This window comes from Pocillopora verrucosa, chromosome 13, assembly GCF_036669915.1.
Source record: "Pocillopora verrucosa isolate sample1 chromosome 13, ASM3666991v2, whole genome shotgun sequence".
In the NCBI taxonomy this organism is placed as follows: Eukaryota; Metazoa; Cnidaria; class Anthozoa; order Scleractinia; family Pocilloporidae; genus Pocillopora; species Pocillopora verrucosa.
In genome coordinates, this window is record NC_089324.1 from 17,424,870 (window position 1) to 17,695,759 (window position 270,890).

The window sequence follows — 270,890 nt, forward strand, 5'->3', positions numbered from 1 at the left end:
TTTCAGGGCTTTCTCAATTTCCTGAAACTTCTGGCAGAATGATTCCGAGAAAGCGGAAGTCGATGGTAAGTTTTTTTGGAAATTTTCTTTTAAAACAAACGACGCAAGGCAGCCGTGTATGCTCTTGACTGGTCTTGATGCTTAGCAAAGGTTCTTTCAAGTCTTTTGAAAGTATTGGATACTTGTTTGTAAGTTTTAAGCTATCCCAGAAATGATATCTGTTTTCTAGTTGATATATCCGAACTTGTGCGTACTTTAAACGAAGAGTTCTCGGCTTGTGCCTACCATAAGTCGCTGGATGTTTTAATCGATAATTCAGGGTGAATGCCGGTAGCCAGGCGGATATTCCTCGAATTCCCCACAAAGGACCTCACTTAAACTTAATGTCAGCAACAACTGATTGTTAAAAAAGTGTCATGTGAATCTAAAATTATTTTGGTTTTAAGGTGAACGAACGTTTTGAGCTTGTGCATTAGTACTTTAGACATCTTCAGTTCGAAATTACCCGTGGAAAGAAGAGGCAAGTTTGGATCGAAGTGCGAAAGCCACATGACATTCGGAATCGCTATAAATTCTTATAAAACAAGTGATGATTTCTGGAATTTTGAAAGAACCTTTCCATGAAAATTAAATTTCTGGCTGCATGGCCTTTTACTTCACTAAGAGTGGTGTTTAAGTTCATTTAGGACCGCGCTCGTCTACAGGTTATTTAGATAAATGTGTTAGAACCTTAATTTCCAACTCATCAGAGATTCAACCCCATCGTTGACATAGCTTTCGTAAACTTGTTACGGGATAGAATCTGTCTTTATTATATTTTTATTGCCTGTTTATCTCTTACTTATATCGGTGTAGAAGACACAGTTGGTTTAAAACAATAGGGAACAATTCCCCTATTCGAAATTTTTGTTTATTAAGAGCCAAAATTCTTATCACAACAATAATTTGATTGCGATTCTTTCAAGAAGAATCAAGCTCCTAGCGACGAGATTGAATGGCTAGAGGAGAATTCTGGTAAGAATGCTTTCCATCTGAATACCTTGAGACGAATCTCTATTTCAGAAACTCTTGCCAATAGATCAGGAATTCTTTCCTCTAGAACGAGAATTCTATTCATTAGGCAATGAAGTATTATAGTTTTCCTGGAAAGAATGTTTAATTGAAAATATTATGAAGGGAATTCATAAGAGAAGAAGCAGAAACCTTGTCGAGAATTCTTATAACCAGACTTTTATTAAGTAAACTTTCACTGCCAGTAACTTTGATTTATACACCCAAAGAGCTGATGTAGTCTTTTCAGCCTTGTTACCTTACAGTAGTGGAGAACGGACGTACATAAACGATTCCTTTGGAAGTCAAAAAAGCGATGTCATGGCGGCGATAATTTACATTAACATTTCGGTTGAAAATTCGCATCACCAAAATTACTAACGTCAGTAGCGAAAGACTCATCTGAGGGTTTGAGCTGTTCCCAAATAGTCCTTAGGTATACAGTAGACCTTCAAGGACCAATTTTCTTCTTCTTTATGCTTTTTTCATGTCAGGTGGAAAATTCCAATGTTTCAGCCCGCTCAAAATGTGAAAGCGTTAATTAAGAACTGCTGAGAAATTTTTGCAAAACAGTGCATAGGAAGAAACTAAGACAACAGTTTTAGTTGTCAATGCTAAAATGTAAGTGATCCAAAAAATATGAGAGGGAAGTGCGCAACACAAGGTACTGAATTTGATTCAATTTAAGTGATTGTGAGATTGTCAACGGTCAACCTGTTTATGTATAATTTGACAAATAAATTAGCTTCATAAAAGTTAATTTTTACCATCTAGTTCCAAATTGCTTAAGTATACTACTTGGTTAATTAATAAACAGGCTTACACTCATCAAATTTTACTGGTATGTTGTATGTTTGTAGAAGTTTTAGCCATGATTTGCTAAATCGAACTGCACTGATTATGGCATAGTAGGATTCAATGTAATCACAAAGTGACATAAATACCGAATGCTCAGCTTGATTTATGAGGCAAAATAAAATTGTTATGAAGAGTGATTATAACCCTGGAATGCATAGTTTGATTTAACCTATCAGGGTTTTTAGGCCATTTAAATAGGTTTGTTAATACCCAACTTGTCATATAGAGAGATTCAATGTTTGACCATGCTCAACATGGTCAGTTTTAGTTAAAATCTTGGTTGACAATGAACTGTCATGCTTCGATTGAGTAACTTGACTGTAGTTGACCATGGTCTATCACAATCCATCATGGTCCAGTTTGTTTCACTGCCAAGGCCAACCATGTTCAAACCTTTTTTTTTTGCCATTTATAGTTCATGGTAAAACATGTACTGGCAAGCCATATTGGCCACCAGTTATGACCATGGTTGACTAGTGATATCAAGCCTGTAAACAATATCTATTGTTTTACTATATACAATAAAAAGATGGGATGACATAAAATGAGTACCCCTGTTACATTTTAGGAGTGTTCAGATTCCTATCAGGCAGGTAAATGTAGGAACAAGTTCTGAGGTTATGGCTCCCAAAGGAAGCAGTGATTGTGGTGTTTTACAGTGGGCTGGAGGGGGGTCAAGAAACACCTTCCTCTAAAAATTTGGAATATTAAAACATGTCCTTATAGAATTCAGCTAGATGCAGAGGATTGCTTTATAACTTGGCCCTGCATGCATTTTAGTAATAGTTTCGGTTTCCTTTTCGCACAGAGTTTTCTTGTTACAACTACAGTCATTTTATTTATTGGAATATAGTCATACAGTTGGCACTGACACCCTCAGCACCCCAGTTAGTTTGTTTAGGTAGAGAGAGAAATTGTGAGAGTCAAATGTCTTGCCATTAACAATTGGTTCATACATCAGCATGCGTTCATCAACATATGAAGCATGCGGAAAGTTTGGAGAGCACGAAAGATGTGTAAGAGTTGCTTGAGGCATAGCTAAGAGCAACTCCAGCTTCTTGAGTGCTCTCCAAACTTCCCAGTGCTTCATATCTCAATGAACGCACAGCTGATGTATGAACCAATTGTTTTATAACATTTTCAACTAGATGGAAATTTTTTTTTCGCGAGGGATTTGTTTGCTGACGTCAAGAGTGTACACAATAAGAATATGAAGCATGCTCGTGCAATTGAATTTGATTAGACAAATTTACTAGATATGTTATAAAAGAAAGTGCATGACACAATGTGTTTTTGTATCAAAACCACTCTTTCAGCACATTTCCCTCATTTGGCTCACATAGCTGGTTTCTGTTTTTTTCCCTTTCACTGGCCAAGCAAAGAAAGTCATGGTTTTATTACTTAACTGTATGTGAATATGTAAGTGATCTTCTCAGTAATAAATGCATATATAATGAGCAATGGGGAAAATAAAGACCTGAAAGAAATTCAGGCCTGTCTGCAAGTTGAACACATGACCTCTGTGATATCATGCAGTGCCCTGCCAGCTGAGCTAACAAGCCAACAGGGAGTTGGTCATTGTGTTGGTTTGTAATGAAACTGTGAAGTGAAGTGATGATAATTTAATATATTCACAGTTACTTAACTGTACATGTTTCATATAAGAAGTGGAATTTCTTAGAAGATAATTTTTTAATGGTGATTTCCTTTTTTTGCTTACAGTTTCTTGCCTTATCGTCACAACCTTGTTGCTTATTGGAATAGGCATGAAGTTGAAAATGGCTGATTTAGTACCAGTATTGAATGGTGCTCTTTTAAGTAAGACCATGAAGAATCTTGTGACCAAATATAAAATTTGAATTAGGACCTAGCATTTAGAAGAAGCTTGTGATACAGTCACCCATGATGCATCATATTTTGATCAACCCCTTTCCCCTATAGTTCAATGAAGGACACTCAGGTACAAATCACAGAGTAAAGAAACATGTGGAGAGAGAAGTTAGGAAACAATCACAGCAAAACTGACATGAATGTTTTTTTTCAAATTTGTGCTACACTAAATTATGATGTAATTAAAAGAATGTGATTTAAAAGAAAGCAACAAAAACTCGAACTTTGGTATCTTGCACCAAAAAAAGATGAAGGAAGGAATAATCTGTTACAGGAAATATGAATTTTTTTCCAAAGCTATCATCATCCTCTGCTCACTGACTCAATATGATTATTGTTGTCATCATTTTAGTAGACTTGACTCCCAGTGATATGAAAGTTAATGATAAATTATGAACCCTTTAACTGGCTTACTGTAGTTTGCGAAACAAATCGAAACAAAATGAAAATCTGTAATTTTATCACAAACATGGTGGAGATTTCCCAAGTTCATGCAGATTTTTTTATTTCTCACTTTTGCTAGTTGTTATTATTATCTGGTAGGCTGCAATCCACACTTATGGTGAACTGGCCAATTCATTCTTCTGGCTTGTAGGCTTTTCTACAGGGATTCTCATTTACACATATCAAAGATTTCCATTTTGCAAATTACAGATTTCTATTTTGCAAACCATTAACATATTTCCATTTCACAAATTACAGATCTCTATTTGCAAATCATTAACATATGTCCATGTCACAAATTACAGATTTTCATTTTGTTTTGTTTTGAAAACTACATTAAGCCCTTTAACTCCCAAGATCTCATCAGTACGTGTAATTCTCGTAACTGTCTGCCATACAGTTCTTGTGATGTTAGTAGGAGATTTGGTGTGGTAGATCAACCTATAATCCTTTTACTGATATTTTTCCCAATTCTCATTGATTGTGTGCTTGATGTTTTGTATTGAAATTCTGTCTTGGTCACTTGTGGGAGTTAAAGGGTTTAAGAATGGAGTTGTTAGAAGTATGAGTTCTGGTGTGTTCAGAAAAAATAACCAGAAAAATGAAAAAATTCTTTTTATCCATATTTTTACTTACATTATAATATAATTACATTCAATTACCATTCAGACAAAGGAAGTGATGCTACCCTCCTAAATAATTCTTACTAATAACCAATCTTCTTCTTTCACTATTTCACTATTTCAGAAACTACAAGTCCACAGCATGGAAATACCTCTGGAAAAAATACCTCATCTATCAATGTAACAAAATGCAAACCTCACAAGTAAGGCTATATGCTGTACATATGTCTACTTGTTTGCTCAGAAAACACAAATGGTTAACATGTATGCACAATAAATTTTTTGTTGTGTGACCTTTCAGATGGGAGATCAGGATCTGCATGCAAACTGCAAAGATACTAACCATCATTACTACATACAGTTACTATTTCCCACACCCCACTGGCTTATTTTCCTCAACACAATCACCATCTAGAAATATTTGTGGTACTCATGGTTGAACAGTATAGTAGAGATTTAAAATACAAAATTAATATTTACATTTCTATTTTGTTGTTCACTTGTTAAATACAACATGTTGTTGTAAATAGCTAATGACCATAATTTAAAAAGTGCCTAGCCTTGAATAAGCCCCCCCTGCCCAGGAGAAAACTGATGTGCACAAGAAGAGTATTGATTGCTATTTCTTTACAGCCTTACAATCTATAATTTCATTCTCTATCATGGTAAATCTTTACCTTTTCTTGTTATTTAATGTTTTGCTGTGAAATAAACTAGCTTCTTGCGGAAAATGGTGAAAGTTTATTAAGGGCCCAGCCTCAAATAAGCAGCCACTCTCATGTCCAAAAATTTAACTAGGGCCCAGGGTGCTTCATACATATGTTAGTACATTTTCTTAAAGGTCTTGAGATTTCCTTTTTCTCTTTTTATTTCTAAATATACAAAACATAAACAGCCTCAAGTATTGTCATAAATTGAAGCCCGAATCCTCAGAATTCTCAAAGAAACTTGATTCAACTGAAACTTCATAAAAAAATGAGGTATCTCCACAGTTCAGCTATTCATAAGGAGTTATTACTTTTTAGGTATCCCAGACCTTCAGAATATATTGTTGGTAATAGTAAAAAATTGTTTTCCAACTTTCTGTAACATGACTGTGGAATTGTTCATTAGGAAATTTTTTTCCTAGCTGGGTTTATTAATTGATTTGAAGGCAGTGGCTTCCAACACAACCTCACCTGGAAACTAATTTTTTTTGTAGGCCTGACAAAAGTGGCCAGGAACAAATTCTAAATTTTATGGACGCCCAGGACCAGTTGCAAGGAGCCAAAGTGGATGATACACATCACCCAGAGAGCTGTTCATACCAGTTAATGTCAAGTTAATGGAACATCATGTGTCGTGTGATGTGAAGGGGTGTGTGGGTCTTCCAGAGATTCAAATGGCTTCTGTGAAGCCAGAAATGGGAGAACAAGCTGTAGATGATTGGGAAACATTACCAAAGGAAACAGTTACTATAGAAGTAAAGAGGCAGTGAAAACAAAACTTGGAAAGAGGATTTTCAGTTTGATTGTTCCTTAGATGGTGGAGTTAATTTTTCAAGCCCTTGAGTTTCCTCCTATCTTCCAGAAAAAATGAAAATGATGAAGATAGAGGAGCTATTAATGTAAATATTATCATGTTGGACTCTATCTCAAGACCACACTTCTATCGAACTATGCCAAAAGCCACAGAGGCTTTGAAGAAGATTAGTGAAGATTCTGCAATCAAGGCCATGTTCCTGGACTTTGAACTTGTTCAAAGCATTGTTCAACAAACTTTTGAAAACTTAGACCATTCTTTTGTGGTGTTCTGAAAGGTGCGTCCACAAAATTCTTTTCCTTTGTTGTAAACTCGTTCCTAATTGTAGAGTGCTTCTAAATGTTTTCAGGCTTATCTTTGGCCACACGCAAAAAGGACCCAGAAATGGGATCAAATGCATGGTGACCACAAGGTCATTGTTCAGTGAGTGGCAAAAGTAGTTGGCACCCTCCCCTTAGTATGTGGTTGACAACTCTCCATTTAAAATAATGAACAGAAATCCTGTATTTCCTGTCTTACAAGTTTCTTGAAAGTCTCCCCTCCCCCTCCAAAACAGAGTTGCTGATGGTTTCCATTTTTTAACATGAATACCAGCCCCAGGTAACATTGAAATGGCGGAGAAGGGGAGATACAGGAGATACATGTAAATAAGTTACAGAAAGAATTCAAAATGTATTAGAGTGTGCTAAGACTTTAGCCACTCATTGTAGTTACCGTAAAATGAGACTAAAGCAGAATTTCAACATGGGTAACAAAAGACACTAGTTGTTGATCAATCATGAAGCTTGATTGACTAGGAAAGGCAGTTGTCTTGAAAGGGTTCTTTTTTTTTCCAGAACCACCTAAGAATCTCTGTCAGGGCCTTCCCCTTTACTCTCAGACTAATTGATCAACTGTTACTCCTGGGCACAAATCATTTGATTTCAACAGTAATTGCAAATTAATCAGACTCAATTTTGGTAAATCAAAATTCTTGTTAAAGAAGGCACTTGAACAGAAACTTTTATGGATTAGTACTACACATGTTCATTGTATTGTTTCTTGTCTGAAACCTGATGGAAGCTGGTCAAGGATTAATACAAATTGCTTTTATTTAACCTTTTCACTACTAAGATCTCATAAGTAATTCTCTTCACTATCTGCGATACAGTTCTTGTGATGTTAGTTCAGAGAATTCGGTATTGGATCAACTAACAATCCCTAAATTGACAGATATTTTTCTTTATTCTCATCACTTGATACTGTATTGATATTCTGAAGAGAAATTCTATCTTGGTCACTCATGGGAGTTAAAGGGTTAACACCTCTCATACCACTACTACTCTACTACTACCATTTCTACTACTACCTCCTCTACTACTAATACTACTACTACTACTAAATTGTATTGTAAACTTATCAGATGACAATGAGTAAGTGTATCTGGAAAGAATACAAAGGCCTTTGGGTGTGGAAGTGCTATATGGAGCCTTCAAAAAGTGGGGCTACCAGACGTTCTTTCAAGAGGACCTTTGTTTGGTACGATATATGGGGGAGTGTTTTAACGGATATTGAAAGGAGAGCAATGCCTAAAACAAATTCTGAATACCGAACGAGGGAGTTGTTGGTTTAAATTATTGTTTTAGTCTCACCAGCCAAGTGGCTCAAGCTGCAGAAGCTGGTTGCTGTGTCCTTATCATGAAGCATAACAGAGTATTGCCTCCTTTTTTGGGTGGACCCCAGTCCATTATAGTTCAGCCCTAGCTGGTTTCCTTCACAGTTTTTTTTGTTACATATTTAAATTACATGAAGGAGAAAAAAACAATATGAGAGTAAAGTATTTTGCCCAAAATCACAAGATTGCCCTACCCTGGAAAGGAGATTAGGGCTAACCCAGGGTTAAATTTCAATTTGAATATCTTTTTTTCCTTTGGTCAAAAGCCTTTTTGGGATAACTTCCTCTATTCTTTTTAGAGCATTAAATCATAAATTTGTAGACAAAAACAATTGTACTGAATTTTCTTTTAAAGCTTTCAGATGTGAAATCAGATCACACACTAACCCTCGGTTATCTTAACTCGGCTTTGGACAACCCAGCCTTGCTGAACTTTCAATCTCGAGTCTAATGAGCAACAAACAAGAACTCCATTATAAGTATACTGGATGTGATACATTCTGGCCTGCAAAATGATTACAAAAATGTAAAGGAGAACAAAGTCGGTGAAAAATTGTGTATTTACTCTTACTTCACACTTAATTTCGTAATGTTGCATTGATGTGAGATAATAGAGTGTGAACATTTTAAATCAGGTGGAAAGAATTTCAGGAAAAGAGGGAACAAAAGATGGTGGACCTCCTGGGGATCACGCATTTTTCCTGCACTGTGTTGAACAGAATTGGAAGGACCAATCACTATGACAGTCCTCAGAAAATTTGTCTTAATGGACAGTTTTACAGTTGGTACTTCTTCGACTACATAAGAAAGGTGTATACTACCTTAGAAAACAACAGAAAAGCCAAACCATTGGTGTCGTACATGCATTTCAACACGGGACATGAGATGACAGGGAAACGAATGATCAACATGGATGCCAGCATGGCAAAGTTTTTCATTGATATGGCCTTGTTCCCAAACACTTTGACTGTGATTTTTTCAGACCATGGCCACAAAATGACTCCATTCAGTTACACTGAAGAGGGAAGGAGAGAGTTATTTGATCCAGTGTTCTTCATGATTGTCCCTGATGGTGTTAAGGAAAAACTGGGACCCGAAAGGATGGGAGCCTTGGTAACAAACCAGAAGCGCATCTTTATGTTGTACGATGTTCACAAAGCACTCATGAGTTTGCACGATACTCAGAAAAAGGACTCTATGGATTATTCAGTTTCAGGAATATTTTCAGAAATCCCGGCCAATCGCACTTGTGCAGACTTGTACATGCTTCCCTTAACAAGATGCAAATGTGAAGGTTTTGATGAAGCAATTCCTGTAAAGGATAATGCAGACGATACAAAGTGGTTGGCAGAATTTGCTGTGGGATATATTAATGATGCTATTCAAAAGCAATACATGGACGGTAAGATGTGTTGTGTAATTTTTCCTCTGTTTCTCTGCATTTAATGGGTTGTGGAAGTAAAATGCTGCTGTTGAAACAAATTGTTACTCAAGCTACAATGCATTTTGATCAAATTGAAGGAAATGAAGGGACATGGGTGAGGTGTGATGAAGCAGGGTGGGGTGAGGAGAAGTAAGATGAAGGAATGGAGAGAGATTAGTGCTGTGGGTTCGGTTGTGTTAGGTTAGTTGTGTTGGGGTGGGTTTGGTGTCGTTAGACTGGTAGGGTGGGTACGATTAGTTAAGATGAGGGTGGGGAGGCAAGGTTGAGGTTGGTTAGTGAGATGTGATAGGGTTAGACTGGCAGAAGTTTGGTCAAATACAGTGAGGTTAGGTTGGGTGAGGAAAGATTGGATGAGCTAAGATAAGTGGAAGATCAATGTAGTAACCGGACGAGAGCCGTGGCTAGATTGAATGAGATGAAGTTATTTGACTAAAAAGTAGGTGAGGTGAGAGCGGTTGAAGTGAGCTGAGGGAAATTGTAGTGAGTTGAAATGCCTGATTCAAGAAAAAAATGCAATTTGGTTTGATTTTCATTTATTTTTCACTCTCGTCAGGAAGTGGTGACTCAAAGTATGGCTATGGAAACTGCCAGCGCTTAGTTGGAAAATCATTTGAAAAGGTCGTCAAACGATTTCGAGGAGAATACATCTTGACCACGATGGACATTCACGTGTTCCCTCCAGCCGGATTCACAGAGGATGAAGTTTATCGAGTCTCTGTCAAACAGTATGCCAAACCAAAGCAAGGAGTATCTTTCCTTAGTTCTATCCGGCAAACGATGTACAACAAGTTTGCCTCATGTGCAGATAAGTCCGTGGATATCAAGCTCTGTGCATGCGCCATAGAGCAAAACGCTGATGACACTAAGAAAGAATTGTTGTTTGACAATGGAGTTCCACGCAAAATGTTTGGTTCGGACACAATTGTGAAAGACTTGGATTCAAACTGTCTGTTATTCTTGCGACGGAATTTTGGGACGTTTTCATTTGGGTTAGAAGTTGCAAATGTTTGCACAAGCCGAACTTATAAATTTGAACTTACAGGCTCTATGGATCAAAGGATATTCTCTAGGACTTTGCCTATCAAGCGAGAGTTACTCCCAAGGTCATTTTATTTTTTGACCTCGGTGTACAAATACCTCTCAAAAGTAAACGAGCCGTTAGGATTGAAGGCAAGTGTGAAGGTTAAGAAGGATGGATCAAACACTTTCAACAACTTAGGGATCTTTAGTGTGTCATGACAGATACAATGGTGTTGTGTAGTTCGTGGTTTATTCGGAGTGATGTATTAATTTATTTTGGATTTGTAAAGAGAAGGCCTACTCTGGTACCTTAAGCAGCCTTAAGTCGCCTCAAGTTCTTACTCCTGATGAATACCCAAACGCTTAAAAAAATTTGTAAAAGAGTATCCAGAAAGTTGATAAGGCAGAAGAAGATGAGGTGTTGAGGGTTTTACAGTTATGAACGTCTCTTTGTGTTGACTGAATCTAAGGACGGATAATGAGAAACTGAGGAGGATTTGGGGATGAACAAGCTGTGAAGCAATGTATTTAATACATCTGAGTGAAAGAATAAAATTTTAATGTTGATATTCTCTTGCTTTCTCCCAAGTAGAAACCAAAGGCGAATTTCTGTGTTCAAAGGCGCACAATCCACTCGTAGATTGTACTTAATACATGTGAAATCTTAGTGAAAGAGGACAATTGTAATGTTAATATTCTCTTGCCTTCTCCCAAGCAGAAACCACCAGAAAAGGCTTCCGACATTGCCTTTGGAGAATTCCTGCGTTCACAGGCGCACAATCCACTCGGTTGAATAGTTATTTGCAGAATTTGCCAACAGACATTGTGAAGCAATGCACTTAATAGATGTGTTATTAGAGTGAAATAATACAAGTGTAATGTTAATATTCTCTCGCTTTGTCCCAAGCAGAAACAACCAGACAGGGCTCCCGAAATTGCCTTTGGCGAATTCCTGCGTTCAAACAGCATTTTCTTAGAATTGGTATGTGGATTCATCTTCATACTAGTCACTTTGTGTGTCTTGACAGAGAATAACTTATTTACCGTATGTAAACTCGCAGAAAGAAATAATTACAATCAACAAACAAGTACGGCTCTGCAGTTCTAGATGTTTTGAACTATATGGAACGGTAAGACATGACTGGTCTGTACTAGGACAGATTATTGTCAGCGTTTGAAAACTGAACTTTATTTGGAGCAAGGCCGATCGAAACAACTCCCAACTTGTTCTAACCGGGCTGCAAAAAGCTTGCTTAGATTTCGCTTTTAAAGAACCAAAACTTTATGTATGAGAAGACACACTGACTTTGAAATAGTTCTGTTGAATTAAGTGCCCTCAAGAGCCGCTCTCGCTTTGAGCGGTCTTCTCAACTTCCGGCCCGTCGGAAACAAAGTTAATTAAATTTTTTGCCCACGAAAAGGAGTTAGGACGCATGTTTCAAAATAGTTTAGTTGTTCTCCAATTCTCTCTTTTTTGCGTCGCCATAGGCCAAGAATGATTTTGGCTGGACAACCCGTGTGGACAGCAATCGAAAGAGTACATTTCACAGATTTTGTCCAGCGCGCAGCGACTACAATAATATGGCTCGCGGAATTCTATCTTGCTACAAGTTACAAGATGTATTCAGTTATTTCATTGACAAATATGGAAACTTCACCTGTAATATATTTCATACCATCTTCATCAGAGGAGGACCCTTCTCTTCGACCTTAACTTGCATATAAAAAATTCACCAATTTGCACGATAGAATTCTCAAATTGAAAGCGTTAATCGGGCTAAAAAAAGCATATCAGTGCATAGCTTATGCACCAATGAGGTCATCAATTGCCTCAAACCCGCGGGTATATCTCTAACTTTTATTCACCAACATCTAAAAAGCAACGCAAAACCACGAATTTGCTTAATTGCGCTCGTATCAAAGTCTTTCACCTAATTCTGAAAATTGACCAAGGTCACCTTTTGACCGATCAAACTTCGTTTGTTTATCTTCTACGCTGAGGATTTTAGGTTTTCGCAACAACTGAATGGAAAATAGATCCCGAGATGTCTTAATTAAAACGTTACGTAAACGTGATCGGTCGTCACTCTTGCGCGCTTGCGTGACTAACAAAGTAAACAAAGTCGATAATTTTCGTTGAAATATCAGGTCATGAACTACGCACAATGCAGTAGTTAGATAACGGCGTAATATGTTACTAACACAGTCTATAGACTGTACGATTTTACGCCACTACCTAAGTCGGTGTATATACTGTCAGATTTTAAGCCGTTAACTAACGGCGTAAAACCTCGCAGTATGAATATATACCAACTGGAAGAATTAACGCCGTTAGTTACTGGCGTAAAATCTTACATATATACACCACCGACTGGAAGAAATAACGCCGTTAGTTACAGGCGTAAAATCTTACATTTATACCTTACCGACTGAATAACATTACTTCGTTGATTACTGGCGTAAAATCTTACAGTATGTTAATAGCGGGAGTGTTTCTTCTTCTTTCTCCTGTTATGTTTTAGCGAGGTAACTTTAGTAAATGGCGCGACAAATTTTCAGTCAAGCTTGAAAAAGTGTTAGCCATTGGGTATGGACGGCTTTTATGGGGGATCTGGATGAGGGGGTAAAAATGTCAGTTGTCAGTTAAAATGTCGGCCATTTATCAGTTCTCAGTTAGATTTTAGGCCATTTGTTAGTTGTCAGTTAAATGAATGTGGATAATTAACTCGGCGAGTTACTTATTACTTTCCGACCCTATTTTTGGCTAAAAAGGCAAATATAACGTAAACTCGAAAATTGAGTCGAAAATAAGATCTCCTTTTTCTCAATTTTGGAATGAAATAATTCCAAGATCTTCCAAGTGAGTTTCAGTCTTTGTTTAAAGGGTGTTTAAATAAGTAACAACTCTTCTGCACTTAAACTTCTGTTTGCCCGTGCGCAACATTGAAATATTCCTTTTCAAACACTTGGCCTATCAAAATGTTGGAAAGAAGATCGTCCGAAAGACATCAAACTCGTGAAGAGTCCTCTAGCACTGTGAATTGGCTTTATGTTTTGTTTTACGATTATGATTGGCTCCGAATAAATGATCGGAAAGGAATGTTCTTTTGTCTACTTTTCAATTAGGTTATTAGAGAAATCTATTGTCAGATTACCTTAGAAATCCAAGCGAAACTGGACGCGAACTGGCAACCCAGATCTAGAGACCGTAACTGGGGTAATATCTTCGTCCTCTCCGTCAGAAAAGTCGTTTTCTGCGTTCGTGTCATGTTCGTATGCACATGTTCGCACCTCAGCAACTGCCACTTCAACGATACAGTCGTCAATAAATGTGACATGTCACATTCCCACCTTCCGAAGTAGCTTGAACGGCTCCTTTATCGCTGCTGAGCCCTACTGGCTGATCTCCAGAGTGAAAATCGTTCCCTAGTCCCGCCAATAAGTCCACTTTGATGGAATATTATTGCTTCGTGTAGACGGCCCGTAGTAAAGCCCCTGCCTCGTCCGTAGTAGTTCCTCCCGAACTGTCCTTTGCCTCGACGGACGATACTTCTCCACAAATTCTTTCATAGCACTTTCAGTCTCGGGGTTGATCTCTTTTTCAGCGCCAGTACGGTGTCTACATCATTAAAAGGAATGCGGCTTCTGTAACGCTCAAATGCCGTTTCCAAATCAATTCGGCCGTCGTGACGGCCATCGCGTAAGTTCACGATCGAGTTGAGTATCAAAGATCATATAACCGATATGTGACATATGACATAATGTTTGTGGTCTATGCGATAATTATTAATGAAATATGACACTCTGGCGTACCCCTACGGATATTCAATGAAAAACATACTTTTATTGGACAAATAAGTCAACTGTCCTTATTTCACATCCAGATTTTAGGATATTTAGTTTGGACCCAGCGGTTTAAAGTGTTGAAGTTAAAAAATTATTCAATAATTTGAGAGACCTTTCTTTATGTTTTCGGCTTGTAGTTGTTTAATAACAGGCGAAACACTTGTATCGCCAGCGAATCCGCTGCTTCACCATCATTGGGTAATAAGGATACTAGTTTACAACACGTGCCAGAAGAACTAAACGCTATCAAGGTACAGCTTGGCTCTCACCATTTAACTTAACAGATCGCCGTGATAAAGTATAACTTTATCGAACTATAATTGTACCTCGCCAAATAACTTTGGCTCAGCATTTTCTCCATTTTTTTTTTCTTCAGTCAGTTTTAAACTCAGGTACTTTTTTGACTGGCTATTACTAATTAAGACAGGCAAAGAGATGACATGTTTTATGCTCGAGGAAACTGTTTTCACTTAATTTGTTTTACATGAGTCTCTTACATCTAACTCTGGATATTTATAATTTTTACGATCTTCAGTATTTAACTAAATGGTTGGAGGATAATAATCATGTTTGAAATGATTTCAATTGTGATTGCCTATTCAATAAATTATTTTTCTCTCAAAGGCACTGAGGGTGTGGTTATAATTTGCGTCTGAATCTTCTCAGAGAGGCTATGTTTGGTGAAACTACGCTTTAAAACACCCAGGATTAGTTTTTTTCTTTATGTCGTGGGAGACCCACGTGCAATATTTGTTCAAAAAAATGTGGTACTAGGAATGAGACGGAGTCTCTGTGAAAGCGGTCCTGCCGATTCGCTCAAATTACAGATTTCGTTCATTTTCTTGTGTGTTGTAAGAAATTCATGCACTTATACCAAAACCACAATCTACTTAATCGTCTCTCTCCCCTCCACTCATTGCAATTGTACAAAGGAAAAAAATACACGTTTCGTAATTTTTGTGTTGAATTTTAATTTATAGCTCAGGTATGTAGATTTGAGGACGTGAAAAAGACTCTTCAGAAACTTCAGAGCGACGAAGGGCTAACGCGCGGAACTTCAGCTTTGCAACTCTTTACGGCAGCCAATTACCCTGTTACATTTTCTACGTTCAGAAAATTTTGGCGTTATCACGTAACAACATTGTATACCCAGCGATAAGAGCGAATAATTCTCATTTGGCAATTTTTTGACGGTCAAATCTCATTATGACAAGTCAAATCCTTGTTAATCCTTTCCGTTTTGCCATCGTTCTCCGGGATTAGCTGTTGTTATGTTATGTTGCGTTAACGCAGAAAAATTAAATAACAAGTTTGCACAATCACGGAAATGATGCGTAAAAAAGGAACTGTAACATTCGTTCAAAGTTACGGTATGTCTTTCTTTTCTCGCCGCCTTTTTCCCCTTAGCTGTTGACACAACTTTATCAACCTAACAATGTAATTTAGTACTGCCTCTTTCTGATTCTGTCGATTTTCCAAGACTAGTAGCATGGTAATGGAAACGTCGTGATCAGTACAATTGACATCGTTAGCTTGTATGTTTTGTTTTCCCATTTCAGGTCTCCAAGGGATTCCTAGTTCAATGTTTTACAAATTATGCGCAAATACGCACGTGAATGCGACGAAATTTGAAAGAAACAGTTTTCTAGAGTATTATCACAGGACTCAAAATGGGTAAACAAAAATACAAGGTATAGAAGTCTGTAGATTAGCCTGACTGTCGAAAACGTGAAAAAGCTGTACCACGCTCCCTTATTAAATCACAATTTATTCACATTGATTTGACGATTTTACTACAACGCTTCGGTTAACTCCCACTCACAACTCTGGGCTTATTCGAAAGAAACACACACTCGGCGTTCCGTTGTAAGCACGTGAACAGTGCTATGTATGATGCGATTAAACACGTGCCGCATACATGCTTGTTTGGCTATGTATAAACATGTTAATTTTTTAAAAGCTAAGAATAGGGAAAAATCAAAACAATGAAAGGTTTAAGTAAGCAATGACTACTTACTGGTATTCTTTTCTCCGACAATTGAACTTCTGCTCCTAACTAATCAGTTCCACCCTAATTTTCCGAGGTTTTGGGGGCTTGGGTCTATAGATGACAAATGAATGAGCGTGCTTCTCCAATTCCATCTGTTTTTGTACTCTTCGCCTCGCTTTCAAGATGTAGTATTCAACCCGTGAGGCGTTTGTCAATATGATTCAAATACACCAGGTGATGCTATGCATCGTGTAAAGAGTTGTTTTAAAGAAGAAGAATTTAACGCAGCAAATTTCTCTTCTGCAAAAACGTAGGAGGGTTTGTGGCCTAGCCTTTGCGATACGTTTGTGGATTATAAATTTCCCCTCTAGGTGCTGATCTTGGTACATGACGCCAAGTATCTCAGTCGCTGAATTCCTGGAAAAATCGTGGTAAAATAGCCTGTTTCAAAGTATCTGGGAAGGCCACTGGGAAGGCAACTGGGAGAGCAAACAAAATCCATGCTTTAGTCAAAATTGTGAGATAAAGCGACATCAGATGCCTATGGTAAGTTACTAAAGGATTTTAATCGAACTGTTTCATGGTTTCCAAGAGTGTGTTGCGGTAACAAAATTGTTCTCGGGTTCTTTTCACCCTCTTGTTTGTTAGTTCGATTGTGGCATTTTTGTTTTGGTATGACGCTGTAGTCATTGTTGCGCAGAAATTGTGGACATATCATCAGCTGTGCATCCAAATTGTATCAGTCATCGTCACCGAAGAAAGGGGTTAAATTTTGAGCCGACTATCAACGCTGACTCGTTCTCATTTATCACAACAAATAAGCAGTGTAGGTGTTCCATCACTTTAATGTACCAAAATAATATTCATATTATTCAAGCACGCTATTTCAATCTCCTTCTGCCTCGTGGTAGCTTTTGTAGTGCTCTTTTGTATGACCAAGCCACGCAAAAGCTAGAAGTAGACTTAACACACGTCCGAAAAACTGAAAAGGCTTTGTTGAGTTATTCCTTAGCGATTTATGGTTAGTTTTTCTAAACTTCGAGACCATTACTCTAACCCTAAGCAATTTACAAAACCTTGCGCATTGAGACAAGTTAATCGGTAGATTTTACTACATATTTCATGGTTTTTCACACAAAAACTTACGCTACCCTTGTATCAGCATTACCTAAATCCATTTCTGATAAAAGAGCGGCGAACAAGCGATAACCCTCTCTCTAAAATCGTTCTTTCAACGTCGGAACAACCTTTCGCCATACATGTTGCAATGTTTGCTCCCTGTCCCAGAGATCTGTGCGCAAACAAGTATCCGATTACTGACAATTTATCGTTAATATTTACTTGTTTCCAATCGTCTTGGACGGTAACTGGGAAGGCGAAAGTCATGCCTGGATTAAAATTGTGAGACACATGCAGCGACATTACACACGTTTGGTATGTTACGAAACGACATAATAATTTGAATTGAATCATAAGTAATTATTGAAGAAGAAGAAGCCTTAAAACCGTTCAACGCATTTAATTTTATCGAAACCTATGCTGTAATTTCTATGGTTTCCAAAAGCGTGTTGCGGGAACAAATTAGTAATTTCGAATTGTTTCCCCCGTTTAATTATGATGTGAAAAATCATATTATTTCAGTTCCTGGAATGAGCTCTTTATTCCAGCAGTGAGCCGTTTTAAAGTCATTCGGCGACGTTCTCTTGAGAATGCTATTGTCATAACATCGAGTATGGACAGACACCTACAATTAATTTTCAGCCTTTGGTACTTTTAGGTGCTTGAAAATCAACCTGCTATCAATAGTAGCCCTGAGCACAGTTACATTAATATCAGTATAAAAGTTTCATAAAATTATTGTTAAATAAAAGTTGCTTAAATTGATTTGTTAAAAGGTAGACAATATTGATGCTATGTAAAAGATGCTTAAAATTGATAAACCCTAAACCCTAAACCCTAAACCCTAAACCTAACCCTAAAGCAATTTTTATACTATATATCATCATCTAGAAAAACTATTGAAAACAATATAACCATGGAAGTAAAAAGATCTTTTTGCAATTTACTTTCTGATAGCAAGTTAATGAAGCAGATCGTTCTTTCTTGTTACATTCCGGTGAATCTTATTATAAATGCCAGGAGAATGCTTAACAGTTTTTTTGGAATGTTGGTCTTCATCTGCCTTTCTTGGTTTTTATTATGAATTTTGCAGTATAAAGCGATATACATCTATAATTGGAGGACTGATACTACCTTGTGCATTCAATATGCCAGGGTTGTGCTTAAATCCTACGGGCTAGAGGTATGCTGGAGGAGCACTAGTGACGAGTTTATAAGTCGGCTGATTATCAGAAATTGTTGGCAATTGCATTATGGCAAACTATTCCAGTAATACCAATAGTGAAGCAATGTGATTGAACCAGACATGAACATTATAATATGCTCTACATGTGAATAATACATTGTTGAGTTTAAATCAAGGAAATTTTGCTAAATATTATGTGGCTGTTTCCTTCATCCTTGTCGATCTTAAGTTTCTTGTTCAGCAGAGTTTTAGCTTAATACTGTAGCCACTAAGACCTGCACTTGTAAAGGTAAACAAAACTTAAGAATAGTATCGCCACTATACTGCCCCTTGTCATAGTGCTTCTGGTTAGAAAGATCCCAAGATGAAGTTTCTACTGTCTTGTACCTCTAGCATGGTAGGATCTCAGGAGGCTCAGAAAATATTATCCTTAAATCTTTCTGGTTTCATTTCAGACTCTCTCTTAGGTTATAAACACCATTATGATCCTTTTCAAACTGGTTAGAGCTCGTTTATTAAGATGTCGAGTGTGTTTGGTGAGTGAATTATTCTTGAATTTTTTTCATTTTATTCAACTATGTTGATAATATGGGCATTTAGGATCGGAACCAGGGTTACCAGACCCTCTTTGTAAAAAGGTTTGCAAAAGATATGTAGAAGGTTGTAAACATTCACAGGCATCTAGAAAAGATACATGTGAAAGCCAGTATTGATGGTTTATACTCAAGGATAGGAGAGACTCCGTAAGTAAGGAAGCAACTATAGTAATCCATCAAACTGAGAAGCCTTGGACACAAAGTCATTATCATGCAGACAACACTATCCTTTACTATTGAAAAAAACATTTTGGAGGAAATAACTGTATTAACTCTAATCTCGACTATCACAATCCATAACCTCAGGAAACTTACAATTGCTTAAAACTTCTTGAAGACCTTTCTATTTAGCCTTTGGTGGATTAATTTTGATATTTGCCATTTCCATTCCCCACTTAGCTTGCCTTTCCTGTGTTAGCTGTGTGGGTACTTTTGACTGTGCAGTGGTTGAAGATGAATCCTACCAGGAGACATCTTTCAGGTAAAGAATGTCCTTGGTTAAGACTGCAATCCTTCTGAAAGCAGGAGAACACTGCAGTTTTAATTACTTGTCAGAATAGGGAAATAAAAAAGGAAGTTCCATTTTTGGTGCCACTCTTTTTTTAGTTTTTTGCTTCATATTGAGTTATGCAATAGGGCAGGCAAACCCACAGGCTACATCCACAAATTTTATGCATAGCCCTTTATTGATGTCAGGTCTGATGAAAACTCTACTTAAAACCTTTACACCCTAACATCATTGAGCATATTCTCCATGCTGTTCTCTGTACATTTCCAAAGATGCTGACAAGAAGAAGTTGTTTAACAATCAAGAGCTTCTTTAGTTGGTGATCATTCCATATATTCTCATGACCTTAATGTGTGATTCAGGGGTGATGTTGTAAGGAGAAATTAGGTGTTAATCACTCTTATGCAAACAAAGGGTTAAAACAGAAGTGAATGAATGTGGAAACCATAAAAGCCTGTGTAAATAAATTTTCAATGGAGATCTTCAGAACTAACAGATTGATATTATGTTTGTGTTGCAGAAAACTTTCCCAGCCATGAAAACTTCTCTGGTATGGAAGAAAATGGAATCAAGTGCAAGCCTCACAGGTAGAAAGAGGCATAATTAATGCTTTACTTCAATGTTAAGGCTTAATTTTATATCCATCCATCAAGCTGTGTGAACACATTAACCAGAGTCTGGTGACAGACCTCGTCATGTGACCCTCAGTGTCACATGAAAAGTTGCTACTGACTTGGAAATGTTACCCAAGGACAAGGTTAATTATGTTATAACTTCAACTTCAACTTGTTAAGTGAGTGTGTAAGGATTTGTTCCTCAGGAAAAGTGTTGTTTTCTTAGAAAGGTATGGTAATAAATTTGAAGACAGTGGTTTACAGCACCTCACCTGAAAATTAATTCTTTTGTAGGCCAGACAAAAGTGGCCAGGAACAAATTCTTAAATTTTATGGACATCCAGGACAGTTGGAGGAGCCAAAGTGTGACAATACACATCACCCAGAGATCTGTTCATACCAGTTAACCAAGTTAATGGAACATCATGTGTCTTGTGATGTGAAGGTGTGTGGGTCTTCAGAGATTCAAATGGCTTCTGTGAATCCAGAAATGGGAAAAGCTGTTGATGACTGGGAAACATTGCCAAAGGAAAAAGTTACTTATAAAGTACAGGAGGCAGTGAAAACAAACCTGGAAAATGGATTTAATTTCTTGTTCCTTAAATGTGGGGACATTTATCAAGCCTTGAGTTTTCCTCCCATTTTTAAGGAAAATGAAAATGCTGAAGGCAGAAGTGCTATAAATGTAAATATTATTATGTTGGACTCTATCTCAAGACCACACTTCTATCGAACTATGCGAAAAGCCACAGAAGCTTTGAAGAAGATTAGTGAAGATCCTACAATCAAAGCCACAGCTTTGGACTTTGAACTTGTTCAAAGCATTGGTCAACAGACTTTTGAAAACTTGAGACCATTCTTCAGTGGTGTTCTGAAAGGTGTGTTGACAAAATTTTTCACTGTTTATAATTTATTACTGAGTTACAGTTTGCTTAGTGTTCAGGCCATAAGCTAAAAAGGTTCGAGTAGTAAGGGCCGATTGAGAGGAAATTGTCAACATAAGTAGCCATTAAATTTAAATTTCTGAACCAACATTGGTTGTGGATCATAAGTTCTGATCATTCTGATGAAAGATAGAAGTCTTGAAAAGAATCAACTGTTGTTGAAGGCTACTATTTCAACAACTTTAGTAGAAGTTATCATCAAAGTCAGATGGCTCAATGATTATGTCTGCTTAGGTTCTAAAAATATTTTTAACTCCCTGCTATCAACAACAATCCCTATTCAGAACCACTCTTACCCAGACTTATAAACCACATGACCAGTGCTAATTGAAAACTATACTCAGTTTCTTACTTGCCTTAAACCTGATTAAAGTTGACCACAGGTAAATTAGGATTGCCCTACTGCTGCTACTGCTAGTGCTACTGCTGCTGTTTACTACCCAATATTAATACCTAGATTAATTTGTTTTTGGAAAATTTATCAGATGACAATGAAGTAAGTGTCTCTGCAAGCAATAAAAACGCTCCTTTGGGTGTGGAAGTGTTATATGGGGCTGTAAAAAAGTGGGGCTACCAGACACTCTTTCAAGAGGACCTTTGCTGGTACGATATATGGGGAAGTGCATTAACAGATAATGAAAGGAGAGAAATTCCTAAAACAAATTCAGAATTTAGAGAGAGGTGAGTAACTTGTAGAATCATAGCTATTAATTTGTTTGGAGTCAATAAGGGCATTCTTCTCTATTTCAAAAAAGGAAGAAAGGTCTAGTTTCACTAGCCAAGTGGCCCCAAACTTTAGAAGCTGATACCCATATTGTTGTCATGAAGCGTCAAGGACTATTGCTTCTTCATACAGATGGGCCACTAGTCCATTATAGGTAAACCTCAGCTGGTTTCCTGACAGTTTCTTGCTCAAGGTATTTAAATTATAGGAAGGAGAAAAGCACTACAAGAGTGAAAATCATAACATCCACATCCCAGTAAACCAAAGTTTCCAGTAAGAGATCTTTCAATCGTGAGTCTATGATGAGCAACAAACAAGAAATGCTTTTTAAGTATAACATGTAATGAATAAGGAATTCTGGTCTGCAAAATGTTCACAACAATGTCAATTAGATAAGAATAGGTGAATAGTTGGATATTAACCCCTTAACTCCTAAGATCTGATCGCTAATTCTCCCCTCTTGCTGCTACATATTTCCTTGTAAATAAGTTACAAGAATTTGGTGTCAGATCAAGATAACAACCTCTACCTGATATATTTGAATATTCTCATTACCTGTTTGCTGGTTGGTGCATAGATATAGTAGGGAGAAGTTACTTGTTAATCACCTCTGGGAGGTAAAGGGTTAACTTTAACTTTACATTTTTTTTCACAAATGCACTATTATTGGTCAGAGTGGTAATTAGTGTTAACTATTTCAAACCAGGTGGAAAGAATTTCAGGAAAAGATGGCAAAGAAAATGGTTGACCATTTTGGGATTACACATTTTTCCTGCACTGTGTTAAACAGAATTGGAAGGACCAATCATTATGACAATCCTCAGAAAATTTGTCTTAATGGACAGTTTTACAGTTGGTACTTCTTCGACTACATAAGAAAGGTGTATACTGCCTTAGAAAACAACAGAAAAGCCAAACCATTGGTGTCATACATGCATTTCAACACGGGACATGAGATGACAGGGAAACGAATGATCAACATGGATGCCAGCATGGCCAAGTTTTTCACCAATATGGCCTTGTTTCCAAACACTTTGACTGTGATTTTTTCGGACCATGGTCACAAAATGACTCCATTCAGTTACACTGAAGAGGGAAGGAGAGAGTTATTTGATCCAGCATTCTTCATGATTGTCCCTGATGGTGTTAAGGAGAAACTGGGTCCAGAAAGGATGGGAGCCTTGGTAACAAACCAAAAGCGCATCTTTATGTTGTATGATGTTCACAAAGCGCTCATGAGTTTGCATGATTCTCAAGAGAAGGACTCTAGGAATAATTCAGTTTCAGGGATATTTTCAGAGATTTCAGCCAACCGCACCTGTGCAGACTTGTACATGCTTCCCTTAACAAGATGCAAATGTGAAGGTTTTGATGAAGAAATTCCAGTAAAGGATAATGCAGATGATCAGATGTGGTTGGCAGAATTTGCTCTGGGATATATCAATGATGCTATTCAAAAACAATACATGAGTGGTAAGATGTGCAGTGTTATTTGTTCTCTGTTAATTCTGCTCTTAATTGGCAGTGAAAGTAAAGTACTGCTGCTGAAACAAAAGCCCAATGAAGTCTTAATCAAATTGTAGAAAGCTAGGGTGAGTTGAGGCAGGGTGGAGTGAGGGAAAGTTAGGTGAGGGAATAAAAAGAGATGGGTACTGTGGGTTAGGTAGAGTTTGATTAAACGGGTTGGGATGAGGTTTGGTACAGTAGGACTGATAGGGTGGGTACTGTTACACACTGTAGTCGAGATGAGGGTGGAACTGGGTAAGATGTGATAAGGTGGGTTGATAGAGAAAAGATGTGTAAGATAAAATGGAGTCAGGTTAGGCTTCTGAAACAAAAACAAGGTGAAGTTATTTGAGGTGACATGTAATGTGATGAAGATGAGTGAGGAAAGATTAGGTGAGGTGTGTTGGGTTGAAGTGACAAGTAGTGAGGAGAAATGAGGAAATATTATTAAAGCTGTCATGGTTTGAAGTGACTGAAATGGGCTGACCTGAGGTAAGGAAAGATAATTTGAGGTGTGTTGGGGCAAGATGAACCAAACTCTAACCCCAACCCTATGGGCAACTGCTGTGAGATGATACTCCTGACTCTAGGAAGCGAAGTCCATTTAATTTCATTTTTATTTATTTTTCACTCATTTTCGTCAGGAAATGGTGATTCAAAGAATAACTATGGCTATGGAAACTGCCAGCGCTTGGTTGGAAAATCATTTGAGAAGGTTGTCAAACGATTCCGTGGAGAATACATCTTGACCACGATGGACATTCACGTGTTCCCTCCAGCCGGATTCACAGAGGATGAAGTTTATCGAGTCTCTGTCAAACAGTTTGCCAAACCACAACAAGGAGTATTTTTTCTCAGTTCTGTCCGGGTAACAATGTATAACAAGTTTGCCTTGTGTGCAGATAAGTCCGTGGATATTAAGCTCTGCGCATGCTCCAAAGAGCAAACCGCAGACGCCAAGATGAAAGAAGTGTTGTTTGATAATGGAGTTCCTCGCGAAATGTTTGGTTCGGACACAATTGTGAGAGACTTGGATTCAAACTGTTTGTTATTCTTGCGACGGAATCATGGGACGTTTTCATTTGGGTTAGAAATTGCAAATGTGTGCACAAGTCGAACTTATAAATTTGAACTAACAGGCTCTATGGATCAAAGGATATTCTCCAAGACTTTGCCCATTGGGCTGGAATTATTCCCAAAGACGTTTAATTTTTTGACTTCTGTGTACAAATACCTTTCAAAAGTAAACGAGCCGTTAGGGTTGAAAGCAAGTGTGAAGGTTAAGAAGGATGGATCAAACACCTTTACTGATTTGGGGATTTTCAGTGTTACATGACAGTAAATATAGTTTTCAAACTGTGAGAAAATTATTCCTCTGGACAAGACAAGGAAAACTTCATCTGTACATAAAGGTCTTAAACACTTCAATTCCGTGTATTTACATTTTCTTTTAGCCATATAATGGGAGATTTTTTTTTGTGACAAAGCCATTGTTGTTAAGTGAATGACTCAAAGCGCTGTCTGTACTAATGAGATTTGTTTGCTCGTTGCAGTCGCTAGTGTAGAAATTCCTCGTGGATGGATGTATGGAGGTCAAAAATGTTATGAAAATTGGGAAATATAGACATTTAGAGTAAGAGGTAAACTTACCTTACTGTTACATGAATCTGTTTACAATCTGGTAGTAATTTGGATCAGCCTGAACACAGCGGTCAAGCGTAAGACATGCGCGATGGGATTACGTTTGACCGGCCGCCAATTTCCCGCGCAAAATTTCTAAAGCGAAACATACCTCTGTCTCGCAAAGAAAGAAAATTGAGACGTTCATATTAACCGGTAATGTCCTTCGCAATCAGTATGAGAAAACAAAAATTGGGAAAAGTAAAAAATTGAGAATTTTTCGAACTTACAGCTCATTCAAGTACGTCTTTTTGTTATTTAATTTGACTTTCTGTTTTGAGCTGCACTAACAAAGTTGTACGCATACTTATCGTCTCGTTACTTACTTATCGACTCGTGTGGTTGCTTGTTACATTTTATGAAACAACTTGGTCCTGATCATGACAGCCTGAAAGCACGCTACCTAGTTAGTCACTTAGGACGTATGCTGTAGCAGCGAAATGAGTGCGCGTGCCCAGCGGATATGGCGCGTTCGGGGAGCATATCGTGACTCAAGTTTGAAAGAGTTTCGTTGGAGAACGAACAGAACATCATTTTACACTTATTGGACTGTTAATGATGGGAAACGAAAGAACAGTTTGATGGAGTTTGTTCTTACGGAAAGTTCTGGAGGGTAAGTAGCATTCTTTTCATATGGTTCATCGTAAACTGTTTTAAATTTATCCAGACTGCCGTTACTACGAACTTTGTCGCCATGTTATCGATGCACTACTTCAGTCCCTGAATTCACACCTGTTACCCCCATATTTCTTTTGTTGATTGAGATTTGTGACGGAAGAAGTTCGACAGAAACTTTCCTGAAAAACTGCAACCTTATCTGTATCGGTTTCAGCACATCCTCACAAAATGATTGCAAACGATGAGAATTTTAAAAATGCCTCTATTTCCTGCTATATTGTTACTATAGAGATATCGTCGGCCCCATTCCTTTCGCGCGTTCTAAGCACGTCCACTTATTTTGCTGCTGTGTCGCCACCATTACAGCGTATACACATGCGCAGACGTTTGGTCGCTGTATTATCGTTACCCAGATACTTATACCTCGTGGAATGCCGAACCGCTGGCTCTAATGCCCACAATGAATGACTGAAGAAAAACCTAAAATTTATGTCTCCTTCGCATTTTTTAGGGTGTCACGCAAATCTTTTCTTTAGAGAAAGGCTTCTTCGAAAAAACTCTTGAAAATTCCTTTTTCATCGTCCTTGTGAGGTTTTTCCATTTTTTTTTCCTTCACCTTTAATTGGAAAGACCAGTCACAAGCCAGAAAAGTGCGAATGATGAGACATCTCGCGAGAAAATTTGGATGTGAGAGTTAGTTTCACATTGAAAATCAGTTGGTTCAAACAACACAACCTTGACCTCCTTTAACCATAGCTTATCAAATTGATATATGTCTAAGTATAAAAGATCTTTGGAGCGCGTTCGCATTTGGAATCTTCTTGGCGCTTTGTAAGCCAAATTTTAAGACCCACGATACCCAAAATGAATGTCAGATTCTCGAACTCAGTGAATTTTTTCTTTGGTGTCTCGTTTGAAGGCGAAAATGATCATGAATAGTCTCCAGTAGAATTCCTACTTCAAATATGTATATCCACCACAACGACTTATTTCCTCAATAAAGCATCTGTGGAGGTTCTCGAGGGAAGCTTTGTCGTTGATATTATTTTGCTATGACATGTAGTATGAAGAGCAGACAACAAATTCTCAAATTCTCCTGTTGATCTTGCATCAGATTGACAAAGATAACAAACAATAAAGAATGGACCCTTGTTGTTGGACGCCTAAGTTTTGGAGATCCCTAGGGGTGAAAGTTTTTCTGAGGTCTGAAGTCTGAGTTTTCGTGACACCAGCACACCCGCAGCTAAAATTCATTTACCCTTAAAACAGAAATAAGAAAAAAATTTTTTTTTCGTGACCAAACGGAAAATAAGCAACTTCATTAAGTCGGTTGTGATTAAGGATTAAACTAGACTCGGTAAATATTAATTAAACGCACTAATCAATATTCAGTTTCTTGACCCCTCAGGGGTCAATACTTGAACCGTTGCTGTTTATACTAAATGTAAACAATTTACCGGAAGCAACGTCTAAATGCAATATTTGTATATATACATACGATACAGTCCTGTTCTATGCGTCCTTGAAAGCCTCCGGGTAAGCGCATAGGCATGTTAGGCCGTCTTCGCCGTAATTTGACGACTCAGAATGCCAGTGGGTTTGTGGATTTTTATCCACCCACTGGAAGAAACATATCAGTTCATTAAGCCTAAGATTTCGTGTTCGAAATTGCGTGTTTCGTGTTTCGTGTTTCGTGTAGGAAGGCAACCAGGAAGGTTAGGTAATCTATGCCTTGGTCAAAATTGTGGAATAAAGCGACATAAGATGCGTTTGGTATGTTACCGAAGGTTCTATTGTTTCTAGTAGTGGATTGTGGTAACAACATCAATCTCGAATAATTCCCGCCGTTTACTTTATTGCTGTTTGATGTTGCCTGGTACACTATCCTCGAACAAAACCCCTTTGTTTGTGACGTAAGAGATTTGATCTTTGGTGCATGCGCACAGCTTTATATCGATTGACTTGTCTGCGCAAGCTGCAAACTTGCTGTAACTTGTCACTCTTATAGAATTTAAAAAAATACTGCGTCTCTCGGTTCTGCGAAGTGTTTGACGGAGACTCTTAAAACTTCACCCATTTTCTACACTCCATTTTTTAGTTCTGTGCAAGCTGCAAACCTGCTGTAACTTGTTACTCTTATGGAATTTAAAAAAATACTGCGTCTCTCGGTTCAACGAAGTGTTTGACGGAGACTCTAAAAACGTCACCCATTTTCGAACAACACTCCTTTTTTGATGACGTAAGAGTTTTGTTCTTTGGCGCACGTGCAGAGCTTGATATCAACGGACTTGTCTACGCAAGACACAAACTTGCTGTAAGTTGTTACATTTGTGGATTTAAGAAAAAGTACTGTCTCTTGGTTCAGCGAACTGTTTGACGGAGAATCTGAATACTTCATCTTCATTATACCCGGTTGGAGGGAAAACGTGAATGTCCATACTCGCCACGATGAATTCCCGAAACGTTTGATCACAGTTTCCATAGCCATAGTTCTCAGATAAGTTAGCAATATCTGAAAAGAGAAGAAAGAAGTCTAGTTGGGCTTAACTCTCCATGGGCAAATGTTGAACACTTTAACCTCTTTGACTGATGCTACCCCACGGATTGGACCTAGTTCTATTTTAGGCGAAAAAAAACGCCGAAAAGACCGAAGGTTGTATGTTTGCTTTAAATCTTTCTGGTTTTATTTCAGATTTTCTCTCGGTTTACATCTATCAGTATGATCCTTGCTAAACTGGTTCGAATTCGTTCATTAAGATGTGGGATGTTTTTGGTACGTGAATGATTCGTTTTCCTTCTTATCATTTTTTTCAAGTTTCTTCATGTTTTTCATAGGCTTTCTGGATCGGGACCAGGGTTATTAGATCCTTTTTTTGGAGAGCTGGGTAGGATATAGATAGTAGATTGTAAACGCTGCAGGTATTAAAGAAAAGATAACAAACAAAGTAGTGATTTTTATACTCGAGGAAGAGCGAGGTTCCAAAAGCAAGAGAGTTTGATAACCTATCAAACCGAGAAATTTTGGTCGAGACATCAACTTCAGTTACCTTTCCTTCCCGATTGAGATTGACATTTTGGAGAAGTCAGAGTCTTCTCTCAACTCAACCATCTCAATCCACAGATTTGGAGATGTTTATGATAGCTTATCACTTCAGACATTTTTATTCAGTCTAAGGTGGAATTATTTTAATCTTTACTATTTCTACTTTCCACGTAGCTCGCCTGTATTGTGTTAGCTCTGATGGTACTTGAGACTGTGCTCTGGTTGCCGATGAATTCTACCTTGAAACTGACTCCAAAAAAGAACTCGAAAACTACCCATATATCAGGTAGGGACAAACGCGATAACATTTCAATCTTTTAAAAAGAGAAGGAGCGCTGAACTTTTAATTGTTCGTCTAAAAGGATGATTGATAATGAAGTTCTATTTCTAAAGTGTATCTTTACTTCTATGCTTAGGCCACCGAACTGAAATCAAGTGCAAGCCTCACAGGTAGGAAGAGAAATCACTGATGCTCTGTTGTAGTGATAAGGCTTAATTTTATTTCCAGCCGCCAACCGGTTACCCGGTAAAAAAGGTAACCGGTTTAACCGGTTAAATGGGCTTGATTTCCTTCTCTTAGGATTAGTGCACATGTGGCTTGTTTTTACTGCGAGAGATCTCTTGATAAAATAGTTGTAAATATATCTTCTCTGCTTGAATTTCTTTAGATGCTGATTCAAAGCGAGACTGATTGGCTGATACGTTCAAGCAATGCTAACTTATGCTGTTTAACTGATAACTGAACGAGTTATATCCATTTTTTTCTTAGACCAGATCGACATGGTATAAAGCAAATTATTGAACATTATGGACCGTTAGGACTTATCGAAAATAGGACTTGTGACGACACTCATTACCCAGACATCTGCGCGTTCCATAATACAGAGTCTGGCGACCAGACCCTGTCATGTAACCCCAAGGTTTGTGGCTCGTCCGCGGTTCGAATATCTTCTGTTGATCCTAAAATGGGAAAAGCCGTGACGAAGTGGAAACGATTGTCGAAAAAACAAATCGATCGAACAGTTCGAACGGCCGTCAAAACCAATTTAGAAAGAGGATTCAGTTTTCTTTTCCTAAGATGTGGAGAAATTTTCCAAGTGCTCAGCTTTCCTCCGGTCTTGAAGAAAGTCGACGGCGGCCAAAAGAGAACTAAAATCAATGTAAATGTGATTCTGTTAGACTCTATCTCCAGGCCGCATTTTTACCGAATTCTTCCAAGGGCTGTAAAGGCTCTGCACGATATTTCACACAATGCTAAGATTCAGGCTACCGCCTTGGACTTTGAACTTCTCCAGAGCATCGGACAACAGACATTTGAAAACATGAGGCCATTCTTCTGTGGCGTTGTCGAAGGTTAGTTGAAGAAAATACATTTAAAACTGAATGGTGTGAGTTATCCCATCTCGTTGGCTATGAATTCTTTATGTTGTACTTATGAGAACATGAAGATGACAGTGATCTTCCCCAATAATAAACACTACTTAAGCAGCAGTCGAAATGATTTCATACTTCCATTAAGTTGTGTTCATTACTGCGAAGATCACTCTCGTACTAATTTATCATCCGCAGTTCACATATGTGATTTCCATAAATTCACAGTCATTGATGAGAAATTGTCTGTAACGTTTTCAGACGATAACAAAGTTACTGCCTCTGCAAAAAACACCAAAGCCTCCCTGGGTGTGGAGGTGTTGTATGGGACCTTCAAGAAATGGGGCTACCAGACGTTCTTTCAAGAGGATCTTTGTTGGTATGATATTTGGGGGAGTGCTTTAACAGACATTGGTAAAAGAGCAACACCTCAGTCGGGTTCTGAGTTCAGAGAAAGGTAACAACCTGGTCCATGCTGCATGTTTGATTCTGTAATGATGCGTTGTTTTGATACACGTGTTATGTAGGTTTTTAAGGTAATTGTTAAACTGTTTCTGCTGAGCAAAAAGGTACTTATAATGTATAAGAGCCTGTGGCTGACTAACTGTAGCTTGATCGAGGCTTGATCTCGCCATGCACACCTTAGTATGATGTTAGTAAGATATTTGCTTATAGAGTTTGACTGATACCAGGCAAGTTAAGTTCCTTTGAATATTTTTACCTAGGTGGGTGTCTGTGTGAGTTCACACAACAACCAAAGATCTTCGGGGTAGAGTCAGTATTCAGCCAAGACCACCTATGAAAATAAAATCATACCAAGAACTTAGTAATAAAATAGTGCTTTGGTTATTGAACTATCATAAGAAGTTAAAAAGCATGTTTCGTTACAGGTGGAAGGAATTTCAAGACAAGGTGGCCAAGAAACAAATTGACCATCAGGGTATTACGCACTTTTCATGCACGGCGTTAGAAAAGATTCTGAGGAGGACCAACCATTTTGATTTTCCCCAGAAAATCTGTTTAAATGGCAGGTTTTACAGTTGGTATTTCATGGACTACATAACAAAAGTGTACACGGCTCTTAGAAGCGACGAAAAAGCCAAACCTTTGCTTTCCTACACACATTTTAATACTGGACACGAGACTAATGGTAAACGGATGATCAACATGGACGCCAACATGGCCAAATTCTTCAAAGATATGGCTTCTTTCCCTGATACTCTTACGTTGATATTATCCGACCACGGTCACACAAGGACTCCGTTTCGTAACACAAAAGAGGGAGGCAAAGAGTTGTACGATCCAGTATTCTTTATGATTGTACCTGATGGCATTAAGGAAAAACTTGGTCCACGAAGGATGAACGCGCTGGTCGCAAACCAAAAGCGCCTTTTCGCGCTTAAAGATGTACACAAAGCGTTCATGAGTTTGTATGATCCTCAAAAAATGGACTCTGATGATCATTCAGTGACAGGAATCTTCTCAGAGATTCCACCAAACCGCACATGCGCAGACCTCGATATGCTTCCTTTGACCAGATGTAAATGTGAAGGTTTTAATAAAGAAATTGAGATCAAAGAAAATGCAGATGACTACAAGTGGCTGGCAGAATTTGCAGTTGGACATATAAATAATGCAATACAAAGGCAACATAGGGAAGGTAAGATGTAAAAATAATGTCCGTGAGAAAACCATAAGGAACTAGGCGGGCAGGGTGGGGAGGAGGAAGGGGTGATACTGCTTTAATAAGTGATTAGACTTAAACTGTATATTTGCCTTAGCATAGAGAACTTAAGTGATGACGTAACTACCCATGTAGAAATGATAACGAATAATGGTTGCTCATTGGAGATCTTTAGTGGGTCAGTGCTGCAATTTGAGAATAACCACCCCCTGCCCGATTTCGTCACGGACATTCTTGTAAATGTTGCAGCTTGTTTTCAAGTAAGAGTGTTCAATCGTTACCCATGGAGACCTAAGTTCAACCAGACTTCTCTCCTCTTTTCAGGTAATGCTAACTTATCTGAGAATTATGGCTATGGAAACTGTGAACGCTTAGTTGGAAAATCGTTCTCAAAAGTGATCAAACGTTTTCGAGGAGAATTTGTTATAACGAGTATGGACATTCACGTGTTCCCTCCAACCGGATACAAAAAGGATGAAGTGTTTAGAGTCTCTGTCAAACAGTTCGCTACACCGAAAGACGGAGTATTTTTTATAAATTCTATAAGAGTAACGACTTACAGCAAGTTTGCGCCTTGCGCCGACAAGTCAGTTGATATCAAGCTTTGCGCATGCACCAAACATCAAACCTCTGACCTCACTAAGAAAGGAGTGTTGTTTGAGAATGGTATTCCGAGGAAAATGTTTGGTTCGGAAACAATTGTAAAGGATCTGGACTCCAACTGTTTGTTATTCTTGAGACGAGATTACGGAACGTTTGCTTTTGCGTTAGAAGTAGCCAACGTTTGCACAGATATCACTTATAGATTTAGCATGACAGGCTCAACGGATCAAAGGGTTTTCACCAAGACTTTGCCAATCTCTCTTGAGTTACCACCCAAAACCTTTCATTTTCTAACATCTGTTTCCAAGTATGTCGTAAAGGTAGATAGCGACCTTAATCTAAAAGCAAGCATACATGTTAAAAACGGGGAATCGAATACCTTCCACTTTTTAAGAACTGCTCGGGTTTTGTAACAGTTAGCATGCAGTTAACCGGAAATTTGGTGTTGTTTTTCTTGATATTTGTTGCAGATATTCCTTGATAAGTTGAGTTTAATTAAAATGCTGCAGAAATAGATGATAGTCTTACAGCTGTTTGATTCTATTTGATTTTTTTTATGTACACACCTGAGTCCTATGTCCTAGAGAGTTTGTACGACACAACATATATTTTTTTAATTCGGTTATTTTTGACTCGTAGTATGTTAAGCATTATTGTAAGAGAATTTCTATTTAAGTATTAAGTAGAAGTGATGACAGAGCAAATAAATATGTCATTCATAATGGAAGGTAGAAATTGATAAACGTTGAAGGATAACGATAAAATGTGAAATGAATTCTCTGTTTAAATGAATACCAAATTAAAGTCATAAATCTGTCATTAGTTTCTCTCCCCGAAATGTTTTGATAACAGGAAGTCGTTATAAAGACACAAATTGTTGGAGTCTAGAAACTCGCCTCCAGTCTTACTTCAAGTTCAGATCTGAGGGACATTAGCCGCCTTAAGTCTGGGTAAGAAGTTTGTCTTCCGCGCATTTAAATAAGTAAATATGTAGTTAGTAAATTTACCTGGCTTTTACATGAATCTGTTTGTAATCTGTCAGTAATTTAGCTTAGCCTGAACACAGCGGCTAAGTGTAGGGTAGGAGCGAGGGGATCACTTCTGACCGTTAGTGCGCCAATTTCCTGCGCATAAATTACTAAGGAAAACATAAGAAACAACCATTGTCTTGCAAATTAAGCGAAAACAATTTAGACAATTCATTGAAATCTGTGAATGGAGACAAAAGTATGGAAAAGGAAAACTAGAGACTTTTCGAACACAAAGCTTATCAAGATACGAGAATGCTGTTGATAACACAGGCAGGGTGGCCCTTTCAGCTCTAGGCTGATATAATGTGCATCTCACCGTTTTATAAGCAGAGAGGTGTGCCTCATCGTTTAGTGTGCACCCAAGCCTCTCGCTTGACACACGCGAAACCACCAGCTTCACAGGCTAAGAGAATGCGGAAGTTGAGTTTTCCAAAGCCTGAGACTGCATTCAGATGATTGGCGTGCAGGCCTTGATGACAGACAGGGTATTGTTGCCATAGCCATCAACCTCAGCGAGGCCTTCGACTCTATCCCCCATAGTTTGCTGATTGCAAAGCTTAAGGCTTCTTGGTTTGACACAGATGCCATTAATCTTATGAAGTCTTATTTGCTTGGTCGTCGCCGAAGAGTTCGACTCGACAACGTTTTTTCTGTGTGGAAACCAATCACAGCTGGTGTACCTTAAAGATCCCTATTTGGACCCCTCCTGTTTAATATTTTTATCAATGAATTGAACGATTTCATCTCCGCTGTGTTTCTCCTCTTATATGCTGATGATACAACTAAATACTACGCAGATCACTCGCCTATGGTTTTGAATCATACCATTACCAAGGAACTTAACGCTATTATAGAATGGGCTACAGTAAATCATATATCAATAAATACTGTGAAAACTCAAGCTCTTGTCGTCGGAACAAACACTTATAAGTACGAAATTTTGTTAGGCGATACTCCTGTGGAAATAAAGGACTCTCTAAAGATACTAGGAGTTATCATTGACTCGAACCTGACCTTTGAGGAGCATTTAAAAACGCAGCTTAATAAGGCATATGCTAAGACAAACGCTTTACGTAGAATTAGACGTTTTATTCCAATGCATGTAATGATTCAATTAAAAGTACTATATTCTCAGAACGCTATTAGGTTTACCTAAGTCCACTTCGTACGTTGATATTCGTAAATTAATTAACACGCGTATACTAGAACAAAGGAGGTTTTTTCATGTTTTGATCCTACTTTTTAAAAGTTTCAATGGGAATGGTCCTAGTTACATTAAAGTTTCTTTAAACTTCGTACAGTCAATTGCTCAGGCACTAAGCTTGAGCAATATTCTTTTAATAGCAAGTGGTGCCTTAATTCCTTTGCATCCCAGCCAGCCACCTTTGGAATACTTTACCATGCAATGCTAGAATTGCTGGTAATGTGAATACTTTTAGAAGTCTGGTAGAAAAATTTAACCTTGTACCGTTTATTTATCGCTAAGCACCAAAATAGGAATTTGTTATTAGGCTCTGCACATGATTGTTTATAGTCTTTTATACTGATGTAATTTTCATTATTTTCAGTATTTTGTAATTGTTAAAGTAAGACTGGGCACGAGTTAAGAAACTTCTAAAATTTCTAGCGTCTTTCCAGTGACTTCCCTTCAGCAAGACATCTCAGGGAGTGAAATTGATGACAAATTTACGACCCTTTTTATGGCATTCATTTAAATAGAGAATTCACCTCACATTTCAATTTTATGTTTTAAGTTTACCAGTTATTGGTATATTTTGCTAGTTTCCGCGTACTATGAGTCATTTTTCATTTCCTCTGTGGATCTTCATTCTTCAACACTTAAATAGAGACTCTCCTACAACAATGCTTACCAAAAAACTTATTGATAATTATCTGTTTTGTTACACAAACTCTCTTGGGCATGCAACTGAGATGAGAACATATGAATAAATAAAATCAATCCGAAAAAAAAAGAACGCAATTTTCCACCAAACCACATTTAAACTGTTAGGAAACCCCAATAGTCCCTAAACTGTCAAAGGTATCCGATTCCTCATTTTTAACTTGTATGCTTGCTTTTAGATTAAGGTCACTATCTACCTTTACGACATACTTGGAAACAGATGTTAGAAAATGAAAGGTTTTGGGAGGTAACTCAAGAGAGATTGGCAAAGTATTGGTGAAAACCCTTTGATCCGTTGAGCCTGTCATAGTAAATTTATAAGTCGTATTTGTGCAAACATTGGCTACTTCTAATACAAAAGAGAACGTTCTATAATCTCGTCTCAAGAATAACAAACAGTTGGAGTCCAGATCCTTTACAATTGTTTCCGAACCAAACATTTTCCTCGGAACACCATTCTCAAACAACACTCCTTTCTTAGTGAGGTCAGAGGTTTGATGTTTGGTGCATGTGCAAAGCTTGATGTCGACTGACTTGTCGGCGCAAGGCGCAAACTTGCTGTAAGTCGTCACTCTTATGGAATTTATAAAAAATACTCCGTCTTTCGGTTCAGCGAACTGTTTGACAGAGACTCTAAACACTTCATCCTCATTATATCCGGTTGGAGGAAACACGTGAATGTCCATACTCGTTACGATAAATTCTCTTCGAAAACGTTTGATCACGTTTGAAAACGATTTTCCAACTAAGCGTTCACAGTTTCCATAGCCATAACTTTCAGATGAGTTAGCACCACCTGAAAAGAGAGGAGAGAAGTCTAGTTGAGCTTAGGTCTCCATGGGTAAAGATTGAACACTCCTACTTGAAAACAAGCTGCAACATTTACGAGAATGTCCGTGGCGAATTACGGGCAGAGGGTGGTTATACTCAAATTGCAGCACTGACACATTAAAGATCTCTACTGAGCGACTATTATTCGTTATCATTTATACATGGGTAGTTAGGTCATCACTTAAGTTCTCTAATCTAAGGCAAATATACAGTTGAAGTCTAATCACTTATTAAAGCAGTATCACCCCTTCCCCCTCCCCACCCTTCCTGCTTAGTTCCTTCTGGTTTTCTCACGGACATTATTTTTACATCTTACCTTCCCTATGTTGCCTTTGTATTGCATTATTTATATGTCCAACTGCAAATTCTGCCAGCCACTTGTGGTCATCTGCATTTTCTTTGACCTCAAATTCTTCATCAAAACCTTCACACTTACATCTGGTCAAGGGAAGCATATCGAGGTCTGCACATGTGCGGTTTGGTGGAATCTCTGAGAAGATTCCTGTCACTGAATAGTCCTCGGAGTCCATTTTTTGAGGATCATACAAACTCATGAACGCTTTGTGTACATCTTTAAGCGCGAAAAGGCGCTTTTGGTTGGTGACCAGCGCGTTCGTCCTTTGTTGACCAAGTTTTTCCCTGACGCCATCAGGAACAATCATAAAGAATACTGGATCGTACAACTCTTTGCCTCCCTCTTTTGTGTTACGAAACGGAGTCCTTGTGTGACCGTGGTCGGAAAATATCAACGTAAGAGTATCAGGGAAAGAAGCCATATCTTTGAAGAATTTGGCCATGTTGGCGTCCATGTTGATCATCCGTTTACCATTAGTCTCGTGTCCAGTATTAAAATGTGTGTAGGAAAGCAAGGGTTTGGCTTCTTCGTCGCTTCTAAGAGCCGTGTACACCTTTGTTATGTAGTCCATGAAATACCAACTGTAAAACCTGCCATTTAAACAGATTTTCTGGGGAAAATCAAAATGGTTGGTCCTTCTCAGAACTTTTTCTAACGCCGTGCATGAAAAGTGTGTAATACCCTGATGGTCAATTTGTTTCTTGGCCACCTTGTCTTGAAATTCCTTCCACCTGTAACGAAAGTTGCTTTTTAACTTCTTAGGATAATTCAATAAGCAAAGCACTATTTTATTACTAAGTTCTTAGTATGATTTTATTTTCGCAAGTGGTCTTGACTGTATACTGACTCTGCCCCGAAGATCTTTGATTGTTGTGTGCGCTCACACAGAAACCCATCCAGGTAAAAATATTCAGTGGAATTTAACTTGCCTGGTATCAGTCAAACTCTATAGGCACATATTTACTAACTTCATACTAAGGTGTACATGGCGAGATCTTCAACTAAAATTCCATCTTACAAGCCTCAATCAAGCTATAGTTAGTCAGCCACAGGCTCTTATACATTATAAGAACCTTTGTGCTCAGCAGAAACAGTCTAACAATAGTCCATTTTACAGTTGTGTGCTTGGTTGCCAAGCCCTTGAACTGGAATGAGGCTTAGGGTGACCTTGTTATGATACAAACCTTGCTGCTTTTCAAATGCAAATTACTTTGTTATCATGCTAACTAGATACTGGTCTCTATCACAACAAGGTCACCTTCAGCCTCACTCCAAATCAAAGGCTTGGCAACTAAGTACATAACTGTAAAATGGCCTATTTCCTTAAAAACCTACATAACACCTGTATCAAAAGAAAGCATCATTACGGAATCAAACATGCAGCATGGACCAGGTTGTTACCTTTCTCTGAACTCAGAACCCGACTGAGGTGTTGCTCTTTTACCAATGTCTGTTAAAGCACTCCCCCAAATATCATACCAACAAAGATCCTCTTGAAAGAACGTCTGGTAGCCCCATTTCTTGAAGGTCCCATACAACACCTCCACACCCAGGGAGGCTTTGGTGTTTTTTGCAGAGGCAGTAACTTTGTTATCGTCTGAAAACGTTACAGACAATTTCTTATCAATGTCTGTGAATTTATGGAAATCATATATGTGAACTGCCGATAATAAAATTAATATGAGAGTGATCTTCGCAGTAATGAACACAACTTAATGGAGTTAGTGACTCATTTCGACTGCTGCTTAAATAGTGTCTATTATTGGGAAGATCACTGTCATCTTCATGTGGTCATAAGTACAACGTAAAGAATTCTTAGCCAACAAGTTTTAAACGTATTTTCTTCAACTAACCTTCGACGACGCCACAGAAGAATGGCCTCATGTTTTCAAATGTCTGTTGTCCGATGCTCTGGAGAAGTTCAAAGTCCAAGGCGGTAGCCTGAATCTTAGGATTGTGTGAAATATCGTGCAGAGCCTTGACAGCCTTTGGAAGAATTCGGTAAAAATGCGGCCTGGAGATGGAGTCTAACAGAATCACATTTAAATTGATTTTAGTTCTCTTTTTGCCGCCGTCGACTTTCTTCAAGACCGGAGGAAAGCTGAGCACTTGGAAAATTTCTCCACACCTTAGGAAAAAAAAACTAAATCCTCTTTCCAGATTGGTTTTGACGGCCTTTTGAACCGTTTGATCGATCTGTTCTTTTGACAACAGTTTCCACTTTGTCACGGCTTTTCCCATTTTAGGATCAACAGAAGCTATTTGAACTGCGGACGAGCCACAAACCTTGGGGTCACATGTCAGGATCTGATCTCCAGACTCTGTATAATGGAACGCGCAGATGTCTGGGTAATGAGTGTCGTCACAAGTCCTATTTTCTATAAGTCCTAACGGTCCATAATGTTCAATAATTTGCTTTATACCATGTCGATCTGGTCTAAGAAAAGAAACGGACATGGTTCATTTAGGCAGCAATAGGTAGCATTACTCGATCGTATCTGCCAATGAATTGCGCTTTTGAGTCAGCATCTGAAGATATTTGAACAAGATATTTACTACTATCCTACGTATTATGTAAACTTCTTTAGACACCAGATCCTTGCTACAATAACGAAGCGACACGACACGTACATCAATCTTTCTAGAATAAATGAAGAAGTTAGCGGCTGAATACAAAATTAAGCCTTATTACTACAACAGAGTATCAGTTATGCTTCTTTCTACCTGTGAGGCTTGCACTTGACTTCGGTTCGGTGGCCTAGTTAAAGAAATCAAGTTACGCTTTCAAATTTCGCCGGCGTATAATGACGGGGTCTAATTAGGGATAGCCACGAGATCGTGTGGCAAAAACATTTTATGAGCAGCTAGACAACAGCTCAGCACGTACGTTTTGAAACTGTGTTCATTTCCTTACTGATACCCTCAAGAAGTAAACAAAATGAAATCACTTGATTTTAGTTCGTCTGAAAACGGAAATCCCGTCGGAAAATTATTTACCCTTCTCTTTGGACCGTTACGCTGCCTTCTTATGCTTAAGTGAATTTTTTTTGCATAATTTTAATTGTTCTTTATTTCTGCATTCCTCAAAATGCGCGCTATGATCAAGTAGCTGCCTTCTATAGGAACTTTATTACTATCACTTTATGTTAAGCTGATAGGGGAGGTCAGGTACCGTTAAAGAAGTTTACTGATCATATCTAGGTTGTCGCTTGGTTTGTACCAGAAATGCAATTATTTCATTATCAAGCGTCCTATTTGACGAATAATTAAAACTGCGGTGCTCTTTTACGTTTAGAGGGATTGTGGTGTTAATCACGGGCGTTCTTACCTGATGCACGGGTTGTCTCCAAGTTCTCTTTTGGAGTCAGTCTCGAGCTTGAAATAATCGGTAACCAGTGCACAGCCTCATGTACAGACAGAGCTAACACAATACAGGTGAGCTAGATGGAAAATGGAAACAATTTAAATCAAATCAGTTCAATCCTCCAAGAATTAATAAAAAGTTGTGAATTGATAAGTTATCATAAGTATTCTCGAGTTTGTGGATTTTGATGGTTGAGTTGAGAGTACACAGTGATTTTCTCCAAAATTTTTATCTCAATGGAAAAGGAAAGTTAGCTAATAATGACTTTATGAGCAAAACTTTCAGGCTCTGTTTGATGAGTCACAATACGAAATTTCTTACTTTTAGAGCCTCCCCTATCCTCGAGAAGTAACTTTTCAATGCTTGGCTTCTATCTTTTCTGAAATGCCTGTTAACATTTACAATCCACTACATATCCTCCTCAACTCTCTGAAAAGAGAGTCTGGTAACCCTGGTCCCTATCCAAAAAGCCTATTACCAACGTAAATGAAATTGGAAAAAAGTATGAATAATTCACTTACCAAACACATCCCACATCTTAATGAACGAATTCGAACCAGTTTAGCAAGGACCATACTGATACATGTAAACTGAGAGAAAATCTGAAATTAAACCAGATAGATTTTAAAAAGAGGTACAACATTCAGTATTTTCAGTGATTACCATAATGCACTTTGTTTTCCGCTTTAATTCGCACTCTATGGTAACAGAGTGTTTTCTCCACAATGTTGGAAAAACAATACTTTTCTGTTCATTTTTAGAGGTTATTATTCAACTAAGAGATCTTGAAAACAATGCCTATGTAATCAGGCTTAACTATCGAAGAGGTAGCAAGTGGTTTCAGTACTATATCCCATAATATTTGTCTCGTGCTGGATAAAGAGTTGGTTCATACAGAGCCCAGTTAGTGCCATCATATATTTCTTATCAACTTTGTTGTTCACCACTTCAACTTCAGTTGTTACCACCTCAGTTTTTTTCCCAGCACGACTTTTTTCCGGCACGGCTTTATCCAGCGCGATTTTTTATTTTCTTCCTAAAGACTCGATGCAAGAGGGTCTCGATGGGGATAACCGTTAGCCGTAAAACGGCCAAAAAATTTAGCCGTTAGACGTAAAAATTGACAAATTTTAGCCATTAGTCGTAAACGAATTTGCGGAAAAACTAACAAATTTTCCGTTATATAGAGAGATGGTTAACAGTGGTTGTTGTTTTTTTTTCCTTCTGTTTTTTTCTCGGTGTAACGTCACGTTAACCAGCATTTTGGGATCGGAACGATTACTGTAAATAAAATGTGTGCTTTAACGTCTATCTGAAGCTACATACACCGTACAGGTCTGTACGTAGCTATAGCTCCTTGTTTTTTAAAGTACAGAGGAAAAATCTCAGTGAAAGTCACTGGCAAACGGAGAAAGACAAAGAGGATGAAGTGGATCTGTAGATGTGTCGATGTGTCGATGTGTCGATGTGTCGATGTGTCAGTGTCGGCTGAATAAATTTGCAACTGAGCAAAGCTAAATTGGATAATTTTACTCCATCAAATTATACTTATTGTGCTTGACTACTACTTAATTGCTTGAAAATAAAGCAGTTTTTTATTGAGGATAAAAGATTTGTCCCGCCAATGTAGAAGAAGTAGCGAATTCAGACATTGCCAACTCACAAGCCCCAAGACAAGTTATCTGTATCTTCAATGATATGTTCCACATCTACATATGCATTCATTAAATCTGTTCCTATTGACTAGAATCATCACTTTGGCTTTATTTATTTTTGTACCATCAGAAAAATGCTTTACCTATGGCCTTGTGTATTAACACAAAACAATTTGACTGTTAAAGTCTCCACCAAAACCTATTTCCCATAAAATTTGGACAAGATGACTTCAGTCATAGGTAAACATTTGTAGGTACTGCTGAATAACAGGCCAGAAAAAGTCGTGCTGGGAAATGTCGAAAATGGTCAAAGTTATTGAAGTAAATCTAGAGAATATACAGTTTTGATTCTCTTGTGTAAATTAAATTCGAAAACGGTTTTATTAAGCTCTAGGGTGGCCGGTCGTTAGTTATCACCTGAGGGAGGGTGGGTGTATATTATTTTTTTCGTTGGACAACGGAGCTTTTACGTGATCCCCCCCTTAAGTATGTGTTTTGTTTATCCCCTCATATTAACGGTGGAAGATTTCATGATCCTTCCCCCCTCTCCCAGCCACCACAGAAAGCCAGTGTTAATATCTGCTTCCTAACCCACATACAGATAAGTTGGAGTTTTATAACAGCGCTGTTTAGCAGATGTATGAATCTGCTTTTTGATAGTAAACAAGGCAGATTAAAATGGTATCTCCTTGAACAACAGCGATTTTTCTGGCAGTTTAACACAAAAATAAAAGATCTGTGAGATAAGGATATCAATCCTCTAAGAAAGAAGAAATAGGAAGTAGGTCAAAACATCACAAAATTCATAGCAGGCGTGGGTGGTTGCAAGAGCAGTGATGACGTTGTCACGTATGATACCTTCTTGGCCACTGTTATTCATCGACAGCTAGCGAAAAGTCCTTTATAGAGAATACAATACTCCAAAATCCTGTGCAATTGACTGTCGTAATATGGCGACGAGAAAAACAAGAATAATATAGTTGAATTAAAAACGTTCGTTGGCACCGTGGGGATTAAGAGTGTCGATTTGGAAAATAAGTTTTTTTCCTGGAGTTTCGCGGCTTTCCGAACTGCCTAAACGCAGGGAAAGGCTGCAGTGGCCAATATAATTATATAAACTGAGTAAGGAGCCCATAAGTAATGGCTCCTGACTCAGTTGATAAAACCAGATTGGCGGCTAAGATAGAGAGATCTGAAACACTTTTAAAGCGTTTGAAAGTTATTACTAAGCCGCTTTTTAAACGGTTGACAGTAAAAATTTGTCTTTCTAGACAGTTGACAGTTCAATTTTTGGCCGATTGACGACTGACAGTTAACCCAATTAATCGAGACCCTCTTATGTAATTAACAGGTGTATGTCAAACTATTTGCCACATTCAAATTTTCGCGGGCCACGACACGTCAATGACATCATTTGTACTTTTCTGGCTGGTAACTGATCTTTTCAATAAACTGCAGAAAAGAAAAGAAAAATGAGAGAGAAGAATAGCGGTCAAACGTCTGTGCATGTGCGAACGCTTTAAATGTATCTGACCAGGTGACGCGCTTTCAGATTTAAACATGGGGGTTCGCCATAACCAGGACTGGCTAGAAAATATTTTACTGCTTCTACACAGATAGAAAGCTATCGTTCGATCTGCTTAAGTATCGAGAGATATTCGCTATTTTAAAGGTTCAATCGTATTTTGTACTTTGCGTAGAGACGAAGGCACTGGGAACGATAGTATGATTCGACTGGCGGGCGGGGGGTTGGGGGAAACTCCGAAAACCGGAAGTGACTACTGTCTTTCTTAGAAAATCAGCGTGTCGCCTAGAAGTACTTTCTCTCTTACGACTTTCTCTCTCAATTTTCACATCAAGGGGAGACTTATCTGTGTTCTCATAGATACAGTTTCTCAGCCGACGGGAAAAGTTAGCGGGTGGAGACAGCTGGGTAAGTACGTAGTTACTTCTAGGAAGTTATTTTTCTGTCGGTGAAGTGACACAATTAGTTATTCGCATTTTCTCTTTCTTGGGACTGCAGTGTTTTATAGAATTCTTGGCAAGGACCAGAAAAAACTGAACTTCGTAACCTTTCGCAAATTAAACGTTAAACTACAGCTCGCATTTAGTTCAAGTGTTCATGTGATTGATTTGAACGCGATTCGAGTAAAATTAAATATGCATGAATTGCATTCTGCTTAAGGGAGTGGATGTGCCACCTACAGTTTACAATATGTCTCATCGAAAAAAGGGGGAAAATCCCAGTTTAGCACAATTCCTTTCACTTCCTGTTCAATAGCTCAGTATCCTTTTGTTCACTTTTTATATATTAGTTATAATTTTGATTTGAAGTTTCTTTACAGAGAAGAAATTGTGAGCTGTAGCAGATATACATGTATGACATTTTTTTAACAAGGTTAAAAAAAAGTAATTTTTTGCGAAAGGTTTTTTGTGGAGTTATTTCATTGAAAATGACCTGAGGAGAATTCCTCCTTTTTCAGCTATGTAATCATGCTTCAAGCCAAACTAAACTTGGACAAAACTGCAGGGCTCACTCAACAGCTGAGGCGATTCTCTGCAGACCATGTGAAAATAAGTAAAGAGGATACTGATCAAGCCAAGCGTCTGGTAGACAATTACTTAAAAAATGGTGTATTACAGTACATCTTTGACAATTCACAACCCCTGTCCATCAGTAAGCTAGAATACACAGGAAGCCTGTATGAAAGACTTAAAACTGAAGCAGCTGATGAGGTGGATGTCATGGTAGTATTACAGACTGCCAAACAGGAAGTGATACAAGAGGAGGCTGGGGTCCCTGGTTTTGTTCTGTTAAAGGTATCAAAAGATGGTTCACCACTAAAGAAGTATACAGACACAGATGGTTATCTTGTCCCTGAGAAGCTGCGAGCAAGTTGGTTCTTTGGCCTTGTTCAGAAGGCAGTTAATGAACTTGCTTTACCAGTTCAGATGGAGGTTAGAGCGCATGGCCCAGCCGTTCAGCTTGATATCACAGACAGCAACTTGGGAAAGAAGCTGTCTGCTGATTTGGTCCCAACATTTAGGATTGGTGCCATGGACTACTTTGTGGCAAAATCCTATACAGGGAACACGGCTGCCACCTGTGATTGCAAGCTTCTCTGGCGACAGTCATTCTCACTGAAGGAGAAAGCAAGACTGCAAGAAATGGATAAAGAGGATGGTGGTTGTAGACATGAACTTCTCCGAATTATCAAAAGCATCATTAGAGGAGAGGCAACTTTTGCTAAACTGACAAGTTACCATTTAAAGACAGTATTTTTGAGGTACAACACTAATGCAAAGGTTTCATGGGATAAAGACATGCTTGGGGAGAGGTTTATTGAGTACTTGGAGTTGCTCTATGCTGCAGTAAATAGCAAGATTCTGGATCACTACTGGATTGAAGGGATCAACCTCTTGGAAAATGTACCTGGTAAAACTCTGGAAAACATGGCTTGTAGGCTGCGCAGGATTTTGGACAGTGACAAAGAAAGGAATAAAGTCCTTAAATGTAACAGTAAGTGTCTCTTTGATTGGTTTCTGCTTTTATCATTTTTTACCTGTGAGATAACCTTGGGTCTTAACATATAAGAATCTTCTGTACAAAAAAATAATATATGTGTGGTACCCCTCACTCATTCCTAGCCATCTGAACCCTTTAATTCCCAAAATCTGAAGGTAATTCTCCCCTCCAGCTGCTACAGATTTCCTTGTAAATTAGTTATGAGAATTTGATGTTAGATCTGATAACAACTTGTACCTGATAAGTTTGAATATTCTTTACACCAGCTGGCTGAATATTCCATGGATATTAGAAGAAGTTACTTATTAATCACTTGGAGTCTGTGTGGTACTCAGCAATAACAATAGTTGACATTTGTAGGACAAAAGATTGTATGGTGGTCAGAGACCTATCTAATTTAATTTTTCCAGGATCTAAAGTTTGGAAAAATTAACATGGCATATTAAAACACATAACTTTTTATTCAGTCACAGTTCCAATGACTACAAATGGCAATGGAGTTGAAAACTGTCCAGTCACATCACCAGGGAAACCAAAGCTATGTCAACCCAATATGCCACAAACTTCTACAGATCTTTTGCAAGTCTTGCGAAGATTCCTTGACAGCCTAGGCACAATTCTCAATGAAGATACAAAGTGGTGTAAGGAAATTGTGGAGCAGGTTGTGAAAGATGGAGTGCTGAAATGCTGCATGGAGGAATCTGATCTCATTAGTAACTTTGAATATGGTGGAAGTTTGTATGAAAATTTGAAAACCACACATTCTGATGCTGATGATGCTGTTATCTTCCTTGCCTTGAACGCAAAAAACAGCCTCATTGATTTTGAAGTAAATGATGCAGGATATGCAGGTATAAAGGCAACAGAAAATTCTCCTTACAAAGAGTTTTCCAATCCAGATGGTTTCCTTGTGCCTGTAAAATTCCAAAACTGGCTTTTCAAGCTAGTTACCAGTGCTGTGCAGAGTATTAACAGTGAAGGAGCTTCAACAATGTCTTTGAAAGCTTCAAACTCCACTAGTGTGAAAGTTTGCATGAGTAAGCAGTCTAAGGCTTTGGAGGTTCAGCTTGTGCCAACATTTCAACTTGGCAGTGAGTATTTTGTTCCACCATCTTCTCAACCCAGTTATCTACCAGTGGGTGTGGTCCAGGACACAGCCTGGATCAAGTCATACACCTTAATGCAGAAGGCCCTCCTTAAAGACATGGACAAAGACCATGGTTGTCGGCACAGCTTGTTTAAAGTGGTAAGCACAGTTCTCCACAAAGAAGCAACATTTTCACCTTTAACATCATTCCATCTCAAAATGGGTCTACTCTGGTACAACAAAACAACCAGTGACTGGGGTCAAGACAGCTTAGCAGAGCATTTTACAGGTTTTGTGACCTTTTTGAGGGATGCACTTCAAAAGAAAGAGATTCAACACTTCTGGATCCAAGAGTTAAACCTGTTGACAAAGATTTCACCCAAGACCCTTCAAAACATGTACACCAGGCTGTCAAGAATCCTTAACAGTGAACAGGAGAGGAGTAAAGTGCTGAATATTGATGGGCTTAAACAGAAACTTTAACTCAAGTTATCATTGTTTTGTGATTTTGTGCAGAATTTGTTACTGTGAAAAACACATCTGAAATATGGCAACGCACAATGCTGAGCTAATTGAAGTATTTAGAGATTGGTTTTCTAATGATGAAAAAAATAAGAATTAATGAATGAATGTTGAATAAATTTCTCTATGGAATAAATTGTTGGAAATAAATAAAACAGTATAATGCATGTAGCTTAACAGAAGTTGGCTCCTGACAACTGATTGCTGTCAGTGCCATGCTTTCTTTTGTTTTACTTTCCTTTCTCTTCAATTATTCCTCAGTAGCCTCCTCAGGTTCAGAAGACACTTATACATCTGTACATTACCCTGTAGGTTTTTTCCTTCATAGTCAAGAACATCCCAAGAACAGGCATAGAGCAGAAGAAAAAATGTTTCTATGTTTTCTTTTCCATAACCCTTTATGTTTGCTTAGGTACCATTTTGCTCTCCTTGCTTGTACTTTGGACAATGGTGTGAAAGAAAGCAGGCTTTGGACAAACTAGGACACCTTTTGTACCTTAACGTCAGTATACATTTTCTTCATACTGTTCTCTCTATATTTCCCAAGGGGAATAATAGAATAGAATAGAATAGAAACTTTATTAAAGTGTCAAAAACCGTCTAGCCAGGGAACAAATCCCTTACTAATTTGGGGACACCAATTAGGGGAGAATATACAAACTAAAAAAAACTATATACAGTAGTAGGTAAAATATCTATAGTTAACTCATTAAGAGATTTATAGTAAAAATACACAGAAGTCAAAATGAACAAAGGCTACAGCCTGCGCAGCCATCATCTAAAAGTTCACTTATATTGAGTTGGCGTATCTTGCTTTTAAACGACGAGGATTGTGACGTCCCTGATACTCTTGGGTAGTTTTGTCCATAGCCTAGGCCCTAAATATCTAATAGAGTGCTTGCCATAGGTGACTGTCTCATACCTAGGTATAGAGAAATCTGCTTGCCGCAGATTGTAATTACCATTTGGTTCTTTAAAGATGTTACTTATATATGCAGGGCACAGTTTATGCTTTACTTTATACATAAGGATGCACAGATCCTGTAAGCGACTATTTAGTAGTGTTGGCAGATCTGCCTTCTCTAATAGTTGTTCATAACTAGAATTATTATCCTTGAAAACCGCTCTAAGTCCTCTTTCTTGTAGTCTTTCAAGCTTTCGAGTGTCACTCGCTTTACAAAAATGCCACACTAGGTGACAGTACGTGAGGAATGGTAATATCGCGCTTTTGAATAATATTAACTTAGATTTCATAGGAATTAAATTACGTAGTCTCATTAGAACACCAATTCTCTGGCTGGCTTTTTTACAGATAGAGATTACATGCTCAGAGAAATTTAGCTTAGAATCTAACACTACTCCTAGAAGTATGATATTATCTTTAGTTTCAATCACAACATCATTCACGCAAATATTGCTGTCATTTTGAGTGAAGCCCAAGTTCAAAACTTGGTACTTTTTGAGGTTTCCCGCCAATAAGTTAGAATCGTACCACGTTGTTGCTAAGTTGGCACTATCCTTTAACTGGGAAGTCACAGCTGCCTGGTCTGCTCCTGCGTGGTAAATTTGATGGTCGTCGGCATACATAGACAAGTTCGCTGTTAGGCAGTAGGATAGGTCATTCTGGAAAACATTCCATAACAACGGGCCAAGCGCGGAACCCTGAGGACAGCCACGACTCACGAATCGGCTCGAACTAACATGACGGCCGATCTTTACTTGATATTTCCGTTCATTTAAATAGCTGTTTAAAAGTTGAATAGCGCTTTCCTGAAAACCGTACGCTTCAAGCTTGTTCAGAAGTAGTGGTGGGTGTAACGAGTCAAATGCCTTTGACATGTCAGTTGAAAGTATGCTCACAACCTGTTTTCGATCCCTCGCCAGTCTCCAATCTTCTACTAAATTGATCAATGTTGTTTCGCAGCTGTGAGCTTTGCGATAAGCGGATGAGTGTTGGTAAATGCGATTACCAAAGCCAGAGTTGATCTGCGCTCCAACCAACTTCTTAAGAACTTTACTTACACATGGTAAGAGAGTTATGGGCCGGTAGTTTTCCTTTGCATTCCTGTCATCCTTTTTGTATACTGGGGCCCAATGCCCATACTTCCATTCACTAGGCCATGCATTCTTGTTAATACAAGAATTGAACAAGGTGGTTAGTGGAGCGGATAATTCATTAGCACCTGTTTTTAAAGCCTTTGAAGGAATTCCATCAGTGCCGGTGGCTTTGTTTATGTTCAGCGAATCGAGAACTGCAAGGACTTGTCCCTGTGTAACCAATTCGATTTCGATGGTCTGAGTGGAATTCCTATTTTCATGTTGTATCCTCTGAACACAAGGATGGTCTCTAAAGTCCTCTATTGACTTTCTTTCAATCGCTGTACCGCCAATGCCAAGGGGATGCCAAGGTGATCATTTCCTTCATTCTCATGACCTCAATTTTTGATTTAGGGGTGTTGTTGGCAGGAGAAGTTGGATGCCAGTCATTCCATGGAGTCAAAGGCTTAAAATTTTTGAAAAAACCTAGCAGTAACACATTTAAGGAGGGCCAGTCCATCCACTGTTTCTTAGTTGAATTGGGACTTTGAGAGTTGGGAAAAAGCAAGGACTAAACCAGACAACAAATTAAAACCAGTTCTAATTGGTGTATTGGTTTGCGGCCTGTTTGGTACATATGTGCAATTGTTGGGGTTTGTCCATTTCAAAATTTGCACTTTGTGTAGGAAAAAACTTCCCTTCTTCCAGCCACACAAGCAATGGGAAAGTGAGGGGTCTTGTCACAGCCCCACCCATGATATCCCTGAGTAGTTAATCAGTGAATCAAGACTCCACATGTTTTCTTTAATTCTATTTCTTTTTCACTTGGAAACTAATACAGCTGTAAATGAGGGAAGGATCTCTGAGTGTATCTGTTTAAAACAGACATTGTATATACAGATGTATGATTTTAGCGGCTGATTCCTTTCCATGCTTGTTGCACACATCATATCTCCGGGCCCCTGTGAATTTGTTAAGGATTCAATGCTGATTAACCAAGCAACAATTTCATGAATTTGTCACTAACAACTGAAAGTAATGTTATTTACCATATCAAAAACTGGAAAAAAAAACTTGAAAGAAAAGAATGATGTAACACTTAAACAAACAAGTGAGCAAAGAACCTCGTGTAAAATCTTGAACCAAATCAAAATACAAAGGGATGGTATGTGTTTACTGACAAAAATTCTTATCTTACAATCTGAATATTTTGGTGGAAAAAAGGAAAGGTGGAAATCCTGGACTACTAAAAGAAGGAGAACCAAGTTTATAGAAAAGTGACAAAAATACTTAAACACCTCCTACAAATGATAAAATTTGCAGTTCAAGAGAGACAATTGCAAGTCATTTGACAAAGGATACTCTCCACCAGGAATGAGCTGAAAAGAAATTAAGGGAAGGGAACATGAAAAAACATAATAAATTTAAGGTAGCAGTTCACGCTGTACAAAATATTCACATGATGCAAAGATCTCCATGAAAAAGAAAAAAAAACAGGTAACTACATCAGTGTTTATGTGTGTACAGGGTTTGTGGTGATTTCTTTCACATACTTGGTAAGCTTTGTCTCCATAAACGACAAAGGCACCTAGTGCCTACAAACAAAGGCTTCACTATGATTACTTTAAGTAAACATTGACCAAAAATCTTATCAACATTTTTAGATTTACATACCATGGTTATGTTATTCCCATTGAGCAGAATCTGGTCAAGTTTTGTCATTCTTCGTCCTTCTGGTGTGCTTTCACTGTCAAAATTAAACATAACATTTCCACTAGATCTTACCATCTCATAAATCATGTCTGTGGGGAGGGGGCGAGGGTATTTAGAGAAATGCCTTTCAAGTCTCATAGTTAAATCCATTTACAAGTTAGAGAAAGTTGCTGTTGGTAATGCATGCACAATGTACACCTCTTAATTAGATTGCGAAAAGTTGAAATTCTGTATACTTACAATACTGTAACATCTTCTAAAACAATGTCTGAGAACAAATCAAGGATGAATAGCAAATTGTTCTCACAAAATAAAACAAATGACAGACCTCAAACAGAAGGAAGTAAGGACAAAAGTCCTAAGGGGTACACCCTTGTAATAGGCTATTGGGAGAGTGCTGTTGGATGGGGTCACATTTTTTTATGACTAATTGACTATTGTGCGCAATGGTGTTGCATTTTTAATAGAGTTACCAGAATGGGCTCACACATTTTTGGGATTCTGGAGTTAAGAAAATGCTGGTAACTAGGGATTTAAAAATGGCCTATCAAAAAGGCTTTATAAGGTAGTTACATAAACAGAAAGTGACAAAGTTGGGATTACACACATTGCATTCACCCAAAAGTGACTAAGGTGGGGACTAAAATTGTCCACAGAATTGACTATAATAGGATTGGGGTTCTAACAGGCCAGCAGCTTTTCCTTACATTTTCGTTGACCAAAAACAATAGCTTGTACTAATTTAAATTATTCTGAAGCGTAGTTTAATTTAGTTAAGTTTTATTTGGTAGGACCAGCATATGTTACTGTCCAAGTAGTCAACAGACAGAAAGGATACTGACATAATCATCAAACCCCAGAAGAACTCCGACAATCTCCTTATCACTCTTCATGACAATGTGAATTCGAGATCCAATGCACTTGTCGATTAATTCTGATAGAAACAAACACTTTTTACAAACGAATTATTTTCACTTTGCTTCATTATTTGTTTATAGCTGCAAATGGGAGAATCTACTTCCACATCAGCCGAACATTTCTGCAATTAATACTTTGACAGCTAAGTATAAATCACGATCGTTGCACGTGTTATTGTAAGGTAAAAGTGTACGACGCATTTCCATACTGGATTTGACGAAGTTGTCCACTTTTTGTATTATAGCAGGATTAAATTTTACCTATTTATTATAGCTCGTACCCATCGTCAATGTTTAAAGTAATAAATCGTAAGGAAACAGACGTAAAACTCACCTAGCGGTAGAATTAATTGGGATTCGTTTGCAACAGCCGCCATCTTGTTATCCACATATACCACGTACTTTCGGTTCGTAAGCACCTTTGCTGGCCAAATCTCAGTGGGCTCCTAATTTGTACAAAGGCTAACAAGTTCTGAGAAAGTGATGTGTAGACGCGATGTTTCCTTGAGAAAATAGGCAGCTTTTTTGGCCATTGGGAACTAAACGCACAAAAAAATGGCAGGAGCTGCTCTCAAGAGGCTTATGGCTGAGTATAAACGTAAGTCAGCTCGAAAAGTTGAAAATTTCGTACTGATTCTTATTTCAACAGTTCGTAATTTTTCCCACCTAGGTTCAAAAAATATAATGTTGCTAGAGAACTTAAAAATTTGTGTAGTTTAGAAACTGATCATCTGAATGTTTAGTCATAAATGTAGACAATGACGTAGGTTATTTATTTTTGAGCTTGGGAACTGTTTAAATACTGCTCACGTGAAATGAATAGGTCTGAAATTAGAAAAGGATATGTCAAAACAGTTAAAATGTGTGTAACTACAGAATAAGATTACAATCCGTCACATCATTGCATTTTATTATATTCGAAAAGCGCTTCATTACCGGTAATCAGAGTTAGCGTTGAATAATTGCTAATCGATATTTTAAACTCTCATTGGATCCATCCCAAGGAAACGAAAAATGGCAGCAAATTAATACTCTTGAATGAACTAATGACAATTGAACTAATAACAATTGAAGACTTTAATTAAATTGTGTTTCAATTCAACAGAGCTAACCCTGAACTCTCCAGAAGGTATTCTTGCAGGTGTGTTGTCTGCTAAGTTTCTTTTAGTTGATAACAGTTATTTGGGTGTTAAATATATCTGATGATACATGTATGTTCAACTTGATTTTTGTTTGTGGAATCTCAGATTAATTTGTATGTTTGGGTAAAGTAGGGGAGAAAAATTCCTAAGGAATTTTAAACTAAAATGATAATTTTTCCGAAAATGGTTTTCTCTTTTGCTTATTCCAAATGAAAATCAATATATAAATAAAACTAATTGCTAAATAATTTAATTAAACAATGGCTTTTGTTTGTTTAAAGGACCACTATCTGAGGAAAACTTTTTTGAATGGGAGGCTTTGATAACGTAAGTGAGGAAATTTTTGTTGCGTTTGTTATTGTTATGTGTTATTGTGATAGCATGATAAACACTGGATAATGGGGTGATAGTTGGTTCACTGTTTAGTTTTTGGGTTGGATAATTTTCATTGTGCCTCTTCTTGTCTAGAGGAGTATGAATGGAAACCTCTCAATTGTCAGGGAAACCTCAAAATATTCAGTTCTGAACTACATGTAGCATCCCCTCTACAGAAAGAAATAATTACTATCCATAGTCACTGTTGTCAGGGAACTGTGAAACTCTGTATCAGTCAATTGGACTGAATTTCTTGTTTCCCCATCTTTTCATGTATTGAATAAAGTGAAGGAAAGGAATTGAAAGTAGCACCACACAAGTGGTGTTCTCCTCTGCTGCCCTCAAGGTTAAATTAGAGTTTTGGATTGTTAGTGTTTGTGGAGGAAGGTAAATAAGAGAACCTTGAAAACCTTCTAGGCAAGGATGAGAACCAAAAATAAACTCAACCTACATGTGATGGCAGGTCCTTGAACCTCCTGTGGAGGGAATGCTGGCCACTATGGAGTGAGGCAAGCAGGCTAACCACAGTGTCATATTTGCCCCAACTGTTATAAGTTTACAGGAGTCTGAGTCAATCCTTGTTTCTTTATAGAGGCCCAGAAGGAACTCCATTTGAAGGAGGTGTTTTTACCACAAGACTTGTGTTCCCTCCTGATTATCCTTTGAGTCCTCCAAAAATGAAGTTCACATGTGAAATGTTCCATCCTAATGGTAAGTAATATTAAAGTACTGTTGTATGACCTTAAAAATGGGACTGAACAAGCTTTGCAAAGTCCTTTTACAATGGGAAATTCGTTTTTTAGATGCCCTCAGATCTACAATCATGAAATCAAAACCTATTGAGACAATTTGTTCACAGACACACTGTATAAGAAATGGATAAAGGGGGTAAGTTTCATAAGAAACTATACTGCTGGTCAATGGGGTAGTATAACAAGATTATTCAGTTTCATCAACTGTGTTGATAATGTAAACTGGCCCCTGTATCTACTGTATCGTGTGATATAACAGAGCACCCCTCTTCCCCATCCTTTGTCAATGTTGCTGTACCTTGGTTACCTATTAAGTATGTTTTCTATGGAAAACTAAATGCACCCTGATCAAGTGTTAAAAGGTAATACATGCAGATATTTTGTGGGTTGGGTAGAATTTTCAACTGCTTCACAGGGGCAAAAGAAAATTTGTACAATGAGCAAATTGTTCTCATGTATCATATGTTTATCTGTGGAGTATGAGATTTATCATGATTCCACTTATTATTCATTATATTTGCTTTTGGTTTTTAATCACAAAATTCATCTTGCTGAATTATCTGAGAGTTGTATCTCTTACTTGAGGGGAGTGCAGAAGAAGTTATCAGAACAAACTAAATCATCTCAGTGTCCTTCTACATATATGTACATTGTATCTCCTGATAATTGGAGGCCTTACAAGGCTCCACATTCAGAGGTAGTGTTGTGTTCCTTTAATGAAGATGGTGTTTCATAGGACATGTTACCTCACGGTGTGCTTATTTATAATTTTGGATGATTGTGTAAATGGTTCAATTACAGAATGTTTTTTTGTTTCTGTTGTGCTTTTTTAAAGTTTATCCTGATGGAAGAGTGTGTATCTCCATTCTACATGCCCCTGGTGATGATCCCATGGGGTATGAGAGTAGTGCTGAAAGATGGAGTCCTGTTCAGTCTGTAGAGAAAATACTTCTGTCTGTTGTTAGTATGCTGGCAGGTTAGTTAAATGGTGATAGTCCCATTTTGAATATAGACTTACATGCAGTGGAGAGTACCAGTATCTTACCTAGCTTTATGTTGAAAATGGAAAGTAATTTCAATATTTGAACTTGAACACTTAGTACCCTGTAAGTTCTAATTCTGTGAAGAAATTGTGTGGGACCCTTTGCATTATTAAGTGTTATTTGTCTCTAATCTCTATTCTGCCTACCTTTCTGTACTGGCAAGTTTGGACAGATCATTGAGGACAATAATTATTGTCCATCTAAGAAGTACCAACAAACCACATTTTCACCTTTGAGTTCATATTTGTTTTAAGTTCTTTCCCTTGTTATTGTTTGTCACAGAACCAAATGATGAAAGTGGGGCAAATGTAGATGCTTCGGTGAGTATTATTATGATTGGGTCATTATTTTATTCCAGTGTGAAGGAGATATAAAATGTTTGCTGTGGTTGTTTTCTCTTCTTTATTCTGTATGGTTTTTTTTTTCTTGATACTTTGAGGAACCCTCTTCAAGTCCATAATAGTTTTACAACATGTAAATGTTGTGGTTCAAACTTATTACGTTTGAATATTTTCTTCCAAGGTAAAAATGATCTGAACCTCTGCATGACAGTTCTTTTTCTTTTCAGGTTTTAGACCTTAATTCATGTTTCCTTTTTTCCTCTTAGAAAATGTGGAGAGAAAATCGAGAAAAATTCAATGAAATAGCAAGACAGATTGTAAAGAAATCTCTAGGTCTTCAATAAGCATGTGAAAATGCTTAATATTCTTTATTAGTGGTTGTTGCATTGTATAAAAAGTGAATGCAAAAAGAAGTGTGAAACCATTAATGAGTTTAGGATGAAATTAAAAACAAATGGGGCACAGGAACACAGACTGGTAGTGAGGACACATACAAGATCACTTCCTTAATTTTTTGTAGTTTAATAACTATATAAAAATTCAACAATATAAAGTTCTCCTATTTAAATAACAGAGCATTTCTATTAAACTTCTGTACCACTAAGATGTCACTCCACTACATGGCAGGCTTATGTCTTCATAAAGCCAAAATCAGGAAAGTTATTCTTCAAATACTGTTCAGAAAATAGGAATATTTACCAAGAGTAATGGCAATTATTGTACTTTAGAATTGAATATACTGATGGAAAGCCAACTGATAATTGCCTTGAACTCTCTTGCAAAATGGCTTAATTATATATGTGTAATTAAGACTGATGATTTTAGCAGAAGTTAATATTACTTGCTAAAAGTTAAATACAAACTAATTTTTATGACAAATTTATGCTCTATTTTTAAAATTTAACCTAGCTGTATACAATCATGGTGTTGATGAGGTAATGCTGTCTATTCCAATCAATTTAACCGTTTTAATTAAAATTAAGCTGCACATACCATAGTGTACAAAGGTTTCCTTTGTTAGCACACTGTGTAAGGAGAATGTTTTGACATACAAAGTGGTGAAGAAACTTGTCAAAGAGAGTTGCAAAATTTTTCTTCCACTGCTAACAATTTCTTTGTAAACCACAGTGTAAAAACCAAAATGGAAGCTAATGAGGTTTAAATAGTGCAAGAGGCAGAGGTAAAAAAGAGCAAATAAATATCAGAGTAGGAGTAGTTTTACTGTATATTTTGCCTGCAAGCACACTCCCATTATTAGGGTTGCAAGATGCGTGTTTCTCTGCCTCACAGACCTCTCCCCCCTGCTAGGGTTGTTCCAGGCTTCATACTTTCCTGCAGATGAAGAAACACTTGTGCCGAAGTCCTAATAATGAGGGCCTATGCAGAGGCTACTGTATATTACTCACAACTAGCTGTGCAGATATAAAAATAAAATATTTTAATCACCTATCATTCCAATGTTAAACCAATTTGCTTATTTACATGTAGGGCTACAAAACATGTAAAATTTACAATGGTGTTATGCTGCATACCAGGGCTGGCCACATTGAATAATCCAAACTTTGATTTGTTTACGTCCACTAGGTTTGACTAATGAACTTTTAAGCGATGCAGATTTTAAGAGTTTTGGATTGACTACCTTCAGATGTCTACAAACTCTGATAGTAGATTTGCACAAATGAATTGCTGTATGATGGTTAATTTTGTAATTTCTGTGGCATAGCCTCTCGTACATCTACAGTAACCTGAGTGTAAAGGCGATGTTCTGTTACATTTTCTACTTTATATAGAAGAGAATTAATTCCATCAGTAGGCATTCTCTGGGCAGAGTCTTTTAGTTTAGCAAACCTGTGGAATGAAGTAACATCTGGTATGAAAATGTGCACCTTCAGAAAACAACAACAACAAAAGAGGACGCCTTGACTGAAATATGCTGTTACCATTCCACAACAAAGAACATTTTCTACCAAAATAACAAACAAACCTGACTGACAAACAACTTTGATTTCATTCTGATGATGAATTCACTTTTAATTAACCAGTAGGAGAGGTCTTCTCAGCTACCATTGACTACATCAGTATGAACAAGTATTTTGTCAAAAACTTACCTATCTGGATCTGCCTTGCCACTGGTGTGAAACATCTTCAACATTTTATATCTTCCTACTTGCATTGATGGCCGAGTTAACTTCAGTTGCTTGGCTGATATCCTAAAATAATGGGCAAACATGGCTTCAACAGGAGTTTCCCCACTTGGCCTCAAGCAACACTTGAGCTAACTTCATTATTTAAGCATCAATGATAAGGAAAAATGTCCCAGGTAAAGGAGTTAATTAGTGAGAGAGTGTGTTTATAAATGAACAGAGAGGAGAATCAACATTTATGTTGCTGCAAAATTTTGGGAAGTAGGGAAGGGCTGATTTACTGTCCTATTGCATCATGATGCAAAATTTGACTTGTAAAAATTAGCAGCTGAAAAAACAAAACTTTCACCTGTTGTAGAGATCATCATCTTCCCCTCCCCATCCCCAAAATTTGTTTGAAAATCCATTTACAAGTTCAAAGTGTTCTCGGGAGAAAGCACCAGCTCCTCCAAAAATAGTTGAATAAGGCAATCTGAAAGAGGAACAATTTAAAGAACTATTTAGTAAATGTTCTGCAAAATTTACAAGGATACAGGGAAATTGTGTATATCACTGTCAGAAATACCATCAAATAAATATGTATACACCAATAGATTTAGATAAGTGCTGCTTGCTGAGATTCATGAAGACCATACAAGTATTCTTAAGGCTGTTGATCATAACTACTTACCGATAATTAAATTTATCTATGGCAACTGACAAGTGTCTGGGTGATGTGGGACAGCTGTAATCATTTCGGTCATCTTCAGGTATTAAGTCAACGTCATGGAATATAAAGCACTCAAAATCATCAAACTTAAGAGCTTCTTTATAGCCAATGTTAAAAAGCATGGCACGGTTAAAAATGGTAGTTCCACCCTAGATAGTAAAAAGAAAAATTAGCAACATCAAGTGTAAAAAGTAAGGCAAGTGAAACTTTTAAGAGAAATAGTTAAACTTCATGGTCAACTGATGTACCTAGTACTTTGAGGGGACAATTTGTTACCCTGAGCAACTACTGTGTTTCTTGGAAAAGCCAATTAAGCATCAGAAAACTGAGCTGGAAACTTCAATGCCAATGCATTTGTGATTCTGAAGGTAGCTTGCATTTTAAACTTTATTTTGATAGGTTGTTAAAAAATTTACCTCAAATTCAAATCAAAGTGTTAATGGTTTTCTGAGTTTCAGAGTAAATCTGACAAAAACTGTCAATCATAGTAATATTTGAATCAGAGAAAAATGAGAAAGCCAATCAACCATTATCCAGTGACACCTAAAGTCCATTTTTTAAGTGATTAAGGATCAAATGTAAGGAAAAATAAAATAATCCAAAGGTAGTAGAGTCTTGAGGTTCTTATAAATTTGCCACAACTATCCTGTTTTCTGAAGTTGACAAATAAAAATCAATTCAGAATACTGCAGGACACCTCAGTTTTGAGTGAGACTTAGTGCATACTGTTTCAAGTGCAAATTGTAACACACCTGTTCTACAACCATGATTCTGTAGTCCAAATTCTGCCGTTTAAGAATAGGGTGCATGTGTCTAACAAATATCTTCAGCTGTTCATAGCGCTTTCGATATGGAATAATTAAGGCCAGCTGACAAGAGATAACAATAATTATGACCAGGAGATCTTGATTCTCCAACCAAAATACATAGATACCATGAAAAGCAAACTAAAAAATTTGACAATAATAACTACCAAATTAAATTCAGCACACTATAAAGAGTGATCAGCAAAATTTTTTTTTCAGTCCATAACCAATACATAATTTGAGTACAAGGTAGATGGAAACTATTTGAGATTATTGATATTTCAATTATCAATCATGCCTCTACTTTCCCTTTCCTGAACTGGAATGTACTAATTTGGTTATTTTTATTTAAGTATCCATACATAAACTGCAAGCTCTCTTTTCTGTTCAATGCTACAATACAAATGAAATGTGATGCATAGTATAACCACTGTGGAAATCTTGAGAGTTAAAGAGTCCAAAGAGCTTTTCAATTGAACAGAACTAATTGAACTCATTACCTTCTTTCTGGCTTTACATTTAGTTGGTTTCCAATGACCTCCATGGTCAACCCAGCCATTAAAATCACTTGACATGACCTTTTCAACATCTTCTATCTTAGGAATTTTTGAGTCTACATACAAAGGTCCAACTAAAAAAGAGTAAAAAAATTATTATCAAAACATTTATTCCTACCACAAGATAGGGAATGGTGTAGTCTGCAGTTTCTTTCATGAGAGATATACCATAAGTCATACCATTGCAGAAGGGAATTCCCATCTTGATAGAGACTATAGATATTACAAGAAGTGTTGAAGGCTACCCTAAAAATTTCCTATGTAATATCAGACTTGTGAAGTTTTCAAAACAGCACCATACAGTCTGCTCCACAAAGTGATTTTCTAGTTCTTAGAGAGTGTTTTAATAGGCTAAAAAGGTTAAAAATTCATCTTTACATTAAAATCCATACAAACCTGGAGTACAAAAAGTAAACATACAAGATATCTGTGTTTTTTTCATTATTTGTAAGATTTCAATTAAACATTCAAGCCTCACTGAACCTCGCTATCCCTTTTTTCATCCTGACCCTTCATAAATCCTTCTTGAGACACAGATTTTATTACAAGCCCAGTATTAGCCACCCCATCTCCCCTTAAAATGCTCAGTAAATCCTCTTATCACCCCTGTTTAAGAATTACATATTTTCTTTAGTATTTGAATGCACAGTCCTCTGTGATTGTTGACAACTATTTCACCAGCCACAAGAATTTATAAAAACTTTTAAAGAAACTCCTGCTTATGTATTGAACACTGTTTACATGAGAAGCTGAATTATATGCACTTTGTTCATGATCTTTTGGAGGACATACACAGGTGACATCACCACTCACAACATTTTCTTTTTTAACATGTAAGACAAATAGATTCCATGTTGCTATGGGTCTGTACCTCGCTAGATCAGAGAAGATGTGTCAAAATATAGAAAGAACATCAATGATACACTTGGCTGGGTCTTCTGTGCAATTTGATTGATTCTCACCACATTTGATATCATTTGTGATTATACTGAATAGCACAGCAACACAGAATATATTTGTTAAATATCAAATAGTTGATTCTGCTTAAGTTGAGACATTGTAGAGAAGTTAAACAGTAGCTATTTACCTAAAATTATAATATTATTTGTACAGTTTCATAAACTCATCATTAATCTTAGAGCGCTGTTTGAGACAGTGATCCTATAGATGAAATTTTGGAAGAACAGGAAGGTCAAATATTGCATTTATATACCATATATTTTGCATACTCCGGCAAGATATATCTTTGCTAATGATATCATAATTTCTATTCCTGTTTAAGGAAAAATTGCAAGTAAAAATTTATGATTCTCTGGCTTGGAGTCTCTCTCACCGACAACTGTTTCGTCCTAAATATTTCCAACAAGAATCAATATCGTTGTTCACTTGCACTCAGCCCATAACAGAGTAATTGATCGGAGAATCAGTGCCACGTTGAGCAAGAGTTAAGAGAATTCTAAATAAACAATCATTTACAAGACCTGCTGGAGACCTTTTGCGTTGTAAAAGTAATATGCATGTTAATTACTATCATTCTCGAAAGAAGGAGATTCGTTTCTATGCAACATGGTTAAATACTTCAGGTAAAAGCGAAAAACGAGGTGTTAAATGGTATTAAACTGATAAAAAAAATCCAATAAACTTGCAATTTAGGATGAATTAAGACTTGCGTAGCTGGATCGCTCAAAAGAGGACCCGTGTAAATCAGTTGATGATAATTTTATTATCCAAGTAAATTATAAATTTATCGCAACGTTAAGCAGTCAAGCTACAATGCACGGGTAGAGAGCAACTCATGTGAAAAACAGTCTTAAAGCAAATAAAATGTTTGTCCGACGCAGCTTCTCCCTCAGTCACTAAGGCTATAACACATAATCAATGATTAAAACAAAACATAGCTTACCTAAAGATGGTGATTTTTCAGGACATAAACTCAATTCCTGATCAGAATTTTCATTGCTACCGGCTTCTTTAGTTGGAGTGAAAATGGCTACGCTGGTATTTGATGTGCTTTGTCCTTTTTCCGTTTTCGTATGCCGAGTCGTTACTTGGTTAAAACTGCTGATAGTATTGTCTAGATCCTGTGTATTCTGTTGCCCTGACTCTTTAGGGATCTCTACTTCATTCGAGCTCAAAGTTGGTTGCCCGGAATTTGTAAGTTGTGTTTCTCCAGTTGAGTTTGACGACTCTTGGAAACTGCCAGGAATCAAGTCTGGTAAATATATGCCTTTGCTTAGATTGTTCCTCTTTAACCCTCTTAAATAATTCGTTCCCAATGCCTTATAATTCGAAAAAGTGACTGAGTAGTAAAACATCACAATAAATGAAGCCGTGGCGATGACGAACGTACATATCATGAATTTTTTCAATCTGTCCAACTCAACCATTTTATCCACTTCAATAGCGTCCAACACTTTGATTTAAGTGAGCTTAAGACCACAAAATTCAGTATACGGCGCCATAAAAAGTATCCACTTCAAGCTATGGGGGAAAATTAATCTGAGAACATATCTTGTCAGTTAGAGACAATAAACCTCCGCCATCACAGCCATCTACTGCAACCAAAACGAGGCATATTTGGTCATGAAAGGGAGGCTGAATCTTTGGGACAATCACCCCCTTGATCCCCGGCTAGTTCACGAAATCTGTTTGGTTTCATAATCACTCTTGTCTTTGATAAGTATATATAACAGTGCATACAATTATATAAGTTTATGTAATCGCATGGGCCGAGTAAAATTATGAGTCAATATCACGCGAGTTTTAGAAAATTCCAGAAATAGGCCGTGTCGCGCAGCAACGCGGACAATTTCTGCAACTTCTGAAAACACAAGTGACACTAATCCTTGATTTCACTCGGCCTTATGCGATCATTTGTTTACAATATAAAGGTAAAAATTTGATTTCATCATATAAACCACGGTGTTAGACAGGGATTTCCAGCCCTTACAAAAGCCGTAACAGCACACATGAAAGAATATCGTATTTTTTCACATGTGTTCTATATCGCTGATGACACGTCACTCGCCTTTCGCGCCACTTGGTCAGGTTGATGAATGAACGGCAAAACCATTCCTAATTTAAGGTCGTTTGTCGAATATTTTTTGGATTGTGGTTGCTAAAACACTGAAAAATCCGTATCGCTCGCAGGCGGTGACGTTCTAATTTTCCTAGAAGGACAGGAACCAAAATACGGGAAGAAAAACATAGAGCTTCGTATTCAATGGCGTTTCTCGCGGCTGGGAACGAAAATCGACAACTGGAAGGTTTGCCACGGGCTGATTTTGGTCGTTTACCTGAATTATTTCTTTTGTCGGTAAAAACCAAGTCAATAACTGAGAATTTTGTATATTGAAAACTACGTCCATTGTTCATTTTTGAGGTGTTTCAACGCATTTTTCGTCTTGAGCCTTAGCACTAACGCACCTTACGACTTTTATTCGGGGGATTGTCGATCCTTTTATTTTCATACATTAAAAAAGTTGACTTTTCTTGTCAGTAAAGGGCTATTGTGTTTATGTGATAAAAAAAATAATATATGGCTGCTTGTAGATATGAAATTTCTTTTCACAGCTTGTGTTCCACTCTAAAGTTGAGCTTTTTTCATTGTTTTCAATTTCGAGTAATTTCTTCCGGAATAATTACCAAAATTAATAGATAATGCCCTCTGTCTTCGCCAATCAGCATTAAGTAGTTTTTCCATACATGTTGCAATTAACTACTCTAATTTTACTCGGCCTCTTGCGATTACCTATACAAAATGTTCGCTCACAGAGGATCATGAAATATTTCAAATATTTATTTTATATTTGCCCCTCAATGTTAATCTCAAGCTTTAACATAACACTTCCTTGTAATTTCGCATCGCGTACGTTTTGCAAATGTCACCTCACGAGAGAACAATCGATTTGTCTTTTCTTGTCGACCACTGACGCTGTTTGACCAGATGTTATGATTTCGTCTCTGGAATTCCATTTGTCTTTCTGTTCTTGATAAGAGGGTGCCATATCTATATTCTAAAATTAAAAAAAAAAAAAAAAAAAAAAAAAATCAGCATACAACAGCAGACAACAAGCGATGATCGAACAACCTTTTCGGCTAAAGGGTCTGTTATCTTGAAAGGAAACCAAAACCTCTTGACTATTAAGGATTCAAATATCAAGCACCCACAGAGGGAAAGGAGGGGAGAGAGCGGAGGGAGAGGAAGGGGTGTGTAGCATAAAAATGACGGGACCACAGGCTTCACGTGACAGTCAAATGTCTGATCAATAAACAGGGCATAGACAACTCTGAGGAAAACGGCTTTGTTATATGCACCTACCTTTCTCGGAAAAAACCATTCGAGAAGCCACAGTAAAAACAGATCAATTACTGCTAAAATGCAGAAAATTTTTCCTGCCACACGGCCGCAGTGGTACAAGCTAATAATGATAAAATACAATCGAGATTAAAGTAAAGGAAAAGAACATCCAAAAGGAGAAGAAAAGTACTTGATAGCAAAGGCTTAGGAAAAGTCTTGCCGGGATATAAATAAAAAAAGTCATAAACTTGATATAAGTTTGGGAAAACCGTGCGATTGGAAATAACGATTTGATAATCGTTAAACTGCTTCACGTGTTACCTTTTGAGTCGCTCGTCAAATGAAACACGAGGTACTGTGCTAACCAAGTCATAGACCTAACAAATTAAAAAACAAAATGCAAACATATTATCCAGCAATAAGTGATTCCAATGAACAAACCCTCATCAAGAGTAAAGGCACGAGTGAAATTCCTCGTCGCTATATCAAGCTTTCGTTTCTCCTCTCTATAAAACACCTCTACAACTGTTGTATATGTGTTTCCCTGTCATTGTGTGTCACGCAGTTTACGTGACGTTGAACCTGAGGGTGAATCTCAAGGCTTATTTTCCAATTATGAAAGGAGAAACCATGGAAACGAGACTGACAGGTGACGTAACTGACAGCGATAACGTGTCTCCTGCTCATTACTGCTTTTTTCAAGTTTTCCCGCGCAAAGCGCGTGGGAATTGGAAAACTTTCAAATTTAAGATTTAGTGAAGAAAATGTGTCAAAAGAGAGCGCAAACTTACTCTTTCTGTTCGTCGAGCTACATTCTGCCATGTATACATTGTCCTTATTCGTTCATGGGCTACGTTTGGCGCTACAAATGTATTGTTTCTTGCAGCTTCTACAGCGCTTTCCAAAGCTGCCACGAGGGCTGAAATACGGTATGTTAAAGTTATTAATCTACGTGTAATTAGTATTAATTTGTTGGTCGTTTTATTAGAATTGGTTATGCTTTTCAACTGAACACTGTCTAAATTGCCTAATAAAATTGGTCTCCTGTTTTTGCGGCAAAATGGTTAACACCGCGTAACCCGCAGTATGACTTGTTGATGAGAGATGACTTTCAAAACCTTGCAAACCACACTAAGAAAACAATTCTTTTTTTCAACCTAAGGCTTCGCTCGTTAGATAATTTCTTATACAGATGGTTCCGCGGGTTTCTTCGAACACACTTCACATGTCTAAGAGCATTCTGGAACAGAAACAAGAATCATAAGAATCATAAGAATCACATTTCTCCTTTGAATTTTTCCTCACGCTTTTCTGTAACATAATGTTTCCAAAACAGGCACACCGTCAATAGTTCGTGAATGAAGTCTTTCCAACTGCTAAACAATTTGAGAACATTGTTAAATAAAAAATTCGTCCACGCAAGCGCCTCACACTCACTGGAAGGAACAGTAGCGCAATTTTTCAGGTCCAATTCTGTCAGAATGCTCGCATTACACATTAATAGACATTAATATTAAGTTATCACTCGTGGGGACTGAACTGTATAGTATTAAATCTCACTTGTGCTTTTACTACTGTCTCAATAAATTATATGGTCACATTCATGTCAACTGCAATTTTTTTCAGAACACTTTCAGAAAAATTTACTCTGGCTTCTCAAGTTTGAAATTTTTACCACGTTAAAATGTTGTGGAAATATCTCTTCATAAACATTTCTGTAAAATTGCTGTTTTCCTTTAATCGATAAAAAGAAGTTTTAAGTCATCTTCTATACAGCCCTCTATTGAGGCAAAAAAGTTATACGAAAAAAGTCTTACTAAGTAATGATGTTAGGATGTTAGAATGCTTTGACCTTTTTTTCACAAATTGTTTCTTCGCTTGGTTAACATGTAAAGTACAGAATAAAAACTCAAATTCTTCTTGTATTTTTGTGAGGAAATACAAGACAGTGTAGAAGGAGAAAGAAGTACTCTAACAGAGAGAGGTCACTCAGGGCTTTTTCCATGCATTAAATCACTTTATAGAGACATTTAACTTACATTTCACACTTGGCTCAGCAAGTTTTATCATGTCATCTGGTAGTACCTCAGGGACCCCACCCACTCTGGTGCTGACCACTTGGAGCCTGGTGTAAAAAATCATTGCTATCAATGGAATGGCTACTTTTATTACAACCTTAGTATTACCAACAAAATAGTGTTGATATTTTCCTAATAATAAGGGCTTGAGTTTGAATTTGAAAACTATCAAAATCCAAAGTCAACATGTCATTCACAAACTTGATACCCTAAGATGCCTGTCAAAAACTGGCAACAAAAATTTGTTGTTTAATGAAAACTTACCCACAGCTAGCTGCTTCAACAATAGCAATGCAGAATGCTTCTGTTAATGATGTATTGAGAAATATGTCACCTTGAGTAAGCACCTAGTAAGGAATTAACAACAATTTGAAATGCCCAGGAACATGTTCTATATTAAAACATAAAATTTCATCTGTAATTCATCCAAGAATTCTTAACATTCCATGGTAGAAAGTAAAGTTATAAACTTACATCCCTAACTTTCTCATGTTTTAATTTTCCAAAAAAATGGACTCTTTCTTGGAGTTTACACTGTTCACAAACATCCTCTAGGAGAGCTCTTTTTGGGCCATCACCACCTACACAAAATAAATATACTTCATTAAATAATACAAACATTTTATTCAGTCAAGATTTCAAGTCCTTTTAACCCTTTAATACTCAGACTTAACAGATACAAGTTGTTATCTTGATCTAACACCAAATTCTCTAACTAATTTACAAGGAAATGCATAGTGGTGAGGGGGTAGAATCAACAATCAGATCTTGAGAGTTAAAGGATTGACGATTTCCATTGATCTCTGGTGCTAATAATGACACACAATTTCACAAAGATCTTCAAGACAACTTAAGCTGGTAAATAGCTTTAAAAGTGTCTTCTCCTGCGTGGACTTACCAATAATAAACTGGACATCTAAATGATTGGCGCACATGATGGGGAGTATTCCAGCCAACAAATCCATACCCTTTCTATACACCAACCGACTTACTACCACAATGGTGACTAATAAAAAACTCAAAATGTTAATTCACCACAATATCACAAATATATGACTAAGTGTACATATAAAACTAGCATGAAAATCCTGAGGTTTGCTTGGTTTATGAAACAAGATATCTGAGCTTAGTCTCCATTTACAGTTCTTTTTTGCAGTGTTTGTTAGTGGAAGATTTTGAGATATTAGTTTCCGTGTTTTCAATTACTCAGTTAAATTCAACACATACTTGTTCAATATCAGATAGTCACAGCTGACACACACAAATACAACATGCCTCATTGGCTACCTATCATCTCAGATTAAATGTTCACTCATGCAATCATTTATGAAAAAAAAATTACTTCAATATTTCAACAGCTCACTTTTTCCTGGAATTTTCTTTGAAACATCAGGTGTAAATACATTGGCATCTACAGCATTAGGAATCACTGATACCATGTCAGGCTTCATTGATGCTCGCAACACAGTGTTCTCCTTACTAGCAAAGTAAACAACATCAAGGTAAACAAAGACCAATTGATGTGAGGTAGAATAAATTAAAATTAAATATTCAGATAGTAAAAATAACACACCAGGTAGAACAAACTGACAAGAATCTCCTAGGAGATTAATTCTGCTTTATTATTACAAATATATGATCCAATTATGATCACTATCTGAAGTAGCCTGACTACATTTCATTCAGGTGGACAATTTTTCATCATGATAACTTCCTAGTTTATACCGACCTTTTATTTATTCATATAGTTATATGACAACTATATTAAGATCTGACCTTGTGGGTAGCTAATGGCATATGCTCCACCATATGCTTACTTTAGTTTAACATAAATGTTTTGAAGTCAAAGAACATTCATCATGAAATAAATGAGATGCTAGTGTTATAAAAATTGAGGTTACTACAAACCTTGTATGTGAAACACAGATCACATGATCAATGTCTGCCAAGGAAAACTGTAAAAACTTATTGGTTATGATAGAACTAGCATCCGCAAAACCAAACAGAGAATGGTCAGTGAATAATGTACGAAGTCCCATGGTGCGAGCATGAAGAAGAGCATCATGACAAAGAGTAGAAAAGGCCTAGGAAAGAAAAGACACAGAAAATATATTCATACTGATCTTTGATTAACTACAGACAGGCAAGTGATGCAGAAAAAGAATGAAGAAAATGGAACTGACCAAAGGAAATTGAGAAAAGAAAATATCTGAATTTTTTTGCCCTACTAATCTGTCTCCCCCACCCACCATTCTAAACCTGTTGCTAGCTTGCAATAAAGTTTACAAAAAAAAAAGATTCCAATTTTTAGCTGCATAACTTATATTTTACTTTGATATAAAATCTTGCCAGAAGAACCAATACTTGAAGGATAACTACAATGATAAAAACACTAATAAAATATAAATAATGATACTAAAAGCAATGCCTTACAGAATGTCCATGAACTATAGTTATCTTCTCTCGCAGAAACACACATCTCATCAATGGAATTGTTGTGTACAGAGTTGGCAGTACACACTGATTGTGAAATGGACCAAAAGGTAAATAATAGACCTGTAAGAAGACAGTAAAACATAAACGCTGTGTTCATTATTTCAAGATTGTGCAATGTTTTGATTCTAATGCTGTCACTTGATTGGCTTGCATGTCTTTATCGATTGGAATTTTGCACACTTCATCTGGATGACTTAGTGTGGCATTAAAACTTAAAACAGCAACATCACAAAGTAAAGATTTAGAACAATCATACTGCAAAAGTTTCTATTTCACAGAAAATATGACAAAGGCGACAAAGGAACCATTGCATACCTTGAGGTAGTTTGTTAAATAACGTATTCCACTTCGCTCGCCATAGGCATGTGTTACAATCACGACCTGACATGAAAGTTATTAAATTCTAACATGACCTGTCAACTCTGATGGTAGTTGTCATTGACATTTTTCTCTATTCTTTTTACACTTGTATATCAGTGTAACTTGTATGTCAGTGTAAAATTAGGGCTCTGAAGGGCTTAAATATGTCTGATTTCATTACAGATATAATCAGTAAACAAAATTATTCTTTGAACTCACTTGTGCTGAAGGGATAAAGTTTAATGCTAACAGACTAGGCGACAGAAACTGTCAATGGGGAATCCCCCTAACCATGATTGTAATGCGATAACGATTGAAACGAAATGACAGTTCGGGTGAGATTATATTCAGTCTGTAAATCTAACCTTTTGAGGGCTATTTCGAATGGTTGTTTTCATCTCTCTTCTTATGGCATTTTGCAGAAAACAAAACACGATGAATGTTAGATTACCTTATGTCCTCGCTTAATGAGATACTGAGCCAGCTGATAAATGTGACTCTCTACTCCGCCCATGTTTGGGTAAAAGAAATCGGAAACCATGCTAAGAAAAGATCAGAATAAATCAATGTTGCATTTTGTTGAAATCAGTTCAAAAGCTTCGTAAATGAGAAAAGATCGCCCCACCATATGCTGTGTTTTTCTCGATCAGGCTGGGCAGCCATGTTGGTTGATTCTTGAAGTGAACCGCTGACTGGTTACTCGAGCGGTTCATTTTCTTTTACTAGCTACACAAATCGAGAGCAAGCTAGCCATCACATGAGACAATTTTGCGAGTACGGACAGAGCTAGAGGTAAGTTCTTCTAAGATATTGCGACAGTATCATCTATAGCAGTTCGAAGTTATTATTAGAGTTTAAGGGGTAAGCTCGCGTTAATTCAGGCTGTTCTAAAGCACAATTTCACGCTCACCGTCGCCAATAACTTTCATACCTGGAGACGCGTCAGCAAGAATTTGAAGGACATTTTAATCCCCTGTTGGTGACAATAAAGATTTATAAATTAATAGGGAACTATTTGGAAAAACTTAGTGTAAATGCGCTAATCTAATTCTGCTTTGATAATAGGACTAAAATTTAAAAATAGAAATAGAAATATGTAACTAATTAATCATTCTGTGTATAAAAACACAAAGATTTGTTTTTATTTGAATGGATTTGAGCTTATCACAAATGGCGAGAATTTCTCAAGCACGTGCGAATAAGCGTCCACAGTATCCACAAAGAGGCTAAAATTTGTCGGGTTCATCAAAACAAGCCATTTGATACGAAAGCATATCTAGGTTATTCAAGAAAACGCTAAGACGGTCAGTAACCCAATGGCGCGCCTGTGTCAGCATTCATCTTGGTCAGCGATTGTTAACGAGGTTCGCACGACTTTTAACTGACATACACCAGAATGCAATCATATTCCGCTCCACTGGGGCTCATCAATAATAATTATGCATCAAGTTGAAGTTTGTTTTAAAGTTAACGTACATGTAGCCTCAAACGATTTAAAATCAACAATCAAACCGTCAATGATCAATAAAAAAGAAGAGTGACACTTTCTTTATCCTACGTGCAAGTTTTAAATCAACAGTCCAAATCTCTCCACTATCGGGAGTGGTCAAAGAAACTTTATTCCCAATCCACTAAGAAATACAAAAATGTTTCTGAGATTTGTATGTTATTCTCGTATCTCTTTCTTTCTTCTATAAAGCGCTCTTTCTTCGAGAACCAGCTCGTTAAGAAAAACGACAGTCTCACTTAGGTCTCATTTCCTTTTGACCAAATCTTGCTATCTCCTATATTTTGGTTTTCTCTTAAGAGTTACGGCATCTTTGTACACTGGTTTTGAGGAAGTTTTTTTGTTCTACTCTTCCTCCTTCTCCTCCTCCTCCTCTTCCTCCTCAGGGGACTCATAAGCTTCTTCGTCAAACGAGCGAAGAACGCACGAAGCAACAATCAGTTCGTCCTCTTCCTAAAATAATGCAAACCAAATGCTGCATTTAGTAACCATGGTATCCTGGTATACGCTGATGACTGGCTGATAAATTGACTGATTGCTTGACAGAATGACTGGCTAACGGACTGATTGACTGACGGGTGCCGCTGACTGACTGGCTGGCTGACAAACTGATTGACTGACTAGGTACCACTGACTGGCTGGCTGGTTCCTTAGCTGACCATGAGAATAATCGACTCACTTGCTAACTGACTGAGTGACTGAATGATTGCCTGCCTGACTGTTTGACTGACTGACCGACTGACTGACCGACTGACTGACTGACTGACTGACTGACTGACCGACTGACTGACTGACTGACTGACTGACTGACCGACTGACTGACTGGCTGACTGACTGACTGATTGACTGACTGTCTGGCTGACGGACTGACTGATTGACTGACTGACTGACTGGCTGACTGACTGGCTGACTGACTGACTGGCTGACTGACTGGCTGGCTGAATGAATGACTGACTGGCTGATTGAATGACCAACTGGCTGACTGAATGACTGACTGACTTACTGGCTGACTGACTGGCTGAATAACTGACTGCCTAACTGACTGGTTGACTGACTGACTGACTGACTGGCTGATTGAATGACTGACTGACTGAATGACTAACTGGCTGTCTGACTGACTGAATGACTGGCTGACTGAATGACTAACTGTCTGGCTGACTGAATGACTGCCTGACTGACTGCATACTGAATGACTGGCTGACTGACTTAATGACTGACTGGCTGACTGAATGACTGACTTGGCTGACTGGTGGATTGCCGACTGAAGATTGACTGAATGACTGACTGACTGACTAACTGGCTGTCTGACTGACTGAATGACTAACTGTCTGGCTGGCTGAATGACTGACCGACTGGTTGACTGGTGGATTGCTGACTGAATGACTGGCCTGCTGACTGAATGACTGACTAACTGACTGTCTGACTGACTGGTTGACTGAATGACTGACTGACTGGCTGATTGGTGGATTGCTGACTGAATGACTAACTAACTGAGTGACTGACAATTTATTTACTGTCTCTTCATCAAATAACTCACTTACTGATAAGTAACTGACTGTCCTGTTTACTGACTGTCACAACGCTATCCAGACGTCCCTACTGACAATTGCTATTCTTGTTTGAATTATAAACATTTGAATACAGAACATTTCAGCATCTTCTCCAATCCATAATTGTAGAAATGATTAACTAGGTTAATTGATTTAGGTTGTTTTTCACTCACTTACCGCTTCTTTCAGCTGATCATTTAGGAATTTAAATTTGGAAGCTGGTATCTCGGAGGATTTCCTTTTCTGAGTAAGGATGGGCTGAAAAGACAAATATGCGCATCAATGCAATGTGCATTTTTTTATTTCAAATTTAATCATAATCAGCACAATTTCCTCAAATGTGTCTGGCGCAGTAGCTGCCTTATTTTTCACTAATCATTTCGTAGAGTTGTAATCGGACAGTTGGCTGTAATCGGACACCTGTAATCGGACAGTTGGAGTGGCCAATAATACTTAGTCCTTTCAGTCAAATTCACCAATCACAAAATTGATCACAATAACCATTAGCAACAACCACTTATCCTAAAAAAGTTGTGGAATTTCTAAAGTTGAAGAATTTTTATACTCAGATATTGTCTCTGCTGCACATATTTGTCCTAAATGTATTTTTGTTTTCGGAAATTGCAACAGTTATGATTATTTGGTAACAGGACTTTGTGCCGTCCAATTCAGTCTGTAATCATACTCGCGATTGACAAGTCGGACTCCCGCTTCGCGGTCATCCGATTTTGTCAATCAATCGTATGATTACTGACCGAATTGGACTCCACTCGGTCCCATTACATTTATTAATCAAAACTATAACAAAATTCTCGAACGTGATTTGTTATCACCAGCTCGATTTGAGCACTAATAGGACAGTGTACGCGTCATGCTTATAATTGATAATGATAATAGGACAGTTAACTCGTGATGCCTGTGTAAGTGGACAGAACGCGTCATGTACGCGCGCTGTTGTCTTGCATTTCGAGAATTAACTGCTACTTTTTTTATATATGAAAACGTACAACCGATGTCCAGTTTCTTTCCCAAATTTTGTCATAGTCTTGATTAATTGGTAACAAGACTTCGTGTTGTCCAATTCTATCTGTAATCATACGAGTGATTAACAAATTGGACTCCCGCTTCGCGGTCGTCCGATTTTGTTGACAACGGCGCGCGCAGCAAAAATACGGTGAGAAACTGGGTCGTGAACGTCATCCTGTTGTGTCTCAGAAGTGACTTAGCAGTCATTGCATCGAGTCGTCAACTTTATATTTGTCCTTGAATATCCTAACTTCGGTTCTTTTAAGATCACCATCACCTTTGAATTTTTGGTTTCATAGACCAAGAAATTATATTCTTTGAGAGTTGTATAACAAGCGCAAACAGAGGATAGTTATAGATACGGCAAGTAATTTGTAAATATGAATCCACATGGGCGATTAAACTTTGAAATTATTTCATTCCAGTTAAGTCTCGAGTCTGCTTATTCATCTAAAAGTATCAAATTTTGAAGCCCTCTAAATAATAATTTTTTTCTATGATTTGCGTCGCTGTCGTTTCGTTTCGTGCTAAATCACTCTAATCACTCCTATGGTTACAGACCGAATTGGACTCCACTCGTTTGTATTACCATTATTAACGGTGAAGTTAGCTGTTATTTTATAGATGCTGGCGATGCGGAGGTTCTCTTGCTAAACAAGGAGAGAGCGAATGGTGCTGAAAAGCGGTGTGCTCAATTTTTTTGATTAACTTTTTAAGCTTCTTCATTTTCCATCAGAGTTTCTTTTTCGCGTGAACCACAAGTGTACCAGTTGAACATCATGTTAGAGTCTTACCGAGAGCCAGGGATCATCTAAGCAGGATGAAGCTGTCGGTCGTCTCCTAAAATAAGACAAAACTCTGATGAAATATATGTTCACGGCTCATTCAGTCATTTAACATCCGATCTATTGGTTTACTGACGACTGTTTCAAACTAAGAATGCGATACTTACTCAGGCTGTCTAATAAGAAGTTTCTTGATCAAATTTTCGGCTTCTTGTGTGGCGTTGCGAAACAAGCTGACTGGCATTTCATATGAAACTGATTTGACTTTTGCAGCAACTTTGTCGTCAGCATTTTGGTCGTCACTGTCCTCTATGGTGAAGGGTAGGGTAGCACTTAACCTGTAAAGATAAATCATTCAATCGGCTAGTTAACTAAATTAAACAATTAATCAAGAAATCACCCAGTTCATCCAACAGTTAATTAACCGATTACCGTAATGATTCGATTTAGCGCGGCCCGGGGCGCGTATTTACTTTTGGAACTTCAGGGGAAAGCGCTTATTCGTAACAGGGCGCTCACTGAACTTATTAGGGACAGGGCGCTTGTTTCTTTTTTGAGAAACAGCAGGATATGAAACAAAGCTTTGATGTTTATTTGAAAAGGATAAAAAAGACTGGAAAACGGACTTGTTGTCCTTGGATCCTTCCTTGCTAGAACGACTAGACAAGCAATGGCCACAAAATTTTAAGACGGGATATTTCGTTTGAAGGAATTGTGCACTCACCGGAACATAATAGTCGACAGACTGAGACGAAGACCACTGTTTTTTTCATGCTGCTTATAAGTGAGCAATTAAAAGAAATTGAAGCACGGTTGATCTCAATGTACATGTACTTTAACAGTGCTATTACTGAAACAGAATAGTGGCGTTTATTGGAATGAGGGTGCTTACTCAGTAGGGACACTTATTAGAGAAGGGGCGCTTATCGGAAGGAGGGCGCTAAATTCGAATCATTGCGGCAATCGATTGATCGGTCAGTCAGTAAACCAAAGCATCTCACCGTTTGTGATTTCTTGTTGGTTTTGTTTTTACTTTTTAAGAAGACTTACAATATGTACAGGAGTACTCCCACACTCCACATGTCTGCTCCCCAATGGGTCATCTCAAAGTTGAGTACCTCTGGAGCTAAAATCAAAATATCAGAGACCAACAATGCAACAAAATTCATGTTGAAGAGTTTCTTGCATTCATGAATGTTTTTCCCGAAGGAACTGGAGGGTTTTAAGGTTGAAGGTCAGCGACAGAATGAATGAAAAATTATATCGTTGAAGAAAAAGTGATCTAGAGAAATTCTTGATTTGTGATAGGAAAGATGAAAACATGAGAAAAAGGTCGACAATGTGGCTGTGGTAAAAGTCTCTATTTCACTTAAGGTTCAACCTTACCATTTCTGGTAATCGAAAGTTCACTTCTAATTCTTCCCACGATTTATTCTCTTAATATCGAGAATCGTACAATATCACAAAATTATTTCCCACCTGTGAACTCAGTGACTCCAACCGCGTCAACAAATTGGCCATCGGGAGATTGGATCCGCCTGGCGTTCCCGTAATCGATTAGAGTCAGTTTAAAGTCTCTGGACACAAAAAGGTTTGCCGGCTGTTTCATTTGAAATAAAATTAAAGCAAATGCGTCAATAGGATTAATAATATCAGATGGACATGTAATTGAGCAAAACGAGGTTTCTTCTTTGCTCCGATGTGTGAGGTCGTTACAAAAATTGTTTTCTTGTCTTCATTCTCACCCTGATATCCAGATGAACAATATTCTTCTTGTGCAGATAAGTAAGAGCATCAACAAGCTGAGCAATGACAAGGGATGCATCCTCTTCACTTGCAGTGGTTTTTTCTGCCAGGAATTCGAGTACTTCTTTTCCTTCAACCCTATGAACGAAAAAGGAACGCATTTGATCTCTGTCAAAGTTAATCTGAAACGCTCCCCAGGGGGAGATAATGACGGAGGGAAGGCTTTCGAAACACGCAGTTATTCTTATAGTGGCCCACGTGATTTATGCCACAAATTTGACTTAGACAGTGGTGTTATGATTATTATGTGGTTGATAAATGGTACCCACCTATCCATTACGATAACCACATATTTTTGGACGATGAATCCATCTCGAGCCGTCAGGAGCTTATCGTGTTTAAGGGTTGCCATTATCTCGAATTCTTGCTTTGTGTTCTTCTCGGTATCAGCCTCGTACTTGATCAGCTTGGCAACTAATTGTTTCCTCGTTTTATTGTCTGAGCAATTTTTGACAACGGCGTATTTACCTCTGGCAATGGATAGAAGAAAAAAGTTAACTGATTCCGCACAGAAACATAGCAAAGATACAGTGTGGAATACCATGCCTTCTTTAATCTCCGCGGCTACGACTCAATGTTCAAAAGACATAACTGTACCTGTCACGACGCAAACACTTTTCATGCCCATTTTGTCAATGATTAAATGTTTTAGATAACGCGGTGCGCAAATTGCCTGCACTGTATTGTCGATATGCTCAATTTCCCCCTCCTAACCGAAGTATCGGGTTAAAAGCCTTTTTGCTCCGGCAGCTGTTTTGTAAAAAAAAAAGTGATACCTTGAATAATTTTCAACATCAACTTTGAGTAACAAACGATATACTTTGAGTTCACGTGTAAGTTCTTGAGAAGACCACTCCATACAAAGAAACAGGCGAGTTACTGGAATGAGAGACCAGTTTTTGAATACTGAATACCCGAGTGCTTTGAAAAAAAAAATTCGCATCTGAATATTGATTGTACCTAACATAACTCTTTTGCCTAGTAAGTGTGAGCGATATCGGTATTTGTAGGTAGCTATTTGCGCATAATCATGTTTGTACTCATAAGTGATTGGTCAGGAAGAGTCGAGAATCCTACAGTTTTTAATAGAAGATCGGAAAACAGTGACAAAAAATTTTCTCTTCAAATCAATTTTTTGTCGGACACAAAAATTACCCCTGTAGCATGCGGGGAATTTAACTGGACCCATTGAGTGAATTATTGACTACGCTCTGTGCGTAAAGAATGAAAACTATTCCTTTTATATTTCCCGAAATCAACGACAAATTTCAGTTCACGTTACTATAAATAAAAGTTCTCGTCGGAAATCTGACATTTTTTCTGATTCTTTCCACCCTGATGAGGCTGGATTGAGACCTGAATTTCAAAGCACTCTTAAAATTTTAACTTAGGCAGAGAGCAGATGTATAAAGCAGTTTGCCGTTCGTGAAGAGTCACAGGTGAGTTTTAAGAGACTAACAACATCACTTGTTTTAGGATGTCAAACACTTCCCTTCACTCGTCATTTAAACTCGTTAAGTGTTTCCAGTTTAGGAAACAAATGAATAGAATTTTAAGAATAATACCATTATCATGACCTTTGCATGGGGTCAGAAAAATACCTTTTTAGCTCTGAATGATAGAATAAACAATGAGCAGGATAACGAAGGAAAAATTTCGAAAGGTATCTCTGATTAATTGCGAAATGCTCTCTTTCTGTAGTAAAATGTAAAAATTTATACTCGCTCTACTAACGACATAAACACTAAAATTGACAGAAAGATTAGGAAAAATTTTGAGAAGATAGTACGTTACGTTCTTCTCATTAAGTTCAATAGTAAAGGTAAGCCAAATTAGACTGTAAAAGAAATCGTTAATTCGACAAAAAGCGGGAAATCAGCCCAAATTCAACGATAACCACGCAGCATGAAATATCTTTAGTGAGATGTACCTCACTGCTGTCTAGATTATTTGAGTCAACGTTCTGATCGATGTGCAGGTACATGTTCCACGACACAGTCAGCTTCAAGAAAGACACTGCTTAATCTGCTCCTCAGATGTATGCGGTGAAACCTTTAGAAGAAGCTTTCTATGTTTAAACTATAAAACTTACAAATTCAACTCTGCTACTAACGTATTGCGCGCGAAAAAAGGTCGTCTTTCACAAACAACTTATCACATTCCCTGGTTATTTGTATCCGCTCGGTTACCTACAGCCTCTGACTTGGTTATCTTCCGTGACTAAAGTAAAATATTCTACCTTCCAATTTCCTCATTTAAGTTGTAATATTTATCTGGATTTTCTTTTTTCAACTCCATGATTATCCAGCTCCAGTCACAACAACAGGGTGCATCTATTAACAGGGAAACCAATTTATGTTCAAACGACCCGACCACTTTTGAGTGACGAGAGACATTTAATTCTCGTTCTTGACCTATTGAAAGTTAATGCATCATAACATTTCCAACATTGATGAACTGGTGTTGATCATAAGTTAACTTCCGGACCTATCTGGTGTGTGAATGACATGCAACTGCCATTTCAAATACTTTCTGACACCTTTTTCGATTGAAACGCTTTTATCCTTCGTGATTTTTCAACTAAACTAACCGCATCCTCTAATTATTAAAAAAGGGAGCTTATTATCCGTATTTAAGTCGGCATGGCTCCTTGTGTCCTATTCGCATTTCTCGAGGTTTTCGCGTCATTTTAATTCTTTTGGTGCGATGTGACATCTACTGCCGACAGTTAAAACAAATGTTTTCGGAATAAACTGAAGGGAACCAAAATCTCCGAGTTCGTTTAACGGATAACGACATACTCCATGATATAGTATCATGCCTAACTTAATTTTTTCATATTTATAACACTATAGACTTACAATTGGTAGTTATATTAAAAAAAATTTTTTCCTCTTTTTACGTAGGAGAAAACTGTTCCCTCGTGAAATCAGCTCAGCAGCTCACTCACCTGGAGAAATGAGAAGGAAACTAAAAATGTTCAGTGGTGTTCAATATCAAAAGAATATCAAGGTGTTAATCTCACCGAAAGAATTAGGAATTGTTTTAAAAGGGGTGTAAGGGATTACTTGACTGCAAGATTTGATTGATTTTAGTTTGGATTTGTTTTTTTTTTGTTAAAGGTGGTCTGCCGTGCATGGGGATTTATCTCTTTTGCGGACCATCCTTATGGCACCTTTCCTTTTACTCTTTTGTATTATTATCTATTAATGTAAGTATGTAAGTAAGTAGTAAGTTATATGTGCCATTAAATTGTAATAAATAAAATTGTAATAAATAAAAAAAATTTTGTCAAAGAGCAAGATAAACTCTGTCTTGTTTCCAAAGATACAACTCTTTTGGGGGCCAAGAAAATCCCCGCCAAATATTAAAGTAATGCATTTTTGCTAATATACTGGAAAACCATTGTTAGTTCTTGATCCCAGAAAGCTCATTAAAAAGTTTTGAAATCTCGGATTGGCTAGGGTTCTTGTAAGTTGCCTATTGTGCCCATTGACGAATTTCCATCGTTTCAATATTCGTGGGTTCCTATCCCCGTGAGAAAGAGAAATTCCGGAATAATTTATAGCTCGATAAAAAGAGCGTGATTAGCTGCGTATTGTATACAAGTGTCAAAGTTACAGCAAAGAAATTCTCCTCTGAATATATAAACAATAGAATTTTGTTTATGAGTTTTCCTAGGGTTTCTTCCAAGTTGCCAAAAGCTCATTAACAAATTTCTATTGTTTCAATAATCATGGCTTCCTATCCCCGTGAAAAAGAGGAATTCCGGGATAATTGACAGCGCGTTAATAAGAGCATGATGAGTTGGGTATCGTGTGCAAGTGTCAAAGTTACAGCTCTTCTTCGCGCATAGAAATTCTCCTCTGAATATTTAAACAATAGAATGAGTTGGAGAACACAGTTTTGCTAGGGGTTTTTCAATATTGCCATTAAGCTCATTAACGAATTTCTATTGTTTCAATATTCATGGCTTTGTATCTCCGTGAAAAAGAGGAATTCCGAAATAATTTCTAATGCGTCAGAAAGAGCGTGATTAGCTGTGTATTGTGTGCAAGTGTCAAAGTTACAGCTCTTCTGTGGGCGAAGAAATTCTCCTCTGAATATTTAAACAAAAGAATTTTGTTAATGAGTTGGAGAACACAGTTTTGCTAGGGGTTTTTCAATATTGCCATAAGGCTCATTAAGGAATTTTTATTGTTTCAATATTCATGGCCTTGTATCTCCGTGAAAAAGAGGAATTCCGAAAAAATTTCTAATGCGTTAGGAAGATCGTGATGAACTGTGTATTGTGTGTAAGTGTCAAAGTTACAGCTCTTCTGTGGGCGAAGAAATTCTCCTCTGAATATTAAAACAATAGAATTTTGTTAATGAGTTGGAGAGCACAGTTTTGCTAGGGGTTTTTCAATATTGCCATAAAGCTCATTAACGAATTTTTATTGTTTCAATATTCATGGCTTTGTATCTCCGTGAAAAAGAGGAATTCCGGAATAATTTACAGCGCGTTAGAAAGAGCGTGATTAACTGTGTATTGTGTGTAAGTATCAAAGTTACAGCTCTTCTGTGGGCGAAGAAATTCTCCTCTGAATATTAAAACAATAGAATTTTGTTAATGAGTTGGAGAGCACAGTTTTGCTAGGGGTTTTTCAATATTGCCATAAGGCTCATTAACAAATTTTTATTGTTTCAATATTCATGGCTTTGTAACTCCGTGAAAAAGAGGAATTCCGGAATAATTTACAGCGCGTTAGAAAGAGCGTGATTAACCGTGTATTGTGTGTAAGTATCAAAATTACAGCTCTTCTGTAGGCGAAGCAATTCTCCTCTGAATATTAAAACAATAGAATTTTGTTAATGAGTTGGAGAGCACAGTTTTGCTAGGGGTTTTTCAATATTACCATAAGGCTCATTAACGAATTTCTATTGTTTCAATATTCATGGCTTTGTATCTCCGTGAAAAAGAGGAATTCCGGAATAATTTCTAACGCGTTAGGAAGATCGCGATGAGCTGTGTACTGTGTGTAAGTGTCAAAGTTACAGCTCTTCTGTGGGTGAAGAAATTCTCCTCTGAATATTAAAACAATAGAATTTTGTTAACGAGTTTGGGAGGTCGTTTTTGCTGGGGGTTCTTCCATATGGCGATAAAGCTCATTAACGAATATCTATTGTTTCAGTATTCATGGCTTTGTATCCCCGTGAAAAAGAGGAATTCTGGAATAATTTATAGCGCGTTAGAAGGAGCTTAATTAGTTGTATATTGTGTGTAAGTGTCAAAGTTACAGCTCTTCTGTGGGCGAAGAAATTCTCCTCTGAATATTAAAACAATAGAATTTTGTTAATGAGTTTAGGAGGTCGGTTTTGCTAGGGGTTCTTCCATATTGCCATTAAGCTCATTAACGAATTTTTATTGTTTCAATATTCATAGTTTTGGATCTACGTGAAAAAGAGGAATTCCGGAATAGTTTCTAATGCGTTAGAAAGAGCGTGATTAGGTGTGTATTGTGTGCAAGTGTCAAAGTTACAGCTCTTCTGTGGGCGAAGAAATTCTCCTCTGAATATTAAAACAATAGAATTTTGTTAATGAGTTTGGAAGGCCGGTTTTGCTAGGGGTTTTTCAATATTGCCATTAAGCTCATTAACGAATTTCTATTGTTTCAATATTCATGGCTTTGTATCTCCGTGAAAAAGAGGAATTCCGGAATAATTTACAGCGCGTTAGAAAGAGCGTGATTAACCGTGTATTGTGTGTAAGTATCAAAATTACAGCTCTTCTATAGGCGAAGAAATTCTCCTCTGAATATTAAAACAATAGAATTTTGTTAATGAGTTGGAGAGCACAGTTTTGCTAGGGGTTTTTCAATATTGCCATAAAGCTCATTAACGAATTTTTATTGTTTCAATATTCATGGCTTTGTATCTCCGTGAAAAAGAGGAATTCCGGAATAATTTACAGCGCGTTAGAAAGAGCGTGATTAACTGTGTATTGTGTGTAAGTATCAAAGTTACAGCTCTTCTGTGGGCGAAGAAATTCTCCTCTGAATATTAAAACAATAGAATTTTGTTAATGAGTTGGAGAGCACAGTTTTGCTAGGGGTTTTTCAATATTGCCATTAAGCTCATTAACGAATTTCTATTGTTTCAATATTCATGGCTTTGTATCTCCGTGAAAAAGAGGAATTCAGGAATAATTTACAGCGCGTCAGAAAGAGCGTGATTAACTGTGTATTGTGTGTAAGTATCAAAGTTACAGCTCTTCTGTGGGCGAAGAAATTCTCCTCTGAATATTAAAACAATATAATTTTGTTAATGAGTTTGGAAGGCCGGTTTTGCTAGGGGTTTTTCAATATTGCCATTAAGCTCATTAACGAATTTCTATTGTTTCAATATTCATGGCTTTGTATCTCCGTGAAAAAGAGGAATTCCGGAAAAATTTACAGCGCGTTTGAAAGAGCGTGATTAACCGTGTATTGTGTGTAAGTATCAAAATTACAGCTCTTCTATAGGCGAAGAAATTCTCCTCTGAATATTAAAACAATAGAATTTTGTTAATGAGTTGGAGAGCACAGTTTTGCTAGGGGTTTTTCAATATTACCATCAGGCTTATTAACGAATTTCTATTGTTTCAATATTCATGGCTTTGTATCTCCGTGAAAAAGAGGAATTCCGGAATAATTTCTAACGCGTTAGGAAGATCGCGATGAGCTGTGTATTGTGTGTAAGTGTCAAAGTTACAGCTCTTCTGTGGGTGAAGAAATTCTCCTCTGAATATTAAAACAATAGAATTTTGTTAACGAGTTTGGGAGGTCGTTTCTGCTGGGGGTTCTTCCATATGGCTATAAAGCTCATTAACGAATATCTTTTGTTTCAGTATTCATGGCTTTGTATCCCCGTGAAAAAGAGGAATTCTGGAATAATTTATAGCGCGTTAGAAGGAGCTTAATTAGTTGTATATTGTGTGTAAGTGTCAAAGTTACAGCTCTTCTGTGGGCGAAGAAATTCTCCTCTGAATATTAAAACAATAGAATTTTGTTAATGAGTTTGGGAGGTCGGTTTTGCTAGGGGTTCTTCCATGGTTTTTCAATATTGCCATAAAGCTCATTAACGAATTTCTATTGTTTCAAATTTCATGGCTTTGTATCCCGTGAAAAAGAAGGAATTACGGAATAGGTTCTCTAATGCTGTTAGAAAGAGCGTGATTAGCGTGCTATTGTGTGCCAAGTGTCCAAACTTACAGCTATTCTGTGGAGAGACAATTCTTCCGTCTGAATATTAAAACAATAGAATTTTTGTTAATGAGTCTGGGAGGTCGGTTTTGCTAGGGGTTCTTCCCATAATTGCCATAAAGGTCATTAAACGAATTTCTATTGTTCAATATTCATGGTTTTGCATCTCCGTGAAAAAGAGGAATCCGGAATAGTTTCTAATGCGTTAGAAAGAGCGTGATTAGCTGATGTATTTGTGCAAGTGTCAACAGTTACAGCTCTTCTGTGGGCAACAGAAATTCTCCTCTGAATATTAAAACAATAGAGTTTTGTTAATGAGTTTGGAAGTTCGAGTTTTGCTTAGGGGTTCTCCAATATGCCATAAAGGCTCATTAACGAATTGCTATTGTTTAAATATTCATAGGTTTCTATCCCCAGGAAAAGAGAGGAATTACCGTGAATAATTTTAGTGCGCGTTAGAAAGAGTGTGATTAGCTCTGTTGGGTAAATTGTGTGGAGGTGTCCAAAGTTACAGCTCTTCTGAGGGCAAAGAAATTCTTCTCTGAATATTAAAACAATAGAATTTTGGTTAATAAGTTTGTGAGCTCGGTTTTCTAGGGGTTCATCCATATCACCAAAAAGCTCATTAAAGGACTCTCTAATTATTTCAATATTCATGGCTTTTGATCTCCATGGAATAATGAAGAAATTCCGGAAATTAATTTATAGCGCGTTAAAAAGAGCGTTTATTAGCTGGTATTGTGTGAAAGTGTTAAGGTAACAGCTCTTCTTGGGCAAAGCAATTTTTCTTTGAATATTTAAACAACAGGATTTTGCTAATGAGTTTGAGAACTCGATTTTGTTGGGGTTCCTCCAAGTTACCAAAGAGCTCCGGAAACGGATATTTCTATTGTTTCAATATTCGTTAAGTTTCTATATCCCGAGTAAAAAAAGCGGAATTCTGGAATAATTCATGGCGCGTTAAAAAGAGCATTGATTAGTTGCGTATTCGTGTGCAAGTGTCAAAGTTACATCTCTTCTGTGGGCCAAAGAAAATTCTCCTTTGAATATTAACAATAAAATTTTGTTAATGAGTTTGAAAACCCGGTCTTGCTAGAGGTTCTTGGAAGTTGCCAAAAAGCTCATCAACAATTTCTTTTGTTCCAATATTCATGACTATCTAGGCCCGTAAAAAAAAGGAATCCGGGATTATTATAGCGCGGTTAAAATAAGCGTAATTAGCTGTGTATGTGTGAAAGTGTCAAAGTTACAGCATTTCTGTGGCCGGGAAATGAATCTAAATCTAAATTGTTAATGAATTTGAACGAGTCGTGAACGAAATCTATTGTTTCATGATTTAATCCTGATTGTTATCGTAGTCCAAGGGGTTGTTAACCAGATATTTGTTGAAGTTTAAGTAAGAGATGTTTTGTGAGCCGAGAAAATTACCATTTAGTAATCTTATACGGACTTTTAGTAACCATGAGCAATTATCTACCCAGTAGAAAACGAAAGATATATTTGAAACGTGTTTTATTTCACTTGCAAATGTTTGACTAAACAGAAATACCGCAATGGCGAATTCATTATGAAATCACAACTATGTCTGATTAACGAGTTCGCGCTTAAAAGTAGAAGCAGTCTTTCTTAGTATGACTAACTCTTTTCTCTAAATTGTAACATTTCCCGCTTTTCACTTACTAAACAACTAGAAACGAACAGGAAACGTGCAAAAGCATTTGCTACTGAAATGCATCATAAAGCCATGACTTGCTTAAGGATAATAGTAAAAAAATGGATATTATGATTATAACATTGCTACAAAACATCCCCTACAAAAATAAATACTATTTCGTGGACCAATGCTTCTAGAGAAAATTATTGAATATGCGTGTCAAAAAGAATCAATATAAATTTACTAATCGCAATGTTTGAAATCACTATCTAAGTTTAAAAGTCTTCATGTTATTCACAAAAAGCTAATTAATCTTGGCGCAGGAGCGCGCCGCGAGGATCACTTTCTGTGGTACACAGGTCGGGTACACATATATACTCCTCGTCTGAGTCCGGAGAGTCGTAAGGATCCTCACTGAAGGTCTTTAGGACACAGGATGCTGACACAACATCTTCCTTGTCCTGTGGTCAACAAATACGTTAATGACTGTCATTCAAAAACATTTTGTAACAAACTACTCTGTGTATCTCTTGACAACTCTTCCAGTTCGCTGTGATTTGGTTAACGGCCAACTAGAGAAATAGTTCGGGGATTCCTCTTTTTTTATTTAAGCGAAAAATAAATAAAGAAAGAAAGAAAAAAAATAAATATGTAACATCACATGCGAAAAAAAGCCCATACAAGAGAAGTAAAATTTGTTCCTTTTGTCTTTAATGCGATTCTCATAAAGATAAATAACTCACTTGATCCTAGAAAATTCAGAGTATCTGTAAAGACAAGCTCTTGCTAAGGAAACTGAATGCAGATTGTATAATGAATTATATAAGTTTACTGAAAAAACAAACCTTTAACAGAAGTTTCTGACTAAGATCTTTGAGCTTGGAGCTCGCCACGTCACTTGAACGACGTTTCTGCAAAATTATCGCCCTAACAAGAGAATGAACACTGTTGGTTGAAGTGCATAAATCAAATTTCTACAACTTCAGATTATATGCACTCAATTAAATTTGAAGCAAGATGATCAAGGATGTTTTAGGAACTTACCATGAGCCAAGGATGTTTCGAAGCCTCTTCTGCGGTGGGACGTTTTCTGCGAGTAAATGGAAAAAAACAAAATCACTTTGTGTTCCACAAAAGGAGTGAACTACTTTTCCTGTTAAAGCGATGGAAAAAAAAACCACCCACTGAAGACGAACTCAAACCATCGACAATTATCCAACAGATGACGACTATGGACAAGGGAATCAGTGAGCAATTCACCTTAATGTAACACCCAATTCTTCCACAACCGTTAAGAGTGAAAAGGTTCAACGCCCTTTCTTAATATAACACAGTGAGAGAACTTTAGTTTTACTGACTCTACTTGTCATACTACTGTAACCCTGGACGATTTTAATTAAAATGAAAATACGAAATTTTGATCTCAAATTTAAATTAACGTATTTCAATGGTCTAGCAGACTGATCAGGCGGTGAAAGGTAAATTAAATTTCCATCCAAAAACGGCTATCGTGACTTACTTGGCATCCTTCGAAAGGAGAGAGGTGATCAGATCTTTTACTTCTGAGGTGCTGCGTTGAAATGCTTTGGAGTCAAAAGACCATTTGCCCCTTTTGATCACTTCACCAAGTTTTTCGTCTTCGTCGTCGTCATCCCTCGTTTCCACGGAGAAAGGCAGCATTCCGCTCATGCTAAAATAATAATAAAAAAACAAACACAAAGAAAAATGAAGTTCACAAGCTAAGCAAGTAATCAGCTTTGTTTACTTCCAGGCCTTCACTTCAGCTAAAGGCGAAAAAGATTATTTGTGGATTTGTTCTTGGTGTAAAACCTGAGAGTATCGTAATAGAATCCTTAATAAGAACCAGCATTGAGTGGATTGTTTATCTTCTTCTTTTAACCTTTTGACCACAAAGACTGAGCACCAACCAAGTCCTTCTTACATTATCCCCCCTAAATAAAAAATTAAGGTCACCTTGTGACCTTAATTAAGGCACTCTTGATTGGTAAACAAACTCTACTCGTTTAGCACCTTAGGAAATACTGAGAGAACTATATGGAGAATATGCCTACTGATATTAGGGTGTGTACCCATAGAGAAACTCTTGATTAATAAACAAATTCTCCTGGTCAGAACCTTATGAAATGTACAGAGATCATTATGGAAAATATTCATACTGATGTTAAGGTTTTAAGGATTAAGGTGAAAGGGGAGTGTTTCAATAAAATAATTATTCAGAGATTGAAAGTATCGTGATGTTGTTCTAAGCTCGTGACGTTTGAATGTAAACTGTTTTCTAACTATTTGTAGTACTGCGATTCCCTTCCTCAACAAAAATTCAAATGAGATATGTATTATTAAGAATTAATGATATTTCATAGTTCAATTAAAAAGTAATATTGGTCACACTCACAGAGCGTAGATGAGAACACCGATGCTCCACATGTCTGCTGGTCCACTGACTGGGGCGAAGTCCAGCAGTTCTGGAGCTGGAAACAAATCAAAGAAATGCACTGTAACTGGGTTATTACCAATGTCTCTCGGAAACGTGTGTCGCGATCAGAGTGAATTTTCATCCCAAGTGTGTTAGAAAAATTACTATTGTAATTTGTAAAGCGGTAATAGCAAGTGTAGAGCAGACTATTTCCTCAGATAAAAACTGGTCTCACGATAGCCTTTGATAACAGAAAATTTCTTCTAGGCCTGATTACTTGCTTGCTCTCCAAATCGCTATTCTGTCCATTATTTATTTCTTATCTTATATTATATTATCTTTCTATTCTATATTTATACACTATAACTCATGCGCTAAATGAACCACGCCCTTGTGTCAATGGTTATTACCAAAGTGGATTCTGATTTGTGCAACTCACCTGTAAATGCAACATAACTAACAATGGCCAACATGTCTCCTTCCTTCCAGTTCTTGATGCGGCGAGCACTTCCAAAATCGATCAGTTTCACACCCAAGTTACTTTTGGCGATGAAAATGTTTGCAGGCTGTAAAAAGAAACCAACAAAGTGATCACACATACAAGCTGGCTGTAAAACCCTATTTCAGTTCGTAAAGGAAAATACAAGACCAGGAGGTAGTTCGACCCGTATTCAAACAAGGAAATGAAAAAAATAAAGCATATAAAATACAATACCCACTTACAATCGAGCTTTACTTCACATACCCTTATGTCCAAGTGAACAATCTGCTGGCCATGTAGATAATTCACTACATCAAGCAAAGGTCGAATTACAAAACAAATGTCTTCCTCATTCGGCCTGGGTTTTGATCCTACAAAGCTTAGGATATCTTGTCCCTCCAACCTTTGAAACAAAGGAAAACACAAAAACAGTCAGACCAAAGAAACTCCTGAACTTAAGTATGAGATGATTCAGTGGACGTACTCCCTTAGCCAACTTTTGTCACACTTACATGTCCATAACAAGGACAAGATATCTCCTCATGAGGAATGCATCCCGCAACATAACCACTTTGTCTCCTTTGATGCTTCGATGGATGTCAAATTCCTGAAGAGTATCTTCACGGTCTGTGTCGTCTTCATATTTAATAATTTTCGCTACAAAAGGTTTCTTTGTTTTGGCGTCTAAGCAGCGCTTTATAACTGAGAAACGACCCCTATGGTGAAATAAGAGAATTTACTTTAGGTTAGTGCAGAATAATTGATTGCTAAAGAATTCCAAGGTAACCGAAATTTTTATCGTGCGCATCAAAACAAATGAATTAGTTGTCTGATTAAACATCATAACAAAAAGCAGAATTGCCCTTACTTCGCTATTTCGTGCTTGATTCCCCAAAATTTGTCGACATTTTCCAGTTTAAGAGCAACTCCTCCAGTGGAATAACGCTTAGCGATGGCTTGTGGAGTGTTGGCTGCTCCTCCAAGACCGCCTGTTTTACCTACAGTTGTTATCACAAGAAAGACACTAAGATACACACAACATGTAATTCAACCTGGTTGTCGCTTTCTACAGAGTAAAAGGGCAAGCAAACGATTACATAGAAACAATGAACAACCGAAAGCAAATGAATGCTTTCACTGGTGTTGTTCAACGTTTTTATGTACTCCTAGGTTACAATGAAGCGAAAACCAGGCTTAAGTTAATACCTTGACGGACCTTGATAATTTTTTTATGGCAGCTTTTACGCCAGATTCGCGCGATCGAGATTGGCGTTAATTGGCTATTACTGCAGTACTAACGCCAACTTTCTTTACTTAACAGTCCTGCTTATCACGCAGTTTTCACGTGATTCAAGGGCTTTTCTTGAAAAGGATCACTTTCAAGTGAAGCAAAACTCCTCAGTCAACGTGTAATTTTCTCACTAATTTCTTAGCTAATAATGGAAACAAAATCTTTCAGAAGCAAAACCTCTGGTCTGTAACATTTTTAAGATACACTGGACTCTATTAGGCCAACGACCGTTGACCAGGTTAGTTAAGAAAATTACTTCACAAATGGAATACAACTGCACTATACAAAACAACATAATATTATAGATGACCTTAGTCACCTATGTAATAACAGCTGCTAATAGTACGTTTTCAATCGTCTAGCTGAAGAGAGGCGGAAACATTAGTTCTTATCATCACTCTAAGCCTGTGATCGAAATTTCAACGCAGAAAACATAAGCGACCTCTGTAGAAACAATTCTTCCTCCATGAAATAACAGATTTAATACGTTTGCTTTACAGAACAAAGCGCAGAACATCAGAAAGTAATTACAAACCAAGACATACTTGAATAAGCTTCAGGATTTTGAAGTATTTTAAATAATTTGCATATGGAGCAGATCTGCAACATTTGCTTTCGAAATACTACACAGTTAACACTGAATGAGGGTTATAAATCGTGTTATTAAACTGTAAGAGAAAATGTCACAAAACGTAGCAAGAGATAAACGATCTTAATAGAACAAAAAAAGCGATTCAGTCACAATTCTCACAGAAAAAATATCAATCAATCATGCATCCAAAAGAATTTCTTCAGCATACAAAACGGTACCTCATTCTTTGCTAGTTTTGTCGTTAGTTTTTTGTTAAACAATGTTTATTTTGTCAAGTATTACCTCTTAATATCAATGGTTTGAAGCAATGCTTCAACAATTTGCTGATGACTTTTACAATTTTTTATACAGAGTAAGACCAAAAGGTTTGTAATTAATTGTTCTGATGCAGACATCAACTTTTTTCTTTTTAAAGGTTTTTCAAAAACCTTTAATGTCATACTGGCGGTTGTACAGGTGTTTTGGGTTAGAAGGCCAAGTTATACAGGAAATATTACTGAAAAGAAACAACATTTCAAAGTTCCAAGTTGAACGAAGAAAAGCATCTACTAAATTCTTAGTGGCTAGGCTACGAACACCACATGAAAATCGTGTTCAAAATACCACCACGAGATCTTTTTCAAAATATTACGATTAACAAGAGCAAATTCGGAAAAGAAGTTTCCTCAATACACAAAGAAGACAAAACAGATATCATGAATCACAGACCGAGCAGTGAATAAGTTTTAGCTTAAAGCGGTTAACGCCTTAGAGAGGAATATATAAATAAGTCACTTACTGGCATCATTAGACATTTTGCCGTCTCGTAAACACGAATAAGACCACAAAAAAACACTAACAATCTCACGAGGTATTGAAGTAGATTAGCTCTACCAAACAAATACCAAGAATGGAGAAAATTTCAGTCGAGTGATTTATTCAAAATCCGACAACAGCACGACGTCTGCATGATTTGCATGTCACGCAATAATCTGCTATCGAACAAACATGTCTGTGTGCAATATCTTACTTAATTTTCTGTTAGCTGTAAAATATAATCCGTATAATCCTCTGTACTTAAACTTGAACAGCGCTAATAATTGTTTTCATAAGAAAATAAGTCCATACAAAGCACAACTTGGAGTTCTTTGGTCTCCTGTGTATAACACACAGTTAACTTAATTTCAACCATGTGTCCTTCTTGACATAAAACAATTGTTTGTAATTCAGGTGATAAAGCGAGAAAAGAATGTGCTGTGATTAAATGTCGTCGAATAGAATTACTTGAAATAGCTACAACTTGTGTGGTTCAGGCACAGAAAAAGTAGGAATAGAAAATGTAAGTGAATTTAGAAGTACACCCTGCTGGCATACGAATTCTTTAAACGTAAATTTAAGCCTTTTTCAACAGTTTGTTCGAGAACAGAAATATAACCATATACGGCATTCTATCCCATGGTCTCTTTCACCTTTAAATTAATTAACAATTTTACATATGTTGTGGCTTTCCTTTAAGTTATGGCTTCTGAAAGAACCTTCCCTCCACGGCTTGAGATTTTAAACTTTATAGGCTTACTTCACGGCAAGAACTCAGTATTAACAACAAGAAGCCAACCAGGACGGCGGGAAAAAAACCCACAGCAATCACTACTCATGTGAAATAGACTCCAAATATAAGAACAAAACACTTTAGTGCACAGTTCGCTTTTGAAGAGATTAAATAACAATTTTGGCCAGTTTTCGCAGTTGAAAAGCGAAAAAACAGAAAAAAAAAAAAAACCCTACGCTTAATAATTTGGCAACATTGCAGAAATCCGCTTTTAGTTTCCACTTCTTTTCAGATAGTCATCGAAAACGACCATAACTAGAATTATTTTTAAATATATCAAATATTTGTTATAATTAATTAAGTATAGCACTCCTGTTTAGTAGTGTACTTACGTGTGACCTACAAAGCAAAATGAAATTGGAACAAAACTTAAGATATTACTCTGCGTAAAACAATTTTCACATTAAAGTCTACATCATCGATTGATCTCTTTCTTCTTCATTTAAAACTTTCATTTACGATGCCATTTTCTGACGACAAATTGACGCTAACCATTATCGACTTCTTCTGTTGTGCTATCTTGCTGCTTGAATTCGCCGATTCTTGTTGTAGTTTCTTTTTCTTTAACAGTTGTTTGTCCGTCTTTGGTAATAGTCACTGTCTCCTTCTCTAAAACAGTTGTCTCTCCTTGTGTTTGCGTTCTTTCTGTTACAGTTACTGAAGTGAAGCTGTTACTGGTGCTGAACGCTGCTGAGGCAGGTGATAGGAAAGGAGAGGACGCCGGGGGAACACCTCCTTCCGAACCTTGAATACCGGCAGCATGCATTGCTTTGACTCGGGCTAACAATCCACCACCTCCACCCCCACTACTCTTCTTATCATCGGACCCTCGGCTTCCGAGAATCCGGCTCAAAAAGTTCGTGCTTCGGATCGCAGTGATGGCCCGCCTCCATTTCCTTCGCGCCGTAAACGCTTTGAGACGGTCGGTCTTCAGTTTTTTCCCTTTGCCCTTCTCGATAGTGAACCAGCGATGTTTGAGTAATTGATCGACAGTACTCCTCTTGTTTGCTTTAAGCACAAGTAGACCGCTGATAAAGTCTTTAGCTTCATCTGAGATATCATCAAAGACAGGATCGTCAAAGTCCCACTCTGCCAGTTGGACGTTCGTCAGGGTCTCGGCATCAGTATCCCCCATAAACGGCGATAAACCACTCAGCAGAATATATGCTATGACTCCAACGGACCACAAGTCCGTAGCAGGTGTAATACGCTCGTATGTAATGACTTCTGGGGCAACAAATTCTGGTGTTCCAAACATAACCTTAAGGTTTTCCTTCGGGTTGTACTTCCTCGCCAGGCCGAAGTCGATAAGCTTGATTTGTTTACTGTCCGGTCTAATAAGCATGATGTTTTCGGGTTTGAGATCTAAATGGAGAACTTCTCGCTGATGCAAGTGCTGAACACCTTCCATTATCTGTTTCATGTAATGCGACACTTCTATCTCCGAGATGAACTCATCTTCTACCACCTTCTCAAACAGCTCTCCACCCGTGACAAGATCCATGACGAGTATCATCTCTGTGGGTGTCTGGAAGAAATCTTGAAGCCGAAGGAGCCGCCTGTGCCGAACAGAACTCATGATCTCTGCTTCGTGTATGACGTCTTGTCTGTCCTTGGGCGCAGTACATTTGATGAACTTGGCGGCGTAAGCGCGTCCCGTTTTATTGTCAATACACTTGCACACAACACCGAACCGTCCCTTGCCGAGCTCATCTTGAACAGTGTAGTACTTCGTGATCTTTTCCTCTTTTGGGGTCATCGTTCTCTCCTCAGCTTCAGAGCCAGACAGTTCGGAGAGTTCGGACTCGCTCGCGGTTTCATCGTCCGTTGAACCCGTGTCGATAAGCAATCGTGCACTACTCGATACTTTACCGTGAGGATTTTTGGCCACAACCATGTATTCGCCTGCGTCAGCTGCTGTGCCCTTAGTGATGATAAGTTTGCAGTTGTCGTTGTCATCGTACAGGAATGTGAGTTGTTTACTTTCTTTCAGAAGCTTCCCGTCTTTATACCATTCCACTTCCGGTTCAGGGTTACCGCTGACCTTACATTCAAATCTGGCGGCGCTGTTCTCTATGATCTCGCAATTCGTCAGGTGTTGAATGAAGACAGGGGGGCCTAGTGGCATACCATCTACATGGGAAATAAGATGAATGATTAACAATGGATACGTGCGTGTTACACAATGGCACGTATGGCGGCAAGTACTGATTGGGCGTAAAGAAACAAACACGTGATAGTTATACGTGGTCAACGCGAGACTTCAGAGACATAGGGGAGAAAAGTCACGAGAAGTTTCAATTTGAAGGGAGGAAAAGGCGCGACAAAGCGTGACAAGGAGTGGGTGAAGTAGAGGAGAGAAGGCGATTTTGGAGGGGAAGTAAAATTCACGTTATTTCTCAAAGCAAGACATACAGGAAACAACCCACGACATTCATTCTTGGACGAATTAAAAGAAGAAAAAGGTCTTAATTTCCTTTCACCGAATTGGTACAAGGTCAAACATACAAGTAATAGGAAGAAAGGTAGTGATGAACACAGAGAAACAAGTATACCATAATAAAACAACTCGTAACAGAAAAAGATCATTTAAGAAGGATTTCGATGCTGATGTGTGGGTCACAAAGGATATGTTTTATGACCTCTGACCAGCTCAAAAAGAGAGAATAACCACAGCTCCAGTCTGGTCCGTACAGTGACTATAGAACATTTTGTCAAAATCAATACTATCAATTTCAGCGCGTTAGAAGAATAAAAAAAGTTTTTGTATCAGTCAAGGATTAAAAGTCAAATAAATAGGTGCATTTCCCTTAGCGTTTGACCCACGTGTTCGCGTGGGTGTTCAGATCATGTAGGAATTAAGAAAGTCAGGAAGCAAAGTGAAATAGGATTGCATTGCAACCATCGCTACGTGAAAGAAGGAAAAAGAGAGGAAATCGTGGGCACAGTTTCCCACACTTAACGAAAAAGGATCTTTTTTTTTCCAGTTATCTTTCTCATTGCGAGCGCAATACAAAAGTTTGCGAGGATACACCACCAAGTTCTCAACACTAAATGAAGATGCCAATTAAGAGGAACATTTAGGAGAATAAATAAACTATCTGAAAGTGAACTGGTCATTATACAGCACTCAAAGATTTTTGACGTGACAAAATGTGACGTGTTTATAGAAAACACCACATGCTACGAAATTAAGCAGCTTGGAATAATTAGCGACTACATCAATGAGATTTCACAAAATATTAAAAAAAAGCATCTATACTCTAAAAGAGAAGCAGTGCACTCCTTTTAAAAGTATTCAGGAGTAACAAACTGAACAAGAACAAGAAAACCTTTTTTGGGAGTAACAGAGAGCAGAACAGAAATCTTGCCAAGGACGTTATTGCGATAACAGCACTCGAGATAACCCCCAGGCATTTATCTACTTCAAACAAAAGACAACGCTGATGAAAGTAGACAGATAAAAGTGAAGAATAAACAAACTGAAAAACAATGGAATGATTTAAGTAAATATTATCAGCGTGTTTCTTTCCCACAACGTGACAGGCCAGGGTTTGACTATTATTCCACACAACACGATAAGTAAAACATTTTCCAAATGGAATCAAATTCAATTAAACATTTTCTTGGTCAAATGAATTATGCAAACTAATCAGAGGGCGCCTTTCATGTAATAATTATGAAACAGGTCTTAAGTAAACGAGAACTTTCTCTCAAGACATCGCAGCCCTATCAACACCCTAAAATGTAGAGCACGTCAACAGGACATGAAAACCGGAAAGATTAGAGAGAAGAACAGAAGCACGTAGATTATCTCCAACTAAAAGAAACAGCATTGGAAATCATAAGCCGACATAATAAACTAACTTGACATCTTACTCTTGATTATGAAAGAGAGTTACATTGTGCAACCCAAGGAATGCAACACAGCTGACATGTAATTAGACACTTTTATCTTCAGGATAACCCTTTTCCGAACTGGACGAAAATATTTGACACTTTAAAAAGCATCATCATTATTCTTACAGAGTAAGATGAAATAGATGACGGGAAAAAAATAAATAACGTTTGTAGGCAATCGTCATTTTTCTGCCACAACCACAAAGCTCCGAAAATTTAGTCTGGGTAACGAGAGGCGTTTGATTACCAAACGTAGTGCCAGACAACTTTAAATGTTACTCATTTAACTTATTAACACGATACGCCGCAGAATGATTTCACGGACGTCGATAGAAGCGTGAAGCTTTTTCTAACAGAGAAAATTCAAAGTACTGAACTAAACACGTTCACATACGAAACACAACTAAGAGAGTATTTCAAAGGCATAATTCATGGAATATACACATTAAATTCAGCGCGGGTGGGAGCCAGATGAGGACGTTATAGCTATGATGAATGTTTGAGCGAAAATTGTTCACATATACTTGTAGTTCCGACAATAACGTTTCTATATGTTAAATGCAAAGTTACACGCTTTACACGAACCTGTTAAGGTGCTTTTGATGTCTTTACGAGTTGAAGAGAATCTCCTGGCCAACAGAATGCTATGATTCATGATTACTTCACATGGAGTGACAATCAGTTACTGCGCGCAATGAATAACTTAGGTACTAACAACCACAGAAATTGATAACAGCATCTGTACCAGTCTCCGCGACCGCTTAAAACTCACGCGAGACGTTATGATTGCTTAAATGAAGGAAAATTTTCAGTTTCTTTAGGGGGTGAATACTGACTCTGTGTTAAAAAGATTGATCACGCAAACGTCAAGTAAGGCTTCACTGGCACCAGACACATTATAAAATGTATTAGGTTCTCGAAACTTCGACAAAAATTCGCCCGCCTTCAATTAACATATGAAATTTGACACTTTTTAAGTGTCAAAGTACATCAACAATAAGACCATTATGAAGTAATTTTTCTTTTACTTATTGTCAGAAACAGTCTTCAAAAAAAACACCTTGGCATTTAAGTGTAATTAGACAAAAATGCGGAGGGCCATGAAGTAATGAGAGAAAGTAAACTGTTTCAAAATCTGTTTGCCTTCTTTCGACGAAGAGTCGTATAATTGAAAGCGAACGAGGATAAAAAAAAGTTACACTCGAAAAGTTGTTTCTGGATTAAAAAAGTACCTGGCGAACAGCTCAGTGAGTTATAAGAGCGCTTAGATCCCAAGTATTAGGAAGGAATCACAGAGGCGCCACAAGCACTTTATATCAAGACATTTATTCACAGGTTTTATCCGAGATTAAATGAAGAAAAAACAGCTTTTTATCAGGATGTGTAAAAATAACCTTCAGAGCTAAATATGGATAATCCAATAAAAAATGTACAGTGATCCAAGTGAAGGTTGAAATGCAGGAAAACAGACCGGATATTAAATGTGACCTTTACTAACTGCACTATAACTCGTCATGAACTGGTGTTGATACTTAGCAGAACTGAGCTAAGTTTGCGTGTCGAAAAACCAAACTGAAAAAATCGATATAGCTGGGAGTGCTAGCCGTTGAAATTTTTCTTGAGATATTCATATATCAACGTCACTGCACCCCAAAAGGAGACATTGTAATCGTTACAAATAAAAAACGGTTAAAGCGCTAGAGCGGCCGTGAACTCTTGAGTCAAAAAATAAAAACAAAGCTGCGACATAAAACCTACACGGAATAGAGCCTATGTTACCCCTGAATCGTCTACGACTACAGTCAACTGTAACACTTACAAAGTTCCATCCACAGCGGTTCTCTCAATAAAAATCAACACACTCGACCAGTTCCGGCAGGGTCACCTTTTCTGGAGCGCACAATATCTGGATGAAGTACGTGGTTGTAAGAATAAAAGGAATGATGATTTCTAGAGCAAATGTTTTAAGAACCATATTTCCAAAATAAGCAAAAATGTAGAGAAAATAACAGCACTTTAAGGGGATGAATACGAATCTGTCAGGCGCAAAAGAGTTTTGCGTCTTCTGTCATCGCTTTGTCATCAACTGTAAAGAGCTCAGTGGAAAGAAGTGAAGAAAGCGGATTTAAAAAAATCGCTTTTTCAGAAAAGCGCCTTGAGAAAGCGGATTGAAATAATAGTGGATTCTGAAATTTGACTGACAAGTGAGAAAGAAAATTGAGAGGCCCACTTGGAACAACAGACTGCCGGTGAACATGACAAAAAGCTGGTTCCATTTAAGTGCTCCTGATTGAAGTATAATACCTCTTGGCAAACAGGATCAGATTCAGCCCGAAAAAAAAGGCGGTAAGAAGGAAGGACGAGATAGCCCAGCAGTACTCCCGTTAAGATAATGCAATGTTAAATGGCGATCGACAACACAACACAAACCAGACGAACGTGATTACAACGCGTGGATCAGGAGTGCTATACTTACGGGCTTCTGCCCGAGACATCGGGCTTCTCCTGCCACTCAAGGCGGGACTTCGGCGACCCGAATAACTCAGGCCCCGTCTTTCTGGTATGAGGCTATCACCTGCTGAAAATTTCTTCGGTTCCTCCTTAGATACCTCCTCCTTGAATGGCTCCTTCTTCGTCTCCGCTTTGGCTGCTTTCTCCTGAACTTCCTCCTTGGCCTTCTCTTCTTTTACCTTCTTGAGGAAGCCACCAGGTTTAGAGGCGGCAGCTGCGCCACCGGGTTTGCCTCCTCCAGCCATCAGCCCACCAAGGGATCCCATTCGGCTCAGAGCTCGCAAGGCATTCGCTGTTCTCTACAGGGAACAAATACAGAAAACAGATCAGTTTTTGGAACATGTTTTGGCCTAGATTGCCTGATCTTCGTGGGTGAGAAAATGAAGTGATATACGAAGTGGAGGAGGGGGGTGGGGTAAGGAAACAAGCAGTCAAAATGAAGGACTGACATAACTAAAGAGGAGCGAGAATGTAATTTACTATCAGCCCCCAAACACTACAAAAATAATCACCTAACGCATTGCAAAGACAATTTTGAAAATTGACAGACACTTACCGCCCAACGACGGCGCGCAATAAATTTCTTCAAGTTTTCCGTGCTGAGCTTCTGAGCCTTAATTGTTTTGACTTTCTATTAGGGAAAAGAAAAGAAAGTAAAAGATAAGTATATCTTAAAAGAAAAATGCCAGTGAAGTTGCTTTCTAAGTTTTACGCAATATAACAATGACTAAATTCTTTTATATTACTTTTACAGTTTAGATGGAGAGCACGACAGCAACTAAGCTTGTAAAAGTTGTCCCGCCTAAGGTGGGATAATAGCGAATTTTTGTAAGTTTTGTGGGTCTACCAAGGCAGAGAAATCACGGGCGCGTACTAGACGGGTATTTATCATATCAACGGAAAAATGGAACCGTAATAGCAGAGGAGGAGGGGGAAGCGGAAAGAGGGAGGCTTAAGATTCCAATGACATACACATGAGATACGGGAATCTACAAGCAAAATCTGCTCTCTTACCTTCAACCAATCATGGTTCATACAATTGAAAACATCATTTCTCTTCCTAAGAATGTAATACCAAATATCCATTAGCTAGGTAACATCATGAAGATAGGGTCTGTAACAAAACTTCTAGGCTTATGGAAATGTTGTTCTAACGGAATAAGTGTTTAGGTGTGTGAACTCCTTCCCAACCTGCTCGAACGTTGATAACCCTATAGCCAAAATATCACCGTCACGTGAAAATCGAATGCAGATATGCAGGCTTCCTGAATATGGAAGTTTTCAAGCGGACCTTTCTTTCATGTTCGAGATTGTGAACTCACGTCTCGTTGTCATGGTATCGATTGTTAAGTTGACTTTGAAATGAAATAAAGAATTATTTAGAATTACTGACTCGGGACTTCTGATGAGCAGTTCCTCAATAAACTTTTTGGACATGTCTGACACGACGTCAAAAGCTTCGTCTTCAAAATCCCACTCAGCAGTGGACACGTTCTGTATGGTCTCGTTGTCATCGTCTCCCATGAAGGGTGATAGACCACTCAGTCTGTAAAATGGATTTTAAAAAAATTAGAAAAGATAACATTGTAATTGAGGGACAATCTGACATCACTACCTAACTTCGTTTTTGTATTTTAGGCAGGTGAAGAAAAGGAAGCAACAATTGAAAGACTCGTAACCATACAAAATCACCCTTGAAAAGTTACGTTTAACAATACAAGGGTGAGCTAAGACAGAAAGGGAAAATAGAAAAATCATACTCACAAAACGTATGCTATGACGCCCACACTCCTGCAGAAGAAAACAGAAAAAGAAAAAAAGGGACACCTTAGATCAGTTATGTACCAGCCTTATAATGGTGCACAGCCATGTTTTTATATGAAGCAAACAAGGATTAAGAATCATTCTTACCACATGTCACTGGCTAGGCTGATGGCTTCGTAACTGATCACTTCGGGCGCTAAAAGTACGAGAGAAATATTTTGAGTAAGTAACTACCAGGAATGTAGAAATATCCAGGATGGCACTCATTTCAAGTCTAATCGAGAGGTTACCTCCTATGGCCTCTTATTGACTAAGGTTATTAAGTTAAGCTTATAAATGCCTTGTTTTCTTACCTACAAATTCGGGCGTACCACAGGCCACTTTCACGGTTTTGCCCGGCTCAAGTACACGCGCCATTCCAAAGTCAATCAGCTTAAGATCCTCCTTACCATCAGGACGAATCACACAAAGCACATTCTCAGGCTAAGTAGAAAGGGAAGACTTTAGTATGAACCTCTGAAGGTAAAACTTTAATAAAGCTCACGAGGCTGTTCAAATGAAAGCTTCTGAAATGCACTTTCATGTGTTACTGTTTATTAATTTTATTAATATTAATTTGTGACCACTGAAATTCAATTTCTTTAATCCTAATGCAGCTCTTTAAGATGACTTTAGGAAATTCCCCTTACCTTAAGATCCAAGTGGACAATACGTTTCCTGTGCATATGTTCCACGCCTTGCAGTATTTGCTTCATGTACCGCACAACCTCTTTCTCAGTTAAGTTATCATCATTACAGACTTTCTCAAACAGCTCGCCTCCAGAGATTCTAATAAAAGGCACAGCAGATATGACAATATTTACTATCTTCTCATTCGTTTTCAGTAATGAGCTGAAAGAAACAATACTTATCTTAATGTATTTTGTTCGGGTTCATTACAATATACTGACATTCACTAAAGACATCAACAATTCAAATTCCTATAATACAGAAACTGCGATTTCTCGAAAACCATTAACATCAGATCAACTGAAATATGTAATAAAATTATCTAAGTTTAGGTCTCATTCTCGCATTGTTACCATCTTTCCTTGTTTCCCCCATCCTCTACTTTTTATCTCCCAGTAAGCAGAATAACTGTAATAACTAATTTCACTCACAGTTCCAAGACTATTATCATCTCCTTTGGTCTCTCGTATGCATCATGGAGGTAGATCAGCCGTTTACTGTGCAGTTTATTCATGATAAGCATTTCTGCCAGAACTTCTTCCCTTGACTCCTTGGTGATTTTTAGGAACTTGGCGGCGTATTCCGTCCCGGTGCTTTTTTCTTTAACTTTTTTGACAACTCCAAATTTACCCCTGGGAAGTAAAGATAGTAAATATTTTAAAAGAAGGAAGATCTTGGCGGAGAGGAGGAAAGAGACAGAAGACGAGGAAAGCTTCAATATAAAACTCTACAACTATCTGTTGAAAAGTCCTGTAATGTTACGATTGGACAACCAAGTCCTTCGGAAAAGCAAATGCCAATCACAACATACACAACAGACAGTTGCCATCTCACTGCAAGTACGTACGTTTGTTTGTACCTGAAGACACGATTGGCTGACTCCACTGACGTAAAATTTCATGGTTAAATTCAGACACAGGGTAAAATGATAAAAATACAATAAGACCACATAGAGATAAAAGAAATGAACCTTACTTTCCCAGTTCTTTCTGAGAAACGTATGCATCATCAAATTTCTTATCCGTCCGCAGGGAGATTGGATCTCGAAGCGGAAGGTCAAGGTCTTTGCTTTCTACGTCACTGTCTCCATCACCGCCATCGTCTGGATAGAGTAACAGTGTGTTAATAGGTACGAAACATAAGAGTTTTACTATCATTAGTACGGAGCAAATCCGAAACAAAACCAAAACAAAACTGAAACCCTCGTGTGTGAACATTCAAATGAAAGCTACATCTAATTACATGTACCTTCATATAGTAATGTTTATCCTGTTGTAACAGGTGGCACGAACTCAAAAGTCTGTGATGAAACCCTTGTGCATGACCATTGAATGGATAGCGACTGAATGGTCTTTTTTTTCCTTTCCGAGCGTTTAGTTACTTACCTTTCGCTACACCTTCATCACCACCTTCAGCGATGTTGTTTTCATTTACATCTCCTCCCACTGAAAAGAAGAAAAATGAAAAATACAAGATTAGATTAGTTTTTCTTGTACCTCTCGAGTGAAAATGAAAATCGAAAAAAAATGTACTTTTCCGTTCCATGGCATTTATATTTTATAAATTATACACAAGTAACAAACTCTCACATAAAATATCACCAAGTCATGACACGTGATAAGGAAAGTTTGATCTGAATACGCGTTCCTTATGTTGGTGATTCCATCTGGCTCTAATCATAAAACAGGTTACAGTCTTATTTGTGATTTCAACAAGAAGAACTTGGTTTCGGCTCAAAACACCATTCCCACCTTTCACAGTCAGAGTCACTGTGCACTTGTCCTCCCCAAAGTCGTTTTTCACCAGGCAGATGTATTCTCCTTCGTCGGAAGTTTCAACATTTTCAATCTCTAGCTCGGAGAAGTCCTCTTCAATTTCTATAAGCACTCTTCCTTCATCCTTTAGCTCTTTTTTGCCTTTGTACCAAGTTCCAGTCGGGACGGGATTTCCAGAAATTTCACATTTAAAAGAGACCACATCCCCAACGCTGACCGTTTGAGACTTGGGAGCTTTGTCGATTTTCGCTGGAGCTGGAAAGTAAAACAGGCAAAATTATCATCGGAAGACGGAAACTAAACTTGAACCAAATATCAACTGTGTAATAATTGTATTCATGTTGCTCAAGTATACTTCAGCTATGGGCTGGAGAGGAAATTTTGACTGATAGACATAATCCAAACTTTTATTGCAAACAATTAAAGTATGAAGGCAAGAATTAGTCGCAGCAGATCAAATCACACAATAAAGTTTGTTTGGAAGCCATGAAAACAGTTCCCGCGCTTCCTCGCGTTTTCACCTCTTGATATCATTATATCGGTCACAATACTGATACAATTGTGCGAATTCACGAATCGTCGACTTAAAACGCGAAGAAGCATTTAAATTCTTAGAAATCTCGAGTAGAATGAAACATTTATATTGCGAGAAAAGGAAAAAAAATCACAATGAAGACTGATTTGTGAGTTGTCTTGATGCAATTATTTCGATTATCACACTAAAAAAACAAAAAAACATGATAAGTGTTTTATCCACTTATCGTAACCTCTCATTATATTTACAATGAATCACCCATAAAATTATAAACAAATGGTAGCAAATAATAGAGGAAAGCACGTTTGTCTCTTAAAAACCAACTTATCAAAATCATCATCACTGAAACTTCAATCAGAAACTTCAAAAAGACATCATAGCAAATTAGCTGAGAGGAATTGTACGAGGTCAACCGAGTGGAATGTTCATCTTATCGTATAACGCGACAAAAATTGCAAGAAAAAATAATATCAAATCGACAAGTCAAAATAAAGTCAATTTGATTCATGAAGAGTTCAGGAACTTGACAATTATAAAATGACAGAAAAGTCTGAGGTTCCCTAATCAATGGCACGGCAAATATACAGTAAGCGAGCTAACAGTTCAACAAATTAAAATAATTTTTCAATGCTACACAAGCCTTGACATCAGTCGACGATGGATGGGTCTTATTACTGTTTAGTAGAAGCCAGTGATGTGATCTTCTCCAGTTCAACAGAATGTGTGATCTAAAATTAAGGAAGAAGGCGTCTGGATATGTTACTACTCTTATTTTAAACCACCTGATGAAAAATTAATGTTAAGTTAAAACATCGAACAGAATTTAGGCTGTTTAACGTTTTCAAGGCTATTTTATCATGACGTATAACATTGGAAAATAGGTAAATGAGTGACAAGCTGAACAGAGACATCTTTGAATAGACCTGAACCACAGTTGAGGAGACTTCGGTGTCACTTGCATTATAGTGAAGTTGAAAATACTTACATTTCTATTCTTACATAGCCGTAAAAAATCAGCACGATATTCAAATAAAATTGTTCATAAGCTAAATCGTAAATGAAACGCCAGAAAGGTTCCTTCAGATCTTCAAGGGCTGATCAGTCATTTCGTAACAGTAGCGCTACCGAAGGTCGCTGAGTGTTTGGTTTGCAGCGCCTGATAAAAGCACGTTAACCACACTCTGCCTCTGACGGCCATCTAACGGCGTTATTCCCTCAGCCTCTAAGGCTCCCGTGATGATGTTTTCAAATAAGCCCTCGAAAGTCGAAAATGTAATTTTGCATTTCAACATACACCACGACTCGTCGATACTGTCATACGGCTTGTTTCGAGCCTTAAAGAAGTTAAAAGTCATGTCACAAATCTAACACATTTTGAAAGAAAAACTAAGGTCTCATCTGGTGGGTTGTAATGAGCTGAGCCTGTCCCTTGGTACACGCAGTAATGTCGGTTATACTGTGAATGTGAAGAACAGATGATCATCCAAACGATCGTGTTTACAACGCGCCATTTAAAACGTGAAAAGTGACCTTTTCAAGTAATGGATTGATGTCATATTTGTAGCACGATTCTAAAATGACAACCTATGACTTACACTTCTTAGTGGGCATCCTCCAGTTAAAACAGATACAGGATAAATAACAGTATCGAAAAGAAAAAAAAATAGCGCTGCTAGAAACAGTGCTATGTACTAAAGAGATTTTGACCGATGATTACGGGGTGTAATTTATTTATTTTGATAGGCTGGTATAATGAATCTAAATTGCCGAAAAAAAGGTAACCAAAGATAAAAGGACCAGACGAATGCCGCCAAATTAGCATGTCACGCAAGAAACATATCAACAACACAGATCTGTTCAGCTAATTTCAACCCACGTCACTCGAATCGCTATTTTATCACGATAACTAATACATATCGAGTGTAAATGGAGGAAATAAGTGTTTTACTTCCTTCTTTAAACTTAAAAACAGTTATTGGAGGAAATTTGATTCTTTACATTTGCTGGAGATGTTTCAGATTCAATTCCATTGAGGTCACCAAAAGAGGCTGTTTACGAGAAATGTATCTCAAGTAGCAACTCACGCAAGCCGAAAAACATCAGCATACTGCCAGGTCTTAAGTGTCTGCTACTGTTAGGCCAACAAATGAACAGCCTCGCAATTTGGTGGAGGCTATAATGTAAAGTGAATGTAACAAAGGGAGTGAAAGTTATCTACAGAAGGATCAACATTCCTTTTAAGGGTGGCGCGACTATCCGGAGACGGCAAATCGTGTGGACAAATTATACCAACAATGTAACGTAATATCAGTTGTATTTTACATCTCGACACCGCAATTCAAAGCATAAACTGTAGCTAAGTTCTTCAAGTAGTTGCGTGTGTAGAAATCATGGCATAATAAATGTTGATGTTAATGAGCGAGGCACCCTGCCGTTGAGCTTAACTTAACCTTCACATGCTTGAAATTTAAACCACGAACGTCCAAGTACTTGTCACATGGATGAGAAATTAGCCTGCCACTCAGTTAAGAGTCTCCGTGGTGTGGGCATTAAGTGAACACTTAATATAAAAGAACGAGCAGATTGAAAACAAGACTCACTGTCGTTTAAATGTAAAAACAACAATAAAACGTCAAAACAAAACCAAGGCTGCCTGCGGAGCAAAAGAGACACTGGTCGAGTAAATGGAGCATTTCTATTGACCTCAATTATTGACTAATGATTTAGAAGCATGCACAAATACTAACGTTGATGTACAATTTTGGAACGATTGATCCCATGTTGCATCCAGAAGGAAGTATCGTGAGAAGAGCAATCAAAATGTAAAGACCAAATATTACTAATAACTGAACCCTAATTACCGAGCTTTGAAGTAAATTTGCTTGTTAAAAATAACCCGTGTACATTCCTGCGACACTATTTGCGCTTTAAATAATTATTGTATAGCGTATCTATGAGTTCATCAAAACTTCTATGACAGGAAAAATTTTGATGACACTTATCAGTCAACCATAAAAAAAAACCGCAAAGAATACAAAGATCAGTTTGACGATAAGGGACTTACCATTTACTATGAGCTCGGCACTTGTGGTAGCCATTCCGTTTTCATTCTTGGCTGTACATTTGTATTCTCCTTCGTCTTCGGCACTTGTTTCGGAAATTTTCAGAGTAACAAGGTCTCCGTTACTGAGAAAATCGAATCTTCCCCCTTTCTTGATTTTGTCATCATCTACAAACCATTCTATCTCTGGGAAAGGGTCACCTTCCACTCGACAGCGCAGACTGGCAGGTTGGCCGACACACACTTCGATATCTTCAAGTTCCTCTGTAAACTTTGGCTGAGCTGTGGGTAGAAGTGATATTTTACAGTTACAAACGACTTTGTTTTATGTTTGAGTGGTCCAATATCTGTCCAATATCTTACATTTGCAAATGACCTAATCAAAATTCAAATTAGTTTGCAGATAAAAAAGTTCAAAAGATGGTACATTAGAATTGCATTCTATCACTTTACTTTATCCTATAAGTAATACAGTATTGGAAAAATCCTGGTTGTCACTGTTGGATGTCCGCGCCATTAATTCAAGAAAGTCAAGGTCTCTCAGAAACTATTTTCTTCAGAACCTACTGCTACCAAAATACTCAACTAGAGACGTTTTCGACGAGAAAAATCACAAAAAATAACTGCATCTCTGTTACCTCGTCGCCTTCTCGGTCGCCCTTCGTTTCGTTCGTCCGCCGAATGTTCACGAATTCGCGATGTCCTTTCGTATGATCGAGTTTCAGAAGCTGATGAAGACCCGTAACTCCGCGAAGACGAAAGAGTTGACCGTGAAGACATTTGAAAGCCGACTCAATCCGAAAACAGTTCGCGCCTTTATTAAAATGATGTACTGTGACTCCAACTAACACAATTATTTTGAATCAAATAACACCCTTTCGAGAATAGAGCATAAATATGTAATTTCCACCGATGAGCGATGTGAATTCCACTGCATTAATCACTTGCAGATGGAAAACAGAATTATCATAATTAATATTCCCAGTAATTCTGAACCAACGAGACGCGACCGAAGAATAAGGATGTTAACAAAGCATACTATTGTTTGAAACAATAACTTCAACAACGCTTAAATTGATTGCCGCATTAGCGTTTCAAAGTACCCTGCAATTGAAGTCTTGTGATTTTTCTGTTTTAAAATTTACTGATTTCTTTTATCATAAACCATCCCACGGAGTCGCGGGATCCTTGGAATGTTCCAAAAGCGACAGTCGAGCCAAGTTTTAAAATACTTTAAGAACACCACTATGTATCACTTCAAAATGAGTAGAAATTGTCAAGATTCATCGCAATTTAAGATTAAGCTTTTTGAATTTGTAATTGAATCCTTAAACAAAGAATACCTCGACGAGCGTGACTGGAGAAAGGAGAGACCATAGAGCTGACTTTAACTTTTTTTTTACGTTTTTTGATTCAGTATTTAGTGTTTGTTTGGAAATATACAAAGAAACAAGGTGAGGGGATCAAAGCTATTTTTGGCCGGCAGGTCACGTTGTGCAGACTTGCCTGATATATCGAAAAGCGCTTAAACTTAAGATTACTACTACTTAGATATCTTAAGGTTAAGAAAATATCACCTGCACTCATTTGTATCTATTATCTAATCGTGGGCTGGATATATCAATGAAAAAGCTATTTACCTTCCCCAGTTTCTTTGAGCCGTTGCAGCTCCGGTTCAGACGCTTCTGAACTCAAATCTTGTGCAATATCATCTTCTAAACCAGCTTCCAGCTCAACCTGGACTTGGGCGCCTGTAATCTGGTCGTCAAAACCTCTTTCTAGCAACCAGCTTCCAGGAACCCAGCCCTCTTTGGTTTCTCCATCTTTGACGGTTTGCACGAAGTAGAGATCTCGGCCTGAGCGGAGCACTCGTACTTGTTCACCGCGGCCGATTACGCGCTCGCGTGTATCTCGTTCCAGTGTTTCTTCCGACAAGTGGTAGGTGCCTCCTAGTTGAATGTTCTACAAGTAACAATCACACGTGAACATGAGCTCCTCATTGCATTTTTCAACCTCTTCAGTGATCAGCTGACAAGCACACGCCTCCCCATGGCCCACTGAGGCAGACCACGTTGTAAAATAGAACATTTCCCATAACAGAAATGTGCCGAAAGGGACCACACCCAATCAGTCAAACAGCCCCAGTATGCAACTTAATTATCCCAGGAAATGCAACGAGCGAATGGCAGGTTCCTATGTTACTTAAAAAAAGAGAAGAGGAAAGCAGCAGGATACGAACCAAAAAACTACGTCACGTGATGATATTGTATCATTTCACTTACCAGGCTTTGAGGTTCAGGTGAGTCCGGTGGTGTGATGGCCACATACTGTTTTTCGAGCTCAGCGATCAAACGCGAGTAAGAGGGACTAGTGATAGTTTCTTTGACTGTGGTCACCAGGTTCCCTTCAGTGGCTGAAGTACTTGGCAACTGAACTTCAAGTTCACCAAAGACCAGAGATGGTGTAACAGCAGTGATTGATGATTCTGAGAGAGTTAAACGAAATGTGAGCCGACGAAACGAAAAGAAACGAAAATAAAATAGAGGTTTTAAACTTGAACTCACTTTCACTCAGATGTAACAGCCTTTTGATTTCTCGAACCCAGACCTGTTTGGACCACTCGGTCTTCGTCTGAAATAACAGAGGCAAAGGTAAATAAAGAAGCTTTATATTAAAAAAAATTCGCACCACTTAAGACTTGACACAAATCTCATATTCTCTTGGTATCGCTCTAAAAAAGGCTCTGTATTTAGATGCGGCATTGTGAGTGCAACAAAATAATTGTAAAACTCTATCACTTTCGACTTACAAACGACTCTTCACTTAACACTGACGAAAATTTCCACTAAAGATGTTGAACTCTCAGGCACCGTAACCATCAAGAACCCTTTTCAGGACCACCCTAACCCAGACGATTACAACACATGACTAATAAACGGTTTTGGCCTTCTCCCTCGAACAATATTTACTAAGCAGCTTTATCATCTTACCTCAAATGTGTGAAGTACAAGAGCAGTGGCCATGGAGGTACCCACCCACACCATGAACTGACGGGCACCTCCTTCAACATGTTCAGTCAGACCAACATTACCACTTGTCAGCTAAAGAATAAGAGTGTGGGTTATTAAGTGACAATTTTAATGAACGACAACAGAACCGTGTTACCAAGTAGTTACTTAAACACAAGATGGAATGAGTTTCAGTTTCTTAAATTACAACAATAAATCTTATGATCAACCTAATAGCAAGTAAAAATAAAAAACAACGAAGAGGATGAAAGCGGAAAAGTTAAACAAAGTAAGGGTTGTGATTACAGCATGGCTTGGGCCTTGTTTCTAATTGTTTCTATTTGTAACCTGTTGGACAAAATATCGATGGGGACTTGAAAGTTCAAACAGTCGTTATATCAAACCTTCAGCATGTTTTTAAAGATGAATTTTCTTCCTCCTTCTTTTCTTTTCGTGTTGACGATTCCTTTCTCGAACAAGAACAAGTCCCGTTCTTTTCCTTTTCCTCGAGCTTTCTCTTCCCAGAATAAGACCACCTCCTGCAAAATAAGACGCACAACATCTTCAATACTTCATGTAAACAGAGAAGATTTATATGAAAGTCTTTACGAAGCTTACCTGGCGGATTAGTCTCCCTAGATTTTCAAGAGGAACCTCACCCTGCAGATTGACAAATAAACCAATAAGGAAATAAAATTGGATAATTTTCTTGTGAATCAAGTAAGGCTGTCCGTCAGACGGTCAGTGAGTAAGTCAATACATCAGTCGGTCTGTCTATCCGTTCGTCGTTCTGTTGGTCAGCTACTCAGTGACGGAAAAAAAAATTTAACACAATGCAAACGAACGTGGGACATAAGTACCATGGATAAATATTATATTATATATATATAAAAAAAAAAAAATACATACACACAGTGAAATGAGAAAGATGTAGATGTTTGCACAGGTGGTGGTAACTGATCGGGGGAGTTCAAGAATCGCATTTTTTGAGCGTCGAGTTAATTACTCACATTATATCCTTCGATGTGGAATTTTTGTGCTGCTTCATTTCCTCGTCGGGATAGACTGGCTAGGAATTCAAGAGCCGTCTGTTGAGAAGATAAAAAATGGAGTTATGAACTTCAAATCGTTGGAAGACGTAAAAAGTATGGTCTTTACAAGTTCCATGCCCTCCGTACCGATGTTCCTTTCGAGGAAGGGGGGGATTGGGGGGTGTGGGGTGAGGGGATGGGTTAAGAACCTGACAGAGGGAATACGATAGTTAATTATTCTTTTAAACTCTTATCGACGTGATCAGGTTTATGCAAGAGTCCCCATGATTAGTGATGACCAATGTATTTCTTTCTAGTTCTATAAAAACCACCGTTGACTGGGTTTATCTTGGCAGAGTTAATTGTGGCTTAATAAAAAAACAAGGGACTTACCTGAAAATCCGAGTGCTGCAGATTCGCACGTACAGTGAACTTGAGCAATTCCTTTGGTAAAAATAACATTAACACCGCTTAGAATGTACATCGATTTTCCCTTCGCCTGGATGCATACCGATACAAAAGACTAGACGTAAAAAATATATAAATATATAACTATAAAAAATAAAAACAAAAATAAAAACAGCACCAGAAGGTAGTATATAAAAATACGAAAAAAGTTTAAGTATTTGCTTAAGGCTCTACAACTTAGCAAAGACTTCTGTACTCCAAATCAATGTTAGGTACTAGGTATTAGCGATCATTCTCTCTAACCTTAAGATGCAGGACGTATTCATCAAGGCGCTGTGCTGGTTTTTTAAGGTACTCTGAGAGAGAGATGGCATCTTTCGTGTCTTCTTGGAACTCCTGTTGATGTTGGAATAATTATTGTTCAAAAGATTTGGCAAAAATGTGAACTAGCATTAGTTTAAAAACAGTTAATATTCAAATTTTTTTAAAAACATTAAATGTACTTCAAACTAAAAATGCAATTGGCGTGGGTTTTTTTTTCGCATATCATCCATGTAAATTAATCTCTGTACAAGTGAACCACCGGAATGAAATCTTATTAACGAAAGTGATTATTTAAGAGAAATACTCACCGTCCAAAACTCTTGCGTTTCCTCACTCTCCAGCTTTTCGTTTGCCAGCGGCCTTCCCTCGAGGAACTTGATGTACATTTCAAATTTTGGTTTCTAAAAATTACACGAAAATAGCAACAGATATAATCAAGATGTTGCTCGTATTCATATTGAAGGTTATAACGAAGCCAAGTGTACAAAGATAAGTGTCGAGGAGAGAGACTAGCTAAAAATATTTCATATGTTTTACGGCAATATAACTTACGTGTCGTACAATAACCTTTGGAACGTCATCTGGACTCTTTGCACAAGCCTCCAGTTCGTGCAAGAATAGTCTGAAGAAAGAATGGATATATCATCAGAGAGACAATAACAAACAACGAATAGCAAGTGTTTTAGCGGGATGCTTAACTGTGACGTATTTCACCTTCCAAAAGTCAACGGTTCAACTCCACGCAGACTACAAATATGTAATTCTATTGCAGCAGAGCAATGGCATATTAAATGACGTGAGTCGGAGAGAGTTAGAGGAAAGAGTAGCATGAAATTAATACCTTGTGTGAAATCCGTATATTTCCTTGATATTGGAAAACACAACATCCTCATGTTCAACAACTTCTTCAGGAATATCAGCAGCATCAAGTTCAGCTAGGTGACTCTGTACAAACCAAACGAAACAGATCATCCTTCACGTGAGCGGTTTCTTGTATATTCAGTGACAACAAATCACGACAAAAAGAGATTTAGCAAATACAGGGGGGGGGGGGGGGCGCTAAGCGAAGGTAAAATTTATTATCAACTACGGAAGTCTGCAGCTCCGGTAGAACAATTACGCCTATATAAAATGCTTGTGCATCACAGGTGTTTCTCAGCAGAGCTTTTGGTTGATGTAATTTATTGAGGTAAGAAAACCCCGACACAACAAACTAACTGATTGTTAAACAGGATTCATATCACCTTTGATATCAAACTCATAGAAAGTCATCTGTTCCTTACCTCAACAACAGTTCGAAGGTCGTTAACATACTGCCTTTCAGATTCTATCAGTTCGTTAAGCACGAATCTATGAGAGCAAATCGTAGTGTAAGATATTTAGTCCATCAAAGATAATTGAAAAATTCTCGAAGCTTCATTTGTTCTGTAGGGAGGAAATTGACACCAAACATTCTCAACAATTCTTCACTTACTCTCGCTGATTAAGTGCTTCCCTCTCTTTCCCTTTAGCAGTCTTTGGGGCCTTCTTCACATCCTCTTCAGGGGCCCTTATGATAAAGACCCTTGGTAACCACCCGACGGCGCCGGTAGGAATAACGCAGACCATCGAGCTCTCCATGCCTACGTCGTCAAGGATCTCTAACATGTCACCCTCATTTACCGAGACCTCATCGGGGGACTGGGCCGTGTAGTTGGTGATACATACAAACTTTTGTTTCTCTCCCTGAAAAAAGGGCCAAAACTTATGAATTTTAAAATCAGAATAAAGTAAGGAAGAAGAAAGTTAAAAACAATCTCCATGTTGTAAAAGGAGAAATTAAAAAAACTTACTATCACCGGTGCGTCTGTGGTTTCATCCCTGAAAAGTAAAGTATCGATTAGTTGCATTAATCCAAAATTTTTGTGCAGTTAACTGACGGCCGTCACCGCTTTAGTAATCATCCTGAGAAAATCGACTAAGTGATGAGACGAATGAAAGACATCAAGGCAACTTTTTGAGCCGTATATGCCGTCTTTGTGCGCTTAGAAAGCCAGTAATAACCCATCAAGCTGAAAACTAAAATCAAGTTAAACATGTGACCAATCTTAATGTACTCTTACCCGTCTTCGTCTCTTTTCAGGCATGTGTGACGTACAAATCCAATCTCTGACCCACGTGACACTCGTCTGACCAGCCAGAACTCAGGTCGGCTTGTATCTAGTACTTCAACTTTGTCGCCCCTCTTAAGAAATTTATTTCCAGTCTCTTCTGAATAGAAGTCCTCAATGGCTGTGTACAGCTTGAGCGTCAGAACCTGGGAAGCAAGTGAGGGAATAAAACTATGATATAACCAAGTACTATCTTCACAAAGATTTATGCACTAAAGTTTTCTATAACTCTTCAGTGACTTAAAATAATTTTTTTTTTTAGGGAAGATGAAATCTTCTCTCAAGATGAATCATGGACCAAACACTGATCGACCTAATATTTAGTATGTGTATATGACTTCTCTCAAAATTCCCTAATCAATGAATATCGACTCCCTCTTCCCTTTAACCCCTTAAGGTGACTAGCATCTAATTTCTCCACACAGTCTCGGCCCTGAATCAAACATTAAGGTCATGAGAATAAAGTAACTGATCATCAACTGTTAAACACCTTCTCCTTGCTAGTGCCAAGAAAAGGAATGTAAAAATAACAGAATTGTGAATATGTATACTGATATACATATACCGATGTACATATACTGATAAACATATACTGATATACAAATACGGATATACATATACCGATGTACATATACTGGTAGACATATACTGATAAACATATACTGGTATACATATGCAATATGCATATTGACGTTGGGTGTAAGGGGTTAATCAAACTCTCACCTCTTCAACTCTTGAGAGGCCTGAGTTCTTACGCGGAGGTTTTCCTCCAGCAAAGGGTGGCAGCTGATCGGCTCCTAAAATGAAGGAAACGAATTAGCTCTTTCTTTAATCTTAAAGTGTATGAATAAAAAGGTGAGCAGAGTTTCCCTTCTAAGAAAGAATTTTCAGATAATCAACAAATTTAGGTGCTGAAATGGGCTGAAATTTATATGGCGCTGCACATCTTAGTATCAGTTGTTTCCTCAAGACTGTAAAATTGTGGTCTGGAAAGTACGGGTAATTTTTAAAAGAAAAATTGCATGTTTTTGTGCGGAGCAAAGATGATTTCCTCGGAAATAAAAAGTTCCAAATACTATTCGCAGCCTAATTCTGAGGTATTCCTACTTCTCATATATCTTAAACAATCCTAGTTACTACACAATCTACCTTACACACCTTCAACAAATAACATTCCAGTAGAAGACACTTCTCCCACAACGTTTTTGGCGACCACTTTATACGTTCCAGCATCTTCAAACTTGCCTTCTGTAATCAGAATAGAGAACAAGTCTTCCTCCTGCAAAACTTTGATGTGTGGAAACTGTTCATCACTGATCTCTTTTCCGTCTTTGTACCAAGAGACTGTTGGAGCAGGTTTTCCGCGCACACGCACATCAAACCTAGCTGCACTGCTATCTTCGATAGAGCGATCGGTCAGCGGCGCTGTGAATGAAGGCGTTTCACCTTGATTATGCCCTGAGGGAAAGCAAATGCAATATTCAGTCACTAAATGGAGGTCTGGTCCAGTTTCTTTCACTAACACGACATTTGTTTGCATTGGATATAATAAAAAATTTCAATAAAAACATCGGACTTGCTATTCCATGTCTGTTCATTCTGAGTTATGTCGACGTGCTACCGAACATCAGAAGCGTCTTTATTTTGTCTTTGAAAAGACAATTTTAATACAATGTCTTTTCAAAGTCATCATAAACTTCAACGAATTATCATTTGAGGAATACTTGAGGCACATAACCCCAAAACAAAATTCTATGATTTGGCACCATGCACATTACCCTTTGACATTTACCTTTAACCAAAAGTTTTGCTTGACAGGCAACAGATCCCCCCATGTTGGAAGCCACACAACGATACTCGCCCTCGTCCTCCACGGTCACTTTGTTGATAAGAAGGGAATAGTTTCCACTCTGCGAATCTTTGATAAACTTCACTCGAGAGTCTTCCTTCACGAGCTCTCCGTTCCTGTACCATGAGACTTTCGGTTCCGGTATGCCCCTTGACTTGACAGTAAAGTAGACAGTATCCCCAACAAAGACATCGCTGTTGCTAAGCTCTTGTTGGAATTCTGGCTCGCAGACACTGTCACGTGATCTCCGACGTTCCATACGGGCGTTAAACTTTTCAAGTTGTTCGTCATCTTGGGATGAAGATTCTGACATTGATTCTAATATGAAAGAAGGACAACAACAATCAGAGGCAAAATTAAGGGGGAATTAGCGTGAAAAATGTTACAAGAATAACTCTGCAAGTTGCCATCAAGGAGATTTTCTTTCAGATGGAACAAACTTGCGACCGAAAAAAGGTTACTTTTGCAATGCTTGAGGCAATTCGATGGCATTCACCTTCCACTAGGACTTCAGCCGAACACGAAGCAATGCCCCAGCTATTGAGCAGCACACATTTATAAATTCCTTCGTCATCGACAGTAACTGACTGAATGTCCAAGGTGTGTTGCTCGCCCGCTGATGACTGAGTGAACCGAGGCTGAGAGCGGATGAGGTCATTGTCTTTGAACCACTCGATGTTGTCAATGGGTTCAGGACCGGAAGTCACCTAAAAAAGGAAATGTAACAAATTACATATTAGGCTCGAATACCTCCTGTTACCATTTCAGTGACTATTCCATGTCAGCTGTTCAGAATAGATTTAAGTATGTGCCCTATTAATAGAATTCCACGAATAATAAGATATGTGTTATTATACCTCTAAAGTGACATTTTCTCCATCATTAACTTCAATGTCCTCCAGTGGAGAGACAATAGTCGGTTTAGCACCACTCTTTGACCTGGATGGCCGCTTTGCCACTGGGAAACCTGGGGCTGTGCCATCGGTACTTTCTTTAAAGTCTACCGATTCTATACACAAAGAAAAGAACAATTATTTTATTAATATTGTTATGTTGAAGAAACCTCCCGAGAGTTATATAATCTTCTAACACACGACAACATTCCTTTAAACAATATCACCTACACAACCATCAGTAAGCGTGAAGCATCATGTGGGTACATTGCCGGTTTACAAACATTTTGAAAAACATGTACATTCCAGCAAAGCATCACCAACCTCCCACTGTTAACTTGGCCTCGCAGGACTGGGTTCCAGCCTTATTAGATATAACACACTTGTAAATTCCTTGATCCTGAATCTCAATAGGAGAAATCTTAAGCGAGCAATGTTCTCCATCAGACGACAACTTCAACCGCTTTCCATACTTGATCGGCTCGTTGTCTTTAAACCATCGAATCTGCAGTGGTTGGCTGCCAGCGGCTATTATTTCTAGTTGTGCAGTGGAATTCTTTACCACACATAGGTCGCTACATTCTTGAACAAATTCGGGCGCCATTTGGGAAAGGCGACTGAGATTGAAATAAAAAAAAAGGAACAGTATTAATTAACATCGAACTCAGATCTTTTCCAATGCAAACAGAGACCCCAAGTGTGCTCGACACTGAACGATGAGTTCAAACATTTTCACAGCGAAAATAATTACAGGATTCTTGCTTCGTTAAAATAAATTCAACTGCAGTCATCCTCCTAATCAACTAATATCAGTGATTTTGCTGTTGGCAGTCGGAACGAGTTTGCTCAATTAATTTCATGGAGCGAGTGTACTTCAAAACGAATCATGAAAAAAATTTACCGATAAGGACGTAAATTAGGGGGACATGTTATCCACAGATATGTGAATTTTAAGATCAATCTAAGAATTATGTGTAAACCACATTTCAAGCAAGAATCACGATGTACTCACCCGCGGTTCATTACTGTTTGGGGAACTTTGACTTTCTCTGTAAAAATAAAAGCACAAAATGATAAGCTTACCGCAAAAAAAAAACAACAACAACACAAAACAATTCAATTCAACCATTGTATAGTTCCCCCCTTTTTGTCAACCATTTGTTACACCGAAATCCGGAAATCTTAACAATTCGCCAGTGTAATAGCACAAAGGTGTTGTCGTTGATGACGTTACATATATAGCCACATTATTATGAATTCATACTGCTAACAACATAGAGAGGATACCTTCAACAAGCACTTCACAATCAGTAGAAACTGATCCAGCATCATTGGCGGCAACACAACGGTAGACCGCCTCATCTTTGACTGACACATCGAAGATGTTAACTGCTTGCATCTCTCCAGCGGAGATAATGGCAATATGATGGTCCTCTTTCAGAGCATGGTCGTCTTTGTACCACGTGACCTCGGCTTTGCACTCGAGTGGTACTCGAACGTCTAGCGTCAGATTGTCTCCTTCTTTAACCTGTTTGTCTTGAAGCTCTGATGAGAAAACCGGTTTTGGAACTAGGGGTAAAGAAACGAAACAAAAATCAGTCGAAATATTCAAACGCATCCACGTTTAACGCCTCGACCAAGAGTCGGTGTTGGAGTAAAGGATAATTGTTTACATCTTGCCTGACCTGATTTAACTGCAGGCTTTGGTTTTGGTGCAGGTGGGGGCGCCACTTTCTTGTCAGTAGGTTTCGGCGCCTCCCTAGAATGGGAAAAAGCGACAAGAAATTAGCAAATAGAAGCCAACCGAAAATCAGGAAAAGGAGGGTCTTAAATTAATTTTTTTCTGAATATATAAGGTTCACAAAGCTAGAAGAGTAGGCACAATAAAAAGTAAAATGAAAGCAATGGAGTTATAACAAAAACTCCGTTGGGTATTGAACTAATTGATGGCCATCATTGACAATCCAGCTAATTTTCCATCGTGGGCGAGCGTCACACCCCATCTTATCTTACTTTATTGGAAGTTCTTCCTTGGACTGTAACTCATCTTCCGAAGTTTCCTCACTCTCATCTCCTGTTGATTCTTCAAGGCCTGTGTGAAAATGAACAAACAAACAATCACATCTGAAATGCCTCGAATTCAGAAGAGCTCTTCAAATTTTAATTCCTTAGAAAAGATGAGAGGGTTTGTTCAGGGTGAAACATCAGGCTTTCGATATCTCCCTCAAATGAAGTTCTGGTGAAAAAAGATCGGCAATGACAATCATTGAGCTCAGAGGTTTTCAACCAGTATTAACCTTTAATCCTGACATGATATGTGTTTCTTGAGTCTTTTTAGATAACTGAGCGAAGAAAAGCATCAAAGGCAACTAACCTTCTACTATTAGCTCTGCGCTGCAGGTCACTTCTCCTTTGACATTTGTTGCTTCACACTTGTACACGCCCTCATCGTCTACAACAACATCATTAACAAATAGGGAGAACACTCCGTCGTCATCCTCATCAAACCGGATTTTTCGGTTCTCCTCAAGCAGTTTGTCATCCTTTAGCCAGCGTACTTTCGGGACAGGGCTTCCAGTGACCGTGACATCAAATCGCGCCGCGCTTCCTTCTATAACTTCTGCTGTCTGCATCGTCTGATCAAACTTAGGAGGGGTCGCAGGAGTACCACTCTCAAGCTCACGTTCACGCGACACTGGAATGTCTGTGGCCATTACTACAATGTCCTCGTCAACTGGCTTCTTAGGACTGAAAGACAAAACAAGGATCGTATGATTAGAAAAGACGTACAAAAAGAAACATGAAGTAACAAGAATTTTCAAGAGTAAGTTTAGGCGATAAATTGACTTACAGTGACATAACACCCTCCTTGATTTCTGGCTCGGGAGCTGTAAAGAAACAAAGAGACAAAAGCATGAGTCTCAAAAGAGCGAAGACAGGCCAGTGCCAATACATAAGATGAAGAAGCGAATGGATTAAACGAACGATGGGCAAACGAATGGTTGGATTGACAAGTTTACAATGATCAAACAATAAAAAAGGGCGGACGGAGCGACTGCAATAAGGAGACAAAATTACCCACTGGGGGACGAACGAGCGCAACTACGATTATCACTGAAGGGAAAGAAAGATGTATACCGACCATCATATCAAATCGAAATAATTTTACCAAGTTGTAATAAAAGTAGCCCTACACACCTTCAACAGTAAGCTTAGCAGAACATGAAGCCTCCCCTGCCTTGTTTCTTGCTATGCACGTGTACTCTCCTCCATCATCAGCCTGTGCACGTGGTATACGAAGTGAATGCACCCCATTTTTGCTCTTGTCAATCTTAATTCGACGGCCTTCTCTGATTGGCTTGCCTCCCTTCTGCCATATCACATCTGGGACTGGATTACCCGACACCTTAGCTGTCAGTTTAACGTCTTCCCCCTCAGTGATTTTTGTCTCACTGAAATTCTGTTCAAATTTTGGACTAACCGTTACTTCTTGACGAGGTTTGGAGAGTGCTAAACAAATTTTAACAACAAAAAAGAATTGTTAGGTCAAACTATTTCCGTTTTTCTTTTCTTCTGAACTGTTTACATCTTTACTCCCTTTAAAAAACCAAGACAGTCAAAGACTTCCTCCAAACAATTAAAGGGTTTACAAATCAAGGTAATGTTGTAAGGTATTCATATAAATTCTGGGTAACTAAACATAGAAAACGAATGAGACCAACCTGTAATAGTGACTTTAGCGGAGGTGCTGACGCTGCCTACTTTGTTTGTGGCTTCACATTGATATTCACCGGAGTCTTCCAACTGACATTCTTTGATCACAAGCGTAAATCCGCTCACTGATTGGTTGATGTCAAACCGTCCTCCTGCGCTAATTGGTTCGCTATCCTTGTACCACTGGAATCCAGGTTCCGGTGTTCCCATGGCCCGACATGCCAAGCGAACTGAGCTGCCTTCAACCGCTGACTTATCTCGAAGCTTTAGAATAAATTCTGGTTGTCGGAGACGTTCTTTTGGTTTTGGAGGTTCCGGTTTGGATTGTGCCTTTAGAGTTGTTGGCAAGGGTGGTTCTGACTTCTCTACCTGAGCTGAATCAGGCGAGATGAGGGTCTCAATCACTGGTGATGCTTCCGTAGAAACACGTTGTTTTCTTCTACACAAAAAACACAATTTGTTAATTTCCATCCACTCAAAGGGTCGCTCAACTTTCATTCTTATATAATCAATATCTAAAGGAAAATTTATTTGCCGTTTGTCAAACCAACTGCGGCTTTACACGAAGATTAATCAAACAGTGAAAATTTTGTTTGTAACATACTTCTCTTCCTCTGGTTCTTGTTCACCAGCTGATTCGCTCTCTTCGTCATCTGTTTCTGTGATTAAAAGAAAGCAAATGGCTTATTGGAGGCAGAGGGAATAATTTCACAGAGGAAGCGATGCGAACGATAAAATGTTGTTATAAGAGGGAATTATAAGAAGCAGAAACAAATGAATGACAATAAACAAAGAAGCAGAAACAAATGAATGACAATAAACAAAGAAGCAGAAACAAATGAATGACAATAAACAAAGAAGCAGAAACAAATGAATGACAATAAACAAAGAAGCAGACAACACAAATTAATCGCTTACGTAATATATACAAATCTGCTGAGCAGTGAGCCTTGCCGGCGCTGTTCCTTGCCACGCACTTGTACATGCCTCCGTCACTTCCGCACACGTCATCTATGACAAGCACTTGTCTGTCATCATCATCCTCAAACTTGTACCTCCCTCCCTCGAGCAAGGGTTCGTTCTCTCTGTACCATCGGATATCCGGCCGCGGGTCGCCGATCACACGGCACTCCAGTCTCGCCGTTTTACCGGGCACTGCATCAACATCTTTAAGTTTCTGAGTAAACCTTGGTGTGTTTCCTTCGAATTCAGGTTCCATGTCAGCTGAAATAGGGCCAAAAAATTCTCAGATCACCACATTACCAAACGATAAAATTGTCAAAAAAAAAAAATTATCAGCCCATGAAACGAAGAGCATAAGGTGCCACCACCTTGAGTTGACCTTTAGAACCAAATTATCATAAAATTCCCAAATTGGTGCTACTCACGTTCAACATTGAGGTATGCATTGCTCTCAACCTGACCAAACTCGTTCCTTGCCACAAATCGAATGTGTCCTGCATCTGTCCTCTTGGCGTCTGTGATGTTCAAAGCATAAAGATCCTCATCACGTTCACAAGTGAAGCGGGGCCATTTATTGACAAGCTGATCATCTTTGTACCACTCAGCAGTCACGCTACTACTGCTAACCACTCGACAAGCAAACTTTGTCACGCCACCCTCCTTCACGTCACGGTTGCGTAACACAAGCGTTATGTCTGGAGGAAGCTTAGGTGGACCACTTGAGGAGGATGATTCAACTTCATCTTCTGTGTCGTCCGACAGCATATCAAAAGTTGACTCTCTGACAAAAGAAAAAATAAACAATTTATATAACTCGTAAGATATTCAATCCTGGATTAAACATGTCCTTTCTCGAAACAAAATGGGAAGCTCATGTTAAAAAATATATTACACAAGTATGTCTCCCTCGCGAAGCATAGGATTCATTTGCCAACTGAACAATCTTTTTAATAATATTTGCTGTGTGCTTATTGAGTGATCGTAACTCACCGTGAAAGACGTCTCTCGTAATCAGAGCCACTGGTAGAATCAAAACCATGGCCTGTGCACGAAAGAGAAAGTAACAATTTTAGTGAAACAACAAGCTTATGGTAACATTACAAAATATGGTAAAAAAAACAAACAAACAAACAAACAAACAAAAAAAACACCGTGTTGCTTGATTTCTATCACAAAAAACAAAGTTAAAGACAGCGTTTAACAAGAAAATTAGATACTTACTCTCTATGAATAGTTCTGCACTGCACTGAACTTTGCCGGCTGGATTACTCGCCACGCACTTGTATCGCCCTCGGTCAGATGATTCAGCCTCTCTTATGAGCAGTGAACACAAACCGTCGTCTTCAAACAAGAATCTCATTCGACCGCCTTCACGTATCACACGGTTGTCTTTGTACCAGTCCACCTCCGGCTCGGGTGTCCCTGAATAGACGGAAACCATAATATCAACAAGATATCATAACAACCAAAACAAAGGCCAATTAATTCCCCCACTCCCATTTAACTGTGACTGAGTTATTTTTTGTTTTGTGTGGTGTGCGTTCAGTTACATTATCGCCTTTGGTATTATTTCTTATTTAAAATGAAATGATCAAATTGTTGTGATTACAAGCACTACAGTTGCCGCAATATCAGGAAATATTCAAGGAATAAGGCTGACTTAATTCATTAGAGGATTAGAATTAATCTTACCTTTGACACGGACATCAAACTTAGCAGCACTCCCTTCAACGATCTCAACGTCCTGAAGTCGCTGAATGAATTCTGGTTTTACAGCTCCGGCAGGAACTGGTTCTCGTCTAAGAACAAGCTTTTGAGCTGTGAACCAGAATAACACTCATTTAATTCGCATCAAAGACTCAACCTCTGTTGTCTTAGAGTCTGGCTTCTGTGTAAGGAATTATGAACAAAACGTATCCAACTAATGGAAGGCTGTTATAAGAACATTCCTTACCTCAGTGTCACATATCAAAAAATCTCCGCTAAGTTGTGGCAATTTTTCTTTAAAAATATGATACTCTAATTACCAAGTTTTATTATTTGACAGCCCTAATAACTTATCTTGACTTTTCTAGTGTTTTTTTTTTAGTAATGTTTGACAAATACTTGAATTTTAAGCCTACCATTAACTTTAACAACAAATGGTTTGACAGCTGTTCCAGCGGAGTTCGTGGCTTCAACTCGGTAATTCCCTGAATCATCTGGGACTGCCTTGGGAATCAACAGAATGCTCTGGTCACCTTCGGTCTCCAGCTCAACTCGCTTGACTCTCCGAGCCAGGCGATTCTCCTTAAACCATTCCACTTGAGGGGTGGGCCTCCCTCTGACCTGCACCACAAGCTTGACAGGAGCTCCTTCCCAAACCTCAAACAGCTGCTCCTCTGTGCCTTGAATAAATCTGGGTGCCACTTGTCTATCACTGACTTTGAGCTCAGCTGAACTCGCGGCTTCACCAGCGCTGTTTGTTACAAGGCACCGATACTGACCACTGTCCTCTGTGTGGCAATCGCTTATAGTGAGTGAAAACCTCTGCCGCTCTGAGTCTTCATCGATGGTGTACTTTCCTTCACTCTTGATGGGCATTTTTCTCAAGAACCATTGCACCTTGGGGTCGGGCTTGGCATTAACTGCAATCTCAAAAACGGCGTCATCTCCTTCTAGTAATTCCAGATCATTCATCACTTTTTTGAACTCTGGTTTACTCGTCGATACGCTCACAAAAAGACGCGTACTACAAGACGCAGTTCCACTCTTATTCTTAACAACACACTGGTATTCTCCGCTATCTTCAAACCTAGCGTCCGAGATGACCAGTGAGATGAGGTCACCCTCCAACTCTGTTTTCACCCGTCGGTTTTCACTAACAGGTTGACCATTCTTTTTCCATTCAATATTAGGTTTGGCTGTGGCATTTAGGCGACATTTCAGTCTCGCTGTCATTCCGATGGTAGCTTGAGTCTCTTCCAACGGTTGAGTGAATCTAGGTGCAGGTTTCTTGCCTGCAGAAGACATACACACTTCGATTAAAAAAACAAAATTAACATAACCAAGAAAAATCCAGAAAAATTCTGCAGAAGACTTTGCCACAAACCTACCACGGATGGATAACAGTACTGAGTTCTACAAAACAACTTACATTGTTGTGTGAATGATATAAATAGCGTCACACTCCATGCAGTACCACGCACATTTACTTACCTTCGATATCAACCTGGAAGGTTTTAGTCGTTGTACCTGCAGCACTCTTCGCAACACATTTATACACTCCAGAGTCCTCGGGAGTAACAGTGAAGATTGTGATACCAAATTTATTTCCTCGCGCTGATATATTTCCGCGACTTGTTCTTTTAAATGGCTTGTCATCTTTAAACCATTCTACGTCTGGACTTGGATTCCCCCGAATTGTCACGTTTATCTTAAGTTCATCGCCTTCCTTAATTTCTATTGGTGAATCACCGTATTCATCGGAGAACTCTGGCGCAATCTGTCTCTCTTTTACATCAAGCCGTGCAGAACATTGCATTCTTCCAGCTTCGTTAGACGCAACGCATTTATAGCTTCCGAAGTCATCTACTGACACATTCTCAATAAATAAGGAATGTACATTGCTGTCCTCAGAATACACAATTTTAAATCTTCCTCCACTGACGATAGCTTTTCCACCCTTTGACCATTCAGTAACAGGCTTAGGATTGCCAACCACGCAGACATCAAATCGCGCGGTATCACCCTCAATAACTTCAGTGTGCTTCAATTTCTCCTCAAACTCTGGTATTATAACAGCTTCATTAACAAGCAGCTCTGCGGAGCACGACACACTGCCAAGTTCATTGGTTGCTACACATTTATATTCCCCTTCGTCATCAGCAACAGTATCAGAAATTGTCAGTCTGCAAACTTCCGAGTCGAAGTAGGTTTTCACTCGTCTATTAGATGTGACAAGTTCATCGTCTTTGTACCATTCGATACTTGGTTCTGGCTTTCCATGAACCCAGCCCTCTAATTTAGCACTACTGCCTTCAACAACTTCTATTTTCTTTAGAGGCTTGAAAAACTCCGGCGCTGAGCCTTTGGGTTTTTTGGCTAGTTAAGAAAAAGGAAAGAGTTAGGAATATTGAGGTTGAGTGATGTTTCTTTTTCCACAGGTTTGGAGTTGGTGATACAAGAATTGTAGCGTTTACCACCATCGCCTTAAAAAAATATGGGCTCAAGGGATGACTTAACTAGTTTTGAGTCCTTCACAGTAGAAAAAGAAATATAAGATGGGCCCTATGTTTGTATAACTCATTTTTATCTGAAATTAGCTAACCTTCTACGGTGATGTTAAATGTCCGCATTGCTGTTCCTATGTTACTCTTTGCCACACATTTATACACTCCAGAATCAGCTGGCTTGGCGTTGTATATGAGAAGTGTTTGTTTCTCTCCTTTGACCAGGGTGGTCATATTTGATGACTTTCTGACACTAAGTTCATCTTTATACCACTCAACGTCAGGAGCAGGTTTTCCTCGTATTGTAACTTCCATCGAAACTTCTTCCCCTTCTCTGAAGATTACTGGAGCGTCACTGAACACGCCTGCAAATTCTGGAGCCGTAAGCTTTTCATTAACTTCTAATTCCCCACGACATGTGGCTTTTCCTGCCTCGTTAGACGCAACACATTTGTAAGTACCACTGTCATCTAAAGTTGTTTCATCAATTATTAGAGAATATAATTCATCCCCGTCGTCTGCTTTAACAATAAATCGCCCTTCGTTAATGATAGCTTGAGGTCCACGGAACCAAGAAACGTTCGGCGTAGGATTTCCGCTAACCCGTACATCAAGCTGAACTTGTTCGCCTTCATTCACCTGTAAACCTTTTAGCTTTTCCTTAAATTTGGGTGCTACAATTGGTATGGTCACGACAAGTTCTGCTTCTGAAAAAGTCGACCCTAGATCGTTTTTAATGACACATTTATAAGATCCACTATCGTCTTCTTGCGTTTCAGCGAAGGACAATTGACACATATCGCCTATTACATCAGCTTTGATCCTTTGACTAAGTTCGACTTGTTCTCCATTTTTTAACCACTCTGCCGTGGGTTCTGGTGATCCAGTCATGCGACATTTCAGTCTTACAGGATTTCCCTCTACAACCTGCGTTGCTTTTAAAGGCTGTGTAACTTGTGGTGCCACTCCTTTAGGTTTCTTTGCTTTTTTTCCTGAAAGGAAAACTTTTGTACATCACTGACTGGATGCTTTTAATACTTTTTTCTTAACACTGGACTGAAAGCCAAATCCCCCCCCCCCCCCACCCAGAGAAAGCCATGTATGTCATTTTCAGTGATTTCTTATTCCCTTACACCGTGTTTAAAATTCTCTCCAGCTCTGAAAAAGTATTTACATCATAGTACTGCGAAAAAAGAAATATCTTACCTTCGATATTCACTTGGAATGTTCTAACAACGCGTCCAACCCTGCTGCTAGCCACACACTTGTAAAGGCCAGAGTCCTCTGGTGAGACATTCATAACAACTAAAGAGAACTTGTCGTCTCGGGATCTTACGTCCAGACGACTTGTTTTTTTCAGTGGCTTATCATTTTTGAACCACTCGACATCAGGACGAGGTTTGCCTTTTACGGCAACAGACAATGTCACCTCGCCACCTTCAACTGCTGTGATTGGGCCTGTCTCCTCCTCGTCAGCAAATTCAGGGGACACTATACTCTCCTTTAGTTTAAGTTCAGCTTCGCAGGCGGCCTCTCCAACGTTATTAGTTACTTTGCAGGTGTAAGTACCGGCTTCATCTGGGGAAACATCGTCAATTACAAGAGAGAAGAGATCATCTTCCTCATCGTCAATCAAAATATATTTTCCAACATCTTCGATCTTGTCAGCTCCTTTAAGCCATTGCACAGCTGGTTTAGGATATCCTGTTACACGCACATCAAACCTTCCTTCTTTGTTTTCAGCTACTTCGATGTCCTTCATAGCTTCCGTAAATTCTGGTTTACTATCAGCTTCGTTTACGAGAAGTTCTGCAGAGCAGGATGCAGCACCCAGCTCATTTTGAGCAATACATTTGTAATCACCCTCATCGTCAAGTTCCGCTGCACTAAATGACAAAGAAGCAAGTTCTCCATCAAAGTCAGCTGTAACTCCTTTGTTGGTCTCTAATGGTTCTCCATCTTTAAGCCACTGGATGGTTGGTTGCGGAGTCCCCTTCAGAGTACAGGAAAGTTTCACTTTGGTCCCTTCGGATACTTCAACTGATTGCAAAGGAAAGGTAAACTCTGGGGCACTTCCTTTAGGCCTCTCAGCTGAGGGTGTAAACAAAAATATAGTAATTACTGAAGTATATATCACAATGTAGTGATTATAATATCATAAAACAATAAACATTGAATGGGCCAGAAACGTCTGACATTCCTGCAGGTCCTATTTTGAATTGTTAGTCGCAGTAAAAATTCAGAGGCTGGTGCTAAAGTGAAATACAAGGCTAGTTATTTAAAAAAAAAAAAGTTTAGCCGTATTTTAAAAAAACCGCGTCCTAAACTGTGCACGTTGTCAAGAAGGCCCCAAAACTAGCGTTGGAAGGACAATCATTTAATGAAAACAACTCTCTTTATAGAGAATATGTAAGGCTCACTACTTGTGTAAAACCGCGGTTTGGGTTAGAACTCGTCTACATAGCCAGCCCACAATGTTCAAGTGACGATTTTAGTGCGCCTTATCATTGTGAAGAAGAGACTCTAGCTTCTCTCAAAATCATAAAACTCTCAAAACGCATACACCAAAATCACATTTGAAAATTCTTCCACTTCAGAAATATGAAGTGCGTTAAAAAGAGAGAGCTGTGGAGGGAAGTATCTCTTGTTTAAAAGAAGTTTCACCTAAAAGGTTCAAACAACGTTCAATTACAGTCGGAAAAATTACGTCATTGTGGTTAAAAGAGTCCTACCTTGTACCCTGACATCAAACGTTCTGGTGGCAGTTCCCATCTTACTCTTAGCTTCACACTTGTAAACACCGGAGTCATCCGCCCTGATGCCAAGAATCACCACAGAGTGTTTATCTCCACGTGCTCTAATGTCTAGTCTGGTACTCTCGCGAAGGGGTTTGTCATCTTTGTACCATTTCACGTCAGGTTTTGGTTTTCCGTTGATTGTGACATCCAAACTAACTTCTCCGCCTTCAGTCACAGTAAGAGGAGCCTCAGATTGGTCTCCTGAAATTTCGGGGGCGAAAAGCCTCTCCTTTACTATGAGGTCCGCTCGGCATGTGGTTTTACCTGGGTCAGAAGAATAAGCGTTAAATCTCTTTTATATGACTTCGCCCTAAGTAACTATTAGCAAATTAACGGGTCTATATTGGTCGACAATCATTCATAAAAAAGCGCGCGATTACAGATGTAAGTGCATACATAACAAAGCATACATCTCCGTTACCAGAACAAATGCGCGGAATCTCTGACGCCAATCACTCGTTAAGACTGAATTTAGACAGACGCGCACAGATGTGCGCAAAATTTTAAAGCTACACATAACGAAAAAAAAAAAAAACACCTTACCCCCTTCGTTTGAGGCTTCACACTTGTACATCCCAGCATCGTCACGCTGGGTATCACGGATTTCAAGTGAAAACATATTGTCTTCAGAATTCTCTTTAAACTCAATTCGACCTTCGCTCTTCAGCTTACTAATCCCTTTAAACCACTGTAGCTCAGGCACAGGGTAACCAACTACTCGAGTATCAAATTGCGCAGAGTCTCCTTCCATCACTTCGACTCTTTTGAGTTTGTCCTTGAATTCTGGCTTAGCTACGACTCGCACTGTTAGAGTGGCCGCACAGGATGCTGAGTCAATCTCATTGGTAGCCACGCACTTGTATTCTCCTTCATCAAAAGATCTGGCATCCCTAATTGTTACAGCAAAGGAGTCGCTATCACTTTCAAACTTGACCCGTCTGTTTTCCTTCATCCGCACTCCCTTTTTAAACCACTCGATGTTAGGTTTGGGTTCAGCAGTCACAGTGCACTGTAGTTTGGCATCACTTCCTTCCTTTACCTCCACGGGTTGAAGAGATTCAGAAAATACCGGTGCTTTTCCTTCTGGTTTCTTAGCTACATTTTAAAGCAACAAAAATAGTAAAGAGGACCAGCAAAAAGATCCCTTCATTGATGTGAACGACGGTTTTAAGAATGATACTCACGCGTTAATGGAAAGAATAAAAGAAACCTACCACTACAATGGAATGCACGTATGAAGAAAAACCAAGAAAAATAATAACAGTAAATACATGCAGATAATTAGCAGATGCTAAATGTTTAAAAGAAACGAGTAAGGCGTTTAAAGGTAGCTATTTCCCTTTCAAAAGTGTCTTTGGGAACAAAGCCTTCCGATGGGTTGTCTCCTTTTTTCAAATGGATCTTCACATAAACAGTAGATGTATTGCAATGGTGAGACTACACGAAAGGACCTCCAATCCACATGCGCAACATTTCAGATAAATTAACCTCACACTGTAGAATATTCACTGATGGTTTGGAAGGGCTACCTTTAAATGAAAGCAACACACACGAACATACTATCAAAATGCTGTTTTTTTCTTGACTACCTTTCACATCCCCTCCTTCCTGTTCCATGACAAGAGCGCTCTCGACCTTGGCAGCTGACTCGGGTACAGTGATGGATTCTTCAACCGCAGGCAGCGCACTTTCAGCTTCCTCAGCCTCTTCTCGTGGGATCAGCGTTTCTCCAACAATTAATTTACTTTTACATGAAACTTCACCGACTTCATTGAATGCAACACACTCATATTCACCGCTGTCACTTGGCCTTGCCTCTTCAATCACAAAAGAAAACAGGTCGTCCTCTTCGTCATCAATCAAAATAAAGCGACCCTCATCTTCGATCTTTTGTTTTCCCTTAAACCAGTCAACTTCTGGTGGCGGTACACCCACAACACGCACATCAAACCTGGCTTCGGCCCTTGGCAAGACACTGACATTCTTCAGCTCTTCTTTAAAGTCTGGTTTGGTTTCAGCTTCTTCCACCAGAAGCTCTGCTTCGCTTGACGCACTGCCGAGCTCGTTACGAGCCACGCACTTGTACTCACCCTCATCGTCAAGTTCAGCTGGTTTGAACGATAAAGAAGCAAAATTGCCTTCAAAGTTCAAGTTGATGCGCTCCGACTGTTTCACTTGCTCGCCATCTTTAAACCATTCAATATTGGGTTGTGGTTCTCCTTTTACCTCACACTCCAAGTTTGCTGGTTTACCTTCCACAACTGTAAGGTTTTGGAGGGGTGTTAAGATTTCTGGTGCTATTCCTTTCGGTTTCTCGGCTGTCAAGGAAAAAACACAGGCAAAAAAGGGCATTGTGTTACAATAATACAATGCCTATTTTTGTAAAAACTCATGAAGGATATAACCATTTCAGTCGCAAGCATGTTAACGCATGTTAACGCATGTTAACGCATGTTACTTGAGACGCTGGGAGGACATAAGCCATTTAAGAAAATATGTGATAAAACTCTCTGGCAACCCTGCATACCTTAGATGGTCATAGTTTCAGTTAAATGGATTTCCGGAGGCAAAAAAAGTCAACGATTCCAGGAATAAAGGTAAAATACCTCGTACTCTGACATTAAACGTTCTGGGAGGACATAGGCCAATTAAGAAAATATGCGATAAAGCTCTGGCTATCCTGCACACCTTATATGGTCATAGTTTCAGTTACATGGATTTCCGGAGGCAAAAAACGTCAACGATTCCAGGAACAAAGGTAACATACCTTGTACTCTGACATCAAACTTTCTGGTTGCAGTTCCCATCTTACTCTTAGCTTCACACTTATAAACACCAGAGTCATTCGTCTGGATGCCAAGAATCACTACAGAGTGTTTATCTCCACGCGCTTTGATGTCAAGCCTTGTACTCTCGCGAAGGGGTTTATCGTCTTTGTACCATTTCACGTCAGGTTTCGGCTTCCCAACAATTGTTGTATTCAAATTACAGTCATCGCCTTCTGTAACTGTAATGGGAGCCTCTTCCTGTCCTTCAGGAATTTCAGGAGCAAACAGCCTCTCCTTCACAGAGAGCTCACCACGTACTGTGGTCTTTCCAGCTTCATTGAAGGCCACGCATTTATAGATCCCAGCATCATCACGACTAACATCCTTAATGGTAAGAGAAAAACGGGCAAGATCCTTAACCTCTTTGATCTCAGTGCGCTCGTCATTCTGTAGTTTTATGGTCCCTCTGTACCACTCAACAAACGGTTCAGGATAACCGACTACAACAACGTCAAAGCTGGCACAATCACCCTCAACTACTTCAACCCCTCCCAATTTCTCTTTAAAGTCTGGTTTAGATAGAACCATCACTTTCAACGCTGCTGCGCACGAAGCAGAACCGAATGCGTTAGAGGCAACACATTTGTATTCTCCTTTGTCATCTGGCCTCGCGTCTTTAAAAGAGAGAGAGGATGTCATCCCATCACTATCCACTTTAACTCTTCTGCTCTCTTTCACTCGAACTCCATCTTTTAGCCACTCAAAGGTCGGGGGTGGTTCAGCGGTAACTGTACAATGAAGTTTAGTCGCATCGCCCTCTTTCACTTCTACTGCTTGTAAGGGTTCTGTAAATTGTGGTTCATCGCCCTCTGGCTGCTTGGCTATTAAGGTAAAGTCAAAAGATTTTTTAAGGTTTTTTTTATGAAACAAGCAAGTCCTACCTGTCTTTTAGTTTGTCGGCCTGTCTGTCTGTTAGTGTCGTGCAGGTTTACACCCCAGACACCACGGTTGAGACAAAGAAGATGGCAGAGACAGTGGCAATTAACATCATAGGAAGGGGGAAAGGGGTGAAAGAACAACATGAAAGTTGTTCTTGGGAAGTGTCACAAATAATTATGACTTGGAATGTAGCTTAAAAGTTCAGAGAAACAGATATTCGCCCACTTGCTCCTGCAACAGAAAACCGAGAGGCTGACTAAGTGATTACGGATTGGGTATGTTATGATAATAAAGACAGAGCTCAGCTGGGATTGACTAGTGATTATAATTTGGTGCCAGAGAATGCACACTGCAGCTAGACACAATACCTGAAATTTGTACATCAAACTCCCTCTCTACAGAGCCTGCTTTGCCACTAGCCTTAAGCTTGTACAACCCAGAATCTTCTGGGACGGCCCCCGTAATTTTCAGCATGTGTGTGTCCTCTATGACAAAACGATTCAAACGTTGATCCTCTTTGACTGTTTTGTCATCTTTGAGCCATTCAACTTTCAGTTCTGGTTGGCTTTTCCTCAGTTCTGCACTCAAATTGATTTCACCTCCCTCTTCAGCAAGAATTGGGGCACTTTCAGCTTCGTCAACAAACGCAGGGGCAATCAGGGTCTCTTGCACTAAAAGGTTGGCCTCGCAGAATACTTCACCTTCTTCATTGAATGCAAGACATCCGTATTTTCCAGCATCTTCTAGTTTTACGTCCTCAATGGTAAGTGAGGAGCGCCCTTCATCTTCCTCATCCTCATCATCCAGAAAAGTAAATCGCTCAGCTGGTTCTTCCAATATCTTACCGTCTTTCATCCAATCAACTTGTGGCCTGGGTACTCCCGTAATAAGCACATCAAACCTGGCTTGTTGACCAACATGGACAGTGACATGCTTCATTTTCTCCCTGAACTCCGGTTTTGCAGCTGGTTTGTTTACAAGAAATTCAGCCCAGCAAGACACACTGCCAAACTCATTCTGGGCAACACATTTGTAGTCACCTTCATCGTCAAGTTCGGTTTCCTTGAAATTCAGAGAGAAGGTTTCATTATTACTTACAAACTGTATACGCTCAGACTCCTTCACTTTCTCGTTGCCTCTAAGCCACTCCACCGTTGGCTTGGGCTGTCCGCTTATTTGGCATTTTAACTCGGCAGGAGAACCTTCAAGGACCTGAACAAACTTTAAAGGTTCCACAATTTCCGGTGCTTTTCCTTCCGGGCTCTTTTCTGCGAAACAATAAGAAACGAAGCTTAATATGTTGAGAGTAAGAGAAGCAGAAAGAGTCTGCCTAAAATCACGGTCATCTTGTAAATGTTTGATTTTAAATAAGGAAATTGCTCCCCTCGTGTATCAATCCCGCACGACTGTTTATACCGTCGGCGAGCAAGATCACGAAAGAAAAAGGTGGTCTCCAAAAGAGGACTGAAAAGAGGTAGCTGGGCCTAGGCTGATAAAAGTGTTTCTTAGGTTCGATGATTAGCATCCGCCTAAAACAAAGTTACCATCCTAGCGTAAATGAAGAAATGTATTTGAATCAATAGGGAAAAAAAAACTCCATCAAGTTAAAATCATCAAACCGCATAACACTTTGTTTACGTTATGAGCCCCAAACATACAATTATCTTTCTAGTAATGCAACTTCAATCTTATTTCACGGTACGTTTAGATTAAGGGCCGAGTAAGGTAGCAACCCCTTTTTAATATGCATGTCAGTGAAACGCTACCTTACCTGCTACGTTTACATCAAATCTACGAGTGACAGTGCCTGCCTTGCTTGAGGCTTCACATCTGTAGCTTCCCTTGTCTTCAGAAGTAACATCTAAAATCACCAAAGAGAACTTGCCATCCTTTTCGTCCATTCTTATTCTGCTGGTTTTTCTTACCTTTTTGTCATCTTTGTACCACTCCACAGTTGGTACAGGCTTGCCTTTAATACCTACAGTTAAGCGTGCCTCATCTCCTTCCATAAAGTTAAATGGAAGGCTTTGTTCTTCGTCCGTGAACTCTGGTGTCATCATTTTCTCTTTGACAGCAAGAGCAGCTTTACAACTTGCCTGTCCTTCCTCGTTCGCAGCTATGCATTTGTACGTTCCTGCATCTTCAAGAAGAGTGTCCTCGATGATCAGTGTGGAGATGCCTGCCTCTTCGTCATTCATCATCACGTAACGACCATCGTCTTCCAGTTTGTCTTTGCCACGGAACCAATCCACCACTGGAATTGGATTTCCTTCCACAGTGACATCAAACCGTGCTGCCTCTCCTTCAGTGACATTAACGGGTTTCATTCTCTGTGTGAACTCCGGTTTCTTGTATGGTTCGTTAACTAGAAGTTCCGACGTGCAGGAAACAGATCCAAATTCATTCTTTGCAAAGCATTTGTAAGCGCCCTCATCTTCAAGCTCAGTTTCTAAGATCTTCAAAGTGCACAATTCGCCGTCAAAACGGATCTTGACCCTCTTGTCTTCCTTCACCGGTTCGTTGTCTCTGAACCAGTCGATAGTTGGTTCTGGTTTGCTAGTAACTCTACACTGTAGCTTGGCGGGTGACCCCTGCACTACCTCTACTGTCTGTAGGGACTCTATGAATACTGGTGCAATACCTTCGGGCGGTGCGGCTAAATGAAATGATGAAAATCCAAATCTGAGTGTACAAGCAGCTTTCAGCTAATTTGACACCTTACTTAGAAATTGTGTGCAAATCTCGATAAATGGTAAAAAAAGTAGAAGAAGTGTCATGATGCCACGAATGCCACTGGTTAGGCACTCCGTTAGAGGTTTGGGTTTCAAATTGGGGGTCATCCACTTTTGGTAAAAAATCGCTTAGGGGCTCTAGAGAAGAGGAGTCCGAATGTTTTACATGCGGGCTCCAGAAACTCGTTCGAAAAGAATGTGAAAGGGTTTCAAATGCTTTTCACATGCAATTACAGCAAAAAACTGTGTCAAGATTGCCTGCATCATAACGACTACCTGAATACAAATGATATACTTCTACTCTCATAAGATTTAACATGAAGCAACGAACCTTTTATGTCGACATGATAGGTTTTTTCCACGTTACCACCTTTGCTCTTTGCCTGACACTTGTACACCCCAGAGTCCTCAGGTTTGGCTTCCAGAATAAGAAGAGAGTGTTCGCCATCTTTGGCATCTATCTTCAAACGGCTTGTTTCTCGCAGCTTCTCATCATCTTTGTACCAGTCGACTGTGGGAACAGGTTTTCCTTTCACGATCGCACTAAGACTGACAACATCACCCTCTGCTACTTTCAACGGAGTCGCTTCTGGTTCAATTTCTATTTCAGGTTTAGTAACAGCTTCCTTTACTGCCAAGGCGGCTTTGCATGACCTTTCACCTTCTTCATTCAAAGCTATGCAATTGTATGTCCCAGCATCCCCTAAGAGCGTGTCATTGATTATAAGTGTGTAATTACCACTGTCTTCGTCATCAATGATTTCAATTCGCCCTTCGTCCTCCAATTTATCTTTTCCCTTAAACCAGTCTATAACAGGAGGTGGATTACCAGCCACTTTCACAGAAAATTTTGCAAGTTCTCCTTCAATGACATCAACTGGTTTCATTTTTTCTTCAAACTCAGGCATAGTGTTTGGTTCATTAACAAGGAGTTCAGCGGAACAAGAGGCTGAACCGAGGTGATTTTCAGCAACGCACTTGTATTCACCCTCATCATCCAATTCTGTATTCTGGATTTTTAAAGTGGCTTGCTCTCCATTAATTCGAGTTTTGTATCTTTTCTCCTCTGCCACAGTGTCACCATCTTTAAACCAAGCTATGTTAGGCTCTGGATTGCCTGTGACCATACACTTAAGAGTGGCTTCAGTTCCTTCTATGACCTCAACTGTCTGCAGTGGCTGTGAGAAGTTGGGGGCCTCTTCTCGTGGTTTAGCTATGTAAGATATAAATGAACTCCAGCTTTTATCTATCATTAAATTTCAGCATACATTAACAATATATTTTAGTTCATAGCAGGTAATTTAAGGTTAACAACTGGGTTGAAAACGTAAATTAGCCACCGTAAAGGGTAAAAAAGCTGACGTTTCGAGCGTTAGCCCTTCGTCAGAGCGAGCGAAGGGCTAACGCTCGAAACGTCAGATTTTTTACCCTTTACGGTGGCTAATTTACGTTTTCAACCCAGTTGTTAACACTAAATTACCTGCTATACTCTCCCATCGACGCAGCACCACAGTTTCTTTAGAAACTTACCCCTTTATTTCAGTTCATAGACAGACAGATGATTATTCACACACTTGTAAGTAATTCCCTTGTATTCGAAATAGGAAATACATTTAACTGCTCTACTGGACACGCCACAATGCATATAACTAATGTAAGGGTGTAACCTTTAATCCCAAAGCAGCACTGAGTCTGAATCAACTCCAAAAAGACTCAGATGAGTGATTCTTCTAACTGGATGCAACTTAGTATAGTAGGTGTGTCCAAATTTTAAGTCCTCGACAGTATTAGTTTTTGTACCTTGAACATTTTCATTGAGAGGTTTTTTGTCAACTTCCTTTTCGCGTACAATCAACTGAGCTTCACATGACGTTTGACCAGCTTCGTTGGAAGCAACGCACTTGTATTGACCAGCATCTCCTGATTCACTGCTTTCAATAACCAATGTGAACAGATCTTCTTCAATGGCATCAATGTGCACAAATCGTCCTTCATCTTTCACCTCATTTGACCCCCGATACCATACAACTTTAGGTTCTGGAACGCCAGAAACTCTAACATCAAATCGGGCCTCCTCTCCAGCATTAATTACAACAGCATCCATCTTTTTTAGGAACACCGGTGCGGCAACATCTCTCACAGGTTCTGCTTGCAAGTCGGAAGTACTTATTGTCTGTTCTAATTTAGGTTCTGATCCTGAGTGACGAGAAAAAGCACGCACTTTACAATCATTTATAACAAAAAAAATAACGTCCAGAACCATAAACAGAACAACAATAAATATCTTCATCTCATGAGGAAAAATCAGAATTGCGGAGAGAAGAAAAATTGAGCGCAAAGAAAAACGCGATGCAGTCCCTCGAGGCAGTTACAGAAATTTACTGATTCCTACATCGAACGAAAAGCACTCTCTTGGTGGCCAATGTCAGTATTTTATTGTCTTTGCTCAAGAGGGTTCATTTAGGAATGCCGATTTTATAAACCAAATAAATATGCTCGCTAACTGATCAATACTTTCCAGAACGTTAGAGAAAGATCACGTTACCTTCTATATTAAGAAGAAACTTCTTGGTAATTGTACCCATTACACTAGTTGCAACACACTTGTAAGTACCGGAGTCTTCTGGGGTGACATGATGAACCATTAGCTTAGAGTGATCGGGGTCCTGTGAGATCTCAAGATGAGAACTGGACACGACTGGCTCTTCGTCCTTGAACCATGCAATTACTGGTGAGGGTAACCGACCAGTATTCACAACCATAGACACATTGTCGCCTTGAGAGCCTTCCATAGGCACCTGGCAATAACACAAATGAAAATTGAGCACGAATGTTTGAAAAGAAATAAATAACCAAAGGTAAACGGAGCATGAGCAAATCTCCTTCTGCCATAGAGGTTATCAAGGATAACCGGATAAGGACCAAAAATAACATAAACCCGTGACCCCAGTGGGGCTGTCAGGGCAATAGCCCAGACTACAATAATACAATACAATATTTATTTTCCATATACGACATTTACAGATGGAAAAAAAAAAATGAAGAAAATTGATGACAGAAAATAAATGGCGAGAAAACCTGAAAGAAACCACGAGGCTTATAACAAGTCAGGCTTTCTCACTTAAAATAACTAATCTTATATTAGAATTACAATATGGACTTATGGTAATTAACTTTGACCGCGCACACGTACACACACACACGCACACACATATTAAGTAAGTTAGTTAAGAATTACTGCCTTACAGAAGTTAATACCTAGAGAGAAGAAATTCCTTAAGCTTTCTTTTAAAAGAAGTGGAGGAGGGAGAACTAGTTATGTCAGAAATTAGCGAATTATAAAAGTTTGGACCTTGAAAGTAAATTGAAAACTTCCTGGTGTTCGTTCTGCACAGTGGCAAACGGAAGGGCTGAGCATTCCTAGTATTATAATTGTGGATTTGACTATTCAGTAAAAAAAAGTTATTGAATTTGGAAGGGAGTGTAGAATTCTCGAATAAAAACACAAAAGTACCTAATTGAAACGAATGGATATCATGAAATTTTAAGAGTTTAAGTTCCTTAAAAATAGGGCCAGTATGGGCAATGTATGTAGAATTGCTTACTATTCTTAACGCACGTTTCTGTAAGGTTACAATTCTTTGAAGGAGTTAGGGGAATGAAGGAGAGGACTGCTTTCAGCACACCGTTTTAATATTTCTTTTCACAAGTCTTAGGTGGCTAACTGATCGACGTTTAAATAATTTTCGTACCTGTTGTACCATCTGCTTTTACTTCGAGCTAAAGATAGTGCGTTACCCATAAAGGATATCTATAATTCGAAAAAACGATGGCACATTTGAATAAAATGCTCCTACCTCTTCCATTTCATCTTTGAACTCCGGCGGAACCTGAGTACGAGTAACATTCAGGCTGCACTCACAATTGGCAGTTCCAGCCTCACTCATTGCCACGACCTTGTACGTCCCAGAATCACCAACTTCACAATCCTCAATGACGAGACAAAAGAGCTCTTCGTCATTGTCATCAGCATCGTCAACAATGATCACACGTCCCTCGTCTTGCAACTGACTCCCGTTCTTGAACCATTCCACCACCGGTTCAGGGTTACCTGTGATACGAACCTCAAACTTAACCACATCACCTTCATTGGCCTCAAGGTTCTTCAGCGACTCCTTAATCAGTGGCATACTAACACCTTCTTCCACAATTAGCTCAGTCTGACACATGGCTCTTCCAAACTCGTTTTGCACTACACATTTGTAGTCACCTTCATCGTCTAATTCTGTACAGGAGATGACAACTGCAGAAGCATCACCCTCGTTTTCAATGGTGATGCGATCGTCCTCCTCCAAAGGTTCGTCATCTTTAAACCAGGAAACTTCTGCCGCAAGTCCTATTCGACAGTCAAGCCGTGTTAAGTCACCTTCAAGAACCTCTATCTCTTCTGGCAAACGTGAGATGAAATGAGGAGCGTTTTCTGAGTGACAAAAAAAAATTCGGAAAGTCAAAGATCGCCTAAGTCAAAATGGTTTCGAGAAAGAGAAAGAGAAGCCGGAAGGACAACGTTCGAGTTAAAGCGCACGCTTGTAAATAGCCAACTGAATGGCTTACTTCAGTCAAAGTTTCTCATGTTGCTCTGGAGTCATTTTTCTCGGCCGATTTTCTCGGCCCACTACCAAGGGTACATGAAACCTGCTTGCTTTTTTTGTTGTTGTTTCGTTTAATATATTTGTTTGCAGACGTTGCACGTTGATGACTTAGTCACTACCATGGTCATGTTAAGAATTTACAACAACGATAGTTCTAAAGACCAAAGAGTATTTTTTAGAATAAAACACCCGCTGCAACTTGAACGTTGAACTCCGTTTCATTGGTCGTTTCTAAAATTTCGAACATCACATACCACTGAACTCTGCATCAACAAATTCCACAGAATCAGTCTTTTCTGCAAATAGAGAAATCAAGTTGCAAATGGTGAAAAAAATTCTTTCGGTCCTAAGCAAAAACATCATATGGTAAAAACACTGCAGTACCTTCAACCAGGATTTGTGCCTCACACTGATCTTGTCCTGCAGGATTCTTCACTACACACTTGTATATGGCCTCGTCGTCGATTTCTGCTTGGTTTACTCTGAGCACATGAATCTCGTCGTCTGAGAGTAATTTGCAGTGATCGTCTGCTTCTATCTTTTCATCGTCTCTGTACCACGTGACAGTGACAGGTTTGGAGCCAATCACTTTGATCTGCAGTTCAAGCTTTTCCCCCTCCACAATGTCCCCATCAGAAAATTTTTGAACCAGAACAGGCTTCCTGAGTCTGATCAAAACAATAATGAACGTTCATTTTCAAATAAAATGCCTTTCGGATCCTGAACGTTGTAAACAATGTGGAGTAATTAAGTTTAAAAGGTAATGATAAAATTTGTCTCAACTTCTTATCAGGTTCTGGTTCCATCTATGTCTATGATACTATAAAAACAATACGTGAAATTACTTACATCACTTTTTCGTCGTCACTTGGTTCTGAAATGAAATAGAGAGTTTTTAAAAAAATCATCGAGTAATTAAAACAAACAAAAATTAATCTGTACTCATACAGCACTCATACGGTACCGGAATTTGGTGGTTGTGAGAGTTCAATATCGAGAAACAGCTCATCTAAAGTACTGTAAACGATCATATTGCGTTAAGTCAACAATGCACGTGTTACCAGCTCAAATTGTATCGTTAAGACCAAAGTGCTTATTTACTTGAGTTTGCCTAATTCACAAACCTTCAACTATAAGTTCTGCAGAGGAATTCATTTCCCAAGTCCCACTTTTAACTGAACACTTGTAAAGTCCCTCATCTTCACCGACGGTCTTCTTGATAATCAGCTTACTGCTTTGCTCATCTGTTATAATTTTGACTCTCTTGTTCGGTTCTACAGGCTTCATTTCCTTGAACCAGGACACAGCTGGTTTGTCTCGACTCACAAAACAGATCTCCAAAGTTGCTGGTTCTCCTTCATCAACTTCAACGTCCTCCAGCTCCTTTGTGATTTGAACTTCAAGGGATTCCTCTGTTTTTGGCTTTCTTGCTTCTGTAAATGTAGTTAGAAGACACTCTACTAAACATTTTTCATTTGTTACAAAAAACTTCATGAGTACCAATGGATCTGATGCGTCGTAATAAACGCTACCTTACAACATACCTCTTAAACGCTTAAAAACGTTCTATGGAAAAAAATTGTTACATGCGAAATACCATGAGGAAAGATAACTGGTTCAGATTTGAGATCCAAAAAACTTCCAACTTCGCTACTTGATGTGTTTTTCAATGACATCAATTTTCCACAGGCTTTATTCCAACTGATGTCGCCTACGCCCAGTTGTTAAAATAGCAGATAACGCTATCCTACGTACTATCTTATCCAACGGATAAAGGTTTATTCAAAAGGCAAACGGTTGTAGCGTTATCCATCCTTCGAAACCCGAAGGCTGGTCTCTAAGAGTCTACAAAAATTACCTTCTACGAGCAATTCCACTTCGCAGATAGCTTTTCCTGCCTCACTTTTTGCTACACATTTGTACATCCCTTCATCATCCACTTCTGCCGCATGAATAATAAGCTCATGCTTATCTCCATCAGAACGAATAGAAATATTGTCACTTGGTTGCACTGGCTCGTCATCTACAAACCATGTAACTTCAGGCACAGGTTGTCCAATTACCCTCACTTTGAGAACCACCTTGGCACCTTCATTTACCTTTAAGTCATTAGGAACATCCATAAAGTCAGGCAGAATGGGTTCATCCGCACCCGGCAGTGTCAGTTGAACTGGCTCGTATTCCAAGGCTGAAATAGTGTCTGGTATCAAAGGCACATCTCCTGGTCCAGGTAAAACAAGCTACAAAAATGAATTGACAGAGATACAATAATTACAATCTTCTTAATCAATAAAAGAATACAAAACCCAAACACAGAGATCTTATAAGGGTTTCCGCCACATCCAGATGTTTGAAACGTTAGCAAGCCAATCCCATATCGTACTCAATTGACATACTTTGCGCTCCTATCCTTTTTTTACCCGAAAGGTGATTGTAATGAAACATTGAAACAATACATTGACTGCAGTTTAACACTAAGTTCTGAGTCCCAAGACACTAACAAATAGCACTGCTTACTTCAACCCTCTTGTATTTGAATGATAGTCTCTACGCAAATAAAAATTTTAGGATACCTGAACAGCTTCAAAAGAAGGTCTACTTTGTGGAAGCTCTTTCTCTGACACTTCACGTTTCTCCTTGTAGGTTGAAGGAAGGCTCTCCTCTTTAACTGGGAGTGCAACTTCCACTGGTCCAAAAGGTACTGAACTTATCGGTACACTTTTTTCCACCGTTACTAAGTTTTCTGGGGACTCCACTTCGTTTTCATCGTCTCCTACAGAAGAAAAGAACCGTATACAAGAATGACTCTAATGAACAAATGGCTCTACGTCAACATGCGTCAATTAAAACATGTAGCACGCGCGAACTTCGGAGAGCACCAAGTATGTTGAAGACTCGCTAGAAGTGCAGCCGTGAGCAACTCAAGCTTGTTGCTCTCCAAACGTCCTAAGTGCTTCGATCAACGCAAAGCTGACGCATGTAATAATAATTTTAAACAAATTTTCATCGCACTTGTTGAATAGCGAACACGTCCATGCGTTCAAACATGTCGTTAGCCTGGTAGTGGAAATATAAAGTAAGCCCGCCCAATTAATTAAATTCTACGAATTTACGAACTATCTTATGAATGAAATGAAAGAATGTCGTTCCAAACATCAACATTTACAGGCTCACGTATTATGCTGGGCATGAACATTTACATTCCTGTCACAAATTCTGACCAATCCTTCCTCTCACACTCCCACAAAAGAATACTTCACCTTTCATTACGACTAGCCTCAAGATAAATACAAACCTGTAACCAGCAACTCTGCCTCAGAGTTAGCTTTTCCAAATGAATTTGAAGCCACGCACTTGTACAGACCTTCATGACTCGTCTTGGTAGAATTGATGACGAGCGTACAGCCATCAGTGTCGTCAAATTCAATTCTGAAGTTGCCACCTTCTTCTATTGGTTGTTCATCTTTAAACCACTCCACTTTCGGCCCTGGCTCACCCGATATCCTGACCTCAAGCTTTGCAGCACTACCTTCGAACACCTCCTTGGACTTTAAGGGCTGAATGAACTTGGGAGACTCGCCCTCCGGTTGTTTTGCTGTTCATGTAATGAGTAAGGAAATACTTCTATTCACAAGGTGGTGTCTCTTGCTCACTATGAGATATACTTTTACACGAAAAAACTCGAGGAGAAAGACCCACCCCAATGAACAAGGTGGACTATCATGACTGTATTTTATATTTCGAAGTTTTAAATTTCGAAAAAAGAAAAAAAAAAAAGGATCAAACCATAGAGTGCTACTCCAAACAAATCACAGAAACGATGGCGACATCCCAAACCTCTGGCTCAGAACAATTTATGAAAAACTGACATTTATTTTTCGGTCATTCTCTGCGGCTGAAATATGGAAAACAAATGTTTCAGACTCGAAAACTAACCTTTTATATTAACATCGAAGGTTCTCGTTATTGTCCCAGACGGGCTGGTAGCTCTACACTGATAAATTCCAGAGTCTTCTGGTGTTGCAGCGACAATATTGAGAGACTGCCTCTCTCCTAGAACATCAGTCTTGTACTTGCTACTGGTTCGACTAATTGGTTGGTCGTCTTTGTACCACTTAGTGGACGGCTTTGGCTTTCCAGTTACTTCAACTTGCAGCGTAACATCGCTTCCTTCATCAATCAACATCGGAGCTCCACTATCTTGGTCTGAAAATTGGGGTGGGATTAACTTTTCCTTAACTGTCAACCCAGCTGAACACACAGCCTTCCCAACTACATTGGATGCAACACATTTGTATCTCCCTTTGTCTTTAGTTACGCAGTCATTGATAGTGAGCGTGTGGCGACCATCTACAGTAGAATCTGTAACAAACCGCTCATTTTTTAAAATTTCCCGTTCAGAAGAGTACCACTGAACGTCAGGAAGTGGAAAGCCTTGAACCTTTACGCTAAAGACTGCAGTATCACCTTCAAATGTGCTGACCTCTTTCAATTTCTCTGAAAACTCTGGTTTACTCTGATCTTCAAGGTCACTGAGTTCATTTACCAGAAGTTCCATAGTGCTGATTGCTGATCCAATCTCGTTCTGTGCTTTGCACTGATACTCTCCTTCGTCATCCAGCTCAGTGCTTAGGAAGAGAAGTGATGAGAACTCTCCATCGCAGTCAAAAATGACACGCTCACTTGTCTCAACAGGACTACCATCTATTAGCCAAGTAACTTTTGGATATGGTGTTCCAGTGACCACACAAGTCAGTTTGGCTGTACTTCCCTCAAGTACTTCCACAGGACTATTTACTGCTGTGACCTCCGGTGCGACGCCATCTAAAGAATCTTTCCCTTGAAGATAAATTAAGATGAGATTTAATGAGAGAGGTAAGAGGTTTAAATGGGACACTGTCCGATATTCATTTACCACAACCAATTTATTGACTGAAAAATTACCCTTATCATCAAGCAACTCTATCCAAACCTCGCCTCAATAAATACCATAATTACGTGAAAACAAATTTAGAAAAACATTCAAGTAAACATAGCTTCCGCAAATATTTTAGTGAAAGAAAAAGTAAATTATTAGTGGAACTATTAAAAAAAAGTATGATTGCAAAACTAACTGATAGCTAGCACCGACGCAGTGCATTTTTCGTGTATCTAATGAGGCACATAACCGCCTTCCACAATTTTTCATACACAAGATTTTCTCTTTGAAAATCAAATTTGCTAGTATTACCTTTAATGGTGACCTTGAAGATACTGGTGCTATCATCATTAGTATCAAACTTGTAAATCCCAGAGTCCTCAGGTAAGGCATTTCTTATTGTCAGAGTATGGATGCCTTGTTTAGCATCAATATCATAGTGGGTACTCTGCATCAAAGGTTCATCATCCTTAAGCCAAATGACTTTGGGAAGTTGTGCACTGGTCAAAGCCTTCAGTGTTACGTCTTGGCCCTCTGTGATATCCACAGGAATCTTAGCAATATCTGGACTCTTCTGTGCAACTGATGAAGAGGTAACTTGCAGTTGAGCACTACACGAATCTTTGCCAGCTTCGTTCATAGCTATACATTTGTACAGACCGACATCTGATTGTTCACACTTTTCGATTACAAGAGAGAAGAGTTCTGGCTGATCATCATCCACGTCATCAATTATCATAATACGGCCCTCATCTTCAAGCTGTACACCATCTTTAAACCATTCCACGACTGGTTCTGGGTTTCCTACAACACGGATATCAAAGCAGACATTCTCGCCTTCGGTAATACTTGTGTTTTTCAGTGGCTCTTTGAAAATTGGTAACGCCATTCCTTCGTCCACTATCACTTCAGAAGAACTTGACACGACACCTTGGTCATTCTCTATCTGACACAGATAGTCCCCTTCATCATCTAGAATTGAGCGTTGGATTGTCAGGACACAAACTACACCATCGAATGAGGTGGTTATTCGCTCATTGTCAGTCAGAAGAACATTGTCATGAAACCACTTCACGTGAGCATCAGAAGCTCCAGAGACATGACACTCCAACGTGATTGGTTGTCCTTGAAGTACCTCTACCTCATCAAGTTCCTTGGTGATTTCTGGCGACGAACTAATTGGCTTTGCACCTGTGACATGTACGTTGATCAACATTCATTATAATTCAATTTATTCAGCAAATTAGTGGCTAAGAAAAATAAGATCAACTGTCTATCTGGTGTACGAGTTAAACATGTTTCATCGATAACTGCAATTACATTTTAGACGACTGCAAAAAGCAGCTATAAAGCTTGAAAAGCATATCAACCATATGGTTCCCTTGGGCGAACAAATTGTATCAAGTTCATCTTTTTGTAAATCAAACTTTACCAAGAATTCCAGATGATGGATTTGGGGGAAACTGGACAAATTAAACAACTGATCAATGCATTTAATAAGAATTCGAGAAAGTACTATCTGTGGAGGAACCCCGATGGTCAGAGGAGTATCATTCTCTTTCTAATGTTTGTCTACTAGCGAACAACGTGGCAAATCCGTACGAGAAAACCAAAATCGCGACTAAACTAAGACCAGTTAAAAGGATCCAATTTATTACTTGGAGAAACTTACATCTGCCAGCAACAAAATGAGAAATGCCTAAACTAGAGAAATTAAAAAAGATTACAAAAGGAAACCTCTCACTTTATAACTTCAAGATAAAGGGCTACCTTTAATTTTAACATCGAAAGCACGTGTACCAACTCCAGCTTCATTTGTGGCAGTAAGAGTGTACTTTCCTTTGTCAGAGATAGTTGGATTTGAAATCAGTAAGGAGTAAAGGTCATCTTTAGAAGTAATAACAATATGCTCGCTGTTTTGTAGAGGAACATCATCCTTATCCCACCCAACTTGTGGTGTGGGGCTACCCTGAACTCTTGTTGCAAGCTTAACATCTCCATCGACAGTCAGTTGAAAAGGAACGACATTGTCATCTTCAACAAAAGAAGGCCTTTCCAGTCCCGAAGGTTGTTCTGGGTGAACGTTCTCCGCTTCTTTACAATCAACTGAATATGTTTTCCACGAGGAGCCAGCTTTATTAGAAGGCATGTATTTGTGTACTCCTTTGTCCTCCTGAGTGGCACCCTTAATAACAAGATTCTGCACTCCAACTTCTAAGTTTATCGGAAAATGGTTACTTTCCTGTATGACTATTCCATCCTTTGTCCACTCTTCGTCTGAGGTTCCATTGAACATAACCTCCAGTTTAACATCACTATCCTCAGAAATACTTATTGGTGTCTCTAGCTCTGTCTGTTTTACAATTCTGGGAGGCACTAATGTTTCGTCTACAACTTCCTGGCGACTTCTGACCTCTTCGGGCCCAACACCACCAATGTCTAGAGTGTATGTTCTGGTCGACTTTCCAGCTGGGTTAGTTGCCGTGCAAATGTAATTCCCTTCGTCTTCTGGCGAAGCTCCTTTGATAAAAAGTCTGTGAACGTCTTCTGAAGAAAATAATTTAACCCGTTCATTTTCCAATATAGGTTGACCATCTTTTCTCCACTCAACGCTTGGTGAAGGATTCCCCGCTACTCTAACGTCCATGGTCACATCGCCATCATCTGATATTACAAAGGGGTTTGCTGTATGTTCCTCAAATGAAGGCATAACCCAGTCTTCATAGCCTTCTATGTTCACTTCAAAACTTCTCGTGGTAGTTCCAGCACTATTTGATGCTAAACAGACGTAAGTTCCTTTATCTCTTGGTGTAGGTCCACAGATCACTAACGTATATATATCTGTGTCATTGTTCCATAGGAATTTGCTTGTTTCTACCAGGGGCTTCTCATCTTTCAGCCACTTTACCTCCGGGAGAGGTTTACCTCTTACTCTCACTTGCAGAGTGACATCTTCATCTGCGTTCACTTCAAAAGGACTGAGACCTTCCGGCAAGGCAATAAAGTGCGGAGGTTCAAGATCAAAGTCTGCGGTCTTTCTTGAAGCTGTAAGCTTCTTTTTCGTGGGTCGAGGTTGATCCTTAGTTGCACCTTCTTCTCCTGATGTTACCACAAACTTTGGCTGGTTGGAAAAGCTTAGGGGTGTGGCTGACTCTGCATTAACGGAGACTTCAAAAGGCACCTCAAAGGTGGGTTCACTTTTATTTCCAAGGGGAATAATACTTAATCTTGCCTCGTATGACTCCTCTCCAACTTCATTAAAGGCAACACACTTGTATATGCCGGCATCCTCAACAAAGGTTTCTTCAATGGTTAGGGAAAACTTTCCCTTTTTAAGATCGTCTCTAATAACAAATCTCCCTTTATCTTCAATCGCTTTTTCATCTTTAAACCAATCGACTTCGGGTTCTGGGGTTCCTCCGATAATAGCACTGAACGTTGCATGTTGACCTTCTGATATCGTTTGGTTGTGTGGCTTCTTTTTGAAAAAAGGTGGACTATGATGTTGACTGAAATCTTCCTCCACTAGCACTTCACAATCTGTAGATGCAGTGCCAAACGCATTTTTAGCAATACACTTGTAATCTGCTTCATCATCGAGCTCTGTGCGTAAGAATATTAGACGGCAGTTTTTCCCATCAAATTCGGTACGAACACGTGTCGTTTGCCTAACTCGACAATCGCCTTTGATCCACTCGATGAATATTTCAGGAGAACCAACGACTTCGCACTCCAGAGTAACTGGAGAGTTCTCAATGGCTGTTGGTGACACCAACAACTTTGTAAACGTGGGCGCAGTTCCGTGCGGCTTTGAGGCTATGCAATAAAAAAGGGATTGTTTCTTCACATTTCCGTAAAGGTAGACCGTCTGTATCTAGAAGCTCGTCTGCGAGACGTCACGACAGAGGTATGAACGACGTATGATAAGCAGAATCAAACGTGTTACAAGATTTGGAAGAGGCCAGTTAGCCTACAGAAAGACCGACTTCAACAAAGCCATAGCTCGTCCACAGACGACAAGTGAGGAAGAAACACTGCACCAAGGCAGAATGTACAAAGTACAGTTAGCAGAATAAAAAGCATTAGTTGAGGTGAGGGAGGTGCCTTTGATTGATAACAATTACAAAGTACACACAGAGCAATGGTTGAGCGATATAATTATGCTTTTAACCGAAAATATATGTAAAGTATGCTGATACACTTAAATGATTTTATAGTGCTAGGTCGTTCCTCAGATGCTTATAAATAAAAGCCACCTTGAAGCCAATAGCTGAGAAAGCTGGGCAGGATTACTAATGATAAGGTTAAGAAGTATTTTACAGAATTAAACTCTATTCTATTTGCTTGCGCCTTTGTTGGTCTACCACTGCTCTTACAATGTTACATAGAGAACCTTATGTCAGTTGATATCATTTTACGAAGCAGCCTCTTAAATACCCGAACTAGAGCGTTTTCGGTATGCTGATTGCAGCTCACTAACGAAGTGTAATTCATGTAAAAGCAAACTGTTGCAAGCTTCTCCAATATTTAACATCTACCACAGAGCACATTGTTTAAAAAACAGTTCAAGTCATAGGAGCCACTAAAGAGCCACATGATTGGTCAATATTTTTATGTATTGTCCGACTCGAAATGATTACAAACGTATCTGGTCTCACACGCTTCTGCCATCACCAGTTAGAGCAATGCATGTTAAAATACACAAATTAATCTGAGGATGACATAGCACAGTGAAATATCTGTGCTACATGTACATGGAAGCTGCTACAAAAGATAAACATTGAAACAAACATCCTTACCTTCAATGTTAACGTTGAAAGTCCTTGTGGACGTTCCAGCAGTATTATGTGCGATGCACTTATAAGCTCCAGAATCAGCAGGGCTAGCACTAGAAATAGTTAGGGTATGTTTGTCATCTTTGGCCTTTATGTTAAATTGACTGCTGTTCTTAAGAGCTGTATCATCTTTGACCCACTCCACAGTTGGTGTAGGCTTACCACTAACCATCGCCTCTAGCACAATGTCACCTCCAGCTTCAATCAAACTTGGAAAATAGGGCTCATCCGTAAACACTGGAGGGGACAGCTTTTCTGCAACAGTGAGTTCGCCAGTGCAAGACGTTTCTCCTGCCTCATTTGAGGCGGTACAGCGGTATGTTCCAGCATCAGATAACAGGCAATTAGACAACTCCAAGGAATGCATGTCATCATCGGAGAGAAATTCGTATCGTGATTCCCCTCGCAAAGACTCGTCATTCTTCAACCATTTTATGTCTGGTTGAGGTGTGCCAGACACCCGAACGTCAAATCGTGCCAAGTCACCCTCACATAACTCTATATTTGTCATTTTCTTGACAAATTCAGGTGCAACAACTGCCTCGTCAACAACAAGTTCTATAGAGCAAGAAACCTTCCCAACTTGGTTGGTAGCTGTACACGTGAATTCTCCGTCATCTGTTTGTTTTGCTCCCTTCACAGTAAGAGCGGATCGATTTCTGTCGAACTCTAGTTCAAAGCGGTGACTGTTTCGTACAAGTTTTCCATCTTTGAACCACTCAATTTCGGGTTCTGGTAGACCAGAAACAACTGCCTCAAATCTGGCTTGGCTTCCCTCGACAATGTGTGCTCCTTCAGGTCGAACAACAAATTCTGGGCCGTGCATCTCTTTTTCGACTTGCAGATTAGCAGAGCAAGTATCCGTACCGCCACTGTTAGAAGCAGTACAAGTGTATTTCCCTCCATCTGAAAGCATACATTGAGTTATCTGCAATGTATGAATACGGCCTTCTGTGTCCATTTTAAAACGATCATCTGGAACAACAATGCTCCCATCTTTCAGCCACTTCAAAGCTGGTCTTGGTCTCCCACTGACTTCAACCTCCAAGTCAACAGCACCTCCCTCCACAACTGAGTTGTCCTCGAGGCGCTGGAGAAACCGGGGAGGAGTGACGTTTTCTCTCACCGTCAGTTGTCCTTCGCACGACACACGGCCGGCCTCATTTACCGCCGTGCAACGATAGGTGCCCTGATCCTCTGATGTGGCACCGTAAATGAGATAAGCATAACTTCCTCTCTCTTCGTTCTCAACAAATTCAGTTCTCGACGTAACTTCTTCGATCAAAACGCCATCCTTGTACCAATCAATATCAGGTTCTGTGCCTTGTACTCGTACTTCCAGGCGCACATCAGTATTTTCTGTTACGTCAACATTCCTCAGTTCATCCAAGAAAGAAGGCTTCTTAATCTTCTCTGCGACAGAGAGTTTCCCGGTACATGACACCTTTCCAATCTTGTTTGTAGCTGTGACTGTGTACTCTCCATCATCGTCTGGAAGAACATCCATCAGAATAAGTTTGTAAATATCACCATCACATTCCACAAGGGTCTCCTCGTTTCCTTCTATCTTCTCACCACTGCTGGACCACTCTACATCAGGTGTAGGGTCTCCAGTAATGTGCACTTCAAAACGTGCTGTGTCACCCTCTGTTACACTAAGATCCTTTAACCTCTTCACGATTTGTGGTGGTAGCGGCGTTTCTGCCTCCTTTAGAACGCCGAGCACACCTTCAAGGGATACTTCACGTTCCACAACAACATTATGTGACGGAGAAATATCTTCAGTTTCTTGGCAAGCATTTCCTTGATTAACTAAAAGCTCCACTTGACATGACGCTTCTCCACTCTCATTGACAGCAACACATTTATAGATTCCTTCGTCATCTAGAGTCGCAGAACTGAATGCTAATTTACCACTAGGCAAGGAAAAAATACGACCAGTTTTTGGAATTTCTTCACCCTCTTCATTGAACCATTTAACAGTAGGCATCGGCGTACCTTCAACTTTCACCTCGAAGGAAACAACATCCCCTAACATTACATGTGTACTTTGAGGTTTTTCCAAGAAGGTTGGAGGTTTCCCGTGAGTTCTTCCTGGTTTAACAGTGAGGGGTGCAACACTACAAACCAAACCAATATCATTCCTTGCCTGGCACGCGAATTCCCCTGAATCACCGAGAACAGTTTTATGAATAACCAATTTGTGGACGTTTTCAGTCCAGCTTGGTTTGTATTTTTCACTGGGTTCAATAAGAACATTGTTTCTAAACCATGCAACGTCTGGTTCAGGATTTCCTTGAATCTCCACTTCAAACTGTGCATTACACCCCTCCAAAACTTCAACTGGCCTCAGTTCTTTTAGAAATTCAGGTTTGATAGCTATCTCATCCACCAAGAGTTCAGCTGTACATTCTATTAACCCGAGAGCATTCTTGGCAACACACTTGTACTCAGCCTCGTCGTCCAATACTGTTCCGTCAATAATCAAAGCATACTTATTTCCCTCTTGGACTGTATGTGTATGCTCGTCTTCTACCACATGGTCATTTTCAACAAACCACTGCACAACCGGTCTGGGTGAGCCATCAACTATTACTTCCAACCGGACTGCATCTCCCTCAGTAACACGGAGAGTTGAAAGTTCCTTAATGAACATAGGTGCTTTACCACTAAGCCTTTTTTCCACTGGGGGACGAACAGCCTCGACAACCCGCTGAATACTGGTTGGGAATGTTTCTTTACCTTCATCACTCACTTTGAGCTGTGCACTTGTGACTGCTTTGCCTGCTACATTAGATATAATGCATTTGTATTGCCCAGAGTCATTCGGTGCTATGTCTTCTAGTACTAGCAAAGATGAACCAGGTTCTGTGTCAATGTCCATACCTTCGTCGTCTTCAGAAACTTCCTCATCATCCAAATACCATTTGACTTTTGGCTCTGGACTACCAATGTACTTGACAGAAAATTCAACGGTGTTACCAGAATCAGCTGTAGAGTCGTAGAGTTTCTTTGTAAATCTTGGTGGTACAGTATCCTCTGCAACCACTAGCACTGCTTCGCAAGAGGCTGTACCGAACTTGTTCCTTGCCTTGCACACATACGTACCACCATCGTCATCTCTACAATTCGTAATTAGAAATGTATGTGTATTTCCTCTTGTTTGGATATCAAAGCGTGGCCCAGATTTTAACAGCTTTGTGCCCTTCAGCCATTCAACAAATGGTGTTGGCTTTCCATTAACTCTTACTTCTAAACAAAGTGGACTGCCGTCTGAAACCTCAGTATTTTGCAAGGCTTTGGTAAACTCCGGAGCTTTCCCTTTACCATTTATTGTCACTGTGGTAGAGGTAGTATCCTCTCCAGCAGAATTTGTTGCAGCGCATGTGTAAATCCCCTCATCATCCATGTCCGTCTTGAGAATGTGTAATAAGCATGTGTTGTCAGATAACACTTTCATTTTTGTCCTGCTACTTTCGTTAACTTGCTGTTGGTTCTTAAACCAAATTATATTGGGATCTGGTTTTCCAAGCACTGAGCACTTGAGCTTGACTGGGTCTCCCTCAGACACCACAACACTTTCTAACTGTGACGTAAATTTGGCAGGTATTTGTAAAGGTGATATGTACAGATGCGCGCATGATTCAGCAACCCCAGCCTCACTACTGGCTTTACAAGCATAGTCACCTGCATCTTCTAGTGTGCCATACATAAGAATCAAAGCAGACGTGTCTTCATCGTGAACAATTTCCAAATGCTTGTCTTGTTTAACTGGCACTCCGTCTTTAAACCAAGCTACCTCAGGTTCTGGCATTCCTGTGACTTTCACATCGAAACGAGTGCAAGAGCCTTCCACAATATGCACATCCTTTAAATGTTTAACAAAGGAAGGAGGGCTTGTTGGAGTGACTTGCTTTACGGTTAGTTTACAGGATTTTCTGACTTCACCGGCAGTGTTCTTCGCTCGGCATATATAGTTTCCTTGATCACTGCATCTCGCATCCTTGATCTCTAGGCTACAGATGTCATTTTCTCTGGTTGCATGGAAGCGCCTGTGAGGGTAAATTGTGATTGGTTGATCATCTTTATACCAAATCACTTCGGGTGGAGGTGCGCCAGTAACAAAGATCTGCATTTCTACAGAGTCTCCTTCTTCAATTGTTTTGTCTGTAAGTTCTGTGGTGAATTCGGGGGGAATAGACCTTCGACGAGATGTTGGCCTACTCTCTGTCATCAAATGGATTTCAGAAGCACTTATATCACCGGGTGTAGGAAGTTGAACTTCGATGGGTGCAAACCCAGTTCTATCTTGCCCATCAACAGTTAATGTCACTGACTGGGGTAGCTGATTTAGATTTCTGTAGGAGAGTAAAGAAACGGATTCTCAGAACTTGTAAAATAGTGTCCCAACCATTATAATAAAAAAAATCTTCAATGTCATACTGACCTTTATTGAATTCTCTGAGATTCTCTGTAATAAATTCTACACTTTCACTATCTAATCATATTCTTAGCTTCACTGTCTTGATTGGCCTGAATATTTCAAACACTCATCTCAAGTATTAAAGTACTATAAGTGTATTACAGTAAACGACAGAGATTCTTTTACGTTTAAAAGATAATCTGCAAACTCAGTTGTTGAGAAGTACATCAACTAAAATTGCGGTATGACTTTCCTTATTGCACAGTATCGAAAGTTGGATGTAGTTTAGCTCCTGCATAATAATAATATAACGACAACTCTTGAATGGTTTGCACTTTTGCGAAATGAATAGATCCAGGTGAGAGAGAAAATTACCGACTACCACTGCTTACTCGTGTACATTACTGCAACTGGATTAAGAATAATTTTGTACAGAAATTTATATCAATACCCTTACATTGCTAAAACAGAGCTGTCAGTTTCATCATCCACGTCAAGTTCCCCCTCTGATTCACCAGCTGTAAAAATCGTTTTTTGTGTGTGTTAGTTTTTAATTTTAATAAAAGTTGAAAAAACCCACCACAACAATCACATGACACAACCAAGACTCCCATTACGTTATATTTCAACACAATACAAATTCTTTATCAGCTTGTGTTAAAATCAAACTAAGCCGTTAACTCCTATGGACGCGTCACGCCAGAATTAGTAAATATCATAAATATCAGACATAGTTTGATGCTACTCTGGTTTGCAGATTTAATGAATGTAACCGAAGAAGTTACAATTCATAGACCCATTAATTCATAGACCATAAATGTAACTTCTTCGGTTACATTCATTAAATCTGCAAACCAGAGTAGCATCAAACTATGTCTGACTGTCCATCTGGTTGCCGTGTGAACTTTAATATATTTTATCATAAATATTTTAGAAACTAGGCATTAGTAATTAGTCATTAAGGCCTTACGCTTGACTGGCCGTGCAGTAACATGGCTCTGTGTTTTTATCTTCTTACATTCAACATTCAGGTCTGCCATGGAAGTTGCTGATCCAGCTACGTTTTTAGCACGGCATGTATATACTCCCCCATCCTCAATATCAACTTCTGAAATCTTCAAACTGTACAAATTGCCATCCTTCTCAGTATGAATGCGCTCTCCAGTTCTGATGGGAAGGTCGTTCTTAAGCCATACTACTCGAGGCTCTGGGGTACCACTCACACGAACCTCCAGGTGTGTTGGTTGGCCCTCAGCTGCCTTAAGATTTTCTAATGGCATAGTGAATACTGGAGCAACTGGAGCTGTGATTATGAGGAGCATATGCAAGTATAAGCTTTAGACAAAACATGAAACAACTCTAGTAAGGGGGTAGACCGTTGGATTTGGCATAGTTGGAATTTGGGCCAAGAAAGGTGAAAGGGAAATCATAGATAGCAAGCCTAAATTATGAGCTGAATAAATCTAAATGTACATTTTTTCACAATGCATTTTCCACGTGCTTGGAAACCAGTTAATTCTTATGTCATTTTTAAACAGCCAGATAGACCTTTTTTGAACTGCAAATGGACATAATTACTAAACAACACACAATTCGTATTTCTTTACGTTCTCTTCAAATAGCTCATTACTATTTCTATTCACATTTCACTAAATATTCAGGAGTATTATGAGTGCATTTGCGTGTGCATTTATGACTTGAGTTACCAACAGACCTGATGCGACCTCTACCGGTGCCACTTCTACAACTTCTCTTTCCGTAGCAGGGACAAAAATTTCCGAAACCTTTTCAGCGATCAGGAAAGAAAGCAGTGGATATTAGGAGTTAAATAAGGCCATGTCACCACCAACCAAAACTATCATATTTAGTCACCTCCCTCAGAAAAACGCCGCATTCAACCGGAATAATGTGGCATTTACTTAAGGATATGAAGGAAAAATAATAAAATCAATAATAAATAAATAATCTTCACCATCCTCGTTGTGTATATCACAATACTCACAATTACGAAAACAGTGGGAGACAAAGAAATTTTCTGTTTTACATAATATGTGTTCCAATTGCCGTCTGCGATTTAAAAAAATATGGTTCCTATCAGAGACGGATAAATCTAATGGAGGCCGCGGCTTGTGTCAATACGGATATGCGATTTATGTGCGTTCCTACCTCCTCTGGCGATTTGGATCCGGGCTTAGACCTGAGATTCACGGTGTATTCTGTGAAAAGAGAGAGAGAAATGTGAATTAAACCTACATCTTCGCCTCCGAAAAATGGCAGACACCATAAAGATATGGCACTGAGTTGCTCTCAACTGAATCATCATTTCCAGCTAGTGCCGACGAGAGGTTAAGCTGATAGGGTTCTTCCTTGAGCAGGTTGCACCAGAGTCATTCACACTGGCATAAACTTGCATGGAATTACCTGCAGGCATTATGATTTCTGCTGTGGACTTCTTACGCTGAAGAACTGTTGCTGGAACCAAAATTTCATCGCCTTGGGAACCATCTGCGAGAAGTTTGACTACTTTGTACATTCCAGGGTGTGACACTCGATCCAAAACAACCACAGTCTCTCCTTTCCTGAGGCAAATGTTGTTGTGGTCATCTCTGTAGTCTTCTAATGCTATACAGAACTCAACTTCTTTGGGAGTAGAAGCCAAAAGGATCTCAAACCTAGAATTAACAAATCCATTTTTTTAAATAATGCTACTCTATTCGATCCTGTGCTCACGCTGATGGTCCAAAAAGAGACCCACACCAAAAAGGAGGCTCTGAAGTAGAAGCTTCAGAAACCAGCACTGATAAGGGGGCTCCTAGGTAAACACCCTGTCTAATATTGACCAAAATATGAAACACTTACTTGGTCTTCTGACGAATTTCTGCACAAAGGCGATCAATTACTTCTTTGCCAGCCTGAACAGATACAATTTGGGTGAACGACCACAAGGACTATATTTAGCTTTCAAATATATATGTAAATTTACAAATGAAGAGGAAGTGGTACAAAAAAATTATTAAAAATACAATTAAAACAATGTGTCATACCTCAATGTCAGCTGTATCCACATCAGCCTTTTCCCCACACTCCAGCAGATCACCAAGAAAGGCTTTATATTCTAAAACACGTTCTACTGGCCGATCCAAGAGTTCTTTTATGGGACGAGAAGGCGCTTCATTTTCACATTTCTGTAAAATTTAAAGTAAAATAAAATTTAGAAAACGTCAATGAGACATGCCCAGCATGCTTTGGATGGCAAAAATGGCGAAAACACACCAGTTGCATAAGATTTCAATGTAGCTACCTTGAAGAAATCCTTTGGATGTGATTCCAAAAAGCTATCTGATTCACTCTTTCCATCACAAAAAGTTATGTATCTGTCAAGTTCATGTTCCTGGGTAGAAAAAAAAGTAAAGGTCCTTAGCCATACTAAAATGGCAGCATTATTACGGATTTTCCACAGGATAATTATCAGAAAATAGGAAGGGATGGCATAGCCGGCTCTTACCCTCTTCTTGAACACTTTTCCAACCTCTGATGGATTTCCTTTGCACTTTGCCAACTCGTCACAAAAGATCCTAACAAAATTGAAATTAAAGTCAAACTTAAATTTTCAGTTTTACCTAGATATTCGCAAAGTCAGGCCTCACAACATCTGTCTAATTCGAGGGCATTTGCTTGGTGAAGGAAACGCGAGCAAGAAAAACTAAAAGTGGTTTTTTCACTTTCCATATAGCAAAAGCAGCTACCTATCCTAAACACTGAGACATGCCCAGCTACATAGCGAAAATCACATTAACAACATACACTTTGTGGAAGAAGAATATATCTTCTGAATTGATAAAGATGGTGTCTTTATTGTCCGCCAATTGAGATGGCGCGTTGGGAAGCTGATAGATGTAATCCTGAAAAATAAATCAAGGAACTTTACTCTCACAACTAAAAAATGCAGAGTCAAGAAATCTTAACTATCTACCTTTTTTGATACTAATTTCAAAAATAAAAACATTACCTCTGCAAGTGACTTCAAGTCATCCACATAATTGCTCTCACTTTCAATTAACCTATCAGTGATGGCATTCATTCTACGCAGTTTAGCTCCTTTGTCTGAGGCAGGGGCTTCCCCATTCACAAAGGGATATGGAAGAGTTAACTCCACAGCATCAAAGTTGAAGTCATTAGGTGTTGTCATGAGATGCACTTCAGACTCAAACCTCGGTTGACCTTCATCAGCTGAGTGGCCATTTGGTAGCTTGCTAGAATCAACATAAGGAGCTGACCCCCTTCGTGGGGTATCTGGTGGTGTGAAGATCAGAACTGAACCAGCATGTTGGGGTATGAGCAGCTCAGCATGTTTAGTATGCTGCAATCTGTGGGAAAAAGAACAGTTATTGCACGTACACAATGTATCTATGATTGACAAACAGTACAACAGTTAACTGTGTATCTCTCACAAACTGTAACCTTTTGAGGACTTACGGTTTGTGGGTATTTGCTACAGAGTCTTCAATTTTCCGACAGATGTTCTCGTTAGCTCTTTTCATGCCTCCTTCCACCCTGTTTATTTCCTCTGGGCTGGTATTTTCTGAGGTGTCTGGTGTACTTTCAACAGTTTTCTTAGACCGTACTTCAACACTCAGATTCTCAGAACTAGGCAAAGCACCAAATACATAGAGATTTGACATCATTTCTGGTTTTTCTGGCACCAACATCTCTACTTCAGTTCTTGTTTCTTGCTTGATACTTGTAGTGGTCTCCCTTGTGGTCGTTTTCCATACACGTTTTCTAGTCAGCTGAGCTTGGTCTGCTGAAGATGGTGGAAATGTTTGAGTGTGGAGGGCTGTTTCAACTTCAATGTCTGTGCTGACATAAGGCCCTAAGGAAGTCACTGTAACATCTTTCTTTACCACTTCTACACCCCATGGAGCTAAACCCATCTGATTAGGTTCTCGCTTAGTATCTTCACTGATATGAACCAGTATCTCATGTTCTGGGATTTCAACTGGCTTCAGAGCTTTTCCACCTTCAAACCAACCCTGGATCTCTGACTTGATGATAGGCTCGATCTTTTGCTCTGTTTCTGTACTAACTGGTTTGTCTGATCTCACTCGCACTGAAACCTGTGGACGCTTGGCTGGTCCAGCCTCTTCAAATACTTCCCAGTCCCCAGGTCTTTTACTACCCAAGACTCCATCAACAAATGACGACAACACATTTACACGTATTGGCTTTTCATACCCCGACGTGTCAGGAGTAGTCTCCAGCAATTCTTTCTCGTAAGCTTCCACACGCTCTGTTGTTACCTCTTCTGCCTGGAAGTTACAGAAGAAATCACACACTTATAGGACCTGGATTTCTTGATTGGTTGTAAAACATCGTGCAATCGCATAAGTATAAATTTCCAGATAATACTACAGGTTTCAACTAACACATTGTGAATCACATCTCAAGATAAAGTGATGATTTCACCGACTGATTTCGTATTCATATATTCCGTGTATAATACATGACAAGTGAAATTGAATGGTACTTGGGTTAAAAAATTGTTAAGCATAACTTTTTAACGAAACTTGTGTAGTACTTAAAGAAGTAATGAACAGCTGGATTTGTACCTTAGGAGGAAGTCCTCGCTGCTTTCTCTCCCTGAGCCTCTCTGCTAAACGAAAAAGGTCATTATCCATGAGATCAAACTTTGTAGTGATGTGTTTCTGTTTGGTCATAAGATCCTTTGCTTGGTAGCGAGGCTCATCCATTGTAAGTTTCGCAGAGAGTTCAGCCAACTTCTTCAGTCGTGCCTCTTGCTTATTAAGCCCAGGCTTAACAAATCCTTCCAACATGTCCAGAAGGTCTATAACTTCCTCCTCAGTCTTGCACCTTTTTGCTTCATCTTGGGTGGTTTTCAAGAAGTGCTCACTATCACTGATCCAAACTGTTGCCTATTAAAAAGAAAAACATATACTATAAATGGCCACAATCAATCTGACTGGGAGAAATAACTGTTAAAGAACCAAGAATATGGGTAATAGAAAAGTAAAAGAAGGGGTGGTAAATTTGCCTGTATGTAACAGTAAATGGCTAGTGTAACACAAACAAAATCAACACTCTCATCTAATTCTGTTACTAATAAACACATGAGTATACTAGTAACAAACCTGTTCATAAAGTTGATGGAACTCTATTGATGCTTCAAGCATGGCCCTATGGTCTTCCATCCTGGACAAAAATCTCTGCCAGCGGGCTTCCATTGCAGAAACTTGTCGCACAATGGCAGGTGCATCATGATGATTTAATTGCTTCAATTTCTCTGCTTCTTCTACCAGTCTACCAACTTCCACATCAGCTGGCTGTAAAAAATATTTTAAATGCACTTATGTACCTCAAATTGAGTCTACAAAACACTATATTTAATAACAAAAAAAATTTAAAAAAAAAACAGACCAGCAGATGGGGGAGATAAATGATCAGCTCTCTGACAGTTTTAACACCAAGGTATTTACAAACCCTATCAAAATTAATCTTAATCTCCCCTTAATAGCAACTTGAAAGAAAAGCAAGTTATTATCATTTTCATTTTCATCATTATCACTATTATTATTATAGTTACCTTGACAGACTCCAGAAATGAATCTGACTCTTGAAGCAGAGTAACAGCATCAAGTAAAGTGATTCCAAACTTTCTGTTCAAAGCAAGCAGTTCTCTGGTGTGCTCCTCTATGGTCAAGTTGACCTGATAAAAATAATTATGGATAGAAAGTTGAGTAAAAACTCTCTCAACACACATGAAAATGACTGAAACCAGTTCAAACATTGTAAACTAAAACTTATAAAGCTTCATCTATTACACTGAATATTCATTTTAGAACATAAAATAATTAAAATAGAATTAAGAAATAGGGCCAATAAATATTCCCATAAAATCAAAACCAAAGCATTTCAAATTGGATGAGCTCCATACACAAAGGGAGTTGACAGAAATAAAATGTCAGGAAGGAAATATCCCCTAATAAAGAAAAAGAAAAAAAAAACAATACCTCAAGCTTGAGAAAGATGATTTTTGTCTTGTCACGAGCAAGATAGCGTCATGTTTGTAGATCTGAAGGTCTAAGGTTCAATTCTTCATGGGAATGCAGAATTTTTTCTATGTCCCACACTCGTGACAAGACAAAAAACATCTTTCTCTATCACTTTACTGAGCTCAAAACTTACCATCTCTCTTATTCTAAATACCTCATACTGTTATCTACTTCACTTTGTAAAAATTGAAACTACTTCCAAAGGTAATTGAGACATTTCAGCCTTTACATACTTCTAATAGAGTTTACAAACATACCGCACTGATAGCCTGCTCAAATTCACACAATCGCACACTTTCTAACAACTTGTCCCTATGGTGCTCCCAAAGAGACCTCCATTCCTCATGTCTTCCTTCTGATCTCTCAAGGAAGCCCTTGATTTCATCACGAGACACAGAGACAGCTGCTGAAGTGGCAGCCCGGCTCAAGACATCCTGTGCACTAACAGTGGTGAAGCTGTGCAGGTCTTGAACTGTCTGGTAGTTGGCAAGATGGTCTTGTAGCAGGAGCTGGGCATTGTTGATGTCTCTGGGGAGGGGTTGGCTTTGAAGGCCATATGTCATTTCATCCATCATTTGGAGGAGCTGAAATGAAATCCAGTCAGGAGAAAAGTTATTTTCCTGATGTTGTAATTCTCTAGGAATCAAGAGTGCACAAAGCACCACCAAGAAACCTCAAAATGAGTTCATTCAACCTATTAATGCCCTGATTTGAACCTTGTCTGGGTGGGGAATTGAAAGCATAACTGTAAATTCTCTCCAGTGGAATACATGTTTTTTATCTTTTAATGTGGTGGTGTTAAAAGGTAAAGAGTTAAATTTCATAAGCAGATGGCTCTGAAGAAAAGGTCCACAAGAAAGTCACAGCTACTGATCTTGCCACTTGCAAAAAAATTACCATCAAATTCAGCACTTAGGCAGGGCATTTGAACACAATTTTAACCTGTGGGGAAGGGGGCAGGAATTTGAATAAACTTATCTTCAAAAGTTCTGATGCCAAGGAGGGGATGTTCAAGCTTTGAAATGATCATTGCAGATCTATGAAATGTTCCTGAATGTATATTTAATGGTTGCATTAAGAAATGGAAGAGTGTCAGTAGTTCAGTTAAAGATAATGACACTTTTACTGTTATGCAAACATAGAACAAAAATAATGCAATAAGGAAAGCTGTAAGCAAAATGATTACATTTTAAAATTCCTGGCAAATTTATTTGATAGTCTTTTTTTCCAACAGTAACAAGTAATTTCTACTTATAATATCAATACTAATCAAGTAAACATATAGTGAAAATAAAGAAAAGATCATTTCAAGGATGTTACATAATCCAATGCTAATTCTCAGAACAAAAACTCTACAAAATGTATGACCAAATTTATAACTATTGAGAAATTAGGAATGAAAGGGGCAGATTACAACACTTACTTTTTCCACACTAGTGTAAAATGTTGCTGACATTGACAGCAAAACCTCATAATCTGCTAGCAGGGTCTTAAACCTTTGATAAGCAATCTGAAGTTCATCTGTAATGACTCTAATGGCTGCTTTGTAGCTACCCTCTGCCTCTGACAGCTCCTCTGCAGCACGCAGATGAGCTTGGACATCTTCATCAGTACGCTGAGGGAGGAACCAAGAACAACTTAGAACTACATGTGAAGAAGAACAAATTTCAATAGGTGGTCTTTACCCCGTACTATGTACATTTTACATGAACATTTATAGACTAACTTATACTGCTTTTCTCAGACCAGTTTTAACCAGTTTCACACAAAGACTAAATATTGATGAAAGGCGCATGTGAGGTTTAGAAAAAAATGGTGTCCAGATGTTAAAAAAGTAGTTCTTTCCAGAAGCTCAAAGAGCAAAGCCCTTCAACTCCCTATACTTTCAACCAATTCCCCCAAGTAGAGCCCAGGTTTTAAATTTGAAAAGAATGACTTAAACTGCTCTCTATTTCTTACCCTTGCAGCATCTTTGAACCTTTGCAGCTTGTCTTCTAACTCTCTTGGGTCAATGGGAAGGGAGCTGTAGTCTACTTTGACAGGGAAAAATGTATCACTCTGTTCTTTGATCCATAGTATGACCTAAAATGATGACAACAGAACACTGTTTAGAAAAAAAAAGGCCTAGAACATGACATCTCAGGTAGTTTATTGATTTTAATGCCTCTGAAGATTAAACCGTTACAGCAATCAATATTCCAAAATGGGAAAAAATGCAGATTTGTTGGATTACAGCATCAAATCAATCAATTGTGTATTTTTACAAAGGTTGACACCATTGCAAAATAAAACTTGAAGGCTTTCTTTAGTCCTTTAGAAATCACTTTGGCCTGTACTGAGGGCATATCAAATAAGCTAAGTTTCACTCAATTTGAAGATGGAAATAACTCTCAGATTAGGACAGGTTCCTGTTACAACTTAATAACTACAAAGTTAACACTTAACACTTTAATCACTGTGAGTTATGTAAGCCTTCCTTGGCATGCATAGTGTGTTCAAATAAAGCAATACAAACAACAAGACTTCTTACCTCCCTCGTGTCTTTTTCAAACTGCACAAACTCAGCACTCAGCTGCCTGTTCTTGTTTAGCTGTTCTTCTCTTAGGTTCCAAAGCTGGCCAAGCTTATGAACCCTCGCCTCTAGAGTTGCCAGGAACTTCTGTATGCAATCAGCAGCTGCCCCTCTGTCCAAACACTCCTCTCTTGGTTCCTACAGAAAGATAAAACAATACATGCTTCCCTCTTTAAACCATGGCCAAAAGCTCTTTTAGTGTTAGGAGCTACTTACTTTTCGCAACTCATCAAGAAGTGCCTGTGACTCCCTCTGCATTTGTCCAGATGCTGAAAGAATGGCATCCTGCAGTTGTTCTTGTCGTGCAAGTAATGTGGGTGATGCATCAACATTCTCCTTAGGCTCATCACTTGTCAGCTGATTGAAGAGCTCATCTAATTTCCCAAACAGCTATCAGGAAAGCAAATAATTGATCAGGCAACTTAAAACTTGCATTGAACCTTTTTATCTGCTCTACAATCATTTTGCTATATAATGCACCAACCAGTTGTCTGTGGCGATGGAAATCAAAGTACATTTTCCCCAACTTAAGGCGGTATTCAAGTCGAGCTGAAAACCTCATCCACAGATCCTGAATATCTTTAACTTTAGCACTATCTTTTTTCAGTTGCATATTAGATGCATCAATAGCTTTGGCCATTCGATCTGCAAAAACCTGCAAAGAAATAAATATTTGGTGAATACCGCAAAATTTTTGTCAGGTAGAAATTCTGTACTTAATTGTTGCAACTACTTTGTGCCTTTCTTGCTCAGCTTTTGTGGCAAAACAAATACCATCTTTCTTTACTCTCGGATTTGTTCCTTCTTCTGAAATCCCTTGGTGGTGAGAACCCCAATGGTAAAATTAACACATAAGTTTTAAAATTAATGAAAAGCTTATCATGTTACAGGTAAAATAATAAAAATAACCTAGAAAATGCTTTCTGATTAATCAGCTCAAAAAACACTTACTGTCTAAAGAATAATGAGATGGTTGCTTAGCTAGTGCATTTAATGGCTTGAGTGAAGATCTTATCAGTAGCAAAACTCTAAACTAGAACCTGGTCATAAGCTGCTGCAAAACCTTGCTGAACACAGGTATGCTATTACCAGATGTTTTGTTGGATCTGGTAATACAGGTATAAGTAGTAAGCAAGTAATTTACCCAGTTACTGTTTCTGACCTGTCTCTCAGAATCCATTTCTTGATGTGAATACAGAAATTCCTGTGATGTTTTGACAGAATCACCCATTGCAATGTTGCTATCAAGAAAGTCTTCACCAACATTCCTAATCCAACCAAAGAGCTAAGTAGAAATATAACAGTACATGGTAAATATTGGCATATTATTGATCAGTGATACGTCCACTCTAACCCTAACCCTCTCCAATACATTAAATAAATAAGACCCCCACCATCTCAACCAATCATACACTAAACTAATGATCAGTCATTAATTAATTACTTGCATTCCCCTTCACTTGTGGTATAGATATGTGTTTACTGAGTCCTCTCCTTCTTTTCTTGTGATATCACCTTCTTCTGATACAAAACACAACCTGACTGTCTGTTTTATGCAGGTTTCACAAAACTGGATAAAGATCAGAATCTTACATCTTCAAATTCCTTGTCCGCAGGATCAGGTTCAACGTCAACAAGCATAGCTGTGCTCCGCTCTTGCAGTTCCTCATACATTCTCACTATGACAGGTTGGTGTTTCCCATCTGCCATCTTCTCTTGCAGTATCTTTCCATCTCGCAGTTGAGCTGCAGATGCTGCATTGATTGCTCCATACAGCTCCTTTTGATCTTCAATGGTTAGCTTCTCTTCTGTAATTTTGTCTCTTATTTCATCAAGCTTATCATGTGCCTTAAAGAGACAAGAATAGAAAGGAAAGTTTTGCCATTAAAATTTAAAACTAATGCTTAAGACAGCTTTAACTAATATGTCTACAGTTTTAAAAAAAATCAAACATAACTAATACTATAATTACTCTGATGTTTTTCTTGTAAAAAGATAGTGTATCTGTCAGTAGTTTCCTTCTGTCTTCCAAACGTTCTTTGAACAACTGCAAGTTTGTTAGAAGCAGGGTAATTTTTTGCTGTGTTTCCTGTACATCTCTGAAATTTCCATGCACAAGCTTTTCTGTTTCTCGAGCAAGCCTCTGGCAAGCCTCTTCTTTTTCCTGACAACAAAAAAAGAAACTTTTCCATCACATTTTTTTTCAATTCTATCATTTACAAAATCTTATAAAGTTGTCATCAGATGCTCAACTGCTCATCTTTAGCATGTAACAACACATTATCTGATTGTCAATTCTTTGAAATTATAACTCACTAACCCTTCACTAAAACAAGCAATAACTCCAAGAACTGATCAAATAGTATATATAAGAATCAAGTGTATAGTGAGGCCAGCAAGTTGTGACCAACAGGCAGCACCCTGGAATAAGCACTCAATTCCTGCACTCACTAGTTATGAAAAGCCAAGGACAAGTTTGCCAAGGAATCAACAACAATTCTCAAATGTACCTTTGCCACTTCCTCAAATTTATAGTGTTCATCAAGAAGAACTTGAGTTGAAGGTGACGAGTCTCCATAATCTTGATAGCTGATATAATCCTCTCCTTCTTCATTAAGCCATTTTGTGATCTGTTAGATTGAGTTGTAACAAAAGTTACACTTAATGATCACAAATATCACCTTCTTTTGCCATGTTTAAAAATGCTGTTAGAGTTATATGTTACTTTACCTAATATAAGCATATCAGTATTAAAAAGGTGTCATGTTCAGCAACACAAATGACCCAGTGAGAAAATGATCCAGAGACTCAGGATCAAGGGTCCAAACCACAAACCATTCAGCTTCAATGTCAATAAACTAGAATTAGGAACAATTTAATATCTCAACAATTTTGGATCAGTCACTTTTAATGGTTCACACCCTTCTGATACCTTTCTTATTTCTTCATCAATCTTGCATCTTTTCATACACTGCTCCAAAACTTTTTTTCTCTCTTTCCACTGTTCATCAAGCTGCTGTCGCCTGTGCTGTAGTGCTTCTAGAATACGCTCCACACTGTAACATGCTGCTTTTGTGGCATGACGATTGTTAATGTCGGCATGTGAACTGGCCTCTCGTAATTTGTCCAAGAGAGCTTGTCCTTTGGATAAAGTCTGCATGGATAATTCCAATACACTTTTTCTTAGTTCTTGATGTTGATGAAGTAATGATGATGATGATGTCACATCTTCCACTAAAAGGACTCGGCTGATCTCATCTTCTGAGGCATTGATTTTGTCAGAAAACTGTCAATTAAAAACAACAACAAAAAACATTATACATTGCACAGTACTGAGGTCATAGTAAAATAATGATTAATGAAAAAGTCATTAAACTGTACAAACCTTCCACATTTTATTTACTAAGGAATTATATAGAATGATGGTCACACTAATACTAGATCTAACTGATTTGAGCAATGATAAGGAAAGCAAATCTATCAAATTCAAGTTTAGGAGGTTGATTCTAAAAAACAAAATGTTTGTGCACTTCATGGACAGATCTAGGGAGATGCTCAAGATTATGTAAGGGTGTGCCTTTACTAGCCAATCACAGCCCCTTGTGGCCAGCTTAAGCTTCATCCTATCTCAGATGCTAAGGAAGATGTCTCATCCAAAGTAAGTATGAGATGACAAATCCATAATGCTACCTTACACTTATGAAATCATTAAGAAAAGGAAGAAACTGAAAGCCTCCAAAGAATCAAACTGTAAATGCAGCAAAGAAACTGCCAATAACTAAGTGATATCTCAAGAGTAGGAAAATATCAATTTAGATGGTGACCAGCACTATTTTCTATTCAAGATAAAACCATTTGTCTCTCAGTTCAGACAGGATGTTTTGTTCATTAATTTCTCCCTTGAAGATTTTCCAATTAGAAACATTTATATCTCAATTAATCAAACCTGAGGATATTTTTAGCTCAGTATAATGCTATTAAAATTCCTCTCAATTTTGAAGATTGTCAATGAAGAAAATTGATTAATGCAATCCATCAAAATGTTGACTGGTTATAACATTTCTCTCATAACTATTAACTAAATTAAGCTAGCTTTGGTTACATCACAACTTTTAAAACATAAAGACAAGTTAACATCATGCTCAACTGGCCATTATCAACAAAACTTTAACAAGTCAGATTGCAGGGGATCATATAAACCTAGAATATCCCCTTATGGCTATCACTAATGAAATGTAGATAACATGTTTTCATTATCGAGACATCCAGATTACTCCCTGAGATAAACGGCATCCAGACAGATGCTCAGTTTATCTAAAGCTACTGAAGCTACATGTATTCAATAGCAGTTTAAAATTCTTACCAACTAAATTCTATAAAACCTAAACATACATGAACATTCCTAAATTAACAACTTCCCAAATCAGATATCATAGATGCTTGGATAAATTCCAATTAGCTACACATACAAAGGCTGTGAAGGATCAGCTTTTAATATCTATAAAACAGAAGGACGTGTAATATGACAAGAATTGGTATTACACAAAAAATCATCTGTAAAGATTGATTACTCACATTCTGTGGCACCATAACAAGAAAAGTGCAAAGGACTATATTGTAAAATGGACAGACAGATGGAACGACTAGATCAAAACCCTTAACCATGGAAGTTTAAAAGCGGTGATTTCATCCCATAAAAGGTATCATCGTCATAAATCTTAACATTAAATACCAGTTACCTTGCATTCCACAGATTTTTCAATGCAAGATTTCTTCTTACAGGGTCACCCTTTTAAATTTTTTTTATCAAGTAAGTGTTGCATTCAATATGCAATGTAAGTTTTATCAGACAAATACAATATGAACCATAATATATACCTTATATGTATTGGAAGCTTAAAAAAGCTGTCAGAGGTAAGTACATATACACATAAGACTCACAAGCTTTTAAAATTCTGCTAATAATTAAGTAACTCAAACCATTTCTTTTCATAAGAATAATTTTGAAAAATAAGAGGGTAAATTGTGAATCAATAAACTTAGGAAAATTGAGCATATTAAATGCTTTTTGCCATAAGAAAAAAATTGGAATAATTGTAAGCTGAGTTCAACTAACTTCTCATAATACTCAGTATTCTGCACAAAGCCTGCCATTAATGTCATTAAAAATGAAAATATTTAATTTGATCTTTTCCATTAAATTACCGATATCCTAATCAGCCAAATATGATTCTAAAAGCAATTAATGAAACAGTGAAGGTCAACTTACAAACAACCTTGACAGTTACAAAAATTCCTAATAACACTCAGCAGAGTTCAGGGCAGATGCACATGCTCTTTTGGAGCACAGAAGCCTTCTCCAGTAAGAGTTACAAAAGATTTATCACTTCATATGACCGGTGACCTTTCACCCCCCTCCATTTGCAGTATGTCACTCAAAATACAGAATATAAGTCAGGGGTGAAAAGAGGGAGTTAAAACTAAAATGATGGCCTTTCTAAGGCTTTTTACCTACTGATATAGAGGAATCCAAAATATAACAATTTTTCCTATTGCTTTGTTGATGGAAAAAGTCAAATGTGATATGAACTGAAGGTTTTTTCAGTTAATGTGAAAGGAGTATCTCTTTGCAGAGCAGTATTACTAAATTGCGACAACATGGAGTTCAGTGTTGTAAGATCATAAACCAAATATTTATGAAAAAAAAATAAAAAACTTCAACTCTTGTGGAAATATTAACACAGTAAGGGTAACATATGACAAGTATCAATGAAGGTTTCAGAATCATGACAAGTTAATTCACACACCCAAACTCAATACAGCTGTGTTGGAGGTCATCCACATCTATTTACACCATACCTTCTCTACACTGTGATGAAAAGCCACTGATGTGTCAAGAAGTATTCTCCTTCCCTCTAATTGAACATTGAGGTCATTCCAGGCCTCTTCTAAAGAATCTGCCATCCTTCCATAGGGTCTGGAAGCTTGATCTTCTGCTGAGGCTACATGTAGTGACTTGATGATCTGAATGAGCTCAGAAACTTCTCTCTCTTTCTCCTGAAAATAGTTATTTTAGGAAAATACCATACACAAATCATAATTAATATCTAAACTAATGGTATAAAAGAGGTATACATAAAAATTGATGATAAAATAGGTAACCAATACAGTGATTGAGGCCAACAAAAAACATCTGAAGGTAATAAAAAGAAAAGCATTTCAAGTGCTACTTAGACAGTGATGTGATCTGAACTGGATATGCTTTCATAACTGATTTATTTATGGAAGTTTCCAATTAATTGATACAGTGCCCTTCATCTAAGCTGCAAATAACCTAAAATGGGCAGGGTGTATTTCACGTGGTAAGACAAAGTAACTTAATATTCATAACATATCTTGGGGTTAATTGTAAAAGTCCTTAACATAATCTCTCCAGAGCCTCTTCAGTTACAAATACCTCATACAAATTCAAACTTATTGGGTATTGTAGACAATCAGTGATATTTTATTTAACCTTTTGACCTTGTTTACCACAACAGAATTGTTCCCTAAATTTCTTGAAGAGATTTCAGGCATATGGTAAGAATGTTTTGGTTATAATCAGTATGCCCCTTTCACTAAATACAAAACATCCGATACAAAATTTATACACGGATTGAGGGCCACACAAACTAAAGTCTTCAAATCCTTTGAAGCAAAAATTCAGCTATCTAGCACATGCAGCTGAGGGATACTTTCGCACAAACACTGACGTAAGGACATAAGAGGTTTGGTTAATCTCATCAAAACAATTTAAAAGAACCAAACAGACGGTCATGTCATGCATCATGAAGAAATTGAATTGTTCAGGAATGTTTCCCGTATATGATTTTTTTATCGCAAAGAAAAAAACAAGTCTTCAACGCCAAATCGTGATTAGTTAACATGGATTCGCCTCTTAAATTCCATCTCCTTGAGTTCATTAACATCTAACAAACAATCCTTTCGTTTTGCTCGATCGATCTCAAGAGTTAATTAGAAAGGTTTCACATCCCGCAACCATGTTCATAGGAAATTACATTATCGTCATTGCCTCTGGCGTTATAATTAACACGAAACGTCCATTTCATCGATTATCGTCATATCGATCTACAGCCAGATATACAATTCACTTAGTTTAAGATGAAATCTGCCCTTCGTGTTTAGCGTCTGTGACTGAAATCCTTAAATACTTTTTCTTCTTAGAATCCGTGTATTTTGTAAACAGTGACCTGTAATTCCTGCACAGACATAGCCTCGATCAAACCAAAAATCTTAGTAATGTTCTCGCTAAACAAGAATCTTCCAAGCCAGGCAAGTACATAAACTCAGGACTCTGTGATATTGTGATCGACCTGAATGTTTCTGTGGTTGTATACAAATTGACAATTAGTATTTATACACGATAACAATGATTCACTGCTCTTTTGCCAGCATGGATTCGCACCATCTTTCAAACGCATGATAGTTATTAAGGCTCCCAGCTCTTTAAAGCACGAAAAGGAAAGAAAATAATGATCGAACGCCAAACTAAGTGTGATAGAACACCTGATCGAATGAACAGAAGCTTTAAGGATGTGTTACTTTTCACTTTAGGTGAGTCAGGACGAGCAATCGTGACACTAAAATGGCTTCTCCCTTGGCATTATCCAGGATGAGAATGGCTTCCACGAAAATAACTATTAAAAGTGCTTTCATTAACTTACCTCCTCTCAGGATTTCGATACTCAGAATCCAACAATGGTGAGTTAAATTGATGCAGCAATATTCAGCCAAAAGCTCAGGTCGACAGTTAAGGCTGATTACTTATGCAAACTTAAAATGCCGAAACATGCCAACCCACTTAAAACCAGCCACATTCCATCGCGCTCTCCACGCCCCAGTGAACAAATACTTTTCATACTTGAGGCTAATGTTTACGCGCATTTGATCAGAACTCGCTTGACTGCGGTCAAAACGAAAGGCGTCACATTACATGTCTGGTAAATAAAAACATAACAGAAAAGCGAGCAACGAGCAAAGACGATTTGTAGTCCAAGCTATGTCACGTCGTCGAGTATAACTGTATGTAAACTTCGTGTTTACAAAGGTCAATTAATATACTTTTCTATTTGCACTGAAAGAAAGAAAACGCAGCTGGCGCACTTTGATATCATGGCGTGACGGAGACAATTTATCACATGGTGAATATTCTCCCTTAATAACTTAAGATAATTTTTATTACAAAACGGTTCGAGTCTATACAAATTCCATAAAATGTAGCGTTTCAAATTCTGACAACTTATTATGCGGGATGAAGGTTTTTCCTGGAAAGACAGCATTAACTTCTCGGAAATTTGGATGACCTTCCGGCTCTCACATTCAAAGGATCTGTGCTCTAAAATTCGTCATCTTTACAAACTGTTTATATCAAGTTCATTCTTCTCATTCCCTTGCAACTTCGACCGTGCACTTGGAAGTGTATGGTATGTATGGAAATTTTCAAATATGGGGGTTACTCCCAGTATTCTGGTGTACACAAGAAAGTTTATAGTGACGAGCCCACGAAAAACCAGAAGCGTTGCCGCCGGTGGTGAAACCATTCCCCTCTAAGTTACTCCGAAAATCTTATCGATACTAGTCATATTTTTTAAGTCTATGTTGAAATGTCACCTTTGTCGGAAGCAATGCTCTTAGTCATCATGTCCTCATTTTACACAGGTGCTGAAAACTAATAGCCTTGATAGATGCAAATGTGGCTCCGCAGATAAGTTAAAAAAAAAACGCGGGGCAGGCTCTGGACAAACAAGAGCACTTCTTAGCCCAGCTTTGTTGTTTTTTTTTTTAAATAAGCCTAAGTTCAGATGTATCCTTAAATAGAAAACAAACATAAGTTTTGGAATAGCTTTGCACTTCTGAACAAACTGCTCATAATCTCAACGAGTTTGAAAGAACCTTTCAACGGAAATTCTGTGAAGATTTTCGAGCTGCCATGCATCTAGCCATTAAAAGACAATCACAGAACCAAACATGAACCTGATACCTAATGAAATCTCCCACGCCTATTTCCCCGAACTAATTCCTTCTTTATTCGTAGCAAAAAAAAAAGTCCACTGGCATTCGGTTGTCCGGATAAAAGTTACGACCAATGGGCTTTGTTTCGCGTTAGGCCATAACACAAAACCACACATCGATTCTTTATTTACGTTTCTTTAACTGGAATAGACATACACTTCATCACGGATACATACATCCTCCAAGAGCCATTCAGTCTCGACTTCAGTACGTGTTTTCTAAAGAGGTTAACCTTAAATGTTTTTCGAATCTCGCATGTTTTGTGACGTTTCGAGACAACGGCAGATATGTTCTAAATCACATCTTTCATACAATTGTTCTCCCTTAATAAAAAAGCTGCTTCCCTTCATAACGCTATGAAACAGCATGAATATATTATGTCGACCAATCCGCACTACACAAACGCATCATGTGATACAAACCTTGAGTCTTGCTTCCAGTTCCTGTAGGTCTACACTAAGCGCTTCAGCCTCTGTCAGGTTTTCCCCAATCACGTGTTTTTTCTCTTCTGTTTCGCTAGTTCTATCTTTAACCCAATGAAGAAGCTTTAAAGTAACAAAGAAGAGAGATTTCATTACCTTCAAAAACTGATAAACAATAGGCGAGAAGTTAACCCCATAGGCTATACTTTGGTCGCAAACGACTAACCACACAGATGTTCTTTTCAAAGTGCTACTGCGTCACCAAGTTGTTAAAAGTGCATCACCAAGATTACAAGGAGTAGAGTAATTAGAACTGCAGATCAAACCTTCTGTTTAAGACTATTATATTCACACATGGTTCACCTCTCGCATCTGTTGCTCATAGTCTCCGAGTTTCAACCAATGCCGTAGGCGCTCGTCCCTGTCTAGCCAAACTCTTTCCCAGGCCATTTTTCTCTCCTCTAAGTCGGCCAGAGATTCCTCGATGAGATGAGGAGGCCGATTTGGTGCACCGTTCTCCCCAAACAGGGGAGGTAACTGCATTCTGTCAACCAAGGCTTGCCCCATGGCAACCGTATCAGCGTATTCTTTGTCGATAGCCTGTCTTGTGCCAGAGTGTCGGCGAATTTCTTCCTCGATTAATTCAGCTGTGAGGTCTTCTAGGAGGTCCTCTCGCATGTATCTCTCTCTGTGCTCCTCAATTTCTTGGACAAGCTACGTGAGGTAAAAAATTGTTTCTGAAGTTTGTCAAAGTAGAGGCCAAAGGGTATTCTGTGTATGATTATAAAGTAGATATAACCTCGGCCTCTCACTGTAAAGTTGGCTAACGTGTCGGTAACTCCTTACAATTCTTATCAGCCAGTACCTTACGTCGAGAGAAACGGGTACAACAGCTAGGTCTTAAAGCTTCAACAGAAGTCGAATGTATTTGCTATTCAGCAATTAAACCCGGCATTAAACTTGCACTACTTCCTTAAAGACTATGGTCAGTTGCTGCTATTTTACCTTCTCCGCGCTCCGATGAAACATGAGCGCCACAGACAGTCTTGCTCCTCGCTCAGCCATGGCCGATGAAAATTCACTCCAAGCGCTGTTTAACCTTTCCTCCATTTGGTAGTTTGGAGTCAATTCATAGCGACAAGTGCGGCGAAGAACTAATGAGGCCTGGAGAAATTGTCGACCATAATCATAAGTACTCTGCAAAAGATCAAAATCATCCACTTAATATTCTCGTTCGGATGAAATTGTTGTTCAGAATCTTTAAGATGTTCCCTTCACATCTTGATAGTGACTGCTCACCGCAACTATCATTCACGAAGACGTGACTTACTGACTTACGTGACTTACTGTGTCATCGTCTGACAAAATCCATGTTTCATAAACACGTCAATCCCAAATAAGTTTTAATAATGCTTTAAGCTTCCACCCGCAGAACCTATTTGAGATGTACGTTCATATCTGTCTCGTTCAAGGACTACAACGATACTCATCTCAAGCGGCATCTTACTTTAGCTGTAGTCTCAAGTTTCTCGTGTTCCTGTTGCAAAGCCTCGATATCCTCTGAGTTTCTTCCCACATCTCCCAAGTTATGTTCTGTAGCATCACGCAGTTGACTTATCCACACAGTCGCCTGATTAATTCAAATTCAGACATAAGTTGTTCTTCATGCTTATCAGATAACGAACCCCACCCCCGAAGGAAAACGTAGTCCTATTATCCCTGATTATGAAAAATGTAAGAAATCTCCTCAGCAAAAAAGCATTTATTCCTTTTTCTCAATGTCTTTGAAACCTTCCGTTACTTCTCGCTTTGACAGGAAAAATCTGAACTTCGGAAGTGGATAAAGAACAGATTATCTTTGCTAGTAAGAAACGTTTCTTTTCCATTTCAAATATCCGTATGCCGTGTGATTTGATGAACAATACTTTCACTCTGACTTTCATAAATTTTTACTCTTCATCAGAACAGCGCTTTCAAAGACGCGCTTTCTTTATTTGTGATAGTGGATAGTAAGGCCCATAGGGACGATAAAAATCAATTCGTACATTTTCTAAGCTATTTCTGTATCATTCGTCGACTTTTGCTTTACCTGCTCAGCGTCTCGTTCGCTCTGTTTGAGCTGCAACAGTTGCTGCAGTTTGATTCTGCGCACATCACACAACTCATCCGTGCGTAGTTTCCGCTCTCTTAGTTCGTCTAAAGTAAGCCGCACATGCGCAATACCCTTCCCATAATCCTGAGTGACGTCATCACCCCGCATATTGGACATTGGACTTGTCATCAGTTCCTGCACGGCCAATGCATCTCGCAAGGTGTCTTCAGACGAAATGGCAACCGCTGAGTGTAAAAGAAAATATTACACCATGTGATACAACGGAATACAAGGCCAAAGGAAGGAACCCCGTTAGGGAAATATTTATAATGACATAAACACTTCACTCACCCTCAGCCTTCTCTTCCAATGTTCTGAGCATGCTCTCTGCAGTCTCATAGTCGTACATGAGAACAGAATCAGAACACAGTAGTTCAAATAAGTCATCCAAATTAACTGAGCACTGAAATAAAGAACAGAAAATGACCTCAGCTGGGCTTCTAAAGAAGCGTAAGATTAAATTGGACCAGTTTCTCACTCAGTTCCCCTGTTGGTTTTTTTTTCCCTGAACCTGGCCAATCAAAATTAAGTCAGACTAGGAGGTGGAGCGTTCTAAACAGACATGTGCCAATCAACTGGACAGATGACAAATTAATAATTTCTTGGTTGCAAATTCAGAAAGTTTATTATTCCATTTTGCGATGGTGACTAACAAGCAGGTTTCAAAAATTAAAGAGGGGGTTAAGCTTATAAATGAACTGTGGTGTTTGGTTGGGAGATTATAGCAAGGTAATTTGGTTTTATCAACTGAGTTGATAACGTAAATTAGCCACTATTAAGAGTTTCAAAGCTGACTTTTTGAGCGAAGAAGAAAGGTCACTGACTAGCAAGTAAAAAGTTCATCACATCATATAAAGGAATTGCAGCTCCAGACTCCAATGATTGGTGATTTGAAAATCATCTGCCATTAAAACAAATATGAGCTTTTAACTCTCCCTTTACCTCCCCTGCACTCTTGTGAAATTTAAGCGATGTCAGTATGATGTCTCTTCTCCTGTTCATCCGCAGGGCAAAGTTTCGACAACCTCTGTCCAGGAATTCCTTGCGACTTTTAATATCTCTGGAGGCATAGTGATTTTCCTGGAGCATTTTCTTGGCAAGTTCACGCACCTGAGCAAAGTGGTTTATCACTTCCTATGAGAGAGAATATTCCACAGAGTTGATGATTATTTATGATTACTAAAGTTGGCTCCTGCAGACACCTCGCTATTACAGACACCCCGCATTGCGGACAAAAGTCAGACCCCCGGCAAAACGCATAAATTAACGACTGAAACAAACTGCCGTTATTACGGTAATGCGGACACTTTCATGCCCCCCCCCCCACCCCAGCACGACATTCACTTGTGTTTTCTCTCGTTATAGTGGACATTTAAGTACTTTGTCCAAAATCCTGACTCGCGTAATATAGAGCGACATTACGGTAAAGGAAAATAAAGAAACCATTTTTCAATTGGGCACGAACATGAGAATTTCCTGCTTGCGGCCGGATCTTTTCCTGGTTCATGATGCCACGTTCGGAACTTAACGTTTACGTAGTTACATATTATTTCATATATTTAAAGATAATTTTTTTTTCTTTCGTACCCGTTAGTACGGACTCTCGCTTCCCCCCCCCTCCCGAGGGTGTCCGCAATAACGAAGCCGACTGTATATGATATGGGCTTCGACTTAATGACGCGTCCTCTGATTGGTTGAGAGCTCAGACTACCCACCGGCCGATAAAGAATAACTGAGGTCATTCAAGAACCGCGCCCTTTTTTTTCCTTTATCCGAAAATACGTGCAGATAAAAACGATCAAGGCTGACTGACACTACAAGGGTATGAGTTCCATTAAAGTTTTAGATTAAGTTTCCAGAGAACAGAGAAGTTTTAAACTAATTATGTGATTGTACCAAAAAAAGCGGAGCGGAGGAATCAATAAAGATTAAGAAGACAAACAAGCTCTTATCTGCGAAGAAAAAGATCGCGAGGATTTGTCGAGAAAAACCGTCCGTGACATGGTAAGAAAGTAATTTTTAGCCCGTAAATATGGGAAGGTGAGAGTTTTTTGCTCTCTGCTGGTAACCTTGAGCATCAAAAACTGAAGGATAATAACTTCCAGTGAATGACTTAGTCATTGCGGGAAATTCTCAAATCTTAGCCTTGCCGTATTGACCTCGATATCGCTCGATCAACACGTCAAGACCGAGGTTTGAGATTTCCACTAACGACCCACTCCCTCAAGCAAGTAAGACAGGCGCCTTTCCAGCATCCACAGTTCTTATGAGAGAGGGTCAGCCACCCAAATAAATACATCAATGATTAATACTTATTAAGAAAATAAAAACATCTATTATATAATTAGTCAGCCTCTTCTTATCCATGCTAATTACCAACTCATTAAATTTAGAGATGGAAGGAAAAAGTAGGGGAAATATAATGTGATACTAATGGAAATATCTATTTTATTGCTAGGTTGAAGTGGGTTTGATTTGATAAAAGATAAATTGATGAAAGTTACATTAAAATTATCTCTCTTACCCTAGCAGACAACTCAAATTCCTCATGCTCTTTCCTAAGGATCTCGCAAGAGATAACAGAGTCTCCAATATCATTGGAATTGGCTAAATATGACTCTCCCGGCCCGAGGACCCAGTTTGTCACCTGAATGAACATATCAAAGCAAAAATCAGTTTGACAAAGAATTACAATCAAAGAATACCTATGGCCAACTTGTGGATAAAGTAATCTAGAAATGGAACACATCTGCAAACTTGCAATTAGCAGTCTTGCAGCAAAACTTGCTACTTGTACTCCAAAAGAGTCTCGAACTTTTTTCTGTATCACTTTCTGACTTTGCTTACAGAAAGTCACAAGATATCCAGAATGATGGTGACCATCTAACTCTGCAGAATAATAAATGCATACCTCAGGCGGTCTACAAAATAATATCCTGTGTTTATTGAATGCGTTTGCAAAAACAGATCAAATTTAGATGCTGCAATCCAAATCTTTCTTGCCTGCACAAGCCAAAAGACCTTAATTTCCATTCCTACGTCATGTTTTGCCTCACAGTCTCTCATAGTTGCATTGTAACCTATTAATCTCTTTGCCTTGGAAACTATATACCTCAGAATGCATTTTATGTGCCTGCAAGATTTTTTCACCGATTGAAATGAAAGATATGTGGCAGTGATTTCCACAAGTACTCAGAAAAGCAGATAATTATTTTTGTCTGCTATAAAAGTGAAGCCCATATGTAAGATAATTCCATTGTGATGTCATACACTCAGGCAAGTTCAGGACAAGAAATTAGCACAGTGTCAGTCAACAGTGTCTACACCTTAGTGAATGAGAGAGTGACTCGTTTGCATTTTGGAGTCCGCATAAAAATGGTTTCTATGCTTTGCATATCCGCAAGGTAAAAAAAAGCCCCAAGTTTACTAAGAGAGAAAACAGCACAAAATTAAATTTTTAGTGTATACATCATTCATACAAATACAACAGAAATTTAAAGTATTTTGATGCAGGGAGCAAGTGAAAATTGGTTCTAACAAGCAGAAGACAGAGATACATAACAAATAAGTTTTGTACACTAATCAATGGCCAGTGAAATGCCAATATATGTGATCAGTTAAAATAGACCTGTCTAAGCTGAGAACCTTCAGTTTCCAAAATAGAGGTATTCCTTTGTTTGATGCCCAACACATTAGCCCTAGTTGAGCTTCCTGAGGTATAGGTCATGGCCTTTCTTTCACTTAAATAATGCCAAAACTGCCATCAGTGTACCTTTTGATATCCTGCATCAAACTCCAGTAGATCCATACACTGTATCAACTCTTTCCATCTCTTTTCCCACATGTCCATCAACTGGCTGCATCTCAGCTTTAGTTGAGTCACATTACCTTCCACCTGTTGACGCTCTTGGCTTGGTAAAGAAGCAGGACTACCAGTGAAATTTTGGCTTGGTGGTATGGGAGGTTCATTAGCTTTAATTGAGCTGATAAGATGTTCTCCTCTTTGGATCAGTGGATAAGCAACATTATCTAACAATGCCCTTTTGGTTTCATGTTGACGAATCAGGCCATCTGTTTCTGCTATGTCGTTACCTAGCTGATGGGTGTCTAGGTCTTGTTCCAATTCATCAAATTTTTCATTCAAAGAGACTGACTCATCTGAAATTTGCTCAATTTCCTGAAATTAAACAACATCCAATTCTAAAAACAGGTTTGAGAGGTGTTTGGCTACAAATTTCTTATCAATCTGTCTGTTGTAATAAAAACATAATACTTGTTATTTAATGTTACATAATTTGTTATCAGACTTACCAATCTAGTATCAATCCATCTGTTATGGTTATATGATAAAGTACCACCCAGCTCTTGAGTAATTTGACTTCCCTCAGCAAACTGATGAAGTTTACTTGATGATGACAACAATGTCGTCTGTAAAACAAAGTTGATAGAGTGAGCCATGTACACTGTCCTCCAGTAGCATGCGAGACTGTTTTGAGTGAGGCCTTAAAATTTTTTACAACAAAGTAGGTTGTATTCCTTGACAGTAATCTGAAACAGCTAAGCTTGAAATACAAATTTAAACTTGACTGGATAAGGTAACACAAACTCCCACTGAACATACTATCGCAGTTGACAGAATTGCAAAATACAGGAAATCCAAGGGAAGGTTTCCTTGATACATAAAAAAAGGTTCAGGCCAATTACCTCAAATGCAACACTAGATTGTTCCTTTCTAAGACCAGTTCCTGAGCGCCGTTTTTCCCAGAAAGCATCTGGCTTAATAATATAGACTTCATGTACCTTGTCTGGAACTGTTTCCTAGAAAACAATTAGGAAAGAACCTTCACTGACATGATAATTACTGTTTGAGACATGCTCAGTCTTGTTACATAGAGCATATTGTTAAGATGAACAGGAAAACTTTTAAAATAAGTTTAGTTCAAGTTCTGATTTCTCCATTCCTCTTGATATTTACTCTCATTTATCCCCTGTTGCCACCAGTGAAAAAGGAAGTAAACTACCAATCACACTTTTAATTTTCAATTTTTGTTTCAAAATTTAAAAATAAAAAAACAATAATTTACTATATCCCAAAACTAGAAGATCAATTCCCTGCTCATCCTGTTGCAGCTTCACATACATGTAAAGCAGCAAAGTACAGGAAACTGAGCTAATACATGATAACTACTGACCTGAAGAGTTCTAATCACACTTTACACTGAGCTAATAAAATGATCATTATTAATGTGAAGGGTTCTACACACACTGTAAAGTACACTGAGTTAATAAATGATCATTACTAAGCCGAAGAGTTCTAAGCACATTTTACACTGAGCTAACTAATGATCATTACTAACCTGAAGAGTTCTTAGAAGAGGTTTGGCAGATTTCCAAGATGAGCCCCTAAGGTCAATTATAACCATGTACATATGTCCTTGTTTTCCATTCCTTAAAAGGAAAATTTGTTATTAGCCAGGATTTATTGTGTCACTGGTTTTAAAATAATTCTCTCCAATTCTCAAATGCATGAGCAACCAGGCTAAATTCTTGTTTCAAAAGTTGGTATCCTTAGGCCACCACACCAGCCAGTGGGAACACTTCTCAGGATAATAGTAATTACCAGCAGCAAAAAATTCAAATAAAACAAATTGCAACTGGTGTTGTTGTCTACTATCATAACCTTATCAAATAATTGAACATCTGAAACCCCCCAAAAACATTGTGAAATCTGGTTAGTTTGTCATTAATCAATTATAATATATATTGATGAAACTTGCAGTTCTAAGTGAATAATTGTATTGTGTACATAATAAATAGCGATGCTATCTGCAGGGATCATTTCATTGATATAAAAGTCAAGAATTCTTCAAAATCTATAATTAAATTCCAGCAAACAAAATAAAACTACTTTTCCAAAGAGAATTTTAAATTTTCCTTAAAAATTACCAAGTTTGATAAGAAATAAAAATCACTTCAGAGATCTGTCATTTAAAAAGATTTATGACTCAAAGTTTAAATCCATTGAAACCAGTTTAATTACCGCAAAGAGTTTTTTCACATAATTAATTTTTTTTTTCCAAATTCCAACCATTGGAATCTAATTTCAATGTGCAAATTAGGTTTTCTTGTTTTCCAAGTATTGCTGAAAGTAACAGGGGTTCGTAACTGCTTGTCAGTTCACTTCTGTGGTTTTGTTTACGGAACTATCCACAAAAAGTGCATCTGTCACACATGTGCGCTACGAGACACCAAATTTAAAATAATAACTTTGTAAAAGAATCCATCAACAACATTGAAAGTTTAAATAATTCAACATACCTTGGTGATTGAGTTAAGTAGGAGAGAGTATCTCCAAGCTGATCTACGCTCAAATTTTCAGTTTTTCCGGCTGGTATAGTCAAAATATTTCGGCCTTCCCGATCGCGCCCCCCTGGTAAGATTTAAGCAACACATACAAATTAGCTCCGGCTAATCAATCGATATAAAATATAAACAGCTACTATGAAAGACAAAGTAACAAAAGACTGAATTTCCCAGGACAAACATACGGCAAGCATCGATAGTTCTAAGTTAGAGAACTGCGATGAGTTTTACAGAGTGGTAAAGGTAATGTCAAGGAATGCTTACAGATGCCTCCATCGAGTTCTCAAATCAAATATTTGTACTCCACAAAATTCGTATTCTAGAAGAAACTTAACATTCTTCCACTTAAGGATATATTAAAAAGTTGTTTTACCTGCGGTGAAAGCAAGTTTGGCACGTAACGTAGATTCTATTTCAGAAGTTCGGATCACGCGTTGAGCTACAAAAGGACATATGTCAAACCAAAGTTATTGCAGAAATGTTCACTTGAAGTTCATGTTATTGGACGTTAAATCGATTCCTTTAGATACTCACGTCTGTACGATCTTCGTAGGTCTGGAGACGAAGCGTATTCCGGACGATATGTCCTTGTAGCGAATGACAAATCCTCAAAACCTGACTGTCGAGCCAATTCCTCCATGGCTTTCTGAGAAGCCATTTTTCCTTTGTTTATACTCCAAACGTAGCGAGAAAGCAAAGATCAAATTGCCTCGAGGGTCAACCAAATGTCAGTTGAATGTTTTTCATAACTTTTCACGATTGGTAGACACAGTCAAAGTGCGTAAACTGTCGCTTATTCCAACACTGCGTGACCACAACAGTCACCTCCTAACCTGTGTCTAATTTGTCTCTGATTGTAAAGCCCGCTCTTGACGCGGGTCGAAATTTTCTTCAAGCTCGACTAGCCAGTAACAAAAGAGTTTCGGAATTTGAGATCAATGACTGTCTTGTCCAAGTCTTTGTCGTCTTCCCTATTGAAAGGAGCGACATCAAGAGCCTGAAAGCGCTATAATTAACTTTGTTAATAACAATAGTGAAGAGTTATTTAGGAGTTCAATTATTCTTCGCATTCCGAATAATTAACGTGGAATTTTTCTATTACCTCACTCTACCCCTGTCAACCTCAATTAAAATTCACATCTGCACCAAGCCGCCTCAAATGTGATTGCAGCTTTTCAAGCAATATTATTAATGAGCATCACGAGTTAATTGACAGCGAAATCACAGGCATATATCTCAAACAGGCTAAGCACAAAACCGCCATCTGGAAAGGATTTAGAGGTCCTTCACTGTAATCAGAAAAAATATCTGCGGGGCGGGGGTTCGTCAAAGTTTGGACGTAAACACCTCTTGGGATTACTAGTGAAAGGTGATTGGCTTATTCTAAATTTAAAAGTAAATATGAAGACATTTTTTCAAATCATGAAATATTTGCCCTGGTAATACAGCGCTCGTGTGATGTACTCGTTTCGATATGCAACTTTGATCCATTTGATCCAAATCATCTTCCATTTCCAAAGACTTTGGCTGTGTGATGTACAAAGTGTTATTACCTGTTAAATCTGACACCTCTCGGATGCATATCTCATATGTAAAGCTCTTCAGTTACGTGGTGGATTAGAAATAGTCACGCAATTTAGCTAAATCGGCATTGCGTGATAACACAATAATACCTGGATAAGAAAGCTCTTAAACGGGCTGTAGTATTTAGGCATAATCATTGCCCTTAAAGTTCCTACATCATAAAATTTGGACACTGTCGGGAGCCCATTAATGGCCTCCTGCTACTGTTTCATAACGAGACCAAATCATTCCAACCTCTAAAGGACTCGCAAACACTCATTCAGAGATATGGTACAAGGAAAGTGTGGTACAGGAAGTGGCAAAGTGAATTCAATCAAAGAGCAGGTCATAGAGCGTATTAGCATCGATCACACAAGTGAATAATACTTTTCGCGCGCGTTGATTGGCTAGTTCGGAAGTGAATAGCAGATACTATTCACCTTTACTCAGGTGAACAATTGTTTTAACAATCCAATGATTAAAATTAATTAAAGTTATTGGATGGCCACACACAGATAGTGGTTTCATTTGATAGACACCCTCAGGCATATCCTGTTACTGACTCTCACTCAGTGAAAGCGTGCGACAATCGGTACTTTTGGTTGTCAAGGAAACGGCTGCCTTTCACTTTTTCCCATTTGCCTTACAAACCAAGAGCCTCCAATAAACTACGGCAGGCAGAATAATGAACTCCTGACATGAGGTAAAAGAGTTCAACTTAGCACGCACCCCTTAAGGCAATCACTCGGCAAAAGGGGCGCAATTGTAATGCTTTCAGTGACATGTCCAAAGCCTCCATCTTATCCTTACTATCTTCATCATCATTATCTCTCCTTCTTGTCGGCGCAACTATCAAGTCCCTTCGACTAAACTGAACACATAAAACTCAGGTTACGAAACAGGTGGAGCTGTAGAAATTTGATTTAATTCCGTTGATAATATGATCGTAGGCCAACTTTGCAATCACGCTGACGCTAGCTTAAGAGGCGTGGCCGCGTGGGAGGGGTGGAAAGAATTATTTAACCAGCACCACAACATAGAAAAATCGCACAGAAGACCATCAATCAGGCAGTGTACTTTTCCTTGGAACTAACCGAATATATGAACCACGAAATCGCTCTTTTAGAAGGAGTAAGAGTGAATTTGAAGTTGACTTGCACACCCATCAAAAGAAGCCTCTCATTGTTTATTCAAGAAGTAAAGATATTTGTTTCAAGGCTTACATCAATTATACTGACTGATTTCAGTTCGTTTCACGCTTTAAAATTTCCTGGTTTAAGTAGGTAACATGTTATCGATAACTGATCACAAATTATATTGAGAGCATTCTATGTTTTCTGACATCCGAGGCTATAGAGATAACCTGACATTCTGTTTAAGAAGAGGACTAATACTGTAACCTTTGATAAAACGGATCTTAACTAACTTCTGCCCGCCAACACGGCAAGTGATCACATAACACTGCTATCGGAAGGCAAGTATAACGTTCACAAACCACAATGAAAAGCTACGCGATACCGGAAACAAGTACTCTCCGTATAAGACTGAACTAGGGTGTATGAGTTAAAAACCAAGACTGAGCAATCCAATCAGGACCATTGAAAATTTTCATTCTGAAGCTCATCCGAGGTTTTATAATTTTATTTCGAGAGATATACATTCAAGTGTGTGCATGCTCTGAGTAAGATTTTGGTGCAACGAAGTCTGGACAACATTAAAAATCTCATGCCTATCTGTACTTCAAAGTCGTCCATGCTGCTTACTGATATGGGTTATGGCAAGTTAGGATAGTAATATCAAACTAAAACTTAATCAAAACACATTGTATTCTACTGATCCGACAAACGTAATTCAAGGAAATATGGCGATTAGAAATCAACCTAAAACCTTTAACCCGTGCTCTTATACTGCATGCATGATAACATTTGTAACCAATCATAGTCGTAAGAATAACGCCCCTATGCTTACCTCAAGTTTTCAAAATGTCAAAGGTAACTTAGCATTATATCATTAACATTATAGAAGTTCTAACCTTGAAACACCACGGTACATCTGACACAGGCGGTTACACTGAGAACTTTTAGAAAATGTGGAAAGAGCAAAATATCTCAGATCAAAGATTTGCTCTGTACTGAAATAGTTTGGTATGCATTCTCTCTTATGTTAAAAATCACTACTGGCATTTATCCACTAACAAAACGTCTGCACTCTGACTTTGAATTATACTATTTCTGCCTTAGTGCTTTCATATTTCCAGCGTCCACATTAACTGCATCTTTTCTCCTAAATTTTATGTGTTTTTTACCTACACCCGAGGTCTTGCTAGCATGTCTCGAGTGTAACTCTGATTCATTCCGATTTTTAACACGTGATATAACTGTTCTTATCTGCCCCGGTTGCATGATGGGTGTCACTGGAGCCACTTGAGATTCTTCAGACGCGGCTGACTGCATTGGCATAATGCTACTGACCTGTGGAAACGGTGTTTGCGGCATCATACTGTTAAATTGGGTCGTTACACTGGGTTGAAAACTGAGCCCTGTGAGTGCAGCAGGGCTAGGCCTCTCCACAGGCGTGGTTGCCCCGTTCGCTTCGGGAAGTTCTGCAGGTATCATCATCGACTGTTCGGGTGGTAGGACCATATTTGGGGACATATCCAAGGCGTTCTGATTTAATGTAGTCATAGACGGATTGGAGGCAAAAGGGAGCGGCTGTGATGCCATGGATGTGAAATCGGGTCCGGGCCTCAATACTCGCTGCAGTCCAAGTGCATCGTGTTGGGGCTCTTTGAAGGGACTAGTGTCCACTCCCTCTGAGTCTTCTTGGATCTTAAAAGGGATTTTGTGAATATGTACTTTACCAGATACTTCATCGTTATTTTCATCAATCTTGTTCGTCTCCTCGACTAGAATCCCATTATCCTCCTTTGGCGTCTTACTAATATGTTTTTCCATCGAATCTCCCAACTTTCGTGCATCGATTCCATCTTGTTCATTATACATTTGTATTTCTTCATTCTCTTCATCTTCTTCATCCGCTACATACAAAATAAAACCATTTAAATAATTCTCTTAAAGACAAAGCTCAATCAAAGCTTTCTTAACTCATAATCTTGCAAACGAAGTTGAAAAACACAACGGTATAAGATAAGCCGCTATGTTGGACGAGTTATCAGGATTCGATGTTGTCCTCAATTTAAACAGTCTGTGCTGTTGTGGGTAATGGTAATGTTCGATAATGGATGAAACTCGCCCGTAACTACTTACCATAATGTTTTTTCAAGTAAGGTTCTAAATCAGGTACGTCCACACCGCTGTCGCTCCGTTCTAAATGGGTGGAGTCATCTCCTATGCTATCTGATAGATACTGCATGTCAGACCCACTTTCAGATCTAGAATGACTTGCCTCTCCTTGATTGTATGGCTTGGTATTTTCTTCATCCTTGAGCAACGACGCTGAGCGATGAGACGAGTCAGACACGTGTTCTGATTCAAATTCTGACCCGGCTTCTGACTCTGTTTCGGTATCGTCTTCGTGAGGTTTTTCTTCGTACTCATTGATCTCATTATTATGCCAACGTTCCTGATGTGGCTCTTTTTCTTCGTCTTCATCGTCGTATACAACCACACGAAGTTTCGGACTCTTCCGGCTGCGCACTTTAGGCGCATGTCCGTGGATTCGAAGCCAACGTAGCTTCCTTAATAGTCCAACTTTCATGTTGTCTTCATCATTGTTTACTGCTTCTACAGGAGAGTCGTGAAAGTTTCTTTGCCTGTATTCATTAGATTCGCGCTCATCTGGAACCATAAATTCTTTGATCTTTGGTCTTCGTGAGTGAATGAAATGCACAAATCGTCCCTTACCCTTGTGCTTGTGCATATTCTCTTCCTGTTCATTGTCTTCAGTCTTAAGATAATCTCTACCTTTATTACGCAGCTTTAACCTCAATGATTTTGGTTTATAGTGAAACGAAAGTGAAACTTGTTTCTTATTCCTGCGACGATTTTTATGTTTTCCTATATATTTTGCGTTATCCTTTCGAATCTTAGTTTGTTTCTTCTCATTTTTTTGTTCATCAGAAACTTTAAAATGAGCAGATACGTTCGTAGTAATGCTATATTCCGTTGCAGTCTTGAGTCGCTGTAACTGATTGGCAGTTTGATTGACAGGTCTCGCATTGATCTCCTTGATAGCAGACGTAGAGTCACCTGAAATTTTCGAAATACTCTTAGAGGGATTAAGCATAGTCTTTTGCATATCGGCTTTCAAATCATCTTCGATATTTTTGAGCTTCAGGGCCACTGCAATTACTCTCTCATCTATGTTGCTGCTGTTTATGATGCTTTTGCTGTTGTTGGTCATGTCGTTAGTGCCATAGTTGTTGTCATCGTTTGTGTTATTGATTCTGTTTATTGTTTTGTTTTGATCTCCTCCGTCGTCGCTACTCATCTTTTTACGTTCGTTCTTTATTTCACTTTTATCAGATTTTTCAAAGTTGGAATTGCTTTTCTCGTCTGGAGTTTCGTTGTTATCACTGCTAATATTTTTACCCATATTCCCATTAGAACCAATTGTTTTGTCATCTGTATTTATTCCGATATTTGAGGTGCTCATGGTGTCAGTTTCCTTAGAGTTGTTTGAAATGGACTGACTCATATTTTTTATAAGGCCACTTGACAAGTCTTTGAGTTCTTTTCTTAAATCTGCCAAAGCAGTAACTATTTTCGTCGCTGCTGCATCGCTTGGTACGTTAGTAGCGGAAGATGAAGTAAGACTGACTTTGTTGACCGGACGCGGATTAAGATTACGCGAAAAAGAAAGGAGTTGTTCTGTCTCTTCACCTTGACTGTCATTCCTTGCAGGTTTGTCTACACTGTCAGTTTCATCACTATAATCATCCTCTTCATTTAAACTTGGTGTGGTTGTTGTATTGTTATCATAATTCTTTCTGAACTGACTGAGAGCACGAGTCAAAGCGTTTGTGCTGATTTTAACACAATCTCTCTTAACCAGTGTCCTCTTTATAAGATTGTTGACCTGTCTTCGAACCTCCTCAAACGGAAGAAAATGAACGGCTCCACTTGAATCCTTGTGCTGGAAAACGTCTACCGACCCGTCGTGGCGCCTCGGGAAAAAACGCTCGAGTGCGTTTTGAATCCGCTTCAATAACGGAATGTCACCTGGTAGTAAGAGCGAATGTGGGTTGTGACGGTGTATCATAGGTAATGAGTGATGTATCACGCGCATCCCCAACCGATGATTTCTTTCCCCTCCGCAGTTTTTATAAAACTCTACTAAACTGTCCAAGACGGTCCTTCCTTTCGTCGAAAGAGTTACATTTTTTAGCTCAAGAAGAAGACCGTGGCCCCGACCAATTTTAAAATGCTGAAAGTTCATATTCAACTTGTGCACCGTGTGGGGATTGATTCGAATTTCGAATGTATGACTCCTGTCGCCAGGGAGACGGACTGGGGTCCAGTGCAGAGTACCCTGGCCCGGTAAGCCCTGGGTCAAGTCTTTTGTTGCGAGGTTCTTGTGCAGCTCTTTCATAACTTCCGCCGGAACAAAAAGCATTTTTATATTCTTGCGCTCGTTGTCTTGACCCGTCACTGCTGAAAGTAAAAGAAAAAGTATTGACAAGAGCGTCAAACTTGTCCTTGTCCCTCAAAAAGATCACATAACATTACATTCAGGGACAAATCTGTGGACGATTCAAAACGTCGAACAGGTCGCGAAAGTACTAAATTAAGTAGAATGGTAATGTCCATTCAAAAGCACAGAGCTATAAACATCTGAGCGAGTTTTTTTAAAGAAAGAGAGAAATTAATACTGAGTTAACATACACGCTAGGTGTTAGTTTTGATACGTACTGTCATCTCAGAATTAGTGTTAATTATGTCATCATCGTCTTTCAATACATATTGCTGTGATGCTCTGATGTGCTGGGTTATAAAGTATTAATTACAAAGGGAAGAACAAAAATGCAAAGCTTTACTTACCCATACAGAGGCAACATGCAAGAGATACCAGTAAAATTGAGGTCGCCATGTTATCATGAATGAGTTCCCTTGACTCACTGAAAAAATACAATTGAGTAAAATTTTTAAAATTCAACATTTTCAGCCAAAGTAAATTGATAAGCAAAGCTGAATTGTGTTCGTGTTTCTAGTTTTCTTGGCGCTTTTCCAGTAGTTCCTAGATTTTAATGTTTATAAAATATAGTGAAAAAAAAATCAATGAACTAACATCACGTAACATGACAGACAATATGAAAAACAGCGGCAAAAAATGATCCCCTTAAACTGTCTGTAGATCAATGAAATGTGCCTTTGTTCGAACCTTAGGATATCAGTGCTAACGATGGTTTGAGCTCTCTGAGTCTCTGGACTCAGGACAAATGGAAAGGCAAAAGAGATCAAGGGCGCTCACCTAGCTTTAAGGGGAAAGAACATGGCGATGAGAGTGTAACACTTACCTCCAGTACAGAAATATCAAACAAAGAGTTTTTGAAAAATCGTGCCATTTTACATGGGAAGGATTGTAAGTGCAGTGAAATTGTCACCTCTCGCTGTAATGTGAAATGAACAAGCAGATAAGGTAATTTTTCAGGTTTGGGAGGTGTGTCTTATGGTTTGACCTGTTGTTCTCTGACATTTCACAAGCTTGTCCCCGCCTTCTCAAAACGTTTTTGGTCAAAATTATAACTTCATTTAGGATAACAATAGACTATAAAAAGGTCCAGAAGTAACAAGGAGCATAAAGGAAATTAACATGATTTAAGTAGTACAATTACAACAAGCCACCTCAAATTCTTATTTTCGGTTTACAGAAAAATTTGGAAAAAACCAAAGCGTTATAGACGAGAATTTAGCAGTAGGTATTACTATGTATGTTGTAACAGGTGTGTCCGTAGTACATGATTTTTTTATGTGCCTAAATTCTCTTCCTTCAAGGAAAGAAAAATGATCCAAATATCAAAGAGAATTACACAGTATTTATTAAAAAAGAAAAACAGGTCACTTTATTTAAAAAAATTTGAATTTGTAATTGCCACTTATGATATCTTTTGATAATTTGTAGTGCCTCAAAAACATTGGTTACTTGGCCTGGGGATTACTAACTTTGTTTTTTGGCAACACCAACACATCTTCCACCAAAACGTATGCCGTCCATGTAGTTCAAGAAACTGTCTAACTCGTTTTGTTTATTAAAGAATAAAAAACGTGTTTTTGAAGAGACTAAGTGTAATCCTAGAAAAACGAACACGATAATTCTTAATTGCAAACAAGTTCAGACGTTATTGACTTTGTTCGTGGCTTTTGTTATTGCTTAGCTCAGTTTTCTTGTCTTCGTAGATTTTGTTACCTTTGTTAACTAGTCATATTTTGTAAGCGAGACTTTTTCCCCTATCCGATGAAGTATTGGTGTAATACTTGTATGTAATACTTGAAAGACCGTATAAATGTCTGTCATTTTTGATATACCTGCTTTGTAGTCTCTGCATATACACAGTCCCAAAGATTAGTGAAAAATTTTAATATTTATTTATCTTAACAAAATAGGAAACAAAATTAACAACTGTGTTTTACACTGTGTTTTGAGTAGGTTGCCATCTACTGACTCTTTTCGATGCTGATCATTCATTAATCTTTTTATTTGATCATGTTTATCTTCAGGAAAAATTCCTGAGCTCAACAACAGTCCTTTGTCATTTCCTAAAACGCTTGGCTGCACTCAAAGGTTTAATCTACCCAAGCACGTAACATCAGTTTGTCATCAAGGACTGTTTGAGACCCTCCCTCGACATCTAAGTGCGTAACTATAAAACGGTTGGGTGCGTTTCCCTAAATAAGTAAAGTACATTAACGCCATATTATCTTCGATAATGAACCTTTATGTTCAGTCTCACAAGGATTAGGGATTAAAACATACAAAAATTTACATTGTAACTGAGACACACAACTGTCAAACTAGCAATCTTTAAGATATTTTCTTTGACCTCTTTCTCTCTAACTGAGGTGAGTGATTGTTTGATGTTTTTTTATAAAGTCTCGTTTCCAAAAGCCTCTCGTTGCAGGTCTCCAGGGGCCTGGAGACTTTATTCTGAACGTTCCAACCAACCTTGGTCTGAGAGGTGAACTCCGAAGTGGAAAAACCCGTTTACTAAAAGGAAAAACTTGTTTACTAAAATCGAAAACTGGTTTTCTGAGAGGAAATGCCTTTTTCTTCGTTTTTGTTTCCGGCTGAGAAGGTTTCGATGAATCGGAACCTAGCAAAGGTATATCCGGGTTCTTGTCGGGAAGGTTCAACTGCATCAAAGAAACCTGGTGCGGATTCACCACGCTGATTGGCTGGCCCCCGATCACTCCGTTCGGCGCCGTCACCCCAGCCCTGTGATTGGCCAGATTCTGTAACTGATACATGTACATCAAGTGATCGTTCATCGAGGCATCTTTGATTTTCTGTCGTTCTTGTTCTTCTTGTTCTGCATTGACGTTACCTGATAAAAGAAACAATTCAGCAAAACCTCATGACCTGAAATATCCGTTGAATCATCCGTTGGATTCGCAGCTAACTTTTGCAGCACTTTGACACAACTTAACGCTTGGTTGATAATACACCAAAAAAATAACTGTTGATCTTCTTAAGGTTGGCATTCATATCATCTCAGGTCCAAAGATAAGATTTGAATCATTTAAATTTTCAAGCAAATCATGGCAAGATTTTTACAGATTACGAGTTCACTTCCACAAGCGAAGACTATGACTGAACAGACTGGGGTGAAGGGCGTTACTCAAGGGAATAAAGTATTGGAGGTAATGAACCGTTTGTAAAAACTTACTTTCACCTCTTAGAAAATGAAAACCTCACGCTGATAAATTATACGAGCTTGAAGAAAATCTAAAAAAGCTTTTGACATTTACTGATTCCAAAAACTATCCTCGATTCCACTTAAATGTTATTCACACCTCCCTACAATTTCAATTTTTAATTTCTCTGGATGGAAATGGAATGCTTACCCAGCTCCTCTTGTAATATCTTCGTTTGAAGTTTCTCATCTATTTTGTTGTCTTGATCATTGAGCAAAGGATGTATTATATTATTTAGCGCCGACACAGCATCAGAAGGAGCGTCTTGACCCTCGTCTCCGGCTAGTTTATTCATTTGTGGCGTTACTCGAAATACATTACCGTTAACTGTATTGTCGTCCATAGTGAGAGAATCTTGGCCGAGAGAAGATAGTGACGAGGATTGATAATTCACACGTGGGCGAGTTGGTGTACCATCATTCAGATCTTTTAAGAAATCTTCCATGTTCATTTTCCCCGAATTCTTTGAATAGATGTGCAAAAGACCATCGTCTGATGGCTGAAGCCTTCCAGAAAGCGCATCCTTTAGCTTTTTACTCAAATATTCTTCGAAATCACTTCTATTATTTTTTAAGAATTTTCTTAACATTCGAAGAAGATATTTCTTTAGCTTTCGTTTAAAATCACGCTTTCGCTTTTTCACTCGGTGACATCGTCTGTTATGTAGTCCAAACAGTTTGCAAACTTGTTCTTTTCTTTTTGAACTAAAATGTTTAAAGTTGTTAAGAATATCTTCCCATCTAAGTTCAAAGCCTTCTGGCTGTTCAACGTGAATTTTCGGGCTATCATTGTCCTCTCCAGAGCCATCTTTGATCTTTTTCTTAATTTTTTCGAACATTTGACAAATTTTTGTGTTGCGGTAGGCTTTCGAATCACACATTTCAGATGTTTTGTCATCATTATAATCTTCTTTTACTGGATTGTCCTCGTCATTCATGTCGTCGTCATCATCATCGTCATCGTCACCTTCAACATCGTCATCATTATCGTCGTCATCATCATCAACCTTGTCCTCGTCATCCTCTTGTCCTTCAGCGATCATTCTCTGTAAAGTTTCTTCATCAACGCCTAAAATAGACTGGATCTCTTTGGCCAGGGTATCCTTGTTCGGTCCTACAACATGCTGTAATTCCTTGGCGACTTTTTTGGAGGTAATAATTTTCACATTTTTCCGTGGATAGCTGATATGGTCCGGAATGTGAACAGCCAACCATTTACCTTTGCCATTTTTAGGATGGAATTCTTTTATCTGCATGTTTCTGGTGTCAGTTCCCCGGACTGCTGAATCAGGAAATACGACAACTTTACTCGGCTCGATCTTTTCACTTGTTCTTTTCAAAGACTCTGTCACTTGCCTTGTGGGCCCTGTTCAGAAGGCAGTTGAAATTTCCATGCACGAAAAAAATGATATTAGAAGGTTTAAGGTGACACAGTTAACAGAAATCACTTTAGATGATACAGACAAAGAGTCTGAGTGACGTTTATGGTTAAGTGTAAGAGAACTTACCAAAGTAATCTTAAAAATTGAACTAAGATAAATGTTGCTAACGACTGTGCTTAATTCTTATAAAAATATTGTCATAAGAGCTTAGGGGCCAATTTGTTTACTGTTGATTGTTTAAGAGCTTCCAGTATAGCAAAAAATATTAATTAGCCGCCAACATGAGTAAAATTCCCTTTCTTCACTGTTACAATTTTTTTGCGTTTGAAAAAAAATATCGCTCGACCTAGCTGAAGCCTCACTACTAAAAGAGCTGTCCACGGTGCAAGGTAATTGTTTGATGTTTAAAGAGAAAGACAGATCAAGGTCCGAAGATTAACACGAACAGTTGTGATTGTAGGAGTTTAACTGTAATGACATAACGTGTTGAGTCATTTCGTTGTAATAGTCCGTTGTAGTTGATAGTTAAATAAATTCACATTGATTCAGTGTTAGAAGATTGGGTACCTGAGGGTGCGATATGGACAGGGTTAACGTTCCATGTTTTATGACCGTTGTAGTGTTATATCGTAACTGAACGGTCTTCAGTTCGTCTAGTTAAGGAAAAATGTTGGTAAAGGCGACTTTACTCCCGCAATGACAGAATGTTTTAATGTTGCTTGAGGATTCCACTGTGTCGATAACATTAATTTACTTTGTCGCTTCAAAGCTTACAGTTTTAATGAATATCAAAAGAGACATTTTTAACAACTCCTACAGCGTTTCAATCAGTACGTTACTCGGGCACCAGCTGTAAAGTAGATAGAGGTATGCACTCCCTAACTGGAGAGGTATTGAACACTTGTCTTATACGATAACTGGCTACCAAGGTGTCCACAAAAGACATTCTAACTGAATGCCTCCGTGAAAAACTCCTGACCCTGCATAATGCCGGCTCAGCTCCTTTCTGGTTTCAGTCCTTAGCACCATATCGAATTTTTTCCAAGAATTTCAAACCCTATATGCTCTTGACACCGTATTCCGGTTTTTTTTTTCCACTTATCCTGCTCCTTACAATTCCGGGGAGTTCAGATCCCGTAGCTTTTGGCCTGGGGTATTCTGGGTATTCTGTTTGTAGTAGATCAACTTCACCCGGACTCACAAGGCTGACCTGCTGCTGACCAATGGAGCCCAGTTTCTTGCTAGTGCGCGGCCAGTTGAGTAACATTTCAGGACTACCTATAGAGTTTATTCTCATCCACTGTCTCTCCATATTGTTCTCCGCCGCGGTCTTCCTTAGTTCTTGAGTTACATCCAAGTCTAAAAGTAAAGTAAACGCCTTATTTCCAGAAATTACCAGAGTGGGTGTCATTCGAACTTATTGTCGGGCATTCATTTCATGTTCCTACGCTTTTTGGGCTGAGAAAACTTCTGAGAAAAAAAAATGAAGAGCCAAGAACACTTGAGAGCACTTCCGTTTGCCTATAAAGATGAAATTCTTTCTTTGACAAAGTGCATGTAAATATTGAGAAACAGGTGGAGATGAACGTAATATTCAGATGCTTTCTTTTATTTTTATCGGTTGATTTTAGCTGCACCTGCCTTTAACCATCGATTTTTTTCAAGAATAGTTGAATTAAGGTACGATACATAAATATTACCTTCATCATTGTTAAAGGCTTGTTTGGCTGCTTTCCTTAATAACTGGTCGTCCTCTAATTGTATCCTAATGTCTTCAGACAGTTTATTGGGTCCACCGCTCGGTAACACAAGCAGACCCGTTTCACTACTCTTAGAAGTAGGTTGAATCAATCCCATCTTTCCTATTTGCAGGCCATTTTCCTTGAAATGATGGCGATGCCTGCCAAGTCGCTTGTGACGAGGTAGGAGAGCGTTTTCTGCAGGGGGCTGCCGGCTTCGAAGAACGTAAAACGTCTTTGAAATGTGCCGACGTAAGCCGGGAGTTTCCGTGAAACCCTCGTTCGACAAAGCATCATGGTCGACTAACGCGTTGTTTTCTTTGAACGGCTTCAGACTCATGTCACTTGTAGTTTCCTGATCCACGTCATTATGGAAGTCCGGGATGTATCCTTGTAATTCTTGACGAGCTGGCCACGGGTAGGTCCTTTCTGCATCCTTATTTGATCTAATCTGTTCATCATATTCGTTTCTCCCTGACATCTGGTCAGCAGACGGCACAGGAGACACCGGAACGGTATAGGAGATACTCATCCGAGATTCAGCTTTCACCGACGCCTTAGGACTCTTTATCTTCTTTTCGATGTCGTTGCCTTTGTGAGTCCACACGAAAATAAACTTAATAATGCAACTGACATGCTTAACACGATTTTCTTTTCATCGACGGAAAACGAAGTGCAACATTTTATTCTCGTCAAAAACGGAGCAGCGAAAATGTATTCTGAGAAGCACATTCATGGATCAAAAGTGAGCGATGAATTTGAAGTGCACTGTAAAATCAAACGGGTTAGCCACGTGCATGTGCCTTGATTCAAATTTGATTATTTTTTCAAAAAAAAAATGAAAAAGGAATTGACCAATTAATATCAAGGGCTTATTGACAAGAGTGTGCCGAACTCCTTCAAAACTAGTCGGTATCTGTGCCAAAGATAAAGTTTAGGAAAGACCAGCTAGACTCCAGGATATTACAAAAAAACTCCCCGACTATCTGGCAATATATTCCACTCGTTGTAATTTAATTTTTCCGTCAAATGCTATTTGAATGCAGCTGTCTGCAAAAAGAAAACTGCCAACAAACCTCTAAATGAACGAAAATGAAGGAAACAACCGACGGCCGGTAATAAAAATGGTGAGAGCGACAGATATGTAAGTAGCACGGTTGAAAGCCCGAAAAAAGCTGTTGATGGGGTTTAGGGTTTGTAGTGTTTGTTGTTGAAGATTATTTTGACACTCGTGAGTAAATGTAGTTCAAAGCTCATTACCATAAATCCCACCTGGTGAAGGTATTACTATACGAAGCCAGTTTCATTGGTATATTCGAAATTTCACGCAAAAAAACATATTTCAAAGAAGAAATACATTTCAAAATGCAGTAGGTAAGCTGGCCGAAATAGCAATGCAGATATAATCATGCCTAGACTAAATGCCTCAAATGAGGCATTTGACGGATCATAAAATTAAAATATGAGCCGATAATTCTTTTTGTTCGAAATAGGAGATTTGTTTCAATAATTACAAGTGTCACAAATGGTTTGGTGTGATTGATTGTTGTTTTCAGTAAAATGCCTGTCATTGTAATCGTTGTTACGTCTATGTTCACGTGAGTTAAATGTCATGTTGCAAATCGTTTTCCGTTTACTGAGAAGTCAAGGAAGTCGTGTCCAAGTAAAATAGAGGAAGACAGAAGACTGAGTAAAATGGTAGAATAGCCAAACTACGCGGCCTTTAAGGATATTATATCATAAAGGTCACATCTCGCTTCTCACACATTAACAAACAACTAACCAATTTTCTCCACCAGTTTGCTTGCACGATCTTCAGCGAGGTCTGCTCCAGAAGCTAGCTCTTCTACCTTCCTCCCTTGGTTTTCAATTGCTGTGTTTGTGTCATCGGCAATTTTTTCAACTAAATTAGCTGTAGTAACGAAGAGTCAAAGACTTTTTAAATATATCATAATAAACAGTTTTCTTCTACGATAACAACAGGTTCGATGGCCAATTGTTCAATCATTTAAAAGAGAAGGAAAACTAATACCTGGTCTGGCGCACACCACCTAAAAAGCTGACTGTTGTACAAGCTGTACAGTACTTTCTCTACACAATCACGTAAGTTCATTGATTACACTTTCCTGCATTTTATACCTTTCTGATCTAGTTTCTTCTCGGCGGCATCTCCCACAGCAGCCATCTTTTCACTGGCTTTTTCAAATTTATCTTCCTCCTCCTTGGCATCAACAAGTTTTCCTTTGTTATCAATCGCTTTCTCCATGGCTTCGCTTTCCTCTTCAACTTTTTTGTTTTGTTGTTCAATAGCTTTGGCCATGTTCTCCGCTTTATTTTCTACTTCATCAGCTTTAAAAAGAAAAGAAGTTTTAATAACGTTATGTTAAATCGTAAAATCTCAAACAAGGTATATCAGATGCCTGAGTCAGGGTTGAAAAACTGAAAGACTCCGCTCTCTCCACACACCAGTATACTGTATCTGTGTTCAAAGGGAAGGTTTTAGCGACAGATTACGTTGATTCATTTGAAGATTTTTATGAACTTTTTTCATTTGCTTGATGGGCTCACGAAAGCCACGCGTATCAAAATAGGTTGTAAGTGCCGGGAAAACCACGTAAATGTTTTCTTTCTTTTCTGTGCAAACATGAAATCTTTCCCTCTACAAACTGAACTGCGTTTGTGGGAACTTTGCGGCCAATTGCTGAAATTCTGATATAAGTGCAACCCAGAGTTTTTGCTTTAAAGAAATACCAATAAAATTCATACCATTCAAATCAAAGAATATCGATTTTAAACGTTAATCTTAAACGAAGCAAAATAATATGTAGGCACCCCTTGCTACAAATCAAAGCTAAATAACAGCATTACTACAAACCTGAAAAGTACAATGATATGCCAAATTATATTTAATAAGATTTTAGCATCCTTTCTTTGTTATGCCGCAGACTTATAATTAAAAACAGTGTATATTCATCATCGAGAGGCGCGTGACAATCACAGCTTGCCAATCAAAGACCAATGAACTCCACCCGCCGTTCTATGGCTACAATAAACACCCTGCTATCAAGTCAGGATTTACTCAGACAGGTTGTGTTCAGAAAAACCACTAAATGGCAAAGTTGCAAGACGTTCTCGTGAATTTAAGCGACAAGCACGAAACCCTAAATTCAGATGATTCACTGCCTCTGTTATTCTACGCTGGATCTTAAAAATAAAATTAGAGCTGAAAGAAGAAAATCATTTCAAAAGCTGAAACCTTTCGCGCTAATCTAAATTTTGTCCTCTAAAACGTCCTCGCTTCACGAGGAAGCCCTTTTACTAAAGTAAATAGGTTTAAAAGAAAGTTCACAGAGATAATCCGCGACAGATACGAATCGACAGCGAAAACATTACCTGACATTTCCATCCACAGAACAACTGATACAAGTAGTAAACCCAAAAATCTGGCCATAGTTAACTTTGTTGATACAGCAGCCACAGGCAGTTGCTCTTCTTTGATTTTAAGTATGTCAAATGTCTATTTTTTGCCTTATTTCGCGACTGTTTACCCGCCCATCTGGGAGGGGAAACCTTCATAAGAAGTACGCCATCTATTATGAGGGCCAAGGAAAGTTTTGCTTGTCAGCGAAGGAAGCTGCAATTGGTTAAAAACCAGCTAGATGTTAATTATTCATAATGCTAATACTGCGCTCTAAATGTGACCTAATCCAGGTGTCAGTTTACCTTATGCGGAGACAAAAGGGGAAAATTTAAAAAACCAACCCAGGTGCGGTGGTTATTTAAGACTCATTTAGTTTATATAAATAAAAAAGTGAGAAATTTTGAAGGAAATGACCAAATAATCGCCGTAGACCGTACCATGTCTTCATAAGTAAGAACTCCGGTTTCAGAAAGCGCAGAGTGATTGAGAAGACGTCTGGTGCGATGTTGCTTCCGTGAAGAAAGATGTCTAAGTCAATTATCTCATCATAGTCATTAGAGGCAGCCGGGTACCATGTTTAAAGACCGAATTCATCAGGAGAAAGCGTTATTTCTCGCATGTTCTAAGGGAGGAAGCTAGATAACGATAACGTTACATGTGCTCTCGAAGCGTGACGTATTTCCGTCAGTAACGTAGCCTCTGATTGAAATATTTCTTTTACTGAAAAAGTAAACGTCTATGGTAGCCTTCGTAATATCAGCAACAATATAACAACGAATCAGCCCACAGATTGGTAAAACCATTGTTGCAGGTGAATGAAACGTGATAATTAATTTTCTAAAACACAGAGTAGTTAAGCAATCTGATGTACCTTAGGTTTGCATTAATGAAGAATGTTACCTCCTGCTTCAAAAATTATCATATTACTGGTCACAAGCAAGAACAGAGTATCCTTTTGAAAAAGGGGCCCAAAAAATTTAAAATGCCCTCCAATAAGCTCGAGGAATCGGTGATATAAAGTATGATATGCTCATACATCATATTATGATGTATGATAATAATACAAATATTATACAAACAAAATACAAACAAAGAGTGAAAATACCAAGCAATTCTACACACCAAAGGTCTAAAAAGTTCTTTATCCAACTGCTTCACATCTGCTCATCTCTCATAAGGCAGGAGAAGCAAAGAAGGAAGAGAAGCGTGAGCGCGCAACCGACCGGTTAAACAGGTTTTATTAAAATACTAATGTACAGTACAAGTACAATATCGCAAGATGTTTGTACCCCATTCACGCGTTATTGGTACTCTTTGTTATCCAACTCTACTTTAAGCAGTTGGATCATAAACCCCAGTTTTAGCTGGGGTATTGTTAGTCCTGTGATACTTTGAAACCAATCACGCGCATAAGCGAAACTTTTGAAAAATAATCGATGGATTAAAACGCTTGCTAATTGTTTGCAAAGGTATGCTATTGTGAAACTAATAAAGCTTGGTTTCTCATGACAAAAATTCGTAGAGTTAACCATACATACAACTGCTTTTACACTGGTTGTCTACCCCTTTCAAACGTAACACGAATTGCTTAAAGCATAACAACATAACATGATGTGAAATTAAAATATCGAGCACGGTATACTCCTACACCACACTTAACGTTTACAATTAACGTAATTAAGAAAAGGGGGAAAAACTTTAATTGTGAGAGATTGCACCTTGAACCAAACAGAGCATACTGCAGAAGAGGGATGAACATTGACAAGTGAAGCAATAATACGACTTGGTCAAAAACTACATTTTTTCACATTCACGTTCAATTGTTGATACTCTGTTTCAAATCGGTTGCACAAAGGTTGCGCTGGCTCGCATTGCTTTACGGATAGTGAATAGTAGATTCAGCTTTGGGTTTTGTTACTGGGCTGCGATGTGTACATATTTCATACTACATACATTGCATATTATTTGGTGATAATAAGATTTTTCATTACATCTCGAGACGTTTATCGGATTTTCCTTGGCAAAGAAATTGGATCACAGTTAGATTATCTGGAATTAACAGGTCTTCTGATCTTACTTTTAGTATCATACACCTGAAACTGCTTTGGAGCTATGATGTCTATTATCTTCAAGTGCTTTGAATCCTTTGTGTGAGAAAGTTTAACTTGCACTGGACCTTTTGATTTGATGAGTTTTCCTTTTCCTTGTATGATCTCTCCGTTTTCTATTTTACTTCGCAATTGAGAGGAGTCCTCCAATGGTTCACCGTTCAGTCGGATAAGCACTTTACCAAGCCCAACTCGAAAGTGACGAGATTTTCCAGGAATGGTGTCTTTTGAAGCTATAGCTGGTGTAAAGTTTGGTTCCATTGCTACCTTGTTTTCATAAAACTGAGCTTCAGCGGGGCTCATCTGAGAGATTTTTAGGTCTGACTTAGCTTTGAGAATGTTTGGAGAGGGTTTTTGGTTCTCCACAGGTTTAGGTAAGATATTCTCTTTGAGGGCAGAGGAAGGAGACATCAACTGATACCTTGAAAATGCTTGAGCAGCCATAGGATTTGACGTTTCCGTATTAAGAGGGAGAGGAAATTTGGGAAAAGGGCGACTTGACGCCATAAACCGAGCCATTGGATTATAATTGGATGGTCCCATTCTTGCTTGTGGCGATAAGCCTCGGGGAGGTTCTGGGTCTTCGTCTTCGTCGTCGTCGTCGTCGTCGTCGTCGAAGTTGTTTTCTTCAGTAGGTTCAGGATCTGGACCACGTTCGTCCCCTGTATCTTTCGACCCATAAATTTTGTCAGTGGTGTAGTTAGACGTCTCCTCGTCACCTTCATCTGTGTCTTCGGAATCTTTCTGTGAAAGGTTCTCTTGAGCCCCGTCATCATCACCTTCGTCTGGACTGGGGTCGTAACCTTTGTCGTAGTATCTGCTATATTGGTGTCTGTCATCATCTTCCTCATCCTCATCACCCTCGGTTCTGTCATCACGGGACCTGTTCTCGTCCTGTACTTCCGTGTCACGATCCAAGACCTCACTGCGTTGGCGTCCGTCTTCGTCTACCCACCGATGGGCTGGGCCGATCTCTCGTTGACCAACTGGGGAAACAATAGCAGAAGGCACTTGCATTTCACTTGGAATCATTGGTTGTTGAGGTTGGTCCAAATGTGGAAAGCTGGTCTGGGGAATTTGCATTTGTGGCTGAGCCTGAAGAGAGTAAAGCGATCGTACATCGGGCTGCTGATTGTTAAACAAAATCTGTTCTTCCGGCTCCGATGGTAGAATATACGACGGGTTGACAGACGGCGTTTGGACTTGAGGAACCTGAAAGGCCGGCTCCAAAACGTTACGAAAATTTGCCGTTGGCGTTGAAGGCAAATATTCGATGGGAGCAGATCCTAGCTGAGACATAGAAGAGGGAAATGTTCCCTGAGTGGTGAAGGGAACAACCGTGGGACTTGTACCTGTATAACCACTATACATTGGCAGCAAAACCATATTCGGTTGTTCACCAAATGATACCGATTTCGGGTTCACGGGTAGAAACTGTTGCTGCATTATCTCCTCCGATTTCCGTAATTGAGAAGGTCGAGAAAACAATAAAGAATCTCGTCTTTTAAAATTTGGGAAAAATTCGTCGATAGAGTGACCAGAACCTCTAAACAGGGGGCCAGAGAAATCATCTTGGGAGAACGACACAACATTTGGAGGAAGAAAATCATCATGATAAATCGAATGATGCATTCTGCGCGATTCATGCTCTACAGAAGGCGATCCAATAGAACCGTAAAGTCTCAAATCTTTATCTCGCAATATCTTTTCGTCATAATCTTTATCATTAGTTTCATCGTTATCATCTAGAGAAACAATGTGAAGTCCGGATCTGTGATGTCCTCTGAAATGCGATAAATGTCTGTCATTACCATGTGCTCTGACATTGGGATGTCCCACTTTCACCACTTTTTCTTCCTGATCTCCTTCGTCGCTGACTGAGTTAGTGTTTTTACTATCACCATTTTCGGACACAACCTCGTAAGCATCGCTTTTCTTCTGATTCTCTTGGATTTCAGGTGGTCCATTGTATTTCTTAACAGATTGCCCCTTCAGTACAGGTCCTTGATAAACTGAGGAATCGTCATAATTATATGTAGTTGGACTTCCTTTGAAGACATTGCCCTCGGCGGTCAAACTTTTTCCATGTTTTTCTATGTTTGCCATAATATCTTCTTCCCGGTTCCTCTTGTGTGTTAGGTCATCTCGGAGAAATATAATTTCCTGCCGTTTGCGGGATTTTTTGTCAGCAATGTTTTTTCGGCTATGGACTGTTTTTGTACGTGGTGGTGCATCCTGTAAGGCAGTTGCTAGAGTGAGCAGACCAAATAAAAATTAGTCACATAGTACTACATTGCAAGCCAATTCAGTAAACATCAAGCTCACAAAAATGGCCGGACACCTCGATGGCCAGCGTGTTTTCATTCTAATCCCCCCGTTGAAGCCTCGCGTATTTGCTCAATTGTAATAATTAACAACCACTGCACTCTTTCAACAAATACCGAGTTTTTCATCCAATTCTATCCATAGCTGTTATTATTTCTTGATTTTGGTGGTTAAGCGAGATCGCTGGCCCTAAATGTCAACAATTTAGCGCTCGTCACGCCCACTTCAGAGTTTTGTTTGTATTAAGTGCTATGACTTGAGGAACAAATGAGGAGTCAATTGGTTCCGAAAGCAAGCGAGTAATGTCCTTCCAAGCATATCAGGTAAATATTGTCAAGTTGCTGTTAAGTTTGAGGTAAATGAACACAATGCCATCATGCAATGGAAGTTATTAATAGAAATAATTTCCTTTGGCATTCAACCTGGTTAAGGCAACGATTCGCATATGATACTGCCTTTTAGTTTAAATACTTATTTTCCCCTTAATTTGAGCGAGATGGCAGAATAAAATTTCTCCTATCAAAAAAATAAATTTATAAATTGAGTAATTGGAGCCCGCCTGCGTGTTGTGTCTGAAACGACAGGCACAAGCAACTCTTAAATAATTTTCCGTGACGATGGCATTCAAGATTCACAACACAGACCTGTTAGGGCTGCCAAAAGAATAAACAATCCGCCAGTCCATCGGGTTCTGGACACCATTACTGCTCATGGTTATTACTTGCCATTGTTAGTTCAAAGCATTTCGAACATTTAGTTCTTCTACGGAAAAGAGTCCTATGGGACGGAGAAGGCCAACACTCAATAGATGTAAATGATGTAATTCGAAATGATCACGTGACCACGTTCCATAGAAAATGACCGTAAAAGCGGCAACGACATGGTAGCTCTTGTTGGTCCCTGTTGTAAATAAAGCTTGAATTAACGTTTAAAATTAGCGTTTCGCAGAAGGAAAAATATGCAAAATAATTTTATAGAACAAGCGGATCCAACAAATACCATAGTTTTTATGTACTTAATGGTAAGAATAATGTTAAGATTAGAAGAGATATTTATTTTAACCCATCATGGCATATACCATTAAATATTATTGGTCAAAATTTTTTCTAAGAGGGGAATTGTTTTACATGGAAGCAAATAATTCCTGTAGCCAAACGAGTTAAGAAGCGAAACGAGGCACCTGCTTCCTTTCCACAGAGCCTCCCCGAATTTACGCACTGATGTCATTAGTAAAAAAAATACCCGACCATTTTTTTTAATGAGTGGCAATGATTCTTCAGAGAGCTAATAAAGGGTTTAAAAGTAAAGCCATAAACACAAAAAGCTATCGATAACCACAACAAACCTGCCCAGTCGAAACAAAATATATCATGTGACGTCATAAAGGTTTTAATATTAATGTTTCACGGTAAAAATGTTCAAGACACCCGTTGAAAATACCGGGTTGCTTAACTTAATAAATGCAACCCCTCGGTTAACGATATTTTCCTATACGATGCATTACCTGTTATTGGTGTTACTACTTCAACGATTAACTGTCCCAATTTATTCCAGACATGGTGAGTAGGCTAAACTGTGAAATATATTGCTGTTTGACAATGTTAAGTACGTCTAACAACATTTCAGTAATCACGTTATTCCTTAAACCCTCAAGATGTACTGGCTCTTTCGGTTTTCCATATGTTAAACATTGAATTTGTACATGTTTTTTTCCTTTAAGTAAAAAAAATCTGTCGGATTTCCATGTCATCAGTCCCCTTTGTGAAAAGTAAATATGCAAAAAGTATTGAAGAGGTCAACACGTCCTTAGTGTCGCTCCCAATACAAGGTGATACAAAACGAAAACAAATTGATCAGAATTAAGAAATGTACGAAGTGTGGGCGTGTTTGTAATTTAAGGGGCGTAATGGTCTCATAATAAATATTTTCTGGTCTGCCTCTGTCTATAAGGTGGATGTAGTATTGTGTAAGAAACTTTGGAAACAAATTATGGCAGCTTCATTGTTACCGATGGAAATGACACAATCTGTGATTTTCGATTTCAGCCGGCGACGTTTCTATGTGACACGACAATTATTTATATGAGGAAAGATTATTCGAGTTCCACGTTAAACAAAAAAAAATTCTCACGAATGAGCCAATCATGACTAAACTTAAAAGCTCATTTTTACGAATTATTCAGCAACCGAAATGACTGAGAACATTAAGTATGACTAAAGCATGCTGACAACGTATCATAACATTCTGGATACCTCCCTAGTAATCGAATCGGTTCAAAATAAAGAAAAGTTTGGTGGTTTGTATCTTAGATTGTACAAATGTTTTTGTACCTATCAGACGGCAGCAAAACAGAAGGACACAGTTTGCCTAAGAGAGTCCATGTCGCTAAGAAGGAGGAACTCCTTGGTGAGGATACCAACAGAATTGATCGAGCAGAGTACAGCTTACAGAACTTGGTCAGTCCAGAGAGATATGAAGCCAATAAATTCTTCAACAAGCCTCCTTCCAAAGAGATAGGTGGCCTCAGAGTGGACACCATGTCACCAGCCCAGGTTTCGTTTATCCAAAGCAGTACCCAGTGGCACAAGTATTATAAGCCGATGTCTTCCTCGTCTTATCCATCCACCATTTATCCCGAGGATCCTGTCCTGTTCCCGGGAGTAAAGGCTTATAAGGGGCAAAAAACCAGCGAAAGAGATGGCTATAATGAGGGAATTTCTGATTTAGTGAACGAAGGTGCGACAAGGCAGCACCATATGACCAACGAATGGGGCACGAATTCGTATGGCTCTTATGGTGACATGGCCGGAGGAGATCAACGTCAAAATGATTACGAGAATACTCCATTTACCGACAAAAGCTGGTGGAATCCAAAAACAGAGGCAAAGAACGCCAATGGTTACGAAAGTTTAGATGGCAAAGCTGTTGCTGTTCCTGAACCTAGAAATACTCAAGATGATCTTCTTAACTCAGAGAGTCGTTTTATTGGCAGATCACACGAATTACTTGACGGAGGTGACATGGGAAGCATAAGACACCACTCTAACTTTCTGGGTGGCCAAAAACTCGGTCTCTTAAATAAACTAGAATCTTTAAAGGAAAATGGTGTTATACCTCAGGAGGAGGAGGAAAAGGTTTTCTTTAATGGCAATCAGAAGTTTCTCACCCAGAGTGGTGTTGCGAGTCCACCCTTAGACACGCCTGCAGGACCCTCAGAAGGCCTTGGTACGGCGCTTGCCGAGGAGCTGCTTCAGAAAAATAAAGGGAAATTTAAGGACGAAGGGGAATCAACCAACATTATAGAAGGAATAGGTGAAGCTGCTTCAGTGCTTAGGACAGGACAGAGAGATTTTGATGACGCAAGTTTGCTTTCTAAGCCGCTGTTAGATGAGAAGGCCACCCAGCGGACTACCATGTACCACAACAATGATTTTGACAGCGACACAGGGCACTTGGTATTAATCCGAAGTCATCAAGTGAAAGAAAATGATGCGAGAAGAAAATACGCGGGGAAATTCGACAAAGTAGTCAAGCAAAAGCAACTCGTTACTAGCAGATCTAATAGAGTAAAAACAGATGTTGCAGGGCAAAGAGTAAGTCATAAACTGAACTCACAGCAAGCAAAGACCGCAGCTAGCATGAAATCTCTTAAATCACGCAAAGAAAAACCATGTAAGCGTTGCAATAGGGCCTTGCTGATGAAAAATCTTTCTTGAACAGGAAATATTCACCGGCCGCACAAAGGCGGACAAAGTATTCGCATTAGCGGTACTGTAGAATTGGAGACTGCAAAAGAACCAGTCATTCTCGTTTCTTTTGTGTATAGTCAAACGTTATTAATCATCAAATGCTCGAGTGTAGACTGTGAAACAAAGCGCTAACCTGTGTAACAGAGGCAAAATGATACGGAAAAGAACTTCTTAACTTCGTGATTAATGCTCAAGCGTCTTGTAACGATATTGTTGTTTAAAGCTTTGTCACAGTCAGTAGAAACACAAATATTTTAGGATTCTTTGCGGATCTTTGTCAATGAAGGGCGCGTTTAACAGGCGTGATGTACAAAAATTGTTATTTTCTAATCTTGGACATCGGTTTGGAAAGCGTTCGGTGACTAAATTTTTGTAGCAAAATCGATATTGTGTGCATGTAGACATCTAGCGATACCATTAGGAGTAATATTCTTTCCAATAAAAATGATTTTTTTTTCTAAAAAGGAACCTTAAAAAACCAGTCGGGCGTGTCACAGGTGGATAACTGGTTAATATCTTTCCTGACGTCCAGGTTATAGATAACTTATATGTAAAGCATTGCAATGATTGACGACAATGTTTTTGTTTCTGGCGTCATTTTGTCTTTGCTTGAATCCAGGTAAGTTTCGTTTATTTGTGGATCTCAGACATGTGAAAACAAAAGGTAACATATGCCAACCTAACAGTCATATTTAGTTGATTTGAAGACGGCAATTTTCAACCCAAACGTGAGGTTAAACTTTTATGAGCAATGTGCAATGTCCTTGGTTGTTAAATCACAGCAAAAACCATAATTTTTAAAAGGCGTGATAACATGCCATAAAAATCATACGTGAAACTGTATACGAGCTGCGGAGAATGAGCGAGCTGAGTTTTCAAAGTTTTTGAAGGGAGGATTTCCCGAATATCGAAATCTGTGATCCACGATGGTAAAACTGAATTTTCTTCGCGACGAGCTACAGGTTATTAATTAATTAGTCAGTCAAATCTCTTGTGGTAGAGGTCAGTTTAAGTGCCATCGGACGTAAAGACCAATAAACTTAATTTTTTTTATCAAAGTTGATTCCCGTCCAACTAAGTACGAAATGGGAGATCCCTTTTATGTGCCACTTCCGTTAGCGCTTCCGGGGGGACGTGGCGTGAACTATTTATCCCATCAAACCGAAACTTTTGGTGACGAACTGAGCTCGCGGATCAGTGAGCAAAGCAGAGAGGTGGCCAACTTAGGAGATGAAATACAACGAGACACAACTCAACAAAGTCAACAGATTGAAGACATTGGAAGAGAGGTGGACGCAGATGACTCTATACCATTCCCTGCAAGCCATGCAGGTGATGAGTTCCCGGATGTCGACGAGGACGACGGAGAGGGAGATGGGTACAATAGTTGGCCAACGGAAGAAAGGTAGCGACTGAAACCTTTGTTTCCAAATCAGGCGATCAGGAAAGGCTAAACGCGTGTTGTGACGGAGGGATACTATATATGAATTCTAATGCCAGTTATATAGATGAAGGCTCGGCTTTGCTAAAATATCAAGGCTACTTACATCGTATTAGGAACATAGTAATGACAGACTATGAGTGGGAAAGCCAAACGGTACAATGACTGATTCTTGGTCATAATCAGTATAATCATTATAAGATTAAATAATAATAGGAAAAATAAATTTAAAAAACTGTGCTACTTGAAAAGCCTGATGTTGACTACACTTTGAAGAAATAAGAATATTGATGATGGATTGAAGTCTACAAAAATCACTTCAGTTGTGCTTACTTGTCTTTTTTCCTGCTCGATTCCTCCGCTTAGTAGTCTGTCTAGAACACTACATACTGACTCATAACCCTACAGATTAATAGATTAATAGATTGACTCTTTTTTTGCAACAAACCTACATTTAAATGTACTAAAATTCTCAGAATTTCTTTTAACACAAACAGTAGCAAAGTATATTTGTAAGCAGAATTAGACATTGAACGAAAGGGGTTACCCTGAAAAACTACAATATCTCTGAGCGAGACGACTATTTAATGTTCCATCGACCTTTTGAAACGTGCAAGACAAGTTTCGGCGAAAAAGAACATTAAGGCGGACATGCGAAGTTTGCCAAAGACTAACCCGAAGTGACTGTCTTCTTAGCTGAGTATGATAAACAAGTAGGTCACTTTATCACTCTCAGAGCCAATGTAAGCCGGGATACTTTTCTTTGTTAAGTGCGTCCTACAAAAGAAGGTCAAAGCAAAGTCAATATTGTCACTGGTGGCCATACTCATGCTAACGACCTGTTTAAAAACATTGTCCTGTTTGATTTTTTAAGGAACGGATGTTTACAGACAAAAAGCTGTAACCAGAATAAAAGATGTTAAGAAAGGAAAAAGAAACAAAAAAGTAAGGAAAATGGAAATATTTTTTCCTAATTATTAGCAAGGCAATGTCTCGTGTTTCTGCCGTCGAGGCGGCTCTAGCTCAAGTCATGCGGGGAAAACCACCGGTCATAACTGGTACAAGCCGGTGTCTCTTGAAAAGTTTTATCACTTCTTCTTTCTCTCGGGGGAAGAACCGCTCAAGGCTTGCCCCAAATTTTCCATTTAACAAAGTAATCCACAATTTTAGTACCGCCTAGCTATTTTCCTGTCCTTCTATCACTGAGGTAATTCATGAAATCAAGGATCAGATAATTTTTCGTGTCCAAATTTGGCAGTCTCTGTCAGGGTCCATAATTTGTCGTATCGCCAGCCTGGCCAGTCGTGAAAGATAATGGAGGAATATCGAATGAAATGTTTAGTCTAGTAACTACTTGCAAATGGTAAGTTAATTTTAAATTTGTATGAATGGTTCGCGGAAATATTTGCAATCGTAACTTTTTTTGACAAATGATTTCGATTAAAAGACCTAGTTAGTGATTACTAATTACGAAATATACAGCACAAGAAAAATGTCATAATTATCAACAGAGTATTACTTTACGGTTTTAAAAGCGGTTTATCTCCAAATCTCTTTTACCTCAATCTTAAGTAAATTAACTCTTATACTATTTTACAACCGAACAACTGATGGAAAAATTACTTCTGGTTCTTCTTCATTGATGATACATATAACCCTGAGTTTCCGTTGTAAATAACTGCCAAAATGAAGCGAATCTCAAACCTAGTGATATGGTCTTCTAGATGCACGTTTGTTTCAGGATTTGGCCTGTTTTTATTTTAAACGCTTATTTGTGCATATTTTGAAGAATGCAAAAGAGAAACGGTTCGCAAAGTAACAGAACACGTTTGAAAATAGTGTTGAACCATTCGCTCAGTTGGAAACAGGTATGATCAAGGTGTGATTTGGTGTAAAGCCGGTGCGGAAAATGTCAAGGACCAAAACGCCACGAGGTTAGAACAGTGTTTAGTCGGAGAATTACAAATGACCATCGTTGTTTTTCTCTTTGGCATTGTCTAGGGTTTTATTTCCGGTATTTTACACGACTAAGTTCACTTCTCATTTACTAAAACATGCTCCATATCAACAGAATTGCTTACAAGTTGCTAGTTCTTTTAACAGTTTGTCAATCCTAAACTGGAATGCGACTTACTCAGTGTAGTTACAAATCCTGAAAATGATCACCAGTTAAACTTGTACTTGTTGACACAATATAGAGAAAACCTGCAGCCGTTGTTAGCACCCGGAAGGTGGCAGGCTTATAGCTAGCAGTATATATAACTTTAAGATATGAATGAGCTGGGTAAACTCGAAAACATTTGTTTGTATTATTTATACAGACGGTAAATTCCTAGTTATTTTTCCAGGACAAAAGCCATGTGAAAAGACTAGAAGAAATCAAAGCCTGTAATGAATAATTTACTGGCCTTATTGTCCATTTTACTGGTGGAATGGCCTTTAACAAGATCAGGTAATAACAGAGGGTTTCTTCTGGGGAATTAACCAAAATATTTTTTTCGTTATACTTATTTTTACTTCTGTTTGATTTTTGTTTGTTTGTTTGTTTGTTTTTTGTAAGCGAACAGGAAAAAATAAACAAAATGGCCCTGAAAACACTAAGCAAGAGGAAACAACCAACAACTTTTGCAGTCAGTTTCAGTGGCCAGATGATTTTTGTAAATCTTTAAGCCTCAAAATTGTGAAAAAACCTTACGAGTAAATGTTTAATTATTGTAGCGCTTTTTCAAGTTCCTAAAGGATCATTCAGAAGTAGAACACACCACCAAACTCTAAGGGACAAAAAACTATCGGAGACAAACCCATATTATTTTTATGCACCAAGAACTAATGCGAGGAACAACGACTGGAGTGATCAATATTTCTCAAGGTCTCAATATAACTCATACAGAAGGAATGCTAATCTTCTAAGTCTTTCAAGAAGACCTGATTCCCGAACGAACAAAAAAATTCAAAGAGAAAGGGAACCACCTAACAATTCTCATTGGGCGCAAAAAAACTCATCAAAAAAACTGACACGATCTTCGTTGACGACGAAAAGTCTACCGAGCACGAGAGGTGTACAAGACTCTCTCAGAGACAGATCTACGGTCAAAAAAGCAACTTTGGCAAGTCCGCGATGGACAAGGAGTCGAGGAGAACACAAAAAGAAGAAACAATTTATTGTAGCAAACTGGGGAGGGTTGGGTTTGGGAAACGGTTTAGGAGTAGGCCTAACAGGCACAACAACGGACAGTTATGACACCGGTCTTAATACGAGACTCGGGACAGCTGCGTATGGAACAGGTCTAAGTGCAAGTTATTCCAACGACTATGGTGCCGGCCTCGGCACATTGCTGGCTACTGGTTACGGGACGGGTGGCGCAAACGTTTTGGGTTCAAATGCAGTCTTGGACCCTAGACACAACTTTGGCTCAAACTACGGTGGCGCTGCAACAAGCAATGGGCAAAGTCAAACAGCATTAAGTGATCTGTCATCCACTACCCTAAACTCTTTGTCTTCACCACAAGCCGGTGGAGTCAACTCCCTTCTGTCAAACTTAGGGGAAACAGGAGGGGTATCAGACATGAGCTCAATGAACTCGCTCAGCTCCTACCAAAATAACGGTTTGGACATGTTGGGAAATACAGGAAACACAGCTTCAACTGGTTTAGATAATTTTAACTCACTATCAGGGGAACTCTCACAAAGCCAACAGCTCGGAGACGGAAGTGAAAATTTATTGAACTCTCTTGAAGAGAAGCTTAACATGGGTGCCGGAGGGAGGCAGGGAATTGGTGGTAAGTTATGAATATATCAGGCATAATTCTAAGATATTCATAGAAGGGAGTTGGTTCTCTCATAAATTTTTAGTTAAAAACTGATTGAACTAAGGGCATATAAAGGAAAAGCCCAGGTGCAAGCGCGTTATAATTACTACATTAGTTTATCGACATTTAGCTGACTTGAGCACAGCTTGAACTGAGGAATGAAAAACAGTCCACCAGTTGTTGTCCTAACTAAGACTAATAAAAGATGATATCTTTAATAAATAGAAAAGCCTTGACTGTGCTCTATTCTGTTGTAAAGCACGCAGGAAGCGGCTAGAAAACGAAAGAAATGTAAGGAGAAACACGAGACGTAGTCGAGTGTTTCTCCCCACTTCTTGAGTGCTCTAGCCGCTTCCTAAGTGCTTTAAAACAGAAAAGAGCACAGTCAAGGCTTCTCTATTTGTTTATAATAAAGAATCCGTTAAATTCCTCAAGCAAACTCCTAAGCTTTACTTTCAATTTTCAAAACAAACTTTGTTTCCAAAGCGAACAACAGTGTCTTCAGCATGCTCTATACTCTCTTAAAGCATGCTACAATAGGCCAATCAAAATCCCTGTTAGAATGGTTCAAACAATCTGATCGGCTGTACAAGACTAAAGCTGTCAGAAATGTCAAACCGTCAAAGTTAAAAAACCATCAAAGTTCACATTCTGCAGTAGTTTAAAAACTTGAATAGTTCGGCAGGTCGAATTAACACTTCTGCCTGAAGTCTTTTAGTCTCTAATACAGAATCTGAAAGTGAAATTTTTTAGTGAAACTCGGCCGAATTATGGCTCATAAAAACACGCAAGTTTTTCACACGACAAGTAGAAAACAAACAGTTCAGTTAAGTGTTTTGTGAATGAACGACAGCCGAATTCACCGGAACATAAAGATCGCTCGGGATGATAGCGCCGTGACACTCGGCTGCAGTGACTGATGAGGCCTTCCACTCAACGCATCGGAAAGGATATCAGAGCAAGCTCTTATTTTTTCACTCGAAGGGCTGCCGATGTAGTTCCTGAGGCTTGCTTCACTGCGATGACCGAAGATCGCCATGATGAGCTAGCCGCGATGGACCTCAGCGTGATCGCAGGCGCTCTGACATCGGCATGATTAGTATGAATTTTAACAGTTATGCCAGTTTGGTCATATTTTTCATCATTCCTGTTTTGTTCTGTTTTGTTCTTGATCACGAAACTTTACTTACTATACGAGTGTTAGCTGTGTCTGGTTTTATTACCGTACATAAGCTTGCCATCGCACTAAGCGTGAAAACCTCTAAAACTTGGACTGTCCATTTCGTTTTCTCCTTGAGGATTTTCGTCTCTGCTCACGTTTTAATAGGGACCTTAAGCAGTCAGGACGGCAACGCCAGTGAAGACTTCAATTAAAAAAAATGAATTTCTGCCGTTAATTAGAATTTAAAAAAAACTGAATGTGTTCACCGTCTCATACGGCGCCACACCTCAACTTCAGCATAACGTATGAAAGAAGCGTCGAGTCCCAAATGGAAATTAAAATATGTACCGTCGCGGTTTCGGTTTGCAGACGACGCAATTTGTGATGATTTCACGTTGTTGTTTTGCATGGGACGGCTATGAAATGTACAAAATTTTCAAACGCGCGTGCTGAGCTATTGTTTTGTTAATTAAATCTATTGTTTTTCCATGTCCTCGTTGCCGTCGCCGTCGTGGTTTGCTTAAGGTCCCTAATAACGTAAGTTACGGCGCCTGGCCTTTTCAAAACATTTGTTTGGTTCTTTTGTTGCTACTTGCCGGCTCGCTTAATCCGAAATTTCACTTTCAATTAACGAAAAAAAGTTAGAGAGAAGTCCCGCAAAAAAGGTCAAACATAGTACAATTTGGCAGATGGCGTGACAGCTTTAGCTCAGCTCTATTTAACAAATAGAGAAGCCTTGACTGTCCTCTGTTCTGTTATAAAGCACGAAGGAAGCGGCTGGAGCACGAAAGAAGTGTAGGGAGAAACACAAGACGTAGTCGAGTGTTTCTCCCTACTTCTTGAGTGCTCTAGCCGCTTCCTAAGTGCTTTATAACAGAACAGAGCACAGTCAAGGCTTCTCTATTTGTTTTATAATAAAGAATCCATTAAATTCCCCGAGCATTACTTTCACTTTTCAAAACAAATTATATTCCCAAAGCGAACAACAGTGTCGTAAGCATGCTCTATACTCTAATAAAGCACGCTTCAATAAGCCAATCAGAATCCCTGTTAGAATGGTTCAAATAATCTGATTGGCTGTACAAGACTAAAGCTGTCAAAAGTGTCAAACCATCAAAGTTCAAAAACCATCAAAGTTCACATTCTGCGATAGTTTACAAACTAAAATAGTTCGGCAGGTCGAATTTAACACTTTTGCCTGAAGTTTTTAAGTCTCTAATACAGAATCTTGAAGTTAAATGTTCAGTGAACTTCAGCCGAATTATGGCTCATAAAAATAGGCGAGTTTTTTCACATGACAAGGTAGGAAACAAACTGTTTAAGGCGAGTGTATTTTGAATGAACGACAGCCGAATTCACCGCAACATGAAGATCGCTCGGGATGACAGCACGGCAAAACTCGGCTGCAGTGACTGATGTGACTTTCCACTCAACGCATCAGAAAGGATATCAGAGCAAGCTCTTATTTTTTTACTCGAGGGGCGGCCGATGTAGTTTCTGAGGCTTGCTTTACTGTGATGACCGGAGATCGCCATGATAAGCGAGCCGCGATGGACTTCAGCATGATCATATTCGCGCTGACACCGTCATGATTAGAATGAATTTTAACAGTTATGCCAGTTTGGTTATATTTTTCATCATTTCTGTTTTGTTCAGTTTTGTATTTGAACACTGAACTTTATATACTGTACGAGTGTTAGCTGTGTTTGATTTTTATTTCCGTACGTAAGCTTACAATCTAACTGAGCGTGAAAATCTTTAAAACTCGGAATGTCTATTTTGTTTTTCCTTTGAGGATTTTCGTATCTGTTCACGTTTCAATAACGTAAATTACGGCGCCTGGTAAGTTTACAAACCTTTGTTTGGTTCTTCTGTTGCTACTTGCCGGCTCGTTATCGGAAAAAAAGCTAAAAAGAAGTCCCGGAAAAGGTCGAACATAGTACAATTTGGCAGATGGCGTGACAGCTTTAGCTCAGCTCTATGCTCTATACTCTCATAGAGTACGCTCTTTCAACCAATGACAGCGCACGTTATATCCGAACTTTATTATAAACTCTATTTAACAAATAGATTCCAAGTTGCCGTGCGTCTGTTCAGTAATAGATCACAAAGGACGTCAAAATGTGGTAAGAACAAAAAAGTGGCACACGAGGCACAGCCGAGTGTGTCACTGATGTTCTTACCACATTTTGACGTCCTCTGTGATCTATTACTGAACAGGTGCACGGCAACTTGGAACCAATTTCTTTTATGTAAAAAAGAATTAAAAAAAGTTTAATGATGACGTCATCTATACGTCTGTCCTCCAATAGATCATAAGTGAGAACCAATCTGAATGTGTGCATAACTGAGCTTATTATATAAACTCTCATAGAGCACGCTCTTTCAACCAATGACAGCACGCGTTATATCCGAACTCTATTACAATCTAACATAAACGAATGCCAAGGTACGACAGGCATACTTCTTTGTCCATAAATTTAACACATAAAAAGTAGTCCTTACTACAAAACCACTACGTTGAAGATAAAAAGGAAACAATTTTAAGTCCTAGAACAGATATTAAACTCATATGCCTAAAAACTCACAGCTTTGGGGTTATATCAAACTTGATATGAGATTAACACTTTGTGTGATGCTAGTGTCCAATTGTCTTGTACATTCACAGCAATGGATCTTGGTATGGACGAACTTGGTGGTAATGGCATGTCTGATAGTTCCCTGCAGCAGCTCCTGGGGCAAATCATGGCCGGCGGGGGAGGAGGTGGGGGAGGTGGTGGCGGCGGCGGAGGAAGAATGGCTGGTGGTGGCGGACGCATGAGCAACAGCAATGACAACATGGGAGGGGAAATGGGAAACCTTGATCTTGGATCACTGGGGCTTAACCTTGGGATGGGGAACGGAATGGGAAGCAAAATGGGAGGGAACGGGATGGGAAACGGGATGGGAAATGGGATGGGAAACGGGATGGATAACGGGGTCGAAGGAATGGGAGGAATGGGAAGCATGGGAAATAGTATGAGCAGTGATATGGCTAATATGGGAAATGGGATGGGAATGGGAATGGGAATAGGTGCAATGGGACACGGGATGAAAATAGGAGGAATGGGGCATGCTGCAGGGGCCATGGGTGGCCAGGATGACACTAATTCCGAGGTAAGAGGAATATGGACGTATAAACCACAAAATGAGAAAACCTTACAACATAGCAAAAAAATATGAATTGTTCGCATTTTCCTCAAAAATAAAACAACCATTTTCAGCCAAACTCTCTAACCGCCGAAACTGTGATACATGTCAGGTCTGTTAAACAAATCGGATGGGAAAGTGAAGCGCCACAAACCCTTCATCGAGTAGAAGCACCTGGTACATTTAATAACTATTTACTTAAGTGAAGGTGGCTAAAGGTGGACATTTACCGAGCCGCGAGGCGGCCAGGTAAATATTAACCCCTGGTCACCGACTCTGATGGCGCAAGTCCCCCGTGAGTTGCTCGGAGGTGAATAGCAAAGGATATTCGGAGTTTGAGTAGCCAATCAGAGTCGGCTTTCGACGATATCCACTGTTTTAGTACATTCTTTATGAATCATTACTATGTATTTGAGCGACTCATTTTCACAATCGCCTCTAATTTTTCATCTCGGAAAAAGTGCGTGTTTTTATATATGAAAGCCACCAGGACATTTGTCAACGCTTAAATATCCATAAACATACTGAGATCTTTTGTCTCTATCTGTGCAGTTAGAGGATTCACAGCCTTCTGATGCACCTGATGAGCAGAGTTTACCTAATTACATGCAGCGCCCGTTGGCCATCGCACCTATCGTCCCTGGACAAACGGTGCATGCGCATGCCAGTGACAAGCCCAAGCGACCAAGCTATTCAACAGCTTTGTACTCTCCATCAGAAATGGCTTTGAAGGTTCAATTAAAGGCCAACAAGGAACATCAAAAGAAACTTAAGGTGAAAAGTAAAAATAGGCTCGTCAAAATTTTCGTCTTTGTTGTTCACCCCTTTTTAGCTGATAATGAGGTTAATGGAACAGGTCGTGAATGACACAGTTTGCTGGTCACCATGACTGAGGTTTCGATGAAATTTTGCAGGATTTGAAAGTGAAATTAAGAAGGTTACGAGCGAAGTTACGGAAACTCAAGGCTGAGTATAAGTATTCTGAGGACGAAGAGGAATCTGAAAAATCGGAGATGTCCACACTTCAAGATTTAAAGAGGGCGACTGAACAGGCCATTAGGGAATTACAGATTGAAGCTGCTAAAGCGAGTAAAAGAAAAGGTTTGGAAGTTTGATTTTTTGGACAATCCGCTAAAAACAAAAATACCAATCCTAATATTAACGATGCTCTAATGTTAATTCTCAGGTGTCAAAAAATTAATTTTCATTCACAAATTCCCCGAATCGGATGGAAACAAATCCAGCAAGTCGAACAGCCTTGAGGACCTGGGTACCGACTTACTCGCGCTTATCGAGTCAAATAAACCGTCTCCTGCACCTAGTGCCTCGCCTCTAAGCCCAAAACCGGCTTCTCCGTCTACCCAGGCCGCTCAAAAGAAGGAGCCGGTGGAAGATGACACACCCTCACTAACAGCACTTGAAAAACAGGCAGAAATGGAAGTAAATTTTCTTTCAAAGAAAAAGGAGAAAGGCAATTTCTTATTCCTTATTAGCTGTTTAATATCAAAGGCTACTTAATGTTTTTAATGAAGATTAATTAGACCATAAATTGACAAGGATCTATGGTATGGAGAAAGAAACTAAGCCAGTGGAAGTAAAATAATGAATTGAAGTCTCTATTGCAAAGGTAAAAACAAATCATGATCAAGATTGTATGTAAAGCTTTATGTGACAAAATCACTTGGTGGCTGTTGCATACAAAGACAGTCTTTATTAGGAACATTTCAAGATGTCAGACTGGTACTTCATCATTAATATATGTAAATGTGTGGTGATACTTAACAAGTTTTGAGACTAATATGACCTCTACCACTCTAACACTCCAAAAATATTTACAATCAACAGGAAAGCCAAAAGCATCAAATCCAGGATTTAAAATAACAATTCCAGGTATATCACTCTTTTAAAAGACTCATATTTAAGGAGAAAAGTTCTTTTTGGAATATTTCCAGGTTAAATCCAAGTTCAAAAGTTACACTTAAATGAACTGTCACATTTAACTCAGAAAAATTATCTACTGAACACTATAAAGTATGATGAATGCTTTGTTTGAAAATGAAAGATGGTAAATAAGACACCCAAATCTGATTTGCCATGATGCTTTTTCCTTTGGGAAAACTTACTGAAGTTCCTTTTAAATAAAATGACAGAAAATCTTAAGCTATGTGTATGTTTTTGCCATCAAATTGTTTTTGAACTCATCAAGTGAAGAATTTTCATCATCTCATGTTCTTATGGGATTGTTTTTTATGCTTACAGAAGCAGCTGATATCACAGTAAACCAAACTACAGGTGAGTCCAACACAGTTGAATAACTCAATAAAAAGTGCAATAGTGTGCAAGCCAGCATTGAGTATCCAAGGGAAGCAGCTAGAGTTAGAGACCATTAAATGTTTATCACACTTGTTGGAGATCTCTATGTATCACCTCTTTCTGAGGTGTTGCTGTATGTTGTAGCAGCTGGTTGCTTGGTATTCGTAGGAGGTCATTATTGACTAATAAACTAAATAAAGTGTTATCTACTCACCCCGTCAAGATTCAAAGCATAAATGATCTTCACTAACCAAATGACTGCTGCATTGCAGGTTAATCATCTTAACAACAAACTGAAATTTATGTTTGTATTTATCTCCTATTAAAAGGATCTGGTCTATTTGGGGTATTTAGATTCTGTGTTTGGGAAAGAAACAATCACTGAAGACATTCCTGACTGGCAAAAGTCCAGACAAACAGAGTTTCAGTCAGTTCATAAGGGCAGGCTAATATTTACATCCTGTATGGATCTGTAAGAGTATTGGTTAAGTGACAGAAATACTATTTATTAGCTTACCCAATTCAAGGTCCCAAGGGGAAGACAGGTATGCATGTAGTAATGGCTCTAACTGATATTCATGCCCTTGATTGCTAAACAAAAGCATGAAACATCCAGAAGGACTATAGAAAAATGAAACAAAAAAACAATCAAGTCCCACTAAATGGTGTGGAATTTCTCAATAAAAACATATACCCATGAAAGTAAAATACTCTTATAAAGTTTTCAGTGATTAGTTTTGACTATATCACTTCCTATTTCTTGTCACTGTACTACGTTAAATTCATCATTATGAAATATATTAATCCAAGAGAAGGCTTCATGGCCCAAACATTTAAGAACACTTTCTCATTCCTTATGAGGATACAATGCTCCTCAAAAGTGACTGGGAAAATTATTTTACAAAAAAGTAATGGAAATCATCATCAGTCAGGAATATTAGATGATGATTTCTTCTGTAATTTATTCATTTTGTCAATAACTGAATGATGTCACTATCCTCAACTGAATAATCACAGCTGATTAGGAATGATTTTTTTTGCCAATTATATACATTCAATACAATCAAAGAAGAATTCTGATGATGACACTTGGCAACCTAAGATCAAGGTTTAAAATTATCCTTAACCCTTAACCCTTAAGGGATAAACTAGAAACTATTTCTTACTCAGAGTAAATGAAATTTTTATTTTAGCGCCACAGTTCAATTTGCCAGTAAAACCACGGCTTATAAAAACGGCTGGAGGTCAGCAGTTGCTTAATCCTCTTCAGCTCAACAACCTTGCCCAAATTCTACCAGGTATCAGATCTTAGCCAACCATTTTTCACATTTAAAGCATTATAATTATTGTGACCTTGTTTTCATTTTAAACTTCTCCTTTGCTTTACTGCAGTGACATAATACTTTACGTGCAAAGTAGCTGCTGTTGGAGAAGGCCATGCAAATAAGTCATAATGTCTTTTTGTTGTTGTATGGGAACAGAACTTTATTTAAAGAAACCATGAAGAGCATGTTACATAATTGACTTAAAGATGCTGTGAATGGCCTAATGTGCAAAAGCTAAAGCATATTTTTATGGAAGTAAACTTTATTATGCATCATAAACAACACTGAGCTATATGATGAGTAATTGTTACATTTTGGATACCTCTTAAATAACTAAAAAGTCTGCTTGTCTAAATGAAATTTTGTTTTCTTCTAGAGCCTATTGATAATACAAGAGCAAGAAAATTTGAGCCACCACGGCCACAAAGTAAGATTAACTATGTTTAAATGTATACAATGAAAAAAGGCCCCTGACAAATCATATGATAATTTTTCAGGTGTGTTTGATATAGCCAATCAGCTGCTTATATGATACTTGTGTATTGTTCTACTTTTTTGTATTGATGAATGAATGGTTAGGCCTTCACCATTCTCAACCTAAAGTTGTTTTGTCACAATTTTCTCAGATTATGGCTGCTAAAACATTGAAAAATTTGCTTACAGACAGTGAAATTCAAAATTTTCTAGAAGGGGAAGGAAATCAAAATAAGAAAAGAAAAACCAAAAGTTTTTCAGAAGCAACTCACTCAGTGGCTTTAGTTATGAATTTTCTTGTGGCTGAGAATAAAAATCAACAACTGGAAGATTTGCCACTTGCCGCTTTTGGCTATGTACCTGAAATCATTTCATAAGGAAAAATTCACTAACTAATGATTTTGTAAATTGATAGTTATGCCAATTAATTGTTTCTGTAATGATTTAAGGCATTTTTCATTTTGAGCTTTCCTGCCAACACACTTCATGGCTTTTTTGGGGAATTGTGGATCTATTTTATTCATTCATTAGAACAGTAGATAAACAAACTAACACATGGTTGTTTTGCTATGCGAGCACATGTATTATTCTCTATCTTCGCACATGAAAATAACACAGTTACCATGGTTACAAAGCAAATTGCCTTTCACAACAAAAGTGAAATGGTTTGACTTTTCATTGATGTTTATAAAATAAATAGATTACAGGGCCACTTAGAGATACAACATTTCTCTTCTCCTGTTGATAAATATTTCACCAGCTCCACTCACTTGTAAAATATTTTTCAACACTTGAAGAGATATTTTGTATCTCTGTGCAACCGAGTGATATCCTAATAACTAGATTAATGTAAAACCAAATTGTAAGGTTCAGTGTTAAAATTTATGTGTTTGGATTGTTATGGATGATGATTATTCAATTAATTTACTAAAAAGAGTGACTCCCTGATTCAAAATTGTCATTTATTTTCAAACCTATTGTTTTGTTTGCCCTTGTGTAAAAGAAGTATTTTTTTCTTTTGAAGGTTTATTAGCCAAGAAAATACATGCTCCTGGTAAGGAATTAGTTATAGATTGAAACAAAGAGGGTACAAAGCATACATATCTAATATAAACCATGACTTTAAATAATTTTTGATGAATACTAATTTACCCACTTTGGACAAGTACATTTTCAAAGGGATTAATTGCCCAACACACACCCTCTGGTATCAGGCACTAGGGGTTTTGTGTTTCATTTCATATCAATTTTCACTTCTAGTGTACACCAGAGTTTTTTTACTGTGCTGGTTTGTTATTCTTGTGTTTCATTTGTGTCAAGGGGTGTAGTTGGGGAATTAAATGTAATCTGAGTGGTTCCTGTGTGTTAGAAGCAACAGCTACTCATTGAAGTTGACTTTAAACAATTGGAATGCACATGTTGAAGATTTTCATCACACAGGTGTTGTATGTTTAACAAATAGAGAAGCCTTCACTGTGCTCTGTTGTGTTGATGGTGCAAGAAAAATTATAAACTGGACAAATTTATGGCGTGTTTTTAATTGACCTGAGATAGTTTGAGGGCTGATCAGATTGCTTTTTAGCAAACAAAAAAACACTTTACAAACAGCCTTTATGTGACCTTAAACAATTTAAAAATGTAAGGTTCTGGTTGCAGGATATTTTAGCATTGGCTGTTGGAGGGATCAACCAGAAAGAGCTCTGCCAAGTTTAGAGGGGATATTTCCTATGTTGGATGGAAATGATTACAAATTCAGAAAATTTGCCATTAAGAAGTGTGCAACCATAGCAAAAGTTCAAGGATTTCCAGCCTTTGCAATTGAAAATGGAGGACAGTGTCTAGGTGGAAAAGATATTCTTCAGACATATAACATGTATGGAGCCTCAAGAGCATGTAAGGTGGATGGGAGAGGGGGACCTTGGAGTATGGAAGTGTACAAGTTTACAAGTAAGTTGTTTTACCAACTCTGGAGCTTAGGTTATCCTTCCAGTATTTGAGTCTTATTTTCTGTAAAGTGATCCTCGCTGAAGTATAAGCTAGAGAGAAGTTCTTAAGTATTTACCACTTTTAAAAGTAAGGTTACCACCAACTTTGGTGCTCAGGAAAATGGAAATCCTACTTTCTGCTTTAAATTTATATTTAAGTTTATGTGTAAGCTTGTAGTGGTCTCCTAGCAGTTATTTCTTAACTGGAGCTTTGAGTCATATTTGATAAATATTGACCACTCCATTAATTGTAATATTAAACAATGTTTTCTTTGTAGAACCTCCCTCATCTCGTCGAGGAGGAATAGCTCATCTACAAAAAGTATCACGTTTATTGAGGAGGAAACTCTGAGCAATAGACATAAACCTTCCAGAGAGGCTAACCTGACAAAATTAGACACAAAACAACTAATTAAATTGTAAGATCAGTTAAAGGACTCTCTTAGAAATACTAATGCAGCATTGGGTGTACATGGACATGAGAATTATCATAATCTTAAGTCAGCACAAAGATTGGATCACAGTAAAATTTATTGACTTGTGATGGTTTTTATCAATGCCAATTTCATAAATTAATTTCCTCCATTGAACTGCCTAAATTTAATTTAATTTTTGCTCACATCAAGCAGTAATAAACTGCAGTCCTAGGATATCAACACAAATGCTTCATACTTGGAACTATAGAGATGAAAATATTTACTTGAATCATGGATGATGTTATCTTTACTTTTTTTTTTGTAACAAAAATATAATTAACCTTATTCAACCAAAAGGCATCATTAAAAGATGAACACAGATTATTTTTGAATGTATTTACACTGACATTTGCATATCAAACCCACATGAAATGTCCATAAAAGCCAAACTCTGAAGATTTAGTCTTACTCTAACATTTGTCCAAATCTACCCATCCTCCCTCCCTTGCAAATACCTCTCATTCTCAGAGCTTGAGTGGAGGGGCACAACATATATCCATTAAAGTAAAATAGTCTTATAAAGTTTTCATTGATAAGTTTTGGCTATATCATTTCCTATTTCTGGTCACTGCACTGCATTGACCCTTTAACTCCTGGATCAAATTTATCTTTCTCCTTACTGTCAACCATACCATTCTTATACTGTTAGTTTAGAGAATTTAGTGCTGGATCAACTGATTATCCCCAAATTGATATTTTTCTTTATTCTCATCACTTGTCTGTTTGATATTGAATTGATATTGTAAGGAGAAATTCTGTCTTGGTCACCCATATGAGTTAAAGGGTTAAATTCATCATTATGAAATATTAATCCAAGAGAAGGCTTCATGGCCCAAACATTTAAGAACACTGTCTCATTCCTTAGGAGGATACAATGCTCCTCGAAAGTGACTGGGAAAATTATTTTACAAAAAAGTAGTGGAAATCATCATCAGTCAGGAGTTTTAGATGATTTTTTTAAAATTATTTTTATTAAAGCATTCTTTACGTATACATACAAAATAGAAATTAAGAAAGAAAGAAAAAACACACACTTATATAGTACAAGTAGAAGAATACCAAGCTAAACACACACACAAAGCTATCTCAGTAATACAGATACCTAGTATGTAAATTACAAGGACATCACTTTAAAACTAACGATAGAAATTAAATATGGCATCATTTATTCGTAAAAACGCTTATTAACTTTTCCCTCTTTCTAAAGTGATTATTTAATTTGTCTCTTCCTGGCAATATGGAGTTCGATATTGTAAATACGCCTTGTACTGGCTATAAAACCTTGAAGAGAAAGTATATCATTCTGGAGAGTAAATATCAAACTTATACAGAAGCAAAATATGGTCAAACAGGATATCGAAGTTACCAAAAAATTAAATCTTCCTCTTTATCGAAGTTATCAAAAAATTAAATCTTCCTCTTTATCGAAGTTACCAAAAAGTTAAATCTTCCTCTTTAAGTAATCTCTTACAAGTACAAGTACACCTCGACTGTGGCTGCTACCGTGCGGAAAGAAAATGTTTCCTTTCCACTGTTTTCTCCAGATATTTTCGACTTCTTGAGTACTGTAGGTTTCTTGCAGTAAACAAATTCGGCTCCAGAATTTAAAAGCCAGCTAAAAATTGCTTTCCGCTCTTTAAAAGTACGAATCCCTCGAGCATTTAGTGACAAAAGACTAAAATTAACGTAAATACGCCCTTCTTCGCCCAAAGGAAAAACAACTTCATTAGGTGGGAAAAGTTAAGCGTCAGTTTGGCACCTTCAAACTTAAAGAATATATCCTCATTAACGCGCCAGAATAGCTTGGAAAAACAGTAAACACAAAGCAGAACATCCACAAAAGCAAAAACGAAAAAATTACATTTCAACGAAATACTGAAGAACACAAAACTTAAAAGAGCAGCAAGATAAATATCCTTATCGCTGCCCTTGAGGATGGAATTAATTAAATAATTCTTCGTATCTCCCAGAGAGCTTTTGCTGCTTGGTTATAATATACAATAACCAATCGATAACACCTTACAGCCTTGCCATAACGAAGAAAGGTCACAGTTGATGAAACCCCTACGCAGAAATGAACTTGCCATCAATAAAGAGTTTATCAGGTTCCGATTTACTAAAGGATACTTTTTGGCCCCTTTTTTTAGCTTAAATTCCTTTTATTTGGGCATTTGTTTACGCCTTCTCTTTATGATTTCCTGAGGGAAGTCTTGCAAAATCATGTACTCAGTGTCTTTCAATTCAAACCCAGCACGAAGCACTGTCTCGCGATCTTGATAGCGTAAGAAACGGGCTTATATCGGCCTGGGCTTCCCACGTACGGATTTACCAATCCGATGCACTCGTTGAAACTCCATATTCCTCTTTGGATCCACAAAGCCAAGGACATCATGAAGAAAATCACGCAAAACATCAATTGTGCCAACCGCATCTTTCCCCTCCGATGCGCTGGCTTCGCTTTCCGGTACGCCAAAAAATTTTTGATTTTCTCTCCTGCAGTACGATTCGAGATAAAGGTGTTGCATGTGTAAATATTAAATTTGCTTATCCTTGTCTTCTACCGTTCCACGAAGCTCTTCAACTTCTTTGATGAGATGTGTAAGACTCTCATCCATACCTGTAATCGAACTATCCACAGCACGTGCGGTTTCTTTCATCTTGTCGATAGTTGATTCGACGTTCCCCAGTCTGCTTGTTAAATCCTTCAACGTTGTCTCAATTGCATCAAGTTTCTCCAATTTCTTAAGTTCTCCAAGAATTTTATCGAGTTTTTCGCTAACGTTACCGGCGATGTTTAAAGCTTGGAGAACCTCGTCTTCCTCAGCTAGACTCTTTGGACGCTTTTCCCACAGAGAACTTGACTCAGACGAATCTGAATTGCTTCTCTGTGATATTGTACGTTTCAAAGAAGGAGTGGTTTCCATATACATGAAATGCAGGCTGCCAGAAAAACTACTCATCAACCAGCACGTTTACTCGCTATGCATGCCAGCCCCAGTCCTCCCTTAGATGATGATTTCTTCTGTAATTGGTTCATTTTGTCAACAACTGAATGATGTCTCTATCCTCAACCAATAGCTGTTCAAAAATTTAACAGTCTGCCAAAACATAGCGTGTAGTTAACTGAAAGCTCAGATCTGAAATCAGCAAATTTAATTGATTAATTGATTAAAAACAGTAGAAGGTAAGACTGCGTGCATAGGGTTTGCATATTTAAGGAACTCGAAGTCGGATAAGTGTACGGTTCGAGGGCGATGTGCTCTGATGTGCCGTCTCGAATTTCAGAGTGTATTTACCGATCTTTAGCTTTAACAAGAAGTTTAATAGCTGTGTACGTGAATGTCAAAACTTTGTGGCTGTCATCTGCAATAAAGCAATGTAAAATCGCCAAGGTTTGAAAATTCTGAGAACGGAAACACTGACGGCAAATTATTGCGTTCAACGCAAGGAGAAAGCCATCTCCGAGTTCTCGCCCTTCAGTGATCTGGTGCCGAAATTGCGGCGCGAAAAAACGCCAATGGGGAAGTCTCTCTCATCGGCATAAATAATGAGTGATGTGGTAGTGAAAATGGGCGAAACTTTATCGAAACTTAATGTGGCAGGATGTAAATTTATTTGTGGGAGAAAGGCATTCAGTTAAATGAAGGTGGAAAAGGAAAAAGCAGAACTGTTCGATTTACGCAAGAAAGCTACAGCAATGAAGCTCATCATCTAACCGTTGTTTTATTTCTTGCTGGTTGGTAAGGAGGGCTTACTGTAATTTGCGATAAGAAACGAAATTGAAATCTGTAATTTGCGAACAAACTCGAAATCTGTAATTTGCGAAACAGAAATGTGTCATTTGCGAAACGGATATCTGTAATCGTTTGGAACAATTCTTCTCTCTTTCTTTTTTTTCTTTCACAGTATACGTTCCGCTCTAATTACACAACATAGCGAATGACCCGCAAATAAGCGCATCACTTTTGCAAGTGCTGTCAGACCACTGCCACGATCACAATACACGATCCAAAAGAGAAATTAAGCATAGTAGCAAATAACACCAAATAGAGAGTAAAAATCTCCCTGTCTATTTTGAGTTCATGTCTATGAACTGGCAAACGGAGAGAAGAAATGTAAAATGTATCTGATTCCAACTCTTCATCATCTGATGACACGGTACTGACGTCTAAACTCCAGACACATATGATTAAAGGTCTACTTCAAGATATCCAGCAATCTTCAAATTGGACAAATCTGTCCTCGTTGTGTAAAAAAAAATCACTGAGAGCAACGAACAAACTTTTGACTGGAGTTAGAGGAGCTTACTTCAGCTCCTTTTTAAAGTATAATTTTAACAAACAAAACTCTTCTTGCTATGGTTTGTTCTTAAAAATATGAAAATTCCGAAAAGAAAGCTTTTATGCCCAGTTTTAATCAAGCTTTGGGACATTGCTACTCTGAAAAAAGGAAAATATACAAAAATTAGGTGATACAAAAATTATTCGTAGTTATAGTTTCTGTAGCAAGGGTACTCCCTTTTATTTACAATATAGCGAAATAGGAAAACTTGACCTCCTCATTCAGAACTCTTTGGGGGGCAGATAGCTTGAACGACTGAACTAGCTGATAGAAGAGTTTCTTGGATCTCAATAGCTTCTTGTTTAATGTACCACTGCCTGCTGTTACAACGTCTACTAACTTCACCAACAATTCCAACTTCCACTATTATTGCCAAAAAACCTTGGCACTTATATTCTCATTTGGTTGTGTTTTAAGCGTCTAATAATCGATCTAAAGCACTTACGGCTAATTTACAATTAACCTAAAGGGCTATGAAAACACTCAAAGATGTGAACCTCACGCTATCAGAAAGTCCAAAAGTTTCGTGCTAATAAAGCGCTTAAAATAGCGTGCATATTTGGTAAACACTTAACCACCGGATGGCGATTTATCCGGTAAATAGCACCATCCAGCCTTTGAACAACCGAGGCCTGGCGGATTATTTTATAATAATTTCAGCCGTGACTAAACAGAAAATATATATATATATATATATATATATATATATATTTAAAGCCCGTGAAAAAGAAATAATTATGGCTTATTTCACATCATATTTTGCTATTTTAATGGAGGGATCATTTTAACGCGAACGACTACGACAAATATTGAAGTTTTGTTACTTCCCTTTCGGTTTCTGCATTTTGTGTAAAACTTTTTTACTCATTGTGAGACCCTTCTGTATTTTGTCTTGGAAGAAAAATGAGAGTAAAATTTCCGCACAGCCCCATACTATTGTAAAACAGATCTGTTTTCCTAATGGCAATGTATTGTTTTTGTCATTGTTTTCTCTATCCAAGAACTGAATGCATAATGTAGTAGGGGGCTGTGCGGAAACTTTACCAAAATGAGAGAACTCAGATGTTAATTTGCCGTTTGCGTTACCATAATAAAATGTGCCTCCAATGAATGGTGCTAATTAGAAAAATCGTGCGCGCTAAAAACCCGTGCAGTTAGACGAGCCATTCAGGGAAGAGCTCAATAACCCACGACGAACGACAAAAATTGAAGTTTTGTTACTTCCCTTTCAGTTTCTGCATTTTGTTCAAAACTTTTGTACTCTTCGTGTGACTGCCGACAAAGTCAGGTTTCAACACGCGAACGCTTTAAGATTTATCTACATTTCAAATTATTACGAAGTAAAAGGAATAGGAAAACGCAAAACAGCAGAGGAAATAAAATCGGACAAGGAAAGACACTTACAAAAATTGTGTGGCTTGCGAGCACGAGGAACGGAAAAACTAAAAGATGATCGCAGCGAAGGAATCGATGTTAACCTAATGCACTCTGATACTCCAATGTTCACTTTTTCCTGAGAAACTTTTACGAATGAAATTAAACAAAGCAGAATTATGCGAAAAAATTTAACAGAATAAAGAATGCGAAAACAATATGAAAAATGTGCGTGCAAAAACACAAAAATGTAATTAGGAACGTAAATGGAAAGAAATCACTAAGTGGGAATGCCGCAGTATCACTTGCGAGGCCCTTCTGTATTTTGTCTTGGAAGAAAAATGAGGGAACGCAGATGTTAATTTGCCGTTTGCGTTTACCACAACAAAATGTGCCACTAATGAATAGTGCTAATTAGAAAAATCGTGCGCGCTAAAAACCCGTGCAGTTAGACGAGCCATTCAGGGAAGAGCTCAACAACCCGCGTGCACGCATAAGTTTTAAAAGGCGCAGAGAAATTCTACTTCAGTGATCAATTCTTGTCAAAATTTTAGCTCCTACACAGTGTTTTCTCCCTTGGAAGCCCTCTTTCGTTTCTCGTTTTGTCAAACTCAACATTACGTATCATTTCTGGCAACGGAAGGAAGCAGGTAAGTGTTTATCGACGCTTATAGAAGCATGTAAAACTGTGTAAACTAATTCTAAGAGAAGATGAGCCATGTACAAATTCAAGAAGGGCTCCAGATCGAAGCTTCGTTTTATTTAATCCTTTAATTCTTTCCAGTCGCTCGTATTTCCGCCCAGAAGCTGTCAATAACTTAGCAGTAGAAATTCTATTGCGTAATTTTTTTTTTGCAAAATTGGCTTCCTTGAAATTCTTTTTTGAAACTGTTGTCGCGCGGAGGGTAAAATTTCCGCACAGCCCCATCCTACGTTATGCATTCAGTTCTTGAACAGAGAAAACAATGACAAAAACAATACATTTCCGTTGGGAAAACAGATTTGTTTTGCAATAGTACGGGGCTATGCGGAAACTTTACCGCGCGGAGTACCATTTCTAATCTTTCATCTTCTTTACTGAAATTCCGTGTTAACAATGTAGAGAAAGCGTGGTTCGTGCTCTTAAATTTTAATTAGGTACAAGTTTGAAGCGAAACTCAGTGTTTTAAGTAATGCATATTAATTTTGATAGTGAGTATATCTAAAGCTTGTTCCTAGAGGCACTAGGTTTGAACATTGTGCGTAACATAGAGATGACGAGTGAATTAAGGAAATATTTCAGTCGACTTCCCAGGCAGATTCCGAGAATTTTCTTCGTCTCAACCCTTAAATTCCAAGATCAGATCGTCAATTCTCCCCTTTGGCTGCCAAACATGTCCTTCCAATTAGTTACAAGAATTTGATATCATATTAAGATAACAACATCTAGGAGATAAATTTGAGTATTCTCACTTCCTGTTTGCTGGATAATGTATAAATAATAGAGGGAGAAGTTACATTTTAATCACTTCTTAGACTTCAAGAGCTAACTGCTCGTTATGAAAAGTGAAAACTTAAGTTCACACTATTGTTTTTTTTTCTTTTTAATCGAAACATCTGAATGGTAAAAATGTCAGTAATACGGGTTTTAATCAAAGAAGGTTTGTAAATTTCTGATATGTTAGACGAAAGGGTTATAATAACCCATAACATTTAATTTGCCTGTTTGTTTGCTTCTTTTCTGGGCTTCAAATGAAGTGATAATCTGCAAATGTTTAAATTTAATTCTACAATAAGATTCTCCAAATTTCACAAGGGAAAATTAAGGTACGCCTCGATGTTTACTCACCATGACTCCAGATGAAACTGATGTTTTCCCCTTCACAAGGGGCCACGATGTTTTTACGTATCATTTATTTCACCTAAATATCCACAATATCTTTCTCATTTAGACTTGTACGACACACTCCAGTCCAAACACCGCTCAGTCCATTCTAGTGCAGCTAATCCAGATCACTTAACCTAAGTCCCTCTCACTTCATTTCAGAAGAGTCCAGTTCATTGTGCATTTAGTCCAAAAATCAGCGTCCAGCTCCATGCAGTCCAGTACGACCCGCTCCAGTCCTCGCCATTCCTTTCCATATGGTCCAGTCCATCATCACAAGACAAGTGCTGACTCTTGCTACCGGCATAACTCGCTTATGGATGGGAAAGCGTGGTGAAAAAAAGGGCCGACGCTTTGTTGGGTTTTTGTTCTCTTCTCTTCTGCTGTATACGCGGAGGCTGGGAACAGAACAATGAGAAGACGCTGATGTCCAGCTGGTCAGTAAGATTCTTTATGAGTTGGAATGAAAAAAGGGTTAATAGATAGTGCACTGGTCAAACCATAAAATCCAAATTCTGCTAAAAGTTGTCTCGCTTCTCATTCGGCTCAAAGTAGTAAAAGATTGGTTTGCAGGTCCCCTTGAGGTTGGGAGAAGTCCTCCCTCCAAATCTTCTTCTCTAGGTTTTTTCTTTCAATCGAATACTGTTCGGCATATTTTCGGTTTGGATCGTTTCTTCTTCGTCGCTTCTTTAGGTTATCACAACATCGGCTTCGTTTATACTTCGGCTCTTCATCAACAGGTCTTTCGGTGTTCATCAGTTGCTCATCGACTTTAGCGCACGTCTTCCCCCACTCTTACTTCGACTGCGACCGTTTACATTTTCAGTTTAACTTGATTGAGAGGATCTTAAACACTGTGATCGAGTAAGACTGTTTAAGTCGAAAAAAGTTTGCCTCGAAGGTTCAACTAGATTTTAACGTTATGATTGGAAATCGGATTTAAGCAATTCAGCTATGACAGCAAATTAGAATTGAGAATTAGCCTTTGAGAAAAGATTATGCATGCATTGATAAAAATTAAGATCGGGTTTCTTTCGGAGTTCGCCTTCACCCTCGGTTCGAATTTCACTTCGGCTTCTCGTTAGGCCTTTCAAAACTTGTTCGGATTTTCAGTTCGGAATACAAAGGCAATGGGAAACTACTGAGAATTGTTAGCAAGTTGATATAAAAATGAAAGCATCGTCTGGGACACTATGGGTGTTCAAATTATCAAGGTGTCGGCATTACTGACACGGAACATTCGGAGTTTTGTGGACGCCCAATTCTTCCTCTAGGGTGCGCGTCCCCTCCTGCTGGGTTCTGTGAAGTAATTTCGAAAAATCTAAGTTAATTTATTGATGTTATGTGGTATTATAAATTAAATGCTTGACCCGATTGTCTCTGTGTTCCTTTCTTAATTTTTGGGATACACAAATTTATGAGATTTATTTTCCGCGGCGCCCAGTGTAAATTTCTATCTCGAGAATTCAATTAAGATGCGAGCGTCGTGTCTTTTCTTTATTAAGAAACTATTTTCTGATCTCACTAACGCAATTTCAACTGCAGGAGCTTTATACTGACCTATTTTCGGAGGCTTGAATTGCCAATTTCGGGGCATTTGCTTGAATCCTGAACTGGATTGTTACAATGACTTTCCAATTCGCTAATGAAAAAGCCCCAGAAGCAAAGTCACCTTGGTGTTAACTGTGCGTTCGCCCATTTTCGAAGGGTTTGATTAGTTGTCTTACATTTAGCGATAGTCATCCATTGAGGAGTGCAAAGGATTTCAAAACTTAACTCTGTCCATTTTCGGGGACTCGCCAAAACTTTTCAACATTTTTACTTTGAATTTCCCATACCTGCGGATCAACATACGCCCGTTTTCAGGGGCTGTGCATCACTGAGACGGTAAGTAAAGAATTATTATAATTTTGACATATTGATCTGTCTAAGATGAGTTTCTTCTCTTAATAATGTGATAAGAGTAAACATGATAATTTGAAATAAACAAAAACAATTGATCACTAAAAGATAAATTAATAACTAATGACATTGATTAATTCTTAAAGAACTAAAGAAATGATGAGTTAAATAGGAAGATCAATAATATATAAATAAACTGATATATAAAGAAGTTTATTAATGGATAAATTGATAAATAAATAAATACAATTTTATCGTATGGTCTATGTATCGACAATCTTTTTGCAGAATATTAAAATACAGTACCACGTTGTCTTAAAAGTTTGCAAGTATTTTTTCTCACAAGACTCAGTTTTCCTAAGACATCAGCTGACCTTTGGAAAGACACCAGCAATCACAAGGTCGCTAGTTATTCATGGCTGAATTTGCAACACTGGGATATCAGTAAAGTAGGACTGGAATGGATAATCATAACAACAAGCTGAGCAACAGCTGCGAGGAGAATCTAAAACTAGGACATTTAAATTTCTGAGTAATGGATTAAAGGCTAGCCGAAGCGGATTGTCTTCCTCTTTCAAAACTACTACATAGTATAGTGTAGTATTGAAGTTAAGGTTGGGATATCAGTAGAGGAGGACTGGAGTGCTTCACGAAGAGATGGCCGTAACAACAAGCTGAGCTACAACAGCGAGGAGAATCCAAAGCTAGGACGTAACTACAGATATGTTAAATTTCTGAGTAATGGATATATAGTATACTTTAGTTTATTCCAGTGTAGGAGCTAACGTCGTCTCGAGTTTGCCAGAATTAATATAAAAGAAGAGCGAGCCTTTTCTTCAATTTAAGAGCTCGAGACATTTTAAATTTCTGCAACTCAAGATAAGCTCATTGCAGCGTCTTTGCATCACTTAGAAGGTAAGTAAATAATCATAACAATGTGATACTAACCTGTGTAAGATGAGTGCATTCACTAATAGGAAAACCCTGATGCGTCTAGATGCAGCTGGAGGAAAAAGTTATGGTCCATCAGCACCACAGGTCATCTGAAAGAGGTAAGGCCGGCATGTTTCGATTACAACAAGTTTTGTCAGATTTTTTCTTTTCACCATGATCTCGTGGCTCAGTTCGGATCAGAGCAGGACTGGAGTGCGTCATAAAAAGAGAGCCATAACAACAAGCTGAGCTACAACAGCGAGGATAATCCAACGCTAGGACATAGCCACAGCTACGTTAAATTTCTGAGTAATAGATTATTGGCTATTCGAAGCGGATTTTCTTCCTCTTACAAAAGTACTACATAGTACAGTATAGTATCGTACTGAATTTAAAGATGGGATATCGGTAGAGAAGGACTGGAGTGCTTCACGAAAAAATGGCCATAACAACAAGCTGAGCTACAACAGCGTGGAGAATTCAAAGCTAGGACATAACTACAGGTATGTTAGATTTCTGAGTAATGGAAGTATAGTACAGTTGGGTCTAGTCAAGTAGAGGAGCTAACGTCGTCTCGAGTTTGCCAGAATTAATATAAAGGTAAGGGCAGGCCTTTTTTACGATTTAAGAGCGTGGGACATTTTAAATTTCTGCAGCTCAAGAGAAGCCCATTTTTAGCGGCTTTGCATCACTGAGAAGGTAAGTAAAGAATTATAACAATGTGTTACTAACTTGTGTAAGATGGGTTCGTTGGCTTCGTAGGAAAACCCTGATCCGTGGCATAGAGCAGTTGGAGGAAAAAGTTATGGTCGATCAGCACTACAGGTCATCTGAAAGAGGTAAGGCCGGCGTGTTTTGCTTACAACAAGTTGCTCGATTTTTTTCTTTTCAGCATGACCTCATGGCTCAATTCGGATCACGTCATAAACAAGCACATCGAGCACTTCATAGGTAATATTTTAGCGCATTAGATCATATCTACATGTATTTCGCGCTATATAAGTAATAAATAATTATTATTATTATCATTTGTAAGAATTCTTTCTTCTAGACTATCTGAAATTTTCTGTTTACAGAACTTTTTAGGTGGTTTCCTGATTAATTGGTTTAATGACAACGTTTCACGATGTGACGTGTTTAATATTTCAACACCTTTTTTCTCTTAACAGTTTTCTGTTTTCAGTGGAGAAAAAGTAGTCTTTTCAAACAAGGCCCAATCAGTAGTCCATCAGAAAGGTGACAGATGACGATTAACTGTAAGTATTAACTTATGGGACAAATTAAGGACAACTAACACGATACCCATTGTTATATATTTCGTATGCTCAAAACACGAATTGTCTTAAATGTAGGAAACGTGGAATGCAGTTCGGTGCAGATCAGTCTAGCGAGGTGCAGTGACTGTTGTGTATGGTACTTTCCAATTCAATCCAGGGTAGTGCAGTGTAGTGCAGTCTGCTGAAGTCAAGCTCAGACTAAGACAGTCCAGTCCAGTGAGGTGCAGTGCCGTCCAGTTCAGTCTTCTGAAGTGCTGTCCGGCTCAGACCAGTCCAGTCCACTCCACTGACGTGCGGTCCAGTTCATTCAGTGGATTCTGCGCCCGTCTAGTCCAATACTGTTCGTTCCCATTCAATTCCATTCACTCCCTTCCAGCTAAGTACATTTCAATCCAGCGTAGCCCAGGTCCATATAACTCAATAGCAGTTGAGTCGAGTCCAGTCAAGTGCAGTGCAGAGTAATGCAATCCGTAACAGCTCAGCCAGTCCCGTCCAGTCCAGAACAACTAATTGCCGCCGAGTCTAGGACAACGCAGTCCTGCTTAGTCAAGCTAGGAATAACCAAGTGCATTGCGGCCCGTCCAGTCAAGTGAAGTGCTATTCCGAAAAGCCCACATTTAAGCCCATAGAAGTGAATTTCAGTCCAGCGTTGTCTTCAGTTGTCACACCAACACAACCAAGAGCGTCTATTTACGGCATTGTCGTACACAGGCCTTTTTTAATGATACCTTAATAAAAGTATACCTAATAACTGAAAAGTAAACAAGAACAATTGATAATCAATAAAAGATAAAATAAAGAAAAAATATACATCTCATTCACTGAAAACATTAAATAATTGATGAAGAACTAAAGAAATGATGAATTAATAGGGAGATGAATAAATATGTAAATAAATTGATATATTAATAAGTTCAAAAATAGTTACGTTGTTAAATAAATACAATTTTATCGTATAGTCAATGTATTAACGATATTTTTGCAGAATATTAAAATCTACCACCACGTTGTCTTAAAAGCTTGCAAGTATATTTTCTCACAAGACTCAGTTTTCCGAAGACACTAGCTGACCTTTGGAAAGACACATGCAATCACAGGCTCACGAGTGGTTCATGATTGAATTTGAAACACTGGGATATCAGTAGAGCAGGACTGGAATGGATAATCATAACAACAAGCTGAGCAACACCTGCTAGGAGAATCCGAAGCAAGACATAACCACAGGTACGTTAAAAGTTTAAGTAATGGATTAAAAGCTAGTCGAAGTGGACTGTCTTCCTCTTAAAAAAGTGCTACATAGTATAGTATACTATAGTATTGAAGTTAAAGTACGGATATTAGTAGAGGAGGACTGGAGTGCTTCATAAGAAGATAGCCATAACAACAAGTTGTGCTACAACAGCGAGGAGAATCCAGACCTAGGACATCACCACAACAACGTTAAATTTCTGAGTAATTGATTAAAGGCTAGTTGAAGCTGATTGCCTTCCTCTTAGAAAAGAACAACATAGTATAGAATTGAATTTAAGCTGCGATATCAGTGAAAAAAAGGACTGGAGTTCTTCATGAAAAGATAGCCATAACAACAAGCTACAATACCAAGGAGAATCCAAGGCTAGGAAATAACCACAGGTATGTTAAATGTCTCAGGAAAGGAAGCATAGTATAGTCTACTCTAGTCTAGTGTAATCTAGGAGTTACGGTTGTCTCGAGTTTGCCAGAATTAATATAAGAGAAGGGCGGGGTTTTTTTCGATTTATAAGCTTCAGATATTTTAACTTTCTGCAGCTCAAGATAAGCCCGTTTCACGCGGCTTTCCATCACTGAGAAGGTAAATAAAGAATTAAAACAAAAAGGGTTACTAACCTGTGTAACATGGGTTCGTTGGCTGAAAGGAAAACCCTGATGCGTTGCATAAAACAGTTGTAAGAAAAAGTTATGGTCGACCAGCACTACAGGTCATCTGAAAGAGGTAAGGCCGGCAGGTTTTGATTGCAACAAGTTTTGTCAAATTTTTTCTTTTAAGCATTACCTCCTGGCTCACTTCGGATCAGAGCAAGACTGGAGTGCTTCATAAAAAGAGAGCGACAACCACAAGCTAAGATAAAACAGCGTAAAGAATCCAAAGCTTGGACATTATCACAGGTACGTTAAATTTCTGAGTAATGGATAACGGGCTAGTCGAAACAGAAAAAGTACTACATAGTGTAATATAGTAACAAATTGAATTTAAAGCTGGGATATCAGCAAAACAGGACTGGAGTGCTCCAGGAAAAGATACCCATAACAACAAGCTGAGCTGCAACAGCGAGGAGAATCCATAGCTAGGACATAACCACAGGTATGTTAAATGTCTCAGGAAAAGAAGTCTAGTCTAGTCTAGTGTAGGAGTTAAGGTGGTCTCGAGTTTGCCAGAATTTATATAAAAGAAGAGCGGGCCTTTTTTTCGATTTAAGACCTTCAGATATTTTAACTTACCCCAGTTCAAGATAAGCTCATTTTTAGTGGCTTCCCATCACTGAGAAGGTAAGTAAAGAATTATAATACTGTGGCACTAACCTGTATAACATGGGTTCATTGGCTGATAGGAAAACCGTGATACGTTGCATAGAGCAGTTACAGGAAAAAGTTATGGTCGATCAGCACTACAGGTCATCTGAAAGAGGTAAGGCCGGCATGTTTTGATTGCAACAGGTTGTTAGATTTTTTCTTTTCAGCATGACCTCGTGCCTCACTTCAAATCTCGTTAAAACCAAATAGCACATTGAGCGCTTCATAGGTAATATGTAATCATTGGTAAGAGTTATTCTTTCTTCTAGACTATCTGAAATTCTCTTTTTACAGAACTTTATAGGTGGTTTCCTGATTAAATGTTTTAATGACAACGTTTCACAATGTGACGTGTTTGATATTTAACCACCTTTTTTTTCTCTGAACAGTTTTCTGTTTTCAGTGGAGAAAAACTAGTGTTTTCAAACAAGGCCTAATCAGCAGCCCATCAGAAAGGTGACAGATGACGACTAACTGTAAGTATTCAGTTATGGGACAAATTAAAGACAACTAACACGATACCCATTGTTACATATTTCGTATGCTCAAAACACGAATTGTCTTAAATAATTGAAACTGAAACTAGCTTCATAATATAATATTTATTTCGTTGATGTTTTCTCAAAACATCAGTATATTATCAGTCTTTATTAGCAGTCTTTTTGCATGTAAGTCAAGTGTAGATTAATGTAATGCCATCTACTTTATTGCAGTTTCGTTAATCCGGAACAATCCTTTTAACTTACTTTTAGAGCTGTGCTAAGCTATCCTGTGTGGTCTAGTGGAGTCCAGTGGAGTACATTCATGTACAGTGCAGTACAGTCTTTATCAGTTTCATTTGGAAACGTAGAATGCAGTTCAGTGCAGATCAGTATAGCGATATAGTGCAATGTAGTCAATGCAGTCTGGTGAAGTCAAGCTCAGAGTAAGACAGTCCAGTCTAGTGAAGTGCATGCCGTCCATTTCAGTCTTCTGAAGTGCTGTCCGGCTCAGTCCAGTCCGGTCCATTCCACTGACGCGCGGTCCAGTCCATTCGGTGGAATCTGCACCCGTCCAATTCCAATTCATTCCCTTCCAGCCAAGTACATTTCAATCCAGCGTAGGCCAGGTCCATATAAGTCAATAGCAGTCAAGTGTAGTCCAGTCGAGTGCAGTGCAGAGCAGTGCAATCCGTAAGAGCTCAGCCCAGTCCCGTCCAGTCCAGTCGTGAACAACTAACTGCCACCGAGTCCAGGACACCACAGTCCTGCTCAGTCGAGTTAGGGAACAACCACGTGCATTGCGGCCCGTCCAGTCAAGTGAAGTGCTATTCCGAAAAGCCCACATTTAAGCCCATACAAGTGTATTTCAGTCCAGTGTTGTCTTCAGTTGTCACACCAACACAAGGAAGAGCGTCTACTTACATTGTCGTAGAAAGGTCCTTTTCAATGATACCTTGGGCCACTTAGGCCGGTCACTTGGGCTTTAATTTTGGCAAAAGTGTACCTAATAGCTTAAAAACAAACAAAAATAATTGATAATCAATAAAAGATAAAATAAAGAAATAAATATATCTCAATAACTGATAACATTGATTAATTCTTGAAGAACTAAAGAAATGATGAATTGATAGGGAGATCAATAAATATGTAAATAAATTGATATATAAATAGGTTGAGAAATAGTTACGTTGTTAAATAAATACAATTTTATCGCATAGTCTATGTATTAACAATATTTTTGCAGATTATTAAAATACAGTACCAAGTTGTCTTGGAGGTTTGCTAGTATCTTTTCTCACAAGACTAAGTTTTACTAAGACGCCAGCTGAGCTTTAGAAAGACACAAGCAATCACAGGGTCGCTAGGGGTTTATGGCTCAATTTGCAACACTGGAATATCAGTAGAGCAGAACTGGAATGGATAATCATAACAACAAACTGACAACCAGCTGCGAGGAGAATCCAAGTCTAGGACATAAGCAGAGGTACGTTAAATTTCTGAGTAGTGGATTAAAAGCTACTCGAAGCGGATTGTCTTCCTCTTACAAAAAGAATTACATATTGTAGTATAGTATTAAAGTTAAAGCACGGATATCAGTAGAGGAGGACTAGATTGCTTCATTAGAAGATAGCCATAACAACAAGCTGAGCTACAACAGCGAGGAGAATCCAAAGCTAGGACATAACCACAGGTACGTTTAATTTCTGAATGATAATTTAAAGGCTAGTTGAAGCGGATTTCTTCCTCTTACAAAAGTGCTGCATAGTATAGTATAGTAAAATATTGAATTTAAAGCTGGGATGTCAGTAGAACAGGACTAGAGTGCTCCATGAAAAGATAGCTATAACATAAAGCTGAACTACAACAGCGATGACAATTCAAAGCTAGGACATAACCACAGGTATGTTAAATGTCTCAGTAAAGGAAGTATACCATACTCTAGTCTGGTCTAAGAGTTAAGGTTGTCTTTAGTTTGCCAGAATTAATATAAAACAGCAGCGTGCCTTTTTTTCCATTTTAGAGCTTAAGACATTTTAACTTTCTGCAACTCACGAGAAGCTCATTTCGGCGACTTTGCATCACTTAGAAGGTAAGTAAATAATCATAACAATTTGATACTGACCTGAGTAAGATGGGTTCGTTCGCTAATGGGAAAACCCTGATGCGTGGCCTAAAGCAGTTCTAAGAAAACGTTATGGTCGATCATCACTACAGGTCATCTGAAAGAGGTAAGGCCGGCATGTTTTGATTGCAACAAGTTCTGTCAGGTTTTTTTTTCTTCAGAATGACCTCGTGGCTCAGTTCGGATCAGAGCAGGACTGGACTGCTTCATAAAAAGAGAGCCATAACAACAAGCTGAGCTACAACAGAGAGGAGAATCCAAAGCTAGGACATAACCACAGGTATGTTAAATGTCTCAGCAAAGGAAGTATACTTTAGTCTAGTTTAGTCTAGTGAAGGAGTTAAGGTTCTCTCGAGTTTGCCAGAATTTAAATATAAGAAGAGCGCGCCTTTTTTTCTATCTTAGAGCTTGAGACATTTTAACTTTCTGCAACTCACGATAAGTTCATTTCAGCGGCTTTGCATCACTGAGAAGGTAAGCAAATAATCATAACAATTTGGTACTAACCTGTGCAAGATGGGTTTGTTTCCATTGCAACAAGTTTTGTTAGATTTTTTTTTTCTTCAGCATGACCTCGTGGCTCAGTTCGGATCAGAGCAGGACTGGAGTGCTTCATAAAAAGAGAGCCATAACAAGAAGCTGAGCGACAACAAAGAGAAGAATTCAAAGCTTGGACATAACCACAGGTATGTTAAATGTCTCAGTAAATGAAGTATAATATAGTCTATTCTAGTCTAGTCTAAGAGTTAAGGTTGTCTCGAGTTTACTAGAATTAATAAAAAAGAAGAGCGCTTTTTTTTTTTCCAAACTGGAGCTCGAGACATTTTAACTTTCTGCAACTCACGATAAGCTCATTCCAGCGACTTTGCATCACTGAGAAGGTAAGTAAATAATCATAACAATTTGATACTAACTTGTGTAAGATGGGTTCGCTCACTGATAGGAAAACCCTGATGCGTTGCCTGAAGCAGTTCTAAGAAAAAATTATGGTCCATCAGCACTATAGGTCATCTGAAAGAGGTAAGGCCAGCATGTTTTGATTGCAAAAAGTTTTTTAAGATTTTTTTTTTCATCATGATCTCGTGGCTCAGTTCGGATCAGAGCAGGACTGGAGTGCTTCATAAAAGAGAGTCATAACAACAAGTTGAGCTACAACAGAGGAGAATCCAAAACTAGGACATAACCACAGGTATGTTAAATGTCTCAGTAAAGGAAGTATACTATAGTCTAGTCTAAAAGTCATTATTGTCTCGAGTTTGCCAGAATTGACATAAAAGAAGAACGTACTTTTTTTTTTCTATTTTAGAGCTTGAGACATTTAACTATCTGCAACTCACGATAAACTCATTTCAGCGACTTTGCATCACTGAGAAGGTAAGTAAATAATCATAACAATTTGATACTAACCTGTGTAATATGAGTTCGTTTACTGATAGGAAAACTCTGATACGTTGCCTAAAGCAGTTGTAAGAAAAAATTATGGTCGATCAGTACTACTACTGAAAGAGGTAAGGCGGCATGTTTTGATTGCAACAAGTTTTGTTAGATTTCTTTTTCAATTTTTTTTTTTTTTTTTTCAGCATGACCTCGTAACTCAGTTCGGATCAGAGCTGGACTGGAGTGCTTCATAAAAAGGGAGCCATAACAACAAGCTGAGCTACAACAGAGAGGAGAATTCAAAGCTAGGACATAACCACAGGTATGTTAAATGTCTCAGTAAAGGAAGTATAGTCTAGTCTAGTCTAAGAGTTAAGGTTGTCTCGAGTTTGTAAGAATTGAGATAAAAGAAGAGCACGCCTTTTTTTTTCCATTTCAGAGCTTGAGACATTTTAACTTTCTGCAACTCACGATAAGCTCATTTCAGCGTCTTTGCATCACTTAAAAGGTAAGTAAATAATCATAACAATTTGATACTAACCTGAGTAAGATGAGTTCTTTCACTGATAGCAAAACCCTGATGCGTAATACTCCAACCTGAGCTACAACAGCGAGGAAAATCCAAAGCTAGGACCTAACCACAGTTATGTTAAATGTCTTATATTTAGATTAGATTAGCAGTCTTTTTGCATGTAAGTCGAGTGTAGATTAATGTATTGCCATCTACTCCATTGCAGTTTAGGCAATCCCGAACAGTCAGCAATCCGTAGCAGCTCTGCCCCGTCCCGTCCCGTCCAAAACAACTAACTGCTGTTGAGTCTACCACAACGCAGCCCTGCTCAGTCAAGTTAGGAACAACCAAGTGCATTGCGGCTCGTCCAGTCAAGTGAAGTACTATTCGGAAAAGTCCACATTGAAGCCCATACAAGCGTATTTCAGTCCTGTGTTGTCTTCAGTTGTGACACTAACACAATCAAGAGCGTCTACTTACGGCATTGTCGTAGACAGGTCTTTTTTAATGATACCTTAATAAAAGTATACCTAATAACTGAAAAGTAAACAAGAATAATTGATAATCAATCAAAGATAAAATAAAGAAATAAAATATATATCTCAATCACTGAAAACATTGATTAATTCTTGAAGAACTAAACAAATGATGAATTAATAGGGAGATAAGTAAATATGTAAATAAATTGATATATTAATAAGTTCAGAAGTAGTTACGTTGTTAAATAAATACAATTTTATCGTATGGTCTTTGTATAGACAATATTTTTGCAGAATATTAAAAGATAGCACCACGTTGTCTTAAAAGTTTGCAAGTATTTTTTCTCAAAAGACTCGGTTTTCCCAAGACACCAGCTGACCTTTGGAAAGACACATGCAATCACGGGGTCACTAGTGATTCATGGTTTAATTTGAAACACTGGGATATCAGTAGAGCAGGACTGGAATAGATAATCATAACAACAAGCTGAGCAACACCTGCGAGGAGAATCCGAAGCTACGACATAACCACAGGTACGTTAGATGTTTAAGTAATGGATTAAAAGCTAGTCGAAGCGGATTGTCTTCCTCTTACAAAAAGTGCTATATAGTATAGTATACTATAGTATTGAAATTAAAGCACGGATATTACTAGGGGAGGACTGGAGTGCTTCATAAGAGGATAGCCATAACAACAAGTTGTGGTACAACAGCCAGGAGAATTCAAACCTAGGACACAACCACAGCAACGTTAAATTTCTGAGTAATGGATTAAAGGCTAGATGAAGAGGATTGCCTTCCTCTTAGAAAATTAGAATATAGTATAGTAAAGAATTAAATTTTAAGCTGCGATATCAGTAAAACAGGACTGGAGTTCTTCATGAAAAGATAGCCATAACAACAAGCTGAGCTACAATACCGAGGAGAATCCAAGGCTTAGGGCATAACAACAGGTATGTTAAATGTCTCGGGAAAGGAAGCATAGTATAGTCTAGTATAGTAAAGTGTAATCTAGGAGTTACGGTTGTCCCGAGTTTGCAGGATTAATATAGGAGAAGAGCGGGTTTTTTTTTTCGATTTAAGAGCTTCAGACATTTTAACTTTCTGCGACTCAAGATAAGATCATTTTAGGCGGCTTCCATCACTGAGAAAGTAAGTAAAGAATTATAACAATGTGATACTAACCTGTGTGACATATGATCGTTAACTGATAGGAAAACCCTGATGCGTTGCATAAAGCAGTTGTAGGAAAAAGTTATGGTCGATCAGCACTACAGGTCATCTGAAAGAGGCAAGGCCGGCAGGTTTTGATTGCAACAAGTTTTGTCAGATTTTTCTTTTAAGCATCACCTCGTGGCTCACTTTGGATCGGAGCAGGACTGGAGTGCTTCATAAAAAGATAGCGACAACCACAAGCTAAGGTAAAACAGCGTGGAGAATCCACAGCTAGGACATAACCACAGGTACGTTAAATTTCTGAGTGATGGATTACGGGCTAGTCGAAACAGAAAAAGTACTACATAGTGTATTACGGTAACGAATTAAATTTATAGCTGGGCTATCAGTAAAACCGGACTGGAGTTCTTCAGGAAAAGATAGCCATAACAACAAGCTGAGGAACAACAGCGAGGAGAATCCAAGGCTAAGAAATAACCACAGGTATGTTAAGTGTCTCAGGAAAGGAAGTACAGTCTAGTCTAGTCTAATCAGGTGTAGGAGTTAAGGTTGTCTCGAGTTTGCCAGAATTTATATAAAAGAAGAGCGAGCCTTTTTTCGATTTCAGACCTTGAGGCATTTTAACTTTCTCCAGCTCAAGATGAGCTCATTTTTAGCGGCTGTCCATCACTGAGAAGGTAGGTAAAGAATTATAATACTGTGATACTAACCTGTCTAACGTGGGATCATTGGCTGATAGAAAACCCTGATGCGTTGCATAGAGCAGTTAGAGGAAAAAGTTATGGTCGATCCGCACTGCAGGTCATCTGAAAGAGGTAAGGCCGGCATGTTTCCATTGCAGCAAGTTTTGTCAGATTTTTTCTTTTGAGCATGACCTCGTGGCTCAGTTCGGATCAGAGCAGGACTGGAGTGCTTCATAAAAAGAAAGCCATAACAACAAGCTGAGCTAAAACAGTGAGGAGAATCCAAAGCTAGGGCATAACCACAGGTATGTTAAATTTCTGAGTAGTGGATTAAAGGTTAGTCGAAGCGGATTGTCTTCCTCTTAGAAAAGTGCTACATAGTACAATATAGTATTGAATTTAAAACTGGAATATCGGTAGAGCAGGACTGGACTGCTTCACGAAAAAGTGCCCAAAACAACAAGCTGAGCTACAACAGCGTGGAGAATCCAAAGCTAGGACATAACTACAGGTATGTTAGATGTTAGTTTAGTCTAGTAGAGGAGGGAACGTCGGTGGGTTCTTTGGCTTATAAGAAAACTCTGATGCGTTGCGATCAGCACTACAGGTTATCTGAAAGAGGTAAGGCCGGCATGTTTTGATTGCAACAAGTTGTTAGATTTGTTTTTTCTCAGCATGACCTCGTGGCTCCCTTTGGATCACATCATAAACAAGTAGCACATCGAGCGCTGCATAGGTAATATGTAATCATTTGTAAGAATTATTCTTTCTTTTAGACTATCTGAAATTTCTGTTTACAGAGCTTTTTAGGTGCTTTCCTTATTAATTTGTTTAGTGACAACGTTTCACTACTCACTATGTGACGTGTTTAATATTTCAACACCTTTTTTTCTCTGAACAGTTTTCAGTGGAGAAAATAGTGTTTTAAAACAAGGCCTAATCAGCAGCCCCTCAGAAAGGTCACAGATGACGATTAACTGTAAGTATTCAGTTATGGACAATTCGAGGACAACTAACACGATATCCACTGTTACATATTTCGTATGCTCAAAAACACGAATTGTCTTGAATGATTGAAACTGAAACTAGCTTCATAATATAATTTTTATTTAGTTGATCGTTTCTCAAAACATCGGTATATCATCCGTCTTTATTCGTAGTCTTTTGCATAAAAGTCAAGTGCAGATTAATGTATTGCCATCAACTCCATTGCAGTTTATGCAATCCAGAACAATTCTTTTAACTTACTTCCAGCGCTGTGCAAAGCTATCCTGTGTGCTCTAGTCCAATGAAGTACATTCACGTGCAGCGCAGTACAGTCTGTCAGTTTCAATTAAAAACGTGCAATGTAGTTCGGTGCAGATCAGTCTAGGGAGGTGCAGTGAACTGACTGTCCTGTATGATACTTTCCAGTTCAATCCAGGGTAATGCAGTGTAGTGCAGTCTGGTGAAGTCAAGCTCAAGCGAAGACAGTCCAGTTAGGTACAGTGCCGTCCAGTTCAGTCTTCTGAAATGCTGTCCGGTCCAGTCCACTCCGCTAACGTGTACTCCAGTCCAGCTTAATCCGGTCCAGTCTATTAAGTGGAGTCTGGTCCCGTCCCGTCCAGTCCAGTCCCGTCCCGTTGAAATCTATTGGTTCCCGTCCAATTCCATTCACTCCCTTCCACCTAAGTACATTTCAATCTAGGATAGCCCAGGTCCATATAAGTCAACAGCAGTCGAGTCTAGTCCAGTCAAGTGCAGTGCAGAGCAGTGCAATCCGTAACACCTCAGCCCATTTCCGTTTCGTCCAGTTGAGAACAACTAACTGCCGTTGAGTCTAGCACAACACAGTCCTGCTCAGTCAAGTTAGGAACAGCCAAGTGCATTGCGGCCCGTCCAGTCAAGTGAAGTGTTATTCGGAAAAGCCCACATTTAAGCCCATACAAGTGTATTTCAGTCCTGTGTTGTCTTCAGTTGTGACACCAACACAATCAAGAGCGTCTACTTACGGCATTGTCGTAGACAGGTCTTTTTTAATGATACCTTAATAAAAGTATACCTGATAACTTAAAAATAAACAAGAATAACTGATAATCAATAAAACATAAAATAAAGAAATAAAATATATGTCTCAATCACTTAAAACATTGATTAATTCTTGAAGAACTAAATAAATGATGAATTAGTAGGGAGATGAATAAATATGTAAATAAATTGATATATAAATAAGTTAAGAAATACTTACGTTATTAACTGAATACAATTTTATCGTATGGTCAATGTGTTTAAAATGTTTTTGCAGAATATTAAAATATAGCACCACGCTGTCTTAACGGTTTGCAAGTATTTTTTCTCACAAGACTAAGTTTTACCAAGACGTCGTTAGCGATGGTCGTTAGTGATTTATGGCTGAATTTGAAACACTGAGATATCAGTAGAGCAGGACTGGAATGGATAATCATAACAACAAGCTAAGCAACAGCTGCAAGAAGAATCCAAAGCTAGGACATAAGCACAGGTAAGTTACATTACTTAGTAGTGGATTAAAGGCTAGTCAAAGCGGATTGTCTTCAACTTAGAAAAGTACTACATAGTATACTATAGTAAGGTATTGAATCTAAGGCTGGGAGATTAGTAAAACAGGACTGGAGTTCCTCGTGAAAATATAGCCGTAACAACAAGCTGAGATACAACAGGAAGGAGAATCAAAGACTAGGACATAACCACAGGTATGTTAAATGTCTCAGTAAAGGAAGTGTAGTATAGTCTAGTCTAGTGTAGGAGACAAGGTTGTCTCAAGTTTGCCTGAATTAATATAAAAGAACAGCGGACCCTTTTTTTCGGTTTAAGAGCTTTAGACATTTTAACTTTCTGCGGCTCAAGAAAAGCTCATTTTCAGCGGCTTAGCATCACTGAGAAGGTAAGTAAAGAATTATAACGATGTGATACTAACCTGTGTAAGATGGGTTCGTTGGCTGATAGCAAAACCCTGATGCGTTGCATAAAGTAGTTGTACGAGAAAGTTCTGGTCGTTCAGCACTACAGGTCATCTGAAAGAGGTAAGACCGGCATTTTTTGATTGCAACGAGAATTACAACAATGTGATACTAACTTGAGTAACATGGCTTCGTTGATTGATAGGAAAACCCTGATGCGTTGCAAAGAGCAGTTGGAGGAAAAAATCTTGGTCGATCAGCACTACAGTTCATCTGAAAGAGGTATGGCCGGCAGGTTTTGATTGCAACAAGTTTTGTTAAATTTTTTCTTTTCAGCATGACTGCGTGTCTCAGTTTGGATCAGAGCAGGATTAGAGTGCTTCATTAAAAGCCACAACCACAAGGTAAGCTACAACCGCGAAAAGAATCCAAAGCTAGGACAGCCACAGGTACATTTAATTTCTGAGTAATGGATTAAAGGCTAGTCGAAGCAGAAAAGTACTACATAGTATAGTATAGTAAACAATTGAATGTAAATCTAGGATATCAGTAAAACAGGATTGGAGTGCTTCATGAAAAGATAGCCATAACAAAAAGCTGAGCTACGACAGCGAGAATCCAAGGCTAGGACAATAACCATAGGTATGTTAAATGTCTCAGTAAAGGAAGTATAGTCTAGTCTTGTCTAGTTTAAGAAGGTTGTCTTGAGTTTGCCAGAAATAATATAAAAGAAGAGGGCGCCTTTTTCTCGATTTAAGAGCTTCAGACAATTTAACTTTCTGCAGCTCATTTTCAACGGCTTTCCATCACTGAAAAGGTAGGTAAAGAATTATAATACTGCGATACTAATCTTTGTAAGATGGGTTCGTTGGCTGATAGAAAAACCCTGATGCGTTGCATTGAGGAGTTGAAGGAAAAAGTCGTGATCGATCAGCACTACCGGTCATCTGAAAGAGGTAAGGCCGGCATGTTTTGATCGCAACAAATTTTTTTAAATCTTTTCTTTTCTCCATGACCTCGTGACTCAGTTCGGATCAGAGAAGGACTGAATAAAAAGATAGCCATTACAACATAGTGAGCTACAACAGCGAAAAGAGATTAAAAGCTAGGACATAATAACAGGTACGTGTAATTTCTGAGTAATGGATTAAAAACTACTCGAAGCGGATTGTCTTTCTCTTAGAAAAGTACAACACAGTTTAATATAGTATTAAATATAGAGGTGGATTATCGATAGAACAGAGCTGGAGTGCTTCACGAAAAGATGGCCGTAACAAGAAGCTGAGCTACAACAGCGAGGAGAATCTAAAGCTAGGACATAACTACAAGTATGTTAAATTTCTGAGTAATGGATGTATAGTATACTTGAGTCTAATCTAGTGTAGGAGCTAGCGTCGTCTCCAGTTTGCCAGAATTAATATAAAAGAAGAGCGGGCCTTTTCTTCAATTTAAGAGCTTGAGACATTTTTACTTTCTGCAGCTAAAGATAAGCCCATTTTCAGCGTCTTTGCATCACTGAGAAGGTAAGTAAAGAACTATAACAAGGCGATACTAACCTGTGTAAGATGGGTTCGTTCACTGATAGGAAAACCCTGATGCGTTGCATAGAGCAGTTGGAGGAAAAAGTTATGGTCGATCAGCACTACAGGTCATTTGAAAGAGGTAACGCCGGCATGTTTTGATTACAACAAGTTTTGTTATATTTTTTTTTTAGTAGGACCTCGTGGCTCACTTCGGATCACGTCATAAACAAGAAGCACATCGAGCGCTTCATAGGTAATATGTAATCATTTGTAAGAACTATTCTCTCTTCTTGACTATTTGAAATTTTGTTTGCAGAACTGTTTAGGTGGCTTCCTAATTAATTAAAGTTTAAGCTAAGATATGAGTCGAGCAGGACTGAGAGTGCTTCGTAATAAGATAGCCATAACAACAAGCCTACCTACAACAGCGAGGAAAATCCAAAGTTAGGACAACCTCAGGTACGTTAAGTTTTTGAGTAATGGATTAAAGGCTAGTCGAAGCGGGTTGTGTTCCTCTTACAAAATTACTATATAGTAAAGTATAGTATTAAATTTAACGCAGAGATATCAGTAGAGCAGGACTGGAGTGCTTCATGAAAAGATAGCCATAAAAACAAGCTGAGCTACAACAGCAAGGAAAATCCAAGGCTAGGACATAACAAGAGGTATGTTAAATGTCTCAGTAAAGGATGTATAGTCTAGTGTAAGAGTTAAGGTTGTCTCGAGTTTGGCAGCATTAATATAAAAAAAGAGCGCGTCTTTTTTTCGATTTAAGAGCTGCAGACACTTTAACTTTCTGCAGCTCAAGATAAGCTCATTTCAGCGACTTAGCGTCACTGAGAAGGTACGTAAATAATCATAACAATGTGATACTAACTTGTGCAAGATGAGTTCGTTCACTGATAGGAAAACCCTGATGCGTTGCAGAGAGCAGTTGGAGGAAACAGTTATGGTCCATCAGCACTACAGGTCATCTGAAAGAGGTAAGGCCGGCATATTTCGATTAGAACAAGTTTTTCTTTTCAGCATGATCTCGTGGCTCAGCTCGGATCAGAGCAGGACTGGAGTGCTTCATATAAAGATAGCCATAACAACAAGCTGAGCTACAACAGCGAAGAGAATCCAACGCTAGGACATAGCCACAGCCACGTTAAATTTCTGAGTAATAGATTATTGGCTATTCGAAGCGGATTATCTTCCTTTTACAAAAGTACTACATAGTACAGTATAGTATCGTACTGAATTTAAAGCTGGAATATCGGTAGAGAAGGACTGGAACGCTTCACGAAAAAATGGCCACAACAACAAGCTGAGCTACAACAGCGTGGAGAATCCAAAGCTAGGACATAACTACAGGGATGTTAGATTTCTGAGTAATGGAAGTATAGTATAGTTGAGTCTAGTCTACTGGAGGAGCTAACGTCGTCTCGAGTTTGCCAGAATTAATATAAAAGAGCAACGGGCCTTTTTTACGATTTAAGAGCTTGAGACATTTTACTTTCTGCAGCTAGAGAAGCCCATTTTTAGCGGCTTTGCATCACTGAGAAGGTAATTTAAGAATTATAACAATTTGATACTAACCAGTGGAAGATGGGTTTGTTGGCTGGTAGGAAAACCCTGATCCGTTGCATAGAGCAGTTGGAGGAGAAAGTCGTGGTCGATCAGCACTACAGGTCATCTGAAAGAGGTAAGGCCGGCATGTTTTGATTGCAACAAGTTGTTAGTTTTTTCTTTTCCGCATGACCTCGTGGCTCACTTCGGATCACGTCATAAACACGAAGCACATCGAGGGGTTCATAGGTAATATGTAATCATTTGTAAGAATTATCCTTTTTTCTAGACTATCTGAAATTTTCTGTTTTCGGCGCAGATCAGTCTAGCGAGGTGCAGTGAACTGACTGTCCTGTATGGTACGTTCCAGTCCAATCCAGGGTAGTGCAGTGTAGTGCAGTCTGGTGAAGTCAGTACATTTCAATCCAGCGTAGCCCAGGTTCATATAAGTCAATAGCAGTCGAGTCTACTCCAGTGAAATGAAGTGCAGAGCAGTGCAATCCGTAACAGCTCAGCCCAGTCCCATCCCGTCCAGTCCAGAACAACTACATGCCGCCGAGTCTAGGACAACGCAGTCCTACTCAGTCAAGCTAGGAACAACCAAGTGCATTGCGGCCCGTCCAGTCAAGGGAAGGGCTATTCGGAAAAGCCCACATTTAAGCCCATTTAGGTGTATTTCAGTCCAGTGTTGTCTTCAGTTGTCACACCAACACAAGGAAGAGCGTCTACTTACATTGTCGTAGAAAGGCCTTCTTTAATGATAGAAAGGCCTTCTTTAATGGGCTTTACTTTTAATAAAAAATGTACCTAATAACTTAAAAACAAACAGAAATAACTGATAATCAATAAAATATAAAATAAAGAAATAAATATATCTCAATAACTGATAACATTGATTAATTATTGAAGAACTAAAGAAATGATGAATTAATAGGGAGATCAATAAATATGTAAATACATTGATATATAAATAGGTTGAGAAATATTTACGTTGTTAAATAAATAAAATTTTATCGTATAGTCAATGTATTAACAATCTTTTTGCAGAATATTAAAATACAGTGCCACGTTATCTTCGAGGTTTGCAAGTATCTTTTCTCACAAGACTAAGTTTTACTAAGACATCAGCTGACCTTTAGAAAGACATAGGCAACCACAGGGTCGCTAGTGATTCATGGCTGAATTTGCAACACTGGGATATCAGAAGAGTAGGACTGGAATGGATAATCATAACAACAAGCTGAGAACCAGCTGCGAGGAAAATCCAAGGCTAGGACATAACCAGAGGTACGTTAAATTTCTGACTAATGGATTAAAGGGTACTCGAAGCGGATTGTCTTCCTCTTACAAAAAGTAGTACATATTGTAGTAGAGTATTGAGATTAAAGCACGGATATCAGTAGGGGAGGACTAGATTGCTTCGTTAGGAGATAGTCATCACAACAAGCTGACCTACATCAGCGAGGAGAATCCAAAGCTTGGACATAACCACAGGTACGTTTAATTTCTGAGTAATAATTTAAAGGCTAGCCGAAGCGGATTGTCTAACTCTTAAAAAAGTGCTACATAGTATAGTATAGTAAAATATTGAATTTAAAGCTGGGATGTCAGTAGAACAGGACTGGAGTGCTTCATGAAAAGATAGCCATAACAACAAGCTGAGCTACAACAGAGAGGAGAATGCAAAGCTAGGACATAACCACAGGTATGTTAAATGTCTCAGTAAAGGAAGTATAGTCTAGTGTAAGAGTTAAGGTTGTCTCGAGTTTGCCAGAATTAATATAATAGAGGAGCGCGCCTTTTTTTTCCATTTTAGAGCTTGTGACATTTTAACTTTCTGCAACTCACGAGAAGCTCATTTCAGCGACTTTGCATCAGTGAGAAGATAAGTAAATAATCATAACAATTTGATACTAACCTGTGTAGGATGGGTTCGTTGGCTGATAGGAAAACCTTGATGCGTTGCCTGAGGCAGTTGTAGGAAAAAGTTATGGTCGATCAGCACTACAGGTCAACTGAAAGAGGTAAGGCCGGCATGTTTTGATTGCAACAAGTTGTGTTAGATTTTTTTTCCTTTTTTCAGCATGACCTCGTGGCTCAGTTCGGATCAGAGCAGGACTGGTGTGCTTTATAAAAAGAGAGCCATAACAACAAGCTGAGCTACAACAGAGAGGAGAATTCAAAGCTAGGACATAACCACAGGTATGTTAAATGTCTCTGTGAAGGAAGTATAGTATAGTATAGTCTAGTGTAGTGTAGGAGTTAAGGTTGTCTCGAGTTTGCCAGAATTCAGATAAAAGAGCGAGCCTTTTTTTCCATTTTAGAGCTTGAGACATTTTACTTTCTGCAACTCACGAGAAGCTTATTTCAGCGACTATGCATCATTGTGAAGGTAAGTAAATAATCATAACAATTTGATACTAACCTAAGTAAGATGGGTTCGTTCACTGATAGGAAAACCCTGATGCGTTGCCTAAAGCAGTTGTAGGAAACTGGTAAATTACAGGTAAATTGAAAGAGGTAAGGCCCGCATGTTTTGATTGCAACAAGTTTTGTTAGATTTTCAGCATGATTTCGTGGCTCAGTTCGGATTAGAGTAGGACTGGAGTGCTTCATGAAAAGAGAGCCATTACAACAGGCTGAGTTACAACAGAAAGGCGAATCCAAAGCTAGGACATAACCACAGGTATGTTAAACGTCTTAGTAAAGGAAGTTTAGTCTAGTTTAGTCTGGTGTAGGAGTTAAGGTTGTCTCGAGTCTGCCAGAATTCATATAAAAGAAGAGCGGGCCCTTTTTCAGTTTAAGAGCTTCAGACATTTTAACTTTCTGCAGCTCAAGACAAGCTCATTTTCAGCGGCTTAGCATCACTGAGAAGGTAAGTAAAGAATTATAACAATGTGATACTAACCTTTTAAAGATGGGTTCGTTTGCTGATGGCAAAACCCTGATGCATTGCATAAAGCAGTTGTAGGAGAAAGTTATGGCCGTTCAGAACTACAGGTCATCTGAAAGAGGTAAGGCCGGCATGTTTTAATTGTAACAAGTTGTTAGATTTTTTCTTTTCAGCATAACATCGTGGCTCACATCAAATCACGTCAAAACCAAGTAGCACATCGAGCGCTTCATAGGTTATATGGAATCATTTGTAAGAATTATCCTTTTTTCTAGACTATCTGAAATTTTCTGTTTACAGAACTTTTTAGGTGGTTTCCTAATTAATTAGTTTAATGACAACGTCTCACAATGTGACGTGTTTAATATTTCAACATCTTTTTTTCTCTTAACAGTTTTCTGTTTTCAGTGGAGAAAAACTAGTGTTTTCAAACAAGGCCCAATCAACAGCCCATCAGAAAGGTCACAGATGACAATTTACTGTAAGTATTCAATTATGGGACAAACTAAGGAAAACTAACACAATACCCATTGTTAAGTGCTGTCCGGCTCAGTCCAGTCCAGTCCACTCCAATGACGTGCGGTCCAGTCCATTCAGTGGAATCTGCTCCAGTCCCGTCCAGTCTAATTCCAATTCATTCCCTTCCAGCTAAGTACATTTCAATCCAGCATAGCCCAGGTTCATATAAGTCAACAGCAGTCGAGTCTAGTCCAGTCAAGTACAATCTGTAACAGATTGTACAATCTGTAACAGCTCAGCTCAGTCCTGTCCTGTCCCGTCCCGTTCAGTCCAGAACAACTAACTGCCGTTGAGTTTAGCACAACGCAGTCCTGCCCAGTCGAGCTAGGAACAACCAAGTGCATTGCGGCCCGTCCAGTCAAGTGAAGTGCTATTCCGAAAAGTCCACATTGAAGCCCATACAAGTGTATTTCAGTCCAGTCCTGTCTTCAGTTGACACACCAACACAATCAAGAGCGTCTACTTACGGCATTGTCGTAGACAGGTCTTTTTTAATGATACCTTAATAAAAGTATACCTAATAACTGAAAGTAAACAAGAATAATTGATAATCAATAAAAGATAAATCAAAGAAATTAAATATCTCAATCACTGAAACATTGATTAATTCTTTAAGAACTTGAGAAACGATAAATTAATAAGGAGATAAATAAATATGTAAATAAATTGATATATTAATAAGTTCACAAATAGTTACGTTGTTAATAAGTACAATTTTATCGTATTGTCAATGTATTAACAATATTGTTGCAGAATATTGAAATATAGCACCACGTTGTCTCAAAAGTTTGCAATTATTTTTTTTAACAAGACTCAGTTTTACCAAGACACCAGCTGACCTTTAGAAAGACACAAGCAATCACAGGGTCACTAGTGATTCATAGTTGAATTTGCAACACTGGGATATCAGTAGAGCAGGACTAGAATGGATAATCATAACAACAAGCTGAGCAACACCTACGAGGAGAATCCGAAGCTAGAACATAACCACAGGTACGTTAAATGTTTGAGGAACGGATTAAAAGCTGGTCGAAGCTGATTGTCTTCCTCTTACAAAAAGTGCTACATAGTATAGTATACTAAAGTATTGAAGTTAAAGGACGGACATTAGTAGAGGAGGACTGGAGTGCTTCATAAGAAGATAGCCATAACAACAAGTTGAGCTACAACTGCGAGGAGAATCCAAACCTAGGACATAACCACAAGTACGTTAAATTTCTGAGTAATGGATTAAAGGCTAGTTGAAGCGGATTGTCTTCGTCTTAGAAAAGTACAACATAGTATAATATATTAAATAATTGAATTTAAAGCTGCGATATCAGTAAAACAGGACTGGAGTTCTTCATGAAAAGATAGCCATAACAACAAGCTGAGCTACAATACCGAGGAGAATCCAAGGCTAGGACATAACTACAGGTATGTTAAATGTCTCAGGAAAGGAAGAATCGTATAGTCTAGGGTAATCTGGGACTTACGGTTGTCCCGAGTTTGCCAGAATTTATATAAAAGAAGAGCGAGCCTTTTTTTCGATTTAAGACCTTGAGACATTTCAGCTTTCTCCAGCTCAAGAGAAACTCATTTTTAGCGGCTTTCTATTACTGAGAAGGTAGGGAAAGAATTATAATACTGTGATACAAACCTGTGTAACATGGGTTCGTTGGCTGATAGGAAAACCCTGATGCGTTGCAGAGAGCAGTTGGAGGAAAAAGTTATGGTCGATCAGCACTGCAGGTCATCTGAAAGAGGTAAGGCTGGCATATTTCCATTGCAACAAGTTTTGTCAGATTTTTCTTTTCAGCATGACCTTGTGGCTCAGTTAGGATCAAAGCAGGACTGGAGTGCTTCATAAAGAGAGAGCCACAACAACAAGCTGGGCTACAACGGCGAGGAGAATCCAAAGCTAGGAAGAAATCTTCAGGTATGGTAGATGTTAGTTTAGTCTAGTAGAGGAGGTAACGTCGGTGGGTTTGTTGGCTTATAAGAAAAGCCTAATGCGTTGCAGAGAGGAGTTGGAGGAAAAAGTTATGGTCGATCAGCACTACAGGTCATCTGAAAGAGGTAAGGCCGGCATGTTTTGATTGCAACAAGTTTTTTTTTTCAGCATGACCTCGTGGCTCCCTTTGGATCACATCATAAACAAGTAGCACGTCGAGCGCTTCATAGGTAATATGTAATAATTTGTAAGAATTATTCTTTCTTTTTAGACTATCTGAAATTTTCTGTTTACAGAACTTTTTAGGTGCGTTCCTGATTAATTGGTTTAATGACAACGTTTCACTACTCACTATGTGACGTGTTTAATATTTCAACACCTTTTTTTCTCTTAACAGTTTCCTGTTTTAAGTGAAGAAAAAGTAGTGTTTTCAAACAAGACCTAATCAGAAGCCCGTCAGAAAGGTCACAGATGACAATTAACTGTACGTATTCAGTTATGGGACAATTCAAGGACAACTAAAATGATATCCATTGTTACATATTTCGTATGCTCAAAAACATGAACTGTCTTGAATAACTGAAACTAAAACTGGCGTGGTAACATAATGTTTATTTAGTTGATCGTTTCTCAAAACATCAGTATATCATCCGTCTTTATTAGTAGTCTTTTGCATAAAAGTCAACTGTAGATTAATGTATTGCCATCAACTCCATTGCAGTTTAGGCAATCCAGAACAATCCTTTTAACTTGCTTCCAGCGCTGTACAAAAGCTATCCTGTGTGGTCTAGTCCAATGGAGTACATTCACGTGCAGTGCAGTACAGTCTTTATCACTTTCATTTGGAAACGTGGAATTCACTTCGGTGCAGATCACTCTAGCGAGGTGCAGTGAACTGACTGTCTTGTATGGTACTTTCCAGTTCAATCCAGGGTAGTGTAGTGAAGTCTGGTGAAGTCAAGCTCAGGCAAAGACAGTCTAGTCCAGTTAGGTGCAATGCCGTCCAGTTTAGTCTTCTGAAATGATGTCCGGCTCAGTCCACTCCAGTCCACTCCGCTGATGTGTACTCCAGTCCAGTTTGATCCGGTCCAGTCCATTAAGTGGAGTCTGTTCCCGTCCCGTCCCGTCCCGCCCAGTCCAGTTCCGCCCCGTTCAAATCTATTCATTTCCGTCCAATTCCATTCATTCCCTTCCACCTCAGTACATTTCAATCTAGGATAGCCCAGGTCCATACAAGTCAACAGCAGTCGAGTCTAGTACAGTGAAGTGCAGTGTAGAACAGGGCAATCCCTAACACCTCGGCTCATTTCTGTTTCATCCAGTCGAGAACAACTAACTGCCGTTGAGTCTAGCACAACGCAGTTCTGCTGAGTCAAGTTAGGAACAACCAAGTGCATTGCAGCCCATCCAGTCAAGTGAAGTGCTTTTCGGAAAAGCCCACATTTAAGCCCATACAATTGTATTTCAGTCCAGTATTGTCTTCAGTTGTCACACCAACACAATTAAGAGCGTCTACTTACTACATCGTCGTAAACAGGTCTTTCTAATGACACCTTAATAAAAGTATACCAGATAACTTAAAAATAAACAAGAATAACTGACAGTCAATAAAAGATAAAATAAAGAAATAAAATATATATCTCAATGACTCATAACATTGATGAATTCTTGAAGAACTAAAGAAATGATGAATTAATAGGGAGATTAATAAATATGCAAATAAATTGATATATAAATAAGTTAAGAAATACTTATGTTATTGACTGAATACAATTTTATCGTATGGTCAATGTATTAAAAATGTTTTTGCAGAATATTAAAATATAGCACCACGTTGTCTTAACGGTTTGCAAGTATTTTTTCTTTCAAGACTTAGTTTTACCAAGACACCAGCTGACCTTTGGAAAGACACAAGCACTCGCAAGGTCGCTAGTGATTTATGGCTGAGTTTGAAACACTGAGATATCAGTAGAGCAGGACTGGAATGGATAATCATAACAACAAGCTAAGCAACAGCTGCAAGAAGAATCCAAGGCAAGGACATAAGCACGGGTACATTACATTTCTCAGTAATGGATTAAAGGCTAGTCGAAGCGGATTGTCTTCCCCTTAGAAAAGTACTACATAGTATACTATAGTAAGGTATTGAATGTAACGCTGGGAGATTAGTAAAACAGGACTGGGGTGCTTCGTGAAAAGATAGACGTAACAACAAGCTGAGCTATAACAGCGAGGAGAATCAAAGGCTAGGACATAACCACAGGTATGTTAAATGTTTTGTTAGATTTTTTCTTTTTATTAGGACCTCGTGGCTCAGTTCGGATCAGAGCAGGACTGGAGTCCTTCATAAGAAAATAGCCATGACCACAAGCTGAGATACAACAGCGAGGAGAATCCAAACCAAGGACATAACCACAGGTACCTTAAATTTCTGAGTAATGGATTAAAAGCTAGTCGAAGCAGATTGTTTTACTGTTGGAAAAGTACTACATAATATAGTATAGTAAAGAATTGAACTTAAAGCTGGTATATCAGTAGAACAGGACTGGAGTGTATCAGGAAGAGCTTGCAATAACAACAAGCTGAGCTACAATAGCGAGGACAATCCAAGGCTGGGATATAATCACAGGTACGTTAAATTTTTAAGTAATGGAATAGAGGCCAGTCGAAGCAGATTGTCTTCCTCTTACAAAAGTACTACATAGTTTAATATAGTATTGAATTTCAAGCTGGGGCATCAGTTGAACAGGACTGGAGTGCTTCATGAAAAGATAGCCATAACAACAAGCTGAGCTACAACAGCGAGGAGAATCCAAAGCTAGGACATAACCACAGGTACGTTAAATGTCTAGTGATTTACGACTGAAGTATAGTATAGTTTAGTCTAGTGTCTAACCCTAGTTAAGTTAAGGTTGTCTCGAAGAAGAGCGCGCCTTTTTTTCGATTTAAAAGCTTGAGACATTTTAACTTTCTGCAGCTCAAGATGAGCTCATTTTCAGCGGCTTAGCATCACCGAGAAGGTAAGTGAAGAATTATAACAATGTGATACTAACCGGTGTAAGATGGGTTCGTTCACTGATAGGAAAACCCTGATGCGTTGCGTTGAGCAGCTGGACGAAAAAGTCGTGGTCGATCAGCACTACAGGTCATCTGAAAGAGGTAAGGCTGACATGTTTTGATTGCAACAATTTTTTTATTAAATCTTTTCTTTTCTTCATGACCTCGTGGCTCAGTTCGGATCAGAGAAGGACTGCATCGCTTCATAAAAAGATAGCCATTACAACATGGTGAGCTAAAACAGCGAAAAGAAACTAAAAGCTAGGACATAATAACAGGTGCATTTAATTTCTGAGTAATAGATCAAAGGCTACTCGAAGCAGACTTTCTTTCTCCCAGAAAAGTACTTCATAGTACAGTATAGAATAGTATTGAATTTAAAGCTGAATTATCGATAGAAACGGACTGGAGTGCTTCACGAAAAGATTGCCTAAACTGAATTGGTCCAATAACTTCCCAATCTGCCAATAAAAAAAGCCCTGGAATAAAAGTTAGCTAGGTGTTAACTGCATGTTAGCCCATTTTTGGGAGGGTTTGGTCATTGTCTTAAATTTAGCCACAGTCATCCACTTTCAACTGCAAACTATTCACGCGACTTTAAGGTTTGAGATAGTAAAACTTCACTGTGTCCATTTTCGGGGACTGAACGAAAATTTTCACCTTTCTTCCCTTGAACTTCGTATATCAGCAGCTCAACATAAGCCCATTTTCTCACCGAGATGGTAATTAAAGAACTCTTATTTTGGGATACAAATCTGCTTTAAAGATAGGTTTGTTCGCTGATATGAAAACCCTGACTCGTCGAATCGAGCAGTTGGAGGAAAATAAATATGAGAGACCATCTACATACTCTCTAGTAGAGAGCTTTTTCTAAATATAGCTTAATAAAAATATACCTAAAGTATAACTTAAATAATAAAAATAATTGATCAATAAAAAATAAAATAAAGAAAGAAAATAAATCTTAATAACTAATAAAAGTTAGTATTTCTTAATTAAACACTTAAGAAGATAAAGAAATGATGAATAGATAGGAAGATGAAGAAATATGTAAATAAATTGATAAATGAATGAAACAATAAATAAATATAATATTATAGTATGATTTATGTATTTATGATTTTTGCTGAATATTAAAATGAAATGTGGCGTTGTCTTAAATGTTTAAGAGATATTTTTCTCTAAGACCTAGTTTTCCCAGGACATCAGCTGACTTTTAAAAAGACACCAGCAACCACAGGGTCGCCAGAGATTTGTGGCTGAATTTGTGAAACTATAATATAAGTAGAGCAGTACTGGAGTGCTTCATGAGAAGATGATCATAACAACAAGCTAAGCCATACCTACGAGAAGAATCCAAAGCTCGGACAACCACAGGTACGAAAACTTTTCTGAGTAATGGAAGTCAAAGCTAGTCAAAGCAGATTGTCTTCCTCTGACACAAACGTCTATGAACTGGTGATAAAGCATAGCTACTACATCAGACTTAAATCCGAAGGAGAATAAATGTTTTTATCGCTTCCAAACTCGAGAATATGACATCTTGTAATGGTTTTTATTGAAAATAAGTGAAATTATCACACATGTGCCTAAGTACTATGTACTAGGGATATAGCAGAGTTTAGCATGGCATAGTTTGGTAATGTACATTATTGTATACCATAGTATAGGAGATAATATAGTCTCAATTTTGATAGAAAGAATTGGAAAGGGATTTGGGAAGTTAAAATATTTTTAAATTATTGCAGCTCAAGATAAGTCCATTTTCGGGAGCTGTGCATCACTGAGTAGGTATGTAAAGAAATATTATGACACTAACCTGAGTAAGATGGGTTGCTTTGCTGATAGGAAGACCCTTATGCGTTGAATCGAAACGTTGGAGAAAAACTTACAGTGTGATATCCATAAGCTCTACGGATCAATCTAATAAGCTTGCATTATAATGAAGTAGGGAATCAGACACTTCCAAGGAAACAGAAACATTTGTAAGAATTATCCTTGGTAACCCTAGGCAATTACTGGACTATCTGAAATTTTCTGTTTACAGAATTTGTGAGATGGCTTCCCGATTCATTTCTTTGATATCAGTGTTTAATAATTTACAAGGTGACATGTCTACTATTTCAATCCTTTTTTGTATTCTGAAAGATTTTTGTTTTCAGGGGAGAAAAGCTATCAATGGGTAGTGCTTTTAAACAGCCCCAGTTGTCCAATCAGCAGCTCATGGAACTGGTGATGATGTGTAAGTATTAAGTCAGGGGACAATTCAAGGAAACTTACACGATTTCCATTGTTGAATTTAGTATGCTGGAAACGCAAATTGTCTTAAATATATGCGACTAGCACTAGCTTCAAAAAAAACTATGATTTAGTCGGAAGTACAACTAGGGAAGTGCAGTGCCGTCCATTAGAGTAAACTGCCTTTCAGAAAAGGCCACATTCAAGTCTAATTTAGTTAAATGCAGTCCAGTCCAGTCCAGTCACATCACCCCAATGAAATATCTACAAATACTGTGGGGGAGAGTTTTTTCTAAATGATAGCTTTATAAAGATATACCTAATAACTAAAAAATACACCAAAGAATTGATGAATACAAACATAAAATAAAGAGATGAAATAAATCTTGATAACTAATAACAGTGATCATTTCTCAACTAAATTCCTAAGAAGATTGAGAAATGATAAATAAGAAGGAAGATGAATAAATATGTAAATAAATTGATAGATAAGTAAAAAGTTATCAACTATGATATTATTGTATTATTTACTTATTTATGGTTTTTAGTGCAGAGTATTAAAAGCAATCGCAACGTTTAAAAAGTTTTCCAGGTATTTTTTTTCTCCTAATACCCAGTTTTATCGAGCCATCAGCTGATCTTTGGAAGGACACAAGCAACCACAGGGTCGCCAGTGATTCGTGGCTGAATTCTTAACACTGGGATATCAGTAGAGTAGTATTGGAGTGCTTGACGAGAAGATGATCATTACAACAAGCTTAGCTACAGCTGCGAGAAAAAGCCAAAGGTAGGACATAACCACAAGTACAATAAAGTTTCTGAGTAATGGAAGTAAAAGCTAGTCAAAGCAGATTTTCTTCCTCTTAAAAAAAGCGCTCCAGAAGGGGTGATTGAGCATAGCCCTTACATTAGACTTAAATTGAAAACATTTTAAAATTAGTGCAGCTCAAGATAAGTCCATTTTCAGGATCAGTGCATCACTGAGTATGTATGCAAAGAAATATTATAATGCTATGATTCTAACCTGAGTAAAATGGGTTGGTTCGCTGATAGGAAAACCCTCGTGCGTTGCACCGAGCAGTTGGAGAAAGACTGAATATCCATTAGCTCTACAGATCATCTAAAAAGAGGTAAGGCCGGTATGTTTTGATTGCGATAAGTTTTGTCAGATGTCTTTCTTTCTTTTTTTTTTTTAGCAACATAATGAAGTAGGGCATCAGACACCTCAAAGGTAACATAGAAACATTTGTAAGAATTGTTCTTGGTTCTGGACTATCGAAAAATTTCTGTTTACAGAATTTGTGAGGCGGCGTCGTGACTCATTATTTTGATGTCAATGTTTAACAATTTACAAGGTAACATGTTTAATATTTCAATCTTTTTTTTTTAATTTTAAAAGTTTTTTGTTTTCAGAGGAGGAAAACTATCAATGGGTGGTGCTTTTAATCAAGGCCCAGTTGTCCGATCAGCAGCATAGGGGACTGGTCACATGATGAATAAGTGTAATTATTAAGTCAGGTGACAATTCAAGGACAACTCACATTATTACTATCATTGCATTTCATATACCGAAAACACAAATTGTCTTAAATATGTGTGATTAGCATTAGCTTACAAAAATATCATTTAGTTGATGTTTTCTTAGCCCTTAGTATATTGTCAGTCTTTATTAGCAGTCTTTTGCGTTCAAATCAAATGTAGTACCATTAACTCCATTGCAATCTAGGCAATCCAGAATAGTCTTTCCAAGTTAAGTCCAATGCAATGCAAACTATCCTGTATGGTGATTTCCAGTTCAATCCAAGACAGTGCGGTGAAATGCAGTTTGGTGAAGTCAAGCAGTCTATAGCAATCCAGTGCACTAAAGTGCAGTGCTATCTGGTCCAGTCCAGTCTAGTCTCGTTTACTCCAGTAGTTTTACCGAGACACCAGCTGATCTTTCAAAGGAGACAACCAACCAAAGGGTACCCAGTGATTCGTGGCTGAATTTCTAACACTGGGATATCAGTAGAGCAGTATTGGAGTGATTCATGAGAAGATGATCACAACTACAAGCTAAGCTACAGCTACAAGAAGAATCTAAAGTTCGGATACAAGCACAGGTACAATGAAATTTCTTAGTAATGAAAGCAAAAGCTAGTCAAAGCAGATCGTCGTCCTCTAAAAAAAAGCACCCCTGTAGGGGTGATAGAGTATAGCCCTTACATTAGTCTTAAGTTGAAAAGAGTACTAGTTTTCTTATTGCTTCCAAACTCGGGAATGGCATCGTATAACAGTTTTTATGGCAAAAAAAGTGAAATTATTACACGTGACTCTAAGTACTATAAAGTAGGGTATAGTACAGTATAATGTAGTATAGCATAGTTTGGTACTGTGCACTATAGTATAGTATCGAATAGGAGTCAATACTCTCTAAACTCTAATAGAAAGAATAGAAAACGGATTTGGGAGGTTTAAATATTTTAAAATTAGTGCAGCTCAAGATAAGCCCACTTTTGGGAACTGTGCATCACTGAGTAGGTATGTAAAGAAATGTTATAATGTTATGATACTAACCCAAGTAAGATGGTTTTGTTCGCTTATAGGAAAACCCTGATGCATTGAACCTAGCAGTTAGAGAAAAGGGGTAGGGGTAAGGCTGGTATGTTTTCATTGCAACAAGTTTTGTCAGATTTCAATTTTTTTTCCAGGAAGACCTCATAACTCACCCCAGATCATATTGTAACGAAGTAGGGCATCAGACACCTCAAAGGTAACATAGAAACATTTGTGAGAATTATTCTTGGTTCTGGACTACCTTAAATTTTCTGTTTATAGAATTTGTGAGGCGGCTTCTCGACTCATTGCTTTGATGCCAATGTTTAATAATTTACAAGTTGACATGTTTAATATTTAACCCCTTTTTGTATTCTGAAACTTTTCTCTCTCCAGAGGAGAAAGATAATCAATGGATAGTACTTTTAAACATGGCCTAGTTATCCAATCAACAGCCCATGGGACTGGTCACAGATAACGATTAAGTGTAAGTATTAAGTCGAGGGACAATTCAAGAACAACTTGCACGATTTCCATTGTTACATTTCATATGCTCGAAACACAAATTGTCTTAAATATCTGCGACTAGCATTACTTTCAAAAGAAAACGTTTAAGAAGATTTTTTTCTAAATCCTTAGAATATTATTTATCATATTATATTATCAGTCTGTATTAGCAGTCTTTTGCATCCAAGTCAAGTGTAGTACCATTGACTCCATTGCAATCTAAGCAATCCAGAAAAGTCTTTCCAAGTCCAGTCCAGTGCTATGCAAACTATGCTGTAAGTAGATTTCCAGTTCATCCGAGACAGTGCAGTGTAATGCAATCTGGTGAAGTCAAGCATAGTCTATAGCAGTTCAGTGCAGCAAAGTTCAGTGCTCTGTGGTCCAGTACAGTCTTGTCCCGCTCACTCCAGTCCAGTCCCATCCACGCAAGTACATTGCGATGTATTTCCATCCGGAACACCCCAAGTCCATGAAAGACAACTGCAACAATCCAGTTCCGTGAAGTGCTGTCCTGTCCTGTCCTGTCCAGTCCAGTCCAGGCCTACCCACTGAACTACAGTGCAGTGTATTTCAATCTGGAGCGCAATGTCAAGCGCAATGCACTCCGGCTGAGTCAAGTGAAGTACAACCTAAAGCAGTACGGTGCTGCCATTAGAGTAAAGTGCCATTCCGAAAACGCCACATTCAGTTCCCAGTCAGCGCAGTCTGGTCCAGTTACAGCAGTCTAATGAAGTGTGTACAAATGTTGTCGTGGAGAGCTTTTTCTAAATGTTAGCTTCATAAGACTATACCTATTAACTTAAAATACACCAAAAAAAATTGATAAATAAAAAATTGAAATAAAGTGATGAAATAATCTTAATTACTAATAACAGTGATCATTTCTCAACTAAATTCCTAAGAAGATAAAGAAATGAAGAATAAGTAGTAAGATGAAAAAATATGTAAATAAGTTGATAAACCAATAAAAAATAATAAATATAAAATTATTATATGTATTTATGATTTTTTAATGCAGAATATTAAAACGAAATGGGACGTTTTAAAAGTTTTCCAGGTATTTTTTCTCCCAAGCCCAAGTTTCACCGAGAAATCGGCTGATCTTTGGAAGGACACAAGCAATCAAAGGGTCTCCAGTGATTTGTGGCTGAATTTGTAACGCTGGGATATCAGTAGAGCAATAGTGGAGATTATCTTAAGAACAATCTCAGCTACAGCTGCGAGAAGAATCCAAAGCTAGGATATAACCACATAACCTCTGAAAAAAGCAATTATGAACGGGTGAAAGAGCATAGCCCTTACACAAGTGTTCACTTGAAAAGAGAACAAGTGCTCTTATTACCTTCAAATTCGCGATTGTGACATCTTATAATAGTTTTCATGGCAAAAAAAGTGATATTATTACACGTGCATCAGAGTACTATACAGTAGGGTGTAATATAGTATAGCATAGATTGGTACTGTACACTATAGTATAGTAGTTAATGTTTTCTCAAGTTAGGCAGAAAGAATAAAAAAGGGATTTGGGAGCTTAAAACATTTTAAAATTCTTGCAGCCCAAGATAAGGCGGTTTTCGGGAGGTGTGCATCAGTGAGTAGGTACGTAAAGAAATATTGTAGTATTATGATACTAACCTGAGTAAAATCGATTGGTTCGCTAATAGGAAAACCCTGATGCATTGTATGGAGCAGCTGGAGAAAAACTTAATATTCGTAAGCTCTGCAGATCATCTAAAAAGAGGTAGGGCCGGCGTGTTTGATTGCAAACAGTTTTGTTAGATTCCTTTTCTTTTTTTTTTTCAAAAGGACCTTGTAACTCACTCCCGATCACTTCGTGAAGAGGTAGGGCATCATACACCTCAAAGGTAACGTAGAAACATTTGTAAGTATTATTCTCGGTTCTGGACTATCTGAAATTTTCTGTTTACAGAATTTGCGAGTTGGCCTCCAGACTCGTTGCTTTGGTGTCAATTTTTAAAAATTTCCAAGGTGACATGTTTAATATTTATATCCTTTCTTGTATTCTGAAAGTTTTCTGTTATCAGAGGAGAAAAACCATCAGTTGGAAATGCTTTTAAACAAGGCCCAGTTATGCAATCAGCAACCCATGGGACTGGTAAAACATGACGATTAAGTGTAAGTATTAAGTCAGGGGACAATTCAAGGACAACTTGCATGATTTCCATTGTTGCATTTCATATGCTCGAGACACAAATTATCTTAAATATATGCGACTAGCACTAGCTTAAAAAAAACTATGATCTAGTCGGTCTTTTCTAAATACTTAGTATATTATCAGTCTTTGTTAGCAGTCTTTTGCATTCAAGTGTAGCACCATTAACTCCATTGCATTCTAGGCAACCCAGAACAGCCCTTCCAAGTCAAGTTTAATGTTATGCAAGCTATCCTGTATGGTGATTTCTGGTTCAATCCAAGACAGTGCAGTGTAATGCAGTCTGGTGAAGTCAAGCACATTCTACAGCAATCCAGTGCAGTGAAGTGTATCGCTGTCTGGTCCAGTCCACTCCAGTCCAGTCCCAGCTACTCAAATCAAGTCTCATCCATGCAAGTACATTGCAGTGTATCTCCATCCGGAACTACCCAAGTCAATATAAGCCAACTGCAACAATGCAGTGTAGTGCTGTCCAGTCTAGTCCAGTCCCGCTAACTGAGGTACATTGCAGTGTATTTCAATTTGGTGCACAATGTCGACTGCAAAAAATTCCAGCTGAGACTAGAGAGGTACAACCAAAGGCAGTGCGGTGCCATCCATTAGAGTAAAGCTCTATTCAGAAAAAGGCCCCAGTCAAGTCAGATTCAGTGAAGTTCAGTGCAGTCCAGTCCAGTCACATCGGCTCAACGAAGTGTCTACAAATACTGTCGTTGAGAGCCTTTTCTAAATGATCTAACACTGATCTAATAACTTAAAATACACCAAAATTTTGATAAATAAAAAGTTGAAATAAAGTAATAAAATAAATCTTGATAACTAATGACAGTTATCATTTCTCAACTAAATCTCTAAGAGGATAAAGAAATGATGAATAAGTAGGAAGATGAATAAATATGTAAATAAATTGATAAATAGATAAAAGTTTAATAAATGTAATATTGTTGTATGATTTATGTATTTATGATTTTTGATGCATATTATTAAAAGATGCAATGTTTTGAAAGTTTTCCAGGGATTCTTTTCCTCCCAAGACCTAGTTTTACTTCGACATCAGCTCATCTTTGGAAGGACACAAGCAACCACAGGGTCGCCAGTGATTCGTGACTGAATTTCGAACACTGGGATATCAGTAGAGCAGTACTGGAGTGCTTCATGAGAAGATGATCACAACAACAAGCTAAGCTACAGCTGCAAGGAGAATCCAAAGCAAGGACATAACCACAGGTACGATAAAATTTCTGAGTAATGAAAGTAGAAGCTCGTCAAGGCAGATTGTCTTCCTATTAAAAAAGACAGTCATGAACGGGTGACAGAGCATAGCCCTTACATTAATCTTAAACTGAAAAAAACATAAGCAAAAGATAGAAAAAAAGATAACCATATTAAAAAACAACATTAATGCTTTTGATTGGATTTCAAAATAAATATATGTTATTTGCCGGCTGGGAGGTCCGTATGGTGAAAAACTGTGACCGAGGTCTTGAAAATACTGCCCGAGGCCGTAGGCCGAGGGCAGCATTTTCAAGACCGAGGTCACAGTTTTTCACCATACGGACCGACCCTTAGCCGGTAAATAACATATTTATTGTTTTTAAACTTGACGAAATTCTTTCCGATAGAACCCGAATGACTTATGGCCGTAAATACGGCAAGATCTTCCATAAACTGAACAATTTTTGAGTGAGTAAATGGTAGTTAAAATAGAGGTGATGCAAATTTAAGAGAGATTCCTCAGCGAAACATTTTCATTTCCGTAACGATAAAGGTGATTTAAAAGGCTTCCAAACAAACTTTGAAACATTAGTTTTACAAGTATCTGTCACAATCTGACACCTGTCGATTAGAGAGCGCACAAGAAAAAAAAATCGTAGGAACATTTGAAAACCAACAGAACTAGTTTGGCAAGGACTGTCATGACAATGTTTTCTTAAAAATCAGTTAATGATCTAACGGAAAGTATTATTTGCTCTCATCGACCATTCATTCATGTACGAAGATTTACCTCTGTTCATTAAGTAAACGGCGAGGAAAGTAATTGTGAGTAAATTCAATTTTTTATTTTGAAGTTGTGGGAGTTTGCTCGTTTGTTTGCTGTAATGGCGTGTTTAACTCTGATCTTTCCTTCACAAAAACTAAATTCGAACGGCACACTCCAACGAGACACAAGGGAATTCAATGCAGCCTTTTCTCGATTCCTTCAATTTCTGTTGTGCAATTTAAGGTACAAATGTCCAAATTGAACGGAATTGGAAAGACTCACCAGGAGCGTATATTTGTTGTAGAACTTAAATTAAGACTTCGCTCGCTTTTTTTTTACTATGAACAAATTGCTCGAGAAAATTCAGATATTAAATGAATGAAAGTTCCATCGTTCAGTTTAACTGTAACCAAATACCTCACGTTTCAACTTTCTGGGTACTTTTTGTGGACGATTAAAATTAATTGCAGACGGTTTTAGGCCGCTTGTCAACCAACGTAATGACACTATTGTTTATACAAATTCATTCTGAAACCAATATTTTTCTGTCAACCAAAGTGATTTGATAGAGAGAAAAGGGAGGATTCATAAGTTATTTATCGGCTTGAGGTAGTGACCGACGTGTTTGTTTAAAAATACTGCCCAGCCGGAAAACGAGGTATATTTATGAAAAATGACAACGAAAGTTGTGATGTACTCGGCGACTCAAGAAAGCGTTACCGTGGCCCGCGGGCAGAGATAGGAAAATACTGACCGGGTAAAGAACCAATCAGATTGCAAGATTCGTTACCGTGCCCTCTGAAAAAACAATAATATCTGGTATTTTATAGGGTAGCTATGAAGCATGGATGCATCTGCTTCTAAGCAAGTAAAAATTCACCAAGCATTTTAATGTCTATTATTATCACTTGATTACTTAGAAAAATAAATTCCTAATATGTTGTTAACCAATATATTATATATGCTATCAGTGAGCTTCCTAGGTAACTTATACATTCACTGGGAGAGTACCTTCGAGATAGAAGATGGATTCTTTACAATAACACATTCGCTTGTAAACGCCTTTTACAAATTCCAACCCTTGGATGACAAGGTAAATTCAACATTTTTTTTTTCAATGTATTTACCCAGTAAAAAATTCAAAACAATTTTTTCTTGAAGAAATGTACTCATCTCTATTGAGAAGAACATCTTGTCCTAATAACAACCTGAGGTTTGAAACCCGTGAAGGGTAATTAGTGGATTCTTAACCAAGATATTCCCTTAGCACCAATAATAAAACAATCTTCCCACCTGTGCTTACAAAATCGGTGCTATGAGAGACATGCTCAACTCACGGGGATTTTAAAAAATTATGGGAAAGTATATACTACAACAGTCTTACCATCACATAATTAAAAGCAATGGCAATTATCCTGCAAGTCACAGTAAATTTATTTGCTTAGAAACTGTGATGATAATACATATATGAATAAGTTTAAACTGGTTTAAGAAATATACATGAAAGTTTTTATATCATAAATGTCCTTACATTTGTAAGGGTTTCTTTTGGTCTTTTGTATATGACAGAACACCTTGGAAAGCAACCTGGTAACGGTAATCTGTATCAATGATGTAACTGAAAAAACAATTATCAAAGAAAGGTTTAACACAGGTATAACCAAAATTCATCCGAAAATTACATCTAAGTGTGTTTTCAATCATGTTCACAACATTTATTCTTCAGGTTGTATTAATTCTTTAAAATTCAAATTAAAGGAGATCCCTGACAATGTCGATGAATTAAATAGGGAATCAGCATGCACTTTCCAACTAAACATTTCCTCAAGAGCAATTGGGATAACACATTCGCTTGTAAACGCCTTTTTTTATCGCAATTGTGTAAGTATTACATGTAGAAATAAGCTTTTAAATAACATGCAAACTACTCAATCATCAGCTTTGCTTTACTAACATCATTTATCTTAGTAGAGATTGTTAGCAGACTTCTCAAGAAAAAGTGCATTACATTCTTCAACAAGTTCAAAGCGCCAATTGTGTAGACTTTGATCGCTAGATTTTGATCCACTTTATTTGTTCCCTTTTTCAAATAGAAAGGGTTTCGCAATAATAGTAATTTTTATAATAATTATTATTACTATTGATAACAGCCAAAATGGCAATCTTAGTACAGCTGTTGGACCAAAACTTCAGAGTTTGCATGCTATTTAAAGGGGCAGTATACCAAGTATATTAATCCCTTTTCAATTTTCTCCCTCCAACAGGTTCACTCAATGAGAAGACATATATCATAAATACCGTAAAATGAAAATCTGATGAGCAGTCCATCTATAGTTCCAGAAGGAATGAAAGAAATATTTCACGCCATCCTGTCTTCTCCAGGCCCTGTCCTAAGTTTCTCAAGATAAGTGAAAGAGTCTTCAGGTGCCACGGCATTGACAACATGACCAGCAAAGATCTGATGATAACAACAGTTGATAAAATCTCACAGCATCAATTTGATTATGTGTAAACTTTCATACCCCCATCAAATAATTCAAAAGCAAAGCAGCAACTTGAAACTTTTACATGTTACGTATTTCCAAGCTATTGGCAGTTCGCCTATTCTGATCTAGACAAGTCTGTTACAGGTTTAAACATCTTGTGTGTTATCTCTAATTCATGATTCAATCTACCATTGAATGACCAAAACCAAAAAAAATCTGTTAGACAAAATAAAATGTCAAAGTGCATCAAGTAGATATACCTCCTGTGGCAATAGTTTAAATCAAACCATTTGTAGGCCACTGCTTAAACCTAGTGGTGAATAAATTCCTACTCCCTAAATATACTGCCTACCTTAAAAAAAATTACCAAAATCTGAAAACCTCAGTTAAACTGAAAACATCATAGCATGGGACTAAAAGATTTTCCAATTAAAATTTCAGTAACAATTATTTCTAAAGCATTAAATCTATAAACTAAAACCATGTATATTCAATTCTGCAGTAAATTCTAAGCCAAATTTTCCCAAATACATATTTCTAGATTTACTTCTGTAAGGAGCAGCTGCCAGAAGATCGATCGTGGTGTTTTCATCAAGACTCGAAAAAATTGGCATGTCGCTGCCCAAGTACGTTAGTGCTTATGAGATGGCTGATAGTGAAAGGTAAGTTGATGTGTTTATCACTTTTACAACTAGACAATAGATAGAAACTACAACCTTAAACTAAATAATTAAAAAAAAACGAGTTGAAAAGAGGAGCTTTTCAAACTTGCCCTTTTATTAGGCAAGCTACAAATATGCGGTACCATTCTGAATACAAGCTGGCAACCAGATATTTCTTGTTCACTTAATAGATTTGTTTAATTTAAAATTAGTAAAGTAATTCATACCTTTTTTCAATTGCATCAAACATAATCAAAGCCTGTATTAAGCAAACGAAGTTAAGAAACCATTCAAACTAGAAGTAGAAATTGACATGCCCTAATATAACCTTACACTCTTATTTACAAATACGTTTAAAGGAGAGCGAAACTGAAGAATTATGATAATAAAAACACGCCAGCACCAGTTATTATGAACATAGTTGCTAATTCAATCTTTAGTGCAATTCGATTCGATATTAGCAATTACAGTTTACTTTTATATTGAAACCTTGAATGAACCCAACTTAATATCGCTCCCTTTTATCTACATACAGTGTCAAACGTGAAGAGGACTACAAAATCAGGAAAGAGGCAGAAGAATATACATCCTAAGAAGCTGCAACAGCCAGAACAATCTTAAAATTTTCCTTTTCCAAATCGCTATGATAAGCGACGTATTTAAAAATTACTAACGCGTATATCCGAGAGAAAGCCTTTTGGAAAACCCGTTTTTATGAAATAGAAAAACCGTAACAACTTCGAAAAGTTTTCCTGAATTGGATAATTTTAAAGGCAGACCTATAGCAGTACAAAATGTAAAAATTATCTTAATAAAAAAAACCAATCCTTCAACCTCCAGCCAACGATAAGCATGTGATTCAATTGCCACAGTTAGTAATGGCAAAGTATAAGATTCCTTGCGTATATTTTTGTATGCAAATCTTCGTTGTATTCTAATAAAGTTACCGTCATAGTATATATATAGAATTTGTTATGGTTTATATATAGAATAAAAGAGTGTAAAATATAAGTGTGAAACATCAAGCAATAGAAGTTTGATTAAATATTTTATATGACAGCAAGAGATGTTTTTAAAAACAATTTTGGCAAACTTCATTCGCCATATTGAAAAGAAAGAAATCCTCATTAAGAAAAGCAGCGCATTATAGTCTAAATCAAAGGTTTTACCCAGACAGACTGTAAAGTTTATTATTTCGTAAAACTCATTTCAAACTAATAGTTCCAGTAAAAAAAATCCACCCTAGCCTACAAATTTCCCAATCATACGGTAAGGGTTCTTATTTCAGAAAATCCACCCGATCTTATCTCGAAAAGAACCGTTGAAGCTCAGATATTTCCCACCGAGGCAGCTAAGGTCATATTTCAGTCGAGTTAATTTCAAATTAATGGTTCTAGTAAAAAAAAATTCAATCCTATCCTAGATATTTCCCAAAAAAACGGTTAAGGTTATTATTTCGAAAAACTAACCCCTAAGCATATTTATCTCCAAAAGGGCAGTTAAAGCTCAAATATTTCCCAGAGAGCAGCTAAGATTACATTTTGGTAGAGTTAATTTCAAATTAATGGTTCCAGTTAAAAAAATTAAACTCCATCCTAGACATTTCCTAGATAAACGGTTAGGGTTTTTATTTCGAAACCCTAACACTAAGCGGAGATATCTCCAAAGAAGCAGTTAAAGCTCAGATTTTTCCAAGCAAGGCAAGTAAGGTTAATATTTAAAAACATTTATAAAAAACTAATATTTCTTGTGAAAAATTCAAGTAAAAAAATCAATATCTATAAAAAAAGATCAGTCAGGGTTGATATTAACAACAATCTACCCCAGCGTAAAAAAGTTCCAGAAAAGACATTAAAGGTTATTATTTCCAGAAAAAAACCCTAGTATAAAAAAAAACCGACCCTAACCCTAAGCGAAACCCTAAACCCTACCCAACCGTTAACGACCCTAAACAACCCTAACCACAAAACAACTCCAAACACTAAAAAACCTAAGCCTTACACAACCATAACTAACCCTAAGCAATACCCTAACCGCAAAAAACCTCTAAACCCTGAAAAACCCTATACCCTACCCAACCGTAAACGACCCAAAACAACCCTAAGCGCGAAACCACTCTAAACCCCCCAAAAAACCTAAACCCTATACAACCGAAACTAACCCTAAGCAATACCCTAACCGCAAAAACTCTAAACCCTAAGCAACCGTAAACAACCCCAAACCACCCTAGGCGCAAACTCAGTCTAAACCCTTAAAAAGTCTAAACCCTACACAACCGTAACTAACCCTAAGATATACCCTAACCGCAAAATACCTCTAATAACTGAAAAACCCTAAACCCTATCAGACCGAAAGAAAACCTAGCCAACCCTAAGCGCGAAACCACTCTAAACCCTAAAAAACCTAAACCCTATACAACCGTAACTAACCCTAAGATATACCCTAACCGGAAAAAA

The 270,890-nt window shown here is 38.3% G+C and overlaps 16 protein-coding genes and 1 pseudogene across 24 annotated transcripts; 8 read left to right on the top strand and 9 right to left on the bottom strand.

Moving 5' to 3' along the window:
- The first annotated feature begins 3,630 nt into the window (after positions 1 to 3,630).
- Positions 3,631 to 11,071, top strand: LOC131781356 (uncharacterized; annotated as a pseudogene).
- A 5,710-nt stretch (positions 11,072 to 16,781) lies between these two features.
- LOC131797466 (uncharacterized) lies at positions 16,782 to 25,170 on the top strand. Of its 2 annotated transcripts, none has more exons than XM_066160725.1 (8): positions 16,782 to 16,886; positions 19,101 to 19,181; positions 19,641 to 19,722; positions 20,270 to 20,336; positions 20,658 to 21,241; positions 21,793 to 21,988; positions 22,738 to 23,504; positions 24,182 to 25,170. In XM_066160725.1, exons 2-8 carry the CDS (start codon positions 19,128 to 19,130, stop codon positions 24,871 to 24,873), a joined length of 2,442 nt encoding a protein of 813 aa, XP_066016822.1. In that variant the 5' UTR covers positions 16,782 to 16,886; positions 19,101 to 19,127; the 3' UTR covers positions 24,874 to 25,170. The 2 variants fall into 2 exon arrangements, with proteins under 2 accessions (XP_066016822.1, XP_058971072.2); XM_059115089.2 differs by lacking the exon at positions 16,782 to 16,886 and adding an exon at positions 17,670 to 17,774.
- A 2,429-nt stretch (positions 25,171 to 27,599) lies between these two features.
- On the top strand, positions 27,600 to 32,949 carry LOC131797444 (uncharacterized). Its single transcript, XM_066160051.1, has 8 exons — positions 27,600 to 27,608; positions 28,528 to 28,608; positions 29,053 to 29,164; positions 29,295 to 29,328; positions 29,648 to 30,231; positions 30,511 to 30,706; positions 31,140 to 31,909; positions 32,258 to 32,949. The coding sequence occupies exons 1-8, from the start codon at positions 27,600 to 27,602 to the stop codon at positions 32,947 to 32,949; spliced, it is 2,478 nt and encodes an 825-aa protein (XP_066016148.1).
- Positions 32,950 to 34,768: 1,819 nt separating this feature from the next.
- LOC131797470 (uncharacterized) lies at positions 34,769 to 40,682 on the bottom strand. The gene is made up of 7 exons (XM_059115094.2): positions 40,542 to 40,682; positions 39,985 to 40,096; positions 39,381 to 39,414; positions 38,510 to 39,093; positions 38,058 to 38,253; positions 36,618 to 37,387; positions 34,769 to 36,266 (listed from the first exon to the last, which is right to left on the bottom strand). The coding sequence occupies exons 1-7, from the start codon at positions 40,593 to 40,595 to the stop codon at positions 35,575 to 35,577; spliced, it is 2,442 nt and encodes an 813-aa protein (XP_058971077.2). The 5' UTR covers positions 40,596 to 40,682; the 3' UTR covers positions 34,769 to 35,574.
- A 2,790-nt stretch (positions 40,683 to 43,472) lies between these two features.
- Positions 43,473 to 47,118, top strand: LOC131797443 (uncharacterized). Its single transcript, XM_066160675.1, has 3 exons — positions 43,473 to 43,608; positions 44,159 to 45,195; positions 45,669 to 47,118. Exons 2-3 carry the CDS (start codon positions 44,169 to 44,171, stop codon positions 46,769 to 46,771), a joined length of 2,130 nt encoding a protein of 709 aa, XP_066016772.1. The 5' UTR covers positions 43,473 to 43,608; positions 44,159 to 44,168; the 3' UTR covers positions 46,772 to 47,118.
- A 2,512-nt stretch (positions 47,119 to 49,630) lies between these two features.
- LOC131797480 (U6 snRNA-associated Sm-like protein LSm5) lies at positions 49,631 to 51,887 on the bottom strand. The gene is made up of 6 exons (XM_059115105.2): positions 51,812 to 51,887; positions 51,399 to 51,494; positions 50,801 to 50,828; positions 50,522 to 50,594; positions 50,210 to 50,226; positions 49,631 to 49,809 (listed from the first exon to the last, which is right to left on the bottom strand). Exons 1-6 carry the CDS (start codon positions 51,852 to 51,854, stop codon positions 49,794 to 49,796), a joined length of 273 nt encoding a protein of 90 aa, XP_058971088.1. The 5' UTR covers positions 51,855 to 51,887; the 3' UTR covers positions 49,631 to 49,793.
- Positions 51,888 to 51,914: 27 nt separating this feature from the next.
- On the top strand, positions 51,915 to 55,598 carry LOC131797479 (ubiquitin-conjugating enzyme E2 G2). The gene is made up of 7 exons (XM_059115104.2): positions 51,915 to 52,075; positions 52,583 to 52,618; positions 52,901 to 52,946; positions 53,587 to 53,705; positions 54,582 to 54,722; positions 55,072 to 55,109; positions 55,397 to 55,598. Exons 1-7 carry the CDS (start codon positions 52,033 to 52,035, stop codon positions 55,472 to 55,474), a joined length of 501 nt encoding a protein of 166 aa, XP_058971087.1. The 5' UTR covers positions 51,915 to 52,032; the 3' UTR covers positions 55,475 to 55,598.
- A 34-nt stretch (positions 55,599 to 55,632) lies between these two features.
- LOC131797478 (beta-1,4-galactosyltransferase 1-like) lies at positions 55,633 to 61,926 on the bottom strand. Its single transcript, XM_059115103.2, has 7 exons — positions 61,250 to 61,926; positions 59,290 to 59,420; positions 58,736 to 58,852; positions 57,945 to 58,132; positions 57,624 to 57,746; positions 57,239 to 57,340; positions 55,633 to 56,978 (listed from the first exon to the last, which is right to left on the bottom strand). Exons 1-7 carry the CDS (start codon positions 61,731 to 61,733, stop codon positions 56,828 to 56,830), a joined length of 1,296 nt encoding a protein of 431 aa, XP_058971086.2. The 5' UTR covers positions 61,734 to 61,926; the 3' UTR covers positions 55,633 to 56,827.
- Positions 61,927 to 63,127: 1,201 nt separating this feature from the next.
- On the bottom strand, positions 63,128 to 69,260 carry LOC131797422 (phosphatidylinositol N-acetylglucosaminyltransferase subunit A-like). The gene is made up of 14 exons (XM_059115039.2): positions 69,206 to 69,260; positions 69,032 to 69,122; positions 68,536 to 68,601; positions 68,158 to 68,280; positions 67,633 to 67,808; positions 67,088 to 67,203; positions 66,623 to 66,730; positions 66,199 to 66,305; positions 65,989 to 66,071; positions 65,686 to 65,771; positions 64,438 to 64,565; positions 63,968 to 64,023; positions 63,668 to 63,767; positions 63,128 to 63,362 (listed from the first exon to the last, which is right to left on the bottom strand). Exons 1-14 carry the CDS (start codon positions 69,241 to 69,243, stop codon positions 63,231 to 63,233), a joined length of 1,410 nt encoding a protein of 469 aa, XP_058971022.2. The 5' UTR covers positions 69,244 to 69,260; the 3' UTR covers positions 63,128 to 63,230.
- A 339-nt stretch (positions 69,261 to 69,599) lies between these two features.
- LOC131797472 (death-associated protein kinase 2) lies at positions 69,600 to 77,833 on the bottom strand. 2 transcript variants are annotated; one of them, XM_059115096.2, is made up of 9 exons: positions 77,494 to 77,833; positions 75,524 to 75,724; positions 75,194 to 75,332; positions 74,928 to 75,048; positions 74,499 to 74,574; positions 73,616 to 73,786; positions 73,458 to 73,503; positions 71,815 to 71,895; positions 69,600 to 70,540 (listed from the first exon to the last, which is right to left on the bottom strand). In XM_059115096.2, the coding sequence occupies exons 1-9, from the start codon at positions 77,550 to 77,552 to the stop codon at positions 70,433 to 70,435; spliced, it is 1,002 nt and encodes a 333-aa protein (XP_058971079.2). In that variant the 5' UTR covers positions 77,553 to 77,833; the 3' UTR covers positions 69,600 to 70,432. The 2 variants fall into 2 exon arrangements, with proteins under 2 accessions (XP_058971079.2, XP_058971080.2); XM_059115097.2 differs by lacking the exon at positions 77,494 to 77,833 and adding an exon at positions 77,368 to 77,448.
- A 7,210-nt stretch (positions 77,834 to 85,043) lies between these two features.
- LOC131797441 (muscle M-line assembly protein unc-89) lies at positions 85,044 to 179,901 on the bottom strand. Of its 4 annotated transcripts, XM_066160062.1 has the most exons (124): positions 179,594 to 179,890; positions 179,433 to 179,498; positions 179,015 to 179,126; positions 178,054 to 178,144; positions 177,401 to 177,514; positions 177,008 to 177,124; positions 176,469 to 176,873; positions 175,221 to 175,343; positions 173,639 to 173,830; positions 172,988 to 173,099; positions 172,634 to 172,881; positions 172,052 to 172,174; positions 171,550 to 171,741; positions 170,908 to 171,258; positions 170,545 to 170,667; positions 166,910 to 167,107; positions 163,983 to 164,336; positions 163,561 to 163,680; positions 163,023 to 163,214; positions 162,644 to 162,898; positions 162,213 to 162,335; positions 161,535 to 161,705; positions 161,267 to 161,440; positions 161,009 to 161,188; positions 160,438 to 160,560; positions 159,902 to 160,093; positions 158,736 to 159,062; positions 158,010 to 158,132; positions 157,558 to 157,749; positions 157,018 to 157,341; positions 155,885 to 156,717; positions 155,418 to 155,775; positions 155,213 to 155,310; positions 154,914 to 154,983; positions 154,710 to 154,799; positions 154,453 to 154,593; positions 154,268 to 154,320; positions 153,830 to 154,080; positions 153,575 to 153,624; positions 153,123 to 153,192; positions 152,427 to 152,711; positions 151,866 to 151,926; positions 146,950 to 151,343; positions 143,921 to 145,966; positions 142,463 to 143,341; positions 141,169 to 142,071; positions 140,528 to 140,827; positions 139,806 to 140,005; positions 139,091 to 139,472; positions 138,357 to 138,665; positions 138,082 to 138,106; positions 137,617 to 137,900; positions 137,487 to 137,528; positions 136,438 to 137,060; positions 135,126 to 135,378; positions 134,381 to 134,776; positions 132,912 to 133,793; positions 131,620 to 132,504; positions 130,217 to 131,116; positions 128,909 to 129,790; positions 127,731 to 128,459; positions 126,685 to 127,236; positions 126,076 to 126,405; positions 124,550 to 125,434; positions 123,442 to 124,335; positions 122,331 to 123,215; positions 121,256 to 122,131; positions 120,825 to 120,950; positions 120,354 to 120,554; positions 120,123 to 120,174; positions 119,558 to 119,913; positions 119,088 to 119,393; positions 118,774 to 118,828; positions 118,178 to 118,608; positions 117,654 to 117,965; positions 117,307 to 117,343; positions 116,830 to 117,203; positions 116,469 to 116,547; positions 116,141 to 116,214; positions 115,743 to 116,024; positions 115,468 to 115,504; positions 114,780 to 115,072; positions 114,420 to 114,571; positions 114,059 to 114,269; positions 113,506 to 113,880; positions 112,872 to 113,171; positions 112,437 to 112,510; positions 111,666 to 111,859; positions 111,396 to 111,423; positions 111,038 to 111,288; positions 110,847 to 110,913; positions 110,405 to 110,508; positions 110,116 to 110,185; positions 109,872 to 109,964; positions 109,543 to 109,635; positions 109,225 to 109,275; positions 108,811 to 108,888; positions 108,419 to 108,460; positions 108,205 to 108,339; positions 107,783 to 107,893; positions 107,357 to 107,423; positions 107,075 to 107,277; positions 106,433 to 106,754; positions 104,796 to 105,074; positions 101,173 to 101,451; positions 100,807 to 100,866; positions 100,397 to 100,523; positions 99,853 to 100,053; positions 99,382 to 99,520; positions 99,046 to 99,175; positions 98,840 to 98,888; positions 98,693 to 98,719; positions 98,322 to 98,474; positions 97,943 to 97,988; positions 97,485 to 97,559; positions 96,894 to 97,227; positions 91,010 to 92,650; positions 87,915 to 88,044; positions 87,559 to 87,762; positions 87,311 to 87,449; positions 87,005 to 87,131; positions 86,545 to 86,620; positions 85,651 to 85,821; positions 85,056 to 85,221 (listed from the first exon to the last, which is right to left on the bottom strand). In XM_066160062.1, the coding sequence occupies exons 1-124, from the start codon at positions 179,715 to 179,717 to the stop codon at positions 85,164 to 85,166; spliced, it is 38,118 nt and encodes a 12,705-aa protein (XP_066016159.1). In that variant the 5' UTR covers positions 179,718 to 179,890; the 3' UTR covers positions 85,056 to 85,163. The 4 variants fall into 4 exon arrangements, with proteins under 4 accessions (XP_066016160.1, XP_066016159.1, XP_066016161.1 ...); XM_066160063.1 differs by lacking the exon at positions 91,010 to 92,650 and having other exon boundaries at positions 85,044 to 85,221; positions 96,993 to 97,227; positions 179,594 to 179,901; XM_066160064.1 differs by lacking the exon at positions 143,921 to 145,966 and having other exon boundaries at positions 85,060 to 85,221; positions 179,594 to 179,886.
- A 2,945-nt stretch (positions 179,902 to 182,846) lies between these two features.
- On the bottom strand, positions 182,847 to 186,694 carry LOC131797440 (dentin sialophosphoprotein-like). The gene is made up of 3 exons (XM_059115071.2): positions 186,622 to 186,694; positions 183,889 to 186,234; positions 182,847 to 183,659 (listed from the first exon to the last, which is right to left on the bottom strand). The coding sequence occupies exons 1-3, from the start codon at positions 186,668 to 186,670 to the stop codon at positions 182,848 to 182,850; spliced, it is 3,207 nt and encodes a 1,068-aa protein (XP_058971054.2). The 5' UTR covers positions 186,671 to 186,694; the 3' UTR covers position 182,847.
- Positions 186,695 to 188,226: 1,532 nt separating this feature from the next.
- Positions 188,227 to 196,185, bottom strand: LOC131797437 (reticulocyte-binding protein 2). The gene is made up of 5 exons (XM_059115068.2): positions 196,006 to 196,185; positions 194,752 to 194,961; positions 194,396 to 194,524; positions 189,643 to 190,857; positions 188,227 to 189,122 (listed from the first exon to the last, which is right to left on the bottom strand). Exons 1-5 carry the CDS (start codon positions 196,061 to 196,063, stop codon positions 188,632 to 188,634), a joined length of 2,103 nt encoding a protein of 700 aa, XP_058971051.2. The 5' UTR covers positions 196,064 to 196,185; the 3' UTR covers positions 188,227 to 188,631.
- A 1,076-nt stretch (positions 196,186 to 197,261) lies between these two features.
- LOC131797465 (uncharacterized) lies at positions 197,262 to 201,249 on the bottom strand. The gene is made up of 2 exons (XM_059115088.2): positions 201,111 to 201,249; positions 197,262 to 200,390 (listed from the first exon to the last, which is right to left on the bottom strand). The coding sequence occupies exons 1-2, from the start codon at positions 201,166 to 201,168 to the stop codon at positions 198,079 to 198,081; spliced, it is 2,370 nt and encodes a 789-aa protein (XP_058971071.2). The 5' UTR covers positions 201,169 to 201,249; the 3' UTR covers positions 197,262 to 198,078.
- A 631-nt stretch (positions 201,250 to 201,880) lies between these two features.
- On the top strand, positions 201,881 to 204,184 carry LOC131797464 (uncharacterized). 2 transcript variants are annotated; one of them, XM_059115087.2, is made up of 2 exons: positions 201,881 to 202,025; positions 202,804 to 204,184. In XM_059115087.2, the coding sequence occupies exons 1-2, from the start codon at positions 201,881 to 201,883 to the stop codon at positions 204,180 to 204,182; spliced, it is 1,524 nt and encodes a 507-aa protein (XP_058971070.1). In that variant the 3' UTR covers positions 204,183 to 204,184. The 2 variants fall into 2 exon arrangements, with proteins under 2 accessions (XP_058971070.1, XP_066016428.1); XM_066160331.1 differs by having other exon boundaries at positions 201,957 to 202,025; positions 202,776 to 204,184.
- A 491-nt stretch (positions 204,185 to 204,675) lies between these two features.
- Positions 204,676 to 205,973, top strand: LOC131797462 (uncharacterized). The gene is made up of 2 exons (XM_059115086.2): positions 204,676 to 204,834; positions 205,275 to 205,973. Exons 1-2 carry the CDS (start codon positions 204,792 to 204,794, stop codon positions 205,622 to 205,624), a joined length of 393 nt encoding a protein of 130 aa, XP_058971069.2. The 5' UTR covers positions 204,676 to 204,791; the 3' UTR covers positions 205,625 to 205,973.
- Positions 205,974 to 206,753: 780 nt separating this feature from the next.
- On the top strand, positions 206,754 to 221,528 carry LOC131797439 (uncharacterized). Of its 3 annotated transcripts, none has more exons than XM_066160708.1 (14): positions 206,754 to 207,019; positions 207,993 to 208,108; positions 208,375 to 209,436; positions 213,297 to 213,784; positions 214,370 to 214,591; positions 214,732 to 214,918; positions 215,004 to 215,288; positions 215,663 to 215,707; positions 216,077 to 216,109; positions 217,324 to 217,428; positions 217,832 to 217,882; positions 218,954 to 218,983; positions 219,586 to 219,876; positions 220,193 to 221,528. In XM_066160708.1, exons 2-14 carry the CDS (start codon positions 208,048 to 208,050, stop codon positions 220,264 to 220,266), a joined length of 2,934 nt encoding a protein of 977 aa, XP_066016805.1. In that variant the 5' UTR covers positions 206,754 to 207,019; positions 207,993 to 208,047; the 3' UTR covers positions 220,267 to 221,528. The 3 variants fall into 3 exon arrangements, with proteins under 3 accessions (XP_066016805.1, XP_058971053.2, XP_066016806.1); XM_059115070.2 differs by having other exon boundaries at positions 208,005 to 208,108; XM_066160709.1 differs by lacking the exon at positions 217,324 to 217,428 and having other exon boundaries at positions 208,005 to 208,108.
- The last annotated feature ends 49,362 nt before the right edge of the window (positions 221,529 to 270,890 follow it).

Coding starts and splice junctions, on each gene's coding strand:
- LOC131797422 (XM_059115039.2), bottom strand. CDS start 69,243: ATGGCTGCCCAGCCTGATCGAGAAAAACACAGCATATG. Junction 67,204..67,632: donor ATCTGTGTTTCACATACAAG/GTTTGTAGTAAC, acceptor TTACTTTGCTAG/TAAGGAGAACACTGTGTTGC. Junction 63,363..63,667: donor AATGGTTTTTTCCGAGAAAG/GTAGGTGCATAT, acceptor TTTTAATTTTAG/AATATAGATATGGCACCCTC.
- LOC131797465 (XM_059115088.2), bottom strand. CDS start 201,168: ATGGTGTCCAGAACCCGATGGACTGGCGGATTGTTTATTCTTTTGGCA. Junction 200,391..201,110: donor TCTTTTGGCAGCCCTAACAG/GTCTGTGTTGTG, acceptor TGCTCACTCTAG/CAACTGCCTTACAGGATGCA.
- LOC131797479 (XM_059115104.2), top strand. CDS start 52,033: ATGGCAGGAGCTGCTCTCAAGAGGCTTATGGCTGAGTATAAAC. Junction 52,619..52,900: donor TCCAGAAGGTATTCTTGCAG/GTGTGTTGTCTG, acceptor GTTTGTTTAAAG/GACCACTATCTGAGGAAAAC. Junction 55,110..55,396: donor GGGCAAATGTAGATGCTTCG/GTGAGTATTATT, acceptor TTTTCCTCTTAG/AAAATGTGGAGAGAAAATCG.
- LOC131797462 (XM_059115086.2), top strand. CDS start 204,792: ATGTTTTTGTTTCTGGCGTCATTTTGTCTTTGCTTGAATCCAG. Junction 204,835..205,274: donor TTGTCTTTGCTTGAATCCAG/GTAAGTTTCGTT, acceptor TTTTTATCAAAG/TTGATTCCCGTCCAACTAAG.
- LOC131797470 (XM_059115094.2), bottom strand. CDS start 40,595: ATGGTCCTTGCTAAACTGGTTCGAATTCGTTCATTAAGATGTGGGATG. Junction 39,415..39,984: donor GGAGACAACCCGTGCATCAG/GTAAGAACGCCC, acceptor TTCTTTAACTAG/GCCACCGAACCGAAGTCAAG. Junction 39,094..39,380: donor GTCAAGTGCAAGCCTCACAG/GTAGAAAGAAGC, acceptor TTCTTTTCTTAG/ACCAGATCGACATGGTATAA.
- LOC131797440 (XM_059115071.2), bottom strand. CDS start 186,670: ATGGCGACCTCAATTTTACTGGTATCTCTTGCATGTTGCCTCTGTATG. Junction 186,235..186,621: donor TGCATGTTGCCTCTGTATGG/GTAAGTAAAGCT, acceptor TTTTACTTTCAG/CAGTGACGGGTCAAGACAAC. Junction 183,660..183,888: donor TTACTTGAAAAAACATTATG/GTAAGTAGTTAC, acceptor TTTTGTATGTAG/CGGATGAAGAAGATGAAGAG.
- LOC131797443 (XM_066160675.1), top strand. CDS start 44,169: ATGCTTCAAGCCAAACTAAACTTGGACAAAACTGCAGGGCTCACTCAA. Junction 45,196..45,668: donor TAAAGTCCTTAAATGTAACA/GTAAGTGTCTCT, acceptor CTTTTTATTCAG/TCACAGTTCCAATGACTACA.
- LOC131797480 (XM_059115105.2), bottom strand. CDS start 51,854: ATGGCGGCTGTTGCAAACGAATCCCAATTAATTCTACCGCTAG. Junction 51,495..51,811: donor CCAATTAATTCTACCGCTAG/GTGAGTTTTACG, acceptor TGTTTCTATCAG/AATTAATCGACAAGTGCATT. Junction 50,829..51,398: donor GGGGTTTGATGATTATGTCA/GTATCCTTTCTG, acceptor ATTTGTTCTCAG/ACATTGTTTTAGAAGATGTT.
- LOC131797441 (XM_066160062.1), bottom strand. CDS start 179,717: ATGGCTTCTCAGAAAGCCATGGAGGAATTGGCTCGACAGTCAGGTTTT. Junction 157,750..158,009: donor CATTTCTGGAGTCTGTCAAG/GTAACTATAATA, acceptor TATTTTTTACAG/CCAGCTGATGTGGAAGTTGG. Junction 113,881..114,058: donor GGCTGAAGTCCTAGTGGAAG/GTGAATGCCATC, acceptor CTTTCATATTAG/AATCAATGTCAGAATCTTCA.
- LOC131797439 (XM_066160708.1), top strand. CDS start 208,048: ATGAATAATTTACTGGCCTTATTGTCCATTTTACTGGTGGAATGGCCT. Junction 215,289..215,662: donor TTCAAAGAAAAAGGAGAAAG/GCAATTTCTTAT, acceptor TACAATCAACAG/GAAAGCCAAAAGCATCAAAT. Junction 218,984..219,585: donor CAAGAAAATACATGCTCCTG/GTAAGGAATTAG, acceptor TTCTGGTTGCAG/GATATTTTAGCATTGGCTGT.
- LOC131797464 (XM_059115087.2), top strand. CDS start 201,881: ATGTTCAAGACACCCGTTGAAAATACCGGGTTGCTTAACTTAATAAAT. Junction 202,026..202,803: donor CCCAATTTATTCCAGACATG/GTGAGTAGGCTA, acceptor TGTACCTATCAG/ACGGCAGCAAAACAGAAGGA.
- LOC131797478 (XM_059115103.2), bottom strand. CDS start 61,733: ATGGTTGAGTTGGACAGATTGAAAAAATTCATGATATGTACGTTCGTC. Junction 59,421..61,249: donor TGAAAAATCACCATCTTTAG/GTAAGCTATGTT, acceptor ACTCTTTTTTAG/TTGGACCTTTGTATGTAGAC. Junction 56,979..57,238: donor GGCAAGGCAGATCCAGATAG/GTAAGTTTTTGA, acceptor TTCATTCCACAG/GTTTGCTAAACTAAAAGACT.
- LOC131797437 (XM_059115068.2), bottom strand. CDS start 196,063: ATGGCCAGATTTTTGGGTTTACTACTTGTATCAGTTGTTCTGTGGATG. Junction 194,962..196,005: donor TCTGTGGATGGAAATGTCAG/GTAATGTTTTCG, acceptor TTCTTTTTAAAG/CTGATGAAGTAGAAAATAAA. Junction 190,858..194,395: donor CAAACTGGTGGAGAAAATTG/GTTAGTTGTTTG, acceptor CCTTCTGAACAG/GGCCCACAAGGCAAGTGACA.
- LOC131797444 (XM_066160051.1), top strand. Junction 30,232..30,510: donor CTTCTGTGGCGTTGTCGAAG/GTTAGTTGAAGA, acceptor TAACGTTTTCAG/ACGATAACAAAGTTACTGCC. Junction 31,910..32,257: donor ACAAAGGCAACATAGGGAAG/GTAAGATGTAAA, acceptor TCCTCTTTTCAG/GTAATGCTAACTTATCTGAG.
- LOC131797472 (XM_059115096.2), bottom strand. CDS start 77,552: ATGGAGTTGAAAAAAGAAAATCCAGATAAATATTACAACTTAAATGAG. Junction 75,725..77,493: donor TTAAATGAGGAAATTGGAAG/GTAGAATATTTT, acceptor ATCCATTGCCAG/AGGTAAATACGCCGTTGTCA. Junction 71,896..73,457: donor TAGATGATCCCTGGCTCTCG/GTAAGACTCTAA, acceptor TTGTCTTTTCAG/CCCATCCTTACTCAGAAAAG.
- LOC131797466 (XM_066160725.1), top strand. CDS start 19,128: ATGATCCTTTTCAAACTGGTTAGAGCTCGTTTATTAAGATGTCGAGTG. Junction 21,242..21,792: donor CTTCAGTGGTGTTCTGAAAG/GTGTGTTGACAA, acceptor AAAATTTATCAG/ATGACAATGAAGTAAGTGTC. Junction 21,989..22,737: donor AATTCAGAATTTAGAGAGAG/GTGAGTAACTTG, acceptor ATTTCAAACCAG/GTGGAAAGAATTTCAGGAAA.